Genomic DNA, 288,358 nt, shown 5'->3' with positions numbered 1-288,358 from the left:
AACAAGACATTTTCTAATTAAACTAAACTGGGTCTTTGCATGCTAAATAATAATGCAACCCATGAAGGAGGTAGAGGTGTGTAATGTCACTCATTACATTTGCTATTCACATTTGCAAGTTTTTTGCAAGGAACACGAGCCGGTCTACCGCATCTGGTTGAGGGATGCCCGGTGGCATGTTCCAACGCCCCCTCCTACACTAAAGAGCCTCTCCCATGGGGCACTTGTTGCAGGTATTGAGAGGTATTTCCATCAATCATTAATATGGTATCAATCATTAATATGTGTGCAGACAAGGTAAAAAATAAATAAATACATTTAAAAAAAAGTGAAAAATCGATTTTACGATTTTCACGTTTTAACATCGTTCTAATTACATAATCGCGATTACGATTTAAAATCGATTAATCGAACAGCCCTATATAAAGGTAATATTTTTTACTTCGGGTGGGGGAAAATGGTTAATTGGTGCTCATCTCAACTTACAATGTGTTGGTGTCTTCTCACACTGGATATGATACCTGACCATGTAGAGGAAGAAAACTAGTATTCCACTTTTTAGCTCCCCTCTTTGGTGAAGAAGATAATTGCAATGTGACAAATTACCTGTGTGACAACAAGCCCCGGTTTCCCTACTACTATTACTGTCATTTAGCAGACGCTTTTATCCAAAGCGACTTACATCTGAGACACACCATGGAGCGATTAAGGTTAAGCTCAGGGGCCCAAGGTGGTTCATCTTGGTTGCCTTTCCAGAGCTTGAACCAAGCCCACCTCTGTAACCACTAGACTACCACCCCTCATGTTGTACACTGTAGTGTTGAAGACTGGGAACTGCTCTGGAAACAGGTTACATTCAAGAGAACGGGGCAAATAAGATTTTTTTTCTGAAAAATCTGTCTAGTTCTAACAGTTTTCAGAAATGTGTCCCAGGCCCATTGTCATTCTCCACCTTTCCGTGCAGCTCCCCAGCCGAACAAACAGCCTATAGATAAAACAATTATTGATTGAAGGATGCGTATTGGTCCATTTACCTGCAGCGAAGTGCAGGGGTGTTGATTTCCGTCCAGCCATGTCTTTGGCATTCACATTGACCGCATCCACAAGTTTCTTCACTCTGGAAACATCCCCGGTACGACAGGCTTCAAACAGATCCCTGTAAGGAGAGGGCTGCATTAGGATTGGGTCCCGCGGGACCCAACGCAAATCTCGTGGGAATGGGCGGCTGAAAAAAGCACTGTGGTATCAGGATGTAGTCTAGCAACAAGATGGAAATCAATGTGGTGGAAAATAACCTCAAACAAGGTCTTTACAAAACAAAGACAAAGCAAGGCAAGTCAGATATTTGGAGAAACAGCGTTTAGTGTCTGTGGTCGCATCTTGGAAAAGAGACGCGGCATTGGAACCTCAGTTGGTCAGCAACATTCTCTTCCTACACAGAAATGTAATGGTCAAGTGATTCATTTGTTAAATGAATTTGTTTCATTCATTAACTTTGTTTATTTTATGTTATTTATTAGTGTTATTTGAGCCATTCACAGCTACTCTCGTTGCTGTAATCTCAATCACATAATTGATGCGTGCGTGAAAGGGGAAATGGCTTGTGCAATGATGGATTTGCCTCTAACTTTCGGTCACGTGGCCTATGAACTGTCTTATCCATCAAGCTCGACAATTATCATGTTAACATTAAATGGAACAGTTGGTCCACTGGTGCAGTCAGAACCACCTGGAGCTGAACCCGCTCAAGACTGTGGAGATGATAGTGGACTTCAGAAAAAACCCACCGCCACTCCCCCCCCTTACCATCCTCAACAGCACTGTCTCCACCACAGACTCCTTCAGGTTCCTGGGATCCACAATCTCCCGGGGCCTGAAGTGGTCCACCCACATCAACTCCGTTAGGAAGTTTAACCTGCCACAGCAGCTGCTGATCACATTCTACTCTGCCATCATACAGTCAGTTCTCTGCACTTCCATCAGTGTCTGGTTCGGATCGGCCCCCAAACTAGACAGACACAGACTGCAACGGACCATCAGGTCTGCAGAGAGGATAGTTGGGACTAACCTCCCATCTATCCAGGACCTGTACCGGTCCAGGACCATGAAACGGGCAGGTAACATCTCTGCAGACCCCTCACACCCGGGACACAGTCTGTTCCAACTCCTCCCCTCTGGACAGCGCTACAGAGCTCTGTACACCAAAACCTCCAGACACAAGGACAGTTTCTTCCCCCAAGCTGTTGCTCTGATGAACTCATAGATTCTCAGAGTAATCAATCACCATGCAATAATAATAATAATAACAATAACAATAATAATAATAATAATAATAATAATAACACAATCATATGATGTGACAATGCACCTTCCAATAACCATGTCTACCTCATACTGCTGCACTTTTCACTTTCAGATAGAATGCATCTCTATTACTGTGCAGGCATGAATTCTCAGAGTTTTGCGGTTGCAGGCGGTAGTGAAACACACACAAAACGTGTGTGTTTCACTCCCGCCCGCAGAGAAGATTATTATAAAATGCACTTGCAACTTTTTTATTTTATAGTAAATGCAATATGTAATAACATGGTGCATTATATAATGCTATTATTGTTGTTTGTTTAACAATGAATGTATACAAGAGTGACTTTTGTTGTTTTTTATGCAATTTCCCTTAGAGCTATGTAGCCCAATTAATACATCTATGTATAATACTCCAAATATAACTTTAGTTGCCTATTTGAAGTTTGGAATTATATAAGCCAATAACAAACAATTAAACTATGCTTTAGAATTGTTATTATATAATGCACCATGTTATTACATTTTCTAGAGAATAAAAAAGTTGCAAGTGCATTTTGTAATAATCTTCTCAAAATGCAATAACGTATTACATAATGAGGCAAAATTTATTACAAAATGCGTTGGGGTAGTTTATTACAAAATGCAGCTTTATTACAAAATGAAATGACAAAGTTATTACATTTTGGACGTTTATTACAAAATGCACCGTTATTACAAAATGCGGCTCAACAGGCTGCGGGCAGTAATGGTCAGAAATGCAGCGGGATGAAGAAGAAAGTTTCTTATTATTGTGCGGGCATGAACTCTCAAGAGTTTTGCGGATGCGGGCGGGAGTGAAACACACACGTTTCGCATCCGCAAAACTTGTCCTCCATCGGGAGCCAGAAAACCTACCTGAAAGCTCCGTTAGCAGAGGCGCCGCTGCTGGCGCCGCTGTCCGGGTTGCTGCTGCCAGAGTCGGGCGTGGAGCCAGAGCTGGCCTCGCTCCCCTCGGTGGTGGTGGGGGAGCTGCTGGAGCTGCCGGAGGTGCTGGAGCTGCTGCTGCTGCTGCTGGCTGCCAGGGCCGGGGCAGCGGGGCTGCTGCTGCTGCTGGGAGAGGCCGGCGCTGCCTCGCCGTCAGCCACGTCCTCCATCGCTGCTCCGTGAGGGACCGACCTGGCATTGTCCTCCTCCGCCTGGGCCGGGGGAGAGGCGGGCGGGGAGTCCGGCCCGGAGGAGCCGCGGGGCGGCGAGGACAGCGAGGAGCTGGGCTGCTGCTGCAGCTGATGATGGGCGCGACGAGGCGTCGCCATTTCTACAACACAACAGTCCCCACTGGCAACAACAAATACCGGTGACAGCTTCCTGCCAGGGATACAAACTTCCGCCCTGCTTCACTCAGTTAACGTTTATGGAACATTACACGTGTTTTGAAAAGGATAAACCCGGAGTTTTCACTAATACCATGCATAATAAACAAGTTATTACAGACAGGCAAACACACACACAGACACACACGTACAAGTACACGCACACACACACACACACACTCTCATATATATATTTACATATACATGTATGTGTATATATATATATATATATATATACATATATATATATATATATATATATATATATATATATATATATATATATATATATATATATATATATATATATATATATATATATATATATATATATATAAAAATTAAAATTAAAAACACAAAAATGTCATACTTTCTGGATTCATTACAAATCAACTGAAATATTGCAAGCCTTTTATTATTTTAATATGCTGATTAAGATTAAGATTCCCAGAATATTCTAATTTTTTGAGATAGGATATTTGAGTTTTCTTAAGCTGTAAGGCAAGCCATGATCAGCAATATTAAAATAATAAAAGGCTTGCAATATTTCAGTTGATTTGTAATGAATACAGAATGTATATTGCATATATATTCTGTAGTGACTTATGTGGCCACGGATTGTTTGTTTTAAAAGGATAAATCCAGAGTTTTCACTAATACCGTGCATAATAAACACGTTATTACAGACAGGCAAACACACACATATTTATTGTTGCCATGGATTGTTTGTTGTCAAGGATGCTAATGCTAATGTTTCAGATTTAAGCTGATCACAAGATAAAAAGGATAGGCAATAAGCTACTGCTACAGCCTACACCTTTTCGGCAAAAGTTTATTTGACTTTTTTCATTGTGTTATGTAAAATAACTTGTACAAGGCTTAAGTAAAGACGAAATAAAGACTATTCTATATATATATATATATATATATATATATATATATATATATATATATATATATATATATATATATATATATATATATATATATATATATATATATAACTTTTGTATAATTTGTCTGTTAAAATTGTAAATAGGTTCTTATTTTTATTCAGAACTGTCCTTCTCACTACTATACTGTACATGGAAATACCACATTTGTTTATTGTTTATTTGTTTATTGTTTATTTTTAATACCAAATAGTGAAATTACCGGAGTCAAATTCCTTGTTGGACAATGTTCGAACCTGGCCAATAAAGCTGATTCTGATTCTGATTCTGATTCTGATGTATATATATATACATATATATATATATATATACTGTGTATATATATATATATATATATATATATATATATATATATATATATATATATATATATATATATATATATATGTATATATATATATATATATATATATAAATATATATATATATATATATATATATATATATATATATATATATATATATATATATATATATATATATATATATATATATATATATATATATATATATATATATATATATATATATATATATATATATATATGTATATGTCAAAAGGTCAAGTGAGCGCCAAATATATCATCAAATCTATTCAAATTCAGTTACACATCTCACCAGACTTGCGTGTTTTTGTATAACAGAGCAGGAAAACAAGACAAAGAAAACACTGTTAAGCAGGATGAACACGTTTCCTTCTGTGTGATGGTTTAGTTACAGAGCAGAAAGGCTACAGTTACATCAATTGTCCACCAGATAGTAGCAGACATTCTGAAAGTAAAGCGTGTAAGGTTTTGAAGGGCCAGTATCTATCATCTTCCTACTGAATGTAGATCTGCACTGTCATATTTCTCACATATGACACTGCTAAAAGAACCCTTGTTGGTGGATACGTCATACCTAAAATCTTTGTGCCTGAGTCAAAGGCATCTTCAAGATCGTCAGCAATGCGGTAATACGTTTTCAAATAATGTATTTATTTCTCTATTAAATTAAATCATCCTGAAAGTTCAGTAGCTAATAATACAGACTAGAACAAGTTTGTTGGTACCCATAAAATAAATTAAAAGTCACAATAGTGACGACTGTGATAATGTGAAACTAACAAAAGTACTCATGAATAAGAATTTATTGGAAATTGACTAATGAAAGTCTGATATTGCTTTTTAATTTCGGTTCAATTTAATAATCAAAATTATAATAATGAAGCTGGCTTTGACAAATAAGGCGGTAGCCCTAGAAAAGACCCTGTGTCATACAATTAGCATCACAAGTGTCTTCAATCTTTCAGTGCGGCAGTCTGCATATTTAGAGGGTTAAAAGTCATCCCTCTGCTTTTTGGTATCATGGTGAAATGGAGAAAGCAAAGGAAAGTGTTGTCTGAGGAGATTTCTTTTTTAAAATAAAGAAGCATGATAAAGGTGAAGGGTATATGTTCATCACCATGGATCTTTATGTTTGCAACTGTAGTGACAGATGTGACTACTGTTGCAAATTTCATTCAGGAGTTTAGGGTCCACAGGAATATAGAAGAGATAGTTAATGACTGGTAACCAAAGAGCTCTTAATAACTCCCAGAGAGATTCAAAGACAACTGTAAGGTTAAAGTACATTAATATCAAATTGTACAATCTGTCACAGTTTGAGCCAAAGTGGACAACCAAATAATGTTGAAAGCAAATAAAAAAAGATAATTGTGAATGCAACTGTCAAAAATTGTAATTACAAGTCACCAAATGTCTGGGAGAATGTTCTTTGGACAGATAGGACTAAGCTACAACTTTTTGGTGCTGTAAGTCGCTTCAGCTCTATGCTTACAGACATATGTTGTTTCTCTTCTTATTTTGTGAGCATTTTGAAATGATTATGGCTTTTATTGTGTAATAAAATCAAATATATAAGAGACATTAACGATGCTTGGTTATGTTCTGGAGTTGCTTTGCTACATCTGGTACAGGATGTCTTGAATCTGTGAAGGTACGTACAATGAAACCTCAGGACTATCATATCAAGGCATTCTGGAGTGAAATGTTCTGCCCAGTGTGAGAAAACTTGGTCTCCCTCGCAGGTCACATATCCTCCAAGAGGATAATGACCCAAAATACACAGCTAAAAACGCTCAATAACTGATGAGAACAAAACATTGGACTATTCAGTCGTGGCTCTATCAGCCCTGATCAAAACCCTGTTCAACATATGTGGAAAGAGCTGAAACATAAAGTCTGGAGGAAAAAAACCCTCCAGACCTAAAACAACTGGAACAGTTTGTTCCTGAGTGTCGTTATCGTGTCTTTGTAACTATGTGCATCTCTGTGTTTGCTTCGCTTAAGAGAAAATAAAAGAGTTGAGTATATTTATGTACCTTGCTTCTAAGTCATCACATGCAACATTTATTTCCTTAACGCTTCACAGATAATGAAGGCCTAAAACTAGGCTGATAACACCTGAGGAATGAATAACAGTCAGTGGTATGTTTTTGATAACCACTTGTTGGAATCTATGAGTCACTTCCACCAACTGACAAAGTCACGCAGACTGACAGTTACAAGATGGAAAAAAACAAGGCTAAATAACTTGCTTAATATTTGTCTTTATTAGGATGGCATTTTGAATAATAGTGATTAAACATTAAGTGTGTGCGTGTGTGTGTGAGAATGCATACATGTAGCCTATTATGGAAAGAAAAATTCAAGAGTTAACATTTTATTATTATTTGACCAAATTTAAATTCAAATTCAAATTTAAACAGGGAGATTTAAAATATATTTTTCAAGAGTAGCCTGATCAAGACAGGCTGCAGCTGAGAACAACAGTAGTCACAAATACACATGATATACTGTACATAGAAGGATACACAGAATCATAAACAAAGACTGCCAACATAGACATGTAAAATTGTACATAAAGCAACAGACACTACATTATTTCTCAAGTTTTTATATATGGCTAACAACGATTAATTGTAACATCTGCAGTCAGATGTTGTGACATCTAAAATATTAGATACAGTCTGTGTTTAAATTCATATAGTAAGATCAGATCTTAAAAGTGCATTTTCCAAAATAAAATGTTTTAAACCACAGTTACTTCATGATCTTCATGAGTGGTGAAGCGGCAATTACTTATTCAAATAGGGTTAGCTTAGTTTCAACAAATAAATAAAATAAAAAGCCCAGAGCCCAAAAGTCTTTCAACAAAAGTTCCATGTTAATACATTTAAATAAGAACAAATTGACAAAGAGAAATTCAGATATGAAAAGTTTGTTTTGGTTCTCTTTATTTCCCCAGTAGAGCTAAGTTACCACTGTTACCACTGACTCACACTTTATTTGATGTTATAGGTTGCAAGCGATACAATGGAAGCACCAATTTGTGCTTTTCAAACTGGTTTTCTCCAAAATGTAAATGGTACTTCTGGTGCAGCTAAAACATGCAGAATGTTATGCCAATGTTACACACAATCATCTGTGTGTTTTATCAGAAAGAATTTAAAAAATCAGAAAATTACTCAGATCAGGAAGAAGTCCACAGGATAGAGAGGCACTCTATCCTGCAGGATGTTCCTGCTGTTTCCGTATTCACATTAACCACACACTGTAAACAGTAATTTTCTTTGTCAGTATCCTGTAATAGGAAATAAAAGAAAATGTAAGAACAGATTCATTAAAATAAAAATAAAACAACCTCATAACAGAACTGTCCTGAGTTTACAGAGAAAAAGGTTTACATCAATGAGTTTTTCTGCAAACAGTAACATCTAAAACCCCAAGCCCAGTTTATTGCCTGCTTCAGTACCAGGGTATTTGTATTGCTGCACAACCTCCACCATCTCCTTGGTTTTAGCAACATTTACCTCAAAGAGAAAAGATGCCTCACAAGAAGTCATAAACTTCGTCTCCGCAGGGTCATGATTATAACAATCTGAATTTGAAGAGAATCTATAAGTCATCTGCAGGCTTTACAATATGTCGCCCTGTTTGCTGACTTTGATACATGTTTAAGTAAAAAACAAAACAAGAGTAGAATAATACTGTGTTGGCAGGAAGAGCATGTCTGGGTGGTTGGTTGACACGCCTTTCATTTATCTTTTGTTTGGTCATAGTTTATCAAAGCACAGAATTCTGGCAGCAAAAACAACTTTAGTTTTTGACAATAGCCACAGGTCGGTACTGAGAAGCCTTGTGATGAACCAGCAGCCTGTCCTGAATGTACCTCATCTTTCCCCTGAATACAGCTAGAACGGACTCCAGAAGAACTGTGTGACCCTGAATAGGAGAAAGCGGTTGTAGATAATAAAAGGATGGCAGGATGGATGGTACAGGGGCACTTCTTAACTGCAGCTGCAATACAGAAATTGCACGAAACCAGAACTATTCCCTGAATAATAATAGCTGAGTGAAAGACCCTCATCTCATCTGGTTTCACAAGAGCTGTTCATCTGAACACAATGAACTTTCACTGAGAAGAGATTTCATTAGCACTGGTGAATAATCCCCTTTCTCTGTATGGGTGGCTCGACCTGAGAGATTAAAAATGGGAGAGCACATCAGAAAAAGATGACAAGAAAGTACAACTAAAATAGAAAGAGGAATGTATTGACAAGAATGACAAAGATCATGAGTCAGACAGGTATTTATGTGGCTTTCAATAGAATCCAGCAGAACTACATACTTCCAGCAGATAGTTCCCACAAAGCCTCAATAAGTCTGAGTTGGTTTTTCTCGTAAAGTTCATAATGCAAGTTTTGAGAAATAATTTCAAAAGAGAAAATCTCCTTACCTAAACGGGAAAAACTTTTTCTTATTATGATAGTCCTGCAAGAGATTATTCAGACTACCACTTCATAATTAAAAAAAGGTTTGAATAAAAAAATATGGTCTCTTATATATTGAAGTGTCATAAAAGGCTCAATCCGGTTTTACTTGGTCAATTACCCTACAGGTTTTTGCAAAACCCCCTCAGTAACTTATACTTCCCAACAAGTAAGTTATTACAAGTCCAAATAAAGCTTTTTAGTGAAATTTACTGCCAAACAAGGACGTTTTATGTGCTCTATCAACTAAGTAGGCTATATAACTACTTTACATAGGTGCCGCTATTCTTGTCGTTTCACATATGAGAAACTATAAAATACTGTAATAATATTGAAGCACAGATATAACTCTTTTTAAAGAGACTGAGTTTCAAATTCAGCAAAGTTCTATAAAACTAACTGTTTTTCAATTGAACCAAATCACATTGTTGGACAAAAGAAGAAGTTCATGATAGGCTGCAGGCAGAGCCGTCTGGGAGATTTGTGAGGCCCTGTGCGAAATGGCCGGGGGGGGCCCTCGCGCGTGAGCGCAGTGAGCGCGCGCAAAATTTTTGGGTTTTTCGAAAAACCCAATAACCCAGAAATGTTTGGGTTTTTCGCGTCGGATCCGGTGTCTATATGCGCAATTTTAACTCTCCAATTAGCAAAATACTGGATACCTTCCCCTGCCTCATCATCATCTCTTGCCTAGACGCGGGGCCCCACGGCTGCTTGAGACCCGGTCGGATTGGTAATTTTTCTAACAAATTTATCAAACGAGCCTTTCAGAGAGGCATTAAACTCTTCCATTTTCTTTCGTTTTTTTTCTTTTTTCCTCCCCTGATGGAAATTTCCTGAATCTGTCTCGTACTCTCGACATTGTGTGACAGTTTGTTCCAACTCCACCGTCTGGATCAGAGCACCTTGTGTGCTTGGTCTGACGCAGTTGTATTGAACAACAGACACGCGCATCATTGCACATATATTTATTGATATGCACAGACTAGTACACATTTAGGTCTGTAATGGAACATGACTGTTGATATTTATAAGGGAAAAAACGAAAAAAAAAAACAAAAAAAAAAATGTTTTTTTTTTTTCAATTTTTTTTTTTTTTTTTTTCAAAAACGGCCCATAGCGCGAGGCCCCATGCGGTCGCACAGTTCGCACACCCCTTGCGGCGGCCCTGGGCTGCAGGCCCTGGTCCCCAAAGAGATTTTGGAAAGACTTCCTTGTTGTTTATCACGCATTAAAACATTTGCACCTGAAAGAGCCTCATCGAAACTGTTTTGTACTCTTCTTTGCTGTGGGCAGGTGAGGATGAAAAACCCCGCCCCCCACACCTGTCCCGACTGAAACCTGATTTATGGTCCCGCGTTACACAAACGCAGAGCCTACAGCGTAGAGTCTGCGTCGATTTACAGGACAGGTGAGTCCAAATCTCCGCCCACTACAAAGTTTCAAACCCGACTTGTTTTTTATAGGAACATCTTCCGACTGTCAACAGTCATTCCCTTCTGTGACTTTTGGGAGTAAGAACACAGTGCAGCATCAAAACCAATCATGCCGACGCGGTCCACAGAGGAATGGGTCCGGCTGTCCATGCGCACCCCGGGCATCCTGATCTTCGGGATGGTGATGGCCCCCTGCGGCTGGATCCTGGACCTGACCGCCACCGTGGCCCCCAACTGGAGGACCCTGCACAACGTCCCCGACAGACCCCAGGACGAGATCACCCAGCAGGGCATCTGGGACATCTGCGTGGCCTCCTCCACCAACACCAGGACCCAGTGCGGCCAGGATGACCCCACCTACTTCAGCAACCAGCTGATCCCCGTGGCGCAGGGGCTGATGGTGGCCTCCCTGGTGGTGACTCTGATCGGGCTGGCCGTGGCCATCCCCGGGGTGCGCTGCTGGAGGGACAAGCCCCAGTGGAAGGTGGCCGGGCTGGGCGGGCTGCTCATCTTCTGCTCCGGCGTGCTGACCCTCATCCCCATCGCCTGGTACACGCACATCCTGGAGGAGATCACCAGCGAGACCTCGCGCAACGACGTGCGGGTGGGGTACTGCATCGTGCTGGGTTACATCGGCGGGATATTTGAGGTGCTGGGAGGCGCCGTCATGTTCATCGGGATCTGCCGCTGCTGCGGCGGCAAGAACCGAGGGGAGAGCCGGCTGGAGGAGCTGGTCGGCCGGCATCCCAAAGCGCCGCCGAGGCGTATCGAGGTGCCGACCCTGAGCCGGCCCCGGAGCAGCGCCGGCGGCAGCAGCGTGCCCTACTCCAAGGACTCCATGGAGGAGGACGATGTGTCCTTCCCCCGGGCCAAGAGCCCCGCGGCCCGCTCAGGAAACACCTCCTTCAACGGAACTCCGTACGATGCAGACTTATGAGAGAGGAGACAGCTGTAGGGAAAAGAGTGGAGTTAATGGTAACGCTTTTTAAGCACCTTGTAATAAGCATTAGTTAATAGGTAATAAGGCCCTTATAAGTCCTTAATAACGGCGTAATAAAGTATATTTGTATTTTAATAAAGCAAACAAAAAAGATGATTGAAGGCGTAATAATGCATAATAAAAGATTTATTAGCCTTAATAAGGCATTGTTCACGCTTTAGATCCAGTAGCTGCAAAAAGCATAGTTAACTGTTAACAAGTGCCTAGTTAACTGATAATAATGGCATAATAAAGTATATTTGTAGTTTAATAAAGCTTCTTATAAGTTTCTTATAAGTTTTAATAAATGTCTTATAGTCTGATATTAACTATATTATGATATTATTGTTTATATATTCTTATAAACACATAATAATGTTGATAAGCACCTTATAGGGCCTTATTACCAGGGGTGCACACAAGCTGGGACTCCAGGGCTAGTCTACTGCATGTTTTAGATGTTTCCCTGTATTCAACACACCTGATTCTAATCACTGGTCGTCATCAACGTGTCATCAAGGTTTACACAACTCTGTTGGTGACACAGCCTTGTCTATCAGGGTTGTGTTGATGCAGGGAAAAATCTAAAATGTGCAGTAGACTATCCCTGGAGTCCCGGCTTGTGTGCACCCCTGCTTATTATCTATTAACTAATGCTTATTACAAGGACCTTAATATTAAGCGTTACCAAGTTAATTCTAGGAAGCGCATTGTAGTAATGCACCAGATGCATAATGTAAAGTCATCACGCATCTTTAGGCGACTGGTGGGGAAGTATTTTAAGACCACAGTTAAGATCAAACACAGATAATGATATTGTTTCATCACGGGACAACTAAAGGCAAACATGTATATTAGAATAAAGTGTTTATTGTAGGGGCATGGCTGCAGTTTAATGCAGTAAAACCCGCTAATGGGTTCAGCTTGATTCTCAAAAGTCGAGACCTTTACAACACATTATTGTCAAATGTCTGAGCACAATTTTTGTTATACAGATTAGAAGGAAATAATGGAAGGACATACACATCTCTCAACAATGAAGAATAATGATTTGAACAATGAATTATCAAATGAGCTTTAATAAGCCTGGTATTTTTTTGGATTACAAATGAAATGTTGCTGTCTATTATGTTGCTCAGATGATAATGAACTCATGCTGTAAATAGCCGAATCTTTAAGAAAGCTTTTACTTTTATTTTTCTATTTCCACTGGCTAATGCATTCCCATTTTTTCTTTTGTTCTCTTGGTGCCTTTTTTTACATTTTTGTAAAGACTATGTTCTTATGCACTTTTGAATTCAGGCTCCCTGTTGTAAGAAGCATCCTCTAGTGATCAACGTTTTTAAAAATTCTTTCTGTGAATTAGGTTTTTGAATGTGCAATCTGTTCCCTTACTTGAGTGAGTCCCTTTTGTTTGGTGTAAAAACAAACAATGTAATAAATGACCTGTAAAAAGCCTCTTTGGCTATGGTATAATTGCACCTAACAAATCATCACAGATGAATCTGCTCATGGATGAAAGATTGGACTAAAGAAAAGTTATGATACAGTCAACATAACTGTACACTATAGCATTCTGGTGAACCACACACAAAATAAGGCAAGTCATAACTTAAAAACACAGGGATTTGTTGGTTTTATTAAGATCCCCATTAGCTTTTGCAAAGCAGCAGCTATTCTTCCTGGGGTAAGGGTAACACTATAAAGTGACATTCTTCTTTCCATCTTTCACCCAGTTAAACCTCCTATTTCCTAAGTATACAGATAATGTAGCCCGACCGGTCTGAGAGGTTGGGTTATGTCTGCATCCTGTCTAACAACATTTTGCTCTCCATGACTTAACATTTGAAACAAGGCGAAACCATAGTGACGTTCCTGGGTAGTTTTCCGTAGTTTAATTGCAGTAAATGCAGTTCTCCCTGCTGGGCTTGTTGCACACCACAGCCTCCCTGTGACGGCTGAGTTAGACCCTTTTTTTCTTGTAGTTTTCATCAAGGCTCGGACGGTATAGGAAAACAAAGACACTGCTACATTAAACAAGGAGATTACTTGAAACAACTCTTGTAAATTTGGAGTTGTTGTCTGAGCCTTGTTTTAAGGGACAGAATTTTAAAAACAGTCACAATTCAATTTAACTGCTTCATCTGCTGAAACAAATTGTGTCTTACATTTGTTTTATCTGGATAAATATTGACTCATTCCCATAATATTCAGTCTCGAAATGTCATAAAAAGAAAAAAAGATATTGGAAATGGTCTTAATCCTTAAATTCAAAACAAACCCGGTGCATTACGGATTGCTGCACTTAAAATCCTTTTTGATAACATGGACGGTGTTGTGTTTCTCACCCTTGGGTCTTTTAACAGTGACATGAAAGTTGAATAGAAAAACGTTGCCTTGGCCCCTTGATGAAACCAAAACTGCTGAGAGCAGCAAAATATAGCCTTGGCCCGACTAAGTATAGACTGTTACTCTGCCCCAAAAAGATTAAAACTGACATTAAAATGATTTTCTCTACTGGATTCTAAGAATGAATCATCCTGTATGCCTTAAGATCATTATGCTTTTTGTTTCATTGTCATTCTCCATGGAGACGCCTGATGTATGTTTTGACCCTTTTGCAAGCAACTATTGAATTAAATCTACTGAAATCTGAATCATCTCTCAAATCTTATTCTTGGTAACTTAGACACTCAGTTTCAGTCAAGTTATTCACCAGTTGTAAAGAATGTATTAAAGAGTGTTTAATAGGTTTTTCCACAACATACAATATCTTGTGTGTTTCCATTATTAAAGGGTCTCATACAGCCGAACCAAACCGCACCATTTCTTGGCTCCCGTTAATGTTTCTGTAGCTCTTTGAACCACCTTTAGCACCAGTAACTTAATTGATTTCTGTAGGACTTCCAGTGTTTTATATGGTTGTGGAGGAATGTTGGACTATTCTTCTTTAGAACATTGCTTCAGTTAAAAGACTTTGGACATTCACTTATGCAGTATTCAGTGTCAACTCAATGACTACAAGGTTTCCCTTTGCTGTGGCTTCAACACAAATGCATTCATCATCCCTTTGTGCTTAGAAGTTGCTGCATTTGTGCTGACATGCTTTGTTTGATTTTTCACTAAGAGTAGCTGTGTATATATATATATACATATATATATATATATATATATATATATATATATATATATATATATATATATATATATACATATATATATATATACATATATATATATATATATATATATACATATATATATATATATATATATATATATATATATATATACACTGTATATATTTATATTTCAATTCAATTTTATTTATATATATCTTTATTTAAACTCAAAAATCATTGAGGGTGAGCCCTCATTTACAATGACGTCGAGCAAATACAAAAGTAAAAAACAAAAAACAAAAACAAAACAACAAAAGAACAGTCAATTAAACAAATATGAAGTTACAATTAATAAATAGTGTAACAATAAAATCAATTAAAACAGATACAAACAGTGCTTAAAAGATTTAAGATCAGGGATTTAAAATGACCAAAAGATACTAGTGAATTGATTTTTAGAGTGCTTTGTAATGAGTTCCAGGTGGATGGTGCAGAAAAGCTAAAAGCAGAAGCAGATTTATACAGCGTCTATTTCAACAGACGTCTCTAAGCGCTTTCCAGAACCCAGAACATGACCCCCGAGCAATTATTACCTAAATATAACATAAACAATGGCAGGTAAAAACTCCCCTAGTGGGAGAAAAACCTTAAGCCAAACAGTGGCAAGAAAAACTCCCCTTTAGGAGGAAGAAACCTGGACCAGGGCCTGGATCATAAGGGGGGACCCTCCTGCCGGAGGCCAGCTGCTGCAGCATACACAGACATACAAAAAGTCTTCACTTCAGCATGTTCTTATGACATTTAACTGAGTTTTTGTTTTCACATGATTTAGTTTGTTTTTTTTATTAACCAGAGAAAGAAACTTGAGATTTAAAATGTCTGTTTCAAGATTGCTCTGGCAGGCACTTCACTACACTTGAATATTTTTTGCTCATCATTTATTTATTTTTTAACACCACATTTACTAATTTCACAGGTTTGCATTCTTGCACAGTAACACATACATGTCCTGACTATTGTGTAGGGTATGTTATGTCTTTCACCAAGAGCCAGAGCCGTCTGGGAGATTTGCAAGGCCCTGTGCGAAAAGGCCGGGGGGGGGGGCCTCGCAAAAGTTTTGGGTTTTTCGAACAACCCAAAAACCCAGAAATGTTGGGGTTTTTCGGGTCGGATCGGGAGTTTATATGCGCAATTTTAACTCTCCAATTAGCAAAATACTGGATACCTTCCCCTGCCTCATCATCATTTGGCTTGCCTCGACGCGGGGCCCCATGGCTGCTTGAGACCCGGTCGGATCGGTGATTTTTGTAACAAATTTATCAAACGAGCCTTTCAGAGGCATTAAACTCTTCCATTTTCTTTAGTTTTTTCTTTTTTCATCCCCTGATGGAAATTTCCTGAATCTGTCTCGTTCTCTCGACATTGTGTGACTGTTTGTTCCACCTCCACCCGTCTGGATCAGAGCAGCTTGTGTCTGCGCTTGGTCTGACGCAGTTGTATTGAACAGACACACGCATCATTGCACATATATTTATTGATATGCACAGACTAGTACATGTTTAGGTCTGTAATGGAACATGACTGTTGATATTTATAAGGGAAAAAAGGGAAAAAAAAACGAAAAAAAAAATTCAAATTTCAATTTTTTTTAATTTTTTTTTTCAAAAACGGCCCATAGTGCGAGGCCCCTTGGGGCGTGAGGCCCCGTGCAGTCGCACGGTCCGCACACCCCTTGCGGCGGCCCTGCCAAGAGCATTTTATTTTGTTTATTGTTTGTTGTTGGAGAACACAAAATGTTCAGCTATCATCAGAGAGCTAAGTTACGGGATGTCAGTCCATCACAGAACCACATACAAACAACCAGTTGCACTCACACTTAGGTACAATTTACAATCGTCAATCAACATGTTTTAGGAGTGTAGGGGGGAAACCAGAGCGCCCGGAGAAAACCTTATGCAAGCACAAGGTTTTCTTTGTGCGGCGTGGTGTTACGTTTAAACTGATGGAAACACGCCCACCGTATGTCAATCAAAGTTAACTTTGCTCCCAGCTCCTTCAGCCAAACCCCACTGAAATATCCACAGAGCTTGCACCTCGTTTAACATGTTGACTCAATGGCAAAATCAAATATGACAGTTGCGTCAATTCAAACGATTACGGATGGGGAAGTGATGGCGGCGATTTTAACATGGGAGTCAGTGGAGATTGACTTGCTTTTGGAGCCAGCACCTATCGGGCAGATCAAATTGTGCATATACTAACTTGCACTCATTTCTATTTGTAAGGTTGCATTCATTGGTTTTTACAGTTTCATGACTGTCAGGGATTAAACCTTCCACTTTTACTATTATTCACTGACTATGCCCTGATTTTTAGCATTATAAGTAACACGGTTATAATTGTCTTGTATTTTTGAAAAATAAATATGACGTGAGGCTTGAAAGATTAAAGTAAATACATGTCACATCAGGTTATACTGGATTAAATTAAACCCACAGTGGAGTTGTAGCCTAAGGGTCTAAATAACATACAGTTGGACATCTTGACTTGGTTCTTGATGTTTCACCTGTTCTGTGAAAGACATCATTACCAAATGGCCATTGACAAGAAAAAGGAGTTCAGAAGTATCAGATGTACTTCAATCATCCACAATTTCTACATCTACTCATGTCCTTGGACTGTGATATACATTTCAATATCTACACAAGTTCACATGGTCCAGTATGGTCAAAGGCAGCTGATAATGCTGTGGCCGGTCAGTGTAGAGCTGAAAATAACAGCTGATGTAATATGACATTATGATTACCTGTCAAACCTGTCAGATATAGCCTCTGAAAAATATTCTTTTATAGCTCGACTGTCATGAATGTGGGGAAATGAAATTCAGACTTCAGGGAGGAGACAGGCAGGTGAATTGTTTATTTAACAAAACAGTTGAAACACGCTTTCCAGTCTTACCTCTCTACACAACTCCTTCAGTTCTGCAGATTGCAGCACGCTGCCTGTCTAGGGCAAGTACTATTGTCTTCATTGTTATCAAAGCCTGTCAACATGTCTGCAGAAGAGTTCCTCATTAATTCAGCATAAGTTAGCAAAAATTCAGCTTCTGAAGTGCTGGACCGCAACTCGTTATGCCATGATCTCAAATATGTGGCTTTTTTTTATTAAAAGGAAAGCAGGTGTTTACATTGTTTCACCATCAGGTGAAATCTTCCTGTTTCACTGTTGGATCAGTTGACTCTCCTAACCAAGACTGTTAGTTTGTCATCCTACATGCTTGCAAGTTGGTTATTCCAGTTCAGTGGTATCAGCGAAGCTTAGTAAACACTCAAGTTGATACGTCACTGGACCCAGAAAGAGGTTAAACAGGAAAGATGTGCAAAAACTAAAAGTCTTCTGAATTAAACAGTGCAACCTGGAACAGAGACTGAGTTTCTACAAGATGAGTTTCAACTGTGGTGTTTCATGCAAAACAACAATATATGGACAGCTGGAAAAGTCACAGCAATTAGATAAATCATTCTTACTTTATTTTTGCAGCAGAGACTTGTCTCGTTTCACCTGTGGTGTTTGAAGCAAAGCATGCATCAAAAATGACGTGTGCATTTAAGTGAAGTTTTTTCAAAATGTTTTATTTGAAAGCTAAGGAATATACAAAAAAAGGTTAATACATCTTCTCCAGTATAAAAAAGCATTATTGCCTTCTGCCAATGTGATTGAAAAGCATGTGGAAATGGAATAGAAAAAAAAGAGAGATAAATATGGAAAAAAAGAGAAAATACAATTTATGTTTTTGTAAAGAAGATAAGTGAAAAACAGTGTGATACAAATTCACTGAGATCACTGTAAATAACACATTACTAAAACTCATCCATTGAGTATTTTGGACTTTTGTTACCTCAGCGTCTCACTTCTGGACCAACCGTCTTCAGTTTACTGAAGTCACAGTGTGGATGTATGTCAATAAGACAAGGTCCTAAAATATATTCTGTATAACAACTGTTTGTGGTCACCAACAGTTGAAAAGTAAAAGGGATATTAAAAATTTCAGTCAGTAGTGTACAAAAGAAATTCACTGCAGCAAAAAAAAAAGCATTTAACACTGGCAATATCATCAAAGAAAAAAAAAAAAAAAAAAAAAAAACCTTGACTTCTTATTGACTCCGGTTAGGAAGAACTTTGTGTAGCTCTGATTTTACGTACATTTGAGCAGCGACATTTCTGCAAGCCGAGATTCAGAGACCACCACGACTGAAAGTGCACATCTACTGGTGGTGGTCATACCTCGAAGCTGCACCAAGCACACACACACACTTGAAGCTTTCCATGACGGATAATGTGTACTGATTTCAAGGTTTAAAGGTGCCTTTTAGTTAGGAAGGGATTCAAATAATTTTGAAGGACAAGAAATGCTTTTTTAAATTTAACAACAGATCTAAAGCATTCTGATCAAAGTGCACATTTTCTGAATAAAGCTACGATAAAAGAGAAAATACAGGACTAAATCTATTTAAAAAGTCTTGCTTGTAAGTGTAGTAATCCTTATTTTTGCTGTATTCAAAGGATACAATCTGCTTCATTTGCCACTCACAGTTGAACATGTGCATTATTTTACAGTGGAAATAGTTTTAATTACAAGAAAATTAGGAATGACAGTAGATTTAGCAAACAAACCCATCATTAGTGCAGCAAGTGTCTTAGTGCAACAAATGTCTGCAGGATGATGATGCATGAGCAAAATTCAGAAATGGAATATGTCATTGTTTTGTAAAAGTTTCCACTATGTTTTCCAGGTAAAAGTACAAAGCCCTAACTTCTAACTCTCTATCACCGTAAAATACCAGTCTCACACAGCTGTCGGTAAACATTAAAATCAATCATCTACAACTTGTTTAAATAAACCACCAAAAGTGACATGGGATGGTACTGTGCAATTGACTTCCCTTATTGAAGGATTTGTTGGAGGACATCACTTTTATATTTTTCATGTCTGGATGCTATATGAAGAAAAATATTTGTTTTTTTTTCTCTCCTGTGGCACTGTGCAAAGATTCAACAGCAGAAACAGGAGCTGCAAACAACTGGATGGATGGATACATCAGCATAGGTGCTTCAGTTTGTCATTTAAGGATCAGAGTCTTTAAAATGTTTAAGCAAAAGTAACACAGTATAGTCACATGCGTACTGTCAAGATAGAAAAGCAAATCTTCTTCTCTTGTGCAAGATTCAAACTTAAGCCCCAGCACAGTGGCCCCAGTGCTGCAAGATCGTGGCTGACCTGGGTTCCAAAAACAAAGAGAGAGAGAGAATAATTATACTTACTGTGGTTCATATGGATAGAAACGTTTCTGTTCCTCCAAGAATCAAAAATATAGTATTTTAAATTTAAGAAAATAAAACTAAATAAGAGTTTATACCTCGCTATACCTTTGAGTTAAAGTGGCCATGCTTGCTTACAAACTCTTCATCTTATTTTATTGTATTCTATTTTCCTGGAGTGGTGTCTAACAAGTTCACATACTGTGGTAATAAAACAAAAAAACACAACATACATTATATTTCTATGGCTGCTTTTTTCTTCATGTACACTTTAACATGTTTCACATTTACTGAGGTCACAAATTAGGACTTTGGTGACTGTTTTTTTCCGTTCAAAATAGTTTAATCGAGCCCAAGTCATGCTGCACTCAGCATAAGAAAAGTTAAAAGAACAAAAATAAACACACTTGCTATGTTTCAGTTCACAAAAGAACTACAGTATTTATTTCCAAATTCCAACATGAAAAGCATTAAAAGACAAACTTCTCCATTCATACGCTTACCTTAGATATAGATTTATCTGCATTAAACAGAAACATTGTAGCCATGCTTTGCTGCTAAACGTCTCCTATTGACAAAACACAAAAATATGAATTTATTATTATTATTTGTATTATTATTATTATAAGTGTAGATACTGGAGTTTAAAATTTGAAGCCAGGATGTGCCCTCAAGTGCAATATTACGGTGGCCGACAAGGGCCAAACGCACTGCAACGGCCTAATCCCATGGATCTATAATATTGCCTAATCCTAATGCGTCTCAGTTAAGGAAAATGGTGTGTCTGTCCATTGAGCTGTTACGCCGAGAGCGCCCCCTGCAGGTTTGGAGCACTTCCGGTTGTAGTGACCGGTTATGAAGCAATTTTCTTTTGAAGATGGTTTCTTGTTTTATATCGTTTTGTGCTTTGCATCGTTTCTCTATTTGCAGCGCGTTTGATGATGCTGCATTTGTCTTTGTTTTTTGCAGCACGTTTTTTCATTTGCACCACGTTCCTCTTTTTGTATCTCGTTTTGAGTTTGTGAATTTGAATCGTTTCTGTACTTGAAGCCGTTTTCCTTAACTGAGACGCATTAGGCCGTTGCAGTGCGTTTGGCCCTTGTCGGCCACCGTACTACATCACAGATAACCTCTAGGTGCCCGAAAACACCTCAAGCTCAAAAAGACTCACGTTAAAAATAAATAATTCCAGTTATAAAATAGAATGTACTTAATTCTAAAAATCTTCATGTTGGTAGATTCCAACAGCAGGACAGAACAGTGTGAACAATAAGAAGATGTGTGGACATCTGGTTTCTGAAACTGAAATAAATAGTGCTTATTCTCAGCAAAACTGGACCAAATATCATTACTGGGACAGAGACGGCCTTTAGAAGGATTAACCTGCTTGCTCAGGATGGAGGAAAAAGGGAATGTGTATTAACTGAAGCTGAACATATATGTGATTAGAATTGTGAGTATGATTTCATGAGCTTCAAAAAACATGACAAGAAGAGATGGTTTTCTGGAATATGTCAGTACCTCTGAGCCTTCTTTTGCCTCTGTCGTATCTTAGCAACAATGAATGCAAGGATGATGATGCCGATGATGACCACCACCACACTTATGGTCAGCGGTAAACTTAACGACCCGTTGACCGTGTCGTCACAGAACTCCCCCTTGTAGCCCAGATCACAGTAGCAAACTAGATTGGTACCACCTCCCGGAGGAGGCACGCAGTTGCCGTGGCTGCTGCACTGAGTGTCCCGGCAGGTCGGCAGGTCAAAGTTGATGCCTCTGGGTTGTGCAGAGGGGCCAAACGGGTCCATCACAGAGGAGGGAATGGACCTTTGGGGGGAGGGGGGGGTAATGAGAATGTGAGAGAAGATAGGATGAATAGGGGGAGAAGCCACACCCGAAAACACAACAAAGAAGCAGGACAAAGAAAAAGAGTTGAAATGGATGTCCTGAGGGCTAGGTCACTCCCCATTAAGTTTACTCAAATAAAACTTTACAAGACTGCTCTGATACATGTGCGTCTATAAGGCATGAGGGAGTATGTGTATGATGTGTGGAGATTGTGGGATTATGTGATTGTTTATTTTGTGATTGTTTTTAAATAGGTTTTATATATATATAAAATAGATTTTATATCATAGGTCCTAGATATTTTTGTATTGTATTTTATTGTTAGAAAAGCCCAACTAGGGACAGGAGTTGCAAATTAGCAATAGCTATAAACTCTATGTGCAGAACATCAGTTGCTGTCATTGTACTGAAACTATGTTTAAACTGCATTGTCCCTATCAACTAAACCAATAAATAAATAAAAAATAATCTTTCACTGACTGAGCAGAATGGAAGTTGCTTCATAGATTTTATCATACCTTTAAGAACAATAAATTAACAGCTGAAATGTGCCAACTCGGAAGAAGAAAATACAAACATTTCTGTTAAATGCCTCTAATAACTAACAGGTTTCATGTATATATGCTGAAAACAAAGATTTTCTACCCACTTGTTCGTTTTTTTCTACTATATTTCAAAACAATGTTCCCAGCCTTTATAACTTCAGTATTTGCTATGACCCTTCACAATGTGCTCCACCACAGCATAAAGGTGAATGAGATTACCACATCATACCACATGTAGGATGTCGTGAGTAAATATTGCTGTTCACATAAATATTATTAAGTAACTTGTGGCAGTCAAGTGATACTGTGACACATAGACAAATTTCTCTTTAAAATCGTCACACACAAATGGCACACACAGCTGAGCTCAAAAACAACTAAGACCTCCATACGCATGCACAGTCACAGTTACAGGGAACTGATTTTTTTGTTCTATTTAACATGCAGTGCAAGTCCGTTTTATAGAAACTAAATGAAACCAAAAGTGTAGAGCAGCCTAACCTGGTAGATTATGTAGACAGAAGACTCCAACTCAAGTTGTTAACAAAGTGCTGCATCTGAACTTCTTGAAAAATAAATCAATAAGTCTAGACATCTAGAGCATGATTAGTTTTCTGATAACCAGGAAGGAATACTACAGTACCTATCAAATCATCCCCGCTCTTTGGCTTTTCGAGCAACAACATTATTCTGTTGCATGTTGGCATCAGAAGCGATCTTACCACTATTAAATAAAATTATTTACTCACAGAAGCAAGTCACAGTAGATGTGGAGCTCAGGTTTTTGTTGTAGGGTTGTCCGGGTGTGTGCTGCTGCTCTAAAGGTCCTGGGTCTCTGTTATGTCAGGGAACATGAAAAAAGAGAGGAGGGAAGAGGAAGAAAGGTCTGATCTGTAAATACCTGTCTCTTTTTTTTCCCCCACCACAAACACACACACACGAAAAATCCCTTCCTCCTCCCTCCAATTTGCCTTTGCATAGGCAGGATCATGTGCATTCCTTTGACACTTGATCCTACCAAATATCCACACTGGGGATGTGTAGCAATGTGACATTTCATAATCTTTAATGCAAACTCACCTTTGGTCAACTTCTGAGTCACAAACAGAAACCTGTGGCCTCCCAGAGAAAAGTTACTGGTCTGCTGACATGATGATCTGTGAATTTTAAAAAAATCTGGGGAAAACAAATCAGCGAGAAGAGGAGAAGTGAAGATTGTAGGCTGCTTATCTTGAATTCGCCATACTGAAATATAAGACTGTAGGTGTGTTTTCTGAAGAACACCAGGGGAAGGAGGGAGGAGCAGGCAAGTCAGAGCAAGACTCACCTGGCAAGATCTCGACAAAACTAACATGTTTGTTGTCATGCATCCACGTGAGTTGTGCAACTCCGAGAGAGCAGTTAGGAAAGAGAAGCAAACTCTGAGGAGCTCAGAAGCAACCTCGAATAAAGCTGGGTGCAATCATTCATACTTTAGTTTCCTAAACTTCGATTTAATCTTAGTGTTCTCTTCTTTTACCTTCATTGTAGCCTGTTACGGTATATTTTGCAATTACATACATACTGTAACCGCTCATCGACTGAGGGCAAACACAAATTAGTCAACTCAGATCACAATCATTACTTTGTTATTGCCGCAACGATGCTCAGTGGCTTAGTATTTTTGCTGCCAACATCAATTAATCAAGTGATTCATGCTTCATTTCTGCTTTTAAACTGCCTGTGTATTCACAGGTTAATTTGTATAGGACACTAAATGTTTTGGAGCTTTAGGGGTGCAGTGATGTGTCGTACCTCGTCTTGCACCCTCAGAGAACGCTAGTTATTTGTATAAACTCCAGATATTTTCTAACAGCAGTAGAAACAAATAGTTTGGGAAGGAAAGGGCAGAGAATACCAGAATGTTAACTAATTGTGGCTCTAGTTAGCCTTCTTTTGTAATACACATTAAACACGAGATAATACAAAAAGTTCAAAAGAAAAAATGAAATAATCTCAAAACCAGCAAAAAAGACAGTAAAGAGATAACATAAATTCAAATAACAGTATGGTTATACAGAGCAGAACTGAAGTTCAAATCAGGATCATGAAAGCACTGGATTTGATCTGACTATCATGTTTTTAACAATCATATCATGTCTACTTTTTCCAAAAAGAAAGGGCAAATCTTAGCTCGGTTTTTAAGTCTGACAGATAGATTCTTATGTTACAGAAATGAAGCATTTGGAGGCTTTTTGCATTTAGAGATTTTGGAAAATTCTTATCAGGGGTGCCACTTAAAGTATATAGATATACTTTAAATGGCACTTAAATCTAGATAGATCTATCTAAATACATCCAGGAGTATTTCACTTATTTAGGAGACCGTTCAAACATATCCTCAGAGTAAACATTCAACCTCAGCAAGCCATTTAGCCTAAGCAAACGCACACACCTTGCTCTGTTCCTGGATACAATTTTTTTTTAAAAGGAACAAACACACTATCTTTTGTTCAGATAGTTCACATCTAGATCTTTGGAAAGCCTTGAAGTTGGGTGCTAGTTAGATTCTCACATGGGACAAGTAGCACTCACTCCGCTGGGTTCAAACGTCTTCCCTTGCCATGGAGGGCTCCTAATCAAGAGAATAACCTGGAAATGCTTCAGTGGCAGCCAACTCTGAAATGCAGGGGAAAGGATCTTCAGCGCGTCCTTCATGATCTCAATTAGCAAAGGAAACAACATTCTGGAGTGCCTGTTATCATGCAGTCATGCTAAATGGATTTATGTCGGTAAATATGCAGACCGAATAGTAATGATGCCGGTCCTCAACAACGAATATCACTTTGTGGTTTATGTCTCTTTTTGAATTCCAAACATATCATGTAAATATATATATAGTTTCTGAAACACTGCAGCAAGCATGCATGAGGTTAAGTGTATATTGCTACAAGGTCACGGCTGCAGTTCAGTGTATGATTGAACTGTTATAGTTGTAACTTTACCTGTTTTTAATATTGCGTTTACGGTGGATGCACCTCTCCTTAAATATAGATTTTTTTGTATTAAAAAAAAAAAAAAAGCATATTCCTAAAGATTATTTGGGTGATTGTAAAGACTTTACTGTATATGGCAGTTTAACTTTACTACAGCAGAGCATTAAGACTGGAGTAACAACAATCTCTGCAGTGATTTGATTCCAGTCTTTTTATAGATATAAAACAGAAAAGCCATGAACATTTTTTCCAAATGAACATACATGCAGTTTTAAAAAATTAAAAAAGGAAACCATTAACAGTAGTAGTTAACTAAAAGTTATCATACAAGCTTTAGGGATTGAGCAAGCCTTCATTTGAGTTTAAAGTTTTTTAAATAGATAACTGGTAAGCTGAACCCATGTTTTAATTAAATTGTACACTGTGTGGCAACTGGTAGTGGAGGTAATTTTGACTAATCAATTACTCCAAAGTAGTAACTGCTGCTACCAGTTCAACAGATTATACATTTTCATTTTCAGAACCTAGAGATTGGCAGTTCACTAACAACTTCCATTTTGTCTACGACATCAAAAACACTGAAACCATTTTAGGGCAATAATATGTTTTATTTGAACATGTCATGACAAATGAAAAGTAGATCCTCATTTCACTGTCCATCATGACAACCTGCAGCAATTCCAGCTCTCTATTTGTGCTGCTGTGGCTTCATTGCTCTCAGTGGTTCCTTCACATCTACTGGAGATTCCACCTCCTGGAGAAGAAAATGCAAGTCATTTTCCCTTCAGATATAAAGTCAAAACAGATGGCTGACTAAGATGCAACAGACAGCTGCTGAGAGAAAACAAAAAGTGTGCATGTATTCAGTTTTACCTCAGAGTCTGAATCACTTTCATCCGCCAGGCCCATGTTGGTCATCAGAGTTTCTTCATCTGCAGCTTTGCTTCTGGGGCAGAGTCGTCCATTCCTGTTCAAAACAAGGACAATTTCGTGTCATGGATTAATTATTTGTATTTTGAAAAAGATTTAACTCTTCTAAATTTCTTATGTATTCAACATGCAACAAGCACTAAAAGGTTGTAAATGCTGCAGGATGATAAAGTAATTTTAACTGCAGCTGATGTATTTTAAAGCACAACTACTTTGTTGTGTTGAATAGTAAAATGAGCTCCTATACATAATATCTGGCTAGACAGATTTTTGGCTGCCATTTATTTTCAAAGTTAAGTCTTTGACACAACATTCAATCAGTACCTTTTACTGAGAACAAAAACAGCCACAACAACTGCAGTGACGAGACAGAAGGAACCCAGGATGACAGCTGGGTGCGTTTGTCTGTCATCTTGCTCCTGACAAAACTCTCCCTTGTAACCCGTCAGACACTGGCAGCGAGCGATGTTGCCTTCTTTGATGCACTTGCCATGACGGTTACAGTGTTTGGGATCACAAAGAGCAGAGTCTTTATCTGAGAGAGTAGAATTCTTCTGGTTGTTGGGATGACGGGAGGACCACCCTGGCAAGCGCCCATCATCGACCTTTTTTCCTGAAGATGCAGAGTTGGAGCTTGAACCTAGAGGGAAGTCAGAGTTGGTGATTCTGTTGTGTACACTGAAATGAAGTGCTATTATTTTTCCAAATAAAATAAATTAAGCCATGTAATCATTGTAGTCCACATTTGGGAAGTAAGATATGTTCCAGGGCCACTTTTTTGTCGTTTTCATTGAAATGTTCAATGAAAATCAGCATGACGCATTTAAATGATATTTAGATACACAGGGAAAATGTTATAGAAAAGGAAAGCAAGTTGGGAATTTTTAACCGGCTATACACTCACAGTCATGTTCGTCTGATTGGTCTGGACAATCCACGTGCCCGTCACAGAATTTAGTGCTGAGAACACACTTGCTGCCATCAAAGCAAGAGTCCTGTCCAATGGGGCAGGAAGGGAGTGGGCCACAAGAAGTGTCATTGATGCTGTAGAAGCCCTGCCCACATCTACAAGTCCGACCTCCAGGATATGGAAGACACAGCTGGTCACATCTGCCATTGTTGTTGGAGCAGCCGTTGCTTCCTGAAGGAGGCGTTTAAAAAGTCAATGTCAATCATTTTAAAGCATAAAACAATTTAACTGAAATTTGCAATTCAAAAATACCAGTTATCTGAACAATATTTCATGTATATGAATATACTTTCTTCAAGCTTGATTATGAAGTCTTTAAGCACTTATAGAGGTATCTTAATTTTGAGAAATTAAGTATTGTTTATACCACATGTCATTTTAAGCTTAATATCATGTACTCTCATCTGAAATGCCTTTGCAGCACACCAGATAAACCCTTCAGGCCACCACAAGGTTAATGTAGTAGCATCACAGGTGACAGTCTTTAATTTCTAATTTTCAAGCACTGTTGTGTAAGGCCTTTTTTTTGTTTTTTTGTTCTTGCTATTATTTCAATACAATGTATTTTCTTGGTGAGAACTTTGAATAAGCCCATTTAGGGCTTCCTTTCTCACCTGCACATATTTTCATGCTTTTATGTTCATTTAAACTTTTGTACCGTTTTTTTATGTTGTGCAAATAAACAAAGCAAATCAAAAGGCCTCAATATAAAGTGTTAAACTAAAGTTTGACAGTGTTAACCCATAGTGCACCTACAAACTGTAGATACAAATAGTTTGTAGGATTTATTGACCAATATTTGAGCTTGTGAATAATGTGACAGGCCTTTGGGAAAAATCCTCAGATTCATGTTAAAACTGGCAAACTCTTTACACTTTTTTCCCCACATGTGCTGAGAATACAAGATGATGAAAAAATTAGGGAGTGCTATGTGAATGTTTGGTTTATATTAGAGAGACATTCATCACTGCTTCCCACCACAGGACAGAGCCGCTGAGATCTCTCTCAGCTTGCAAATTCCCTGCAGGTATCAGATCACCATCTTGTATTCAGATCAAACTGAGCCCCAGTGAGTCTTTTCACTCAGGTTGCAGTATCCAATAACACCCTTCATTTGCATCCATTCAGAAAAAGTTGAAGTATAAATGTAAGCATGCAGATTGAATAATTCCTGTGTTATGACGCAAACTGGTTCAACTTGTTCCTGCTTCACAAATGAGGTAAAGACCATGCAGCAATTGCGTTAGCGTCAACAACCACAGCAGGAACTAAAACAATACACACCATTGTGCTAAACGTTGACAAGCCACCATCTCAGTTTTACCAGCACGTGTAACAAGCAAACATTTATCTTGTCTTTAACTGAAAATAAATATTTCATTGCTTTTATGAGCCACAGAATGTTTCAGCTTATCTACATGAAACCTGCACATGTGTGTATGCTTTGTTGGCCTTGTTACCAGTTACTTCCCCTTACTGAAAAACATTCGTGCCATTTTAGAGACAGCAGTACCGGCACAGAAAGACAACTCAATGATGTACTGTTATGCTTCTCTAAGAATACATACATTTTTGAAGCATGTGGAAGATTATTCCAGCAGCAAGAATTTTAAATTGTTTAAAGAAACAAGATCCCATCTATCTTGCATATGGAGCTCTGCTGATTGACATCAAAGACAAAGACTCAAAGCCATTTCACTGGCCTTTTATGATTCAATAATCCACGCTCAAGATAAAGTTAATCTACACCAGCTCTAGTGGTTTGTTAGCTCAGTTCATTTGAGAATTTATGTTTTATTTTTATCTAACAACTTAATGCACCGAATCATGCAATACCCATTTTCTTGCTCGATTTCAAATAATCTCCCTTGAATTATTTGCCACACACCCTTAAAATGTTCCAAATACAAATAAAAGGGGAAAAAGAAAAATGGTGACTGATACCTACCAGACTGGCTATTATTGTTGTACGCCTTCACCTCCACCAGACTGGTCTTAGTCTCAAACCACAACTGTTTAGGCTGGAGGCCATCACTGCACCACACTCTGGTTACATCTACAAAAAACAGATGTGAATGCAGTAAGGTACACATTTGTATGCAACACTGACTTTAAAAACAGAGAAAACTGGAGCAGTGGGAAATGAATGAAATTCTAAGAAATAAAGTATTTAATTTGTAACAAGTCTGTGATGCCATCTGCTGGCTGGAGGCGAGTAAAACAGAGGAAAGCAGCTGTGAACTGTTAGAATGGATGTCACAGCCATTGGCTTTCATGCAGCTCACTTATGTGACAGTCATTGTGAAGGTTTTTTGTTTAGTCCAAGGAGCAGGTCTATTTGGTGTGGCATCACATTTTAAAGCATCCATGTTTGGTCTTTACCTTTGTCTTGAGCGATCCAGAGGAAGATGTTCTCAATATGTGTGAAAGAGATGAGCAAACTGGCCCCGGTGTTGAACTCTTCATAGCCCGATCCATCAACATTAATGGAGCAGATTACTCCTTCCTCTGAAAAATATGATTCAGCATTTTTGTGCAAAAAAGATGCAAAATAGTGAGACTAGTATGTTTTTAAAAACCGCACCAGAATCAGCCCAGTAGATGAGAGTTCCCTTATTGGCGAAGACCAGGGAGATGGGGATCCTCGACTTCCTCCACAGCACTGCCTTTTCACGGCCATCCATCCAGGCACAGTCCACCTCCGCCCGGCTCTTCCCACCCGTCATTACTGTTGCACTGTAGCAAAGTCTGCCTGTGGGAGGATGCAGCGCAATGGATGTGGTGCCCTGAAAGAGAGAAGAAGAAGAAAAAAAAAAAAAAAAAAAAAAAAAACACAATGCAAATTATACTTACCTGCAAAAAGCCATAAAAACAACCAACAGTTGTCGGGCACCAAGTCTTTTTAATTAACAGTTGAGAGATGAATATACTTTATATTTGTGAATATAAAATCATCTCCAATAAATTTGAATTATTTTTTTCCATTCCCAAGCAGATTAGTAATCTGATTGCTGGAAGAAAGTGAATTCTCTTTGCCTCATTTTATTCCATAATGATGATTTCCAGTGTAGAAGGCCTTTTATTAATATTTTATGCTTCTATGTTAATGTTTGGACAATATCACTTTAGCAAGTATACAGAAAAGAGTATATACACTAAGTTCCTGAAGAAAAGAGTGATTTACAAGGTAAAAAAGAAACATGAGAAGTGCTCCAATTACCACCAGTGGTCCCTGCAGCAGTGAGGTGGTGTATCCCTGACGACGCGATGTCACATGGATGTCAGGGTTCTCACTGCTGCTCCAGTACAGGTTGGATGTCACCCAGTCAACTGCCAGAGCTGTGACTGAATCCTCCTTTTGGGATTAAGAATGTTCATTTTAAGAGACAAAACTTACAGCTCAACAAATGCATTTAAGGATGAGCCAATATATTTTACATCAAGGAAGCATTTTAAACTAAATGAACATAATTTACATGCAGACTGACTACATTATAAAAGAAACAATGCATTTGCAGTTAAATTATATCTATGTCCTCCGAGACTGAAGAACCTGCCATCTGCTTTGAAAAGTATGCACACCTTCAGCTGTAGCATCTGGCCAGCTGGTACGAGTTCCTGTTTAGACCTGGACCTGCTGAGTCTCAGTACATCCACAGATTCTTGTCTGGAGTATGCCATGAACAAAGCCACCTCTGAGACAGACAGATCTAGTCCCAAAGGCTCTTTTTCAGTTAGGAGAGGAAAATCTCGCCCACTTGGCATTTTTTTCAGGGCAATGCCATCACGATGCATGGAGCGCAAGTAAATCTACATGTATGAAGAAAAGAGTAATTATTTGAAAAAAAACAAGCAAGAATATTAACCATAACCAGAAAGGAAACATTGGATTTTCGTTTTTTTTTTTTTTGCTGTCAATTGCTGATTAGTTTTGCAGGATCAAAAGCCTGTAGGTTGTCTGGTCCTAAAACCATTTACCTGATATAGTACTTTTTGAGACAAAAGCAGGATGAAAGATGATTCCAGTGGCAGAGAGCAGGTCATCTTATCCTGGGAAAGTAGCAAACCCTTTGGGCATCGACAAACTGCGGTCAGAGCTTCAGGTGACCCTGGTCCTTTAGATGTGCTTAGTGCTGGGACCAGAAGGCAGAGATGGGAGCAGCGCAGAGTCTCACAGGGGTTGGACACAGATGGCTGGGAAAGGGGATGCATCAGCTAAGGGGACAGGAAACACAAAAGGTCAAGCCTGGTGGCTAAGATGCCTTTGTTCAAACAATTTACAGTAGATACGAGTGTTAATGCGATCTCCTGAAACCAAGGAACAGTTCACAACTGAACTCTGTTTGGAAAAGACTGCCAAGGTATTAGAAGGCAACACACTCACTTTCAGTCCAAATGGTTGGCCAGGTCTCTTCAGAAGAACCTTTTGATCTTTTCCAGTCCTCTTTTCTGCTGAGCGGACAGTTCGTCTCTTGGTGTCAGACCAGAAAACACGATCATTGAAGACTGCCACTGAGAAAGGACTTGGAGTTTCAGCTAGCTGGAGGATCTAAGAAAAAAAGTTATAGAAAATCAATAGTTGTTGGGATACAATCAAATGAGAAATATTAGTAAACCTACAACATGTCCATTTGAAGTGCATACACCTGACAAAAAAAAAATGTGTCAAAAACCATAAAATCTGAATGTTAATTTAAGTTTCTCGTCACCTTGACGTCATCTCCATCCAGAGAGGCTGAGCCTATGCAGCGCAGCTTCTCATCAGCCCAGTATACCCTGTCATCAATAAAGTCGTAGGCCAGACTAACCGGCCAGCTCAAGCTGTGGCTCACAACCACCTTCCTCTTTGAACCATCCATCCCAGACTTCTTGATTTGTGGGGTGCTGCCAAGCTCAGACCACAGCATCAACCTGAGAACATTGATATGATTAGATCGCTCCTGAGTGATGTCATCTGACAATGTACCTACCTACCATGCTAGTGTTGACATCAATATCAGTTTCATCTCTTAAAAAATAAAACTAAAGAAAAAAGAAAGATAGAATAATGGAAGAATAAGAACTTTACCCTTTGTCTGGTAACAGGACCAGGGAACTTGGCTGCTCCAGGTCCTCACCCAGAACCACAGTGTAGTCTGGAGATTTCACCATACTACTGCTGAGCTTCACTGCCAAAATCTGTCCAACCAGTCCATCTACCCAGTACAGATTCTTTGCCACCCAATCCACTGCAATGGAATCCGACTTCACACCTATTAAAAGATTTCAATACCATAAATAAAAGGATCATGTTCAAAATTCAATTTGACCAAATCCAATAAATATGATCAATTTGTGATCCCATCATTTAAAAGCTTGTTAAATATCTAAACTGGTCAGTAAAAATCATTTATACACAACTGCAAAGTTCCGAAAGACATGCAAACCTTTTGTGAGTATCCCTTTGTCCAGTTTTTTCATGTCAGCCCAGCGGATGCTCTGGTAGTCGGGGCTCAGCCAGTAAATTCTCTGTTGAGCCCAGTTATAATCCAGAGAGAAGACTGGCCGGTTGGCAGAAGAAAGAAGCTGCAAGGTGCCACTGCGGACCCCAAGGAGTAACAGCTCTGACTGCACTGAGGCCAGAAGCAAAGGCTCATCTAGAGAAATAATGATATCAGCAGTCTTTACTGGCCTCATCATGGGGCAATAACTAAAAAACTAGAAACTAGAAAACTAAAAAGATAAAATAGTTGTGAAGTGAGTGAATGGCACTAAATGGCAAAAGTCTCAGGAAGTACTTGATATTTTCTTAAAAAAAATAAATACAAATAATGCTGCAACATATCAATTGCTAATGGCATGAAGCCAAAGTACGGTTACTCTGCAAAACACAATGCAAAATTAAACAAAGGCGTGTAGGTGAAAATTGGATTAGGTGCCAGACATTTTACACCACCACCACCTGTTGAAATATTTTTTCCACCACGTAGTAGATGTTTCTATTTGATCCTACAAAAGCCGTTAAGAACAATGTACAAACGGATGCAATTTGTTTTAAACAAGCCACATTTATTTAGGGTTTTTAAGATAATTTGGATTGAGCTCCTTTTAGTCATTGCTGTAGTAAACTTGTAACTTGAGGCTTTAAATCAAGTTTTTGCTATCTTCATTGGTTGGTAGTATACAGACCCTCAAAAGAGAAGTACCTTTCGTCTTGCAGCTTTTATTGTCAGGCTCCAGGTAGAAGCCAGGGTGGCACTGACAGCGGTAGGATGCACGAGTGTTCAGGCAAGTGTGCTTGCATGGAGCACCTGGTGTTGAACTGCATTCATCAATGTCCACACAGGAGATGGTGTCAGATTGTAGCCTGAAACCTGCAGTGCAGTAACACCTCTGGGAGAGAGGTTTAAAAACAAAAACAAGCATACATTTTGCATCAGTGTGATTGGCACAAGGTCTGAGAGGAAAAGTAAACATGGAAACATTTTTCCAGCTTTGTCTTTCCAGACATTTTAGAAGTAAATAGGAGATTGGAACTGCGTTTGGATAAAGAGCTTTGAACAGAGACAACACAATGATCAGTAGTGCATTACTAACCGGTCCCTTTGGAGTGCTGACACAGTGGTCGTCGCAATGAGGAGCTGATGGACTGGAGCAATTATACTGACCACATCCCAGACCTTCGTCTGAGCTATCAGCACAGTTGGTGAGGCCATTACACAGCAGGCTGGGGTCCAGACACTCTCCACTGCCACACTGGTAAAGGTGAACGGGGCATTTTGTCTGGCCACCTGTGAAAGCAGGTTCACAAATTCATTTTGTTAAAAGGAGCCGTCTGTAAGAAATGGCCAAAACTGGTACTGCAGTCACTTTCAAAATATTGTTGAGCGGCGTGTACCCTCCCCCTCCTCCCCCCGACCAGAGGTTGCCAGGTAGGCTGCAGAATGCAGCAGGAACGTAGGCTGCCATGGCTGCGATAATTAGAGCCGAGCTGGCAACCCGGATGCCGAAACAATACTGACTTGGTGATTGGGAGATAGGTGGAGGGTGGAGCTTCAGAAACAATACTGACTTGGTGATTGGGAGATAGGTGGAGGGTGGAGCTTCAGAAACAATACTGACTTGGTGATTGGGAGATAGGTGGAGGGTGGAGCTTCAGAAACAATACTGACTTGGTGATTGGGAGATAGGTGGAGGGTGGAGCTTCAGAAACAATACTGACTTGGTGATTGGGAGATAGGTGGAGGGTGGAGCTTCAGAAACAATACTGACTTGGTGATTGGGAGATAGGTGGAGGGTGGAGCTTCAGAAACAATACTGACTTGGTGATTGGGAGATAGGTGGAGGGTGGAGCTTCAGAAACAATACTGACTTGGTGATTGGGAGATAGGTGGAGGGTGGAGCTTCAGGCCAAAACAAAAAATGATGACATCAACATCAGTTGAGGGCTGCAACTCTTTTTAAACTGGAATATCCTGGCTTGAGTGCTGTTGTCAGTGACATAAGTATTTGAAATGAACATGATTTTTAAATGTCTGTTGACATATCGGGGTCATTTTATGATTCGTTTTATTATTGCTCTTACATACAGCTCCTTTAAGTATGCCATCTACATTGGCACCAATGTATTTCGGTGATGGAAACCCTCAAACTTACATACAAACACTTATCTTTTAACAAAAGAAACCCCAAAAGCAACAAAAACCCAGCTGATCAGCATCTAGGCACAAACACTCACATTTATCTTCATCATTGCCATTGTGACAGTCCTCTTTCCCATCACACCACCAGGATAGAGGAATGCACTGCTCGCTATCTCCACACTGCAACTGGTATTCCCTGCACTTCACTGGAGGAGTGTTGCAGTTCTGGATACAAGACATGACAGTTAGTGCTGAACAGCTTTGCTGAACGTCTGACTAAACATTGTTGCTTTATTTTACTCTACCTATGAATATGTACTGCAGAACCCCCTCAAGTCTGTCTCCTCACCTTCTCATCTGAGCCATCTTTGCAGTCTTCTTCACCATCACAGAGCCATTCTTTCTGCAAGCATTCATGGCTGTGAGCGCATCGGAGCTGTGCTGGGCACCGTGGGGGTTTTGTGCAGCCCACCTCGTCAGAACGGTCACTGCAATCTGGATATCCGTCACACCTCAGAGCGTCAGGCACACACTGCCCACTGGCACAGCGGAACTGGTAAATCATACATGCCACCAGTCCTGAAGGATGGAAGCACAACAATATAAATATGGTTAACTTCTTTGTGGTGCTCCAAGTAGCTCCAGCTAAAGGATATCCAGCCCGTCACCCACCACACTTTTCTTCATCCGACCCATCAGCACAGTCTCTCTCGCCATCACACAGGAACGTCTTGGGTATGCAGCGGGTGTTGTTGTCACAGCGCTGATAGCAACCCTCAATTGGACTTGAACAGTCCAGTTCGTCAGACTGGTCCTGACAGTCATTCTGACCGTCACACACCTTCTCTTGTGGGATGCATCTATTGCCATGAGAACACTGGAACTCACCTGGAGAGAACAGTTTGTAATTACAAAAACACACAAAAATACACACCGTCTTAGCCAGTTTCCCTCTCTTTTGCAATCGATTTAAAAAAAAAAAAAAAAAAAGGGTTGAACACAAACCTTGTTTCCACATAAATGGAAATAAACAAACCTGCTTTGCACAGACTTTCGCATCCCTCTTCATCTGATCCATCCTTACAGTCCGGCTCTCCGTCACACACATGTCCGTACATCACACACTCCAACCCATCCGTACAGAGCTTGAAACCTTTTGTGCACTTAAGAGGGCTTGCAGTGATACCGGGCACATTCATTGTGGCTTTGCAAAGGGAGAGGAAAAAAAAAGTTTTGTCATAAAAGCAACTATGTTAGATTTTGACAGCTGGATGAGAAAGTGTTACACTCTTTAAAGGAGCCGTCTGTAAGAAATGGCCAAAACTGGTACTGCAGTCACTTTCAAAATATTGTTGAGCGGCGTGTACCCTCCCCCTCCTCCCCCCGACCAGAGGTTGTCAGGTAGGCTGCAGAATGCAGCAGGAACGTAGGCTGCCATGGCTGCAATAATTAGAGCCGAGCTGGCAACCCGGATGCCGAAACATTACTGACTTGGTGATTGGGAGATAGGTGGAGGGTGGAGCTTCAGAAACAATACTGACTTGGTGATTGGGAGATAGGTGGAGGGTGGAGCTTCAGGCCAAAACAAAAAATGACAACATAAACATCAGTTGAGGGCTGCAACTCCTCTTTTTAAACTGGAATATCCTGGCTTGAGTGCTGTTGTCAGTGACATAAGTATTTGAAATGAACATGATTTTTAAATGTTGACATATCGGGGTCATTTTATGATTCGTTTTATTATTGCTCTTACATACAGCTCCTTTAAGAGTCTGAGTGGACTTGACACTGGTATCTGAGAAGTTTGTTCATGATGTTTGACACGGTCAGGTAAAATACAGACATTCCTTCAATCCAGCATTGTACTTATTACAGAACTATGCATTTCCCCTCATCTTACATGTGGCACTGAAATCTGTTGGATGACACATCTTCTCGTCTGAGCTGTCAGGACAGTGGGCACGGCCGTCACATACATGATTCCTTGGGATGCACTTTCTCTGATCGTTACACAAGAAGTCATCTGATTTTATGGGACAAAAAGACAATATTAAGGGCATTGAGAAGTAGAACAATGCGAATTATAAAAAGGCATTGGCAATGCGGGCATGTGAATCCTAAAATTTTACTTATACAATTGCAGAAACTGGCTGCAGCACAGTCATGGGAATCAATACTATTGGTGTCTCATTCTAAGTTTGGCACTAACCTGGGTTTTCACATTCAACAATGCAGTTGTCTTCATCATATCCATCAGGACAGTCTTGCTGTCCATCACACAGCTGATTTTGAGGGATGCAGATTGATGAACCGGGACAGATGACTGAAGGAGCGACGCATGCTGTGTGAACAGGTGACAAAGTTTCAGTTGGACTAGATTCTGGAGATGAAAACAACTGTTAAACTTGTGAAACATTTGATAGACATTAAAAAGTCCATAATCAAGTTAATATTTCACAGTACAGTAATCCCTTGCTATAATTTACTATATTTGGAACATACCCCGCATTAAATCAGGGATTATTGTATTCAATTGAATTAGGTTTCTCATGTTCAATGCAGTATATCACATCTATCCAGTGTTTAAGTGTGCAGGTGGTCTTGGGTGAAACTCACGACAGTCTTCATCTGTGCCGTCCAGACAGTCCCTCTCTCCATCACATAGGAATTTTTTGGGGACGCAGCGTTTTCCCTCATCACAACGATGCTCACAGCTTTTTGTTTTTTCCCAACAGTCCAGTTCATCAGACTGATCCCGACACTGTGACCGCCCATCACAAACCTCAGCTTGAGGAATGCACATTTTCCCATGGGAGCATTGAAATTCATCTGGAATTGGGTAGAGTCGAGAGTTAAGACCCTTTTTAACAAAACTGTATTAAAGATGCAGGTGTGACTGAGCACAATACTTAAATCAGAAATGTTAAAAAGGTTTTAAAAAGCAACCTTGTTTGCAGGTTTCTTGGCATCCCTGTTCATCAGACCCATCCATACAGTCCGTCTCTCCATCGCATATGTGACTGAACAATACGCACTCTTTACCGTCATTGCATGGCCTTGAGCCCAAACCGCACTTCAACACATTAGCCTGAGATCCATGAGCAGTCTCAGTTGGACAGTTGGCCTCATCTGAGCCGTCGTGGCAGTGAGCGCGTCCGTCACAAACCAGTGTCTTAGAAACGCAACTCCGACGATCCTTGCAAACAAAATCAGCTGCAGAGGAGGGAATTTAAGACGTCAATTCAACTGTTCTGACCCCCCCCCCCCCCCCCCCCAAAAAAAGGAGGGAACTCAAAATATACTCATAAGCACTTACTCTTGTCAGCACACTTTTTCACACAGTTCTCATCAGAACCATCTGGACAATCTCTTATGCCATCACATATCTGGGTAGGGTCTATGCATATAGCCGAATCGGGACACAGAATTAAAGGAAACTCGCAGGATGGCTTGGTGAATGAAGGGGACTCTGTAGGCATTTCTGGAGCATCTACAATTGCAACAGTTATGATATGACGTTCAATTTTTAACACATCAAAAATGTAATTGCCATATTTCCTAAATAAGCACAAACTCGAGGCCTCTTAATCAGAAAAGACAAGACACTCATTGTCATATACACATGTAAAGTTTCCTAAACCAGAAGGCAGGAAACCTCTGGATTACAACAAAAATCCTGATATAATATTAGTTCACCAGACAGAGCATACTGTGCTCACTTTCAAATATCTCCACAATCATTTCCTTCTAAAGCAGCAATATTTTCCTCAGATACTCACCACAATCTTCTTCATCTGAACCATCTTGACAATCTTCCTCTCCATCACAGATGTGACTGAAGAGAACACATGCTGTCCCATCTAGGCAGAGTTTGGAGCCCGTGCGACATTTAAGGATGTTGGACTGGGCTGAAGACAAGGAAACGCCTGGACAGTTGGCCTCATCTGAGCCATCATGGCAATTAGAGCGGCCATCACACAATTGACTCTTTGAAACGCAGCTCCGGCGATCTTTGCATCGGAAGTCGGCTATGAGGTGCAGAGGAAGAAAAAAAGTTTAAAAAAAACAACAGAACTACAATAAAACTTTGACTAGTGCACTTCATATTTACACAACTGATGGTAAACTGATCTCCAAAATCTTTCAAAAACACTTACACCTAGAGGGACATCTTCTAATACACTTTTCATCAGATCCATCAGGGCAGTCTCTCTTTCCATCACACATCTGTGTTGGTTTGATGCATAAAGAGGAACCTGGACACTGGTATGAAGGACTGGTGCATGGAGGCTCAGTGGGAGGTGGAGTAAATGCTTGGACAGGTATAGGTTTCTTCATGTTTTCATATTTCACAGGAATGGAAGGCACACTCTCTGCAACATCTAAAAATAAGAGTAATTGGGTTTCAAAATAACATTGAAAATGTGATTTCCATTCATAAACCACCTTCAGATAAGTACTCACCACATGCTTCTTCATCTGATCCATCTTGACAGTCTCTCTCACCATCACAAATGTGACTCAGAAGAACACAGGACTTCCCATCTTGACACAGACTGGAGCGAAAGCCACATTTAAGGACATCCTTTGTAGTTGTAGGAAGAGCTGCACTGGAACAATCGACCTCATCTGAGCCATCGAGGCAATTAGAGCGGCCATCACAAACTTGGCTCTTTGAGACGCAGCTGCGACGGTCTTTGCAGCGAAAATCAGCTTTTAAGGACAGAAATTATTTCAACATAAAAAACTGCACCTAATTTACACAATTTTATTTACAGGCTTTATAGCTAAATTGACATTTCCAAATCATAATCCCACCTGTTACACTTGCTAAAAGCACTTACTGTTAGAGGGACATCTTCTCACACACTTTTCATCAGATCCATCAGGGCAGTCTCTCTTTCCATCACACATCTGTGTTGGTTTGAGGCATAAAGAGGAACCTGGACACTGGTATGAAGGACTGGTGCATGGAGGCTCAGTGGGAGCTGGAGTAAATGCTTGGACAGGTATAGGTTTCTTCATGTTTTCATATTTCAAGGGAGTGGAAGGCACACTCTCTGCAACATCTGAAAATAAGTTATTGAGTATCAAAATAATAAAAATAGGATTTCCATTCTCAAACCACCTTCAGATAAGTACTCACCACATGCTTCTTCATCTGATCCATCTTGACAGTCTCTCTCACCATCACAAATGTGACTCAGAAGAACACAGGACTTCCCATCTTGACACAGACTGGAGCGAAATCCACATTTCAGGACATCCTTTGTAGTTGTAGGAAGAGCTGCACTGGAACAGTCGACCTCATCTGAGCCATCGAGGCAATTAGAGCGGCCATCACAAACTTGGCTCTTTGAGACGCAGCTGCGACGGTCTTTGCAGCGAAAATCAGCTGTTAAGGACAGAAATTATATCATCATAAGGCAAGGCAAGTTTATTTATATAGCACAATTCAACACAAGGTAATTCAAAGTGCTTTACATTGACATTAAAAGCAGCAAGACATAATTAGACAGTAAATAACAATAACCCTTAATTCTACCAATGTTTTTTAGGTGGTAAAAGGCAGATTTAGTGATAAACTTTAGATGGCTGTTGAAGTTCAGGTCTGAGTCAATAATCACACCAAGATTTCTGGCTTGATTTGTAGCCGTCAATGACATGGAGCCAAGGTGAGCGCTGATCTTTTCCCTTTCATTTTTAGGGCCAAAAATTATCACCTCTGTTCTTTCTGCATTTAGCTGGAGAAAATTCTGGCACATCCACTCATTGATTTGGTGAATACAGTTACTCAATGAGAGTAGGGGACTGTAGTCATGTGGTGACACTGAAATATAGAGCTGTGTGTTATCGGCATAAGTATGGTAGGAAATGTTGTGATGTTCCATAATCTGAGCTAGGGGTAGCATATAGATGTTAAATAGAAGCGGTCCGAGAATGGACCCTTGAGGAACCCCACATGTGATCTTAGTTCTCTCAGACTCATGGTTCCCAATTGACACAAAAAAGGCCCCATCTTGCAAGTAAGATTTAAACCATTGAAGCACAGTGCCGGTAAGTCCCACCCACTTTTCCAATCTGCTGAGTAGAATGTTATGATCAACTGTGTCGAATGCAGCACTCAGATCCAGTAATACCAGAACAGAGGATTTGCCTGCATCATTATTCAGATGAATATCATTTAAGACTTTGATTTGTACAGTCTCAGTGCTGTGGCCGAAATTCAGACTGAAATGTGTTAAAAAGGTTGTTTTGCATCATAAAAGCATGGATTTGCTGGAAAACATCATTTTCAATGATTTTCCCCAAAAACGGTAGATTTGATATTGGCCTATAGTTACTAAGTGTTGTAGCATCCAGATTTGAATTTTTTAGAAGAGGGATTTATTTACTGCAGTTCAAGGCCAGGGAAACTGGCCTGTTTGAAGAGAAGTATTTATTATCTGCAGTACGTCCAGAGCTATGCAGTTAAAAACTGTTTTAAACAAGTTTGAAGGCAGAATATCAAGACAGCATGCTGTGGACTTTAATTTTGAAACTGTTTCCGTTAGGGTTGTATTATCTAATATGCTGAACTGTCCCAGCTTTACTAGACAGGAAGGCCAGAGTGTTATCATTCCTGAGGTGGATCTGCACATTGCTGACTTTTTCCACAAACAAAATGTTACAGATTAGACAAGCAAAGTCATTACAGGCCTTTTTAGACATCAGTTCAGGGGGGATTGAGGCTGTGGGGTTTGTCAGTCTGTCTACCACAGTCTGTAAATTAGGTGCAGTTTTTTTATGTTGTAGACAATTTTATTTACAGGCTTTATAGCTAAATTGACATTTCCAAATCATAATCCCACCTGTTACACTTGCTCAAAGCACTTACTGTTAGAAGGACACCTTCTCACACACTTTTCATCAGATCCATCAGGGCAGTCTCTCTTTCCATCACACATCTGTGTTGGTTTGATGCATAAAGAGGAACCTGGACACTGGTATGAAGGACTGGTGCATGGAGGCTCAGTGGGAGGTGGAGTAAATGCTTGGACAGGTATAGGTTTCTTCATGTTTTCATATTTCAAGGAAGTGGAATCCACACTCTCTGCAACATCTAAAAATAAGTAATTGAGTATCAAAATAATAAAAATAGGATTTCCATTCTCAAACCACCTCCAGATAGGACTCACCGCATGCTTCTTCATCTGATCCATCTTGACAGTCTCTCTCACCATCACAAATGTGACTCAGAAGAACACAGGACTTCCCATCTTGACACAGACTGGAGCGAAAGCCACATTTCAGGACATCTGTTGTAATTGTAGGAAGAGCTGCACTGGAACAGTCAACCTCATCTGAGCCATCGAGGCAATGAGCGCGGCCATCACAAACTTGGCTCTTTGAGACGCAGCTGCGACGGTCTTTGCAGCGAAAATCGGCTGTTAAGAAATTATTTTAACATATATAAAACTGCATCTAATTCACAGAATTTTATTTACAGGCGTTATAGCTAACTTGACTTTTCCAAATCACAATCCCACCTGTTACACATGCTAAAAGCACTTACTTTTAGAGGGACATCTTCTCACACACTTTTCATCAGATCCATCAGGGCAGTCTCTCTTTCCATCACACATCTGTGTTGGTTTGAGGCATAAAGAGGAACCTGGACACTGGTATGAAGGACTGGTGCATGGAGGCTCAGTGGGAGGTGGAGCAAATGCTTGGACAGGTATAGGTTTCCTCGTGTTTTCATATTTCAAGGGAGTGGAAGGCACACTCTCTGCAACATCTTAAAAAAAAAAAAAAAAAGTAATTAGGTTTCAAAATCACATTGAAAATGTGATTTCCATTCACAAACCACCTTCAGATAAGTACTCACCACATGCTTCTTCATCTGATCCGTCTTGACAGTCTCTATCACCATCACAAATGTGAGTCAGAAGAACACAGGACTTCCCATCTTGACAAAGACTGGAGCGAAATCCACATTTCAGGACATCCTTTGTAGTTGTAGGAAGAGCTGCACTGGAACAGTCGACCTCATCTGAGCCATCGAGGCAATTGGAGCGGCCATCACAAACTTGGCTCTTTGAGACGCAGCTGCGACGGTCTTTGCAGCGAAAATCAGCTGTTGAGAACAAAAATTATTTCAACATAAAAAACTGCACCTAATTTACACAATTTTATTTACAGGCTTTATAGCTTAATTGACATTTCCAAATCATAATCCCACCTGTTACACTTGCTAAAAGCACTTACTGTTAGAGGGACATCTTCTCACACACTTTTCATCAGATCCATCAGGGCAGTCTCTCTTTCCATCACACATCTGTGTTGGTTTGAGGCATAAAGAGGAACCTGGACACTGGTATGAAGGACTGGTGCATGGAGGCTCAGTGGGAGGTGGAGTAAATGCTTGGACAGGTATAGGTTTCTTCATGTTTTCATATTTCACAGGAATGGAAGGCACACTCTCTGCAACATCTAAAAATAAGAGTCATTGGGTTTCAAAATAACATTAAAAATAGGATTTCCATTCATAAACCACCTCCAGATAAGTACTCACCACATGCTTCTTCATCTGATCCATCTTGACAGTCTCTCTCACCATCACAAATGTGACTCAGAAGAACACAGGACTTCCCATCTTGACACAGACTGGAGCGAAATCCACATTTCAGGACATCCTTTGTAGTTGTAGGAAGAGCTGCACTGGAACAGTCGACCTCATCTGAGCCATCGAGGCAATTAGAGCGGCCATCACAAACTTGGCTCTTTGAGACGCAGCTGCGACGGTCTTTGCAGCGAAAATCAGCTGTTAAGGACAGAAATTATTTCAACATATATAATCTAATTTGGTTTTCCGTCCGACTTTTATAAGAAGTTTTTTCATAAACTAGGTCCTTTACTCCTGGACATGTTTAATGAAGCATTCGCATCGGGGTGTCTCCCGCAGACTCTTACTCAGGCCTCCATTTCCCTTCTTCTTAAGAAAGGCAAGGATCCCCTTGACTGTACATCCTATCGCCCAATTAGCTTATTAAATGTGGACTTTAAGCTATTGTCAAAATTGCTGGCTTCACGCCTGGAGTCTCGCTTGCCGTCTATTATTTCTCCAGAACAAACAGGGTTCATTTGTGGGAGGCAGTCATTCTCCAATCTTAGTCAGTTGTTCGGTGCCATCTATAACCCCTCCCCCTTCCCTTCCACCCATGAGGCCTTAATATCATTGGATGCTGAGAAGGCTTTTGATAGGGTGGAGTGGAACTATTTGTTCTACACCCTGGGGCGGTTTGGTTTTGGAGAAAATTTTATCTCATGGGTTAAGCTGCTCTATTCATCCCCGCTGGCCTCCGTTAGGACCAATAATGAGACTATTTTCGTCTATACCGCTCTACCAGACAGGGCTGTCCTTTGAGTCCACTGTTGTTCGCATTAGCCATAGAACCACTGTCTGTGGCGCTCAGAACAAATCCACGTATTACTGGCATTTCTAGGCATGGGGTCGAGTTGAAAGTCTCTCTCTATGCAGATGATCTGCTCTTGTACGTTTCCAATTTACCTGTCTCAGTTCCAGCCGCTCTGGATACCCTTGACTCGTTTGGTCGGATATCTGGTTACAAGCTTAACTTAAGCAAAAGCGAAATTTTTCCTGTTAATGAAGCAGCTAGGAAGTATCCCCTGCGTAATCTACCCTTTATGGTTGCTATGGAAGGTTTTACATACCTTGGAGTTTATGTTGCACGTAAATATGAGGATTTAAACAAAACTAACTTTGCCCCCTTAATGAAAAAACTCAAAGAGGACTTTGAACGTTGGTCTATACTCAATCTTTCTCTAGCTGCTCGCATCAATACAGTTAAGATGAATATTCTTCTTCGGTTTACATATTTATTTCAATGTATCCCCCTCTTTCTTCCTCAGACTTTCTTTAGGAGACTAGACAGCATGATCACAGAGTTTATATGGGATAAAAAAGTACCTAGGATACGCAAGCAATGCTTACAGAGACCCAAGTCTCTTGGAGGAATGGCAATGCCTAACTTTAGGTTTTACTACTGGTCTGCCAATATCAGGATTCTGAAGTACTGGCTGCTGTATGAAACTTTTGACCCTCCACCAACGTGGTTGGCTATGGAGGCGAGTTCCACACGGCCGGTGACGTTGGCTGCTTTAGCACACTCCCCCATTAGGTCATCTACCGCCCCATACACTACAAACATTACGGTCAAGACCTCCCTTAGAATTTGGATCCAATTTAGACGCCATTTTGGTTTACAATGTTTTTCCGTTCATGCGCCATTGGCATCAAACCACGTTTTTCATCCCTCTAATAGATAGTACCTTCTCAACTTGGTCAAAACATGGTATTCATTTCTTCAATGATCTATATGTCGATAATGTTTGCGCTTCATTTCAACTGCTTTCAGATAAATATACAATTCCCAAACAACATTTTTTTAGATATCTACAGGTGCGTAGTTTTTTGCAGAAAACTTTTCCCACTTTCCCTAATTCCCCAAATGAGTCTGCTATAGATACCTTTCTACGTCCATTACCTACCTTTAAGGGGGCAATTTCGGTTATATATAATCAGATCTGTGGTCTACGTCCTGAATCGCTTCAAGCTATTAAAGTCCGTTGGGAGGGGGATATAGGTGAAGAATTGGCTGGAGAGGTTTGGAATGAGATGCTGCGTCGGGTACACAAATCCTCTATATGTGCGAGACATGCTCTCATCCAATGCAAACTTTTGCATCGCATCTATTACACCAAAGAAAGGTTGTCTAAAATATACAATACTGTATCGCCTGACTGTTATAGATGCCGACAAACTCCAGCAGACCTCATGCATACCTTTTGGCTTTGCCCCTCATTAAACAACTTTCGGAAAGAGATTTTCCGTTCCCTATCAAAAATAGTGGGGCAGAGAGTGGAACCTACTCCTTTAGGAGCCTTGTTTGGGGTTTTCCCCCCATTGCCCTCTCTCTCTCCAAATCGGAGAGGGATGTTTTGGCTTTTGTTACTTTATTGGCTAGGAGGTTGATAGTGATAAATTGGAAGAGTCGCTCCCCCCCCTCCTACACCCACTGGATAAGGGATATTTTGTATAATCTTAAATTGGAGAAGATCAGATTCTCCCTTAATGGCTCTGTGGACATATTTTGGAGGGCCTGGGGTCCATTCTTCACCTTTGTACGAAGTCTGGATCCTACTCTAGTGGCGGACAGGTGAGGTCCGGTGGAATAGTGGCTTTATAAACTTGTGCTAGGGGTGGGGCGCTGCGGCACGGGTCACGGCAAATCTTATATGTAACACTTCTGGACTGATGTTTTATGTTTGTTTGATGTTTGCTTTTCTATTTGTTATTACTATTATTTTTTTAATTTGGCTTACAGTATGTCCTATTTGTTATGTTTTGGTCTCTGATGGTTTTTTTTTTGTTTTGTTTTTTATTTTTGGGGTGAAAAAAGTAAACGCAGTCTTTTCTTTTATAAGGTTTCTATTTACTGGGTTGTACTGGAAGTTTGCATGTAACTACAAAACTACCTCTGCTTTGTATACTTCTGTGAAAATCCAATAAACAAATGTTTAAAAAAAAAAACTGCATCTAATTTACAGGCTTTAAAGCTAAATTGACATTTCCAAATCATAATCCCACCTGTTACACATGCTCAAAGCACTTACTTTTAGAGGGACATCTTCTCACACAATTTTCATCAGATCCATCAGGGCAGTCTCTCTTTCCATCACACATCTGTGTTGGTTTGATGCATAAAGAGGAACCTGGACACTGGTATGAAGGACTGGTACATGGAGGCTCAGTGGGAGGTGGAGTAAATGCTTGGACAGGTATAGGTTTCCTCATGTTTTCATATTTCAAGGGAGTGGAAGGCACACTCTCTGCAACATCTTAAAAAACAAAAAAAAATAAATTAGTTTTCAAAATAACAATGAAAATGTGATTTCCATTCATAAACCACCTTCAGATAAGTACTCACCACATGCTTCTTCATCTGATCCATCTTGACAGTCTCTCTCACCATCACAAATGTGACTCAGAAGAACACAGGACTTCCCATCTTGACACAGACTGGAGCGAAATCCACATTTCAGGACATCCTTTGTAGTTGTAGGAAGAGCTGCACTGGAACAGTCGACCTCATCTGAGCCATCGAGGCAATCAGAGCGGCCATCACAAACTTGGCTCTTTGAGACGCAGCTGCGACGGTCTTTGCAGCGAAAATCGGCTGTTAAGGACAGAAATTATTTCAACATAAAAAACTGCGCCTAATTTACACAATTTTATTTACAGGCTTTATAGCTAAATTGACATTTCCAAATCATAATCCCACCTGTTACACATGCTCAAAGCACTTACTGTTAGAGGGACATCTTCTAATACACTTTTCATCAGATCCATCAGGGCAGTCTCTCTTTCCATCACACATCTGTGTTGGTTTGATGCATAAAGAGGAACCTGGACACTGGTATGAAGGACTGGTGCATGGAGGCTCAGTGGGAGCTGGAGTAAATGCTTGGACAGGTATAGGTTTCCTCGTGTTTTCATATTTCACAGGAATGGAAGGCACACTCTCTGCAACATCTAAAAATAAGAGTAATTGGGTTTCAAAATAACATTAAAAGGGATTCCAATTCATAAACCTTTAGATAAGTACTCACTAGGGGTGGGCAAAAATATCGATATGGCAATATATCGCGATACTTTTCCAGCTGATTCAATATCGATATTAAAAATTTGAATATCGATTTTTTTTTTTTTTTAATATTTTTTTCCCATTATATCACCCAGTGCTCCTACCTAAGTGACAGTCCTGGGCATTGCCACTCTCTACCAACCCTGGGACGGCCCTGCACTGAGCTCAGGTTTTATTTCACGTCTTATTTCATTTTATAATTTATTTTTTATATAACACAATTGCCTGTCCTTAAAAAATGAAAAATAATGGACAGAGGTTTATTTATTTATGGATTTATATCTATACTGACTGATCACTGTGCCTGTCCTTGGTTTTAGTACCCATCTTTCTTGTGTTTATTATTATTTGCCACATAATTAAAGCAACCTCATACTAAATTTAATGTTAATTTCATATGATGTAAATAATATGAAAAACGTATACAAATAAGTTGTAACTTTAGCTTGTATAGTTATAATAAAACATTGTTTTGACTCAGTTTGTCCCATGAATTGTCACTATAATCTGATGAACGTGCAACTCGGATTTTAAGATCCATCACTATCATCTGATGTACATATATACAACTTGGATTTTAAGATGTGTAATGCATTTTTAAATTTTTCGGTGAACTATGTAGAATATAATAATCGGGATATCGCATAATCGGGATATCGCAATGTGTATCGTATCGTGGCTCAAGTATCGTGATGCGTATCGTATCGTGAGGTCCTTCCCAATACCCACCCCTAGTACTCACCACATGCTTCTTCATCTGATCCATCTTGACAGTCTCTCTCACCATCACAAATGTGACTCAGAAGAACACAGGACTTCCCATCTTGACACAGACTGGAGCGAAATCCACATTTCAGGACATCCTTTGTAGTTGTAGGAAGAGCTGCACTGGAACAGTCGACCTCATCTGAGCCATCGAGGCAATCAGAGCGGCCATCACAAACTTGGCTCTTTGAGACGCAGCTGCGACGGTCTTTGCAGCGAAAATCGGCTGTTAAGGACAGAAATTATTTTAACATATATAAAACTGCATCTAATTTACAGAATTTTATAGCTAAATTGACATTTCCAAATCATAATCCCACCTTTTACACATCTTCAAAGCACTTACTGTTAGAGGGACATCTTCTCACACACTTTTCATCAGATCCATCAGGGCAGTCTCTCTTTCCATCACACATCTGTGTTGGTTTGATGCATAAAGAGGAACCTGGACACTGGTATGAAGGACTGGTGCATGGAGGCTCAGTGGGAGGTGGAGTAAATGCTTGGACAGGTATAGGTTTCTTCATGTTTTCATATTTCACAGGAATGGAAGGCACACTCTCTGCAACATCTAAAAATAAGTAATTGAGTATCAAAATAATAAAAATGTGATTTCCATTCTCAAACCACCTTCAGATAAGTACTCACCACATGCTTCTTCATCTGATCCATCTTGACAGTCTCTCTCACCATCACAAATGTGACTCAGAAGAACACAGGACTTCCCATCTCGACACAGACTGGAGCGAAAGCCACATTTCAGGACATCCTTTGTAGTTGTAGGAAGAGCTGCACTGGAACAGTCGACCTCATCTGAGCCATCGAGGCAATGAGTGCGGCCATCACAAACTTGGCTCTTTGAGACGCAGCTGCGACGGTCTTTGCAGCGAAAAAAATCTGCAAGAAAATTGAAAATACTCATCCCTATTAGCACAATTTAAAGGAGACGTCAGATTTACTGTGTACTGTTTATAATACAAGAAAAATAAAAAAACTTGACAAAACCTCAAAAAATCATGACTTGTCAACCAATGCAAGGAACAATTTATAACAGTTCCCAACCAGCAAAGCCACTGAGACAGTAAACCGTTTGCGAAAGTACTTCACAGAAATGAACAGAAGGGATGCTACAGCCTGGCTGAGCACCATGGAAGTGGCATTTCTAGGATTTGAACTTGAAGTCCTTGGAACAGCTTTGACAATATATTTCAATTGATTGAGCACTAGAAAAAGGCCAGAAAAGAATTATTACTCACTTCCACTACACGGTGGAAATGTTCCAGTGGAAAATTAATTTATTCCTCAACTTGATATGATAGCTGTACTGAGTGTCCGTATTTAACACTTTACCTTTAGATGGACATGCAACTACACAAGACTCCTCATCATCTCCTTCTGGGCAGTCGCTCTTCCCATCACAGAGCTGAGCTTGTGGGAGGCAGACCAGCGAATGTCGGCACAACAGAGACGGCTCATTGCAGACAGGAGCATCAGGTACTAGAAACAGACGATAATCAAATACAGTGCAACAAACTGTACTCATTCCCCCTTCTCTTAAAATGACTTCAAGATTTGTTGAAGTCATTTTAGTTGTTTCTTTTGATTTCACAAATCCCATTTGACATCTTTAATTTTACCCTTAGTGTTTAACATAATCCATGACAGCCGTCATAGGTGTACAGATTGAAAATGGAAGCACCTTAGAATTTACTGTAGATTTAAAAGCCAAAGTAGTTTAAAAAAAAAAAAAAAGAAAGAAAAATAGAATACTGAAGTGATAAACAGTAACAACTTCTAAGAGTAAATATCAGCACGGATGAGTTGTGTCTGACCTGTTTTACTTTTTCCAAGTACAGTGATCACACTAAACACTGGAGCCTTCACAGGTACATCTTGAATGGGGCTCCCATCACGCCGATCCCACAAAATCATAACATCATCTGAGATGGACAACAGGTAGGGCTCAAAGGCAGCTACAACCGAACCAGAAATGTTCCATCTTCTTCCTGCTTGGTGCACCCTCTCCTGCAGCAAACTCAGTGCCGTCAGGCCTGAAAGAGCAACACAACAAATCAGCACCATGAAAAACTGATATCAAAATTGTGTTGTGGCACTGCACGGAGTCCATAACTTTTACTGCTAAAAGCAAAAGAAACATTTGTTGTACTTCATTTTGCCCCACACTGACTAAACAACCTAAAAAAAAAAACATAAAAATGTTACACCTTGTTATAAGTTAGTTCTCTTATATAGATATGGAAATAGAAAGCGCTGTGTAAAAAAAAAAAAAAAAAAAAAAAAAAAAAAAAAAAAAAGGTGCATCTATAACCTGCATTCAGTGCAGTCAAAACAATCTGGACCACTGATTTCCAAGTGTACCAACCTGCCCTTTTCGAGTTCCAAAACAGACTAGAAGCTCTGATGTCGAAGGCGACATGACCCCTGACCCCTCCAGCTATTTGCAGCAGCTCAGTAGCGTCGCCTCCTAACAAGTCCATGCTGAAGATCCGATCCTCCTCCAGCCAGAACATCGCGCCCCGCACCCAGTCCAAATACAAGCCTTTAATCTCCCTTGTCGTGTGGTACAATTGCTTTGGGTAGTTCTTGTCAGTTGTGATGGTACCAATGGTGTTTTGGTCACACGACACCCAGTAAAGATTTCCAGTCCTCTGGTCCACATTTATCAGACAAACTGAAACAGATTTATAACCAGAGAAAACTTGTTACATAAACGGCAGTTACCTGCAAACTTTCATTCAAAACTGCTGAGTAATCACCAACCACTTACTAAAATTAGCTGCATGAAGTGAAATTAATTGATCCCTCATCAATTATTATACCATTATTAAGTGAAAGAGTCCATTAAGGAAATATGTCAATTTTGCAAATACGACTGCTGGTCTTAACTTTGTAGTATGACAGCTGAAACCAAGGACACCATAAAGTGTTAACCTGATAATGTTGTTGGGATGACCTCAGTTTTGATCTGGGTTAGACTGGTGCGTTTGATGGAGCCACTTTCAGTGGCCCAATACAACCAGTCTCTGTACCAGTCAAGATCAAAAGACAGGATTCCGTCATCGGTGACAAACAACTGGGTTTCACTCCACTCTTTGCCTCTGAACTCCAACAGGCTGATTGTAGCTTTGGTAGCATATACAAACTGTGGATCTGTGGAGCAAAAGGAAAATTAAAAAAAAAAGGCCACTTAATTTTTCCTGTCCTTAGTTAAAGCATCAAAGTTTATATGCATTCAAAATAAATAAAAATATGAACCCACATGCAAATTAAGTACGTGAAATTTTTTTCTGAATAATTAGGTCCTTTAAATCTATAAATTTTAGCAGAACTGAATGAAACTTACATTCACAAGTCCCATCAGGCAACAGCACTTTGGCGCTAGGACATGCACAGGTGAATCCAGCATGGTTGTTTTTAGTCAACTGGCAGATGATACACGGAGTTTTTGCACATGCAGAAAAACCTGAAAACACAAGATTACTAAACAACTGTCTGCAAAGACAAATGTGTTGCCCTAATGCTATTGCCCTTCTTTAATTTTAGACATTGACCAAAACTAAATGCGTATTAATATTGTACATTGGTACACTTTTAGATTAATGTAACCGTGTATGGCAAATGCAGATCATCATTAAATCAATGTACCTTTAGGCTGTTGTAGTTCATGGTAGACCGCCACTAGTGGCATTTCTGTTTTCCAAATAAACTTTCTTTGATTTAGTTGGTTTTGTGGAAGCTGCCACAGTCCTTTGCTGTCAAACCAGTAGAACATGCTTTCAAACACAGCGAGGCTCAGAGCTGGTCTTCTGTTAAACAGATCCATGAAAGAGTAGCGGCCAGTCCCGTCCACCATCACCGTCTCTATGGACTAAAGCAAAAAAAAAAAAAAAAAAATTATATATATATATATATATATATATATATATAAATAAATAAATAAATAAATAAATGGGATGAGCATCTTGCCGCTTATGTTGACTTGTGCAAAGCTTATAGCATTTGTTTACACAACTCAAGTGCAGATATTACTCGACTTCAAATCAGTCACAACCTTAGCGTTTACAGATAGATTGCAATGAAGAGTATGGTCAATATTATATTTGATATATTTACTGCAATATATTTGCTAATGCATTTGTATTCACAGTTCACTTATAGCAAAAGTGGGTCAACCAAACCATCATGCAATTGTGTTAAAATTGGGAGAACCCCCCCCCAAACAAATAAGAAAAACATCTACCACAAACATATTTCAAAGTTGCATGCATCTGGGAATCTGATATTTGTAAAGCATTTGAATTCCAAAGTGCTCCAATCTTCAGTTTCATTACCACCATGCATGAGCTTGTCATGCAGACAAGTGCTGTATACAAAAGTATTTAGTTCTCCCAGCCCCTAATAGGAAATTTAATTCCAACTCTGATACATTTGTCATTTCAAACCCAAAAACGTACCCTTTTGAAGTCACTAATCCAGTAGAGCCTGTTGGCAGCTACATCAGCTGTGAGGCTATGGGCAGATTGGGAAGTGATGACCACCAGAGAGCTTCTGTCTGAGCCATCCATCCATGACCTCTCTATTGTTACCCTCTCACCTGGACCGTCATTGATCCAGAACATTGTGCTGGACAACAGAAAAAATTAAATACATGTGAATTACACATCTTATTAAAAATGACAATGTAAGGGTCACACCAAATCAACAAACCTCTCAGTGGGGAGCAGCACTAAGTCTGAAGGGCTGATGTTTTTGTTCAGTATGGTAGTGTAACTTTTCCCATCAGCCGTCTGCATATAGATTGATTTTGTCTTCTGATTGGTCCAGAACAGATATCCGTTTAGCCAGTCACAGGCCAGACCTTTGATTCCTGGGGGTCCTGTTTAAAAATGATTTGTGTTGTTTTTTTTCCATAAATCAGGTTGGTTCAGTATTTTGAGTCACACAACAGAACCCATTATCCAATGTGGGAGAATCACAAGACCTTTGGAAGAAAAAAACCAAACTAACCACTATAGGCTTTCCAGATGTACCCTCCGTTACTTTTAAGAATACTGCCACTGCTTTCAGCCCAGTACTGCCACCCTCTGGCAATATCATATGCTAAAGCCACTGGTTCAAACACTGAAGTCTTAATACTCTCAAACTTTTGGGATTTGACATTCAGTAGTCCTACAGCGCTCCTCTGCAGCAGCATCAGTCGGGTGGCGTTACCTGAAAGAGAAGCAGAAAAAAAAGGTGAATATTTAGCATTAGTCTCATGTGAAGATAGCAACCAAATAACGAGTATGTTAATGTTTTTACAACAGCCTGCAATATAGTTTACTCAGTTGTGTAAAATAAAGTACTCTTTGAATTTTAAAGTTTCAATTTTCAGGAATTTCTTTTTGGTTTCTTCACCAGGTGTTAAGACTTTGACATAGTACTTAGTCACCAAAATGATCATTTTAAAAGGCTGCTACAAAAATGCAATCTACAGAGAAAGTGTGTTAGTCCGTTTTGCACAGAAATCTGTGGTTTGCTGCAACTGCTTCTCCTTTTGATCACATAGCTTTTGTGCATGTAAATCACCACCAGACCATCAAAGTTCAAAGTCCAAATCACAGCCCATTAATCACTTTCACAGAACAATCTTCACTTATAATCCAAGGTTGTCCTCAATATCTGATATATCTGCATAATGCCCATCAGGTAAATAGTTTGACATGCCTTAAGCTGTGAATGGGCAGTTGCTAACACTCTGCCATTTTAGACCAGCCTAAAGCAACTTATTATAGTGCAGATATGTTAAGGTTATGCACATCAAAGTCCCCTTTTTTAAGCCCCCCCTTATCAGTTTTGTCCACTAGGTAGAACCATACCTGAAGCCACACATGTGGAGATTCCATTCAATTTAAATCCTTCTCTGCAGTGGCAAAAGTAAGATCCGATAGTGTTTGTGCAGTGATGTGCACATGGAGCGAAAGATGAAGCACATTCATCCAAATCTGAAAGACAAAAAGGAAAACCTAAACTCCTAATAATGGGCCAAGATTTAGGAACCGTCAGCCAAACACCTAAAACAAATAAAACAGCTCAACTTTCAGATGAGCAAGGTAAAGCTATATATGCTATACTTCAGCTTTGTGTGGAACTAGATGCACCACTCACTATAGAAAGAGCACTATCATGTCCAACACACCTTCACAGACTGCTCCATTAGGAGAGAGCTTGTATCCAACAGGGCAAGTACACTGAACCCCCCATCGTTCATCAGTGCAAACATGGCTACAACCGCCATTGTTCATAGAACAGATACGACCTGCAGAGACAGAAATATAAAATGTCTCTAGCGGAACACTGAAGAAATGCACAGACTCTGACCTTCATCTTTCATTACAACATCACAAAAGTCACAATTGCTGGAACAGTCTCTGCATTAAGCTTACCGCAGGTTATGGGCTCATCGCTGCCATCAGAACAGTGAAGCTGCCCGTCACACCTCTCTTCAGCAGAAAGACATGTACCATCAGGGCACCTCAGACCGTCAATACAGATCCCTGCAAAAGAAAGAATGTGTTCAACGATAACTGCCATGCAGCAGGCATTACCCCTTTATTTTAAATCAGACTTAAATCATAATCAGCTTAATTCAACAGGTTTAGAAACAAGTTGGGAATTTGGCTTTTGAAAGCTTGCTTTTTAGTGTTGCAGGCAATACAATTTGGAAATAAAGCAAACAGATCTTTAATTCCACCTACCATATACAAGGATCAATGTAAAGCAAAACAAAAAGAAAACACTTAAAATACATATACACAGTATTTTTGCAGTGATACATGCATGTATGTAGTGCACAATGGAGGTCAGGAAACAAACTAAACCATTTACCACAGTCATCCTCATCAGAGTTGTCCATGCAGTCATTTTGTCTATTGCAGCGCAGCTCTTTGGGGACACACAGGTTGTTTTGACACATCAACTCAGAATCCAGACAGCCCTCTGTGGCAGGACAGTTTTCCTCATCTGAGCCGGTGGGACACTGGATTTGTCCATCACAGCGCGCCGACACATCAACACAGCCAACAGTGTCCACACAAGGAAACTGACCCACAGGACAATCAGAGCCTTGGGTTTCTGAAGGAACAACATTGTGAAAAGAAACATGTACTCTCAGGTAAATGGCTTACACTTATATAGCGCTTTCCAGCTGTACTCCTACAGCCCCAAAGTGCTTTACACTGTAGACATCACCCACACACAGCAAAGCAAAGCTGCCTGACAACCGGGAGCAACCAGGAGCCCAAGGATGGGCGAACGCTCTACCAACTGAGCCACCTTCCCCACACCTCAGGTGAACAGAAATTGTTACTTTTTAAAATTTGCTCAACCAACAAGGTGAGCAGATGTGTTAAATAATCTAATTAAAGATATTGCCCAAATCCCATTGAGATCATGAAGATGAGAAACATGATTATTAGTACAATGACTTCTCCAACCAAGTGTGAGTTTAAAAGAAGCATTAACACAAACCAGCACAATCCATCTCATCAGATCCATCCAGACAGTCTCCCTGTCCATCACATCTCCATGCATCAGTAATGCAGCTTCCATCATCACACTGCCACTGGCCTTTAGGGCACCCCAAGATTTGACCTATACATATGGGAAGCATGACGTAAAAGTTCAAACAAGAAGTATCATGCAGAATAACTTGACAATTAACGCTAAAAACACTTTTGATTAAATGGGACATGAGATAAAAATATAAACTAAAGACAATGTAATGAATAAGAGTTAAATTTAAAGTAAACTGTGATTCATGAGTTAAAAATGACAATCCCTACAGCAAACAGCTGTTGGCTTTGGAGCACTGTCTTCATAAAAACAAATTGAAGAAAATATGAAAAAAAAAAAAAAAAAACTTCAGACTGACCCAAAACTAAGGTGTTTTATACACAACAGTAAAACTTTCCAGAAGCATGTGTGTGTACTTTTCACATTGTCACTGAAGCCCAAATACTGCCTTGTAAATAAACTTCTGTATCCATTCCCTTTTAAAGAAACACTTCAAAGCAAAAGTGCCGCATAGGCTAAATTGAAGTGTTCGCACATTTTAGCATCAAACAGTTACGACGCCCGACCGAAAACTCGTGTCCGCGTCCAAAAACATTTTCTTATGTCATTTCAATGTTTGAGTAATGTTAAAACAACATAAAAAAAGAAAGCAATTACCTCGGTAAAGCCTTAGACCTGCCAGAAAAATCAACAAAATACGAAGGAGCAGGTCCATGTCCTGCCTGCGTGGATCTCCCAAACAAATTGTGTCAGGTGAGGACGCACTTAAATCAGCGTCTCCAGCTGCAGGTGAGTCGTCATAGGAAATCCCACCTACATCTGGAATTTTATTCCCCACCATATTTTATCTCGTTTTGGAGGCCTTCATTTCATACTGTCTTGTAATTATAATGTAGAAAAACTTCCAGTTAAGTTATCTGTATTTCATAAACAGGTCCTCCTTGCATGGACTCTTATCTATAAGCATAACTTTTCACCCCACCGTTATATTATCTGGAACAATAGAGATATCCTAGTTAGAAATAAATCCCTTTTTTTTAAACCTTTTTGAACCTGATTTTTTAAACCAGTTTTGCTGGCTTACAGAGACTTTTCATCACGACATAGTCTTCAAGTAACTCCTGAAGAATTTTCAGTTGTCGCTAATGCTATTCCATCAGGCACCTTGATGATTTTTAGTTGTACTTCCTCGTCTAGAAATGTGTCTGTCCCATTCTCAACTGACTCTCCAATAGGTAAAATATATTTTTTACTGACCCAAAAGAATAATAATAAAGGGTACGTGCCTTATTTCAAAAAATATTGTTGCTACCCCTAATATTACTGTTTATTGGAATCGTTTCACAGATCATATTGATTGGAAAAAAACTTGGATGCTTCCTAACAAGTTTTTAATCACAAATAAGGTTAAGGAGGTCTCTTACAAAAACATACATAAATATTATCTTGCTAGCCATTACATGAAAAAATTTAAAAAGGACATTAATACAAATAGTTCCTTCTGTAATTTTCATCCAGAAACAGTTGTTCATTTATTCTGGCTTTGCTCTCATTCGAAAAAACTATGGGCAGATTTTAGCAAATTTATTATTGACTCTTTTGCTATAGATTTTAATTTACATTAGGAAAATGTTGTTTTTGGTTTCCATTGTTTCCCTAAGAAAGAAGGAAAATTTTACTTTTTGATAAATCTGTTTCTATTTTTTCCAAATTTCATATTCATAAGAGTACATTTTTTGTTTTCCAGAAAGAAATTGAACTTTACTTAAAATGAATCACTAAATCAACAAATGAAAAGGCTATTAAAACTGTAGACTTGTGTTATATGTTCAATCTTCTTGAATAACAAACATCACCCCTGGCACATGTTCTGTATTTTATTTGTATACTGTTCCTGTATACTATTTTGTGATAATTCTTTTAAATAAAGTTTAAAAAAAAAAGTTGTCATACGAGATTTCCGGTTAAGGAAAACTCACAAAAGTAAACTTAAAAAAAAAAAAAACTGTTCTTCAAAAGTCTATGATGCAACAAATTATTTTTAAGAACTCTTGTGAACGTTTTTCCAATTTAACTGTTTTTTTAGGGTGTGATTAAAATAAAAAAACAAACTTTTTGTTATTTTTTTCCACACAATTTAATCAAAGTTACACGTTATAAATTTAAATCTGCAGAAAATACATTCCTGTGTCCAACAATGTATTTATTTCTTTAATTTAAAATAATTCATACTTTTCTGAAGAGCGCAGATATCTGACATTTCATTGGATAAACTGTCCGTAACGTTTTTTTTTTTTCCTCAATAGGGCTTGATCACCAATGGGCATTCTGGGACTTGGCAGCCGTGTTGGCAGCCTCGTGAGTGTAAACAAACAGCACTGTGGTAGCACCAAGTGAACAGACGGAACGCAAAAAAAAGATGTTTAAATGCCGGAAAGGAACTGGAATTTACCGGGATACCTCAAACAAGGAAGCCAGGGACCAGTATATGGAGAAAATAATTACTATTAAGGGTTTGGATCCATATGAAATCCCTACTAAAGAGTGGAGATCCTCATCGGAGCTCCACTCTTTAGTAAGGATTTACTGCCGCAGTTTTGCACAACCCACGTCTTAGGCTACCTTGTTTGCGGGTGTTTGGCAGCTGCTTTGGTAAATGTTTGACTCGCCATGTGTTTCAATAAATTAGTATAATAGTACAACATACAGTACATGTTTTGTATTACTCTTACTTTTTTCTTTTCTTTTTTTTGACCGTTGTATAAGAGGTTCCGAGGCATGAGCAATATTTTTGTTTTCCTCGTGGGATTATTTTTTTTCCTCTGCAGCTACAAATAGAGTTAATATTTTTTCCTCAACAAACTAGTTTTATCTGAAGATTGGGGTTAATCGCACCGCAGAGAGCTGGCCAGCAACTGCGTTTAGCTGGAGAAGTTGGAATAAAACCCGTGTGAATGATCCGACCCTGCGGTCTGTGTGAGTGTTTGTTTGTGGTTTACTGTGGAAGGTTATGTTTGGTCATCTTACAGCCGCGATCCAAGCGAGCCGACGACTCTTTTACTCTTTTACTCTGTTATCTCAGATACTTGGTCCGCCTCCGTGGTTCTGCCTCTGTGCAGGAAAGTGGTGAAAAGTTAAACCATTAGCGATCTTTTCCCCACGTCTGTTACAGTATGTGTGTGGCTGCTGCAACCCACAACACAGCAATGTTACCATGCTTTACAGAATAACGGAAAGTAACGATTACAAGTACCGGTAGGCTAAGACAAAACGAAGAGGGAGCACGTCTGTACACAGTGCGCAGTGGTCCGAAGAGTAGCTAATGTAGCATCCAACAGGGCGGCTCCGCCAAGTGATGACGTCCAGACGACCAAGCCCTATTTATCCCATACCGTATTCTCATGAAATAAATGTATTTTATGTAGCCTAGTAGGCCTACTGGTAATCGTATGGTTCTTTTTAGACGCAGAAAATGTTTGCACCATGTTCTATTTGACATAACGTGTTCACAAGTTTGAGAGAACATACAAGAGTTCAAGAGAACTTCTGTAATTTACAAGAAGTTTGTAAATGAGCAACACATTTATTTGTTACAATGTCAGGTTTTAGTAATGCAAGCAATTGAGTACATGCCGTGACACTATATTCTACAGTTTATTTTAGTCCAAGACAAAATGACTGAAGTCTTATCCTCAAAATGTATCCTTAGCTCATTTAAACTAAAATTAATTCGTTTTTTATTGGCTAAATGTATTTGTAGTCAAAGAACAAAAAAAATATCAAAGAACAAGGTTCATTTTAAAACAAACTACACTTATTTTCTTTTGTTCTCAAAAGAGAAGTTTTTAAATCAATTTCTTCTCTCCTTTAAAGTAAAATGTACAGTTTATCACATAAAAGGACAACTATTCACGCGCCTTTATATTGTCCTCTTTAAGCCTTTCATTTAATTGAGAGAAAGTATTTGTCATCTCTTTATTATATATATCTTTATTATATTTGTATGCGCATTTCTTTCTTCCATCACAGATCACGTGATTGTTCAACGGTAACTTATCCAATGATTACAGGCTCAAAATTGTCAAGAATTTTATTCTTCCCTAAATGCATTTGGGCTAAATGCTATAAGTAATTTAGGTACACAAGAGGTTGAAAAAAAAATCCAGTTCAATTGAACAAATAATGTGGGTTAGACCATTTGTAAATGTCGTGTTGGATAACCTATTTATTAAAAATGTTAATTGTCAGTGAGTAATTGTACATATGAGCATGCGCAAAATTGATATTTTTTCATCATTTTTTCTTTTAATATAATTGTCACTGTTAACTTTTAGTTAAGCCGGACAGTCAAATCTGATCAGACCTGTGTTTTTCTGAGGTATTAATGTCACTGTCATTTTTTTGTGTGTTTTTTTTTTTGTAACTCAGAAGAACAAGTAACGACATACACTCCTTCTAGAAAGTGGTTCTCTTTGTCTGATTAACTCTTATTTCTCCTCGCTGTGCAATTAATCACAGCGCCGATGTGCTGCTGTAATCTCCTTAACTAATATCATTGCCAGTGCTTCTTATCAAACGGATCTATAATATACAAAACAGCAGCAATCAGCGGCTCTAACAAGTTTTCACACCGCTGTCACTACAAAGGCCAAGTTGGTTTCGATAGTAACGACCCTGCAGAAGTGTTTGAGCGCCTCACGCGCGGAGCTCACACACTTTTATTCCCACGCGGCTTGACAGATGTCTTCAAAGGACATCAGTCAAACGGTGGGCGTTTATAAACCAAGGTCTCAGAATCTCATCGGCTGCATTCTGCATTCGTCTGTGGAAGCGACATCATCACACTTGGGAATTATGAAGCTTAGAGCAGTGGGATGCCTGTTTATTCTCCTGGTGGATTTGGGTCTGGGTCTGCGCACTCCGCGTCCTGGCGCGCTGCTCGGCGGCTCCAGGCGCACAGACAAGCGGCAGCAGCTGACCAGCAGGCTGCCTCTCTACATGATGCAGCTCTATCGGATCTTACTGACCGATGACCAGGCCACATCCCCAGCTGGAAGCGTTAATCAAGTCAGGAGCGAGGATAACCCCGGTCTTCATGACGCCGACTCCGTGGTCAGCCTTGTCGGTAAAAGTGAGTACTCAATGGAAGATCATTTATTTTAAAGTGGATAGGTTGAATTGAAAGTGCCTTTTTGTGCTCGCAAAAAACAAGCTAAAAATTTAACAAAAATGTGGTATTTTACTGTGTGGTGTTTAAATTATGCATGACATATGCACCATCTAGAAAGGATTTTCCCCACAAATGTATTTTGCAAAGTTGTGAGTTTATAAAGTCAGTGACTAATTTGTGAGTTCCTAAAGTCAGTATTGCTAAGTTTTATCTGTGCTTTTATGAGTTGATAGTCATTTTTAATGTAATTCTACCTACCTTTAATAAGTTATAATATTACATTTTTCCTCAAATAATCCGATATGCAATTGGGTTAATTTATCCTGCCTCAGCAATAATGTTTGGAAGTGAACCAAGTTTACTTTCCAAGCTTAACTTGAAATCGAACTTTAGATTCACAAGTTTAGCCTGTTTTCATCTTAGAGTGGCATACATTAATGCATCATTATATAACATCTTTAATGGTTTGAAATCCTGCATTTGTTAGTCTGTTGTTTCACAAAACAGCCCCCCCCAACAGAATCTTCAGAAAGCCCCTAAAAAGCCTAGTAAAGACTAATGACAAGAACCTTAAAAAATAAAATAAAAAAAAAGCTTTATTTTGACACATTTACAATGTCTGACACAACAACATTCATTAGCAAAAGTAATTTTCAAAACTGACATCATTTCTTCTTTATCTTTTTCAGGCTGTCAGCAGATCGGCAAGAGGTGGTCCATCACATTTGACCTGTCCTCCATGAGCAGAAGTGACAACATCCATCTGGTTGAACTTCGCATACGCCTGCCTGCCTTCGCCCAGTCTCGCAGTGCCTCGGTGGACATCTATCAATCCCACAGAAGCCAATGTTCGGGCATGCTTTGCTCGGAGAACAGGCAACTCCTGGGCCGCCTCAGAGCTCATCCCAGCTCGATGGTGTCGTCCTCCTCCTGGAAGGTGTTTAATGTGACAGAAATGCTCCATCACAGGCTGCAGGAGGATCTCTCCATGAAGATGATGAACCAGGATCAAGCTGACACGAAAGAGGAAGAGGGGACGATCCAGCACCTCACAGCTGACAGGGTCATGATGGTGGTCTTCTTAAAGCAGAACCTAAACAACCAACGGATGCCGTTGCTGATCCACACCGCAGAGCACTCCAAGTACGTCAGCCTGGACAAGGAGCGAGTGATGCCCACCTCCAGTATGAGGAGCCATAGAGAGAAGAGGCACCACAAGACCCAACACAGGGAGAGAGACGCTGCAGGAGAGCGGAAACAAGGTCCTCTCTGCAGGAAGGTGGATATGTGGGTGGACTTTGAGAAGCTCAACTGGAGCGAGTGGATTGTCCATCCCAAACGCTACAATGCCTATCGCTGTGAGGGAAGCTGTCCTACACCAGTAGATGAAAACTTCCACCCTACTAACCACGCATACATACAGGTACGTCCAAAAAGTAATTCACATAATTGTATCCTCATTGATAATCATCTAATAATCTATGAAATTACATTAATCTCAAATGAGTAATTGTCTTTTCTTCTTTTTCCAGAGTCTGTTGCAGCTTCACCATCCTGACAAGGTGGCATGTGTTTCCTGTGTTCCCACACGCCTGGCACCTCTTTCCATGCTGTACTATGAGAATGGGAAGATGGTGATGAGGCATCACGAGGACATGGTGGTGGAGGAGTGTGGATGCCACTGAAAAGAAAAAAAAATCTGAAAGCTTAAAGAAAATGCTGGAAATTAGTAAGACCTCTGTCATCAGACTGTACGTCCTGAGGACTAAAGGTGCAGACCTGAGCCACTCGGAGGCAACGATGAAAGTACACATGCACTTTCCAGAGCTGGACAGTCTGACAACGGGACCGAAGCTGCTGGTGTGATGAAAGATGCTGATTACTGTACCACGATCACCTTTCAGAGACTTGTTCCTTTGTATAGGGGGTTACATGGACCTAAGTTGTGTTTTTTAACAGTAAAGTCAACTGGAAAAGTACAATCAGTCACTGAGTAAAGCACTATAAAACATTGACATAAACAGACGGACATAGGAAAACCCTTATGTACAAACTTTATGGTTTAGGACACATTTTTGCCAAATGTCAGAATAATATGAGCGCTTTGAGATATTTGGGTAATACTGACCTACTTTTATGTTTACTCTGTACTATAAAACAATAAATTATTTCATATATTTTTATTTTTAAGTATTGTATAGTTTTATTAAATGTTTTTCATCAAGCTCTCTGCTCTGGCTTCTTTTTCCTAACCGTCAAACTTGGATGAAAGTTCAATTTTTTTCAAGAATAAAACCCAGCATGTTGGGAAAACACCACATACCTTTTAAAAGTAAGGAACACATTCTCCATAAGCTTGTGAAACAGAATCAAAAGTGATCTGGCTGTATGAAATCATATGGTAAAGTTGTATTGTGTTGTGTAAAAACAAACAGGTGTAATTATAAATGAATTATGAATAAACAGAATACTATGTACACGTGTAGGTTGGGGTTGTGCATGTTTCCTTAAGTCAATCAGAAATGTCTAAATGGGATAGAACCATTTAAATAAGTTTGTCTTTAATTAAACATGCTCATCAGTGATATATGAATAAAAAGACTTCAGCAGTAAAGACAAGTTATTTTATTTGGGCTAACAGCAGCGTAAACAGCAACTTAAACAATCTTTAACCATTGAAGCAAAACCTATTTAGAATCTTTGGGGTATAAAAGACAATTTTTTGTATGTATACTTTACTGAAGACATTATTTGATCCAAGTTTGAGTGGCCTGAGTATTGCGTTTTATACTCTAAAATGTTCTAAATGTCGTGGATTGGTCCTTAAGCCTTCTGCCAAGTTGGAAACTGTGAATCTTAAACTAACCTACACAGTTTAAGGGTGTTTAAGGTGTAAGTTTACATCACATTTTTTTCACTGTATTATTTAATTTACTTTTGATTTTCAAACATTCTCTCAACTGCTAACAAAGTTAACAAAACTAACAAAGTAACACTTTGTGGTGAACATGAGGGAGGATTTAACAGCAAATAGCCGATATATTTTTTCTCAAAAGTTGACTGGAGCCACAGTTCAAATAATCCATCCATCCATCCATCCATCCATCCATCCATCCATCCATCCATCCATCCATCCATTATCTATACCCGCTTTATCCTTTGCAGGGTCACAGGGGTCTGCTGGAGTCTATCCCAGCTCGTTACAGGCGAAAGGCAGGGGGTACAGCCTGGACAGATCACCAGTCCATCACAGAGCCACATATACAGACAACCATGCACTCACACCTACGGACAATTTAGAATAATCAATTAACCTACTATGCATGTTTTTGGACTGTGGGAGGAAGCCGGAGTACCGGGAGGGAACCCACGCAAGCACGGGGAGAACATGCAAACTCCACACAGAAAGACCCTGCCGGGCTGTGAGGCAACAGTGCTAACCACCAAGCTACCATGCGGCCCAGTTCAATTAATTGATGACGTTATTCTGCAGTCAGTGACTAGAAATGATCCATCTGTACTGCAACATTTAATATCTAACTGCAGTTTGCTGCCCCCATGTGACCAGAATCAGTTAAGTATTAAGACAATACTCAATTTGTCATTGGTACAAACCATGGATATATTATATAACTGGATACAGTGCCAAAAATGGCCGCCCATTCATTTCAATGCATTCTGCTCAGCCAGCGCATGTGCCGAAAAAATTTCTGACTTCCTGGTTTACTTCCTGGTACACGGGCCCATAGAGCATGCGCAGTTGAGTCACCTCCCATGATGCTCTGGGGCCTCCCATCATGCCCCGGGGCAACATCAATGGCACCAACACGGCCGTGACGTCACGCCCAGAAAGAGACTTTTCTTTGACTTTTCTGGCCGTCATAAAACATTTTTGACGGATATAAAGTCCATGACTTAAAAATATAGAATACAAAGATTAGTAATTGCCGGTGATTACAGCTGGAGGTGTCCTGTGAACAGTTTTAGAGGCTTCTCTTTTACTATTGCGGTCTATGGGAAAAAAGCTTTCTGGGCCCCATGGGATTTTTTGTTGCAGTACCGCGGCTGGACACTGGAAAAAATCGGCACACCTTCTGAGTGCGAGACTGGGGGGCTGGTACAAACCCATCCATCCATCCATCCATCCATCCATCCATCCATCCATCCATCCATCCATCCATCCATCCATCCATCCATCCATCCATCCATCCATCCATCCATCCATCCATCCATCCATCCATCCATCCATCCATCCATCCATCCATCCATTAAAGGTGTTCAGGGTCACAGGGGTGTGCCGAACACCCTGGACAGGTCGCCAGTCCATCACAGGGCTCGGTACAAATCTTTTTCTGAAATTTGTTTTGAAAAACAGTTCAATCATGCTTAAATAAATCAATCTCTATAAAATATTTTATCTGAACAAAGGTTAGAATTACTTATCATATGTCATTACGTCAAATATCATAGTAAGTCGAGTGACATCAAAGTGAGAAAAAGTTTTATGTATCAATTAATGCTGTTTTATACAAGTACAACATTATAATACTTAATAAGCATTACAAAAAAAATAAAGATTGTTTTCAGATCAAATCTGAAAGATTATAGAGTTGAGTGGGAGTATTCTCAGTTCAACTGATATACATTTTTATCACCCTGGTAAACAATTACTACTTTCATTCTTATAGCTCTTCAGATGTCCATTTCAAACTGGGATTCGTCTCCTATAAAAGAAAATCACATTGCGATTAATAAGCATGATAACTCCAAAACCACAACTGTTTGCAGCTTTCGCAATGTTGCATTCACCTGCGTTCTCCTCTGTTTGCACGTCGGACTCGTTGTTGTCGCTGGGTGTTTGTTCGGGCGGGTTTGTGTGGTTGGGAGAGTCGGAGCTGAGTGGCCTGGTGACTCCTGGAATATCAGGCAGTTTAGGAGGTGTGCAAGCCAGGGGAGATGTCCTACACTGCAGGAGGAACTTCCTGTCGTAGATGATTCTGGTACCTGCAGGTGGTTTCATCTTAAAATCATCTTAATATACTTCTTTCTCCACATCATACGGCAAAATAAGTGATCAATTATTTATTTACTTCAATTTCAGCTGTGTGTCATATTTGACAATTAACTTTATTGTAAAAGCTGTTACTTATATTTATACTTTTGTTTTATCTCTGCTATTGTAAATAAACTACATAAAAACTCGGATAATTTAAAATAAACCAATCTAATAACTTTACATGAAACATGTAACAAATCTAAAAAAAACACAGCAGAATACATGAAACAGGTCTACTAAAACTGAAATAAGTGACTATAAATGGACCGTATGACATCTGTGATTAAGTGATTTAAGAATAAAATAAAATTAAACCAACAAACAAGTCATATGAATGGACAGAAAGGTAAATAAAATGCATAAATAAATTAACAAACAGCGTGCCATTATCACCATTTATATAATCTCTACATAAAACATGTGAAACTAACAACGTTCGATAAGGTTAAATAGGTTATTTACAGGGCTGCACATAATTATTTTGGTCTGGTGCTCAGAGGAGCCCCTGGATATTTGACTTGGGCCTCCAAAAACGCGGTGACCCGTCTCGCCGGATCGATAAAAGAGGGATGCAGGAATAAGTTATAGGCAAAACGATATTTATTCACGTATGAAGATGAATTAACAAATTATGGTGCGTGTTAGTCTGTAGAGTCAGTATAAAAGTTACAGTTTTTATCGGCCAGATTGGGATGCTCACGGCATATTTTGCACATAGAAATAAAGGACTCCCCGATTTCAGCAGCGCAGGAGCCAAAAAAAAGCCCCAAAACTTCTAAACTGCATAAAAATGTGTTTATTTTATATGAAAAAACGTGTTCTTTAATAGCATTGAACTTGCATGACTGTACCTGACAGCCAACCATATAGCAGCTGAAATATCCTCCTATGCTCTGTATGTCCACATCAGCCAAGGTGTAGAATATTGCTTCAGATGAAGAATATGGTGTAAAAGTTAACTTATTTCAATAATTCTACTAGAATATGGTGTAAAAGTTAACTTATTTCAATAATTCAACTAGAATTTGGTGTAAAAGTTAACTTATTTCAATAGTCAACTAGAATATGGTGTAAAAGTTAATTTATTTCAATAATTCAACTAGAATATGGTGTAAAAGTTAACTTATTTCAATAATTCAACTAGAATATGGTGTAAAAGTTAATCTATTTCAATAATTCAACTTAAAAGGTGAAACTAATATATTACCTAGTCTTATTACATGCAAAGCAAGATATATTGAACCTTTATAGTGGGTTAAATATGTTACATATATATATGTTAAAGATGCCATACGGTCTATGTGTGACTCTTGGCCTTACTGCACATGTACACACACTCTGACCTGTAACCTATTTTTTTTTTTTTATCATCCTCACCTGTGACCTTGATGCACCATCAGTCCCCCACTTGAGATTTGTTGTTGCTGATTTGTTTCAACCATCCCACGAATGTTACAGAACACTTTATCAGTTCATAAACACATGCTTCTGCGTCAGGTTTCTCACAGCATTCCTCCCTTTTATCAACATCCTGGAAGTTTCCAAGGGCACCAGCTTTTTTTCCAGTGTTTTAGTTAAATGGTTCAGTTTGTTACAACTATAGTATCTCTGCCGTCCTGCCGTTAACTGAATAAAAGCATATTGCTTTTCGGCCGGCTGCAGTATTAAATATGTCATTGTGGTCTTCCCTTCTTGCTGGGGTTTCTTGTTGGATGTCCAGTCTTCATCTTTACTATAAATGTGTAACCACACAGAGCCGGCCTCCAGTAAACATGTTGCTGCTGCTCTACACCCACCAGCTGTAATAGCTGCACTATAAATAGGTCACGACTGAGCCTCTTCTATAGTTAATGTTACTGAATTTGCTGAACATAACAGGCTGATTACAAAACAGATTCTTGCTTAGAAAGTCAGAAGTCTGAGGAACTAAAGGAAAGACGTTCCATTATTGAACCTGCTTTCAAATTGTAACGGGAAGAACTAAGGATTTCCACTCAGGTCTGCATTAATCTCGGTGTAATATATTAAACAGATCAAAGTAGTCTGATACTCGGACAGCATGACAGGATTGTTTGATAAGAGTTTTTAGCTCCTGACATTTGTTTTAAAGCTTCTCCGTGCTGACAGACACATTTACCTTTATTTATTTATTTATCTATGTATTTATTTATTTATGTATTTACCTTTATTTATTTATTTATTTATTTATTTATTTATTTATTTATTTATTCTTTATTTAATTCATTGATAAAATAAAACCACAAACAATCCAATATAAATATACCAATATATATATACCTCCCGGTGTGATGCTGAACAGAGTCCCCCCCGGAGTCGTGGAGTATTCCTGGGGCAAATGGGCAGCATCGTGGATGGGGATCCGCCTGACAGGTGGGATCTCCCGGCTCCCGGTGGCCTGGTTTCCCTCTGCCATCCCTCACAGCACAGCGACGACTGCTCGATTACGGGGAGAGCTGCGTGGGACCTCGCCTCAGCAGACCTCAGGACACTGCACAAGCTGCAGCCGCACCATTGGGGCTGTCCTGCACCTCCACGTGGTAGAGGGAAACCCCATAACAGCCGGAGACCTGCCTACAAAACATCACGTGGTGTGGGGAGCTGTGATTGGCTGAAACCAGGGGGCGTCACAGACAGTGGAAGTTGTAGTTTTTCTCATCAGAATCAGAATCAGCTTTATTGGCCAAGTTTGAACATTGCCCGACAAGGAATTTGACTCCGGTTATTTCGCTCACTGTGCCCAGATTTAAAAATAGCAAACAGTAAATAAACAAATGTGGAACGTATTAACATATATAGGCTACAATTAAAACACTGAAAGGTGCAGTACGTGGTAGACATGGTAAGACAGCAAAATAAAATAACATATACAATTTTTTTTAAATGAAAGGTGCAGCAGAATGAGGCAGACATGATTATTGTTGGAAGGTGCATTGTTACAGCATGTGATAGTGTTATTAGATCCCGAGCACTTACAGTGCGAAGGCCCTATTGTATCTGTAGGATCTTTTTTTTCCTTTTCCTTTTCCTTGTGCTTTTTATTTTTCCGACGAAAGGAGGGCCTTTTTGCCTCCCTAAACGTGCCCCAAGAGTCACCAAATTTTGCATGCTAGCCAGGCCTGGCGAAAAATGTGATATTTAATGGTTTGCATTAATGGGCGTGGCAAAATGGCTCAACAGCGCCCCCTAGAAAACTTTGTGCCTCAAGCCCCACAATACAGTTTGACGTATGCACGTAAATCGGTTCACACCTGTATCATGTCGCAACTTAAAGAATAGTTTCTTGGTGCCAGAGCCGAAACCGAACAGGATTTTGAATGAATCGTGTCATTTTGGCGAAATCCTGGCGAAATCCTGTGAGGATGCGTATTACTTTTCTCAGTCAAAAGCGTTACCGTGGCGATGATAGACACCAAAAAGCGTGCCACCCCTTCATCTGGTTGGTCCATATTTGATAGTTCCTACTTTCTGCCATAACTTTTGAATGGTGTGATTTAAAGAGTCATGGGTGGTGTCATCGGACTCAGTATTGAGTACTTGACCTTCATTGGCCTTAATTAGCCCCGCCCCTTCTTCTGATTGGTGAATATTTGATAGTCCGTATTTTCTACTATAGCTTTTGAATGGTTTGACATAGAGAGTCGTGGGTGGTGTCATCGAACTCGGTTTTGACACCACCCACGGCCCCACAATACGGTTTGATGTACATGCACGAAAATCTCTCCACACCTGTATCATGTCGCAACTTAAAGAAAAGTCTCTTGGCGCCATGGCCGAAACCGAACAGTAAGTCGGCCATTTTGAACATTTTGAATTAATCGCGTAATTTTGGCGCAATTTATGCCATTCCTTCGGCAGTTAATACGGTCCGAACCGTAACGTGCACCCAGGTGTGTTATACATCAAAATATGCGTCTCCATCCTGCGATGACGCGCATTACTTTTCTCTTGCAAAAGCGTTACGGTGGCGACGCTAGACGCCAAAAAGCGCGCCCCCCCTTCATCTGATTGGTCCATATTTGATAGTTCCCCAAAAGTCACCAAATTTTACACGCAAGCCAGGCCTGGCGATAAATTTGATATTTCATGATTTGCATTAATGGGCGTGGCCTAATGGCTCAACAGCTCCCCCTAGAAAACTTTTCTCTGCCATAACTTTTGAACGGGTTGTGATAAAGACATGTGGGTGGTGTCATTGGACTCGGTATTGAGTACTTTTTGATTGATTTCGAGTTTTTTTACTTCGGTCCATTTGGATACAACATAATACAAAATAAAAAAAAGGTCCAATATATTAAATGGCACCGAAAAGGTATAGGCTGAAGCCAAGGCTTATTATGCCTACCCTTTTATGAACCTCAACTCAGGAGGTTTTATACAAAACAAAACTAATAATTTGGGTTCAAACATAGAAAAAGAATGGATATATTGGACAAGTAACAGAGGTATTTAGACAAGAAGCAAGGACAAAAAAAACAAAGATGAAAACAAAACAAAAAACATACTATAAATTGCAAGGAGTGATAAATTAAGTGGTTCTTGGCAAGAGACTGTACAGCGCGGAGAGCAGAGGTTAAGAGTAGGGTGTGTAAAAAAAAAAATGTTTTAACATACCAAGTGGCTTACAGGGCACCTGGTATGATGTGGTGTTGCTTCACCACACTCCTCGGCTAAAGGCCGCGGAGAGCGGTCATGCAAACACTTATTATAATATTTTCATATCAATGTTTTGTATTTATTTAATATTTTATTTTTGAACTTATTTTTGAATTTGGTTACAGTAGTGCATAGTTTTAGTACGTTTTCTAAATTATTCCATAGCTGGACCCCCTTTATTGATACACAGTTGCTCTTCATATTGGTCCGTACACCCATTTCCTTAAAAATACATGACCCCCTAAGTGGATATTTGGACTCCCTGCTTGACCTTCATTGGCATGAATTAGGCCTGCCCCTTCTTCTGATTGGTCAATATTTGATAGTCCCTATTTTCTGGCATAACTTTTGAATGGTTTGACATAAAGAGTCGTGGGTGGTGTCATCTGACTCGGTTTTGAGTACTTGACCTTCATTGGCATGAATTAGCCAAGCCCATTTTTCTGATTGGTCAATATTTGATAGTCCCTTTTTTCTGGCATAACGTTTGAATGGTTTGACATAGAGAGTCGTGGGTGGTGTCATCTGACTCGGTTTTGAGTACTTGACCTTCATTGGCATGAATTAGGCCCACCACTTCTTCTGATTGGTCAATATTTGATAGTCCCTATTTTCTGCCATAACTTTTGAATGGTTTGACATAGAGAGTCGTGGGTGGTGTCATCAGAGTCTGTATGGAGTCCTTGACCTTCATTGGCCTGAATTAGCCCCGCCCCTTCTTCTGATTGGTTGTCCCTTTTTTCTGCTATAACTTTTGAATGGTTTGACATAGGAAGTCGTGGGTGGTGTCATTTCTGATATGCTTATGGGGGGCGGTGGCCGTGAGTGCAAGGGCCCGTTCATCGCTGCTTGCAGCTTTAATTATAGCTTTTTCCTCTTTGATTGCCAGACGTCTCATCCTTCTTTCCTGGAAAGAAAAAGCTCCAGGGCTGGATTTAGCGAGGCCCACTAAGGTGGTCAGACTGAAATGTAGGGTGGGCAATGAAAAAAAAATTGGGGGGGTCAAACCCCCGAAATGCATAGAAATATAATCATATCAGTTCATCTATCTTCTCCACAGTATGCTAACCCAATTGCTCTTCCTGACACTACCCTCTGCATTTACCCGGGCTTGGGACCGGTGTTCTGCCAATCCTTGCTTCCTACCGAGAAATGCTACTTTGTGGTTCTGTGCATGTGCACAATCGATTTTCAAAGTTTGATTGCCATGCCAATCATTTCTTGCACGATGTAAAATGGATAATATGGGATGTTGAGTATTTGATCCATCAAAATACACTACCCATGACATGAATTGCATTAAACATTGTGAACATTATACGATAAAGAGAAAAAAAAAACAATTCTATCGCTTTATTTGATATTCATTCAGTCATTGGCCTTTATTTAACCAGGCAGTTCATTAAGAACACATTCTTATTTACAATAACGGCAAAAATTGTAGCTCTGCAAAGGTAGAAAATCATTAGGTAGCATTTTTGGCAAAGCAGCAAAAAATAGCAGAAAACCGGCCCAAATAGGACACTGGTTTGTGCCCTGTTGAGGCTGCATTTATTTTATGTTTTTTGCTTTTTTTTGTGCTTTTTTTTGTATCAATCAATCGTACCCTACGGCGTAGGCTGTGCGTTGATTTAAAAGGTCCTGCGGCAGGCTGGTGGCTCCAGAGCCTGCACGGCACCGCAGCACCGCCACCCGCACCGGCGCTCTCCGCCCTAGCCGGGATGGAGACTCTCTCTGCGTTGGTGTAACGCGGAACCATAAATCAGCCTTCAGTGTGTGCTGTTCTGAACACTTTTCTGTTGTGCTCATTTTGCTGGGACGTCGGGTCCCTCCGCCGAGACACAACTTTTGCGGTATGCGTTCATTGTTGTGTCTAAAAATGGTGCGCAGTGCCCACCCAATCAGAAACGGTACAGATATTCTGTGATATTTTTTTATATTTATAAAAAAATAAAATTATAAAAAAATAAAGGATCCCCATAACTTTGATTGGGTGTGTGACGACCCACCCTGTCTTAACAGGGTGTTCTGTTCATGTGCAGGAGGAGGGGACCAGCCTGCATGGGTGTGCCTAGAGGCACACCTGACTCCAATCAGGCCCAATATTTAAGCAGGCTGGTCAGGGCCATTTGGCCTCTCTCCCCTGCTCAGTAAGCATGGCTTTCTTTTGGTTGTTTTGAGTTTGTTTGTCTTTAGTTTTCTGCACTTGCACATACACTACACTTACACACATCCACACCTGCCATACACCACTGATCAAACTGATGACTCACACCTCACCTTACCCCTTACATATATTTTGATTTATTTAATTATAAATAAATACATTGTTTTTGAACATTTATCCCTGTGTGTCGTCTCCCATTTTTGTCATGATGAGGTCAGTTCATGACAAGATGGGGGCTCGTCACTTTAGTTAAGTTTATTGGTAGATTTGGTTGTTACTTGCTTGTTTTTCTATCAATTGTTTTGTAAACTTAAGCTTTGTTTGTGTTCTGTGGAACAAACTGGTTTGGGAGACACACATTTTTTTTGTCTTGTTTTTGAAGCTGGAGAAAATCAGATACACCCTTAAAGGCTCCTCACAAAACTTTAGAAAAATTTGGGCTCCCTTTTTGAAGTATTATGAGAATTTACAAACACCACTGAATGACAACTAGCATACTTTCTTAGAGTGAGGCGGCGGCTTTCCCTCATAATATCCCTCATTATTATTTTTGCAATTTAATAGTACCCCCCCCCCCCCCCCCTTTTTTCTCCCTCTTTCCTTTTTTTAATTTTATTTTTTACACTAGACAATCATTTTTATGTGCATCTAGTCTCAAAAGGACAATGGGGATTGTCGGGAGGGTTGGGGTGGGTAGTGGGTGCGGGAGGGATCTTGTATACTTGTATTTGAATGTTACAGCCACACTATGCTTGTATTCTTTATTCTCTATAACCTGTAACACTGTGAACATATGTATATTGCTTAATGTATAACCAATAAAAACTTCTAAAAGAAAAAGAAGACCACAAGACATATGTCACATTTTTGTTTATTAAGTCTTGTAAATGATTAGAGCTGGTGTACAGGGTATGATGGTCTATACATATCTTCATGTCAGAACAATTCTGATCAAAAGGCTTGTATACATATTCACGTTTGTTTATCCTCTCTCGGGCCAATACAAAAGAAAAGAAAACAAATGGTCATAGATACAAAGCCTCTACATTCCCCATGATGTGGGCGTTGGCCTAGTCTAGATAATCATTAAAGAACATCCATAACAATTCTATGAGGGTGCATAGCATTCTAATTAAATATATTTTGTAATATATTTATACATATATTTTCATAAAAACATATTTTTGTGCATGTGTGCAGTTGCATTCCTTAGGATAGAGTAATACAATATTGCGTTTACATTGTCATGTATCCATTCTAAAGGAGTATAGGTGAATTTTATTCTTTGCAACAGTTAAAATTGTACAACACTCGTTTTGAAATACATCATTGTAGGTTACATGTCCTCCTCCTCAGTCACATGCCTGTTAAAAAACATTCCTTTTCAATCGGATCCACAAGCCTTGAAGCATCATCATGCACACTCTTTCATACTGTTAACACAAAAATGGTTAAGGTGGATTTGTCAGATTGCACAAGATCCCGCGTACTAGTCAGAAATCAAAAGTATAATCCAGTTTTTTCTTAAACAAAACAAATGTCAAATAACATCTGAACTCTGAGATAACTGAGGAGAGAAGGATTAAAGGCCAAAGTTATAGTCCCTAAAGCCACCTTATGAAACAACGCCACATCTGATCACACGGGGGCAGCATACCACAGGAAAGTTGTGTAAGACGCAACAAAGTGCATCTCTAGTGGGAGAAAGCAGCATTACAAGATGTGCTGGCCCGTGTCTGATCAACACAGCATTGTCAGTGTATCTTTTGTCATCACTGCAGGGCTATGCCCCCATGTGGACAGACGTGGTACTGCTACACAGAGTACTGCTTTAAAATTATGTTTTTAGTTGGTTTGGCTACACTTGCAAGAACTGATGGAAAGGAAAAGTGATCAACCTATAATGTAAGCGGTAACCTTACATTATAGCCATGTTCAGACTGCCCAAACAAATTTATTTGGCATGTCCAGATTGCAAAGAAAAATTATAAAATAGCCACAAAAATGAGAATGGAAATATGATTCAGACCAAATTTCCACAGATGCACCTCAGTCCAGTTGCTTTGGCCCCTCAAATTTGATGTTTATATTTATTTTCAGCAACTCGAAGTGCAACTCACAATGATGACATCAAATCCAAAATCCTTATCAATGCTGCTTCTAGTAGAGCAATTTAGAAAGACTTGATAAGCTCTGCTACAGTATGTCTCCCTCTTTGTTTCTTTATCTGATACAGCCACCAACCCACCCAAGACGTGGGTCACAGAGGAAAATGGTCCATGGATCTTGATGCATACGTCATTACCACAACAACCACCTATCATATAGAGGCTGTCTGGACACAAATCCAATCTGAACACTTACAAATAACAAGAGTGGCCAGTCTGTCCTAAAACTATAACTTGAGGAACAAAACTGACTTGCTTACAGTCTCAACAAAACACTATTTCTCATGTTACATTGAAACAGTATTTGCCTGGTGGTTTACAGCTTTTGCTTAACACTTTAGTACAGAAACTATCCGTTCAAATTCCCCTCAAAAGTGAAACAAAACCCCTGTTTTATTCTTTGAAATGCATCCACCAGTTTAGATCTCCTGCATCATAAGCACGAGTTTCCTTTTCATGCTACATAACTAAAATCTCCACCAATGAAACTATTAAACAGAGAAATAGCCGCACAATGGACATCTGTGGGGTGGCTACAAAGGTTTAAAACTTTAATGTTGCATTTTGTGCTGCACAGTAACACCAACTCGAATCAAATAAGACTGAAAATGAAAATTATTTAAGTGTTATTATTATTATTACAAGACCCTCCCAAATGCAAAACCTGCAAGGGTTGTAAATTATAGAGGTTTAGTGAACATAGGATGGGCCAAATGCGCTGGCTTCACTGATGTTTAAACGAGCTGCAAAAAAGTCGCGTGACTTGAATGTTTTATTTTTGCCTGTGTTTTAACGTACAGCTAAAGGTAAGCGTCATCTTAATGGCTGTGTAGTCAGAAAATGTAACATCAACCACTAAACGTCTCCTTTCTTCTGTTTTGGCTTAAACCTGACACAGTGGTGGGATTTAGGTAACAGCCCAAGTCCTTTCTTTAACACAACATGCCAATTTTGTTTTAAAAATGTTAAAATAATTGCGCTTAAAAATAGTTCAGATGGATATATTAAAAGGCATTTAATTTAAGAAAACCAAAAGACTTACGTCCAATCTTTGTTCATTAAATCTTGTAAATGATTAGAGCTGGTCTACAGGGTATGATGGTCTATACATATCTTCATGTCAGAACAATTCTAATCAATCAATTCTGATTCTTTTGTATTTATTCAAATTTATTTCCATGGAGAATCCTATCTCTAAATGAAACACAGACAGAAAAATCCATATTCATAGTCTATTTTTCAGCAGGGTCATTACACTGCAAAAATATACATGCATGTACACATACACACTCATTATATGTGGTTTTTAAGTATTTGGTGCTGTTTATTTTGGCCCAATGATTATATTCATGTTGTTTCTGCTTATAAATCTATAACCATAGGATTTTAGTACCATTTAATGTCTTGTGAGACTTTAAACTGCCTCTTAAAGGGTTGATGCATGTTAATAACTATGCTTCAAGCACACTACTTTCTTAACACATGATCAGAGAGTTGAGCAGGAATAATTACGCCAACTCTTCATAACGATGATAGAATTCAACAGGTGTCCTTTTTTACTATAAATAAAAACAAGTTTTTGCTAAAAAGTATCAATTTTATGTGTAAAGCAACAGATTTCATTTAGGTTGTACTGAGAGCAGGGTTAAAGATGATGTTTTAATGTAATTTGGGGCAGTGCTTGGAACCTAGAATGGAGAAGTAAGGCACGTCCTCTCCTCCACTAGCCTGGATGCTCACCTTGGGCAAGTGACAGCACACCCTAGGCCTCCCTTACCCTGGGTTACAGAGGTGCCCATATAGGGTGGATGGTCACCCTGGGCTTTTAAGTTTATAGTCTATCAAAGGGCGTATGAACCTGACAGTCAAACATGGAGTTGAGGCCTCCTGTTTCCATAGGCATACGGATTTGGTATTCCAATTCTTACGGCAGCCCCTTCACCTACAGCCCATCTCAGACGTATTGGTCAATCCTATAGCCAAGAGAAGCCCATGATCACTTGTAGGACAACCCAAGTTGCTTCAACTGTCCTGGCTTGAAGTCTCAAAAATATTTTCATAGGCATAGTTGGTAACGAACTGACGCCGGCCTATACTATATACTTTAATGTAATTTGCAGCCAGTTTGAATTTACTTGCTGTGATAGCACAGCTGCAGATTCAACTCAAAACGTTGTGTTTTAGGTAAGACTGCGTTGGAGAGCTAAGTCATCTACATGCTTAGTTATCTACATGCTAAGTGATAGTGCAGTTGGCCCAGCACATGTCTCCTCTGGCTGTTGTTTCAAGGCCTTCAGTCAAAGCATGACTGAAATCTTTGAAATTCAGCTAATTCAGTGAGTTTGACTCAAAATGTCATGAAAGATAGATTGAACACAGACAAAAAAGGGAAAAAAAAGCCAGCATTGAAAGAATAAGTTGAAATATTTCACATTTTTGAAATGAAATCATCATGTCTTTGCTTCTTCACAAAGTCTGTTTGGTTCATTTTTCTTCTTCATTGGTACAGCTCAATAATCATAACCACAATCAACAGAGGCATCGATGCCACCACAGGAGCTTAGCACCAAAATAGGAGAAGGTTTCTGTCCTTTTTGGTCTTATCTGAATCAAGGACTAAGCCAAACAAATGCACATATTCTCACAATCACACCTGCACACAAACTATCCAGCTTCATACGCCCATCAAAACCCTCTACTCAACCGTTACCGCCCCTCACAGCCCCAAGCCAACAGCAAAGCCCACTTCTGAAGCATTGCCGTCTTATCCCTTCCAGAGGATAAGTCCAACCTTAAAAACGTTTTGTTTCTGACAGAGCAGAACTGAAAACCTGAGTGGAAAATGTGATATGTTTAAAAAACGTGTGCTATTATCTGATGAGGTTCACATGCATGAAAAAAAAAGTGCATATGTGTAATTCCTAATGTGTTCATTCATTCAGTGTCGCACTCATTCAGGCTACAATAGCATTTACAGTACTTGTGGGATAAATAGTGTGTTTGGATTTACGGGAAGTGTGTGCTACTATGATACAACCTCTACATAATGCTGCCGTCAGGTTTCTGCATAAGGTGTTCAGTGATGGATGACTTACAGTAATGCCAGTTTGTTTTCAGAAATGCTATCACCTTTAATATTTCAGAAAAAATAAAATTGACTTTTGGTGGATTTCACCTCATGGCAGCAATGAACGTCTCAACATATATTTTGTGTTTTAAATGAATGTATCCTGGTTTATATTTTGCTACGTTTAGTGCTAAAAACAAAACATAAAAAAAAACTAAGAAAAGTCTTTCAGGCCTCCACAGTCAACACTGCTACAGCTGAGTCATCTGATCTTGCATCAGCATCGCCTTCTGGACTTGTTGACTCCAAGGTTGATCGGACAACTGGGACACAGCATTTGCCTCCACCGAGGAGTTCAGTCCTGCACAACTTCCATCTTCAAACTCTTAAGATGATTAAAACCCCAGCTTCCGTTTTTTCTTCTTATTAGATATTATTGCTGCTGCAAAACTTTGACAATCCGATCAGGCTGTTATTATTCAACTACATCTTTATGTGTATGTGTGCTTTTTCTTGTTCTGTTTAAATGTTTGTCTTGACAGTTCACGAGTCTGGGGTCAGTGTTTATAAGACAATCACAGTGCTACCTGTTTGTATTCGCTGCACAGTTCCTCTCACAATCACATGCTGCTGCAGTGTCATGCTACTATACACTTGCCAGAGAGCCATCAAAAATCTTCAAGAATTCAAACTTTCATACTTCCTTCACTTCATTATTCATTAATATTTCTTTGTCGAAAAAAGACCCAAAAGCTGACAGTGAGGCGCTCCAGCTGATGCAAACAGACAAAAGTGGGAGCACAAAAGTTTCAAACTGATGGAAGAGGCCTGTGACATTACTGCATATAGACGAGGACCACTGATACGGAGAGTGGCTTCAGATAAAACATAAAACTGAGAAGGATGTAGAGACAACACAAGGGAGGAAAACATCAAGATTTGTGTTGTAGACCTGCTGTGAAACGCACACAAACAACCAACCCTTTTCCAAACACAACATTCCCATTATCTTGAAGACACAATTTTGGAGTTGATAGAGGATCAGTTCTCTCTAGAAGTCAGCCAATGTCGAGAATCAAAGTCGACAAGTCCCAAAGAAACACATAACAAGAAGCTACCTCATCCACAAGAAGAAAAAAAAGAAAAGAAAAAGAAAAGAACCCCCAAAAAACATACAACAACAAAAAACCACTCAGACAAGAACTCACAAGCGAGGGAAAGCAGCGGCTTTCTCATTCCAGCGCTGAGCACGCTATGACATCACATAGACAACAAGCCAATTATGGGGCAGGGCTCAGCGCCAAGCCAGAAGCAAGAAACACATGCGCTAGAGAAATTTACACGCACACATACACACAGCGACACATGTCCACATAGCGAAGAGTGCATATATCACACTGAGAATAATCATAGGGGGAAGGGTCCCGTGAAAGAAGCCTCAGTCCGCTCAGCAGAGGCCTTGCTTTGTAGGCCACCTTCCTTTGTGGGAATTTTTTGGGCTGTTGTGTTATTGGACTCAACTCGCTGACACAAACCACTCCAGTTGAGGGGGGAAGGTCCTTATAAAAGGCCTACGACCCATGCGTGGGCCAGCCCTCGTACCTTGTACCCCTTCAGTTTTCTAGATAATGACAGTTCAAAAAGTCAAAGGTCATGCACCAGCAGTCATCATGCGATTACAGTTCACAGGAAGCACTTTGTTGCTTTTTTGTTAGTTGTTTTACTCACATTTATGTTTTTTTGTTTTTGTCTTCTTTTTTTTTTTTTTTTTATAAAAAAGCGACTTATCATGCCTTAATTTACTTGATATTTTTCTTTACAAATATTATAAAACTACAAGTTGAGCTTTTTTTTTCTCCTCTTCTTTTGTTTTGACATGTCCCATGGTCACAGGCCGAGGATGATTCTCTTTGTCATTATTCTTCTTTGTCCTTGTTGTCCTTGCCCCACTGATCATTTTCCTCTTCGGTCTGGTCGTGTTTTTGTGGAGGATGGTTTGGCAGTGGCTTTCCTTTCCTAAAAAACAGCATTTACATGCAAAAATAGTCTCAATTACTTAGATTTTCTAAAAATGAATTGTCAAAGTGTACTCAGTTATTAAGCTTCACTTCCAGAAAAGAAATTAGGTGAAGCTGTGTAAAATGATCATACTGTACAAGCTAAACATGATGAAATAATATTCAGGCATGAAACATAATACAAAGGCAGTATACCAAAAAGATGATACTGAGAAATTTTATTAGAAGACATCCATCAGAAAATCTAAAATAAAATAAAATGTGGCCAGAGTAACCCAGCATCCCAGAAGGACTGAATCATTTAAAAGTGAATTCTGGGATAAGTTCACCATTTTGTGTTTATTAAAAACAGAATAGCAAGAGGTTTGGAAACTTATAGGATACATAATCTTGCGATCCTGAACAGAATAATAAAATTAAATAAAGCTGATATAGTTAATGACTGAGTGAGGGGGTATGTACTTCCACTACAAGAATCAAAAAATCTGAAGGAATCTCTGTATGCTTGGGGCAAGGTTAAGATTTAAAATGAAATAACAGAACTGCATTAAAAACAAAGTCCTGTAAAAGTTAATTAAATCAGAAACACCCAGGAACAATGGCTATGAACTGTCTCGATCAGTCTCCGGCTTGTTGAAAGTTTATATAACATCAGCAACTTGCAATGCATTGCTAGTTGTGTGATACTCCAGTGAAAGAATAACATTATTTTAGTACACCTGCTTTAAATGCACTCAATGAGAGAATCTGCTGCATTTCATTTTGGCTACTACCACTTTCTTGTTTCATATACAAGTGTGCCTCGCTTCTGATTTGCTCACTGTATGAGTCCACGCAACGCTGTGTCTGTTCTGTGTGAATCTAATCTGGGTGTTTTTTTTATTTCGCCTCTGGAATGCTGAATGGATTTGAGCAGACCAGAAACAGGTACAGCAGAGATACATCTGATGTCCGTGATATGCTTTAGCATGAAAACCACAGAGAAACAATAAAACAGTTCTCATTTTAGCATGTCTTTTCTGTTCACAGCAACATTTTAAAGGGGGTGGATTCACCCACTTGTCTTGACCCTGCTTTTCTTCTCAGCCATGTGTGCTGCTTTTGAAATAGGTATTACAGGTTTATACAACCCACCTCTGAGGAACAGCAAATGCTACAAAATATGAACTTCGGTGGAGAAAAAGATAAAGATTCTGGATAATACTTCTCTGATTTGGGTCAGAGTTTTTTTTAAAGTCGATTGAGCTCCTCTGGAGTAATTGATCTCCTCAAACAGTTTCCTAAAGGCAGTGATGTAACACGGCATTTTCAGAAACAGTTTTTGAGAAATATTACTGGGTTTGAATCTGCAATCAGAAATACTTGTATGATTTAGAAAACAATAAAATTTCTCAGTTTAGTATTTGATATCCTGTCTTTGTGCTATTAATAAACAATGAAAACCCTGATTAAATAACTGACATTTTACACGGCACCCAACCTTTTCATTTGTCAGTGTTCTTATATTTTTGAACGTTAGTGAAACAGAGCAACTTGTGAAAGAATATTATACTCTAAAAATGTCTTATCGGTCGCCACACAAGCATCTCTCCAAGCACTGGGATGCACAGTGCTTGTTGCGTGTCCCGTACCTGAAGGACTGGGTAGTATGTGTATTTCAGTGTCTAATTCTCCGCAGACTGGTGCGCTGCAATGACTGAGCACCCTGTCTCACATCCACCCTCACCTGGAGCAAGGAGGGCGGGAGGAGGGAAGGAAACAACACTTGGACCAGTTAAGTTCTGAAGCCTCAACAGAACTCGAGCAGGAAACTAACTATGGCTCACACATTATCCATCTTTCATTGATTATCATTTAGTAGTCAATCATTTAACCAAATTAGCAGCCAAAATCAGTGTGCCCACCATAATGAGGATTTTCTTTTTTTTTTTTTGTGAAACTTTTGATGATTTTGTATGACCAGGTGACAGCTTATTTCTGAGTCATAGTTGGTTTGTTATTATATTTGAATAGGGAAAAATAATTTGAAGCAACATTTTTGTGGTGGAACTATTGATTCACAGGAAGAAGCCATCTGCTTGGGTTAAAATTTTTGTTTGTGAATATAAGTTAACAAAAGCACATCTGACTTACCTTTCTAGAGATAGCTTTTCCCTGTTCATCAACAAACTGCACTTCAGCTGAGTACTCCTCCTTCGCCTCTCTCTGCAACAAAAGGTGATAAAATCAACTTCAAATCAGCTGCTCAAAATTCTTCTCGAGTTGTCTGCAATCTGAAAGTGTTGAATAATTTAGAAAAAATAAAATCTTTGGTCTGAGTTTGTGACTTGATCAAAATCACCAATCGTCAATTTTTATGATTATTAGATTGTTAAATGAGATTAAATTATTGTTGATGATTGCGATCAAAAAGATCAAATCGAATGATTGACTTCCAATTTGATCATTCAAAAAAGATAGGAAAACGAGATGGGCATAGATTAGGGCTGTTCGATTTTGCCCAAAAATAAAATTTTGATTTTTTTCTCTCAAAATCCGATTTTCGATTACGATTACGATTATTTTGTGAATTGACAAAAGGCAAAGAAATGATTTCAAATATGCTGTTTTTTTATTGAACATTTGCCCCATTGGGCTTTAAGTGCAAACTTTGCTCTTATTAAACCAAAAATGAATGAATAAAGTGCAAAACTCTGTAAAATAAGTTGAAAAAAAGTTTTAAAAAATATAATAAAATATAAAGTTTTATCTCTGAAAAAAAAATCAGCAAATCAGCACTTGCAAACATACAGTAAGTTATATTTCCAATTAAATAAAACAAGACATTTTCTAATTAAACTAAACTGGGTCTTTGCATGCTAAATAATAATGCAACCCATGAAGGAGGTAGAGGTGTGTAATGTCAGTCATTACATTTGCTGTTCACATTTGCAAGTTTTTTGCAAGGAACACGAGCCGGTCTACCCGGTGGCATGTTCCAACGCCCCCTCCTACACTAAAGAGCCTCTCCAATGGGGCACTTGTCGCAGGTATTGAGAGGTATTTCCATCAATCATTAATATGGTATCAATCATTAATATGTGTGCAGACAAGGTAAAAAAAAAATAAATAAATAAAAAAAAAATAGTGAAAAATCGATTTTACGATTTTCACATTTTCACATTTTAACATCGTTCTAATTACATAATCGCGATTACGATTTAAAATCGATTAATCGAACAGCACTAGCATAGATGTTCTCCCTCCAGGTGCAGGAAGCAGCAGGTGGCAACCTGACCTGGCCCCGCCTCAGTTCCTGCTCCCAGCTTCGCTGGCCTGCCTCCTGAGGAGAGAAGCCCAGCCCCTTGTCCAAAGGCTGCGTGCCATTTAGGACGAGCCCACGCAGCACGTGAGAGTAATCCGTGTCACACACCGGAGACAGGAGGGCGTCCTGGGCCATGTGCAAGCCGGGCCCACCGCCGTCATGTCCTGTTGACACAGAGCCCACCCAGCCCTGCAGGGACTCCTTGTCCGGCAAGTAGGGTTGAAATGCTCCTATTCCAACCATCCTAGAAACAGACAGCGTATGAGACGTGGGGAGATAGAGGAACAACAGAGTACACGCATGATGAGTTGACTTTGAGCACAGTTTAGTTTAGTTTTATTTAGCACATAACATCAAAAAAATAACATTACACAAGTAAGTTCAGTTAAAAGAAACTGTGCAGGGAGGAGCGAGCAAGCCAGTAGGCTTATGAGGAGCCCCCACCTAATAACATTTAACAAAATCCTTATGAGGATATAAAATCATAAAAATAAAAATAAATCATAAAAATTGCATGTAGAACATGAATGAAAATAAAATAATAAAAAAAAAAGATAAAAAAATGACTGTACACATGATCATGAAAATATGAGTATTAAGCTGAACAAATGGCAACACAGAATATGAAGTGAAAAAGAACATTAAGACCTTTCTTGACTACATTTTTGAATTAAATGCTCTCTTAAGCGACTTTTGAAAATGGTTAGGGACCTACAATTGTTTGCAATATGGTACCAACTATTCCAGACTTTGACACCTCTAAATCTAAACAAAAATTGGCTTCTTGATTCCAGACATTTAGGCGGATGTACGGCTAGGGCCTGCCGAGTTGAGTAGGAATGAAATTGAGAGTTAGTGGCAAAGTATGACCTAAAGTGCTCTGGAACATTTCCTTCTGAGGAAAATATTTTGTAAAGGAAAATGCCTATTTGGTAACTGTTGATGTCATAAATAGTAAGAATCTTTAGATTTTTAAATGGCACACTCGTAGTTGACGCACCTGTTGTCTCCATTGTGTTCCGAGAGCCGACTCACACCAATCATCTCACTCCGCTGGGCGTACACCTGCTGGCCTGCAACAAGAGAAATCCCTTCCACTGAGCCCAGCCCTACACCTTCAACTCCTCCTTTCCTTCCTCCTCCCACCGTCGAAGCCTCCACTTTCCTCACGTCCGACCTCTGACCTCCCAGCTGCCCGTTTAGGTTGACCTTTGGAACGGCGCCACTGGCCCTCACCCTGTCCCTTTCTGCCAGTGCACTCACTAGCTCCTGTGGTGCCTCCTCCTCCTCAACCTCTCCTTCCTCCTCCTCCTCCTCCTCCTCCTCTTCTTCCTCCAGTTCCATGATGGAACCGCTGGCCCCGCTGGCACCGCTGCTCGGGCGTCCCAAGCTGTAGGGCAAAGAGAGCGTGGCACCCTCTGAGTCGTCAGCCCGACTGCTGCCCTCCAGGGAAGAGTCCTCCACTGTGACCAGAGAGGGACTGACCCCTGCAGGCCACACCTGCACGTCCGACATCTCCATTAAAGTGTCCTCTTCTGTGGTGGCGATGGGCGCACACTCCAGGCTAGAGACTTCCTGCCAGTAAGGCTCCACGCTGAGTGGAGAGGGCAAGCTGTACTGCAAGGAAGCCGGAGACAGGAGCTCCTCCTGCACCAGCCCATAACCTGGAGGGAAGACAGGAGCAAGAGAAGAGAAAGACTAACAACAAGCAGGCACAGCCGTAGGGGGGGCGGGGAGGTGGTGGAGCAACTGTTTCGCTAACCTACAAGGGAAACAGTGGAGATCAGCCCAGTCCCAATACACAAGAGAGACACTATGAGTCTGGAAGGACAATTTAGGATTAAGGTGCCAAATGTGTAATTCAGTAACACCAGGCTCAGAAAACAGGAGTTTTAATCTTGAATGATTTTGATTTTGACAAAATCCTGCTGCCTGAACCTAGTAAGACCTATTAAGACAGAGCCAGCTATTAGACTCTATAGATTAGTATTGATTAAATCAATGATTAATATATTGAAAAAATCAATCTTTAATATGCTATCTTTGCACATTTAAATAAAAGCCATACTACAATAACAAAATTAATGCAGTCAATAAAGAACCATATTTCTTTTCAAAGTCTGATTTTCCCATTGTTACGTTGTCTAATTCACGTATTTTGACTCATTATTGTGTTTGTGAGGAGGCAGCTCATGTCTTTGTCATTGGGACACAGCAGCGTGTGAGAGGTGAAGGCAAAAGGAGTCAGGTGTATAATCTGTGGCTTGTGGAGAGAAAGATGCAGGGCTCAAGTTTAAGAAAGTGATTCTGCAGAACATGAACTGTTCTATGTGAAGAGAAAAGGAAGGCGAGTAGAGAATGAACCATTAATTGTGGGGTTGGCACGATATTCACCGGTGTTAGCATTTGTCCTCTGAATAAGAGCGTTCAACCTGATCCAATGCTAAGGTTCAATCAGGACGTTAAAACGAACTCCTGGTCCTTTCCACATCTCAAATTTTTAAAATGACAACCTCAGAAGAATAGCAACACATGACATGTTATAGTGCTTGAATATCTAGTCAAGAAAAACTAATTCAAAGTGCTCAGTAGTGTGTGGAAAAACTGTCTGTATGACATTGTCAATCTCTCATTTCACTTTGTCCCACTCTTCATTACAGTGTTACCTTGGTTCATTGAGGTTTGCAGCCATTCACTTATACACAATTCTCTCAATCAATGAGTCAATCAATCAATCAACCAATCAATCAATCAACCAATCAATCAATGAATCAACCAATCAATCAACAAATCAAGAACACTTAGGGCCTGATTTACTAAAGGTTTGCGTGTGTAAAAACCTGTGCAAACTTGACAGCACCCGCAAACCAAGGTGCAAGCTGATCTACTAACAGCGTGCAAAGAATAGCGTGCGCAAAATAGCACACGCTATTCATTTAGTTCTTTTGCCCTGATGAATAATCAATATGGGGCGTACCCAGCAGAACGCGCTAAATACTAGTAGGGGAAAATGCAAATTGGTCCATTTACCACACGCAATGAGATTTACCAAGCCTGAAAGTTTTTGCGGGGATTGTGATTGCGTCTGTATTTAATACGTTCGAAAGGAAGGTGCTAATCTGCACAGCATTACTATTGTGGTGAGGATTCTCCACATGCAAAAGGAGAAATATTTTATTTGAATGTTAAATCGAGTATTATTCAGCAAAAGGTTGCCACAGGAGGCATCTTCATTTTTTTAATTTGTGACAATAAATAAATCACGTGTTTTCATGGAGAAAAAAGTGTTTCTTATTGTGCGCCAATGACGTGATCTACTAGTTTGCATTATTCGTTTTGGAATACTCAATTTAGATATATACTGCATGGGATTTGGACTCAGAATAATGGCTATAATTGCCACGGCATGCCACGGGTAGCTGGAGACCGGAGCATCAAGACTGGAGAGATGATTAAAAATGATGTCCGAGCTGTCATGTTAGTCTATGTCCAAAATAACACTGAAAGGCTTGTCTGATTACGCTTTTAGTTGTCATCCATCCATTCAATACACGTAACTGACATTGATGTATTCACAGTGATTCCTTATCAGCTGTAAATACTTGTGTACAGCCATTATTCTGAGTCCAAATCCCATGCAGTAATATATCTAAATTGAGTATTCCAAAACGAATAATGCAAACTATAGATCACGTCATTGGCACCCCAGGATACAGCTTTGCCACCGAGGTGGCAAAGCGCTCTCTGCTCTGTGCGCTCTGAATTTGGGCACACCATAGGTCTGGGTAATGTACTCGCAAATATCCAGTGTAACAGTCTTTGTGAGGAAATATCTATACTTTGTCTTTGCCACCTCCAAAACAGACAAACAGTTGTTGCGTCTCTCTCATGGAAGGTGCGCTCCTAAACCCGAATCGCGCAAACCCGAAGCGCATGATGAGATGAGGTCTCTCCTCCTCCTCCATTTGCACACATTGATTAAACCAAAACAAACTAAGCAAACGTAATAGTTATTACATTTGTGGGAAATCGCGTGTTACGTTTGTAGTAGGCAGTGACTATTACGTTTGTGGGAAATGTATTACATTTGCAGGATTATTACATTAAAAACTGCATATTTTTATTACGTTTGTGGTTTATTACGTTTACGGGCATTATTACATTGGCGGGCGTTACAAGCCTGCTTACTGTGTTGTCTTCCATAATATTTGTAAATATATATAATATAAACTCCTAAGTATGTGTTTGTGTGAGTGTGTATATATAAATATATTGAAGTGTCAGTGTGTTGTTTTTTTTCTTGGTCTACTTATCATTGAATATACGAGGGGGTGCTTTTCACGGCAGGGGTGCTGAATACGGCACAACAATTTGCCTCTTCCACTAATACCTCTAACTCCAACTCGTCAAATTTCATTTTGCGCTTGTGACTTGTGACTGTGTTTTCCATCCAGACTCTCCATGGCGCAAAGTTTGCGCCGCAAACCGTAAGACGCGCAACACCTCATTTAAATACTGCTGTTTGCACCTGTTATCAATTGCGCACGCAATCTTAGTTGATCACCCGCAAACCACACGCAAACAGCACGCGCAAACTTTTTCAGTGCACACGCAATTTAGTACTCTTTATTTAGGATCTTAGTAAATCGGGCCCTTAGAGGGGAGTTCATAGCTACCTTAATGACTGCAAAGTGCTTTGGTCCCATGTATTTGAAACAAGCTGAAATCCTCACCTCTCCAGCATCATGTTTGATCGGTGTTATGAAGTGTTGGTTTGAAAACACATGGAACTTTATATGATGAGCAAACATTTTCACTGACACCTCCTCTGTCCATATTATTTATAAGAAGTGTAGGGTTTTGTTTCAGTGTTTAATTCTCAGCAGACTGGTGCAATGACTGAGCACCCTTTTTCACATCCACCCTCATACATCTTTGGAAACCTAAGTTGTGCTGCCTTTCTTTCTTTCTTTCTTTCACATAATTTTTGTGTTGTAACCTGGCTCACACTCTGACGCGGGCAAGTCTGCGTGATATGGAAGTATCACCCATGTTTTACGTAGTGTAGCTCTTAATCACTTATCTCAAGCAAACAGCGATGGAGAGGAATCAGCCCAGAGCGGTTATTTGAGTATAAGGTAAATTCCACGATGTTTGGAGCTAAAGAAGACGAAGACAGTCGAGGGACCCAATCAAGGCTCCAACGAAGGGAGGGCTAAGTCTAAACCACAGTTCCTCGCTATCAGTTTAGCCAATTATATTGTAATCATTTATCTAATATTTGCACTTTTGTCAGTAGAAAACTATGATGTATATTCTGTTCTGTGGTCGTTTCTGAGAGGTTGTCTGACGGACAGAAAAGGTCCATGTGTAAGTTTACTTTGAATCTCCAATAGGAAAAGCTTTAACTGAGAGAAGTTGTTTGTCTTTATTTCTGGGCTATGTGTCTTCTTTCTCATATCAACGAGCACACAGGTTTAAAATACCTAACAATCTGGTGACCTCAACGTGATGTGAGAAGAAGTCCTTGAGTTCCCAACATCGCTGATTGTACTTCAGTTTGCACGGAAAAGAATCCTGTGGACTCCGCTGTCATTTTGTAGAGGAGGTAAGGTTTACTGACCTAAATTGTTAAAATATAGCTTTTGTAGTTCAGTTATTGGTTCAGATATTTAATAGATTATTTTTTGGGTTTAAAATCCCTCGGGTTCGATATCCTGTAAAAGTTTGGGTGGTTTAAAACCCTTCAGGTTAAACTCCTGTAAAATGGGCACAGGTTTCAAATCCCTTAGGTTTGTGGTCCTGTAAAAACTGGGTGGTTGAAAATCCTCTTTTTCCGGTCTTTTGTATTTTTTTCCCGTATCATCCTCTCCGTTTTATGTTTTCTTTTTTTTTGAAAAGATACATATTTTTGGAAGGGTGGTTGTGAGACTAGTTGAGTGTGATACTGAATAGTGTATTTGTGTGAACTCTGGGGAAGAGGAGACCTTATGACCTCTGCTTCACCAGTTTTCATTCAGATTGGGCCGGTTTCTGGCTGTTTTATGAAGACATTTTTTTTTTTTTAACAGACTTGAACAGATGCACTTGGCAACAACATTTGCCACACTCTCTTTCGCAGACGTGCGCATGCACATGGTGCTCTCCTCCAGTTTAGTTTGGCGAAGAGCATTGTTGTGGCAACACCGTTGCTGCTAACGTTAGCTCTGGCTGGGTGCTTTGCGTTTATGTGGTAGACTAAACTTAAGCTACTTCGGGGGTGAGCAAAGTCCTTTCCACAAAGAACACTTATCACGCTACTTTTATCAGGGGTGCCGTCGGGTGGTTTTAGAAATATAAATTCTCCATTCACTGGACCGACAACTTTCACATGCTCCCCCATTTTCACCTCTCTTCTCCGCTACTGACCGTCATAAACTGTTAACATTCTCATTTAGGGCCACCAACAGTGATAAAGCGCTTGGATAGAACATTTCTCTGAGCACCGCACAGTCTGATTTTGGGGTGAACTTGCAGGGATTTCAACTCTTGGGAAGATCAGGATATTTTTCAATGTTTTCCCCATGTGAATATTTTTTCTCAGTACAAATGATGGATGCCACAGAGTTTAGAAATGGCCACATAACCCTTCCCGCCTAGACAGGCGGCACAAATTGCTCCTCTAAGATCATTGCTGAAGGCCTCCCTTCTTGGATTTGTGGTAGAGTGGAGCTAAATGACCAGCAAACCTTCTGCTCTCATAAAACTAGTCATACTTAGAAACTACGCAAGTGCATCTTGAGACTACTCTCACATTGTTCTCCTGTATTTGCTTTTGTTTTTGTTGATTTATTAATCAACAAAAATCATGTCATTTGTTGTTGCTCACCGGAGATTGGTTTATTTATACGTAAATTTAAGACCTGATGAGGACCAGATGTTTTTTTTTCTTTTGTCCTTTGGCTACGTAAACCTCAGAATGTAAAATATTGACTTTTTACTACATAATTTACATAATTGTTTCTTTTTCATTTTAATGATGTCCAATTAAAATAGTTTTGGTTTCAGTATTGAGAAACATTTCCATTTCAGTTAAATCACCGCTGCTGTGAAATTGATAAAAAATCTTTATTAAATGGCCGCTTATCGTTCCAACCCATGTCACATATCCCTGAAGGGGAATCAGCAGCATCTCTCAGATTCTGTGAAGGAAAATGCAAGTTACTGTTGTCTTGCATTGTTCTCCATACCAGATGCACTTCAGAGTCATGCACCCCAAGCATCCAAATAAAAGCTACTGTACACGCATACAAACATAAATATGTACACACATCAAACAAAACTATTAAATAGAAAAGTATTTATTATGTAACAGTCTCCTTTTAAAAAAAATTTTGAATCGATTAAATTGTTCTATCTATCTAAGGGGCATTAATAATATTCACAGGGACTTAATGCTATAGTTGGTAATCTTAGAAGTTTTAACTAACTTTAATAATCATTAGCTTCACAATATGACATTACGATTTATATTAGTATACCGGTAAACACATTTTATTTACACCTTGTTGCAGTGCTTTATAATAAAGTTTTCCTCTGTTTTAACTGTCAAAACATCATTCTGTGTCACTGATTTAGTGAAACATAAAAAAACACAAATGCACACAATCAAATACACAACCACACATTTTAATGCCATATAATCAGGGGTAACTTTTTTTTGCTCATATTTTTGAGTACAAAAAAAAAAGTTCATCATACATTAATATTGTAATTTACGTTGATAATAGAATTTTCTTTAATATACTCAATCTCAACAGATTAAAAAAAATATAAACACTATTGTATTTGATTTTAATTTAAACACTAGAATTTGAAGTTCCTTTTTGATATATTGTTCATTATTCTGTATATTTACTTATTTTCTTATCTAAAAAAATTCAAATCTAAGAGTCAAAGTCAAAGAAACATTCATTATGGAAATAAATGGAATCAAAAATGTGTCAAATCCTGCAATCTTGACTTAGATTTTTAACTAATTTGATGGACTGGATTGGTGTTTAACCGATTGATCATAAAGTGAGTAAAATAGTTTTGCTAAACTGTTGCTTTAATGAGTTCAGATGAATGAACCATAAAGAAGTGTTTCACCCATAATCAGTGTTTCCCAAGAATACTTTTGCGTATCACTAAGAGACGATAAACTCTGGAGGCTCATGATGTGAAAGTGACAGAGCGTAAAGCACTCACTTTGTCCAAATATCTCTTTACTAAGAACAAACGCCTATTTACAATATGCTTTGATTGAAATAAAAATACAGTTTCTAGATGTCTGTACTAGTCTCATTACTATTTTAGCTCGGGAGTCATAAAAAGTCCACATCTCTTCTAGGCAGTGCAACTAACATTAACGTTATCTCAATGGAATAAGTTATTTCACTTTGATAACTGTTTACTACGAGGCTCAAGAGGTCAGTTTACAGAGGAAGTTTTAAGGGTGATAATTCTCAGCTCTGAACCGCAGTTGCTTTGCAGAGGTAACTGACAATTAACGCAGAAGTTTGGCAGAGGCTGTGCCACTGCAACTAAGCTCCTTCAATAAGGGTGACCCTTGAACCAGGGTCACGACTAAACTGATAAAAATAGACACAGACGTCAGTTTGTGTCTGTTTTTATCTTCAACACCTGGTGCCATTTTTAAAGGGTTGCCACACTCTTCACATTCAGTGAAGATGCTGTCAATAAACTGTGACTCAAATGGGTGCAGGATTTAACGTTTCCATCGCATCAAATCCAGCAGAGCGGCAGCTGAGGATTTTTACTCAGCTTCAAGTCATTTTTAGCATTAAAAAGTAAAAGTTGCAGTATTTGCTTGAGTCTTTCAGTACTCAGTCTACTCAACCACAGACACTTATACATAAAATGGCCTCAGGCCTAACGAGTTAATTTCATTTTTAGCACAGCTGAGATATACGTTATTACAAAAACGTCTTATTATATAAGAATATAGTAAGTCATTAAGATTGAGCAGTGGGCTGTAAGAGATTGCAATAACATGGTAAACTTGGAATGCACATCTATTGTAAATAAAGTTTTTTTATATTCCTTAGATTTCGTACAGGTTATTATCATATGAGTGCTCAGATTGCACAACTTTTCCTGGCCTGATCCAGAGCAACTGTTGAAAAAAGACAGATATATTTAGAATAAATGATTAGGTGAAATACCTCTTTACTGTGGAATTCATTTAAAGCAGCACAAAAGTTTTTTCTTATATACTAAAATGCCAGTTACATTTTTTAACTTTAAGTATTGTTAAAGGAGCTTGAGGCTCCTTTTAAGAAATGAGACTCTCTAGCGCCACCCTTCACCACGACGGCCGTCGGGGGTACTTCAGCCAACAGTGAAGCCGGCACGGGAGAACGGGGAGAACGCACATGCAGCGTCATGTGAAGTCACATCCGCAGGACAGCGCGGGAAAATCGGGACCGAATTGCAGCACATTTTGCAGCACACAGCCTGTTCAAGGCAAAGGAGAGATACACTAGAGGAATCATTCTTTTGGGTTTGGAACGCTTCATCTGACAGTATTACTAGAAAACTTAAAATGTATACGGATTTTTTTCATAAATCTTGCCACAATCCGACCTCAAGCTCCTTTAACATCCAGTCTCCTATACCTTCTACCATCAAGAAACACCGCAAATAACACTGGATTCTTGACCCATTATTTGACGAGATATCTAGTTCATGAAAACATTCTACCTTGGCCTAATGCATTGGAAAACCCTCCAATCCACTGTATATGAGTCGTCCTAGTGTGTAAAGTAAAAATACCTTCAAAAAACCATATTGGGCCTATAAAATTGCAGATGTTCAAAAGCAACTATTTAAATGTGACAGAGCCCACCTGCATATTAGGCCAAGGTAGGATGTTTCGAGGCATATGATATCGTGTTACACCACTGGTTGTCTCTTGAAATTACTGTGGATTACATCACGATGAAACTAGCTCACAGAGCTTCACTGGATGTCATGGCAACAGGAAGTAGGAACGTTTTGATGAAAGACAAAGGGAGCCGAACTGTTGACTGAATGTTGTAAAACCTTAGCTTCCATGCCTATTAGGGGTGCTGCTGAGTTAAAAATGGCAAAAATGTCGTTTGTGCTGCTTTAATCTTAGAGTTTATGCATTTATGGACAAACGTGTGTGTAGGCATGTGTGTGTGATTCTGGGATGGTACAGGCCCTGGAAGGTCAGGTGGTATCAGAATGAGGTGAACAGGGAGGAATGAGTCAGGATGAACAGTTGGGGTGAGTTAGTTGAGTCTGGGTTAGTCCTTTCCTTTTACTCCTGCAGTTTAACAAAAACACCCCCCCCGACACACACACACACACACGCACACAGAGAACAGGTGTCGGAGACACAACATTTGGTGAAGCACAAATCTACTCCAAAAAAAATAGACAAAAAAAAAATAGACAACACACTGCACAGCACACTACTTGTCGTAACGCTGCTCACCCACACAACACTGCACTCATAGATAGAAATAGATGAGGACACACAGTTTTGGTTCTAAGGTGAGTTGTACAGAAAACATCATCAACACCCAAATCAAAACACACCTCAGAGCAACATCCCTGCTGGCAGATAACGTTCAGACAATGTTTTCAGTGAGTCAGCCATAAGACTTGGGCAAAACAAAGTCCCTTCGTGCAAAGTTAGATAGAAGAACTTAATTTTATTAATTCAAGGCACAAATTGAATAAATTGTATATATGTATGCTGTATAAATGCATGTAATATCTGTAATTATATAGTTTGGAATAATAGATGCTTTTGCCCATGAATGAAAGGCCTCACAGCAACGTTGTACGTTGAACATTACGCGCGATGCAGCTGACCAACAGTGTAGCATTAAAGACACTCAATTTATGTTACAAGAAACTATGGAACAATTGTTTGTTAATTAAGCATTAAAAAAAGAGAAAAATGCACCCACAGAACAGACATTAATTTTGCACACTGTGAAGAGAAGTTCATACATTGAAAGCATGCCATGCACATATTGATGTCAGTAACAAAAACTGCAAAACAGCAGACTTTATTTCTTTCAAGGAATGCCTCAAGCACAAATAATTGCCTCTCCTTATACCAAAATAACCCCAGGTAGATTTGACAATGCTGATTTGTGAAATATTTTTTACGCAAGTATATGAGCTTGCAGGTTTTAGGAACCTTTAATTAATAGTTTCCTTTCATTTACTGCCTTTGAATAAATTCACGAGTCTCAGATCTGAAGCACTCTTGCAAACACACACAGAGAGATACTGTACCAGCAAAGCGTGCAGCATGCACATGCACAAACTGTAGTACACACACTGAGTTGGATTTAAAGAGGAGGAGAGGGTCCCCCACTCGACTCAATGAGGGGAGGAGCATAGGAAAACAAGATGACAAGAGAAGAGGAGGCCCAGAGGTCAACATGAGGTCTTATGAGGTCAGAGGTCGGACAGGAAGAGCTGTGAGGAAGAAGAGCAGAAGAGGCGGGGAGGAGGAGGAGGTAGAGGAGGAGGAGGAGGAGGAGGAGGGGCAGGGCGGCTGGGCAGCAGATATGACGTGTCACAGGTTCAGAGAGTAAGACAGAAACCTGAGGAAAAGAGAAAATTCCAAGACTGCTTTAACATTGAAGCAACGCAACAATGTCTGGTGTCAATCTGATGTAATCAGACCAGGGAAATTTGTCTTGTTCTCAGGAAGGAAAAAGGATATAGAAAGAGAGAAAGAAAGGAAGATAGTAATAAAGATAGAAAGACAAAGAAAGAAAGAAAGAAAGAAAGAAAGAAAGAAAGAAAGAAAGAAAGAAAGAAAGAAAGAAAGAAAGAAAGAAAGAAAGAAAGAAAGAGGAAAGGACAGAAACAAGGCATGAAGGTCCAGAGCACACTATCATTTGTGCACCAGAGCCACTTTTGACACGTGTATCCATCCCAGACAGACACACACAAGCATGTGTGCACACACATAAATGTATGTGTGCACACATGCATGACCGCAAAAAGGCCCACATTTAATCTGAACAATTCAAAGAAAATCAATGCGGTATTACCCATATATTAAGTGTTGGCTTATCTGGTCTTATAACGTCTTAAATCCTGGCAGTAAGAGTTAAAAGGAGTTATCCTCGTTTCTCATGTTAAGCAAGAGGAGTAAAACCATCATGTTCAGGGCTAAAGTATGAGGTGTGAACAAGTGTAATTCAAAGGGAAATCACTTGTGCCCCAGTAAGGAGTGCACAGGGACGGTGTTAGTGCATGCTGATAAAGGCTGGGTTCATGGTGGGAGAATGACACCATTCCTCAGACCTCAACAACAGCATTTGAGACTCAACATCATCATCATCATCATCCTCATGTCAAGAGCAACAAACCACCATGCAGCCCCAAATCCTTATAACTTACCCCTTCTGAAAAACGGGGGTCTAATAACTCTCGGCTTGTGCACTAGGCGAGATGGCCTTGTGTCCGTGATCTCTTGTGGGGCAACAGAAACAAGGTAAAAAGGCTGTTACCCACACTCAGAGGATGCAGGGAGGTTTTCACTGGTGGATAGTCCATGAGAATAACAGCACACACTCTTGCGCTGCAAGATTTTGTCAGAGAGTTTTCCTGGCAACGGTGACGATACTAACAGAAGGACCAATACAGCTGACTGAGCATTCAAATGGCACTTTTTTGCAAATGTTTGCCCTCTTATTACTATATTAGTCTATTTTGTAATTGGTAACTGCAATGAGCCACTCATTAAAGGCGCTCCCGAATATTATTTGTGCTTAAAAAAAGAAGTTAACTTTACATTTTTGACAATTACAGATCTTCATGGGACAATGTCAAACAATAGTGCATGTCTTACTATAAAAGTACATCTGTTTTAATACTCAAAACTTGCTGTGGAAATCAACTAATGGTAGCGCCATCTGATAATCAGATGTTAAACACGCCTACATTCACTTGATAAAAGCATTACTTTCTCATTCTAGATACATGTATTTGATTTAATCTTGTATGCCTCTGTGTGTGTTTGTTGATGATTGTGTGTCATACCATTAATCACGCTGGGCGACAGGAAGCTGGAGTCGCGGTCAATGAGACGACATGCACCCTCTTCTGAATATCCGGGTCCCGGCTGCTGGGCCGGACCCTCCAGTGAGGTTACAATGTCTGTACGGTCCACGTTCCTCAGGGCGGTGTACAGGCTCTCCACTTAGAGGCATGAACATGAAGGGAGAGGACGGAAAACAGAGAGAGAGAGACAAAGGGGCACCAGCGGGACAAGTGTGTGCACGTGAAAACACAAACAAGGGGAGTATACAGGGAAGGTTGGGGAAGATGGGAAGTTAGTGACTTGAACAAGATTGAAAATTCATTTTACAAGAAAATATCAAACATTTTTTTAATTAAGCATAAAAAAGACTCAAATACATCCAGTTCAAGGGCATTATATTGAACACTGTGACGGATTGGACTGGCACTTATTTCCACTCTATATATTTAAGAATGATGTGTGTTAAGTGGACCATGTGAAAGTGTACACACAACCAAAGCATGAATATTTAGCAAGCGGTTAAACATACAGGAATCACTACTAGATTATGTGGATTCTAAAAAAGAAGACAAATCTTCACATAATATGAAATAATGTTTCTCTGATAAGTTTTGGATTCTTTTTTTCTGTTTAGGTTCATTATAGGGGACATTATGGGATTCTTTTTGTCCTGTGGTCAAGACAAATAATTTTGGTTTCACAAACAAGTCAAAGAATCTAACACGACCCAAGTAGATTCATGAATACTGTGACCTGGACTCAAATCCCAATTAGTCCACCCAGAAGAAAACGGTACTTCTATACTGCATCTGTGATATTTTTAAAGTATGTCACAGACACTTTTCAAGAAAAATGTATTAACTTGTAAAGAGAATTTTGAAGGGATATGGTGTTGGACTTACTCTTGGCCTTTTTGCCCTCTCTGCTCACCCACAGATTGAGCAGGGCAGAGCTCTGATCCAGCAGAGAGTTTGGATTCTCCACACGGATCCTGTTAATGTCATCCACACAAAACTGAAGCTCCCGTGCCAACTCTGGATTTAAAAAAAAGGAGTAAGTTAAAGGCAAATACGTGAAGAACATCACATCAATGCACATGTCAGTAGTATCTTTGCTTGCAATGATCTCACTGATCAATGGCTGAGAGCAACCAACAAGGCTTGTGCTTTGCTTCAGATTAGCAGTGTAGCCATAAATTAATGCATTTCATTTGCAGTTGCTACCTTACTGTAGGTTACATGACTGCTGGTCCTTAGTCTGCCCTAAGGACATGACAATATTTGGTTTAGAGACATGGATATGGAATATGACTCACCAGCCCAGCTCAAACCAAGCTGCTCAGATATAACATTGATCTTGATCTCAGCCCTCTCCATGGCATTCACTGTGACTATTGAGGTAGAGAAAGAGATTTATAAATAGAAATATGTGAACAATATGTGAACATGTAATGAACTGAGTGGACTAATTTCAATTACAATCTAAATTTATGGTGATAATTCATTTGAACAGTTCTCAAGAAATGGACTAATTGGCCAGATGCATTTTACATCAAAGAAGTTGATAGGCATTCCTTAGATATTATTGATACATTGCTGTTAGGTAGTGGATAGAATCCAAATAGGGGGTAATTAAATAGTCTGTGAACTAAAACACTTTGGCGTATAGTAGCAATATGGCATTCTTTTTACCTATACCATTAAATATACCGTATTTTCTGGACTATAAGACGCACCTCCATATAAGCCGCACCCGCTCTATTTTTAAAAAAATAATAAAAAAAGATATACAAGCTGCACCTGTATATAAGCCGCATCCGCTCTATTTAAAAAAAAAGATATGCAAGCCGCAAATATATTTATGTTGTTAGATTAGATATTTACTACATGTACAGAAGGATTTTGAACTGTAAATGATGTACATGTATGTACCTAAATAGATCTTTCCTAACAGTGTCTTTTAACACGGCAGCAACTTTGCTGATTAAAACGGGACAGAACCAAGAGAAAATAACCGGTATTTATTTATCTATTTATCTGTTTGAAATCTGCTTCTACTTCTATCTGCTAAAGAAGAAGTAGCGTATTTTTCTTTGCATTTATTTTGTCTTAGTTTTGATTCTAATTCCGGTTAGCACTCCCCCTAGCGGTGGAAGAAATATCCACAGAATAGCCGCACCTTTGTATAAACCGCATGGTTCAAAACCTATGAAAAAAGTAGCGGCTTATAGTCCAGAAAATACAGTATCTTAATTTTTGGTGCATTTCATCCTTTATTGTCCTTTTTATTGATGTAAAGCACTTTGGATGCCTGACTGTTGCTGTAAAGGTCTATATTTAAAAAAGATGATATATCAAAACTCACTTGAGTTGCTATTAAAACTTTTAATAGCAATACTTACCTTTTTGCTCTGTTGGAGGGAATAACCAATGCCCACAACATTGTCTTTATCCACATAATCTTCAGAGTTAGGACATCATGTGGACAGGGGAGGTTAGACTTTGGGGTTCATTCAGGTGCTAGACCCACTAACCACAGCAGCATTCAGAAACCATTACAAAGAGACTGAGGTGCAATATAGCAGCGCTGTGCAGTTGATAGACAGAAAAGGCCTTTCCCCTTCACCCCCTGCACATTAGCACCATTTAAACCAATTAGATCACTCTTTATGACTCTGGTCAGTTGCAACAGGCAAATATAAGGGCTCCTCTGTCTAGCTCCACTGCGAGGTCCTGCACATTCTCAGTGCTAAGCTAATGCTAACAGTACCTGCTGCCATGCTAGTGGATATCGCAGTGGAGACACCAGCGCCATGCAAAACCAGTCACAGACGTCATTCACTGATTGACATAGCTACCAGGACACTCAGGATGGAAAAGGCTAACTCGCCAAGTGCCATGGAGCCATTTGGGGTCATCTCTGAGACTACTGCTATTTTATGTTTTTGTTTCACATTCAATTTTATTTCCTGAAACTGCACTGCAAATAACTCTGGGGCATACAGTAGAGCAGTGCATTGCAGTCAAGGCTCAGTCTTTGTGCCATGCGTGCACATGAGACAGATAAGGGTAAATATATAGGGCAGAGTAGGAAGCGGGCTGTGAGCAGAAGGGACAGTGCAACATTCTTTGCCCGTCTCCACTGGGTGTAAAACAGGAGAGGGCTGAAGGTCAGGCAGCAAACACTCACCCACACTGGGCTCATTCAGCCCACTGTAGCGCTCCCTCAGGGCCAGAGGGGTTAAAGTTCTCCTGCGCTCCTCACTTCCGATAACCTAAAAAGAAAAAACAGGTTGAAAAATTACTTTGATAAAAGGCTAATGTAAACTTTACAAAGATTGGACTGTTTGTACGATAAAAGTTACATTACTCCAAGTTTATAATGTGTATCAACTTTTGGTTCATTTTCAAAATCAATGAATCTGATCTGTAGGCAATCCAAGTAAAAGCTTAGAAATGTGAGGTTTGTCGTTCAGGCCAAAAGTTGAAAATTTGAAAAGTGTCGAAAAATGAGAAACTGGCTGTTTTCTACCATTTGAATGGTCCATTTCAAAGACAGGGTTGTTAGCACACTGCTTTATACTCTTTTGGGGATTAGAATTGGTTGAAAAACATAGTACATCCTCTTTTGATTCTGTTTTGCTTTTCTGGTGTGTTTGTGTGTGTGTGTGTGTGTGGAAACATAATACAAAATTACCTGATTTTTCATGAATTTCATTCTTAATATTATCAGACTGCAATCTAGATTAAACAAGCAGCAATATTTAACCTGTTCACCATGCTTTTATTTTTATTTTGACAGACGTGTATTTATTTAACAAATAAATAAAGGTGTAACAACTTGCCCCTGAAATCTTGTGAGTAGTACAGATGCAGTTTTGCAAACCTCTGTCATTCTCCCATGTTCCCTTCATAAGAGCCTTTTAATCGGTCATTCTTCTCCCAGCTGTGTTGTCACAAACTTGAACATTTTACATCTTCATTAAGGCCTGTAGGAGTTTGTGAATAATCTTTCTGACTTTAGTACACCGAAGTCTGAATGATTTGGACCCGGTTTTATAACCTTTTCCGAAGTGATTTTGGAATAGTGTTAACACAGACCTGTGCTAACACTATTCCTTTTTTTTTTTAAACAATTCGTTCACCTGCTGACAATCATTTAACAAAAAAAGAACAGTATAGGATTAAATGGGAAGATTCCGATTTTTGTACAATTGTGATTTAACTAAATCATTAAGTAGGGCCTTTCGTAAGTGCGAAAGCCCTATTGTATCTGTAGGAATTTTTTTTTCCCTGTTTTTTTTTTTTCCTCGTTTTTATTTTTCCGACGAAAGGAGGGCCTTTTTGCCCCCCTAAACATGCCCCAAAAGTCACCAAATTTGGCATGCAAGCCAGGCCTGGCGAAAAATGTGATATTTAATGGTTTGCATTAATGGGCGTGACAAAATGGCTCAACAGCGCCCCCTAGAAACCTTTGTGCCTCAAGACCCACAATGCGGTTTGACGTACATGCACGAAAATAGGTACACACCTGTATCATGTCGCAACTTAACGAAAAGTCTCTTGGCGCCATGGCCAAAACCGAACAGGAAGTCGGCCATTTTGAATGAATCGTGTAATTTTGGCGCAATTTATGCCATTTCTTCGGCAGTTAATGCGGCCCGCACCCAGGTGTGTTATACATCAAAATGTGCGTCTCGATGACGACGACGCACATTACTTTTCTCAGTCAAAAGCGTCACCGTGGCGACGATAGACACCAAAAAGTGTGCCCCCCCCTTCATCTGGTTGGTCCATATTTGATAGTTCCTACTTTCTGCCATAACTTTTGAATGGTTTGACATAAAGAGTCGTGGGTGGTGTCATCGGACTCAGTTTTGAGTCCTTGAACATAATTGGTGCAAATTAGCCCCGCCCCTTCTTCTGATTGGTCGATATTCGATAGTCCCTATTTTCTGCCATAACTTTTCAATGGTTTGACATAGAGAGTCGTGGGTGGTGTCATCGGACTTGGTTTTGACTCCTTCTCCTATCAAATATGGACCAATCAGATGAAGGGGGGGCGCCCCTTTTTGGCGTCTATTGTCGCCACGGTAACGCTTTTGACTGAGAAAACTAATTCGCAGGATTGAGACGCACATTTTGATGTACAGTATAACACACATGGGTGCACATTACGGTTCGGGCGAAGAAGCGGCCGAAGAAATGGCATAAATTTCGCCAAAATTACACGATTAATTAAAAATGGCCGACTTCCTGTTTGGTTTCGGCCATGGCGCCAAGAGACTTTTCTTTAAGTCGAGACATGATACAGGTGTGTACCGATTTTCATTCATGTACGTCAAACCGTATTGTGGGGCTTGAGGCACGAAGTTTTCTAGGGGGCGCTACAGAGCCATATTGCCACGCCCATTAATGCAAACCATTAAATATTTTTCGCCGGGCCTGGCTTGAGTGCAAAATTTGGTGACTTTTGGGGCACGTTTAGGGGGGCAAAAATACCCTCATTTCGTCGGAAAAATTAAAATTAAAAAAAAAATTCCTGGGGGCACGGTGGCGCAGCAGGTAGTGCGGCCGTCTCACAGCAAGAAGGTCCTGGGTTTGATTCCCGCCGGGGACGCTGTGGGTGCTGAAGTGCGTGTTAGTTCCCCCATGACTTCAGTGCCCACACCCTGGGTGGGGTTGGCGAAAGGATCTTTCTGTGTGGAGTTTGCATGTTCTCCCCGTGTTCCCCTGGGTAGCTAATGGGAGCTACCCTCACAAAAACATGCAGCAGTCCTGGGCTATACATGCCCCCTCTGGCCAACCGGGGCGCCAGATGGGGTGGGGAGGATCCGGCCGGAATAACGTGATCCTTCCACGTGCTACGTTCGGCCGGAGAATCCTCACCCTGTCTGGTGAAAAGAAGCGGTCCATCTCTCCTCAGGATAAGAAGGAGACCTGAGCTCAGTGTAGGGCCCTCCTTGGGTTGGCAGAGGGGAACAATGCCAAGGACTGTCTAGGTATGAGCACTGGGTGATGAAATGGGTAAAAAATCGGGGATAAAAAGATATTAAAAAAAAAAAAAAAAAAAAAAAATTCCTACAGATACAATAGGGCTTTCGCACTCTCAGTGCTCGGGCCCTAATTATTCCTTTTGCTCTTTAGAATGAATACTAGTTTTACATCCGGTAAAACACTCTCTAAATGTTTGCCCCTCTCCCCTTGGCTAAAGATTCTGACCTAAATAGCAGCAGAATATGGATCGGTGTTTGCTTAGTTCAATAAAGGCGAGCAAATAAAGCAGGTAGGGCTTCATATTTGAAGAATGTCATAGCCAGACCTCTTCCATTTGAACTGGATGAGGAGTTTCAAGCACAAAACATTTATGTGCAATTGGAAATGTGCCATCATGGAAGTCCTTACCTTGACACAAGGTGGCATGGTTATGTTAAGGTTACACAGTACATGCTGGGAGTCCTCGTACTTGGTACACTTTCGCAGAAAAGACAGAAACCCAGTGGAATCCTTGTTGCTATCTCTGACCTAGCAAAGAGAGATTACAGGAAGAGAAAAATGGGGAGGCAGTGGATGAAGGGTTGTGTATGGAGGAATGAAGAGAAAGATGGATGAGCAGAGGAGTAATCCAAGAGAAAGAAGAAAGTGGCGCACATGAGACGTGGAGCAGAGAAAGAGACAGCAGGAGCAGGTGGAGGAAGAAAAACAGAAAAAAAAAAACAAGTATTAGATTCCTCCATAGTGGCTATACCATGTGGCGCAGTAGCAAGGGACGAGAAGCAGGGGGAAACAGGGTTGGAGGCAGTCCACAGGCAGGCAAGAGGGAGAGATTTACCTGTACATTTTACCTGGACATCTGTCAGACCAGACAGTTACAGAGTGACCGTGAGAGAAAGAAAGAGAGACAGTGAGACAGACACATACAGACAGGCAAGGCCGCGAGATAGGAAGGCAGGCAAAGAAAGTGAGGGAGTCACAGGACATGCAAACCTTTACCCAAGAGACTCAGCAGCTACAGAGGTGGGCTGACTGTGGCATGACTACAAAAAAATCAACAAGCTGATACTGAACAGCCCTGTATGTCACACTGAAAGACACACGTGGATGGAAAGACGCTGGCGGTACTTAAAAGAAACATACAGCACATCACAAGTACGTCACTATGGTCACCGGACAGACACGAACAGGCTTACACACATACAGTTTTAAAGAGTTAGTGAACCTTCAAGATTTATCAGGATTTCTTATTTGTTCACATATACCTCACTTTCATGCGGTTAAGTTGACAAATATTCAGACTATTTTAGCTGCTTACCAAAATGTATTCACACTGCAACTGAATATGGACTCAAAGGGAATATCTTTAATTTGAGTGTTCACAGCTAAACAAAGTTTTGAAATTACGATGTTTTGATACAGAGAAGCTTCTTTTTAAGGACCCAAGTGTGAAGTAAAATAAAAAGTAAGGTTAAAATAACGACCACTTATTTATATGCAGGCCCCTTCCTCTCTTCCGCTCTTCTTTAGCATTGAAATTATTTTCTCCTTCTCTGGTCTTGGAGGGCCACTTTCGTGGGGGGCGGGTGCGCCTGCCCGCGTCGGCGGCCGGGGCGGCTCTGTCTCTCCGGGCAGGCTGGCCCCCTGCCGGGTGGGGGTCGTTGGCCTGAAGGGTGAGGGCCTCCTGGCCGCGTGTCCGGCCTGGACCGGGTGGCCGGGGATTGCCTGGGTCGCGGTCCGCTGCCGCGGGATCCCTGGCTGCTTCTTCCCGCGCCATGGGGGCCCCGCCCGCGGACCCCTCGGCCGCCGCCGAGGGGGGGGCCTCGCAGGCGGTGGGTTGCCTCCCTCCTGCTCCTCCTGCTTCTCCCCTCTGTGGGGTTGCCGGTGGCCTGGGTTCCGGGCTCTTCCGTGTCGGCCTCTGGTCTCGCGGGTGGCGGGGTTGCTCCCCCCCCTCCCCCACTATAGATACACTTCAGGTAGAGCTTTGTTTGGTTTATTACACACACACACACACACACACACACACACACACACACACACACACACACACACACACACACACACACACACACACACACACACACACACACACGCACACGCACGATCATATACATACACACACACACACACACACACACACACACACACACACACATAGCCACTTAGTCACATGCATATACACAGCCACACAAACATATACACACACACACACACACACACACACACACACACACACACACAAGCATGATCATATACATACACACACACACACACACATAGACATACACACTGGCTTGTTCACCTGCATGCTGGCTCTCTAGGTTTTGGGGTTAGGTAGCGGTAGCGGTAGCTTAGCTCAGACTGCGATCAGATCTCAAGATTTAGGTCGATTGCTGTTGTTGTTTTGGTTGGCTCCGTGCCGGTTTCGTGTTTTGTTTGTGGTTTTTTGTTGCAGATTTCCAGTGCTTGACGTGTGTTTCCGTGTGTTCCTGCTTCCTGGATTGGCAGTGGATGTCGTCAACCACCCCCCCCAAAAAAAAAACACTGGGTTTGTATATGTATATTTATGTATGTGTACGCATATGTATATATATTAAATATAGTAATAATGCACTTATATATGCTTTTGGTTTCTCCTACATTTTTTGAGAAGCTGCAACCTTGTCTAAAAACTGCTTTTGAAGAAAATCAGCTCTTTGAAACAAAATTAAATCAAGTTGATGATCTGGAGGTGACGATATTGGGTTCATACTGTCTGCAAACCTAATTTGCATGCTCTGTGCCGTTGTGTTTTTGTCTGTATTTGTCTACAGTTGTTACTTAGACTCAGACACATTTTAGCAAAATCATTGTGTACAATTTCAAAGCATTCATTTTCCCCCAAACTGTATGCACATCATGACAAAACAATTTGTGAAAGAGAAAGGCTACTCTACAATAAAATGAAGTGAAGAAAAGAAAACTGATTAGACAGAAACAATCGTGAATATAAAACAACAATCAAAAAGACTAAGGAAAAAAAATTGAGGTGGTGTGATTTTCTACATGTGCTGAATCTGAAATGGAGAACAGTGAACAAAAATCTTATTTTCTAATAATGATTTGGCAAATGTCTGCCACATTCCTTTAAGGTATATGAAAATATCAGAATAATCTAGTGTGAAAATGTGAATATCATGAATTTGCTGCAGTCTCAAACCGATAGTGAGAACAACTGTTTGTCTAATATGACAGCGAAAAGCAGAATACACACAATTCATGATGTAAACAGGATGTTTGGGTGATCAGTAGGCACCCAGGAGGGAAACTGACTTTCTGCAGAGGATTCTTAACATACTGAAACCAACGAGTTAGAAAGAAAAGAAAGCAAAAAGAAAGAACCCCCTCCCCACAATTCTGAATAACTGTATGGTAATTGACAGAAGCAGGCATATGAACCGTCAGGTGGACACAGACCTTGACTGAGACGGGGAGTCTGTTATCTCTGAAGGCCTGAAAGCTGAAGCTACGAGGCTGCTGAGTGGCCTTCCGGATGGGCACCAGGTTCCCAGAACACTCCAGGTGGAGTGGCATTCCCTCCATGAGCTGTAGACAATGTCACACAATATTAACAGGAATCATTCAGTGTACACCAACAGTCATTTTACGACGTAAGACTGAAATGAGTGAAGAATCACAAAGTCCGCTGGTCTCTTTAACAACTTTGCTCCCGGTGACCATTTCAAACATCCTATCAGTCCCCTCTGCTAACCTCGATATCCCGACTGCGGGCCACTTCTGTGAAATTTTCATGCAACTCCAGAGTTTTGTCCATCTTGTCATCGGTCATGCAGTAACAGCGTAATCGCCCTTCACGCGCTTCGTTCATCTTTGCAAAGACAACAAACTTGGCCATGTATGGAACGGCCATTAGCTCCCTATACAGCAAGTTGGAAAAGGTCACTGCTTCTGCAGTACGTGGACAGTCTGCCAGCCAGAACCTGGATGAGGAGAAGAGAGAAGGTGAACTCTACGTAGCTATGTACAAGAAAGCACTCAGGTAATGAATTTAGCGTAATTGCTGCTGAGGTGCCCACCTTGCAGACACGTTGGTGGTAAAGCTGGCGCAGCTGCTGGCATACATCAGCTTGGTTGTTCCAGTGATGTCCTCCCACTGAGCTGGTGCCGTTCCACCTTAGTCATAAAAAGCATACTAACTGTGTCATTCATTTCCTGATTTCCACACGCATTATTCCGTGACACATCTACAGTATTGCTATTTACAGTACGTAATGGGGTATAACTGGGTATGGGATGGGTGTGCTAAAAAAGCCAAGACCATGTTGAGAGTTTGTAACCTTTGTAAACTTTTCTTTACATTGGAAAGAAACAGCATGTGAACCCATTTGAAATAAGGAGGGTTTATGAATTAATTACCGTATTTTCTGGACCGCTACTTTTTTCCTAGGTTTTGAACCATGCGGCTTATACAAAGGTGCGGCTATTCTGTGGATTTTTCTTCCACCACTAGGGGGAGCGCTAACCGGAATTAGAATAAAAACTAAGACAAAATAAATGCAAAGAAGAATATGCTACTTCTTCTTTAGCAGATAGAAGTAGGTAGAAGCAGATTTCAAACAGATAAATAGATAAATACCGGTTATTTTCTCTTGGTTCTGTCCTGTTTTAATCAGCAAAGTTGCTGCCGTGTTAAAAGACACTGTTAGGAAAGATCTATTTAGGTACAAACATGTACATCATTTACAGTTCAAAATCCTTCTGTACATGTAGTAAATATCTAATCTAACAACATAAATATCTGCGGCTTGCATAGCTTTTTTTTTTAAATAAAAGTGGGTGCGGCTTATATACAGGTGCGGCTTATAGTCCAGAAAATACGGTAGCTATAAAATGTGATATGATCTTCATCTAAGTCACTGTAATAAACAAACACCATGTGCTTAAACTGAAAATACACAAACAATTATAATTTATCATATCTTTATGGAACACGTCCACTAAACACTCACAGTGCTGGATGAAAAACTATGTGAACCTATGGACTTATTACTTCAATGAAAACTAGTTAGAGTTAGTAGTTTTCTACTAGTCGGAGCCCAAACCTTAACCCCACAGGGATGCTCCACTCAACTCCAGTTCATCCACAATGTTGAAGCCAGGGTTCTGATGAGAACTAGGACAGATTTCTTCACTCTCAGACAGCAGGTTTACTTTTGATTCCTGGAGTTTCTAAAAGTAGAGTGGTAGGTAGAGCCTTTAGTTATCAGGCCTCTCCTCTGGAACCATCTGCCACTTTGTGTTTGGGATGCAGATACCCTTTCTACCTTTACGATTAAGATTAAAACCTTCCTTTTTGATAAAACCTGTAGTAAGGGATGACTCAGGTGCCCTGACACATCCCTTACTTATGCCTCTATAGGCCTAGAGTGCCCTGGGACCTCCCACAATGCACCTCTCCTCACCCTGCTGTCCTATACTCTATTAATGACATTACTGTTGTTGTTGTTAACCTGTGTTCCTTCTTCCCAACAGATGTTCTTGGTCTGTTGTTGTTGATGTTCTCTCCTCTTTCCTGTCCTCTCAATCCCCAAAACAGTCAAGGCAGATGGCCGCCCTTCCTCAGTCTGGTTTTGCCAGAGGTTTCTTCCTGTAAAAGGGGAGTTTTTCCTTTCCACGGTCGCCTGATGCTTGCTCAGGATGGGGGATTGCATCAAAGAAAGGTTTTGATGCAATCTGTTGGTTTCCTTAGTGAAGCAATAATCATCATTATTTCATTGGCTTTGCATTAATTGGTGTGCTGTGAAACGAAGTGAACTGTGTTGCTGAGGTGCTTTGAGATTACATTTGTATGATGATTTGTAAATGACATGTAAATTAAGCCTAATTGAATTGAATGCTGTAGAATGACCTCAAAAACCAAAACCAAAATCTTTTCCCTTTAAATATATACTTATGTGGCATAAGTTTTATGTTGGATGCTGTTTCTGAGAGAACCCTCCCATTTACTCAGACTTGGGACTGGTACTGTGAGCTCATCTCAAGCACATTCTGTTTGTCTATTTCTTTTATTTAAGATCATAAAATCGAATTAATGGAAAATCAATACAGAAAAGCTAGTTTATTCCAAAGGGATCATACATGCTTATTCTTCCTGCAGTATTTATTTTTCTTATATACCAACTTCCAAAAGAATCCTGTAGTACCTATGACACTGCAGAGGAGACGCAGGCTGGTGGTATCTCCCTCGCCAGCATCGCGAGGACTCTCCCTCCAGGATGGTGGTAAAGGAATGCGCAGTCCAATTGGACGGTGAAATTTCCGGCGCCGTGGTTCGATGGTCACCACTGGGCTGAAAGTTGCCTGGTTACCAAGCTGCCGAGTCAGCAGCTCATCAGGGATTGGTTGTGCCTGAGGTTTAAGCGATAAGGGAAGAAGTTATTAAGAAGATGCTGAAATTACAGTTTAAAGGACAAAGCTGCAGAAGGCTGAGTGCAGAAAGCATGCAGAAATACAGCATAGCAAGTCCAAAAGAATAGTACATTAGTGAAGAACTGAAACAAATATGAAAACAGAGGAGAAAATGTGCAATAAAATAAGACGTGAAACTCACAGGCATACTCACACATGCAACAAATTCATATTTCACACCTGACCCAACTCAGATCAGTGCATCAGCTTGGTCAGTGTGGCTCACAATTTAAATCAGGGAACTGAGGAGGGATGAATGGCTGAATAAAAGCACAACATAAACAGACCAGCATGAGGCAAAGCAAAACTCAGACCCATGCAAATTTCCTTACATGTTACATCAGACATTGTTAAAAAAAAGATGCACACTGAGGTGATCAAACCAAGAGGAATGAAGAAACCAAAATTAATAAAAATTGCACATTTTTGTTTAAAGATAAATTTACTTTTCTCATATAAAAGCCTTAAAAATATTTAGTCCTAGATATCAAATGACAATAAATTGAAAATATTGATATTCATACTGTATCTACATCTTGTGGTGTGTGGTTTCATTTTTTATGAAGCTGATTTGTTGTTCTGATGACTTAAAAAAAACATCTAAGAGCAAATTGAAAGCTAAGTAATACGCTAAGTAATATGCTAAGTAATACGTAGAATAAATAAAAAATGGGTTTACTGGTAATCTTGATGTGAAAACTCAAATGAAAATTCCTAACAGTAGTTCAGTCAACTAGATTCAAATAAATCAGTGAAAAGTTCTCATTACAAGTAAATCTTCTTGCAGAAAGCAGCACAGCGCATCAATATATTTATAATATATTTATAACTCCTTTCATGCTGTTATTTCTACTTATCTTAATACCTGCAGTCCCAGCCTGACTTTCTTTGTGACAGCTGTATCGGGGAAGATGGCCTCGACGTGAGGCACCAGCTTGCTGGTCAGCCGGCCGCCCTCAGGACCAATGAGCTCGCTCTCCTGCTGAATGCGGGAGACGACAGCGAAATACAGAGGGAAGTCTGTGGAGATTATTCGACGGATTCTCTTCTTTTCCAGCTCTTCTTGACTCTCCAAGTCTACAATGAAGAGAAAGTAAGATTACAAATTGAAAAAAAATGGGAAGAGGTAAGGAGGTAGATAAAAAAGAGGGGGAGGGTAACTGTTACAAAACATCTTGAAAGGAAACATTTTTTCGTGGGTATGAGACAAAGTGCATTTGTATAATGCTAGTGCAACAGCTTTCTTATAAACACCCCCTTCAGGCTCATGAACTCATCTGCTGCAATGTAAAAGCTTATGGAAAGTGACGTTCAATCATGCTGACCTTCATCCATGCCATTCAGAATGGTTTCCAGCACTTCGTCACCATAGCGATTGCGATGTTCCTTCCAGACTGAACCGTTTTCACTGCGGAGGACCACCAGCTCTCGGTCCCCTCGACCCAATGAGGCAAAGTGAGGGATTTCCACTATTACAGGACTATGGAGGACAAAAACAACCTGCATAAGATAGCTTCATCTGTTTACAGGCCTTTACCTCAGTAAGCATGCACAACAACCTTCCATAGTTTAAAGTGAGAGAGTTTCGCTGAAATGAGAGGAAACATCTCTTCGGTGAAGCATACATCTTAATATTGGCTTTTATTTAAAAATACTGCAAATCTTTCGCAAAAAAGTCACTCTCAAACATTACAAAAACTGCAATCAAGAAATATAAAAGTATCAAGTCTTTTTAAATGTCTTGGGTTAATCAAGTACAAGTTTGTCTCACCCAAGGAACTGCATACTGGACGGCCCCAGAGAGATGATCCGACTAGCGAGGCCCTCCCCTTCCACCAGTGGGGGGGGTGTGGTAAGCTTCTGGGGTTTGACAAGACGGCAGGTGATGCGCGTGGGTGCAGCACAGGTGCGAGGAGGGATGATCACCCGCAGACCATGGTGTCTGCTACCTCGCATGGAGCCTCCTCGAGCATCCACCATGAAACTCACCAGGAAGCTGAAAGTCAGATGAGGAAATTACCCTTTTAATGAAAAGTTCATTTGGGTTACCTCAATGCAATTTTAAATTGTTATCGTTGGTTGTCTCATTATGAGCCTAAATCCAGAGATTCTTTTGACTTTTTTCCAGAGTATTCTCATAAAAGACTTGCAGACTTCTTCATTTTTTTCCTTCCTCTATGTTATGCCTGCTGTACTTTGAAATAGATTTGAGTTTTACACTAAAATCTGTCATTTTTAAGTAAGTCCAACTGAAAGCACAAACTAATAATAATAATAATAATATTTAAAGCTGCAAGCAGCGATGAACGGGCCCTCGCACCCTTGTGCACGTTCAGGTGTGCTGCAGTGGAAGTGCTTGTGTGACTTGCATGTAGATTCTTCAGGCCTGGACATTTAGCGGATGACACCACCCACGACTGTCTATATCAAACCATTCAAAAGTTATGGCAGAAAGTAGGAACTATCAGATATCGACCAATCAGATGAAGGGGCGGGGCTAATTTGCAGCAATTATGTTCAAGGACTCAAAACCGAGTCCGATGACACCACCCACAAGTCTTTATGTCAAACCATTCAAAAGTTATGCCAGAAAATAGGGGAATATAAAATATTGACCAATCAGAAGAAGGGGCGGGGCTAATTCAGGCCAATGAAGGTCAAGTACTCAATACCGAGTCCGATGACACCACCCATGACTCTTTATGTCAAACCATTCAAAAGTTATGCCAGAAAATAGGGGAATATAAAATATTGACCAATCAGAAGAAGGGGCGGGGCGAATTCAGGCCAATGAAGGTCAAGTACTCAATACCGAGTCTGATCACACCACCCACATGTCTTTATCACAACCCGTTCAAAAGTTATGGCAGAGAAAACTTTTCTAGGGGGCGCTGTTGAGCCATTTTGCCACGCCCATTAATGCAAACCATTAAATATCACATTTTTCGCCAGGCCTGGATTGCGTGCAAAAGTTGGTGACTTTTGGGGCACGTTTAGGGGGGCAAAAAGGCCCTCCTTTCGTCGGAAAAAAGAAAAATTCCTACAGATACAATAGGGCCTTCGCACTGTAAGTGCTCGGGCCCTAATAATAATAATAACAATCCTTTAGGTTCAGAGAATGATTATGATTGACAACCAGCACAGCGGCCGACCAGCTCACCCTGTGTGGATGGGGCTGGCCACAGGACTGACATTATCTGACGTCTCCGTAGCCGGGCTGCTTGGAATAAGTGAATCTTCATCGTACTCTTTTGGCAAAGGGATTGGTGTGTGCTGATGGCAGACAGGGAGAAAAATGAAAAGCAGTGAAAAATTTAGAGGAGATAAAAAATTTGTGAAAACATTATGATAGAGAAGAGTGTGAGGGGAGGACAGAAGAAAGGAATGAGAAAAGAGGTTCATAAAAAATGCAACATGATGAATGGAACCTCTTCCGCGGATATAGGAAGTCAAACTAAATGAAGAATCATTAATACAAATATAAAGACAGCTGTAACTGCATAATTTCCTCAGTTGAATATCTGTTATTAGTAGGATAAAGTAAAACAATACTTAATAAAATCCATGTAAGTGAAGCATACCTGGTCCAATTGAACCGTTTCCGGTGAGACACAGGGGATCCTGGGAATAGCAGGAGAATAGGGGCTGTGGCAGAACAAATTAGAAGAAATGTTGGACAAGACACAAGAGAATGGTTTCTTCTTGCATAATTGTTCATTGCTCAGTTGCAGTTCATGATAGCCACTCTATGTAGTAATACCACCGCTGACCACATGGGGGCATATAGATCGACTGTGTCTACGAAAGAGTGGACAGTCAGACAACACTTTGTTTATTACTCCAGGGGCTAACACATAAACATTCCCATGATATGCTGCCCCCATATGGTTGGGGGTGACATTGCTATTTAGAGGAAAAAGATTTCCAGCATGCATCCTTGAAAATAAATTTAAACTAGTGCAAATACCTGAATTTATCATTTAGTTTGTGCAAACATGCAATTTTTTGTTCCAATCAAAGGCCCTAACACGCAAGGCCACCCCGTGCCTGAAGGTGAGTAACATAATGCAAGATGTGTGGGCATGTAGAATGATGTATTTTCCCTACATTGGCAGGGTAAAATACGTCATCAGACAGGTATAATTTTCATAACAAGGATGGATCAACATCGGAATGTTTTTTGGCCGGGTTTTGCTTCTTGCAGAGCCCCAGTTTGTCATTTTTGTCACCAGTTGTTCAAACAATTGACCATCCTTTGTAGTTCTGGTTTATGTAGTTCTGGTTTATGTCGTCCGAGTCTGAGTAGCTCGTGGATCTCCTTGTCTCCACAGTTACTCATCTTGCAAATATAGATCCTACCTGTGTCCTCTTGCTGCTGTTGTTACTCTCATCAACTGTTTTCCTTATATTATCCCCTTAGAGAAAATAAAAACCCTCCCCTGGTGGGCTTTACTCAGGTTAGGTGATCAACAAATCGCTAGATCCGCGTGTTAGACGCAGGGTATTCGACATTGTAAAAAAAGGCTGCAATATCTTACGTGGTTCCCACACCACCCTCAAAGTCTCTGAGTGACTTCTTTGGGGAGAGAAAGTCATCGTCCTGATCTTTGAAGTCATCGAGTTTCAAATAGCGTGCTCCATCCATTCCAAGCAGCTCGTCTCCTGTGGGCAAAATTAAAAGAGATCAGAACAGGCCAAACAGGAACAAAGATAGAAAAAATAAAACGGGTAGATAACAAGTTGTAAAGAAAAGAGAAGGAAATAAGAGAAAAAATGATGAGACCAGAGAATCACACACAAAGTGATGCTGATTTCAACTCTAAAGCTTTCATACATGTAACATTGTGTAAATCAAGGAACAATATGTCCCAAAATTTATCATTTTTCCTCAATACATTTTAACGTTTCACCGTGCATTTTGAGCCTCAATATTTTGAAGACTGAGCTCTGCACTTCAATTCCAAAAACAAATATTCACTTTTTTTACAATTTTATTCTTAAAGCCACTCTGTAGCAATACCACATCTGACCACATGGGGACAGCATACCACCAGAGAGTTTATGAGTCAGCCCCTGGTAAGACACGAACAAGTGTACCACTAATGGGACAAAGAGGTATTACAAAACATGTTGGACCATTTCCCCTCATTAGCACAGCATTGTAATTGGATCAACACAGGATATCTATATGGCCCCGTTTGGTCAGAAGTGGTACTGCTACATAAAATGGCTTCAAGTGAAAGCGAATTGTTAAACTGCCATCCTTCCCATCCTTTCACCTCTATGAAACCACAGAATAAAACGGCCACACAGCCACTGTGGATATTTTAGTCCAAGCAATGGAGTAAAACCAACAACAACAACCAGAGCCAATGGAAACCAAAGGAGTGAAATAAGAGGACTGGTAAGACAGTGAGTATTAACACAGTTGAGGACACTGCATGGACAGCAAACTGCAAGGCACCTGGTGACAGCTTTTTTTTAGTGAGCATGCCCATTAAAGATGAAATCACATGTGGTGATGGTTGTTTCTGTGTAGGAGAAAATATCTCAATTATTATATAGGAATGACACTGAAATAAAAATCATAACAAGAATAGTAACATGAAGACATCACTTAACAAGACATAGATGTTTATAGACAGTTTAACATCCATCAATGCAAGCTGCTCAGGAAATCCATAAAAACAAGTTAAAGAGGGAATGAATAATAACATGAAAAAGGTAGATCATAAACGTTTGCAAAATGAAGCTTGGCTGTGACAATGCTTTGAAAATTTGATTAAAATAAGGATTATAGGGGGTACAGGTAGGGTTTTGATTTAAATTGAGTAAAACAGAGAGATGACTATAAACAGCAACTGTGCATGTTGTTTTCAGGAGTGTACTGCAGCCGCACAGCAACTGTTTAACCAGGTCATGTGGCTGTAAAGGGCAAGAGGAACAGTAATACTGAATTGTAAGGGAGCAACTTTGATTTTATATGCAGAAATATTGGAATTCCGTCAATAATAAGCCCACAAACATATATACATCCAATGCTTGTGAAAGGAAAAATGTTATGATTTCATGCTGATGAAAAACACACCATTTTTACATAAATTTCTGAACGAGAAGTAAAGGAGAAAAGACATGACTGAATATATAAACACAGAGAACAGCAGACAGGGCTGAAGTTGAGAAAATAACTGATTAGAAAGATAATTAGTGACAAACGGACAAAAATTTGAGAGTGAAACTGCAATGAAAGAACGAGTTCACGAGCCACCGAAGCAGACAAGGCAGAGAAACACACTATCCTACCTAACGTTAGCTGGGCAACCCCTACAAAACAAATGGAAAACGGTGTTATCAAGAGCCACACACATATGCATTTAAATTCATATTGTTACTTTGATAAGTCAGTGTACTTCCCATGCAGTCTTCTTCTAGTAAAGTAACCAATCAGAGCTGAAAGTCCATCCATCCATTATCTATACCCGCTTTATCCTTTGCAGGGTCACGGGGGTCTGCTGGAGCCTATCCCAGCTCATTTCAGGTGAGAGGCAGGGGTTACACCCTGGACAGGTCACCAGTCCATCACAGGGCCACATATTAACACACAAACCATGCTAGGGCTGGGCGATATATCGAGATTTTAATATATATCGATATATTTTCAAACACGATATGGTAAGAGAATATATCGTTTATATCGATTTAAAAAAAAAACAATTTTTTTTTTTTTTTTTTTAATGATTTTGATATAGCTTATTTTGGGACAAATTGACTTGAATGTTTTATTTGAGATTTGCACAAATGTTTTGTTATTTGCACAACTGTCAACCTCAGTGGAAAAGTCTGCCTGTTACTGTCTACATTGTATTAATTGCACAGTGTATTTTAATGTAATTGTTATGCCGGAAAGGGATATTTTTTTTATTTTATTCAAGAAGCATTTTTATTCTATATATGCAGGCAGTTTATTTTTATTTCATTTGTTTTATACATTTTGATATTGTGCAGACCTCTGTTAATAAAGGTACCTGTGTGACATTGGCTTTGTATTAAAACTGACTGTTTTTTTAAGGGTTTGCCTCAGAAAAAGATGAAGCTAACAGAGATGCTATGCTATAATGCTTTGGGGGAAACCCCAATTAAGGCACAGAAAAAATATCGAGATATATATCGAGTATCGCCATTTAGCTAGAAAATATCGAGATATGACTTTTGGTCCGTATCGCCCAGCCCTAAACCATGCACACTCACGCTCACACCTAGGGGCAATTTAGAAGCATGTTCTTGGACTGTGGGAGGAAGCTGGAGTACCCGGAGAGAACGCAAGCACGGGGAGAACATGAAAACTCCACACAGAAAGGCCCCTGCCGGGCCTGGGAGTCGAACCGGGGACCTTCTTGCTGTGAGGCTACAGTGCTAACCACCAAGCCACGTGCTGCCCCAGGAAAAATCAAATCTATGCAACTGATGTGTTTAAGATCAAATCAGGAAGCATACCTTCGTCTTCGGAAACATCCAGAATCTCATCAACTGTTTCTGGAAAGCTCATCCGATGCTTCTCTGTGGTGATCTGTGAAGAATATTCTGGATTAATTTACAAGCAGGTGGGGTAGTAGATCATCATTAATAAAAGAAAGGTAGTCGACAGAACGCCAACAATATAATGCATCAGAGCTTTTTCTTCATGCACTGGCACAAATGGTGCATGATGCATTACTCACTGTGGAAACAGACTCCTCGGTAACCAGCTTCAGCACATCAATGACAGAAATGTACCCCAGCCGCTTCGCGATGCCCAAGGGGGATGTTCCATTCTGTACATATAAATGTGATGACCATGACTAAAAACATTCAAATAGATATGTTTTCTACATTTTAGAATAAAAAAACACAAGTTTACAGTTCACAGGTGCACAAAACTTAAATAAAACAGACAAGAAATTTTCCACTAGGACTTCAAATATAAAATACACAATTTGTGTTATTTTATTCATATGGAAAGCGTTCGTCCTTATTCCTGTTTTTTCTTCCAGTGAAAGTCAATCATATTATTGGTGCTTATTTCTATGCACAATAGCATGTAAAGTCTGTTTGTGTCTAAGACAATTCAACATTTTTTATGTATATTAATATCTATTTGTTTCACCAACATTTGATTGGACAGACAAGCAACAAGCATTGACAGAAGAGCCATTTACTGGAGTACCATTCGATGTCTCTTCCTCCTCGCCATGCTAAATATTTTGCATAACTGCGAATGACAGAAAGGGATGTGTCTCACCGAAGTAATTTCGTTTGGCTGTGCTCCATGTTTTAGCAAAAGGGTGACAATGTCGGTATGGCCTTGTTGAGCTGCTTGGTGAAGAGGGGTGTAGCCCATCTGGAGGGATAAAATTAAAGTATGTGTCAAAAGAAGAGGCAAAAAAGCAGTGTTTGATAAGAGAAAAAAAAACTAAACGATTTTACAAAGGCCCAACTTTTAATGAGTTTTACCCTCGTTTTAGCATTCACATGAGCCTGCTGCTGTAGAAGGAATTTCACCATCTTGATGTTGCCATAGTGACAGGCCACATGAAGGGGCGTGTAGCCCATCTGAGACATGATGAAAGACACTTTAATGACGCCTCTGAACAGAATGGTCTGAATCTCATGTACACATGTGTAAAGACATGCAAAAGAGAAATAGCAAACCTGAAAAAAGCTAATTAAAAACAAAGCCATTTAAAGGAGCTTGAGGCCGGATTGTGGCAAGATTTATGAAAAAAATCCGTATACATTTTAAGTTTTCTAGTAATAATGTCAGGTGAAGCGTTCCAAACCCAAAAGAATGAGCCCTCTAGTGTATCTCTCCTTTGCCTTGAACAGGCTGTGTGCTGCAAAATGTGCTGCAATTCGGTCCCGAATTTCCCGCGCTGGGCTGCAGATGTGACGTCACATGACGCTGCATGCGCGTTCTCCCCATTCTCCCGTGCCGGCTTCGCTGTTGGCTGCAGTACCCCCAACGGCCGTCGTGGTGAAGGGTGGCGCTAGAGAGTCTCATTTCTTAAAAGGAGCCTCAAGCTCCTTTAAATGAGAAATATTTCAGCATACATTTGATAAAATGCATGTTTTTTATGAAATTAAGAAAAAAAAATAGTTCCATCTTGCGAGGGTAAGTAAGTAAGTAAAATTTGACCAAACTGACCAAAGTGCTATAAATGATAGTAATAATTAAAAAAGAACATTCAGTGACAACAAATAAATCACAAATTTGATCTAAAAATACAGACACGAGAAATAACAAGATAAGGGGGCTGGAAAAGCTAGTGAATAGAGGAAAGACAGCAAAGGAGCTATTGGACTGAAATCATATGGCCTCAGATTTTATAATCTTGTGGCTCATTCTTGACCGTTGCCAGCTATTGTATTGAATATTGTTCTTGTGTCATTATGTCAACTATCAATTCACTTTGCATCAGTGAAGGCGGTGTAACTTACCCTTGAAGCAGCATAAACAGAAGCTCCCTGTTTGACCAACATGTCAGCGATGCCCACATGACCTTCCTGAGCTACAAGATGCAGAGGGGTCAGTCCATTCTGAAAGACAGAAAAAAGAAGCAATGATTTTCCTCATAGACATTAGATCTTGTGCTGTAAGGACTGTATATAGTCCAATAATCCCGTATCAAAACCTTTTATTCCTAAATTGCATGATGAAAAAGACGAAAAGCTTCATTTAGATCCACTCCAAAGTGGGCTACCTTGTTTCCCAGATTTACATTGGCCTGTTTGGAGATGAGCAGGGCCGCTATGTCTGGCCGTCCCTCCTGCGATGCTAGGTGGAGGGGTGTGATGCCTTGGAGGGACTCAGCGTTGGGTGATGCCCCGTGCTGAAGCAGGCAACTGGCCACCTCCATCTGGTTCTGCTTGGCCGCTATGTGCAGAGGAGTGTAACCGTTCTGTGGAAAGAAACGAGGATGTACAAACGCACACCTCCATGTTCACTGGTCCTCTTAACAAAGTCTGTGTACAACCCCCAGATTAAAAAAAACATGGAAAGGTGTTTTGAAAGAGCGTTTGTCAGTACAAAGATAGCTTTATTGGTTATTGTGTGGAAGACCCTGATTTGACAGCAGTGAGTTTAGCATATTGTGTAGGTTTCCCTGTATGAGCATGTGCACACATTTATGTGAGCATCTTACTCGGGCAGTGCTGTGTGCAGATCCTCCCTTGCTGACCAGGAGTTTAACAACATCCAGGTTGTTGTGATGGACGGCCACATGAAGGGGTGTCAGACCGTTCTGTCAACCACATACACACGTACATGTGAACATTTAAACACCCGTAGACAGGAGCATACACAAAACCACACCGAAACATGTATATATGAGACACAAACTATGGTAATCGACCTGCAAGCTGATAAAACCAATTATCTTAGTGAGATCAAGCTTTTACGCAGAACTGACTGTTCCTCACAGCCTTGGAAAGACGCTTTTGTTGTTTTGTGGTTGCTGTCTGACTCACCTTCCCAGCCGCATTGGGGTTGGCCCCTCTCTCCAGGAGGAGCTCTGCAACATCCACCTTTCCATATTTAGAGGCCACGTGGAGGGGAGTGAAACCTTTCTGCTCAAAAAAGGAAAACAAAGAAAAGTCATGGAAGCCAATGTAATACCTACTCAATTAAAATAAGCAGAAAAACTCTACCTTTGTCATCTTGATTTGCTGTGCTCCAGCATCCAGCAATATTCGAATGGTGTGGATGTGTCCTTCCCGTGCAGCAATGTGTAAGGGTGTGTGACCTGCAGTGGTGGCTGAGTCGGGGTTAGCCTCGTGCTCCAGGAGCAACTTGACAAGCTCTTTGTGGCCCATACGAGCCGCACAGTGTAGGGGGGTCTGGTCGTCCTGGATAACAGCAAAGCGCATGGAAAAAGACATTTGAATACTGTGGAAAGGAATTTACCGGTAAAAAAGATAACTAACCAAGAACCACGTAAAAGTTTATTATCAACCTGAGGTGGACTTAATTTATTTAACTCTGTGAAAGGCAGTGTGTTTATATGGACAACAGTACTCTGACATAAACCAAATCCAATTAGGCACCATATTCTGAATAAAAGACTGCAATCTCAACCTGAATCATATTTGATGTAAAAGATAACTATACTAAAGTATGAACTATTCAGATCATAGTCACTTTATTAAAGTACAAAAAAAAGAAAAGTTCACATCTCATACCTTTGCCTTGGCATCCACTTGTGCTGCGTTCTGAAGCAGGAACTGAGCGACTTCGCAGTGTCCTGCTCTGGAGGCCATGTGGAGGGGAGTCTCCACTTTCTGATGCAGATAATATCAAGGAGCTACTCACTTCCGTTTGAATGGGTTTTTCATTAATTACATATTTTGTGAAAATGCACAGGGTCGATATGTAAACAGTCTGGTACATGCAGAAAATAAAATGTTTATTTTATGTATTAAAGCAGCACAACGTAACTTTCAGCTTTTCTGAGTTTGGCGGCATCTTTTGGACAAAAGCGGTAATGCTTTACCAGAAAGAACACTACGTTTCCCATGAGCACCAGCGCGTACTGCAGGAAAACTCCTGTCCCGTCGCGTGCATTTGTTTTGAGAGAAGACGGGACGCTTTTCTGTTTCACCAAGTGAACAGACGGAACGCAAAAAAAAAGATGTTAAACTGCTGGAAAGGAACTGGAATTTTCCGGGATACCTTAAACAAGGAAGCCAGGGAGCGGTATATGGAGAAAATAAGGATTATTAACGGTCTGGATCCATATGAAATCCCTACTAAAGAATGGAGCTCCTCGTCGGAGCTGCACTCTTTAGAAGGATTTACTGCCGCAGTTCTGCACAACCCACGTCTTACTACCTTGTTTAGGAGTGTTTTGCAGCTGCTTTGGTAAATGTTTGACTCGCCATGTGTTTCAATAAATTAGTTTAATAGTACAACATACAGTACATGTTTTGTATTACTCTTACTTTTCATTTCTTTTTTTTGACTGCTTTGAAGAGGCTCCGAGGCGTGAGCAATATTTTTTTTTCCTCGTGAGATTATTTTTTTCCTCTGCGGCTACAAATCAAATAGTTAATATTTTTTCCTCAACAAAATTAATCGCACCGCAGAGAGCTGACCAACAACTGCGTTTAGCTGGAGAAGTGGGGAATAAAACCCGTTTGAATGGTCCGACCCCGGTCTGTGAGTGTTTGTTTGTGGTTTAATAAACCCGTGTTTTGATCAGACGCCCGTCTGTGTGCGTTTGTTTGTTTACTGAGGAACGTTATGTTTGGTCGGACTCGTTACAGCCGCGATCCAAACGAGCCAGCGACTCTTTCACTGTTTTACTTTGTTATGTCAGATACTTGGCCTGCGTGGTTCTGCCTCCGAGCAGGAAAGCGGTGAAAAGTTAAACCATTAGCGATCTTTTCCCCACGTCTGTTGTGTGGAGCTGCTGCAGCCACAACGCAGCAACGGGTTACCAGCTTCTGCGGAGCTGCGCTCCAAGCCCCGCCCATTTTCATCTCGACTGCGAATCGGGAAGGAGGGGGAAGTGACGTATGCCGTAAAGCAGTCAAAGTCGTAAAAATTTGTAGTTTTTTAGTGTGGCAGGGTTCCTACCATGCTACTCAAAGTTACATAGTGCCAGTGAAGGTGATACAGACCCCCCCAGACCATGAGAGAGGTTCATTAAACCTGTTGGAAGTTGATGTACCATCACAATGACTCTGGAAATATGATATTAAGGTGGAAAAGTTACGTAGTGCCGCTTTAAGTCATAGTTTTGTAATTCACTTTTACTCATCATTTGATCAGTTTATCAATTCAGATAATTCTGTAACAGTTAAAAAGAAATGATATCAAATGATGTCTAAAGTAAGCATTGCCAGGTAATGCTAGATAGTGATTTAAATGAAAACAAAAATAAAATAGAACCATTTATGAGCTTGTTGTGTTGTTAGATGAAAAAATTTGCCCTCACCACATTGGAAGCATTAGGTGAAGCCCCTCTTTGGAGCAGGTTTTTCACTATGTTCAGATGGCCCATGAATGCTGCTACATGAAGAGGAGTCAAACCAGACTAGAAACAGACAAGAAACATGATCAAAACTCAAATATCTGAGGAGGAATATTCATTAGTATAAGCTCAGCAATACCAACTAAACATGTTTTACTTAAAAACCTCATCTCAGATGTTTGCAAAAGAGGCACAAAAATGAGGCACAAAAATGTGTTTTCTTCTGGGTGAAACCATCACATCATGTTCAAACCTTTTTCTTCGTGGTGACGTCATCTCACCTCTGTGACGGCTTCTAAGGAAGCAGAGTGCTTTAGCAGCAGGTCCATCGACCGCATGTGGTTCTTTTTGCAAGCAATGTGAAGAGGGGTGAAGCCATTCTAGTGACACAAGAGAAAGAGGTTCAGAGCTAGTTCTGAAGTTTTTTGTGATGTTTAATGCCCTTGCGAGGAATCCTTTTGGGCAGTTAGACTAAGTAATTGAGCGCTTGTTAAGTGCTCAACAAGAATAAATAGTTTAAGATGGGACTAGAATTTTATTCGGCTTTCCAAACAAAGAAACATGGAGTCTCTCATCACATAAAATTGATAATGGCTACTCACCAAAGCTCGAGAATTGGCTTTTGCCCCTTTGTCCAGTAGAACTTTGGCCATGCGATGGTGGCCGCAGTGAGCTGCTACATGAAGCGGGGTGAGGTGGTCCAGCGTGATGTCATCAATCTCAGCGTTGTCTTGCAGTAGCTGCCTGACACAGTCCATGTGATCCCCCTGAGCTGCCATGTGGATGGGGGACAGACCGTTCTGTTGGTTAAGTGAAAAGAAGAGTTGGGAAGAAAAAGAAAGGACAGAAAAATAAAGTAAGGTGGAGAAAAGTGGGCATTCTCGAAGAATTGTGGTGTTTTCATCAACTTATACGTAGAACACAGCCAAATAATTCCAGAGTGGATACCAGAGGTGGTTTGTCCACTTACGCATAAGAAATTTTGCTTAATGATACTAATGATAATGATAAAAACAAAACATTCTTATGACTGAAAAACATCACACATGGCCTGCTGGAGTCAGCCCCTACATACCAAAAATCTCCATATGGGTGCTTCTTTTTCTCTTGTTTTTTTGTTATGCTTTTATTCTAGAAAGATACACTTTATACACCTTTAGCTTCTTTCGGGTCACAATTTTATGCTTCATATTCTGTTTTAATAGCCTATCTTCACTGGAAGATGTATGCAATACACCTCGCTAAAACTACTTGCAGATCATCTTTTAGGATTAACATCCTACTAAAGGGATGCATTAATAGCTGATCAAATAATAGGATTCATTCTATCTGCTATTCAAAATGACTTGAGAATCGCTAAGTCAAGATGCACATTTAGATTACAGCCTTTGTGACTGAAAGTCCTCTACCTTGGTTTTAGCTTGGATGGGAGCACCGTGTTCCAGTAGGATCTCAATAATGCGAACATGACCGTTCCTGGCTGCACAATGGAGAGGAGTCAGCTCATCCTATGAAGAGATGACCAGAGAGAGAGACAGAGAGAGGCGAGGTTAACATGTGATACAATAAGGGGCCAATCCGCAGGGAATACAACAATACAGTTAATAATTGGATGATATTCAGAATAAGCAATAACATATTTCTGTTGTTTCCCACATAAAACACCACTGAAAGCAGTGGAGAGAACATGCAGAACAGTGAAGAGTGGGGCTGAACACTAGACTACCTTAGTTCTGGCATCAATCTGTGCTCCTCTGTCCAGCAGCAGTCTGACCATCATGACATTGCCCCTCCTGGCGGCTATATGAAGAGGTGTGATACCATTCTGGAGAAGCAGAGGCAATAAATCAGTTACTGATACAAGAAAAACAAGAAAAAAAAATATCATGAACGCTCCTGTTTATATGTAAAAGCATAAAAGAGAAGCACATAGTTCTTTGATGTCTTTTATTTGCTCACTTTAAGTCTAAGATGAACTGACCTTGGGAGTGAAATTGACGTTAGCTCCTCTGTTCAGCAGCAGCTGGGCTACAGTCATGTTTTCATAGTGAGCTGCAATATGCAGAGGTGTGAAACCAGTCTGTAGAGGAAAGGACAAGAGAGGAATATTTAAATTAGAGAGCACGCTAAAATTCATAAGCAATTAGACAACCATAATCTATTTTTTGTTTGGCAGTTGTTTAATTTTTTATATTCATGCAACATATTGTATTTTTCTAATCTCTATGAAGGTCATTTTGCAACATGTGTACTATAACAAGGATAAACGTGATCTCAGTAAACGTGGCCACACCTTGCTGAGTACGTCAGCGTTGGGGTCATTCTGCAGGAGGACCGCAGCGGTCCGTGTGTCGTCGTTTCGTGCAGCGATGTGAAGGGCAGGGAGGCGGACCTTGCCCTTCGTGCCATAGTTGATGAGCAGTGCCACAACGTTTTCATGGCCCTGCTGGAGGGCCACTGCAAGGGGCGTGAAGCCATCCTGACAAACGCAAAAACAAGCGGAGGAGATAGACAGAAGAGAGAAGAAGAAGGTGTAATCAAAGGTGCGATATCCTTGATCTGTGTTTCTCCTCACTGAACTGTGACTGGTGCTTGACTAGACTTCAATGAATCCGGTTCTGACTCTGCAACATAACACCTCTGATGTTTGATGGGATCCATATCAGTTTGGTTGATCAGGACAAATTAATAGCATGGTAACTATGGGGTGGGCAAAAATATCGATATGGCAATATATCGCAATACTTTTCCAGCCGATTCAATATCGATATTCAAAATGTGAATATCGATTTTTTTTTTTTTTTTTTTTACTTTTGAATTTTTTTTTTTTTTTTTTTTTTATCCCCGATTTTTTCCCATTATATCACCCAGTGCTCCTACCTAAGTGACAGTCCTGGGCATTGCCACTCTCTACCAACCCTGGGAGGGCCCTGCACTGAGCTCAGGTTTTATTTCACGTTTTATTTCATTTTATAATTTATTTTTTATATAACACAATTGCCTGTCCTTAAAAAATGAAAAATAATGGATAGAGGTTTATTTATTTATGGATTTATATCTATACTGACTGATCACTGTGCCTGTCCTTGGTTTTAGTTCCCATCTTTCTTGTGTTTATTATCATTTGCCACATAATTAAAGCAACCTCATACTAAATGTAATGTTAATTTCATATGATGTAAATAATATGAAAAACATATACAAATAAGTTGTAACTTTAGCTTGTATAGTTATAATAAAACATTGTTTTGACTCAGTTTGTCCCATGAATTGTCACTATAATCTGATGAACGTGCAACTCGGATTTTAAGATCCATCACTATCATCTGATGTACATATATACAACTTGGATTTTAAGATGTGTAATGCATTTTTAAATTTTTCGGTGAACTATGTAGAATATAATAATCGGGATATCGCATAATCGGGATATCGCAATGTGTATCGTATCGTGGCTCAAGTATCGTGATGCGTTTGGTATCGTGAGGTCCTTCCCAATACCCACCCCTAATGGTAACTATAAAGGAGCTGGTTTAAAAAAAAGCACGTACCTCAGTTGGGAGGCTCTGATTGGCGCCGTTCTCAAGAAGGAACTTGACCACCTCTAAATGGTTCTCTTGTGCTGCCATGTAAAGTGGACTGAAGCCTTTCTGTTTGGTCATAAACACATTTTGTACAGTTACACATAAGTTACAGCCTTTTAAGCAGATGTGTCATATTTAGAATGGAAACAGAAAACAGAAAAATGCACATATGAATGCATAAACACCGGCCCGGCCCATTTGCACTTTACTCCGTTACGGTTTGTGGAGACTCACGTGTGACTGGGCATTAACATTGGCACCGTAGTTGACCAGCTCAGCCACCACTTTCTCCTGCCCTGCCAGCGCTGCAATATGGAGAGCAGTGTTCCCTTTCTGGAGGTCACAAAAAAAAACCATACAGAAGATGAGAGGAGGAAATTAAAGTGAATGAGGAGACAATTATGGCAGCCTAATGACCTAGATCTTCACACTTACATCTCAACACTGAAACAGAGCTACACAAGATAATAACTCAAACTCAATCTGTGAAAGATAAAAAAACTTCAAAAGCAGCACATTTTTCTAAAACTTAAAAAAAAGACGACACTGACAAGCTCACACAAAATGAATGCAAGATATTTGGATCTGTTGAACAGATCATCCAATTTTGGTGGACTAGTTCCAGAAAAAAAAATCTAAAGTTAAAATGATGAGTTAAAGTAGGATGCTTTATTCATTTAAGTTAAAGTGCACACATACTGAAGGGCAGACTACCTTGGTGGTTGCTTCCAGCTCAATGCCAGAGTGTAGGAGCTCAAGGACCATTTTGACATGACCTTCTTTGGAGGCCAGATGTAACCCGTTTAGACCGTTCTGAGTGAGAGCAGATCAAACAAACAAGAAACAAGGTGAATGCATTTCCTAGCTTATGTTATAAACCACCTGATTTAAAACATACAATTCAGTGAGAGAAAGTTAGGAGGAGCAAAGGAAAGAGACATCCTAAGTGTCATGGCGCTGTGAGCATTGGAACATGGCAAGAACACGGAGAACGCATAAGGATCACAATTTCTGACACGCATGATCAAACTAGAGGCTGTCAACTTTCTGACTGTCCATCTATCTCTTTATAAGCGTCTGGATGCAGGCTGAATTAGCTGCAGTCTTCCTGCTGTAACCAGTCTGACCACAAGGAGTCACAGCGATCCAGACTGTCCTCATGATTCTCATCATACTGCAGTGTCAGTCATTTCCAGCAGCTTGCACTCCCTCTGCAAGCATGCACACAGTAAGAGGAAACACACCATGTATCAGTGACAGTTACACGCTATCTGAACGAATCAGTCTTTGTTCTTTTAGCTCCAGCGCCCAAGAAGACGTCTACCACAAACACTCACCTTTCACAATTATATGCACGTACGCATGACAAAGATAAGGCTGCAGCCACGGAAGGTCAATAAATGCAGGTAAAAATAGGAAGAGAGAAAGACTATGGCTGACAGCTGTGTGGCTATAGCAAGGACATGTTATTGGTACACAATGTCATAAACCACGTAATAATATCATGTCTGACCTTGTTTTAGTTCCAAATTAAAAAAAAACTAAAAAAATGAGGTTAAACATTATTCAAAACGTTGACTGCAGTTGTAAGTATGACATGAAATCAATGTTTATCTTATTAACTGTGATTAGGACTCAGCTATTAACTGTTCTTAAGGAAACATTTCAGATTTAAATCAACCCTAAGCATATTATTAGATGCTGAGGGGTGTAAACTTTAATTAGGGACCAAAGTCATGTGATTTGTGTCTGCGGAGCAGTCGACTTATGACCAAGGTTAATGACCCCTGCTTTATTTAACTGGATCAGTGCTTAGATGGTTTCCTCTTTCTGCCTTGTACACTTTTTCTTTACATACAAAATTGGAATGACCATGGTTTGTCTGTACGGACCCTACCCACACCATCACCGAAGTGGAAATGCATTTCTTAGTCTTGTCAGAGGATTAAAACAGCAATTTATTTTGATTAGTTTATTTCCACCAGGCTAACAGTAAGTGCCATTTTCCTGAAAAAACATATTCCCATGTCACTTAAAACTGCTTTAGATCATGTTGTTTTGGTCCTAAATGAAACTGTTACACTCCTTTACTTCAAATAATAGAGCTGATTTAGCTCTTTTAACTTAACTTGTCATGCTGTTGCAATCCCATCCACGTTTGCAGGGTGTACTTTTGTCAAAGTTCATGTCCTATCTGAAATGGACACCAGTTTTCCTTGTGGAAACTGGGGACTTATAAGACAAACACAGCAAACACCACATTGGACTTTAAGGTAAACTCCTCCCAACATGGCAAGAGGAAAGGTGGAAGGAAGTCACAGGATTACAAACATGACAGCCGTTTCACAAGCAGACCTTGTTTTCCTTGTATTCACTGTTGCTTTCTGTCTCTTTTTCTGTGTGGATGACACTTTGAAGATTAATACAGAAGATGCGTAGTTTTATCATATACACTGACACAATAAAAACTGAAGCTAAAGGCGACTTTCTGCTTTGATTTGTGATGCCAAGAGGTCCTGGCACAACTGTAGAGGCCGTTGCTGGGGAACAAGGAAGAGCAGAGTGTCCATTCTTAAGGTTCAGATTTACATAGCCCCATTCTACAAACATCCTGAATATAACCACATACTAATGAACAATTTACCCTGTTGTTTTTAGCATACTGTGATGGGAGAAAAGGGTTTCACATACCCAAACTACAGGTGCACACTAGTACTCTGCCCAAACAAAGATTAGCGGTGGTAACACCAATGTTTTGTCTACTAGAATGTATCATCCTCTCTGCTTTAGTATCAGTAGACTCCTCTGTTTCATTGTCATTCTGCATCGAGATGCCTGATGTTCTGACCCTTTTGTATGCAACTGTTTAGAATGACATATTTAATCTGGATTTGTTATGTTACAGTCTTAATGGAATACAATGTAAAACAGCAGGCAGTACGGCTGGTAGATTTATGAAACTATAAGCTAATATACTCAATTATTCATGCACACTACTTTACATGGAAAGAATAAAGGGGTGTGGGAGGTATGAATCTTTAATTTTCCTTCTTTGCGTTTACATAATTTGCTGATTCAGTGAAACAGCAATCCATGGAGGACAATGAAATCACAGATTATCATCCATCTAAGGACTAAAGTCTGCACAGTCAACTCAGAGGGATGAAATAAACTATGATTCTCTATTCTGCCTTTTTCATCATTATGACTGTCCTACTAAGCCTACGCAGCCTTTTACATTTCCACAGTGTTGAGTTAAGAGGTCCATGAACACATTTCTGCTAGAGCTGTTTTCATTAATATCTTAAATTCTTCTTTTGAGTTGCTCATCCAAAGTGATCGTGAATGAAAAGTGTGGATGTGCATGCTGTAAAATACTTTATTGCTTCATAGTTTAATTTTTTCCCACATGCATTCATTTCCTTTTAATTTAGTGTAAGAAAGTGTTGGTATAAGGCATTGTAGTATGAGCTGTTATTTTAGGCGAGTACTACGAATGCTGATTCAATACTTTCTTTTAAACATAAACCACAATTATATGTGTTGTTTTTGCGAAAATACTATGGTCGGAATTGTTTTTACCTCAACCAACGCAGAAAAACATGTGTTTGCGGAGTGAAAGCTGAGTGAGAGAGTGTGTGTGAAACTGTCTCACTTGATTAGCTATGTTGATGTCAATTCCATTCTTGATATGATCCAGAGCCTTGTCCAAGTTGCCTGAACGAGCTGCACGCAGGAAGCTGGTGGCTGAATCGGCCTGCAGTGAATAAAAAACCAGAGAGAGGCAGCGTATTGGTAAATACACATTAACAAAATTATATTTCAGTATGCTCAAAAACTCAAACCCCAAATCTGAGACCATCCATCCATCCATCCATCCATCCATCCATCCATGTTCTACACCCGTTTTATCCTGTACAGGGTGACGGGGGTCTGGTGGAGCTTATCCCAGCTCATTAGAGGCAAGAAGCAAAGGTACACCCTGGACAGGTTGCCAGTCTATCACAGGGCCACATATGTAGACAGACAACATGCACTGCACATTTTCAACATATATAAAATGAAAAAAAGATGCACAAAGGTTCTTACATTTATTCAATAGGAACTTCTCCAACAAGTCAAGTTATGCAAACTATGACATCCCTATAAGGCAAGACAAAAGGCAGTGTGCAGGAAACATGATACCTTATACTGTATTAGGGCTGGGCGATATATCGATATATTTTCAAACGCGATATGGTACGAGAACAAAAAAAATTTTTATTTTTTTTTACGATTTTGATATAGCTTATTTTGTGACAAATTGACTTGAATGTTTTATTTGCGATTTGCACAAATGTTTTGTCATTTGCACAACTGTCAACCTCAGTGGAAAAGTCTGCCTGTTACTGTCTACATTGTATTAATTGCACAGGGTATTTTAATTTAATTGTTATGCAGGAAAGGGACGTTTGTTTTATTTTATTCAAGAAGCATTTTTATTCTATATATGCAGGCAGTTTATTTTTATTTCATTTGTTTTATACATTTTGATATTGTGCAGACCTCTGTTAATAAAGGAACCTGTGTGACATTTGGCACAAGGCACTGTATTAAAACTGAATTTTTAAGGGTTTGCCTCAGAAAAAGATGAAGCTAACAGAGATGCTATGCTATAATGCTTTGGGGGAAACCCCAATTATGGCACAGAAAAAATATCGATATATATCGAGTATCGCCATTCAGCTAGAAAATATCGAGATATGACTTTTGGTCCATATCGCCCAGCCCTATACTGTATGCACTGCTCCTGCTTGCCTCTGCAAAAGGGAAATAAAATGTCAGACTTTTTTACAGCCCACTTTCGCCCACACAATTAGTTGGCAGGCTTTCATAGCACACTCTGCCACAAGCTCCGCTGTCTGTCTGTCTGATCTCAGGCAGCAAAGATCCTGTGCTCTGTGTCTCGGAGCGTGCCATTGTTTGTACGCCCACTCCTGAATTCATTCATTGGCCAAAAGCGTAATACAACTGACCTGAGCATTGGGATGTTTTCACTACCCTGAAGAGGAGATAAAGCACAAAGTGTGGTACTCCTGACCCCCTCTATAACCCTGTAACCAGCCAAATTATGTTTCAGCTGTTATTCCCAAATGGTTTAATTATACCATATTGCTCAGAGATATGCCTGCCCTTTTCAAATGACAGACATGCTTTTTTCTCTCCTCACATCTCTTATTCAAGACTATTTGAGATGTATGGTAATGCATCACGAAGCAGTGGTTGTTTGGTTTTTTTTTCCGTGAAGAGTGCATTCGATTTTGCATGACAAACAAATTGTATTTTGTTTCCTCAACACACGGTTCTATATTCACTACCGAATATATATTTTCCAGTCCAGTCCAGAAAAAGCTGTAGGATTAATACATTTTTTCTGCATTAATGTTATTGTGGACTACCGTGTCTCTTGTTCACATAAGGCAAGGCAAGGCAAGTTTCTTTGTATGGCACATTTTATGTACACAACAATTCAAAGTGCTTTACATAAAAAGATTACAAAGATTAAAGCAGAAATTAAAGACAGACAGATATAAGTTGAAAAGAATTTAACAAATTAGAAGCAAGAAAAAAAGGTTGTATTGCATTATGGTGGATTACTGAAATGCAGCAGTAAATACAAAGGTTTTCAACCTTGACTTAAAGCAACTGAGAGTTTCAGCAGCCCCGATGCATTCTGGGAGTTTGTTCCACAGGTGAGGAGAATTAAAGTTGAATGCTGCCTCAATGTGTTTGGTTCTAACTCTGGATACAGAAAGTAGTTGTGATGCTGACAACCTGAGGGTTGTGGTTTCTTTGTGATGGACCAGGAGATCAGAGATTTATTTTGGCCCTAGACCATTCAGAGATTTATAAACAACAGCAGGATTTTAACATCTATTTTGTGACAGACAGGGAGGCAGTGCAAGGTTTTAAGAACTGGAGTTATATGGTCAACTCTCTTGGTCTTGAGGACTCTGGCAGCAGTGTTCTGAACTAACTGCAGCTGTTTGAAGGATTTTTTAGGGACACCCTTTAGAACAGCATCCAGTCTACTGAAGTTTTTCTAAGTCTTTTAATCCTTGATATGTTCTTTACGTGATAATAAGTTGACTTCACTTCAATTAATCTTTTTTCCTTAGCTCCATACACTATTATTTCTGTTTTGTCTTCATTTAACTCAAGGACAATTCTGGCACATCCATTTTTTAATTTGATCAATACATTTGATCAATGTTTGAATTTCCTGGTGAGATGGTTATATAGATGTGTGTGTCATGTGTTATGGTTACACATTTTGGTCTTTTTTGTTTTATAATTTGAGCGAGTGGGACCATATAGATGTTAAACAACATGTTAAACAACAGAGGCTCCAGAATTGAACCTTGAGGAACTCCACATGTTATTTTTGTCAGCTCCAATTTGTATTTATCTAAAGACACAAAACACTCCCTTTCTTTTAGAAAGGACTCCAACCAGTTCCACGTGCTGTGCCAGAAAGTCCCACTCAGTTTTCAACTGGTCGATAAAGATGTTATGGTCGACCGTGTCAAAGGTAGCACTGGGATCCAGTAAGATCAAGACTGAAATGTTGCCACTATCCGTATTGGAGCGGATGTCATTAAGGACATTTACTAGAGCTGTCAGAGCTGTACAAGTGCTGTGATGTGGCGGAAACTGGACGGGAAGACATCAAAACAGTAATTTAATACTTTTTTTCCTTTTAATTTTCCCACAAGCTCATTAGCTAAGGTGAGTAGAGGTGGGATAAGGCGGAATACATCCGGAAAAAAAAAAAACATTTCACAGATATTTTCACCTATGTAGTGTTTCTTGATGATTTCTGCCTGGACGTTTCTGTTGACATTAATAAAACTCAAAGACAACACAAGAATGGTCAGACAGTGCATTCTCCATCACATGTTGGGTCCATCCAAAATGATCAAAAACAGAAAACAATTCCTTTGCCCATATTTCTTGAGGGTTATTGACATGGATGTCCCTAACAATTACACAATCAAAATCAACACAGATGATAGACAGCAGTCCAGTAAAATCATCAAAGAAGGTTGCATGGTGAGAAAGTAAGAACAAACATGGGTCTTGTTCTCTATTTTCAATAAATAAAGAACTCTTTGCTACATAATATCAAGTTGCATTTTTCTTTCTTATGTACAGTATTAACTACAAAAAAGGCTTTTATGAAGTCAACACAGGCACAAATTACATGAAGTCTCTGACAGTTGTAACATAATATTACAAAGATAGTTATTTGACATAATCATGATAATTTTTATATAATTTACATAATTATTTGTGTATAAACTCAACCGCATAAAAACACCTGGGTAAAACAAACAAAAAACTCATGAGCTAATTTCACTGCAGGCAGCTGTGGAGATGAACCCGCCATTAAATCAGGGGACATAAAAAAGTCTTAAACCGTATAGCCCTGTCTTTTAACTTGCAGCTAAAGCTCAACTTCCTCTCAATTGCTGTAGCCTCAACAATGTTCATATCAGGGAGCCCGGTAGACTCTTTGCTGCATGACCTCCCAGTTTCCTCAAGCTACTTTCTAATAAAGGCCACTAGAGCCACAAGAACTCCTAAAAAAGGAAGAAAAAAATCACATCAACCTCTAGAGCAGTGATTCTTAACCATAGGGCCGCGGCCCACACTTGGGCCGCGAGCGCCATCTAGTGGGCCGCCAAAAAAAATTCAGTTTTGTACGTGTGGGCCGCGAGGGCCGCGGGACTGCATAGCAACTCCCAACCAAATGAGGAGAAGAAGACACTCAGCTAGCTGTACGTGTAATAGTAAGAGAAATTGTGTGTCTTTACAGAGAAAATCCTTCATTTTGCACAGAGTAGGTTTAGATCCGCCAGGATCAGGGATCGATTAATTGGGTCTGCGCCCAGAGCAAGCGAGCACGGCGTGATCATTTATCCCGGCGCGTCCCCGCGGCCGGGGAGTTCGGCTGAGGCTGCCGCTCGGGCGGTGGGCTCCGTCGTTACTGCTGAAGGATGGTAGATGTAGATGCGTGGGCTGTCGTGTCTGCTGGACTGGACTGTTCGGGCTTTCGAAAAAGCATCGGAAAGTAACTGCTGCAGCGCGACCAGAGAGCTGCGGTGCAGGCTGTGCCCGTCGCAGCTGATCAGGCTCGGATGAATCCCGACACACTGAGTCCTGACAACTTATTAATGTAAATAACTTAAAGTAAAATCAAACTAAGTTTTGTCCTCGCTGTATTTTTAAATATGCAACCCGGAATGGACAAATTCATCCTGTTCAGTCTTCCCACTGGGACAAAACCAGTGTCTCATACGTTCAGAGACCGTGGCGTTCAAAGTGCGAAAGTGAAACGCCACTGAAACAAAACACAAAGTTTTTCATCAAACATATCCACTCAAGTCTGAACTGAAGTCACAGAAAAATAAACTGACCATCTTAAAACATCCTGCCCATGTTTGAGTCCACATACAGCTGTGAAGCAGCTTTCTCCACAGTGAACATAATTAAAACTAAATATCGTTTCAGGCTCATCAATGAACACCTCCACATGCATATGAGAACCTGACACCATCCAGCCCAGATTTAAAGTCCTGACAGAAGAAATTAGAGCTCAGTTCTCTCACTGAACAACAGAAAGTGGGGGCATAAGATTATAAGAGGGGAAGAAAGAAAAACTGCAAAACTGTTAAATTGTTAAGATGTGTTTATATTAATTTAGTATAAAAATGTGTTGAGACAATTAACAAAGAAAAGGGGAAATTCAAACTGCTGGTAGAGAAATAAAATAAGATAGCATTTGAAAAATAAAATAAAATCTACTTTATTTTTAAGAGAAAAAAATATGTTTAATTCAAGTTAAACATGTTAATTGGCAAATATGTACTTTTTTTAATATAACAGTCAGATGCAGATGTTGATACAACTATGAGGCTACTTGAATATATACACAGGCACACACACACACACACACACACACACATATATATATATATATATATATATATATATATATATATATATATATATATATATACTTAATTAAAACTTAATTAAAATATTTACTCAAGCGAAGGTCCAGAACCTCATAATATATATATATATATATATATATATATATATATATATATAGTATATATATATATATATATATATATATTATGAGGTTCTGGACCTTCGCTTGAGTAAATTTTCTCTAAATGGACCTCTTAAAGTTTTAGTTGAATACCCCTGCTATACAGTGTTTATATTTAATGGGCCCCGGGCCACTCTGTACTGAAAAAATTGGGCCCCAAGGTCAGAAAGGTTAAGAACCCCTGCTCTAGAGGTCTATTTTCCTGTTTGTTAAAATATCATACAAAGTAATTTTATGAAGAGTTTAACAGATTTAATAATATTATCGACTGTTATCAACCATGTATCAGTACTGGGAATATAATGGCTGATAAATTAAAGGAAAAGAAAAAAAATGAAATAGAAAGCTGAAATGTGGAAAAGAAAAGATCCATTCATCATCTTAGGAGTGTTGACATTGCACAGTTTGTCCAAAAGAGGACACTGTGGAGCAACCTGTTGGCAACACATCATTTCCACAAATAGAAAATAATATCAATTTATACTTGTTTTTTAAAAAAAGGGTTATTTTTAAACGGCATCATTAGGTCATAGTGAATCATAAATAGCAGACATAAAAAATGTGAAGGAAATCATTTTATATTTTTTGTTTCTGATAGAAAGTAATATATCGACATATTGAAATATCGTATATTTCAGATTTACCCTAAATTCAGCCATGAGGTCATAAGATCCGTTAGGCAAAGACAAAATTAAGTAACTCATTTCATGTACTGTAGGCTGTACTGATTTCGAAAACTAAATCTCAACATCACATTCTACCTCATGAACCTGAAGCTAGCCTTCAGTTCGTAGCATCTGATTAAGTTGTGGCCCTTTCGCTATGAAGCTATGAAGCTACAAATCATAGTATAACTTCAGCTTTGTTTGTACATGTAGTTTCCATGCGGTTTCTCTGCAGATAAGCAGAACCTGCTGTGTTTACTGTGACCCTGCAATATCATTCAATGTGGAGCGTGAGTTAAACTCAACATGTTGTGGTTTATATAGCATCCTATTAAAGCACAGCTAAGTTAACATTATTTGAATCTGAGTTGTTTTCATAAAGTTAACTGGCACCCAATCATAACAAAGCAACAATAATAAACAAAAAAAGTTTCAAATTTTATTTTTGCTTATATTAAATAAATATCTGAATGAGCATATTGAATGTTATTCCATGGATTCCGAAGCTACACTGTTTTTTGTTTTTCATTCAAATTGATTTTGAATCTCAAGCGGAAAGATTTTGATTATAAATGAATTAAATTGAACATGACTGCACAGAGCATCTTTGCTTTCTATGTAAAGCACTTTGAGATAACATGTTCTGAATTGGTATTATAACTGAAATAAGAGATGGGATTAAAGAAGAAAACCTAACACCGCAGCAGAGCTGTGGGCACATTTTAAGCCAACTTGATAAGCAGAACCAAATAACTTGGCAGTGTTGATTCATCTGAAAGCAATGACACAATGGAATCGTACAGAGAAAGACAAATGATTTGTAATTATTAGTGTGACAATCAATTGTCAAGCATGTTAGAACAGCTTTTTGATTCACAATCAGTTACTAATACACAATACTAATACTAAAAGCCATAATACTAATATGTAAGTTATATTTAGTAATATTTACATTACATTACAGTACATTTAGTATTGGCAATCTAGATGCTTTTTTTCCTTCTTTTTGTCCTTTCCTACAATTTTTAAGCCTTATCGTATTCAAACACTGTGCTTGAGTTGCAACATCATTTACTCACAATCTGGTGTCTTTTCTTTGTGAAGTTGTTAGAAGACAAAACTTTGTGTCAGCGAGCTGACAGACACGACTTCAAACAGTCTAGAACCAACGTCTCTTACATTATGATGACAATGGCAGTGCTGTGCTGTACACAGCAACCTTCAAAACTATTCTCTTTTAAATAAAAATTCAAACCATAAAGAAAATTATGTTTCATACAGTATAAAGTATAATAGGTACTTGTGGTGTGGTACTGTACCTTATTTTTCGAATGTATGACAAACTTTTACCGCAAATTGCTGCATTTGAAGTGCTCAGCTGAATAAATGTACATGTCATGACTTTTATTGTACAGCCAAAAGCCATTTCAGATTTCACAGTTTACTCCTTTGAGGTTTGTTTTCCTCTGTGCTGTGCCGATGACATCTTCTGTATTACTGACCACAGACCCCACCTGCGTTCCTCTTCCACGCTGTAACTCCACACCACTGCCTCATGAACCCGTTTCTCATCATGTGCAATATGTGTTTGTTGATGAGTGTTTCGTGAGGGTTGGCCTGTGGTGTGAGCTGACCACAGTCAGCAAAAAATGTTTTCGTGCACCAGCCTCCAGAAATAAGCAATAAGAGTTTCTATTCATGATGCATTCAGGCTCTTCAACTCCACTGCTCCCTCCATTCAGCCTTTCATTCCTCCCTCTTCAGCAATTGTTTCAGTCATCTTTTTGGTTACACCAAATAATCGAATTACTGAAACCCCTTTCTACCTTTAACCTTCCTGTAATCCCGTCTTCCCTCTACAGCTGCTTCCTTCTCCCACAAACACATTTCACTATATTTTCCTCAAACAAATAAGAGTTCCTGAAATTGCTTAACCAACATGTTCAACACAATCTACTTAGTTCACGTAAATACATTAAAGGAGCTTGAGGCTCCTTTTAAGAAATGAGACTCTCTAGCGCCACCCTTCACCACGACGGCCGTTGGGGGTACTGCAGCCAACAGTGAAGCCGGCACGGGAGAACGGGGAGAACGCACATGCAGCGTCATGTGACGTCACATCCGCAGGGCAGCGCGGGAAAAGCGACCCCAGCCTTGCAGCACATTTTGCAGCACACAGCCTGTTCAAGACAACGGACAGATATACTAGAGGGCTCACTCTTTTTGGTTTGGAATGCTTCATCTGACATTATTACTAGAAAAATTAAAACGTATACAATTTTTTTTCATAAATCCTGCCTCAAGCTCCTTTAATTATCAAGTCAGTACACAGATGTTCTGATATCTAATTTCAAACTGATTTGAATATCAGATACATGATTCATTTCACAAAATATCATGTCAGATAATGTAGGAGTTGACTTTTTTTTTTGCTTAAAGCAGCACTATGTAACTTTTCCACCTTAATATCATATTTCCAGAGTCATTGTGATGGTACATCAACTTCCAACAGGTTTAATGAACCTCTGTCATGATCTGAGGGGTCTGTATCGCCTTCACTGGCACTATGTAACTTTGAGGAGCATGGTAGGAACCCTGCCACACTAAAAAACTACACATTTTTACGGTTTTAACTGCTTTACGGCACATACGTCACTTCCCCCTCCTTCCCGATTCGTAGTCGAGACGAAAGCTGGGCGGGGCGTGGAGCGCAGAGCTGGTGGTGAGCTAAATGCGGAGCTGTTATCATGGCCGAAGCAGCGAAAAATCTGAAGAAAATAAGTTTTAACGGAGAAGGCGAAAAAAAGAAAGCGGGAGAGTAACAAGCTAAATGCCCGGACAAGAATAAACATTGGCCCGGCGTTCACTCGCTGGCGTGAGCTGAAAGATGAGGAGGGATGTCCGACAAGAGAGAGAGAATTGTTATGATACAAATGTAAATGTAGAGTTCTATGTTCAATAAGAATCAAAATTAGAATGTTTTCACATTCGTCTTGGATTTTGGTCATTTCTAAAATTACTGACAATATCAACAACAGACACAGAATAATAATAGTGACCATAAAATTGTGTAATTGTCAATGAGGAAGCTTTATAAAATAATAATACAATTGAATAGAATTACAGCACTAGAGGAAAGAATGCAATGCAAAGAAAATGTATAGAACATTTCTACTATTTTTCCTGAGAGCTGTAAAATTGTGCAGGGCTGATCTGCAAAACATTCAGTTATTCACAGGTTATAAAGTATTTTTTTATTTTGTCAGTAAGTATGTTGGACTACTAATTTATGACGAAGTCCCTCTAAAAAACATGACAGGAAAAAGGTGCAGTAGAACAAAACCAGAGCGCATTATCTCGCTGAAACAGGACAGGGGGACGGGGGTGACTTCACTAATAAAACCAAGTTGTCTGTTGTTCAATACAACTGATCAGACCAAGCGCAGACACAAGGTGCTCTGATCCAGACGGGTGGAGTTGGAACAAACTGTCAAACAATGTCGAGAGAACGAGACAGATTCAGAAAATTTCCATCAGGGGATGAAAAAAGAAAAAAACTAAAGAAAATGGAAGAGTTTATGCCTCTCTGAAAGGCTCGTTTGATAAATTTGTTACAAAAATCACTGATCCGACTGGGTCTCAAGCAGCCGCGGGGCCCCGCGTCGAGGCAAGAGATGATGATGAGGCAGGGGAAGGTATCCAGTATTTTGCTAATTGGAGAGTTAAAATTGCGCACAAAGACACCCAATCCGACCCGAAAAAACCCAAAAATTTTGCGCGCGCTCGCTACGCTCACGCACGAGGGCCCCCCAGCCATTTCACACAGGGCCTCGCAAATCTCCCAGACGGCTCTGCCCACGGTCAGTTTGCAAATGCAGTCTACATCATCATTAAAGTGCGTGGGCTGTAGTAACAGCAACATAATTCACACATTTCAACCAAGAATCATATAAAAACAACAACAACAACAAAAATCCTCTCCTTGACAACAGTCACATGGTTTCTAAAGTGTGGTATTGAAATCTGTGTTTTGGATCTATGGCAGGAGATGCCAACCCTCTTTAACCCAAGAATAGGCAAATGGACAGAATAAATAATCAGGACAATAGCTGGTGTTTGCTCGGAGCAGCTGGCAGAAGCAACAGTACAAGTGAGAGCCAGTGAAAGTTAGTGCTACCCAGCTAGTAACTCTTTCAAACCAGGCTAAACACGGAGGCAGAGGTCTGCTAGTTCAATTAATCAGTGTTAGGACAATTATGGTGCTTTTCCACTAGTACCTTCCCAGCTTGGATCGGTTCGCCTCCACTCTGTTTGGCGCTTTCCCACTAGGGGTCAAGGCGTGCCGAGTAGATACTTTTTCTGTAACTATTCTGCCGAGGTTCTAAGCGGCTGAGTTGAGCTGCATCTGATGTCATCACACTCCAGGCCACCGATTTGTCAGGGGGTTGGGAGTCAGACGTCTGAGTCAGGATGTGACATCAGTGAATGAGCGTCTGTCGAGTCAGTCTGTTTCATGATCCAACTCTGAGGGTCAGATGTTCATAAACCTGGTGGCTGAGGAGAGAATTAAAAAGGGATCTAGAGGCGATAAGGAACGACCAGATCTACCACGAGCTCTGTCTCTTCATAGCTGCTCGCGGCTCCCAACGGACTTTTCAGCAGCACCGAGACGAACAAAAAAACATCAAAAAGTGTTGCTGATTTTTTTTTTACTTGATATAAGACGCACATCTATCATTTCCTCCAGGTTCTACATCTTTAGTGTTGTTGTCTTCTTCGTTTAGATCACACAATCAAATACGTCGCTCCAACCCTCCTACTTCTGCTCCAGGTGCTGAATTGTTATGGAAAAGAAACTAGGTCGAGTTGAGTCGAGCCGAGATGAGTAGAGCTGAGTAGGTAGTAATGGAAAAGTGCCATTAGAGATAAGATAAGATCATATTTTTGATGCTCTCTTTGTTCAAGGGCTGGTCCTAGTATCATATAACGGGCTCAAAGGAGATTGGCTCACTTTTGGAGCAGCCCCTGGTGGTCCTTCACAGAACTGAATATTTTACCAATTGGGTGTGGGCGTCAGTTTAGCAGGCCAAATCTAGCCCGTCAACTTTAACCCTTAAAGTCATGAAAAAAGCTAGTTTCTTTCAGTTCAAAGATAATGGTAAGCATTTTATCAACCACGACTTTAAAGATATTGACACCTCCACCATTGAAACAAACAAAAACTCACATGAAAAGATAACTTTAGAAGTTATCTTTGATACATCATGGGTGGTATTAAATAATAATACTTCATTTCAAATGCATAAAAAAGAATGTTCTATGACTCTCTTGAGATAAGTTTTCGTGTAAGGACCTAAATGTAGGACACCAATACATTTTTGAAATCATAAAGTTTATTAAGTAAAGGGAGCTGAACATGTCCCTTAATCCCCTCTCTGTTACTTAGCAACAAGGCACAATGTATTTAACATTGAAGAAGAAAACTACGCAGGTAAGAGCATGGCAAAAGGCAAAAATCGTAGACAATCTATAATAGAGAAACTACAACTGGCGGGGAAATACACAGTAGCGAGAAAACACACATAACTGATTACCAGCAGGTGTGGATGGCAGGAACAGAACAGTGGAGTCATAAACTGAACTCAGAACAGGTGTGCAAAAAAACAAGCACGGGAAGCAAAACTAAAATAACAGCATTAATAAAGAACCACTATATACTGTAGGAGGGAAATGTAAAACTAAGGGTGCTTTCACACCTGTGGCCCGTTTGTTTTGTTCCGTTTCAGGGGCTGAATCGATACAGTTGTTCCGTTTCTCGTTTGTGGGGTTTGTGTTCACAAGGCAAACGTCTGTACCGTTTCAAAGCTGATAACAAATTCCATGCGTTAACCAACTGCTCTCTGATTGGTCAAATGAACGCGGAAGGAGTTTCCTCTTCCGCACCCCGGGAAAAACAACACGCCCCTTTCAGCGCAGCGCAGACTGCAGCCGTTGGCTTTGGCTGATTTATGGTTCCACCAACGCAGAGCCTACGGCGTAAAGTACGGTGTAGGCTCTGCATCGATTTAACGCAGAACCATAAATCAGGCTTATGCGCTCGGCGCAGAGCGGAGCCCGGCAGCGGACGAGAGGCCCCTGCGCAAACCCTGCCCGAATTGAACATTGTTTAATTTCATACAATGTTTAATTTGTGCCGTGCTGGGACGACATCTCGGCATGTCCAATAGGAGAGAAGGTGGTGGAGGCTGCACCGACTCTCCTTGTGCCGCGGTCGCACATACACAATGAATGGAGTTGTATCGGTTGCTGTGTGGATCATGTTCTCACTACAAATAAAAAAAATGAACCGTTTCAGGTCTCGAATGGAATCGGGCCGAGACCACCTCTCCTAGGAGATCTCGGAACGCTTGTTTTGTACCGTTTCAGAGCGCGATTGCTGTGTTCACATATACCAAACGTTCCGATCTTTAGGGGGAAACGTTCCCTGTTCTGGAACAACTGCTTGAAACGGTACAGGTGTGAAAGCACCCTTAGGTTCAAAGCGACAGAAAAGCCCAACCGTGACAAGGACAACCGTGTCAGCACCTTCATGCAAACCCTGCACACAATATTTTTTGTAGTACACAAAAGTAACAGAAATTTTAGTTCTATACATGTGGGAATACAGCCCAAATGTTGAGACTTATAAGCTTTAAGAAACAAAAACTACAAGCAAAATTGATAATGACTAAGGATTCTCAACTTGGTGCTAATGCATGTACATTAGACACACTGTTTTGCTCTAGATTTAACATGAATGTGACAGATATAATAACTTTGTTGTCAGATATTGATACTGAAGTGTTCAGCACTAGGCCTGTCCAGTACCCAAAAACCAGCCACAAACCAGTGTTCTAAGTGCCGGGAGGATCACATGTAAAACCTACGCTAAATCCAACGATCTGCTGTGGCGAACCCGTCATAGGGAAAACCAAGAAAAGTTACTTGTTTGCGTCCACTGGTGCTAGCTTTCAGCTTTCCCTCCAGATGGATGATTTCTCTGCATTACAGGCAGTCAGGCTTTCAGGAACACAATCGTCTAGAAATCACAAACTCTCTTCGCCGGAAACTTTTGATGATCGTCTGAGCTGTGACAGAAGACAATGGCAGGATGTTGAATGTGTGTGCTTCTTGTAGTGGCACCTCCTGTCACTTGTGATTTTGAAATGCGTACTGGTGTCATGTCACTTTGAGATTTTTTCCACAGTTCAACATCCATCTCATCTCCTTCACTCCAGGCTTGATACGTACTACAAATACCAGTTAATTTCTTCTCTGGGAGTATACTCTGGGGGTGTTTTTTTTTCCTTCTTCCGACGAAATGAGGGCCTTTTTGCCCCCGTAAACGTTCCCCAAAAGTCACCAAATTTTGAACGCAAGCCAGGCCTGGCGACAAATTTGATATTTAATGGTTTGCATTAATGAGCATGGCCTAATGGCTCAACAGCGTCCCCTAGAAAACTTCGTGCCTCAAGCCCCACAATACGGTTTGACGTACATGCACGAAAATCGCTACACACCTGTATCATGTCGCAACTTAAAGAAAAGTCTCTTGGTGCCATGGCCGAAACCAAACAGGAAGTCGGCCATTTTGAATTAATCGTGTAATTTTGGCACAATTTATGCCATTTCTTCGGCCGCTTATTCGCCCGAACCGTAACGTGCACCCAGGTGTGTTATACATCAAAATGTGCGTCTCGATCCTGTGACGATGGGCTTTACTTTTCTCAGTCAAAAGCGTTACCGTGGCAACGCTAAACGCCAAAAAGCGTGCCGCCCCTTCATCTGATTGGTCCGTATTTGATAGTTCCTACTTTCTGCCATAACTTTTGAATGGTTTGACATACAGAGTCGTGGGTGGTGTCATCGGACTCGGTTTTGACTCCTTCACCTTAACTGGTGCAAATTGCAGGCGCAAGGACCCGTTCATCGCTGCTTGCAGCTTTAATTATTTTTATATCTGTGTTGATAAAGAAAGATAATTAATTGTCATTCTTTTTTCAATCTAAGAATTGTCGGTATTAAAATAAGACCTCCTCGTTGTGCTTACATGATTTATTCAACTTCTACAACAGCTCAACGTCAAATAACAAAATAACAAATCACATCAAGTGTGGTTTGAAACAACAGTCCTTTAGATCTTAAGACTTTTTCTAAAACAAGCTGATAAACACTGTTTCTGAGTCTCTATAAAAGGAAAGAAGATTCAAAGCAATGATCTATGAACTATAATAGAATTTTGTGGCTTTATTATGAAAAACGTCAGTGGACGGAGATTGATTACTACCGTGGGTGAAGGAGTCATGGCTTTTTGTTGCTGAGAGCATAAGCAGGAAAATCATTCATCTAATGACAGAAGAATATGAATAAAGACAAATTACCATCAAATATACATACACAGACACACATACATGCAAACCCAAACTAAAAATAGCTACATTGACGCCACTGTTAGTGTTGGTACTGAAGGGAAAGAGATGGATCACAGTAATGAACCCTCATGGGTTTTAACAAAGACCCACTTTTACCACAGAAGACCAACTTGTTAATTTCATATCAAAAACATGAAAGAAAAAAGAAAAAAGAAACTATTTTGAATTACATGTGTCATCAACACCATTTACTCTATATTTCCTGCAATTCGGGTTTTGCCCAATTTATGTTTCAGTAATAGTTTTTTACTCAGACATTTCTTGCTAATGGTCTGTAATGCCTTTATTAGAGGCTCAAGGGAAATGAAAGCGCTTGCAGTGTCACTTGTACAGAAACATATTGAAACATGGAACAAGTTGTGACTTGTTATTTCTCCAACTGCCATGCATTCAAGCTCTGAACGTCAATAACATATTCTGCAGATTAAAAAATACTTTTATCAATCCCCGGAGGGAAATCAATTGTTGCAGAGGTCATGATTTAAGTCTCTTCAAAGATTAATTGTAGATGGTTATGGGTGGAAGAATCTCCTGTAGCGGTCTGTGTTGCAGTGGATCTGAATAAGCCTCTGACTGAAATGAGATTGGCACTGATAATATATGGTGAATATTTTCCTAGTACCGTGCAGCCCTCCTTTAATATTCCAGGAATCATCTGTTGTACAAGTGTCAAGGCCATTTGAAACCTGCCTTGGTGCAAGAAAAAATATTATTCTGCCTTTTTTCTTTTTTTTTTTTTTTTACTAAGCAAGTCTGAAGGAATTACCATTCAGCTTGCTGCTTATTAGCCAATTGGTTTAACTTTGAAATCACTGGAGTGGGGCTGGAAGTGCTTGTTTAAATGTCTTCTTATTAAAACTTTCACCTACAGTTTTGACTGTGGCCAAAGTCAACAGAGAAGTCAACAAAGTCACAACCCTGTGCATGACCTTTTGCACACCCTCTGGTCATGACATTTTCACGTTGCACAACCGTTGTGCAACAGCTTGGGCAGATAGGACAATTGCATAGGTTACACGTGCATGGATCAAAACAATCTTGCAGGAGTAGCTTTTTACGATTCTATAAAGACATTCATTGTCTAGCTGATGTTAAATCCTGGATGACCTCAAACTTTCTGCATCTAAATGAAAATAAGACTGAAATTATAATTAAATTAAAATGTTTGGATGTGGTCCAGCAGACTTTCCTTCTGGCTTTCTTGGTCTCCTTACACCCAACATTAAGTCTTCTGTAAAGAAGTGATATTTAGTGACAGGCTAACATTTGATCGCCAAGTCAGCTCAGTCATACAAAACTGTTTTTATAATTTAAGGATTTTATCAAAAGTAAAATGATATTTGCCACAAAAAGATCTGGAGACTGTAATCAATGCTTTTATTAACACCAGACTGGATTGCTGTAATTCTCTTCATTTTGGCCTGGACCACTCACTCTTGCACCGCCTACAGCTGATACCAAAGGCAGCTGCCCGCCTCCTGACAGGCAAGCATAAGCGTTGCACTGGCTCACTGTTGCTTTTAGAAAAGATTTTAAAAGTTGATTGATTTGTTGTTTGTTTTTCAAGCTCTTAATGGCCTAGCCACCCAATATCTGACTGAGCTCCTCGATTACCCACAACCCTGCCAGGTCATTGTGATCTTCCAATCAGCTGCTACTGGCCGCCCCTAAAACACAACTGAAGACCAAAGGTGACAGCCCCCAGGCTCTGGAATAACCTGCCCTTTCACATTCGTTCTGCAGGATTTTAAATCAGCTCTAAAACATACCTTTACTCCCTGGCTTTTGATTAGATTTAGTTTATTTTGACAAAATTTTATTTCAAAACATTTTCTAATTTTTAATTATTTTACTCTTATTTTTTATTTCATTGTATTCTTGTATTTTTGTACTCATCTTATTCTATTTATTTAAACGTTGTAATTTTTCCCTTTTTATATGGGTCACTGTTATCATTCTTCTTTGTTTAATCTGTACAGCACTTTGGTTAGCGTCAGTTGTTTGAAACAGTGCTCTATAAATAAAGCTTTAGTTGAGTTGAGCGTTTTAGGATGGCTGTACAGTAATGCTTGGGAAATGTACATAGACAAACGTAACATGCAGTAGCACCTAGTACATTAGAGCAAACCTAAGTGCTGGGATTAAAATAAAAGGAAGACAGAAAAAGAAATACTGAACCCTGTCATCTTCCACTGTTTCATTGAAATATTAACGTGTGTGTGTGTGAGAGGGAGGGAGAGAGAGAGAGAGAGAGAGAGAGAGAGAGAGAGAGAGAGAGAGAGAGAGAGAGAGAAACACTAAAAATGTTTAATACAAATTCATTCCTAAACACTATATTTAAATAATTATCTACTTTGTTCGGGTGTTTTTTGTAGCTTTTGACAAAGTTATCAGTGATTGATGCAATATGTCTCTTTTTATGCACAATTAAATAAGAAGAAAGGGTGTATCGGATTGTATTACTTTTATTGGTAAGACAAGAGTCTGCATTAAATAATATGCAAATAAAATACTGAGAGTAAAATGACGATTGTCTGCCAAGGAAATCCAAGATGAGTTTGTGAAGTCTCTCAACCAAGAATGAAAAATCAATAGTTTACAGAGTGGGAGTTGACCCATGAATGATGGGCAGATAGCAGGAGTGTCTGAATTACGAGTACGATGTGCCAAACACCAACATACCAAGAATATGTTTGTAATTAGAAAAAGAGCATCAAATCTTATCAGAATGACGTCTAAACTGTGGCCTAAATGAAAATGAACATATATTGTTTGTTTTACCGACTACATTTTGTCAGTGTTTAACAGATTTTTCTTTTTGTTCCTGTTCCTTCCATTAATTTGGACTTTACTTTTGGGTCTCTGTGTTGTCATTTTGAAATTATTCTTTGATCTATTTTTACCTGCTTTTTAATGTTTTATTTTGAGATCAGCATTCCCTCTGCTCCTTAGCCATCATACCTTCCTGTTTTATTTTGGAGGGGTTACGTGTTCTGTCTATTCTTGTTAAGATTGTCCCCTCTTTTAACTCAGGTGGAAAGTATATTTTTCAATAAAATAAGATGGTTACAGAGATTTGTGGAAGCTAAAACCAGGTTTTCTGGTGATATCAAGGTATTTATGCTTCTATTTTCAAATTTAAATTAAAACGGTGTTCCCTTTTGTCTTAAAGGTTGTTCTTTCTGTGTCTAGATCTGTTCTGTTGTGTCAACTATTTTTATTTAAAGAATCTTTAGCTCTTCTCTTTCTGACTGAAGTCTGTATCTGGGTCCTCTACTTCAAACTATGATAGACTACAACTTATAACAACGAGAGAAATAACACACACATGTCTAGCTAACACACACAGGTAGCTACAAATTATACTGTTCATGTTCTTATTTGTGCACAACAACAGCTCTGTAACGACCACATTTCAGTGTGCCAGAGTAACTACTCCTGTTTATAAAAGCCCAATGTCTTGAAAAAGGGAATCAGTTAAGTCCACCTCCTCTTTATCTTAAAAACGGAAACAATTTGAATCTGAATAGATGAGAGGGCTGTAGTTTACATTCTTCTTCCAGAGCTCGAAATGATGAGACACATCCACTGAGGATCTTCCTGTTGTCTTCTCCATCTCCGTGCTAAAACAGAGCTTGTGAAATATTTATAGCTTCTGTCAGGCCACTGCTTCTGCAGCCCATTACAATCAAAGCATGCTTTTCCTTCGTTTCGTTTCGCTTTGATGATGTCTAAGTGCATACATGTTTCTCACACATACAGAAACAGTACAGACAAATACACGCAATAAAGGGCACGCAAACATATACTATATAACTATATATAAATAACTCATGACTAATCCTACAGACTTGCTTCGAGTCACAATTATGTTGTTCAGTTATATGTCAGAATGCTATAGTATTTATTATTTAATGCATCAGAAAGCCAACATAATGTATGAATTCAAATTATAAAGGCACACAACATGCATTCTTATATATCCTGCAAAGAATAGTTAAAAAAACTGACTTATCTTCTTAGTGTAAATGTAAAATGAAACTGGTATTCAAAGTCTAGCTATTCTGATTTTGCTGCTGAAACCCTGATAGCAGTGGTCCTCAGGACCGTTAGCGCCTGTGTTCACACCTGACATTAAAATGTTCAGCCAAGTCAATCTTCCGTTCTGACCCAGATCTTCAGATCTGACCCTTCTTCTCTTTTTACAAATAAACACACATCATTTTCAATTGCAAACAGCTAATTCATTATTTCCAAACGACAAAGAAATAATTTGAAATACCGTAACTTAGTGTTACTTGCATAACAAAAAAAGCTGAAAATAACAAGATAAAGAAAATCTTCTACTAACTTTTCTTCCAATGTCTACTCATGTGCACACCAGCGTGTATAGAGCTAAAATATGAGAAAATATCTGCCAAAAAAGCAAGAAAAAATTAAATCAATTAAATAAATTTGATTTTTGGAGCTATTATTGAGATATTTTAGTCTTTTAGTTATTTTAGTTTAGTATTTTAGTTGTATCCAAAACACATTTGTGTTTTGCATACAACATTACTCACCATTTACACCGACTGCTATTAAATAATGATAAAATGGGAAATGCAAAACTTTCTAAAGTAATTCCATTGTACCTCCCTTATTTTAAATAACTGATTATTCTTCTTTTTATTGTTTCAATTCAATTCAAAAATACGTTATTAATCCCCAAAGGTGTTCATAATCTCAAGAGTAACTGTAAGTTTCATCAAACCAGTTTGATGATAATGAAATCATCTCTTCATGTACCAGAAATTCAAATTTTCTCTTGAAGTTACAGTTCTACTTGATTTTACCTCTCCGTGATTTCTAGTTATTTTTTTTCTTTACTACTGAGGCAACATTTTTATAATTTCTCTCTGCTTCACATAAAAGAGAAAAGACCATAGAAATGATCGAATCCCAGTGTGATGCGGCCCTGGAATCCATCTTTCACAAGCACTCTGTTTGCTCATCTATCACTCATTCACTCATTCATTTATTACTACTTGGGGCTGTTTCTCTCTTCCCTTAAGATCTTTCACTTCTTGTGCAGCTATGTAAAGGCCACCCCCCTCCCATCAATATGTCTTTTCTCTCTTTTCATAATCTTTCAATATTTATGAGCACTGCAGAAATGCTACAAGCAAAGCATGTTGGGTGGAGCTGTTTCTGTGTGATCCTGACGTCATTGCTCTGTGTTGACATTTTGGGCCCCCTTCCTTGTCTCAGTATCTTAACCAAAATCCTGTTCCAGAGCAACTGATATCCGAAAATGTATTTTAATAGCACACAGAACGTGTTGAATTTGCGTGTCCTTAACTCATAATTTTTTCATAAATACATATTCCTGGATGCATGATTGAAACTATTTGCATCCATATTTCAATTCAATCCCATTGGTAAAAGTTATTTGGGACTCTTAATAATGACAGTTACTGAATGAATTACAGCTAAAAAAATATAAGAAATGTAATTTAATTCTCTATTAAAAGTTTAGAGTTAGCGGGCTGGCCTTCTCCTCAGTCTTTTCAGCTTTAGTCACACCATTACAGTACTGGACTTAAGCCATGTTCAATTTATTTTTTTCCCTCTACAAGTGCCAGATTCTGCAAAAGCAGGACCCAGATTTTGGCCTTTAGATTAATAGTATTACTGAGTATTGCACAAAACCTTGCCATTAGGTTCCCACAATGCTATAAAAATTAAGAAGTTATAAAATGGAATGGTTTTAATGATTTGTTTTAAATAACTAAATATTACAAATAATGGCTTACCTTTTTGAACCAATATGCTTATAGATAAAAAAACAAATATCACAAATCACAAAAAAAGCACATGCATTGTTTGATAACTGAGATAATGAGAACAAATAAATCCTAATCGCACAGGGGGGAAATCTTAACCAAACAATCAGTGATGACACATGAAACCACAACTGGGTTAAAAAACCATGTACAGTAAATAAATTAACCAGAACATTTACTGGAGGAGCCACTGTATGGTCATTGAAGCCACAGTTGAACTGCAAATGTGAGAGTATCACTGAATGTAGCCTGGGGGTGGCCTGCAGTCCTACTGTGATGTCGACTGACTGAATACCAAATCGCCCATGTGGTGAATTAGGACTGTAGGGGGCTGTGGTCTTCACACACCAACTTGCATATGGACATGGAACATCACGATATAAGCAATCTGTCCATGAATGCATGTGGATCTAAAAGATGCAGATGTACATCTGTGCACACTGAAACCTGCAAATGTGTGTGAAGTGCAAATTTACAGCAGCACAAGGGGAGATGTTTAATGTTTTAAGGAATATTTGATTCATTTTAGGAAGTGCTGTTTACTTCTCACAGGCTCGCAGCCAGTAAAAACCACACAAAAGCAGCCGTCTCTTTTGATATCATGTTACAGCCTTTAGTCACATATCAACAACAACGAAACCAGCTCTCAGAGGTCCAGTGGACATCAATGCTACTTAAACTGTAGGGGAACCAACTGAGTTGAATTTTGCAAAAGTTCCTGTGTGTGTGTGTGTGTGTGTGTGTGTGTGTGTGTGTGTGTGTGTGTGTGTGTGTGTGTGTGTGTGTGTGTGTTTTTTATTCTTAAGGAGCAACATCTAGTTTTCAAAGCCCTCTGCAAAGTATAAGTTTGAAAGCTGCAGCTCATTGAGTGATCACTGGCTTCAAAAACAGGTTAATCTCTATTAACCCCCAGCAGAAATAGAAATATTAACCATCTGGTTCAGAAAATGTTTTTTGACGCCATAGCTAGAGTTCATATCTATGAAAACTGTATGAGTGAAGGATTTTTATAAACTTTGTCAGGTAAAATTATATAAAGTCACAAATAGTATTAAAAACGTATTTCATTTTATTTTTCTTGGTATTTTTTTACATGTGTATTGCAGTCTATCGTGTCAAACAGCTACCCAGTGGTCAGCTAGCTCTTTTCACCAGGACTGGAGCTCCACTGAGATCAACGAGCTGACAGTCAGCTAGTCGACAATCAGACCAATAGCGCTGTCCCAGCAGAGCTCAGCTGGAGATCCAGCAGCCATTGTTTTAGCTCTGGCGGCTCTCGTTTCAGATGTCTTTTTCGTTTGAAACGTTTGAAATGTAGCTGGATGAACAGATTCGATCAAAATGACTGTAAACTCCCGCTGATAAACATTAAACGTCAGCATTAGAAGAGCTAAACTAAAATATGGAGCTTGTGGTGATAGAGGTCAGGTGGGTGTTTTCCATCCAGTCAGAGGACGTTCGGCTCATTTGCCCTTTTTAAGATCAACTGGGGTGGAAGAGTAAGTTCTGCCAACTTGGCATTGCCCATAGTCCCTCAACAATGCTCTCCAAGAGCACTCATCAGAAAACCTATGGGGGACGTCACAGAGGGGTTTTGGAGTTAATTACATGCATCCTACACACAAACCATATTTACATATATTTTTTGCATTTATATTTTTCCATATTTCCATATTTCCACACATCATCTTCTGCCCTGCTGCCAACAGGCAGTCACAGAGGCTGACATATGCTTCTCACTGCAGGATGTAAAGACTCCAACACATGCAAGCCTGCACATGTCAGCTTTATCATCTCACTATGCTGTGTATACAAGTGACACAAATCCTGTTTTACAATTCAGAGTTGCACAGAACGCTCTACTGTAAAAATTGTGAAGTAAATAACAATAAATAGGAATGAAGGCTTACATTTCCTCTGACATGATTTATTGAAGACCTTACAGATATTATAAATTGCCATCGCAACTGCAGATATTACAAATATCTATCGTCCTGCGCACCTGATCTCCCAGTTACCAGTCAAGCCTGTCAAGATGAGCGATCAGTTCTTTCCTACCCACACTACGGAGAAAAATACTGTAAATAGATTAAAAAAAGGTTTAAAATGTATTTGTTTCAGGAAGATCTTTCATCACAGGCATGTCAGTATTGTTATAATAAGAAATAACTTTTTTTTATAGCTGCTGGGCCTTTGTGTACGATCTCTAGACTAGGGCAGCTGTCCTGCATGTTTTAGATGTGTTGCTACTTAAGCACACTCTGATGCAAATTACTGTCATCAACAGACTTGGGTGGTCCTTGATGACAAGCTGATGATGATCAATTAATTTGAATCAGGTGTGTGGATGCAGGGAAACATCTAAAACATGCATGACGGCAACACGCAAGGACTAGGATTGCCTACCCCTGATCTAGCCTATGTACATTAAAGCATTCCTGCTGTGCATGTCTGTGTTAGTGACAGCAGGTCATCGCTAATCACACACTGGGTGGAGCCCTGCACCGGTGAGCTACATGCTGAAGGAGCAAAGGGGGGGAGAAGACTGCAGAGCGACTGCTGGAGGACGAAAGAAGGAAAAGTCATCGAGGACAAACAGAAGAGAAGTTAGAAGACACGATATGAGGAGGGCATGGCTACCGTGACTTCCCAACTGCTAAACTGTCTTCTAGGATCACTGCAGTTGCTAAAAATAGCAATGATACAGAAATAACATTAAGGAATACAGTACCACAATGTTGTGAGGGTCCTTGAAGCTGTGAACGTGAGGCTTGATTATGCTCCCTGTTCATTATTATCATTATGAAAAATGATGTTATGTTAAGTTAAAATCAATATCAGTCACAGAAGCACAATGACTGCGAATGAATGTAAAATAGCAAAAGTGACTAATCATACAGTGTATACATGACAAAATGACATTACTCTCAGTTCCAGGTTGCCATTGGTGGTGTGACAAACTTCAAAGGACTGTGACTGTTCCCTAAATCAGTCAATAGAAACTTCTCCTCGTGACTCAGCATTCTGAGCAGCCTATTTTACTCCACAAGGAGCTATTCATCAAGCCAATGAGCTCCAGACAGCAGGCCGGCCTGATGGACAAGGTCTGGCAATGGTGAAAGCACAGGCTCTCAATTCATCAGCGTAGCAAGTAGGGTGTTGATGAATAATTCTTTAAATATACTTTGGATTAGAGAACAGATGGAAAAGAGCTAAACTCATAAAACACAAGAGGGGCAACAACAGACTCTTAGATGACCACAGTGACATCAGTTGGCTAAGAAGCAGCAAACCTCTGATAGCTCTTCCTCCAAAACACCAGGGGCCTCATGTGCAAAAAGTGCGTGGATTTCAACGTGAATCCGTGCGTGGAATTTTTTCGTACGCAAATAAAAAAATCAAATGTTCAAATCTATGCATACGTCCAAATACAGGCATGCATACAGGCAAAATAGAGTAAAGTGCGGTAGTTGTGTTGACCGCATTGCATTATGGGTATTGTTGTTATTAGGGCCCTAGCACTGACAGTGCGAAGTCCCTATTGTATCTGTAGAAGATGTAGTTTTTATTTTCCTCATTTTTATTTTCCTCGTTTTTATTTTCCTCGTTTTTATTTTTCTTCCGACGAAATTAGGGCCTTTTTGCCCCCCTAAACGTGCCCCAAAAGTCACCAAATTTTTGCACGCAAGCGAGGCCTGGCGAAAAATTTGATATTTAATGGTTTGGTTTGGTTTGTTTGGGCGTGGCCAAATGGCTCAACAGCGCCCCCTAGAAAACTTTGTGCCTCAAGCCCCACAATACGGTTTGACGTACATGCATGAAAATCGGTACACACCTGTATCATGTCGCAACTTAAAGAAAAGTCTCTTGGCGCCATGGCCGAAACCGAACAGGGAGTCGGCCATTTTGAATTAATCGTGTAATTTTGGTGCAATTTATGCCATTTCTTCGGCCGCTTCTTCGCCCGAACCATAACGTGCACCCAGGTGTGTTATTCATCAAAATGTGCGTCTCGATCCTGCGACGATGCGCATTACATGTACATATGTATTGAGTCTTACACATTGTGGATGTCCACGATCACCTCTCTCATAAGTATAACAATGTGAATGAATGAAATTAATGAAAATATATTTATTTCGGTCAGGTCATTCATAATGTAGACACCAACTGAAAGCATTAGTTCACATAAAAAAGAAGAGACCTAACCGAAAAGGAATAGGCTGAAGCTATTGCTTATTTACGCCTACCCTTCTCACATGATCAACTTATTCAGATCGCAACATACAAATGTGAACAACATAAACTTATATTTAAAACATGAAGCATCACGATCTGATTCCTCCACTGCAGAAATAAAGACACGTTGTTCCAACAGGATTATCGAGGTGCAAACATGAGAACTAACGAACAAAGTTGCTGTAACTCGGAGTGTTGCATCCGCAGGAAGACAGACCGGTCTCGGTCTCGAACTCCATCACCGAGAGGAGAGACCGGTCTTAGTCCCGGCCTCCATCACTGGAAAAACACTTTCTGGAGTCCTGCAGCAGCTGCAGCCGACTCCATATAAGACACTGAAAGTCGCCTAAACATTTAATAACAACTTTATTCATATATTTCTTGAGTCACATCAGTTCGTACCAACCAACATTTCAGTGACATGGTAGTTTTATTTTAAAAATACAACTTTACAGAACCGGTTCTTCACTGCAAATTGTGTTTTAATGTTTTTCTGTTCAGACACAGGTATGGGATATTTTAAGGATCTGGCTTTTATACAATTGGTCGTCTCATACGGTCGTCATGGCTCCAGGCTCCAGTAGCTCCAGCTGAAAGCATCAGGTTGGTCTGAACCGGAGCAGCTGGTCCAGTTCAGGGCAGAGATCCAGAAGGATCCTCTTGGTACCTAAACCAGCTGATGGGCTAGTCTTCATCCAGGACCAGATGATCAGTGTGGTGTCTGAAGACTGTCTCCCTCCTGATCCTGCATCAGCTCTGTCCTAACAGAGCCAAGGCTGACATTGTGATTGACAGGTTCCATCGTTGTGCTCCTACCTTTATATGTTCATGTGGTTGATTGTGAGATTGTTGCAGTTCCAATCCTGTGTAACTTATCTGGTGATGTGGTGACTGTCATGTTCTTCACGTGTGGTTGTGAACTTATTGGCTACATTAACATGCAGTCAATAAACCGTTTTTAACCGGATTATTAGCAATAACCCGGTTGCACACGGCCATGTAAACACCAATAACCCCTTTGAATAACCGGAATTTGCTCATATTCCGATTTTTAGAAACCTGAATATGACCCCTGGGTTACTCCTTTGATAACCCTAATATTTGGTCATGTTTACACCTAACGGGATATTCTCATCAAAAAGAACATTAATTTGTTTTCTGCGGATGTTCTTTTCGCAGGGAATCTTGCTCTTTTGAGTCCAAGAAGTACTGAACATGAACATGACGAAACGCAAGACCACGCCACACTTTTGGAGTGAGGAGGAGACTAATCACTTCATAAATGTAATGAAAGATATGAACATTTTGACATTTGTAGACGGTAGAAAGTACCGGGATAGCGAGATTTACAAAAAGGTGAGCAAGAAGTTGCGGGAAAGCAGGATTTGTACGAACGCCAGACACAATCAAGCATCGCTGGAAGACGCTGAAAAAGGCGAACTACAGAGCAGAGAAACAAAACAACTTCTGGGCTTCTGGGCTGTTCATTATCCGCCGTGCTGCTGTTATTGTTGTTGTTTTGAATTTGGATACAGGAAAAAGAAGCAGAAATGACGGGAATTGCATCATGACGTTCTCCGTGCGTCGCTGTTTTGATCGAGATATACCAAATGATTAATTATCATGTATACAGGGATAAACCTGTTTGCTCACGCATGGCAACAAAATATTCCGAATGTTTCAGTAACTGGAATATTGACCTTAACCTGAATTTTGACTGCATGTAAAGGTAGTCATTGTTGACTTCACATTTCCTCATATTCTGGACTTCACTGCATCACCAGTGAGTGTCGCCAACGGACAAACCTCAGAAAAGTGTCAGACTTGATGTGTGCGTGAGGGACCGAAACTTTTCACGTTCAAGTCACTTTTTGACCATCAGACCATGAGCGTAGAAAGTGGCGTAAGCACGCTTCTTTGTACATGAGGCCCCAGGTCTTCTTTTTCACTCTCATTAGAAAGTGTTTGGACCCAGACAATCAAAAACGCAGCATCCTCTCAACTGTTAGGCAAAATACATTTACCAGAAATAAATATCAACCTTCAGCCAAACTCATCATGAACAGAGATCCAAAGTGAGCAGCAGCACGACAGTTTTACATGGTCTCACCATGAGAAGACACTGAGCTCTTTCCAAAGCTGAGGCTATATTAAACCTTATGCACCAGGGAGGGCTAAAAATATGGGATAGACAAGCTGACACACTGCATTTGCAGAGAGCTGCATTTCATTCAGAGCACCATCAATCATCCTTCAGCACTTCCTGACACCTATTGTCTGTGCTGCGTATAAATACGTGATCATAAATTGTGACGTTGCATGGAAAAAAATGTCTGCACAACTGTAAGCTCTTCGCTGTATTCTATCCTCCTTGGCATTATATTAACACGTGATTGTTTCACATCAGAAAATGCCTGTTTTTATAAAGCTGGTCATGGTTACTGATAATCAGTTAATTAATTGCATGTTGTGGAGGTGCAACTGTTGTCCTCCTGCATACTTAAATAAGCTCAGTGTCTCAGTGTTACTTAAAATGAAGGGGCAACCACAGTTAAAGTAAGGGGTTAAATGGAGGATTTAAAGTACGCTCTGTGCATATTTGAGAAGCTGTGCATTTTTCCTCTCACCTTGATCCTTTTCCCCTTGGGATCACTGGTGCAGAGTCAGCAGGACACACCCTGTCACTCTGTCACTCTGTCAGTCAGAAATGTGACCTTCAAACAGCTGAGTCAAGCTCACTGCTTCATAACAGGCAGACCACGATCCACAAATATTTTAGCTTGTCCACGTTTGTATGAGTCATAGTTGTGAAACAGAGAAGAGCAATGTAAAAACCGCGTATGTGTGTGTTCGACAAAGAAAGAAAAAGGTGCAAGTGTTCTGGAAAAAGCTCACAATAAATCAATAACTGAAGTGAGGCGTAGCAGTTTCTACAGGGCAGGACACTCAGTGGTTCAGTCAGCTCCTGAACCCTAATTCAGTCTGAAAGCAAATGCATCACCGTACCGTCCCATAGCCTGAAGGAGTGGTTTTTTTTTTTTTTGTGTGAACCTGTAGTGCTGCTGTGAATGTATCATACAGATAATCATTGCGCAACAGCAGAAACTGACTATGCTGATAAGATAAGGTCTCAAGTTCTGCTGTTCAGGCAAGGCAAGGCAAAATATATGTATAGCACATTTCAGCACTAAGGCAACTCAAGGTGCTTTACATAATAAAAACATGAAAAGTAAAGAGGAATGAAAATATGAGTAAAGAAAAAAGTTAGACTTAAGCTAAAGTTACAATTTTGTACTGAACTGAACATTGTTTAAATCTAAATTCGGAATAGTTTAAATATTTCTATCAAATGTTTTTAACTTTGATTAAAGGAACTGAGGGTTACAGCATTCCTGCAGTCACGGCCGCTGATAGGGGGGGACAAACGGGTCTGTTGTACCGGGCCCAGGGTAGGGGGGGGCCCAGAACTGAAGAAGAAAAAATTATTATAATTTTTTTTTTTCAATTCTCATTAAATTATGGAATCATTTTTCAAAAGGTTTCAAAATATGCCTATTTGTGGAAAAAAAATTTAGTATTTGAGTTACATAAAAGCTTGTTATTTGTTTTCTTCCTAATTGTCCTTGTGGTCAAGAACCCCCAACACATAAATGGTTTGGCCGCTGATCAAAATTTGACGTTATCCTTTGATTCAACCATTAGAATGGTCCGGTCCGGTCCGGTCCGGTCAGCACAAGTCCGGTGCTCAGAAAAGAAGAGAAAAGAGAAGAAGAGAAGAAGAAAATAGAGGCCTCATATGGCACTTTTGCACTAGGACTTACTGAGCCCGACTCGGCTCGTCACGCCTCTACCCGTTTGTTTTTCCACAGCCAGGGGAGAAGTGGGGGGGGGTTGGGGTGAAGCTGCTGTGACGTACTCGGTTGCGCAACCGCTTTGTTAATGTCGGCGCTGATGAGAAATCAGCTGGAGCCGCCAGCGGCTGAGAGTAAAACGTCTACATCCCTTTTTTAATTCTCTCCTCAGCCACCAGGTTTATGAACATCTGCACCTCAGAGTTGGATCACCAAACAAACGTTTTGCGCTTTATAATAAAATCGCCACGAGCCGCGGGTCGCTCTCGCGCTGACTCCCGCTTCCTGATTCAAACGTCTGACGGCCCCGCCCCCCGACCAATCGGTGGCGAGGAGGGTGATGACAGAAAAAGTATCGGCTTGGAGCGGCTCTACCCGTCTCAGCCCCTAGTGCAAACGTGCAAGACGGGGCTGAACCGAGCCGGGCGAAGGCGGGACTAGTGCAAAAGCGCCAATAGATTCTCTACACAAATATTTTAAAAAGGGGGTGACGGTGAAGCTGGAATTAATAAAGTTAGCGTGGAGCAAGGTAAGAAACAGTGCAGCCAACGTTTACCAACCTTGTAACTTAACCTAACTGGCTATCTCTAATGTTAACGTCCATTAGCTTGCATAAAAACCTGAAGAGCAGAGGGAGAGGAGAGGAAGAGGGAGAAGGAGAGATCCGTGCGCAGGGGGGCCCATCTTAGATTATTTTGTCCCGGGCCCCGGCAGGACTGTCAGCTGCCCTGCCTGCAGTTTTCTGGAAGTTTGTTCCAGATCTGTGGAGCATAAAAGCTGAATGCTTCTTCTCCATGTTTGGTTCTGATTCTGCGGATACAGAGCAGACCTGAACCAGAAGACCTGAGAGGTCTGGATGGTTGATATGGCAACAAGTCCCTTATGTATTCTGGTCTTAAACCATTCAGTGATTTATAAACTAACATACATTTTTTAAAGTCTGTTCTCTGAGGTACAGGGGGCCAGTGTAAAGATCTCAGAACTGGAGTCATGTGGCCCACTTTCTTAGTTCTGGTGAGAACACGGGCAGCAGCATTCTGGATCAGCTGTAGCTGTCTGATTGACTTTTTAGGCAGACCTATGAAAACACTGTTGCAGTAATCAAATTGACTGAACATAAACACATGGATGAGTTTTTCAAGGTCCAGCTGAGACATTAGTCCTTTGATCCTGGAGGTGTTCTTCAGGTGATAGAAGGTTGACTTTGTAATTGTCTTAATGTGTCTCTGAAAGTTCAGCAAAGTCCATGATTACACCTGTTACACTCTGTTGCCGGCTCTTTTGGCTTGGTAAAAGCAGGTTGCAAGTAAACAAAAAACTTCACAAAATGTTCCCAAAAAACAATCACCTATTTGTCTTTTTATTATGATTATTTTTTGTTTTCTTTGGCTTTGCTGTTAATATGAGTTAAGAGTTGAAATGATTTCCATAAATAGCAAAGTAACATTTTACATTACTTCCAACCTTATTGTCAGTTAAGAACAAAAACATTGAGGCAACAAAATACTAATGGATAGTGATAGTGATAATTTGTGTTGAAATACCTGGCTGTTTGCTGATGTCTTTGCTATAAAAACTGATTAAATGTGCATTACAGCTTGCTGCTGATGTCACATTTCTAAAAAAAAAAAAAGACTAATGAAGAGTAATGGACAATGAAATCTGAGGAATATTTGAATATGTCTAAGAATCTCTGATTAAAGGCCTGTAACTAATATCTTCATGGTTTTGAGGACAGATTTCTGTATGTTTAGTTTACTGTTTAACTGCTGGATCATTTAAAGCAATAATTAAAACTCAATGCCACTTCTAAGACTTTTAGTCAAAATTGGGGTAAATAGCAGTGTACATTAATTTCTCAGCTCTTCTATAGAAAGGCTGTGGTGAGGCAGTGTGGTTCAACAACAACAATCAACAACACTTACTACAGTGGCTGAATGATATAGACGGGGGAGGGGAGGTGAGTGTGTTTGGCTGACAGCAACAAGTGCAGTTTTCCACAGAGAATTCCTTCTAACTGCCAGAATCTTGAGTAAACAGATATTTGATCGATGTTTGAGAGGACGAGACAGTGTGGGTGGACTGAGATGTGTTTACACAACCAATAAACTACTTAGCATTGACACACTGTATATTGTTCACCGGTTTATTCTCGCTGCTTCTTTGACTCTTGAGAGAGAAACAATTTGTATGTTGAGACTGTTTTTTATGTTGCTGTCACATCATTCGGCTTATAACAGTTTATGCGCAGTGGTTTGTTTAAAAACTAAGAAAATTAGTAGCAGGTTCTGCATACTGCTACAAATTCCATCCATTATCTATACCCACTTTATCCTTTAGGGTCACGGGGGTCTGTTGGAGCCTATCCCAGCTAATTTTCAGGTGAGAGGCAGGGGTTACACCCTGGACAGGTCACCAGTCCATCGCAGGGCCACATATAAACACACAAACCATGCACACTCACGCTCACACCTACGGGCAATTTAGAATCACCAATTAACCTACTATGCATGTTTTTGGACTGTGGGAGGAAGCCGGAGTACCCGGAGGGAACCCATGCAAGCACGGGGAGAACATGCAAACTCCAAGACCCCTGTCGGGCCTGGGAGTCAAACCGGGGACCTTCTTGCTGTGAGGCAACAGTGATAACCACTAAGCCACCGTGCTGTCCACTGCTACAAATTCCTTCAGTAGAAACAAAAAACACCATAAGATTTATAACTAAGGATTATAGAAATAAACAATGGTCATTGCAGAACATTACTGTGTCACGGTAGGTGACATGACAGCAAGTACAAAGTAGAAAGCTAAGGTTTATAGCTATCAACTTTATCTACAAATGAGACTACCAGCTCACTACATTAAAACCATTGACAGGAGATGTGTGTTACATTGCTAATATTGGTGATTACTGATCATATTTTGTTTACAACTGGTTGTGTTGAGAAGACCTGAATCCTGGCATTCATGTGGATGTTTGTTTGATAAATCCCACTTTTCTCAACATTGCTGGTCAGACACATACCAGCCCCCAAGGGCACCTAGCTGTCACCCCTCAACTTCAGAATCATCTCAAAAGGTGGAGGACGTGACCTGCCACGTCGCAAAAAACTGCACATGAACACCTACATAAAGCCAAAGAGCCGCAAACACCCCAGTCCCCAATCTGACCAAGGATGCCGGTGCAAATCTGACCCAGTGCTGCTGGTGTTCCAGTTCTTGCCAAAACAAGACTGCCCCAGAGGTTGTGCGCTGATCTCTGGCTGGGCCAGAGCAGTTCTGATAGATCAAGAGGGACTTATAGACTCAAACAGACTAAAACTGTTAAAGTAAATCCGTAGAACACAAATAAAGTATGAGGTTAATGAGGCAGCATACACGGCACAAAGTGGCTAAAGAAGAGAAAGGTGAGATGGAAGGAGGTGTAGAATTGACAATACGTAACAAGAACAAGATAGCTGATGGAGAAGAGCACTGAGGGTGCAGTGGAAGAATAATTCTATAAATTCTACATCTACAGTTTAAAATTTAATTAGCATTAAAGTATATATACAAGTGCAGTGTGGATTTTCCAGCTAAATGCCTACGTACAAGAAACCTCTGTGAAGGACATAGCTGGCAAACATGCTTTATCATTAATTAGTATCCCTTCCTTTTCTCCACTTATATGGAATGGACATAACATATTTCCAGACAAAAACACACGATGGCTTGGGGAGGACAAATAATTACTTACAAAGAGGTGGAGGAAAAAGGAATAACAAGAATTTTGAGTCAACTAAGCAGAAACACTGACTTTGGGCCTGCTGTGGCGGTCACCCCCTGCGTCCCTGAGACCAGCTGCCGTCAGTGAGCTGCTGTCACATCAGAGAGTGTCATATCAGGGAATGAATGGCAACTGATCCTTTCTGAAACCTGCTGATGTTTAATTTGAGCCTTTTCAGTCCCGTAACAAGTAAAAAAAAAAATACTTTTTACAGAAAGTGTTCTGTTTTCATTGCATCCTTTTGATTTTATTTGGGTTTCGTGGGTGTGTGGTTATTGAGTGAAGCGAGAAGAGCTACTCCATTGGTCATCAGAAGGAAAGTCCACTGACTACTGACAACCTTCCCTTGCTATCTACACATGTATATGGAGGTGCACACAAAAAAAATTAAAATCCAGGTAACGTAATTTCAGACTTATTTTTCTGTTTGGGGCAGGGCTCAAATCAGGGCTCTGTGAAACAGAGTAGGTAAGTTGGAGTGTCATTGAAGGAGAGCAAAAGCTGAACCTACTCTGACACCATCATTTTATAATGAAATACTCAGATTTATCAGATGTATTACTCAGATTTATTAATCAGCTAACCAACATCTTGCCCAGATACCAGAATTTGCAGAATTTGGCCTGCCCTCTTTAGCAGCAGAGGGTTGATAAGATGAAGAAGAACTGGATTAATTCTGTGTGAGTGAGGTTGAAACGCAGTAAAGCAGATGCTGGAAGGCTACAGTGCTGATGGGAAAATCAGATTTATGCTTGGTAGATTGAAGGGTTGAGTTACAATCTAGTTATTAGAGAACTGTATGAGCACTTATTTAGTGAGTTATACACTCATGATTATCTTTATAATGAGCCAACACTCCAACTCAGAGGTGCAAGGGCTATCCACCCATTAAGAGAAGCAAAGTTTCAGGTGTAACTTGACGTTTTAATTTGTGCAGAGCCGCATAGATAGAGTCAAGACTCATTATGATTCTTGCCATATTTTTCATCTTGTGGTTTAATCAACTTTTGGAAGCAGTTGAGATGATGAGATGCACTGCTGCCACAGCTGATCACAGTTAGATTGACTCATTCTCTTTGCCACCAGTGTGCTGATACAGAAGGACTTGACTGCATGATCAGCAGGAGACGGCCACATTAAGAAAGTATGTGTTACAACAAAATTTAAGCATGTTGTTAGCTCCATCCACAGCCGGAAGATGATAATCAAAATATCTAAAATATTCAGTGTATATTTGGTTAAAATGAACTGGGGCTCTGATTTTCCTGTTAGTTTGCTTTATTTTAGTTTGTCTCAGTTTGTGTCCAATTTTCATTTAGTCATAACTGAAATCCAGTTTGATTTTCTTGGAGAGTGTTTTAATCATCCACGCTTGGTTAAACGGTTAAAACCAATTTTTTCCAGTGGTGTGGAAAAATTAAAAAGCAGATTTATTTCTGCTTTACTCAGACTTCAACCAATCTACACAGAGTTATACTTCAATGGATGAAAGAAGCTTAATTTATTTTTTTATAAATCTGTTTGTTTTCTTTTTAAATTATGCAACTGGCGCTAGACTGTTTTTAGACAGAAAATAAGCACAGTTAGTGAATAAAAGAACAGTATAATCCTCCAAATGTTATTGCATGGCAATTGTTTTTGAATCCCACTGTGTTGCACTGTATATGGTATGTTTCTATACATTCTTTAATGTTGAACACTTATCGAATTTAGCTTTGTTTATGACCCAAAATCAAACCTAAGATGCAAACTCAGACTTCTAACGAATGCAGACCTGTACAATAGTGTCAATATGTCCACACTAACAGCATACACAAGAAAACCATTATACATGTATAATTTCCCATTTTTGTTCAGACATTACATCCATTACACAGCACATGTACTGTAAAGTGCGTTTAGGTCAGTGAAGGAAAGTGATGGAGTCAGAGTGAGCCTGAGAGAGGCTGCTTCAGTGCATTAGTGAGCTCCTGCAGGCCACATGATCCTTGTAGACCTTCAGGAGCACTAATTCCATTACATAACGCCCAGCTACAGCTCTAAGTGTGTGCATGTCTCCATGTGGGTGTGTGGGTTTTGTGCCAGTCTGCATCACTTTCACTTTTCCCTCTAATGATTCGTTGGAATTAACAGCGCTCACACAATTTTGCTAATGAGCTCTGATGAGTCAAAAGCATCACTAGGTCAGGTACTGCACATCCACATGTGGGTCAATTAATATTATTTTTTTTAAACTGAAGAATGCTCCTTTTATGTATCTGGGAGGGCTTTCTACCATTTGATTGAGTATTCATATAAATCTAGGACTAATCTACGCTTGGAGTGTAAATAAACCAACAAGTCATTTCTCTTCAGCAATTTGTGTCTTGCTGGTGAACTGTGAAGGAAGTTAGACATCTCATCAGCAAGACATGCCCTCATCCATCTCTTCAACATGTGCAGTGTCACATCGTAATCACCACAGCAATATTTGTTACTCAAGGCCACGGGCCAGATGACCTATGGGTCACGATAAACTTTGTGAAGATTTTCAGCCACTTCACAAACCTCTGCATGCCAGTACTTCACATGGCATGGCCTTGCTAACAATGATGATGAATGCTTTTTTGTACAGGTGCAGATTGGTAGATGAGCTGTAACTCTTGAAGAGGTTTTACAGTACGTGCATTCAGCACCTCCACCTTTCTCAAGGACTATACATCCTTAAGCTACAGCCGTGACAATACCAGGGCTGCAGGTGGACATTGACACTAAAGTTCTGCAGAAAAAAACAGATTCTTCCCTTTTATCGAAGTATACAGACACAAGTCGGTAAAACTTTCAGATCCATAACCATATAAAAAACAAACAGGACAAGATACCACTGTACAGAAGGGTTAGGACAGAGGAATCCATGGAGGTATTTAAAAATGAGTTACTAAAACATGATTGGGATTGGATATATAAAGAAAATGATACTGATAAAGCATACAGTATGATGAATTTCTAAGATTATTAATATATATTTATAATATATAAATACTGTATGATAAAAACTGTCCAATTAAACAATACTGTAGAAAACAGAAGTATAAATATAATCAATGGATGTCAAAGAGATTGCAGAATGCTTGTAAAAAGAAAAACAAATGACATGGACATGAAAATTGTAAAAAGGGTAATTCATGGGATTTCCAAACCATTATGTACCTAAACCATATATTCAATTTATCATTTCAAACTGGTCAATTTCCCAATAATATGAAAATAACTAAAGTTATTCCTCTTTACAAAACTGGAGACAAACACCTTTTCACAAATTATAGACCTGTGTCTCTTCTCCCATAGTTCTCAAAAATGCTGGAAAAAGTTTTCAATAACAGGTTAGACAATTTCATAGAGAAGCAAAGCTTACTCACTGATAATCAATATGGATTCAGAAAAAACCGATCAACATCACACGCCTTAATTGAACTAATTGAAGAAACCACAAATTCCATAGATAAAAAGAAATACGCTGTTGGGGTATTCATAGATCTAAAGAAAGCATTTGATACCATAAATCATAAAATATTAATCAATAAATTAGAACAATATGGGATTAGGGGACTGGCACTAGAGTGCGTGAGAAGTTATCTAAAAAACAGGGAGCAATTTGTGAAAAATGGGAGAATACCAGTCAAGATGTTTGGACATTGTGTGTGACGTCCCACAGGGGTCAGTGTTGGGTCCTAAATTATTCATCATCTACATCAACGACATATATGTAAAATATCACAAGTACTCAAATTCATCCTATTTGCAGATGACACAAATATAATCGGATCAGATGAGAATTTACAGCAACTTTTGGACATTATCACTTCAGAATTCATCAAAATTAAAAACTGGTTTGACAAAAACAAGCTTTCATTAAGAGCAAGACAAAAATGATATTTGGTAACAGAAAAATAAATCACCAAGCACAGGTACAGATAGAGGGGGTTGAGATAGAAAGAGTACACGGAATTAAATTCCTCGGGGTGATAATAAAATGACAGGATCTCGAAGCATTTCTGTAATGACCAAATCAAGGCACTTTTTAGATAACAAATCTCTCCACACTCTGTTCTCTTCACTAGTCTTAACTTATTTAAACTACTGCACAGAAGTGTGGGGAAATACATACAAAAGTAAACTAGAGCCACTATTCATACTGCAAAAAAGAGCCATCAGAATAATTCACAAGGTCGGTTATCTTGAACACACCAATCCATTATTTGTAAAGTCTAAAATAACAAAACTTTATGATATGGTAGAATTCCAAACAGCACAATTTCTATACAAAGTAAGGAACAATTTATTACCAAATCACTCACAGAAACTATTTCATGAAAGAGAGGGAGGGTATGATTTAAGGGAAACATAAATTTCAAGATTCAGCAATATCGAACTACAATGAAAAGATTCTTCATAACAAATAAGGGAGTAAGGCTCTGGAACAGATTGAGTGTGGATCTGAAGCAATGTCCAAGCATCAAACAGTTTAAAAACAAATATAAACAAATGATTTTTACAAGATACAGGGAGGAGGGGGTTTGCAGGGGTTTTGATTGCTTTTGGGGTGGGACTTTGCAGTTATGAGTTGTTTGTTTTTTTTGTTTTCTTTTCTTTTTTGTATATTGTTGAGACTGATATATTAATTTATAAATGGGTATATTTATATCAGTGTATATAGGTGTGAGGATGTATTATTATTGATGTTTATATATTGATCTTTTGTTTTTTGCATATAAATTAAATTAATTTTGATCATAATAAAATATAGTATAGGTGGTAGGATTTAATACTTTTTACTTCTTCCTACTCCTTTTCGAGCATGTTAATTATGGTGGATGCATGTTCCTTTGTTTTCTTATTTACATTTATTTATTATTGTTTTGTTTTGTATTCACTACTGTTTCATGTTCGAAATAAAAATTAAATTCAATTCAATTCAGATCAAAATATATGTGACAAAGTGGAGTCCTAGATAAATCCTCAGAGAGGTTAGATAAATATCGGCCATCATGCTTCTATTCTTGAATCATCTGCGTTGTCTGAGCAGGTAGAAATAGATACAGTATCATCGCAGGTTGCTCAGCTGCCACACAGTAGTGGTGTGTAGACAGATGGGAGGCTGGGCTCTCAGATGCAGTGTAATCCTATGCAGCCAGGTAAATATAGCCTGCGGCAGCTTCGGGCTGGCCAGAGTGCTGCTTTGCTGCACTCGACCTTGGCTCATCCTATCCTCCCTTTTCCTCAGAGGGGATGAAACATCACAAGCAACCACAGAAATGCCACTCATTTCTGTTCTCTCGTCTAAAATATTCATTTTACCATAAATTTTGAAGATTGGACTATAAAAACTGTGACAGAAGAGAGCAGAAAATGGTGTGAAGTGAAATAAAGAGATGACAAAACTGTCTTTGTATATTTTATTCTTTGCAGTAAAACTGAGTGAAGCACCCAGCAGTTTGCCAGAGTGACCATAAACCAAAGATTAGCAATACTTACTACATATCAAAGGAAATCAGAGAAAATATATAAATTATGTGTTTCAATGAGTATGTTAAGAAGTACACAGTGTAAACTGTATTGTAAAACAAATCCCAAAACTTTTTGGATTTGTTGTCTTCTTCAGTAGAGGTGGACTGAAAAATAACACATAACCTTTGGTTTTTCATTCTGGTACACAGGCTCAACTTTGCACACAATCACCGAGGCTCATGAATGAAATTACCCAGCGTTTACGCTTACAAGACACGTGAACAAGTCGTTTGCATAGAAGGATGGATAAATGAGAGATTTTGATAAACCATTCAGAATCAACAACAACAAAAAGACGCGCGTTTGGTGTACAGAGCTTTAGGCGTTAATGCTATGGACTGTGGTTTCTAATCAGTAACCTCGGTGATGTCATTACTAGTGGCCTGTCCATGGCAGCTATGAGCAGCAGTGTGAGATGAGAATAAAGAAACTTGGCCATTTGTGAGAAAATCTCAACAGATTTTCTTTTTTGTCTTTTTCAGTTACGTACTATTACTACTATTGACTATTATGCACTCTAGTATAATATATAAAACCCATATTAAATAATGTCTAGTCTGTCTGACTTGATATAGATCAGTTCACATATGAATGTAGCTTGCAGCTGTCAGTTCTACAGATTTTCACTGTAGACACTTTCCTCCTGCTATTTCATCACATGAAGGCCTGCACTCATACTTCCCTTGTTTATCAAACGCTATGATGTAAGAGAATAATATCTACTCTGATGTATTCAGCTGCATAAAGCAGAACTTTTTGGTGAGTGCATCAACTATATGTGGATGTAGTTTCCACAGCACCCACACACCTCTCCCTCATCTGGAAAATAAGGACACTTATGCTCTAATACTGTTCACAGACTTCAGCTCAGCATTTAGCAACATTATTCCACAACATTTTTGTGAAGATTGCAGTCGACATAACTGTAATAAATCTAATCTAATCTATAGTCTGTTGTCACGACAGAACTAAGACCTGGACTCAAATGCATGACCGGAGACAAGTTCAAAATAAAACAATCTTTTAATGCAAAGTATCAGCAAAAATTCACTACACAGAGGAAAATTCTCAAACTGCAAAAACACAAAGAAATACAAAACCAGACTTTAACAAATTGCCTGACATGGAACCTCGAACACTTGACGCAGCAGACAAGACGAACTGGCACAGGACAAAGGGGAACACAAACTCTAAGTACCCACACACACAAGGTAATGGGAAACAGGTGGAACAAATCAGGGCGGGGTCGACAATCAGACAGCAGGAAAACACACGAGGGGAAGGGGCAAGTTACCTGAAACGAGAGGAGAGTTAGATTTCAAAATAAAACAGGAAGCCACGAGACAACATAGACACAAGACAACACTAAACACAACTTAAAGTTTCTTGGACATGACATCTGTTTCATTTCCAGAGGAGATGAAACAGACTACAGGAACGAGGTGCACCTTCTGGCCTTGTGGTGCAGAGACCATAACCTCTCCCTGAGTGTGAAGAAGACAAAGGAGATTGTCGGACTTTTGGAGAGCAGACAGTCAGCACACAGCTCTATCGACGGTGCTACATTGGAGCTGGTGAACAGCAAATTCCTTGGTGTACTCATCACTGAGGACATCTCCTGCATCTCTGACCAAGTAGGCATACCAGTGCCTCTACTTCCTCTGCAAGCTCATATGAGCCAGAGCTCCTTCATCCATTAAGTGCACCTTTATAAAGGGGTGCTGTTGAGAGCATTCTGTCTAGCTGCATCACTGTGTGGTACGGAGCCTGCACTGTCACCTGCAGGAAGACGCTTTATTGCATAGTGAGGGCAACTAAGGAGATCATCGGCATCCTTCTCTGCCCCCTCCAAGACATCTACAACACCCATCTCACCTGAACGGGAGACCCCACACACCATTCACACCACTTCTTTACACTGCTGCCATCCAGAAGGAGACTACGAAGCATCTGGGCCATGACCAGCACGCTGAAGGAAAGCTTCTTTCATCATGACATCAGGAAGCTGAACTCTCTCCCTGCTCTGCCCTCTTCTGCCCCCTACACAAGACCTTTGACATCCCATTGAACTATGGACACCTCAGCAAACCACCCAACACCTCTCTCTCTGTTTCTCTCCCACAAACTCAATTTTTTCGCCATCTCATCCTCTCTGCACCTCAGTCACTTTACACCAGTCACAAAGTCATAAAACTCAAAATAAGCTTAACTTTTTAATCATCCATAGCAATGATCCACATATTGGACTGTTTCTATCTGTGTCATAACTGCTCTATTTGCAATATTAACAACTTTTGAACTCTCACTGCAACCTATGTGCCTTATATTTCATGCCTTTATTTTGTGTGTGTGTACATTTGTTAATGTCGCGGGTTTGAGAGTAATGCAATTTTGATTCTCTGTATGACTAATACATATTGCAGTATTGACAATAAAGCTGACTTTGAATATATCCAACAACTTATGATTTCCAAAGTGAGAAGCCACTGAAAATTACTTCTAAGAATTTCCCCCTTTCCTTGTTTTGCAGGAGGATAAAAGGAGGCACTGAAGCAAAGGAAGGAAGAAAGACAGATGAGTGATTCACCAAACAAGTGTCAAGTATCCATAAGATTATTTAAAAGTAAAATTAGACACACACAAAACCATATCTAACCACAAAGGCACACATACATAAAAATATGATCACTCACGCAAAGTACACGAACCACACAACATCCATTAACAGATCTTTGGATCCATCATCGTATTAAGTGCAAGTCTGAAGGGAAACAGGGAAATGCACAGCCGCAAGGACCCTCATGCTGGGCACCACAATAAAAGGTTTGGACATGAGGACATGAACTAAACTATTAGCAATGCTATTTGAAGGTGAACTTTTCAATGAATGCCAATTTTACCAATTATTTGTATCATAGATATATGATTGAGAGTGGATGGATGATTTGCACTACACTTTACCTGATTATGTCCAAAGAAAATAAATGCTTACATTGTTTTGTTTTTGTTTTTTACTCAAACAGGATACCAAGGTTGAATTCAAATTTGTAGTCTTAGACTTAGACTTGTGGTGAGGTATTCTGTTGCGAATTGACTGAGAGTGCCAGTATTTAGTAAACACAGTTCGAGTAATAGTGTCATATGATGCCACAGAACTACAGCTGCCAGAGTAAAGTACTTTGTGCAGAAAATGTTACAAGGCAAGCACCTTCTAAAAAGAAAGCAAGTCATTGCTTAGGAAAAACAAGTGACATCCTCTTTTACAAAGTCTTAACATTTTACATACAATGACATAGGATACACACATTCATAAATAACCTTGTGATGTTTTCTTTGAGATCATATTAGCTCCTGTAATTTGGACCTAAAACAAGAACAATCGTCCTTCCCCCCTTCTTTACATCGTTCATTGTATTTTTAAAATTTTTTATATACATACTGCATTTTGCGCCCCATTAGGCGCACCGCTATATCAATTAATGGGTCGATTTTGATACATAAGGCACATGATAAAACATATATAAAGCAAAACAAAACTCATTCACAACAACTCTGTTGTAACTTTTTAAACTTAACATTTTAAACCATTTGTCTTCCACACATCCACAAATAAAAAGTGGCGGAGGTCAGCATCATACTACGTCCTGTTCTCTGATTGGTTCATCGTTGCCAGTGATAGCAGACAATCTCCTCCTGAACCGGAGCCCTGGCTCCGATTGGCCTCTCATTGGAAAGGTTGGCAGCCAGGTAGAGCAGGGTTTGGAAATGCAGGATGGTCAAGTTGCCATCCTCACTAACACTGCTAAATGACCTCTTCCACACATGGACAGCTGCCCCCGCTGCACCATTCCGATGCGGCGAATCCCCTGGGCTAAACTCCCAGACCCAGTCAGTCCCAGCCACAACTGCTTTCCTTTGGACTACCTCCTTGTCGATACCTGCCAGGAAGCTGTAGAAATCCTTCAGCACAGCTCTGGCCCCCACAAAGTTGGTGCCCTGGTTGGACCAGAGCTTACGGGGATGGCCTCTTAGTGCGGTGAAACGCTGATAAGTCATGAGAAAGCCTTCAGTTGATAGGTCCTCAACCAAATCTGCATGAAAAGCTCCCGAGGCCATACAACTGAAGACCGTGCCCCAGACCCTCCGTGTGCTGCCTCACACTGTCCCTGACTGTGTATGGACCAAACAGGTCCAGCGTTGTGTACTCGAACGGAGCTGCTGGCTCAGTCCGTACAGAAGGGAGATTGCTCAGTACTTGAGAGCACAATTTGGCTCTGCAATTCCGACAATGAATACAAAAGTCCACACTTTTTCGAGCAAGTCTAGAGCCTTGCACCACCCAAGCTCTCTTCCTCATCCAAAGGAGGGTTCCAGCAACGCTTTCATGGTTGACCCGGTGGACTTCTTCAGCAAGGAGGGTGCTGATATGCTCCCTGTAGGGGATCAGTAGGACCCCATATCCCCCTTTATCAACAGACTGGATCCGGCTGTGGCACAACAACAGGCCCGTTGCTCTGTTCTTGTTCACAACCAGATGGTTGAATGTCGTCGTGGGGAAGGTCCCACCTGTCTGGGCTGCGAGACATAAGTCTTTGAATGCTTCCTCTCGCTTCTGGACTGTGCGTACTGCCTCCCACTGTTCTCGCACGCTGGTTAGATCTCTGCCAAGCAACCAGAAGTGCAAGGCTCTGCGAAGGTATCCCACAACCCCACAGAGTCCGATCAGTGTAGCAAACCTTGAATCGGCCTTACCAGAGCCGACGCCCAAAACCTCTCCTTACTGCAGGCGCTAGATGCTGACGACTGTTTTGCAGTGTCTGGCGAGGATCCCCCATCCCCAATTATGGCACCCACACAGGGAGGACCGCCTTAAGCTGACAACTTCTTTGCTCGAACCCTTGTAACGATGGCAGAGAAAGCTTTCCTTTGGAGCTTACTCACCACGTCCCTGGTACCGGAGGCCACCTCTGCAGCAGACTTCATGGGCCACTCCTCTACCGCCCTGGTCAGGAACTCAGGACCTCTCTGCCACAAAGAGTTACCATCAAGCTGCTCAGGGGAACACCCCCTTGTGACTAAGTCGGCCACGTTGTACTGACCGGGGACAGCGCAGATTTCTGCTTTAACAGCGTCGCCCTTCTGGTCAATGGGGGTCAATTTAGCCTTTGACTCCACAAGCTGAGTCACATCACCCCCTGAAGTCTCCCAGCGCAAGTAGAGAGCCGCCCCATACGAGTCATAACTCCCATCGGAAAATGTCATCCCGCAGGGCTTACCCAGCCAGCCGGAAGGTGTACTACTCCTGGGGAAAGTGATGGTGCTCAGCTGGGCATACTCTTTAAAAAGTTTGATCGCCCTCCCGTGCAGGTTGCGAGACAGTGATTTATCCCACGTATACTTTAGTCAACGTACCAGCCTCTTGAAAGGCCCTCCTTTGACAACAACAATGACACCCATCTGTTTCAGGCGTGTCGCCAGACCAAGGGGGTCATAAAGCCCAGCTACCTGGCTCAGTAACATACGATGAGTAAGGGGATCCGGTGTTTTTTCCTCTATCTCCTCCCTGGTGAGGTCGAGCTCACTGCGCATCTTTTTCTTCCTTGCAGAGAAATTGACGGCCACCATGAGGAAAAGTTTGTCCTCCCTCACGTGGTAACCCACGCCCAAGGCCTTGTTTGTCCTAAAGCAAAGCTGCACAGAGACAGAAATTAGTTATTGTGTGAAGTTTTCTTGGCCAGGCATGTTATTTTGCCTTCTAGGGTTCATATTGTTTTATTCTTAGTGTGAACGGTTATTCTAACGGTAGCAATATCAACCGTTAATTTCACAATCAATCAAGCGGAGCGGCTTCGTCGCTTACCAAATTTGACAGATTTTGGAGCGCAGTGTACCACATAAAATGGTTTGAGGTCGGTAATCACAACAAACTTCATTAATAAGGCTCAGCTGACAATAAGGCACACTGAAGATTTTTGAGAAAAATTAAAGATTTTAAGTGCGTCTTACAGTGCGGAAAATACGTGTGTGTGTGTGTGTATATATATATATATATATATATATATATATATATATATATATATATATAATCATTCTACTGTACATGCTCTACATGTACAAAATAATTATTCCAATATAAAAGAGTACAAATAAATATGACCAAGACTAACAAGGTTAGCATAGCAAGAATAAAAAAAAATAATAAAAAAATTGAAATTCCAATGCAATGACAGTAATTAATCCTCATACCATCAAAGACACAGGCTTTTGAAATGAGCACTGATAACAAGCTGGATGATACTTTACTATTTTAGTCCAGAGACACACCATCCGTGGGTTCAAAGAGAATATTAAGTTTTGATGTGATCTGAACCACGAGACAGTTTTCCACTTTGCTTCAGTCCATCTTAAATTAGCTTTGGCCCAGAGATGATGGAGATGTTTGTGGATCATATTTGTCTTCTTCTTCTTTACCGTATCCCAACATCATGAAAATCTGAGGTTGTGCTAACCTCATTTCCTATTATTATTAATGACCAGATGAAACCATAACATTGTAAGAAGGTCTATTTTGCCCATTACTTTAGATCTAGACCATTACTAGCCATTTACTCTCTCTGTGATTTAGACATCAGTTTCATGTTTTCATCAGATTTTCATTCGTTCCTGTCCAAACAAGACCTAAGATAATCATTTTTTAAACCAAGAGCTACAGTTCTTATATAAAGTAGACCATGAAAAGAAAAAATGATTTAGGTGTTTAAGGTAAACTAGTAAAATCACAGTAAACGGTCAGAGAAAGCAGTTTAAAGAGATGAAGTACATGACAGTAGTCTTCCCCAAAACTACGCAGCACCTTAGCAAGCAGAGCTACTTCCTCTGCAGATTAAAGGAGAGTTATAGGGAAGAGTGATCCCATGTTTCTGAGCTTGATTTCAACCCCAAGTGGAGCCAATTAACCTCCAAAGACCCGCGTGCGCCTCCTCTTACCCTCTCTATCTCTTTGAACCCCCCATTCTCCATCCGTGAGCATAAATGCAATTTTCTACCAATGAAAAACATTTCAGATATATGAGATTCACAGGCAAGATTAATTGATTCACAGTGAAGAAGCATAATCAATCACTGTTGTGAAGGTGAGGGACATCAGTCAGAGCCAGTGAGACAGGATCGGTTTCTGTAATGAGATGTTGCTCATTGTTGTTATAAATGTCCCTTTAGGGTTACGAAAACCACCAGACTACTATGAACTGCTTTTTGACTTTTTCAAGGTGAAAGAAAGTAGTACTGGGCCTAAATAAATGAACAGTTAACGCTCAATTGTGCATAGACTGCAGCAACTTTATAAGAAGGCCAATCATGAATATGTGAATATGACAGTGTGCATTATTCATTCAAGCACTTTAAAAACGAATATAGCACAGCTGGAGCAGGTGCTGAAAAATATCCGAAATAGTAGTATTACTATTACTAAGACAAAGAAAAACAGGGAACAGGTGTTCTGGTGTGCAGAGGATTTTTTTTACTGACCTCAAAGATAATAGAGACACATTATGCATTAGACACAATTTCCTGATGTTTTAATGAAATGTGAGTGAAATTTTGCAGTGCAATGGCTCTTTTTTAAACGTACTCTAGAGCTCTGTTCTAGGGCTGAAACGATTCCTCGAATAATTCGAGTAATTCGATTACAAAAAATGATCGAGGAATTTCCTCTGCCTCGAGGAATCGTTTCATTTTGCCAGCTCAAAGCAGGTGTTTTGCCCGGACTACATTTAATGCGGCACAACACGCTGATGCCGCGCACGTAAAGAAAGAAGAAAGAGGCGGCAGATATGTTTGGTTTTTGTAGCATGCCAAGCTCAGGCAGTCTGCAATGGCCCAGATGGGAGACATGTAGCTCAGTGCTTAACTTTTATTTTCAATCCACGCTATATTCTTCTGGTCTGTTCTCCTATATGTTCCCCCTCTAACCCGGTACATACATAGGTTCCTCTAAACATCTGTTCCCGCTACAGTTTTAACTAAAAGAAAAAGTAGAAAATGTCAGAAGAATAAAAACGTAATAAAGCTAACTGGGTAGTTTTCAATTTAGCTCTGTAGTCATTCATGGATAAAACAAGCAGCACTGGTGCCTAATGTGCTCCAATACAGCAGGTCTCATAATTTTATTTTGAACACTGCCAAAACTTAAAATCTTATACTTTAACTTAAAACTTAAAATGTGCTTGACACAAATGAAAGTTCAATTGAAACACGTGGGAAAAACACCTAACCTTTTAAGTGATGTGTGTTATCAGGTGTAATGGCATTTTTAGGTTTTAGATAGTCTTAGTAATATCAATTAACATCTAACATCTTATGTATATTTATAATTGCTCTTTAACTAAACAAAAATATGTTTTATACGATTACTCGATTAATCGATTGAATTTTCAGTAGAATACTCGATTACTAAAATATTCGATAGCTGCAGCCCTACTCTGTTCATAATAACGGTCTTCAGGAGGTGGAATCTGGCACTTGTCTTCACTACTCACCTGTCGTTAGCAGGTTGTACATCATAGGACGTCTTCACGGATCTTGACCGTCAATTCGCTGTATACATCACCTAAAGGTTTTCTGAAGAGTGCTTTTGAAGCCTCTTTCCCCCTTGTACGGAATGTAAATGGGCAAAACGAGTAAGTTTGTAAGCTGGCTTGAGAACAAATTCATCAATTGTGGCTGCAACACTGAGAAGTCCAAGAGTAAAAAAGCAGCTGTACTTTAAGGGAGAGATCAAGCTTTGTGCGAAAACCAAGCCACTGGATAAGTTACAGAGCCTGATCTGTGAACTCAGGACCTTTATAAATCAACGGGAGCGCTTCCCTTGAACCACTACATCTTTTGACAGCTTGGGGGTTGAGATTAACAAGTGCATTAAGCATCTCATTTTTAGTTGCCATCATCACTGTTTCTTCTAAATGTGCCACCCTTATGGGCTACCTGTACTGTTATTTCCATCAAACTAAAGGTGGACATCTTCGTGATTGTACTTAAAATGATTAGTCATGAGCTAGTCAATACAATCAATAGCCTCCACCTCTAAACTGTCAAAAATCAGTTTGATTCAAGTTAAATAAATAAATGCTGAGAATAACATTAACTGAGAAGGTTCAGATGGCCTCTGCCAGTAGTTAAAAAGAGCCTCTTGTGCACGGGAAAGGATATCTTGCATACATGAAGAGGTCTTGGATGTAAAAAAACACGATATCCTTCATTTGAGAGGTTTGCTTTCTTGCTCTTGGGCGGCGTAATTCTGAAACTTGATTAAGACAACCTGCCGGTGACCGTTTTATTACGCTTTTGGGATAGGACATTAATATGACACCATAAATTCCACCCTGATCTGGGTCTGTGAGGTCACAGCTCTTCGTAAATCAGCAAATTGAAAGAAATATTTTCAGACACAAACCTTCCCATCACACAAAGAGTGAACTTCACTGTTTGTATAATATATTCACTTTAGCTGAAAGGGAGATGTTCTTGTGGGTTAATATGTACTCATGTCTTAGTGGCTCACGTGTGACTGTCAAGCTTAACGGTGCAACAGGTAATATTAAAATTACCAGGGCTGATGTTGTCACAAATTAAATGAGCCCAATCAAAATATTTAGGATTTACTCTGAATTCTCACATTAGGTGCTCTAACTAGGGCAACCATATTTCCATAAGGTACGCATCTTTCATTTAGTGTTGCAAATAGATCATGCACATTGGTCAGCAGGAATGCAGCTTAACAAGACATGATTTTAACTTTTATGCCAGATTAGAAAATCAGTAGATTTCTTTACCTTTTACACCTAGCAGAAAAGTAAAAAGTATAAAAGTAGAATACTTTCAATGTCTTAATACAACCTACTATCTGTAAAGTGTGAGTAACTTAAACATAAGCCAAAAAAGAAAAACAGGAGAAAAACATTTAACAAATTTAATTAAACAAGCAAATTAACAAAATCCAAACTATCAAAGCAAACTCTTCCAATTAAAAAATAGACAAAACAAAAGAAAGGTTTTATACTGCCAAGCATATTAAATGAGGAAACCGATTGCATTCCAACAGGTATCACAGGCTCTCTGCAGACTTCATGTGTAATCTTGCAACTGGGGGTTAATTAGCACTCTATTGATCCATCTGTGTATTGCATTGACGTTTTCATGATAAAAACAAATTTCCTTCTTTCATGCACACAATGAAATACCAAAAGACACCTTTCTCTTCTGCTGCTGGCAACATATAAAATAGTCTTACAAAAATAGGAGTCAACTAACATTTCATCAAACAAACAGCCCCTAAAAAAAAAAAAATCCTGCGATTTCTTCATCTCTGCAAAAACCACCTTTCCCAACAGAACTTCTATTTCCATTAATCATTTAACACATCAAGGCATGAGTGCAAGGCAGCACAACCCTGGAAATTAGATGATATATACTGTGTCTTGATTGTGACAACAGTTTTTCATTATTCTTTATTAGCAAAAATAAATCAACACATCTAATGTTAGATTTCTTTTTTACCCAACCCATGTAGCACATGTATCCAAAGAAACTCAAATGCATTACAGTTACAGCATCTACTATTAATGTACCTCCATCTTCCCCCTCCATTTTACATCTCCCCAATGAGAAAAAAAAAACAAAAAACACACAAAAAGACATGCAATATGGGGACACCAAATCTGTGAACATTTGCAAAGCATGTCAATAGTGACTAGGATTTTTTCCACAAATATATGTATATACAATAGGGTGAACTTGCTCTTCATTAATATGCACCCCCTGAAGCACTGTCAGGTAAATGAAGAAAACGATGATATCTCCTGTTATTTTACCTACAGGGAGTATTAGTCACAATGCCAGTGGTACAAACAGTCGTCATAAGACTTATTTTTCTTACCCCATAGCTAAATATCTGATGGAGCAGACACAAGCCGTACCAGAGCATACATGCTTGGCTGCTTAACCCCCCCCACACACACACACACCCACATACACACGCACACACCCACACACACACGCATGCACGCACGCACGCACACACACACACACACACACACACACACAAGCAGGGACAGACACAGGCACAGCCACACGCACTAGCTCAGACCACAAGACTACCAGTGTAATTATACTTGTGTAATTGCATCCCAACTAAACAAGCAGAATGGATGGAGTGAGACAGATTGTCAGAAAGAGAGATGGATAGGGATAAAAGGGTTGGAACTGTCACCTCCCCAGTCTCCTGAGAAAACCAGCCTTACCTTGCGCCTGCGATCCCTAGATCGATTCCTCTTTTTTATCTTTTCCTCCTCCTTCTCCCTCTGCTCCTGGGCGGCGGCCTCTGCGAGGTCCTTGGTCTTGCGGAGCTGCTTGGCGGCTTGTGCCATGGTGCCGCTGCTATTGTTGCTACTGCCCCAGTCGCCGTCGCTCCAGCCCTCCTCTCTCTTGCACTATAACCACCAGTCGTCCCTGTTTCCTCTTCCCGTGTCCCTCTGTCCCCCGAGCCCCTGTCACTCACTGCGTCCTCTCTGGTGGCCACAACATTTGTGTGAAAGGCAAGCGGGCAAGAAAAGTCTATGTCCAGATATGTGTGAGGATGCTCCTACAACCTGCAGCCTTCATCATCCACAAAGAAGGATACTACGGCTAGTGGTGCTGATGCTGCTGTCTGTGCCACGGCTGCTACTCATTCAGTCATCCAGCACTGCGCTGAGCTGCCTCCCCTCCCCCTTCTTTTTTTCCTACATTCCTCCCTTATCTCCTCTCTCCTTCTTCTCTCTCCGTTTGCTGAGAACAGTCACGCAGTTCTGGGTTGAGCACAGTGGGGATGCTGCTGCAGAGCTCTCCACTCTATCAGTCAAATGTCCTCTTCATATCTCCAGTTTCCTACATAATGAAAGGTATTTTCTTTACAAAAGCTGTTGCATTTTGCATAAGATAGCTACAAAATAAAAGCATGCCAAAGGTAAAATAAATGCTGTCAATTTTTTTTTCTCTCCTCACATCTTCCCTCTTTCTGACCATGGCTTTTCTTAGCACCTACACCCTGCACGAGATGGAGAGAAAGACCAGGTGTCTGAAATGAAAAAGAAAAAATGATTTTAGGTTAGGTTATCAAATACCAATGTTAAGGTGGCATAAAGCATAATCTCACATGTAAATATGTCCTATAGGAGCCTCTACTTCTCACACGTTTTAGTAGAAAAGAAGAGAAGGAGAAAAACATCTGCAATATGAATTCTTCATTAAAATTGTATGTTGTCTTCCTCCTTCTTCATTCCATCACTTGCAACAACCTCTTTCCTGGTTTGTACCAAGAGGGTGTGTGTGGGTCTTTGTTGCAGCAGGTCCATTTCTGAAGCATGAAAAGCAGTGCAATGACTGGTCTATAATTTGACACCTAAAAGAAAAAAATATGTGAAAACCCATAACTTTTAAAGGCAGCTCCATGTAACTCATTACATTATTTGGATTTCCCTTTGACCTAATTAAGAAGATTACAGAGAAGGTAAACTTACCCTATATTAATTTACATGTATGCTAAAACCAGAACTTTACAGTCCCTTGTATGATTGTGTTAGTTATTATTGATGTACACACCATTCTGTTTTAATGTAACCTTATTAAAGCCTCTTTACTTCAAAATTATTAAATTACACGTTTTGTAATCTAGAGTGATCAAAAAGACCACAATCCCAAGATGGAGCAGTAAAATGATAAATATCTGTCAGATATCACAGTGGCAATGGTTATTGCCCCCATAACTTTTGTGTACTCAAATGTATTCCAATCACAACATGCAAATGATTTGTGCTTCTTAGAAATCATCAGAACATCTACCCTCTCACTCTCTGTTGTTCTTGCAACATCATTTTTCTGCAGAATGATGTAGCAATGAAGTGCAGCAGAGCCTTCATCAAAGACACCATGTGACAAGACAAGCAATGCATACATGTTATATTAATAGATGCCATGTTGCCGGTTGAACATCAGTATTCAAAAGATGGCTTCTTTTATTCTCAACTTTTTTTTCTTCACTAGATTCAAACCTTGCATATGTGTGCCTTTGCTCAAACGTGTTTTTAAATGTAGGTTACGTGTTCCATTGTGCATTTTTGTGACATTTTGGAATTCCTCCTGCTAGATGATAATGTTTAAATGTTTAAAGGGGACCTATTTAAAGGGGAAAAAACAAGTTTTTTCTTGTTTTAACATATATAAAGTGGTCTCCCCTCACCCTGCCAATACAGAGAAGGAATTTAGCAACCGAATTCTGCAGGGTCTGTTCACCCCGCCCGGAGGATCCTTCCAGTGTCATGTGACTTCTACGAGCCGTTCAGAGGTTCGGCCTCCGCTGCAGAAACCACGCCCACAACCAGCTCAGCCGGCCGGAGCGTCCGCCATTGTTCAGAAGTGGTGACTGTTTCCACAGCGAGGGACAGTAAAAATTAGGTTTTGTTTCGACATTTACCCTCATAAAAGGATCAGTACTGTTGGTACGGACCCGGCAACTGTACACGAGTCAGCGGTAAGTGACGTTAATTTTTTACGTTATTTATATTTTTTTACAAGTTTGATCTTTACATGGGCTAAGTATTTAGCTTAGCTCCGGAGCACCGGAGCCCCGGACCGGACCGGACCGGTGAGTAGCTCCGGTGGCTCCGGTGTTCCCTAACAGAGTGTTAGGGAACAAGGGAGCTCTATTAGTAATACATTTTTCTTCTGTTTATGGTTTCAGATCTTCCAAGCAATGCACCTGAAACTGTTCACCGACAACTTCAGAAGAAATGCACGGTCCTTCCTTGAGCCAGCAATAGTGCATAAATGTTATTTATATACAACTTATGTTCTTTTATTTTTTAACAATAAAGTTGTCATTTGTGAACATTCAGTGTTGTGATTTCTTTACCGTTAACATGATTCATTTGTCTTGTAACATAAGAAATGAAATGATTAGCAATCGGAGTAAATAACTGTGGTGTAACTGTTTAGAATTTAATTAAATCTTCCTGTGTGAAGACGAGGTGACTAAAGGCTGATTTATGGTTCTGCGTCACACCAACGCAGAGCCTACGGCGTAGGGTACGCGTCGATTTAACGCAGAACCGTAAATCAGGCTTTAAGATCTGTTTACAGCGTGTAACTGAATGAGAGCGTCCGACTATCGCTTCGAGCTGCGTGACATCGGACGCTCTCTGTCCACACTGAAACCGTTAAACTTGCGGCCAGTTAGGACAGTCCAATACAATAAAAATAAAGCAATGGAAATTATTTTTTTTCCCGCCGAAACTCGCTCGCATGGGACACGCTTTAATAGTGTACGGAGCCGCTGCTCTTCAACCAGAGAGAGACTTTGTTCCCTCCCCTGCTACACGTCATTCAGTCAGCCAATCAGCGCAGAGCCTCATTATCATAGCCTCCCCGCCCCTCAGGATCCAGCACAGATTCTGAGGCTAGAAGCGGTAAAACTAGAGACATGGCCCAGAGGCTGAATTTCTGATTTATATAGAAAAAACAAGCTTTAGATTGTTTTTAAGACATTCAAAGCCTGTTTAAAATATACATTAAATGCCATAATAGGTCCCCTTTAAGCAAAATGTGTAATGTGTCATGTACTGGATGTTTTAATTTGATCAGGAAATGCATGCAAATTCCACATGAAAGTTACCCTCAAGGATGTGGACGTGCCAATTGATGGTGACGTCAATCTCATAAGTAAATCCATCCATCCATCCGTTTTCCACCGCGCAGCTGACTCCTCTCAATGTGAAGGAGCAGCGGCTCGACTCCGAGCTCCTCCCGGGTGACCGAACTCCTCACCCAATCTCTAAGGGAGCGTCCAGCCACCCTGTGGAGGAAACTCATCACGACCGCTTGTATCCGCGATCTTGTCCTTTCGGTCACTACCCAAAGTTCATGACCATAGGTGAGGGTAGGTGCGTAGATTGACCGGTGACTCGAGAGCTTCGCCTTCCGACTCAGCTCCTTCTTCACCACGATGGTCCGGTACACCGACCGCACGGATGCTGCACCGATCCGTGGTGTCAATTTCACGCTCCATCGTTCCCTCACTCGTGAACAAGACCCCGAGATACTTGAACTCCTCCACCTGAGGCAGGACTTCTCCACCCACCCGGAGAAGGCACGCCACCCTTTCCCGGTGGAGAACCATGGCCTCGGTTTTGGAGGTGCTGATTCCCATCCCTTCCACGTTGCACTCGGCCTCTAACCGCCCCAGGACATGCTGAAGGTCCCGGTCCGATGAAGCCAACTGGACAGCATCATCCGCAAAAAGCAGACATGAAATCCTGAGGTTCCCAAACCGGATCCCCTCCGGCCCCTGGCTACGCCTAGAAAAATCCTGTCCATAAAAATTATGAACAGGACCGGTGACAAAGGGCAGCCCTGCTCCACCCAGGGGAGTCCAAAATGCACCGGGAACAAGTCTGACCTACCGGCAATGCGAACCAAACTTCTTTTTGAAGTTGGAACACACTTTCCGGTCACCTTTTTTAAAAAGAGGGACCACCACCCCGGTTTGCCACTCCAGTGGTACTGTCCCCTTCCTCCATGCAATGTTGCAGAGGCGTGTCAACCAAGACAGCCCTACGACATCCAGGGACTTGAGGTACTCAGGGCGAATCTCATCCACCCCCGGTGCCCTGCCATTGAGGAACTTACGAACCACCTCAGTGACCTCGGCTTGGGTGATGGATGAGCACATCCCTGAGTCCACACTCTCTGCTTCCTCAATGGAAGGCATGTCAGTCGGATTGAGGAGATCCTCGAAGTATTCCTTCCACCGTCCGACGATGTCCCCAGTCGAGGTCAACAGCTCCCCACCGGCACCGTAAATGGTGCCGGCAGAGTACTGATTCCCCCTTCTGAGGCGCCGAACGGTCCGCCAGAATTTCCTCGAGGCCGACCGAAAGTCTTTCATGGCCTCACCGAACTCCTCGCAGACCCGAGTTTTTGCCTCAAGGACTGCCCGAGCTGCGGCTTGCTTGGCCTGCCGGTACCTACTTACTGTGGCAGGAGTCCCACAGGCTAACATAGCCTGGTAGGACTCCTTCTTTAGTCTCACGGCATCCTTTACTTCCGGTGTCCACCAACGGGTTCTAGGATGCCGCCACGACAGGCACCGGAGACCTGGCGTCCACAACTTCGAGCCGCCGCGTCGACAATGGAGGCAGAGAACATGGTCCACTAGGACTCAATGTCCCTGGCCTCCCCCGGGATCTGAGAGAAGTTCTCTCGGAGGTGAGAGTTGAAGACGTCCCTGACAGAGGGCTAACCCAGACGTTCCCAACAGACCCTCACAATCCATTTGGGTCTGCCCGCTCTGATCTGATGGATAGCGATCACTCCTTCACCGAAGAAGATTCGCTCATTCTTAGGGATGGTGCTGTACTATCAGGATTTCATAGAAGGCTGTTCCGCACAAGCCAGACCTCTTTTCAAGCTCATCTCAGAACATAAGAGCGAAAGGAAAACCCTGCAAAGGAGGAGGCACGAGAAAAAACGCTCCACTCACGTGAAGCTCTCGGCAGCCGAATGGATGTCTGAGTGTCAGGACGCCTGCTGATCTGTCACGCAGTGTGACGCTAGCCCATCCTGACTTCGGACTGCCGTTCATTCTTGCTGTGAACGCTTCATTTGATGGGATTGGAGCCGTTCTTTTTCAGCTTCGGCCTGGTGAGAGAGTCGCAAGACCAGTCACCTTTGCCAGTAAAACACTGTTGCAAGCCCAGTTCAATTACCCAGCTCATAGGTTGGAATTTCTTGCCTTGAAGTGGGCTATATGCGACAAGTTCTCTCACTGGTTAAAAGGGCAGCATTTTACTGCTTGGACTGATAACAACCCCTTGACCTACATTCTGACAAAGCCCAGGTTGGACGCCTACAAACAGAGGTGGTTGGCGAAACTCGCAGCATATGACTTCAACTTGAAGTATGGACCAAGAACACCATTGCTGATGCGCTGAGCCGCAAACCTTTTGTCCGGTCTTGCATAAGCCATCGCTTGGTGAAAGAGCCTTACCTCTCTTTGTTGGAAAGAGTCAATGGGGTTGTCACTGGAACAATACAGGATGCCTTTGGACTGACCACCAACTACCAGGGCATTTAGACCACTGAGGACCAAACTGATAGGGACCTTAGTCCAGAACAGGATCCTGTTCAGCTCTCTGGAGGTGCCATTGATGAAGAAGAAGTGTTGGCCATCTTGGACGCCCATTGCACTGGTGGTGTCTCTCTTCTCTCTGGTGCAAGCCCATCATCATTGCAACTGCCTGAGGAAGAATCATCTGTCATCATACCGTCCAGTGAATTCCACAGCCTACAGCAGCAGGACACTACAGTGAGCAGGGCCCTTTTCTATATCCAGCGACATCGGTGACCAAACAAGAAAGAAAGAGTGACTGAACTGTGTACTCCAAGCACTGGGGGAAGTTGAAAGTGCGTGACGGAATTCTCTACAGAGTGAAGAGGGATCGTCACATGAACAGGAAGGTCTTTCAATTTGATTTTTTTTTTTTTCAATTTGAGTTTCTGATACAACAAGTCCTGCAAGGTGTACACGATGGAGCTGGTCACCAGGGCCGTTCGAGAACACTCTTCCTGGCTAGCAGCTGATTCTTCTGGATAGGCATGGGGAAAGATATTGTGAGGCATGTGGAACACTGTCAGAGATGCATCGTAGGGAAGACTCCTGAACCAGATGCCCGTGCTCCCCTTGAGAACATCCACACTTTGTGCCCGCATTGATTTATGGACAGCGGAGTCGGGTGACAAGAAAACAACTGACGTCCTTGTTGTGACTGACCATTTCTCAAAATTGACTCTTGCCTTTCCATGTAGGAATCAGTCCGTAAAGCAGATTGCTTGCTGTTTGTGGGACAAGTTATTTTGCATATATGGATTCCCCAAATGGATTCACTCGGATCAGGGGGCTAACTTTGAGAGTAAGTTCATCAAAGATCTCTTTGAGATGGCAGGTGTTCACAAGTCCCACACAACACCCTATCACCCTATGGAATGGGATCACAGAGAGATTCAACAGGAGATAACTCTCCCCCCAAAGTGCAAATCCAAGTGGCCGCAGATGCTCCAGATGTTGACGTTCTGCTATAGTCAGAGTCTGTCGATGCTTTTAAAGGTCGTCTCAAGACTCACCTTTTTAAATTAGCTTTTAACTGAGTCTCCTTTTACTTGTTTAGCACTACTTACTACTTTTTTCCTTTATGTCATTTTATTCCTCTTAAGTTCCTCTTAAAGCTTTCATGAATTACTTATTTATTTTCTTACTTATTTACTTATTTATTTTTTAACGTTGCTTCTACTCCCTTAGTGCCCATAAGTTATCTTTTATATTAACATTCATTTATGCTGTTTTTAGTATGTTTTACACTCCTTTTAGTTCTTTTCATATCTTGTTTATTGTTTCTTAGTTCTCAGCTCCAGTGTTCTCCTCATAGGGGCCCTCGACGCCGGGAGCTTGGTCTGCCTAAGGGGGGCTGTCCTGGCCTGGATAGTTGGGGGTCCTGCTCCAGGGCTTTATAGCCGTGGTGTGGGCCCCTCTCTGTCTGGGTCGGGGTAGTCTCTGCGGCGGCGTCCCCTGTAGTCGTGGGCTTGGACGGCTCTCGATGTGGATGGTTCCCATAGGATGGTCTTTCCTCACCTGGTCTATCAGTGCGTGGGGGTGCCGGGTGTGTATGCATCTATATAATATGCTGTGTGTATGTGTGTGTATGTCGTATGAATAAGGGTACGGGGAGTGGGGGGGTCAAGGGAGATTTTTATTTTTTTATGTATTAATGTAAAGCACTTTGTGTTGCACTCCAGCTGCGTGAAAAGTGCTATATAAATAAATAAAGTTTAAAGTTTAAAGTTTATAATTGCACAGTACATGAAACCACGGGCTTTGCCCCGTTCTATTTGATGTTTGTGAGGATTCCGCGCCTGCCCATTGACATAATGTTCCATCATGTCCTGGAGAATTCCAACATTGTCAGCCATCGTGAGTTTGTACACCACCTAAGGAGAGGTCTGTCTGAACTGGTACAGATTGTGCAGTGGCATGCCTTTGGTGAGCAGGACCGTCATGCCAGACTCTACAATCGCCGGGTCAAGGGGTCGCCGTTGACTGTGGGAAACAGGGTGCTGCTTGCCAATCGTGGTGAGAAATGCAAGAGGAAGGTCGCAGACCGGTTGGATTCAACCCCTTTTGATGTAGTGTCTGTGAGACCCGGACTCAACGTGTACAGGATCCGTGATGGTATGACAGGAAAGGAGAAAGTTGTACATAGGAACATGCTGCTCCTGGTTGACTTCCTGACATTCCCTGAGCAGGATGGGCAAAATGCAGTCTCTGCAGAGTCACTGTCTGACGTGCAATCTGGAGGTGTCCGCAGCTTTGTTGTGGATAATCAGGAGGTTGCGCGATCACACACTATGAAGTGGCTCATGCAGTCACCTGTCCAGACGCAGGTGGAGTGTGACAGTTTTTCTGAGAGGACTGACCCAAGCAAAGCCTCGCTTTTGGTTGCCGAGGAGGAGGACCAGCCAGAGCTATTGCTACCAGGCATTGTTGCTGACAATTTTGAGCATGATCTCATTACTTATGCACCGACTATCTCATCAGACCCAGTTCATGACACAGAACACTTACCTGTAGATGTACCTGTAGCCTTAAGTGACTCTCCTGCTCCAGTTGAGGTTGAGCTAGCTAGAGGAAGTAGTTTGTACATATCCACAGGCCACACAGCCCCCTTCAGGTTACACAAGGTATGAGAGAAACATCAGGCATGCAAATAAGCTTATTTGTGAGATGTCAGGCCAGAGATTTGTGAAGAGTGCTGACCTTAGGATGGGGTCTGTGTTTACCTTCGTTGCAGCTAATGTGCCTATGTTAAATTGTGTATAGCGCACCTACTACTATTTTGTGACAAGTTGTCACTTTATTTTCATTTCATTTTCTTTGTTTATTGGTATGATTTTGTTTATGAACTGGAGGTATGTGACCTTCCATAGAGTGAAGACATCTATGAGTGTGTGAGATGTAAAAGGCATCTCTGGTTATCTGTGATAAGTATGGGTTTTGGTACCACCCTATCCTTACACACTTCTTTAGGAAGAATTTCTGATATTGACATTTTATTTTTGTACATCACTGCTCGAAATCCCCCCAAATTGTTTTTCCTCTCTTTTGTGTATGTTGCCCCTAACTAGCATAATCTAAGGGGGGTGTATGTAACGGAGTAGGATAATATTGATTAAATTATGCAAAAGTAGCGCAACACTGCCATCTGTTGGCTCAGTGGTTGGCGTGGGATCGCACAGACCAGTGAGGATTTCACTGTGGCAAGTTGTGCTCTTGCATGGTTCGGGGTGTTTATTGATTTTATTTCATTCCAGAAGTTAATGTTTTGTATTTTCCTGTGTAATATACTTACAAGTGTCACACCGTGGTGGGGTTGTCTTGTGTGGGCCTTTTTTGTCTTGTCATTTCCTGTTTTATTTTGAAAGAAGTAACTCTCCTCTCGTTTCAGGTCACTTGCCCTTCCTGATGTGTCACCCGTCTGATCGCCCTCCCTGATTCCTGATTGTGTTCACCTGTTCCTCATTACCCTCATGTGCTCAAATAGTCTGTGTCCCCCCTGGTCTTGTGCCAGTGTGTTCGTTTCTGTTCATGTGCGATCACCCCAGTCGTCTCCATAGTTTTTGATCACAGTTATTGCCACTATCAGTTTCCTCCTAGTGAGAGATTTTTTTTTGTTTAGCCTTATTAGGGCCCGATTTTTTTCCTTCTTCCGACCAAATGAGGGCCTTTTTGCCCCCCTAAACGTGCCCCAAAAGTCACCAAAGCGAAAAATTTGATATTTAATGGTTTGCGGTGATCTGGTCATAGACGGGTTCGGGGTTCCGCTCCGTACCGACAGAGTGTCCGCAACAACTGGAAAATCATGTGGAGGTGGAGTATGTGTGTATATAAATGAACGCTGGTGTAAAAAAGAGAGAGGCTTTGTACCAAGGATGTGGAGCTGCTTTCTGTGTCTATGCGCCCAAGGTATTTGCCTTCGGGAATTTCCACAGATTTTTGTGACTGTCGCTTATGTTCACCCAAAAGCAAACGAATAAATTACAGCAGAGCTCATCTCTGAGATCGTGCATAAAATCCAGTCCTTATCTCCTGATGCTGCTAATCTGGTTTTAGGTGATTTTAACCACTGTTCTCTGGTAAAGTTCCTCAGGAGTTTTTATCAGTATGTGTCCTGTCCCACTAGAAATGACAGGATCCTGGACAAGTGTTAAGGGTCCATTAAAAATACGTATAAATCAATCCCACTCCCCTCTCTTGGGTCAGCTGACCATAACTGTTTTCACTTGGTTCCATCATACAGTACCATACATGTCTTCAGAGGGGGAAGGTGTCAACCAGAAATATCCAAGTGTGGTCAGAAGAGGCCACACTGACTCTCCAGGGCTGTCTTGACAGCACAGCCTGGGAGGAGTTCATCGAATCCTCTAGTGACATTAACGAACTCAGTGACGTGGTCAGCTCTTGGATAACTTATTGTGAGGACATTGTGGTCCCTGTTAAGACTGTAAAATCATACCCAAACAATAAACCCTGGGTGAGCAGTCACCTTAAGGTGCTATTAAACAAAAAGAAACAAGCTTTTAAACACGGGAATTTGTTTGAGCTGACATCTGTACAAAAGGAAATCAAACAGGAAATCAGGAGAGCTAAATTATCTTATAAACGAAAACTAGAAGACAAGCTTAGCAATAATAACCTGGGTTCAGCATGGGACAGTATCAGGTCTATGGTCGGCCTGACTGACAATGTGAATAAAAGGGTCTCATTAGATGGGTTCTCCTCAGATGCAGTTCTGGCTCGAGAGCTAAACAAATTCTACTGTACATTTGATGTGCATGATTTTAATAATTAAATAATGTCATTGAAAGCCACAATGCTGTCATCAAAAGATCAAGTTTCCCCTCTTTTTGATGCTCATTCTGTGGTTAAAACTTTTAAACGCTGTAAAAGACAAACAAGTGCAGCAGGCCCTGACAATATCAGTAGCCGATTACTCTTAAACTGTGCTGAACAGCTGGGTTTTATTTTTAACTATATTTTCAATTTATCCTTGTCCCGGCAGCAAGTGCCTGACTTGTGGAAACAGTCTACTATTGTACTTGCTGCAAAATCCAAACATCCTAAATCATTAAATGACCTCAGACCGATAGCCTTGACTTCACTAGTTATGAAGTCTTTTGAAAAGCTAATCAAAGCCGAACTGATGAAAGTTACTGATGATTTGATTGACCCATTGCAGTTTGCGTACAGGTCCAAAAGTGGGGTCCAGGACGCTACCATAACTTTGCTAAACTATATCTATAAGCTCCTTGAGAGTTCCAATAATCATGCCAGACTGATGTTTGTTGATTTCTCATCTGCCTTCAATTCAATCCAGCCTCATCTATTAATCCAGAGACTGAGAAACAACTTTGGTCTGAAAGACTGTATTGTTGGCTGGATCTTAGACTTTCTGACTTGCAGAATTCAAAGAGTCAGAGTAAATGGGCAGCTCTCTGACTTATCTGTAACATCTACTGGCTCACCTCAAGGATGCGTCCTTTCCCCTCTGTTGTACATACTGTATACAAATGACTGCTGTAGCACTTTTGAAAATTGTCATATACTGAAGTTTGCAGATGACACTGTTATAGTGAGCCTGCTGAATAGTACTGAGACTTCACATGGTCCTGTGTTTGAATACTTTTTGAAATGGTGCGAGGAATCTTTTTTATCTTTGAATGTCTTAAAGACAAAGGATATGTGTATAGATTTCAGACGCGTGCAGCCCTCTCCTGTAAGTAAAGTGATTGAGGGTCAAGAAGTTGAAATTGTTTAGTCCTATAAATATTTAGGCACTATTATTGACAACAAACTGTCACTTGGAAAAAATACAGACTCGATATATAAGAAAAGCCAGCAGCGCCTTTTTTGTCTTCGACTGATGACTCCCTGATGACTATGTTTTATCGTTCTTTTATCGAATCTGTTATCACTTTTTCTTTTATTTGTTGGTTTCAATCTTTGAAAGTCAAAGACAGAACCTTGCTCAATAAGGTTGTCAGTCTAAGCAGTAAAATCATTGGGTCAGCTCAACAAACTTTACAAGAACTTTATAACAAACAGCTGATCAACAGGGCAGTCGTCTGATTGCTCACATCCCTTACATAAACAGTTTCAGTTTCTACCATCAGGTACACTGCTTAGACTCCCTTTTGCAAAGACAAACAGATACAAACACTCCTTTGTACCCTCCGCTATTGTTCTTCTAAATGCCGGAAGGAAAAGGTAGTGGGTGAAAAATGTATATTTACCAGTGAGTGCTTCTCCTGTCGCGAAACTAATCGCCCCCTTGGGGACAAATAAAGTAATTGATTGATTGCATTAATGGGCGTGGCCTAATGGCTCAAAAGCGCCCCCTAGAAAACGTAGTGCTCAAGCCCCACAACAAGGTTTGACGTACGGAGGGCCGCTTTCGTAGGGGCAGGTGCACCTGCCTGCGTCGGCGGTCGGGGTGGCCCCGTCTCTCCGGGCAGGTTGGCCTTTCGCCGGGTGGGGGTCGTTGGCCTGGGGGGTGTGGGCTTCCTTGCCGCATGTCTGTCTGTCTGTCTGTCTGTCTGTCTGTCTGTCTGTCTGTCTGTCTTTATTAAACACCATTGCTGTTTGAATAAAAAGCCTTAAATGACATTGCATTTCATTTTCTAATGTTGCTCACTGTGTTATATCGCCACCAGGTGGTAAATAATTGTAATTGCTTTTAATTAAATAAATATATATATATATATATATATATATATATATATATATATATATATATATATATATATATATATTATATGTAGGCTATATATATATTTTTTTTTTATCAATCCCGAGGCTGGGTTGTGGGTTCATATGCTACTCATAAATGTAAGTTGCTTTGCCACATCACCTCTAGGACACATCTATTATATGGCAGTGTGTTATGATGTGTTAGTTAATATGCACACAAAATTTCAAAAAATTAAATTACTGTATACAAACAAAAGTTTGCTAAACAGAACATATAAAGCAGAAGTGACGATGACTGTGATGTTATTCAGTTCAATCTAACTTTGAATCATTTTTCCTATTTTAGCAATTTGTCTACATGTATGTCCTTTGTTGTTATTGATGCCTATTTCCATTGCCTTCTAAATATTAATAGATCTATTATGTATAACTATTCAATGTTTCTGAAATGCCCGAAATATGCCTTATAATGCCTTTCCAGTTGTGTCACATGCCATCTGGCCAAACTCCAAAACACTGTGTATACTTTTCTGTCCTTGATAACTTTCACTTCAGTAAAACCACTCTGCTAGTTATGGGATTGTGAAAATATGGGGGAGGAGCCTCTCCACACCTGCAAGAACCTTTTTGTTTCACAGTTTTGGTCAAGAAAATATAGTACATTCATATGATTATCCCTTATAGCACATACACAGCATATGAATATAAGTATATTAAGTTTAACATTATCTATGATGACATTATAAACCTAATCATTTATTTAGTGCTGCTGCTGTTACACACTTTACACTGTAGGTGTCAGGAAAGCATTAACAATTGCCTGAACACGCAGGGCATCAGGGAGAAAGGGCAGTGCTGTAGGCAGTGAAAGGGCTAACTAGTAAAAGCAATGACACCTAGACATTTGACATCACAGATTGCAATCCAGCTACATGTCATAAAAACATGCCTTTAATTCTGCATAAATTGGTGGATTAACATCTGTTTTGTAGTCAGCACTAACAACAAAATAAAACATTCAGCATCAATGTCATACATTCTACATATGTTCAACAATGTAATGCTGATATAACGCTCACATAACTATAACTGTAACACTAAATATTAATGAAGGTTGCCAAATCTGTGTACAGGGGACATTTTTTGTTTGTATTTCTCATTTTATGGTTGACTACTCATGCAAACGATGACTACCTGCCTGCCTGCCTGCCTGCCTGCCTGCCTACTTCACTGTTTTATCGCCACCAGGTGGTAAATAATTGTGATTGCTTTTAATTAAATGTATATATATATATATATATATATATATATATATATATATATATATATATATATATATATATATATATAATCCATCCATCCATTATCTATACCCACATCTGCATGAACCTTTTTGTTTAACAATTTTGGTCAAAAAAATATAGTGACATTCATATGATTATACCTTATAGCACATACAGTACACAGCATATGAATATAAGTATAGTAAGTTTAACATTATCTATGATGACATTATAAACCCAATCATTGATTTAGTTTTTACTGGTTATATTACTGTTAAACTTACTGACACATCTTCATCCACTGCTGCTGCTCTAACTGCTGTTACACACTTTACACTGTAGGTGTCAGGAAAGCATTAACAATTGCCTGAACACGCAGGACATCAGGGAGAAAGGACAGCGCTGTAGGCAGTGCGGTGCATACAATACAAGACTGGCTACAAATTCATGTTCATATAAAATTTCGCCTTGTAAATGTACACTTAATAATAAATGCGGTTACTTCTTCTTTTTATATTCTTACTGCTTTGTCTGCCCTTCCTTGCTTGTTATAATGTGGGAACCATTGGATTTAAACTGCACTTTACCTGTACTTAAATATTGAAATGACTCATCAAGCCATCCCTGCATGAACCATGATGCAAAAACATTCAGAAATGCAGAGAAAGTTAAGAAATCTTTGGAATTTAATTCAACATTTTAACAAATGTTCAAGTTTATCTCAGAGCTAAATGAAGATGTGTAATAGTAGTCAGTCATATAGGCTAGTTTATATAAACGAAATGAGTAGTCAGATATCAATGTACTTTAAGCTTTTCCACACAATGATGCTGATTTGCATGCTGCTGACACTTTGCTCAATTTTGAAACTTATGTCTAAGAATTTCTTCCTCAATTTGTGTCAGGGTTTGTTAAAACTGTTGTTAAACATCCATTTTGCTGATAATGTGTATATACTATTATTGCTCTTAGCTACTCCAGCTCACATTGTTAAATCAACCTGTCGTTGATTTAACTCTGCAAATTTTCCTTTCCTATCCAAATGATAAGATACTAGATGAGGTTGCAAGAAGTTGCAGCCTCATCTGTAACTTCTTGCAGCTTTTATCTGAAGCATAACGGAGCAAAACTCAATGCCAACAATTACCAGCACTGTGCACGTGCTGTCTCCCTTTCTCTCTTTTGCAGTGTGCAAAATGATGTGTGCGGCAAGTCTAGACGGTCTGTGGTGCCAGGCTGCTTGAAGCAGATGCTGCCGGTGTTAAATGTAAGAAACTCAAACATATTCTGCTTCCGTTTTTCTGCCAACTTATCATATTAATATAATACTACTTATCAGTGTGGAAATGCCTGAATGCAATACAGCTGTAGGTTTAATATTTCCTTTGTCTTGAGATCAGGGACTATTCGGAAAACATGTGTAGCCCCGAATGCCCAGACCTAATGATGCCTATGCTCTATAAAGTAAAACTCAGCTGAACAGAAAAAGCATATTATTATGTAAATGTTGTAATGCAGCTATATAATGCAACAAAAAAGTAGCCCATTATACCTTGCTCAGCATTTTAGCTGCAGCATCACAGAACAGCATGTTTTTTTTCATGCATTCATTTTCTACAACCGCTTTGTGTTGTACGGAGGTGTTGGAGTCAAACACAACTGGAAAGGTCACTTTGTGATTTTATATTCCAACTACAGAAATAAACCAGTGAACAATAATTTGTTAATTTTTACTGGAATATTTAGGTGCATAGATAGATCATCACTAGTCGGTCTAATAAAAAGTCTGATTCTAATTCAGTTTAGTTTTTTTGCACATTTAAACAGACTGAATGATTGCCTTCTGGTAACATCTTTCTTAACAGCTCAGAAGTCAAATTCACTGAAAGGGCTAACTAGTAAAAGCAATGACACCTAGCCATCTGACATAACAGGGTGCAATCCAGCTGCCCGTCATAAAAACATGCCTTTAATTCTGCATAAATTGGTGGATTAACATCAGTTTTGTAGTCAGCACTAACAACAACATAAAACATTCAGCATCAATGTCATATTTTCTACATAGAACAGTGTGTTCAACAATGTAATGCTGATATAACGCTCACATAATGATAACTACAACTGTAACATGTGCAGTTTAAAAGCAGCCACTGTATAAAATGCGTCAAATCACTGTGGTCAGGGATATTTTTCCAGGCTGTATAAATGTTTAAAGTTGCTGTAAAGCTGGACATTTAAACACATTGATTTACCAATAGAAACGGACTCAATTTGGATGTGACCTTGCAGTTATTTTAGAAACTGCATATCTGCACTTGCATCAGAAAAGAAAAACTGGAAGTTGCCCCTTGGATTAGCCTCTGATCATGATACTGGAAAGCAATTGATAACACTTATAGAGAATGAATGTTGAGCAAGTGTGCAGGCAAAGCGTGAGCCAGGATTTATGATAGAGCAAGTGACAGTTCCTTTGTTTTTGTACTTTTGTAGGATCAGATTAGCTCTTTATTTAATTTTTTCGTAGCTAACTGTTTCTGTCAAAAAATTCTGTAGCAAACCTGCTACATATCAGTTGCAGAATTCTGTTATATTTCATCAGGAGTGTGGCAGTGCTTCTGGAAAGCAATCAATAACTTGACCAGTGATTGTTTTTGTCTCACCAGTTACTGTCATGTCGCGAGGGCATCCTCACACACAATCCAGTGTGACCACAAATTTATGAGAAGGAAAAAAAAACATTTAATTTGTTCAGATTAAGTTTAGACCTGAACAAAAATAAATGAAAATAAGATACATTTAAAGAATCCATGTTCAATATGTTTCCGGTCTAAGTATATGATAGTAATGAGCATGAATGTTCCAGTGTGTTTGTGACCACACCAAAGTATCAGAGCTCGTTAATCTACATATTCAACACTGTTTTTGGCCACAAACACTCACAAGGAGGAAGCAGAAGTGGTTGAAGGCGTTTCTATGCCAACACCCATCCCATGCATTTTCCACTGTCCTTTCACTCTTCTACTTTTTGTCGTACCTGCAAATGGTTCGTGTAAGGAGTTTGGGGTAAGAATTATTACACGTACATTAGGGTTCCGTATTTTGCTCATCAGAGGTCAATCAATACTTAAAGTGCTTTGGGGTGAAAGGCACTTGGCCGACATCCAAAACATTATCACAGAGTCACCCCTGCTGGAGCCAAGACGCCGCAGTACTGCAGACCATCTTCCTGTCCGGGAGAAGAAAAATGCTAACTTTCTCTCTTTCCTGCCTGAAATGCTGATGTGAAGACTTGCACACACGGCAGTTCTTCACTGGTTATAATACAGGCTCCTTTTTCATTGTCAAAGCCTTTTTAGTAAGCAGCTGATGAGGGTGCAGCTTGAACATTTATCACTTTTATGAAATTGGTCTTGAATTTACACCTTCCTGTACAACCTGGGTGTTCGATGTCTTGAGTTGTAGGAACATGAGGTCCAGTAGCCTTGCCTCTAGCTCCTCTGGAGCTGCAGGCGAGTCCCGTTCAACCTGATGGGAAATTCGCTGACTTCCGAGGCTTGGATTACCTTGCAGGGCCTGAGAGAGCACCTCAGGAGCATTTCTGGAAGAGACCTGCATTGCTCCCAATCAATACCTATTGATTGTACTTTCTCTCACTGCCTTTTTTTTTTTTTTTTTTTTAACAAGAGTTACATTACGGTAAATGTGTTTGCTTTGCAGTGTTTCTGCTAACTGCAACAGCAAATAACATGTTCCTTAGATTGGGAGGAACATCTTTTCACCCGGGTGGAGGTCTGATCTTTTTTCATTGGCTGACAGAAGTCCAACAAAGTTCTTTATTGTAACTGTTTTCTTCACTTTATGTTCTGCTGAAGGATTATGGCATAATAGGAATGCACAGTGTAGGATAGAATGAAATATAGAGATGGATGAATAAGATGGGCTTTGGTTAAAAAAAAAGATTTGATTTAATGGAAAGCCACATGAAATGACTCTGTCATCATTCCAACAGTGCAGTTATCTTCAGCAACAAAATCACTCGCATTTGCTGAGATACCAGGAGTTCTCAGCTCAGGGATGAAATAAATTAAAATAGAAAATAACATCAAGAAATCGCCAGCACTGAAAGAGATGATTCAGATTTCAGTTCAAACGTTGTTCCATCAGTCAGAAGTCAGAAGGCCCTTGAAAGGAAATATCTAAACAACAACTCCAGATCTATTATTAGATGGTAAGGAGAGCAAAACAAAAAACCATGAATTGAAGCAATTTTGAGTTAGATTAGAATATGTGTTTTTAACAAATTATTAATTAATGTTAGCACATGGGGGAAATGCAGCTACATCAAAATAAATGGCTATTTTAAAGCTCTTGTCATGATCCTTCACTGGTTGTCTGTGTTTTTTGGGCATTTTTTTAAATTTTTTAGCAGTAGACTGGTTGAGCAGGCCTGAAGTCCTTCCTCTTGGGTGGAGCATGTGCTCCCAGGTCTGCCAGACTGTCTGCTTCCTCAATGTATTAGTCCCTGTTGGTCAAGAAGTGGTTCACTCAGCATTGTTTCCAACTTATCTCCTCTGAGTAAATCAGTTCCTGCGAAGATCTCTCTGTGGACACCTTACCTCAACCTCCTGCTTGTCTGTCCACCTTCCTGCAAAGCCTTCACGCACTAAGGACAACTAGCGGTTCCCCTCAATTTCTCTCCAAAATCCAATTCAATTACGCTAACCTTGTGATCAGAGTGATCTCCGGATTCCTAGTTTCTACAGTACTTTCACACCCGGTTGAATAAACTCTTTACTGATTAAACTGAGCTCTCTGGTGGTTGCTAGAGTCCACATGAGTTGGGGATGCACATCATAACCATTACGACAATACTCGAAACTCTCAGTCCACTTAAGGGGTAGTAAAAGCAAACTGGTGTAATTTGAAACCTTTTGTGTGAACAAAAAATGTATAAGGACCGTTTTTTACAGGTATCACTGTCTGGTCATTGCCACCACACCATAAGTTTATCAGTAGTCCCAAAGACTACTGCCAGTGGACCAGAAGAAGTAGAGTTATTGGCCTCTGTGTCTAACACTTGCTTATTTTTTCATAAAAACAATATAACTAATAATTTTTTATGGAAGCAGAGACCATGAATTTCCCTTTTTATTGCATTTATTGACAGTTATTGGGATTACATATGTTTTCGACTTGTACAGTCTTATGATAAGGTGTCAGGAGCCAATTAGAGATGCTTGGACAAACCTACCTTTTTGTACACATAAAAAGTAAAAAATTACCTTGCGTCATAGTGACCCTATCAGTTTTACGACTTAAGTATAATGACATATTTGAGTCTTGTTAGAGTTTTAAAACAGTAAATTATATTGACACAGGTTTATTGTCCCTTATTCTAACATCAATATCCATTTTATTGCAACCACATATTCCTTTCTGACTTAAACCTGTTGTTGTTTTGGTCTGAATTAAAGTTTAGACTCTGAATCATCTAATTATAGACTTATAGACCCTAGAAAACTTTGTGCCTCAAGCCCCACAATACGGTTAGACGTACATGCACGAAAATCGTTACACACCTGTATCATGTCACAACTTAAAGAAAAGTCTCTAGGCGCCATGGCCGAAACCGAACAGGAAGTCGGCCATTTTGAATTAATCGTGTAATTTTGGCGCAATTTATGCCTTTTTTACGTGTCGTACTTTAACAAACTCCTCCTACCAGGATCGTCCGTTCGACGTAAAACTCCCTCAGGAGACACAAAAGATGTTAACGATGAAAAGTTATCAAAATCGTGAGTTTTCGTGAAATGGTGTGGCAGTGGAGCCACATCAAACTTCAACCCTAAACAGGAAGTTATACAAGTAGCTGATTGGTCGATATTTGATAGATCCTATTTTCTGCCATAACTTTTGAATGGTTTGACACAGAGAGTCGTGGGTGGTGTCATCGGACTCGGTTTTGAGTCCTTGACCGTAATTGGTGCAAATTAGCCCCGCCCCTTCTTCTGATTGGTTGATATTTGATAGTACCTATTCTCTGCCTTAACTTTTGAATGGTTTGACATAAAGACTCGTGGGTGGTGTCATCAGACTCGGTTTTGAGTACTTGACCTTCATTGGAATGAATTAGCCCCGCCCCTTCTTCTGATTGGTTGATATTTGATAGATCCCATTTCTGCCATAACATTTGAATGGTATGACATACAGAGTCGTGGGTGGTGTCAACGGACTCAGTTTTGACTCCTTCACCTTAATTGGTGCAAATTAGCCCCGCCCCTTCTTCTGATTAGTCAATATGTGATAGTTTCTATTTTATGCAATAACTTTTGAATGGTTTGACATAAAGACTCGTGGGTAGTGTCATCGGACTTAGTTTTGAGTCCTTGACCTTTATTGGTGAAAATTGCACGCGCGAGGGCCCGTTCATCGCTGCTTGCAGCTTTAATTAATTTTGTAATTGTTGTAATTGTTTGTATAGGCGCTTTTCCACTAGTACCTACTCAGCCCGTCTCGACTCGTGCCGAGTAGATACTTTTTCTGTAACTACTCTGCCGAGGCTGCATCTGACGTCATCAAACTACACCACCGATTGGTCAGGGGGTTAGGAGTCAGGCGTCTGAGTCAGGAGGAGAAATCAGCGAAAGAGCGACTCTGACGGCTTCTTGTTCATTTTATTCGACAAGCAATAATAATAATAATAATACATTTTATTTATATAGCGCTTTTCAGGGCACTCAAAGACGCTTTACATTAAAACAAAACACATAATACAAATTACAATACACAGGACAGTACATAAGGACACAACATGACACAGGACATTAATCACACATTAAAAGCTGCTCTGTAAAGGTGAGTTTTGAGATGGGATTTGAATGCTGGGAGGTCTGTACAGTCACGGATGTTTTTGGGGAGGGAGTTCCAGAGGGTGGGAGCAGCGATGGAGAAGGCTCTGTCGCCCCAGGTCCGGTGCTTGGTTTTGACAGGAAGGGACAGGAGGTTGGCGTCAGAGGAGCGGAGGCTGCGGGAGGGAGTGTAGCGGTGGAGCAGGTCGGTGAGGTAGCAGGGGGCCTGGTTGTGGAGGGCTTTGTGGGTGAGGAGAAGGATTTTGAAGTGGATCCGTTGAGGGATGGGGAGCCAGTGGAGCTTCTGGAGGACTGGGGTGATGTGGTCTCTGGAGCAGGTGTGGGTGAGCAGGCGGGCGGCAGAGTTTTGAATATATTGGAGTTTATTGAGGACCTTGGAAGTTGAACCGTAGAGGATGCTGTTGCAGTAGTCGAGTCTTGAGGTGATGAAGGCGTGGATCAAGGTTTCAGCGGTAGAGAAGGAGAGTGATGGACGGAGACGGGCAATATTTTTGAGGTGGAAGAAAGCAGTTCTTGTGATGTGGTTGACATGGTGTTGGAAGGAGAGGTTATTGTCCAGGATAACTCCGAGGTTGCGGATGTGAGTGGAGGGAGACAGAATGGAGTTGTCAATGGTGAAGGTGAAGTTGTGAGCGGTTTTGGTGAGGGGTTTTGGGCCGATGATGAGCATGTCCGATTTGTTGTAGTTGAGTTGGAGGAAGTTCGAGTGCATCCATGATTTGATTTCAGCGAGGCAGTTGGTCAAGGTAGAGTGGGTTGCAGAGGTGCGGGATTTGGTGGAGATGTACAGTTGAACGTCGTCAGCGTAGCAGTGGAAGTGGAGGCGGTGGCGGCGGATGATGTTGCCAAGGGGGAGCATGTAGAGGATGAAGAGTAGAGGACCAAGCACCGAACCCTGGGGGACGCCTTGTGACAGAGGGGCAGTGGAGGAGGAGCAGTTGTTGATGCTGATGAATTGATGTCTGTTAGTGAGATATGATTTTATGAATCTCTAGGTAGTGTAAACTTTAGTGTGTCAGAGTCGCTCCTGTGGTTTCTTGTGCTGGCCCCCCCTTCTCCTCCCTTTTCTCTCTTTTGTCCATGTTGCAGCATCCTTTGCCGGACACCGGAACCTGCAGTGTGGGAGTGAGGGGGGCAGGGTAACGGCCCCTTTTGGGCGGGGGAGAATGTTCGTCCCTCAAGACTCCTCTCCCTGGCCCTGCCCCTTCTCAACCTTTCCCCGACCCTGCACCCCAACCTGGGACTTGATGATTGGGCCGGAGCTTCGGGAGCTGCGTGCTGGCCTGCGGTCCCCACCCCTGGTCATCCCGTTGCTGGCCCCCCCTTCTCCTCCCTTTTCTCTCTTTTGTCCTGCAGGTGGCCGTGGGTGGCTTGTAGCTTGCATTACGGAGCACAAGTCTTTTCCTGACCCTGCACCCCAACCTGGGACTTGCTGATTGGGCCGGAGCTTCGGGAGCTGTGTGCTGGCCTGCGGTCCCCACCCCTGGTCATCCCGTTGCTGCTTCCACCTGCCTGCTGTGCTGTTGCCGTCCCTGACCCACCAGTCTGGCCCTCGGCAGGAGGGTCCCCCCTGATGAGCCTGGTCCTGCTCAAGGTTTCTTCCCTCCTAAAGGGGAGTTTTTCCTTGCCACTGTTTGGCTTAAGGTTTTTCTCCCACTAGGGGAGTTTTTACCTGCCATTGTTTATGTAATAACTGCTCGGGGGTCATGTTCTGGGTATGGGTCTCTGTAAAGCGTCTAGAGACAACTCTGTTGTATTAGACGCTATATAAATAAAATTGAATGATTTTAACCAGGAGAGGGCGGATCCGGTGATATTGAGAGATGATTCCAGGCGGGAAAGGAGGATGGTGTGGCTGATGGTGTCGAAGGCTGCTGTGAGGTCCAGGAGAAGGAGAATGCTGAGGTTGCCGGTGGGGAGGTGGGGAGGTGGAGGGGGCGGAGGAGGTGGTCAGGTTACTGTAGATGGTCTGGATTTTGGATTGAAAAAATGAGAGGAAGTCGTTGCACTTAGAGACTGTGAAGGAGTTGGAGATGTTGTCACTGGGTTTGAGAAGTTTGTTGATTGTGGAGAAGAGAGCCTTTGGGTTGGAGGAGTCAGAATAGATGATGTTGGAGAAGTAGGTGGAGCGAGCTGAGTTGAGGGCATCCTTGTATTGGTGGAGATGATCAGAGTAGGCGAGTTGATGAACAGTTAAACCAGATTTCTTGCGGAGTCGCTCGAGTTGACGTTTACAGGATTTCATTTTGTGGAGTTCAGGGGTGTACCAGGGTGCTGAGCGTGCGAAAGAGACTGTTTTGGTTTTGATGGGAGCCAGATGATCAAGACAGGAGGAGAGTGTATGGTTGTAGTAATCCACAAGGTCTGAGGGGTTGTCGGGTGACGGGGGAGGGAAGGCGGACATCTGAGTGGCAAGAGAGGCTGAGAGGGCAGAGGGGGAGATGGATCTGATGTTGCGGAAGGATATTTTGCGTGATTCCTTGGGAGTGGGGATGGGGATGTTGATGTCCATAGTGATTGCCAGGTGATCAGACACGTGGAGGTTGAGGCTGGAGAGCTGATTTATTGTGAGGCCGTGGAGCAGACGAGATCGAGGGTGTGGCCGCGGGCGTGAGTGGGGAAGTCGACGTGTTGAGTGAAGTTGAGGCAGTGTAGCAGGTCCAGGAATTCAGCAGCAGGTTTACAGTTAGCATCGTTGATGTGGAAGTTGAAGTCACCCAGGAGGAGAACAGAGGGAGAGATGGAGCAGAGCTGGGTCAGAAAATCCGAGAAATCCGAGAGAAAGGAGGGGTTTGGTTTGGGGGGGGCGATAAATGACGGCGGTGACAAGAGGAGTGGGGCCAGGTAGTTTGAAGGCAGTGTGCTTAAATGACGGAATGACAGGAATGGGGATGGAGGTTGCTTTAATGTCCTTTCTGTATATTGCTGCAACACCACCCCCCCGCCCCTCAGCGCGAGCTTGTTCAATGTAGGTGAAGTTGGGGGGAGTGGCCTGATTTAGTGAAAAATAGTCCAGGGGTTTGTGCCAGGTTTCTGTTAGACAGAGGAAATCAAGATTATTGTCCGTTATAAATTCATTCAGCAGCAGGCTTTTGTTGTTGAGTGAGCGGGTGTTGAACAGAGCCAGTTTCAGATGGTGTTGCTTGGTGATTGGCTGAGAGGACTGAGGAAGTGGACGGAGATTGGACAGATTCACATGGTGTTTGTTGTGATGACGTAACGTAGTAGTTGCGGGACGGCAGGAGGACCAGAAGGAAGGAATGGAGTTTGGCGACGTGAAGTTGTAGGAAAACATGCGTCCTGAGCGGCTGTGTGGAGGATGGTTTTGCCAGAGTGGACCAGGTGTCGGACGCGGGTGGTGGGCCGCGGCGGAGTGGAGCGGCGGCATGGTCCCGGTGGAGAGCGGTAGCTGGAAGCTAGCGGTAGCTGGAAGCTAACGTTAGCTAGCGTCGAGGAGCCGAGGGTCCGGGTGTAGAGGAGCGACGAAAACCCCAGGAATATCCACGGGATTAGCCACAGCATGCTACATCCAGCAGGTAAGCTTGTTGAGGAGGAGGTGGTGGTGGCTGAGGATGGAAAACAGCGGTGACCAGTAAAGGAGTAATGGTAGAGTAGCGAGCAGCTAGCTAGTTGCTTTAGCCGGTGGTTCAGAGCGAAACTTACTCGCGAGGGCTCCAAGAGGAGCCCACAGCGGAGAGAAGACTCAGACAGTTGCGGTGTACACACGGGAGAAGTTAAAAGTTGTATCAAAACTTACCGGCAGAGGCCCAAATACTGGGCCTGCTGCGTTGGAAAAGCTACGGTAAGCTTGACGTGAGCGGGTGCCAGGGATACACAGACCACGGTTCTGCTGCGGTGTCAGGACCGGAGGTTCTGCTGCGGTGTCAGGACCGGAGGTTCTGCTGCGGTGTCAGAACCGGAGGTTCTGCTGCGGTGTCAGGACCGGAGGTTCTGCTGCGGTGTCAGGACCGGAGGTTCTGCTGCGGTGTCAGGACTGGAGGTCCTGACACAAGTTGTCAGGCAGCGCACAAGTCTGTTTCATGATCCAACTCTGAGGTGCAGATGTTCATAAACCTGGTGGCTGAGGAAATAATTAAAAAGGGATCTAGACGGGCGATAAGGAACAACCAGATCTACCAGGAGCTCGGTCACTTCATAGCTGCTCCTGGCTACCAACGGACATTTCAGCAGTGCCGATACAAACTAAAAAAAGCGCCGCCGCTTGAAGCTTCTCTCACTCATTTTTTAATTTGGTATCGAACACAACCCACAGACCCAGCAGCACATCTATCATCTACTCCATGTTTGTGAGCTTCTATTTGGGTGGCCTTTAGCTAAAAAACATAACAGGATGCAAATATGCTTAAACTAAAGCTAAGAGTGTACAATTTAAGGCCATTATCCAAATGTATCTTCTTTTTTCAATAAAAGAAGAAGAAAAATTGTACAAGTCTGCAGTGTTATAGATGTTTGTTGCAACTCTTTCCTCCAAACCAATAGCAACAGTATAGAAATAAATACTGCTCTCTTAGGAATCTGTATATGAGAGTTAGATTATAGCCGTAAAATCTTTGAAGGGGTATCTGTCCCTTCACTATCATGAATTCCAGGCTGCAACTTTCAGACTATTATTCACGCTTTCTCATGACCTCCTCTTTCTCAGATGAAACTATCCAAGCCTCGTTTCTGGTCACTTCTTCAGTTGCTCCCAGATGCTCAAAACTGACTTTGAAAGCACCAAATTGTGCGATTTTATGATCAAGATAAGTCTGTTTATGGTCATTAAGTTTAACAACAGCAGGAGGGGGACTAGGGAGGAAGAAGTAATATAAAGCTTCTTTTTTTCTCCTGCTGCAGCGTTTTATCTCATGGGAAAATGCTCATTGTGGTGTTCATTATCAGGAATTGATTGATGGTGCAGACACCAGAACCAGTTGATGCACAGCTGGCTGTACCAGAGGCCTGAGAGTTTGAGGGTTGGGTTCAGTACTTTTGAGATTCATCCTAAGGAAATGTCCCGTTGATGAATTGACTGTAACCCTCACTAATCTTTTGTTCTTTCGTTTTTCTTTGTTGTGTTTCAGTGTGCGCAAGTTAGATGGTGCTTAACTGCCTCTTGCACAACATTTTAAAAACAAGGCATTTCGCCCTTATTACTGCTAAAGCCCATTAACTTGTAATGGTGCTGTTGTCTCATAGACATGAAGAGCTGAGTCGCAGAAACAGCTAAAACTGTTTTCAAGCTCCTCTTTATAAATCCGAGGAGCAGATTTGTAAAGAGGAGCTTGGCTGGATCTCCAAATAGAAAGCCTCTCTTTCCTTAATGGTTACATAGTAATGAAAAAGTGTACAACTCACTGCCCTGTCCCTTTACCTCCTCACTGCCTCACTGCAGAGACAGAGACGGAAACGGGGAAGGGAAGGGAAAAGAAGGGAAGGGAGCTGCACTGCAGCAACTGGGCGTTGGCTCAGTACATGAAGGGGGGGGTGCAGTTAAAAAACCAGAGCAGAAATGAAGGGAGCAGGGGAAGTGTGTGTTTAAAGTGTCACTGCAAACGACATTAGCAACGATGTAATTATTTTGTGTAGACAATATACAATATAACTTTGTTAGAGCTGTGAGCTTTTCAACGTGAGGATAAATAGAGAAACAACTAACACTGTTAGCTGACAAATGTGCACACTATTTCTTCAGTGCATCTTGTTTTATCATCTTTGGCACAAGAAGCAGCAACATTTTAATCCCACAATTCCTTAAAGTAGCAACTTTCAGTGATGCTTGATTTTATTTCTTTTGAATGTGATACTTACTAATAAATATCCATGTAAATCAATAAAAGGACAAGCAGCTGAGTGGGAGCAGCCCTGAGAAACGATGTGAGGATACATTACATGCAGCGAATACTTACAATTCATCAGTCGTACTTGCAGCGTATCACAGCAGAGAAAACACGTGTATGTGTATGCAAGGTCATTTTCTCATAATTTCCTTAGTCTTTATGAATGACAGTGACAGTGCTCCTCAGAAGCATCAGCTGCTAACTTAAAACTATTTCAGCGACATATCAATAAACTTAAACAGTTAATGATCTCCAAATCGAAGGATTTTAAATGTGGTATCAGATCTGAGGCATTTCTGTATGGAGTCTGAATGATTTTGCTGTGCTTGCATGTGTTTTTTCTCCAGATACTCTGAATTCCACCTACAGTCCAGGGCAAGAACTTTGGGTTCAATAGTAATTTTACAGTTTCTGCATGAGTGGATGTGAGCTTGTGTGGTTGCTTTTTTTCGTGTGGCCCCGTGATGGGCTGCTGACACACAAGGGTGTATCCCGTCTCCGTAATGGTAAAGGCACCAGCCCTCCACCTCAGTGTACATAGAAAAAATATAAAAAAGGAAAGGTTGCCATACCATACTCTTGCGTATAACCTTGATCATTGCAGAGGCCAGAGTGTTAGCCATCTCAAAAGTGTCCTTAAATTGTGCATGTGTTAGTGTACAAAGTGAGAACACAAAGAAAAACAAGGATTGATGTCCATGTTTCATATTGTACTAGAGTCATAACATGGAAACAGCTCCTTCTATCACCAAAACAAATGCAAAATAATAACAATAATAATTTTATGTCCACCTCTCTCCTTCTTCTTGTCCTACGCTGCCACTCTCCTCTCTCCTCTTTTCTTGTCTCCAATCTTTCAACCCATCTCCTTCTTTATTCATCTGTTTCCAATACTTTCTTTCTTCCCCCCTCTTTAGGTCTCCCTCATGGCCAAGAAAATCTGCTGTGTCAGCAGGGTGGTTTTGTTGGTGCAGGAGACAGGAAGCAGTGATGCTGGCTTTCCTGGCAGGGGAGAATGTAAAAGATAAGAGACTGAGTTCGTAACAGATGGAATTTAAAAAAAAATAAGAATCAGAGAAAAGAAAATATGTATTCATAAGTTATCTGTTCTTTAAATGTACCAAATCGACAACAACTAGTTGTTTAAGAGTGGGTTGACTTCAATTTTTCCTTGTTAGAGTTCTGAGACTCACATAGTTCCCAAACTTTCCTTCGATTCATTCCATGCGTTCATCTCCTTGTTTGATTCATTTCATTGTTTTCCTCCTGTTTTTTTTCAATTACACAAACATTTTAAAGATCACTTTAGTTGTGGACAGACTCTTCCATTGTTCCCCAAAGGTGGAATGATCTACCAAACTCTGTCCGATCCGCAGGATCCGTACCTACTTTTGCTTTTTGTCTGCATATATATTAATGGTTAATACTTTGGGGGGTTGAGGGGTGGCATCTGCTGAAAATCTGAAATGAGCAAAACAGGAAAACAAACAACGGGCACACAAGCCTTTGAAATCTGCAAGAGAGAAAACAATCGAACAGACGAGAACAGGCAGAAACATAAGCAGCAACCATTTCAGGTCTCTGAGACTGAGTCTGTCAAGGTTTGACATTCCCCCCAGCTTTCAGTTTCTGTTTTGCCCCGCCTGTGTCCCATCTGCCCTGATTGTCTGCACCTGTGTCTCGTCGTGTCTCGTTATCCCCTGTGTATATCTGGTCTTGTCATTCCCTTGTTGCCTGTCGGACCGTACTGTTTTCTTCCTCATGTTTCCTGCCACGTTCTTCCTCCTCAAGTTTTTGATCCCCGTTTAGTTTGTTTTGATCCTGCTCTGCAGCGCTTTTAGTTTGTTTTTTTGTTAAATAAACCCTTTTTTCGTTGAACTCCTGCCTCCTGCCTCCTGCTCTCCTGCGTTTGGGTCCACACCTTACCCTAAGACGTGACAGAACGGTCCGACCACAAATGGGAGAAGACCCAGACCCAGCGGGAGAATGGATTTCCCTCTGGGAAAACAGGAGGTGGCCCGAGGGGAAGTCCCCCTTCTGGGGAACACGCCTGGCCCAGGATGCATCCAGGCTCTGGAGCGACGGCGTCGACGTCAGCCCCAGCTAGCCGCTGTTCCGGCGGTGGTCTCGGGTGCGTCGTCGGTGGTGGTCCCGGACGCATCAGCCCCTGCTCTGGTGATGGTCCCGAACCCCCCGCAGCCAGAGCCACGGACCCGGGCTCGCGCCACAGACCCGGGTACCCCCGCAGCCAGCTCCACGTATCCTGGTTCCCATGCCAAGCCAAGAGTCCCCGTCACGCCAAGAGTCCCCGTCACGCCTGCCAAGACCCACGCCAAGCCCCCTGCCAGGACCCACGCCAAGACCCAGGCCTAGGCCTCGGGGACGTCCCCCCGAGCTGTCTCGCCGGTCTGCCCGGCCTCGAGGACGTCCCCCCGAGCGTTCTCGTTTTGATCCCCGTTTAGTTTGTTTTGATCTTGCTCTGCAGTGCTTTTAGTTTGGTTTTTTGTTAAATAAACCCTTTTTTCGTTGAACTCCTGCCTCCTGCTCTCCTGCGTTTGGGTCCACACCTTACACCAAGACGTGAGTCAAGACTAGGCCAGGCCCGGTTCTACGAGGGTGCATAAGCATGCATTGCACCCTCAGTTTATGTGTTTGCATGCTCAGTTGAAAAGACGGAAAAAAAACTGACAAGTGCGCGCGTTAAGGGTGATTTATGGTTCCGCATTACACCAACGCAGAACCATAATTCAGGCTTTAGTGTACATCACTCATCTGCGTTACCTGCACCAGCAAGACGCTGCTCTCTGCTGCACCGTTAACACGTTAAATGTAGATTAGAATATGTGTTTTTAACAAATTATTAATTAATGTTAGCACATGGGGGAAATGCAAAAATGCACCTGAAAGACACTTTAAATATTATTGTTTGACTGGTATCATTCCACTTGAAATGACTGTCATGTTTAGTGATGGTTTTGAGCTGTATAGATAAAATTAGTTTGAATTTCTATGTTTTATTTTCAGGGTAAAAAAATCTGTTGCTAGATTGTCTGATGGGTGAGGTAGCCCAGACTAAATGTAGCATTTTCTTTGTTCTGCAGCAATATTGCTGCAATACAGCATTTGAAATACACTTTAAATATTGTTTTGCTAGTATAAGTCCGCTTGAAATTATGGGAAAATGCATAATTTAGTGTTGAATAACGTGCCAGGCATGTGCACCCCCCCTGATCTGAGATGCAGCCCTAGTCATCATTTTCTAGAACCGGCCCTGGACTAGGCTACTGCAATTATCTGTCCCCCAAAACTGCATAGTGAGTATGTACAGTAGGTGAGTGAGCAGGTGTGTATGTCTGTGTAACTGTGTTTGTGTAAATCACACGGCCAAGAGGTCCACACCCTCCAGGCCCACAACCCCCACCTGGCGAGAGGCCAGCCTGTCTGGAGACCCAACGAAGGCTAAGTTTACATATGTGTGATGTGTCCCTGTTAAGAGTTTTCAAATATTTTGTCCCTATTGTAACTTTTTAGATGTCACACTGCACCGGCTGACAGGGCATATCCTCAAAATATCATAAAAGAAAAACAGTTAACGCTCCAGTCCAGAGGCCAATTCCTTCACTGCTGGAAGTCTAAATTAAAAGATGTCACCAAAAAGGTTGAAGGAAACAATTAAAACAGTCTAGTAGCAATGAAATAAACAAACAAAAAAGACGGAATCTCATTTCTTTAATAAACATCTTTCTCACTTGGTTTAGCAAAGCTACTCTACACATTTACACCCCCCCACCTACACACAGATTCTGCTGCAGCACAGCAGTTTTCTGCAGACTGTGTCAGTCTCATGAAATATGCAAAGTTAAGCTCAGTAACCGACATTCACCAGCCACGGTGGCGTGACTCTGAGCTTCATGGCCCAAACTAAACAAATGGCTTACTCAACCGTGATACTACCCAAACTGTGTTACACCATTTCAGAGAAGTAGTACGCCAGATTATGCTATCTCCCTCTTGAAGGATGGAGTGGAACTAAATGTATTTCGTTATGTATTTTTTAAGGTTATTTAAGATTATTATAAGTTGAAATACATGATCATAATAGGTTTGTCATATAAACAAAACATTTAAATCATGCAATGAAAAAATATGGATAATGTACTGATCATAAAGAAAGGGTGAATAGCTGTGGTCTAAATAAAAAGCAAGATTTTATCATTTTAAGTAGCTTCAAAGTGTTGCATAGGAACCAAGCTGTGGCACATAGCTGATGCAAGGGTCCAACAGTCATGACTCATCTCTATCAAGGAAGAACCCTTCCTCCACCCCTCCTTCTTCTAGTTACCCATCCAATGCTTAATGCATCCAACTTTTTCTCAGACTGAGAGCAAGCACATATAAAGTATTAACGGTGTGTTACAAGAGCAAACCTAAAGTTGCACACCAAGAATACAAGCAAGAAAAAAAGAGCATGATTTAAAAAAGATTTAAGTTTCAAAACAGCTCTTTAAAGCTGCATTTTGTATTTTTTTTTTTTTTTTCTTGTCTGCACACATATTAATGGTTAATACCATGCTGGTAAGAACCTAAGGCATGTTCATTTTTTATATAAAATACATATGATATATATTTTTTTAATATGTCACATATATTTATTTTATTAACATATATACACACATACATACGCACACACAAACATATATACATATGCCTACAAACCTAATTTTTTTTTTTTTGACATGAATGCTGCTAACATCCGCTGCTAATTCAGGACGTGAGAACACACATGGAGGCGCACATCACATAGCACATAACTCCCAAAACTACAGAGCGACCATGCAGGTTAACGGGCCGATGTATATGTCTGTGTGGCTATGTGTGTGTGTGTGTATATGTCTGTATGGCTGTGTGTGTGTGTGTGTGTGTGTGTGTGTGTGTGTGTGTGTGTGTGTGTGTGTGTGTGTGTGTGTGTGTGTGTGTGTGTGTGTCTGTGTGTATGTCTGTGTGGCTATGTGTGTATGTGGGTATATGTCTGTGTGGCTATGTGTGTGTGTGTGTGTATATGTCTGTGTGGCTATGTGTGTGTGTGTGTGTGTGTGTGTGTGTGTGTGTGTGTGTGTGTGTGTGTGTGTCATAGTCCTATCAAGTGGAGGAGGGGGGGCGCAACCCCACCACCCGAGAGACTAGAGGCCGACAAGACAGAACCTGGAACCCAGGCCACCAGCAACCCCACAGAGGGCGAGTAGAGGGCGGGAGGAAACCTCCGCCCCCTCCCAACGGCAGTTATATGAACGTCGTCGGGGTGGGCCTGCTGTAATTTGTTGATGGAGTCTGTTAGGAGTGAGAAAGCTATGCTAAAATTATCATGTGGTGGTAGGTACACAGCTGTGATTAGCACAGCTGTTAGCTCTCTCGGCAGAAAAAAAGGATGGCATCTGATTGTTATGGACTCTAAGTCCGGTGAGGTGTGTTTTACTGTGATTGTCGCTGGACCAGTTGGTGTTGACATAAATCTACAGTCCACCACCTCTGCTCTTACCGTAGTCTTTGTTGCGGTCCCACCGGTTGACGGTGCTCCTGAGTAGCATTAGCAGGCCCGAGCGGCAACCTTTGTTTCCTCTCTCTTCTCTGTCTCTGCCTCCTGCCGAGGCCGACAACAATCCACGGAGCACCCAGTGGTTTTGATATTTCAGTTGGGATGTCGTGTGAGCGATACGATTTGCCATTTTTGTGGATATTCATGCTGAAACCAATATTCAGCAGATGTTGTCGATTGTAAACGCATGTAGCGGACACAATAACAAAAAAGAAAAAGAAGGACCACGGCTTACGAGGAGCTGTAAGCCACTGTGTCCGTGCATGCTGCCATCTTGTCAACTTCTGCTGTTCAGTGATGAAGACTAGTTGAGTGTAAACCCTGCAGTTTAAATTCAGAAGTATTTTCAAGAATCGGGAGCATTTTGATGGAAATTTAGGCTAACAGTGACTCAATATTAAGACTATCAGGGGAGCCACCTTTAAACAACTAGCACAACTAAAACCTTATAGGTTTCTCAGTGGTTTGATCTAACATGTAAACTACTTTTTTTTTTTGCTTGGAACCTCATGCTGCAGCCAACCTTATCTCACAAAAATCCGTGAAATGCCCACGACCTCTCACCACTATTTTCCGTGGTACCAACACGGAAAGAGGTATAATTCCGTGTGAGCACCACGGATATTGTACCATGCAAAGTCAATGGGATCAGTTGTCGTGATATATACACGGAATATGACATTATTATTATTATTCTTTGTTATAGTGGCTAAATGATGAGTTTTTGTCGCGCAAGGTACTGTTTGTTACTGTCAGTTTGTAAAAGCATGTTTTGAACGCTGTTTTAGCAGTGTTTTATTGAGGTTTTAATGGGAGCACCACGGATATTGTACAATGCGAATCAATGGATTCCGCTGTCGTGATATAAACACGGAATATGACATTATTATTATTTATATATTATTCTTTGTTATAGTGGCTAACGTGTAATAAAAACGTGTAAAAACGTTTTAAAAAACATATATCAATTGAATATATCTATTACGTAGTTGTGGAGGAGTTGTGACTACTTGTTAGCCTGGCTACAGTAATGAACAGAAAACGTGGGTTACTTTTGTTATCCTCCATCAACGATGAAAAATAAGATGTTCTAGCTTTGCAAATAGCTTTTTTATATTAGATTATCTTTCCATTCACGATAGGAGTCTACAGACTTACAAGAGTACCACTTCCTTTCCATTTTACGCACTTTTTGTTTCAACATGCGGATATCTGATATCGGAATGACCACCATTAAGAACAAATATCCATTGCCATTAATCATCTCAGCGTTTGAACCAACTCAGGTTTTGAAACTACATAAACACACATATATTTAAATATATATATAAAAATGTATACACACACGCACACACACACAAACACAAACACTACAATGAACAAAAATGTACAGAAGAATGATTATCCTTGTTTTAGATCCAGGTTACAGAGAGGAGGTGTCTGACTCCTAGGGAGGTCTTATAAAGTTTGATGGCCACAGGCAGGAATTATTTCCTATGGTGCATCCAGGTGAGAGGAGTCCTCTGAAGTTGCTCCTCTGCTGGGCCAGTGTGTGACATTGTCTAATATGGACTTAAGTCTGGACAGCATCCTCCTCTCTGCCATGGTTGTTAGGTTGTCCAGCTCCTCCCCCACGACATCACTGGCCCTCCTGATCAGTTTGTTAAGTCTGGTGTCTACGACCTTCATGCCACTTCCCCAGCATGTGATAGTGAAGATCGCACTGGCTACAACACTCATAAAACATCCTCAGCATTGATCATTCTTGATCACATCCCTGAAAAAGACCCCTGTTAATCATTCAACTAACTCTGGGAAATGTTTTTCACCATTTCATCACCTAAGCCACGCCACTCCATATAAGTATGGAATCTGTGACCTTTACGCAGACAATGTTCCCTTGTTTTGTACTGTCATTAAGAATTCTGTCACGAGTTGGACCATCTTTTCATTCCAACAGTTTTTGTCAGTCCTGCAGCAACAGATGCAGTTACGTAATGTGCCTCGGATGGATAGTTAGCATCCCAAAGCAGGCACAGACATCAGATTTTGCTGTTCTTACTCCCTAGTTCCTCCCTCCTCCTTTGACTCTACCCTCCCCTCCCTCCTTCTTTCAGCTGTTTCATTATTCTGCAGCTCAGCCTCTGCAGCATGACTCTGCTTTCCTCTCTGCACCTCTGTCAGCCTCTATGGCACTTCATTGACCAGTCTGGGAAATACTGGAATAACTTTAAATAGCTCCGACAAAAATATACCACACACACATACACATAATCCTATTTCATAATTCTCTCTTTTTCATACACACTTCATGCTATTATTAGGCAATTTATTTTTGCTGCAGCAGTTCCATAAATCATAGTGATATCAAGTTATTAAGAGACAACCACATCAAGCCAGTAACACTGATCTCACTTATAGTGTTTTTTTTCTACATGTTTAAAGATTTTTAGTATGTTTCTATAATTTTGTGCAGATGGAATTCTCAAAATGAAAAATAAAGAAATTACTTTCTTTTCTGCTTCTCCTTCTTTTAACCATTTAGGCATTGCCGAGGCAATTTACCCTTCTGCATCTTCCTCTGTCACACCAACCCATACTGCATATCATCCTTCACCATATCCAGAAATGTCCTCTTTCATTTTCCCTTTTTCTCCAGTCTGATAGCTCCATCTCCTTTTAAAATATATATTCACAATCACATTTGTGCCCAAGTCTTCTTAATCTAGCTTATTTACTTTGTCTCAAACTCATCTAACTCAGCCTTTAACTCTGATGTGTTTGTCCTTAATCCTATCCAATGCTGTCAATCCCCCCCAAAAAATATTAAAATCTTTGCCACCTCCAGCTCTGCTTTCTGTATCTTGGTTAGTACTCCTTTCTCCTTATAAACCATTCAGACACTCTTTTACTCTGTCCTGATTACACAGTTCTGCACCTCTTGTCCACACTCTCAATTGCTCTGCACAGTTCAGATCAACTATTTAGAATTGTGCAGCTTCATCACCATTCTCCTTGCATCCTCACTGCTTCCCTTCCCCTACCCACACAGAGTCTGCTGTGCTCTACGTGACCTTAATTCCTTTTCTCAAATTCTCTAGGTATTCTTCCACCTGCTCCCAACACTCACTACAAATCACAGTGTCATCTGCAAACACAATAGTCCATGGATACTCCTGTCTGACCTTATCTGTCAATCCATCCATCACTATAGCAAACAAGAAGGGGCTCAGGGTAGATCCTTGGTGCAGTCCCACTATATTTCACACTCAGACATTCTACTGCTCTCCCTTAAACCCTTTTCCATGAAAATTCCCTGTTTGCATGCAAATCCAGAATATAGCCATTGTCAAAATTGCATACTAGTGCATACTGATTGTGAAATGCATTGTATAGAGCAGACTATGTGGACAACTATCATTTGCAACATAAGTCCCAATGAGTTATTACAGAGACATTTCCAGTGTACTACTAACCTACTTGCGAGGCATAACATATCCCATAATTCAATGTACCATTACATAGCACCAGCTATATTACCTCTCAGTTGACAGTTGAGTCTCATGTGGAGCCAAGATTCCTTGCAATTCCTTGGCTGACCGATAGAGGCATGCTCCAAAAGTGAGTCGATCTCCATTGACTCCCATGTTAAAATGTCCAACTTTAAAGCATAAATAAACATATTTACAACCTGGTTCTGAATCGTTTGATTTCACTTCCATGACAACTCTGAGGCATGTGAATTTTTTTTGTACCACGCCAGGAGAATTTATATAATGCAATAAATGTATTTCCAATATGATTTATTGACAGTCGGCTCAGCCAATGGCTAGCCATTATTACATTTTGATCTGTAATCATCATACTATCGCACTTTCCAAAGAAATCTGGAGTTTACACTAACCCAGCATCGCATGAGAAATGTTTGAATTGGCCATCGGGTCAAAATGCTAACGGGATATTTCACTTTAAACACCTGCCAGCAGATCTGCTGCTATTTTGCCGGATGCCGGCAGGCAGAGCTGATAGTGACAGTTAACTTTGATTGATTCACTCCTTGTCATCGGCTTCCCAGGCTACATGGCTGCACGGTGTACAAAGAAAAAGAAGTTTCAAAACCACCCTTGATTTTCATAAACCAGTGGGTCACATGACGTAATGCTTCACGCAACTCTCTACAACACGCAACTCACAGCTGTCATGTTTAGAAAGGCTTCTACCTCCAGTTTCAGACCAAAGCAGTGGATTCCACTAGATTTGCGTTAGCTCCACCCACTGAGTTTGATTCAGCAACACGAAATCATTAATTAAATGTGTCATTAATTAATTAAATGCAGTTTTACATTTCATGATTCACACGAAACACGAAATCATTAATTAAATGTGTCATTAATTAATTAAATGCTGAAATAATAAATATTTTTTTTACTTAAAATGAATTGTATTTTAATTAATTAATGACATATTTCATTCTAATTTTAATTAATTAATGACACATTTAATTAATGATATATTTCATTCCCATTTTAATTAATTAATGATGTATTTATTTATTTAATTTTGGCACAAAAAATCCTCCATATGTACTCAGGCTTCTTCTTTTTACTGTTTGCTTTCAAATTATTTTGAAACTACCTATTGAAATTTTACCTGCCATCAGAATGCAGGATATTATGTTGGCCACAACATGATCACCACTACTTTGTGCGCATATTCATTTTACTTCTCAGGGTTCTGTTCATTTGCACATGCTGAAATGTCTTTCGGCAAGACATTGTTCAGGCACCATTCAATAGCATGACATATTTTCGACACAGAATTCCAGTTCTTCATTGCTTTAAATGCCAGAACAAGAAATGATTCCGTACAGCCTTGGAAATTCTTGTTTTGTGTGGCCTAAAGTATTATTACATGATTTATAAGACCGAGCTATCTATCTACCATTACCATTGTTGACAACATCGCCTTATTTTAGGTAGGAATATCCTACCATGAAAAGTTTGGCACGCTCCTTATGCAAGAATGCAGTTTTCAGACTGAAACATATTTGCCCTGGATGATTAGCTGGTAATGGAAATGTTGGATTTCACTGTGTAATTTAACCTCTGGAGGTTTCTCAACTCAGAAATGCAACTCTGACTGCTCTTTAGTTAATATATGTATATATATATATATATATATATATATATGTATGTATGTATATATATATATATATATATATACATATGTTAGCAGCCCTTGGAACCGAAAGAAGAGAAAAACATACAGGAAAAAAGTACAAAAGAGACAAGATGCATATTATACAAGATATATCAATTACATGCTCAAAAATGAATGAACAATATGCCCACGTGAATGCAATAAGCTACAATAAAGCCTAATGTATTAACCAATTCAAACACAAAAAAACATTGTAAATATTACAATAACACTTTACAATAACAACTGAATAACTGAAATCTCACTGAATTTCATACCTTGCTCCACTTTCCAAGGGTACAAACTAGCAATCCATTTAGCAGTCCATTGCGGGTAACAGTTCACAACAGCCTGAACACGAACATATAAATATACATTTAAAAAATGTTATTTAAAACAAATATATACACATAAAATGTAAGTAAAACAGTGACAAAGTCTTCGGTTTACGTACTGTATAATATACTGAACAGTTTATAAATAAGAGGCCAAGTTCAAAGCTGCCGTTACAATGAGACCCTTATTTTGAATTTTTTTTATTTCTGTTACTTTTTTTAATGGTTACATTGGCCGTTCGATTTCAAATGAAGAGTTTCAGCGTAATGGCAGATTTGATCAGACTTGAACAGATGCAGACCCTGCCACTTACATTCTGCTGTATTTGGGACTATTTGCTGTATTTGGGGGGGGGGGGGGGGAATTCCTTTCCACACAGAACACATATCACTCTACCTTTATCCAGGGGCGATTTTAGCATCAGAGCTTTGGGGGGGCTCAGCCTACCAAAGTTCATGGACCACAGAACCCCTAGGGGGGTCCGGGGGCATGCCCCCCCGGAAGAAAAATTTGTAGATTTTAAGTAAAAATGGATCAATCTGGTGCACTTTGAGGTCAAAATGAAGAGACTAGATCTATGAAGACCTATACACATCAATATCTTCTTTACTGTTCTGTGGTTTTACAGCGATGAAAAAATAATTGTTTCCCTATATATATTCTGCATACAGGTTATGGTAGAATTTTGCTTGCATAAATAATACCAAAATCACTTCAGGGGAGACTCAAGTAAAGTAATATTTTGCTTTGTAGGCAAAAGTAAAATTAAATCAAATCAAATGGAACTTCCTAACTTATTGGCTGGAATAATATTCCGACAAGATAATAATATACTGTAAGCTAAAGCAGGGCCGTTCCGCCCATAGGGCAGGTTAGGCAAATGCTAGGGGCGCCAGCATGCCAGGGGGCGCCATGCAACCAGCTGTTTTTTTTTTTTTAAATTAGAAATGAATACACTAAAAAACAACAACAGTACATATATAGCCAAAAGTCTTTAAATAATAAGGGAATCGTTTTTCTAATTTTAATTTCTGCCTGGCTGCATCCTTTTGCCTCTCTGGTAATTTTGCTGCGGTCCCTCACCTCAACACACTCGCGTGCAGCGCCCCCTCCCCCACCCACTACGGCGTAGCTCTGCGTTGCTGTAACGCAGAACCATAAATCAGCCTTTAGCCAGTTGTCGCATCAGAAGGAGCCTTAAAGCAGGAAATATGTTTTGATGTGGATGGAAATATGTTTTGTTGGGGTTTTCTGCCCACCCCTGGATGAAACCATCATTGGTAAGCTGTCATAATATTAATTATTTCTGATAACATTGTCATGACGCTGACCACCATGTCTGATTGTGTTAAATACATGTCGTCGCACATTGTAAACTGTTGTGTAGGTTGAACACACGTGTCTGAATTGATCTACTCAGCCAATCCGACATCTATGGCTAAGATGAAAACTTAGCCTTAAAAGTAAAAATATCCCCACGATAAGTCATAATTATGAGATAGAAAGTCAAAATTATGAGATAGAAAGTCATAATTATGAGATATAAAGTCATAATTATGAGATATAAAGTCGAAATTCTGAGATATAAAGTCGAAATTCTGAGATATAAAGTCGAAATTATGAGATAGAAAGTCATAATTATGAGATAGAAAGTCAAAATTATGAGATAGAAAGTCATAATTATGAGATATAAAGTCATAATTATGAGATATAAAGTCGAAATTATGAGATATAAAGTTGAAATTATGAGATATAAAGTCGAAATTATGAGATAGAAAGTCATAATTATGAGATAGAAAGTCAGAATTATGAGAAAGAAAGCCGAAATTATGAGATAGAAAGCCGAAATTATGAGATAGAAAGTCGAAATTATGAGATAGAAAGTCATAATTATGAGATAAAAAGTTGAAATTATGACTTTTTATGTCAAAATTATGACAAAATTATGATATTTTTATTTTTAAGGCTAAGATTTCATCTTATTTTTTTCTTTTACTGGAGGAAATGAGCTTCCATAGACATCACTGGATGTCATTAGATTTTTATCTCCAGTTTGATACTTATATCTTAAAGTCTGCATTAGGGTTATAGTTAGGTTTGACATAATGACTGGTAAATCCATGGTGCTGAAACCTCATTTGAATAGTTCTGACCGTGTCCCCTGCGTGCTGTGGTTGTGTGTCAGAGAGCTGATCTGTGGCATTTTTTTTAGCTATTATGTTTTAACGGAGATGTTTAGGCCTCAAGGGCCCATCTAGAATGCTTCACCCCCCCTAGGCTGGGACCCCTGCTCCACCCCTGACCTTGACAATCATGTGCATTTAAGTAATCCTCACGTTTTATTGTTAAACTTACTTCTGATTGTCTGCTGAAAATCTAGATAATTGTTGGGAAAACGGGAGCGATGCTAACATGTTAGCCGGTCAATGGCTATAATTCTGTTGTTATTGTTGTTAAAATTGTTATTGTAAGATGTTGTGGGCTAAATTGAGGTTTTTACAGGGTATTTTGTATATAGTTATTATTGGTAGTAGTTGTTATTTGTGTGCAATACCTTTTACTTGACCTATTTTACTATTTGAAATTTTGTTTGTGTTTGCACTTGTTTCTTTATTTAATTGCTGCACTGAGTTGTTGTATTACTTATTTATTACATACTATATATTTAATGATTTAATACATCCAAGAAATTGCTATTCCGTTTGTGTGTGTGTGTGTGTGTGTGTGTGTGTGTGTGTGTGTGTGTGTGTGTGTGTGTGTGTGTGTGTGTGTGTGTGTGTGTGTGTGTGTGTGTGGTGGTAGTGGACGGGACGGGACGGGACAGGACGGGAACGGGGTGGGGGGGCGCCAGCAAATATTTTGCCTAGGGCGCCAAATGGGTCAGGAACGGCCCTGAGCTAAAGCAGGAGTTTGCAGTCAACTAGTTGAAAAGCAGCCACTTGCGATTCTGAAGGGCTTAATTTCATTCAGAAGACAAGAGACCCGTTTGAAAATATGTTCTTCACTTATGCCCATATTGTTTCTCAAAAGACATTGCATCCATTTAGACCCGCTTTACTGCGAGCTAGCATGATGGCTGGCTGGCTTGGTGTGTCATGGTAGCCTTGCCAATCGTCACCTGTCTGGCAGGCACATGACAAGTTATTTTGTTTAGCTACTACAACGGTATGCGCTAATTTGCACATCAATATGCGCTAATTGAGTAACTAACGACTCTGACTGCTCAATGCTCACCTCACAGTCTCATCATGAGTGGGGACTGGGGAGAATGATTGTTGACTGTAAAAGGCTACTTCGTTGTGTGTGTGTGTGTGTGTGACCTGTGTGAAGTGAAGGGATTAGGCACATAGATGGAGGAGGGAGCGCCTGGCAGTAGCGGTTCTAGAAACTTTTCGGGTGGGCTGAGTCAGGGCCCCCTTGGTGGGATGAACCCCCCTAAATGTTTGTCAGCACACCCTAAGAACATAGAGGGGGGAACTCACACACAGCGCATTGAGTGGAATCAGAAACTGCTAGTAATGACCACCAGAGGGGAAAAAAAAAAAAAAAAAAAAAAAAAAAAAATTGTCTCTATTTTTTTGGGGGGGCTGAGACTTCTTTTGGGGGGGCTCAAGCCCCCCCAAAAAGGGCCTAGTGGCGCCCCTGCCTTTATCAATGGTGCTGTCGGGCGTTTTAGATATGTAAATTCCCCATTCACTGGACTGTGAACTATCACATGCTCCTCCATTTTTACTTCTCTTCTCCACTACTCACCGTTTCTCCCCATGCCTGTCCTGCTACAATGGGAGCCTACCAGCTTAAACAAGCCCAAATACAGTGACAGCCAATCAGTGTCCATTTCAAGGTGTGACTGACCATTGTTTTCCACCTTTAACAACTCAAGCACAAGAAGCCCATCGCACAAACATAGATTTCATAATAAAGGCAACTCGCAAACAGAAAAAGTAAAGTTAGAGATTAAAAAATAGATTAAGCGATTAAAAAACATAACGCGCTGAATATGCCTGTAATTAATTCATCGCAATTAACGTTCTAATTTGACACCCCTAATATTAATTACAGACATTAATTACAGGCAAAAGTAAAGTTAGAAAAAAAAACAAGGCGCTAAATATGCCTGTAATTAATTAATTGCAATTAATGTGCTAATTTGACACCCCTCATTTTTTTAATTGCTTGACAGCACTTACCCAAAGCCCAGGTATTGGAATCAGTACCATACAGAAAAAGTTGGTATCGGAACATCTCTGTGATACTCCTGATGGCTGGTGAGAACCTTGCATGGATGCCACAACTGTGGGTGAAGGACAAATAATTATAGTATATATTGGATTAAAAGACACTATACACATGAGGACTATTCATTTGTAACCATTGAATCTATTCAGTTGTAAGGGTATAATATATGTTCTGTGTGAATTATTTTTTATAGGTGGTCAATATTTTTCAAATAAATGACAAATTAATTATCAAACTAACAGAACAATTAATTTAAGCTCATCGTGTCACAGATACAGGTCCAAATACCAGCGTTAAACATTTTGTATTTCTCTCATGTTTCTTCCTTTGGCTATAGGGCAGCAGGCAATCTGCAACAAAGTAATTCCCTAAAGAAGCACATGTCCTAAGTAGATGATGTCATGAATGGGTAAATGAGGAGCCAAATGCAGGAGAGCAGGAGACAGGAGTTCCCCCACATTCCTAGGTCAATAATACTATAAAAAGTGCCTTTGCTGTTCACATAAAACTCAACTTATCATCATAAGCATATCAGAAATGACACCACCCATGACTCTCTATGTCAAACCATTCAAAAGTTATGGCAGAAAGTAGGAACTATCAAATATGGACAAATCAGATGAAAGGGGGGTGCGCTTTTTGGCGTCTATCGTCGTGGCTTTTGGGGCACGTTTAGGGGGGCAAAAAGGCCCTCATTTCGTCGGAAAAAAAAAAAAAAAAATTCCTACAGATACAATAGGGCCTTCGTCAAGATTCGTTAGTGCTCGGGCCCTAAATAGAAATAAAAATAAAAAAGTGCAGTGCCATAAATAGAATTATATGGATAGAAAATAAATAAGTGTTATGTAATATTGCACAGTTATTGCACTGGTTATTGCGCAGTCCGGTCAGACTGACTGACTGACCCCCCACAGTCTCTCTGTTCTTCAGTTCTTCTTTGCCCACCTCCCCCCAAGTGAGGAGTTGAACCGTTTGATGGCACGGGGGACAAAGGAGTTCCTCAGTCTGTTGGTCCTGCACTTGGGGAGGAGCAGCATAAAAAGGTGCACCTGTTTCTGTGCAAGCAGAGACTGCCAAGGAAGGCTTGAGGGAAGCCGCAGAGTGGGAGGATGATGAGTGACTGCAAATTTTTTTTTTAAAACCTGATGTTCAAGCATTGTGGAACACCAGGAATAAGAAGCAGGTTTGTGAAACTGTGGTGTAACGAAGACATGCAGGTCCAATGCAGTTAACTAGTGTTTAATATTTTCAATAAGTGTAACATCTTTTTTTTTTTTTCCTTGTCTGCACACATATTAATGGTTAATACCATGCTGGTAAGAACCTAAGGCATATATATGTGCATTATTAATATATTTATCTTATTAATATATATGGGTCGTTGACGAATAAGGATTTTCAGGTCCATTTTAAAATAATAAAAAAAAGAATATCTATTGCAGTAATTAAAACATAAAGAATGTTGTGTACACATAAATTCATATTAAAATTTTAAATTAAGTGATTTCAGTGTTTTTTGTCAAGATGAATTGGCACTAGCTTTAAAAAAAGTCACGTGGTGCAACCATGATTCATATTAAAATTAATTTCCTTAACATCTTGACATCTTTTTTTTACAATTTCCAGACATCCGCTGCTAATCCAGGACGTGATAGTCCTATCAATGCTCCACCTGAACTATATCTATGGTGGAGGCGGGGGGCGCAACCCCGCCACCCGAGAGACCAGAGGCCGACAAGGAAGAACCCGGAACCCAGGACACCAGCAACCTCACAGAGGGCGAGAAGAGGGCGGGAGGAAACCCACCGCCAGCGAGGCCCGTCCCCTCCCAGCGGAAGCAGAGAGGACCCGCGGGCAGGGCCCCCACGACCACGGGAAGAGGAAGCCAGGGATCCCACGGCAGGGGACCGGGACCCAGGCGAACCCCGACCACCCGGGCCGGACATGCGGCCAGGAGGCCCACACCCTCCAGGCCAACGACCCCCACCTGGCGAGAGGCCAGCCTGCCCGGAGAGACAGAGCCGCCCCGGCCGCCGACGCGGGCAGGTGCACCCGCCCCCACGAAAGCGGCCCTCCAGGACCAGAGGGGCGCCCCGCCACAGAGGCAGCGGGGGGGGCCGGAGACCGGCCTGGAGAGAGGGAACCCCCCAACAGGGTGACACCCGCGCGGGCCCGCCGACGGAGGGCCCTAGACCCAGGCATCCCATTCATCCATCCATTCATCCATCCGATTTCTATAATAATAATAATATAGTATACTAACAATAAGCATAATAATAATAATAATAATAATAATAATAATAATAACCATCCTTGTTATAATAATAATAATACAAATAAATTATTAAATGTTATTGTCCTGCCGATTGGAGGCCCAAATCCTCCATGGCAGGACCCTTTCATACCACATTCTCACCAACAAGGACGCTCATTCATTCACGCACTGTTTCCCCCTCCCCGGGGTGGTCCAGCACCGCCAGGAGGCAACCCAGGCTGCGCGGCGAGCCCCGCCAGGGCTGGGCACTGCGACCCGCCCGTCCCAGGCCGACGAGGGAACGCGGTAGATGTGGGCCCCTGGTGTTGAGTGCATGTGGCTTATGCAATAAAAACAGGGAGGAGGAGGTCAGGGTATCATATTGACAATGACCTCCCTCTCCAAGACGCTAAGTATCCTTGTTAAGTGTATTTATTAAATGTTGAGTGTGCGGTGTCTAAGGTGTTATTAAAATCATTCGGGAACTGTCCCGCGTGCCCCGGTACTCCACGCCCCAGGCCCCCCCGGACCCCCTGCCCCCTCAGACCTATGTATGTGTGAGTCATTTAGGGGGGGCAGGAGGGGGAGCGGAGGCCGAAGCCAGGAGGCAGGGCCAGCAGAGCTGGCCCTGATAGGCGCCCACGCTCCCTCGCCAGCCATCCAGGTTGACGGAGGCCAGCCCATCGAGCCGGCCCAGGCCCCCACCGCATCTCCATGAGCGCCCCCAGCGCCACCGGAGCCCGCAGGCGGAGGGGGAAATGGTCCAACATCCCTCCATTCATACTGACGACATGAGACATATACACCTGAGAATGACTCCACCCCGCCACCGCGAAAGAAGAGAGAAGTGTAACAAAGAAAGTTGGTTGATATTTATACATCATACTATCTTCATGATCATAAGCTTGCCTAAGGTACTTTGCACTCATTTGGTTATTGCAATATTGTCTCAGTTAGATGGTTTCTTTCTTTTTTTTTTAAGAACCAAAATATGCATTTCACATTATAATAAAAGCAGATTATGTTCAAGAAAAAAAGTTAAAACTACAGAAAACCACTCATGGGACAATTAAGGAGACTGAGATGGTCCCCTCACTGGGATAATTCAGTTCAACCTGCTTGGCTTTCAGCTGATCATCCACTTCTTCATCTGACAAAAGCTGCTGACACTAGCTTGAAATACTGTCAGGCTCATCGTAAGGCAAGTCCTTGTCAGCATGTGGAGGGAAGAGAGAGGGAAAAAAGGGGACTCATCTGCTCTGTAGCATGTTACGGTCTTGACCCTGAGCAAATGCATACCTTCACATATATCAAGCACTGGGGCTGGGCGGTGAGGTGTAGCTGTATGGACTCATTTGCAAACTAACATGTGTAAACAAATTTGCCTCAATGACACTGGGACATATTGACAACAATCCCACAATACATGCTGACACACATGGATCAGGGACAACAAGGTCTCTTAGAGCCAAGAACTCTGTCGAACACAATATCTGTATCCATTAAGCTGAAACCACAGTAACATAAACAACAGTAAATGCTTATGTTTAAAATATGTATTTTAAAATACTGTATGTGATATTTATGCATAGTTAATTATTAAATGTAATTAATTTCAGCCACTCAGGTGTATCCTGAGTCAAGCTCAACTGTGCCACTAGGATGGAGCAGGTCATTTACGCTGATTCTATTTCAGCAACAGCAGAAACTACTGAATACTGAAAATTTAAAAGAATTCATACATTTTTTAGTGTGAAGCTTAGTCCATTAATATCATACTGTACATTTGTTGTAGAGCTGTCTTGGTTGATACACCTTGACAACATGATATGGACATCAATGGCAGTGGGGTGGGGGTGGGTGGGCTTAAGTCTGATTTATGATCTCTGTCAACTGGATGCAAAAAGAATGGCGTCAACTTGACGCCGCTGTGTACCTTTTGAAGTCCTGGGTTGCCGTCATACTGTATGTGTCGTGAAGGCCCACAAAGCAATTAATTACCAAAATATGGATACATGCTCCCCAGGGATCTGGGGAGCATGTATCCCCAAGGATCAATTTTAGACCCCATGCTTTTTAATGTATATAGGCTTAAAACCTTTTTGTTTAGAAAAGCCTATAGTTAGTGTTAGTAATCCTCTAGTTGGTGTAAATTCTAGTGTGCTAGAGTCAGTAGTCATAGCTATAGAACAAGACTATAATAGTTAGTCTCAAACATAGCTTCATGGTAGATATGCTGCTATAGGCCTCTGCTGCAGGGGGGCACATACATGATCCACTGGGCGGTGCCCCTCACCCTTCTTCTCTTCTCCTCTTTCCTTCTTCTCTTCTCCTCTTCCATCTTTTATTTATTATGAGTATCTCATAGCCATCATTTTTGTCCATCGTTCCTGTAGTTTCTTGTGCTGGCCCCCCTTTTTCTCTTTTGTGTATGTTTGCAAGCCGGAGCTTCAGGAGCTGTGTGCTGGCCTGCGGTCCCCCCCTCTGGTCATCTCGCTGCTGCTTCCATATGCCTGTGGGGATGTCTGCTGTGTGGTTGCTGACGTCCTGGCCTAGGGGATGACAAACTCATGTGCAACTACGAGAGAAGATATTGTTGGAGTTGAGCTGATTGATGTGGAAAAGAAAATGCTTTTATTGAAAATGTTGCACAATAAACAAAACAGAAGTCGTGTGAGGAGGTGATTTGTGTTCCCTTTTATCGAGTCTAAAAGAATTGACAGAGCGGAAAAGCAAAGTGCTGGGAATTATTCAGTATAGAAAACCAATGGCAGCCATTTGCAGTCTGCAGCGTGTCAACACGTAGTTACCAAATTTTGGAGCTGGATGTCAGGCTCTGCAGAGGTTCTGCAGAGTGGAGTCCACGTCTACGCAGAGGCTTTGCATTGCAAAGACATTGATTGGACGGAGAAACATATCAGATTTTAGGGCAGTGGTCCTCCTTATCAAGGAGAGCTGGAGGTTGTATAGGTCTATGCATGGTTTCTGGAGGAGAAAGTCTGGTCCAAAGTCAAACCTCATATTCGGTTGAAGTAACGTAGATTCTGTCCTGGCAGTGGAAGGGTGGATCAATTCTCAACTCATCCATCTCTCCATTATCTTTACCCACGTATTACTACTTAGCAGTGTAATTATCAGGCAAGGTTCAAGTAATTTTTCTGTGGTAGTCAACGTTGCGTTAAGAGTAAACAACAATATAAATCACAGTTCAAGCAACAGCATCTATGTATCTTTTTTCATTACTGGCACATAAAAAACCATAATGTAGTGTGTGTGTGTGTTTTTAATGGGATTACATCAACATGGAGAGGCGATAGATTTATACCACACTCCCCATTCTGGTTGTCATATATTTTGTTGCATATGCATTCCTTTGCAGAAACGCCATTTAAACAATTTGCTACCTTTTTTCATTTTTGAACACATGCGTCGAGGAGCAGGTGATGTTAGTGTTGGTACATGTTCCACTTATGTCTTAATTCCACAGTTATTTCCATTATTGAGTTGTGAACATTCACAAAGATGATTGGTTATGGCAGCTTTTGATGACATTTTCTTTATACTTTTCACTGCAAATGCTTAAGAACTTCACACAAGGCTAGTGTGATAGCCTTTGTGAGTGTGCATGAGTTGTAATCGATGTGTGTGAGATAAAATCTCAACTATTTCTTGAGATTTACCAGCCATCTTCCCTTGCATGTGGAGAATGCAGAACATTCTCTTGTGAGCCAACCACAGAGGATCACCTACAAGAAAAGACGTTGCCGCTGCCTGGTCTACACGCACTGTGTGGGGGAAGTGGGTGGGGGGGGAGCTACTGATGCATTGCAGATAAACTGCAGATCCTAGTGCAACCCCTCCCTTTCTTTTCTCCTCTACACCCCTTTACACTGTTGACTCTTTTTTCAATTTCTTTTTTCCATGATAGATGACGTCACTGCCTCTGGACCTCCCACTATCATCACCCCATACAGCTATCTACGACCTGCCACACTGCTTACCTCATGATCTCATCCTGTGGCCTTCACACTCCTCGCCCATCTATCTGAATATCCAGCCCAGCTTTGACTTTTGCAGAAGAATTGAAGCCTTCGTAGAAGACCTCTGCTTTATCACAGTTGTAAAACGGTTTTATCAAATTATGCTGACTTATGGAGTATTAGTTTTGTGCTAACTTATAGCACCAAATAAAATAAATTATTTATGTAAAAACTGGGATTTTCACATTGTAATAAAAATAGTAAAGTATTATGATCGTATGTTAACAACCCGATTATGGCAAAAGCAGCTGGAGTATTGCAGATGGAGCCAATTTTTAACTTTTTACTTGGATATGGGAACTTAATCAGTAGCAGGTCTTTATAACAGTATAGAGCATAAAAATGGAAATGCAGTGCCAATGCAGTAAATCTACAAAGTTGTAGACAAGGGGCAATCTCCAGTTTTAAAAAATGAATCCAGCATAAACTTGTAGTTTTGCAAATGGCCATTAGGTACTGGCTCCAATAGTGAGCCGCTTCCTATTGATCCCCATTAAAACACCCAACTTTACAGCAGATACATTCACTGGCCACTTTATGAGGTACACTAGATATCAACGAAGTAGTAAGTGCATATCACTTCATAGCTATATATAAAAAAGCGGTGAGTATATACACTCAGCACTTAAAAGTACCTATTAAAAAAGTACTAAAGTGTAAAAAATAAAGTACAATTAATTATTTGAAATAATAAAGTGGCTTTTGGGCGTATATACATACAGTTGATTACAAGACAGCAGCCGTGACAGCTGTACAGGGGTCAATGTTTTAGGAATAATCATATAAAACCACAAATGCAGCATAAGATCTTAAACAGCTAGTTTTCATCTATTTAGCTAATTGAATTTGACCTCTAAACTGTCTACCTTGTCCAGATATGTTGTAGACAAATTTTGGATATGAAAAGACCACTTTCAAACACAAAATATTCAAATGGGATACACCATGGATGCATGCAAATCAGATACAGTTGCGTATAAAGTTCAGTTGGAGGTGATGGTTTACAGATCACAGTGAATGCAAGAGAAGTCTCAAATCACGGTTATCCTGACTGCAGATGACAACAATCAGGATTAACGCTACTCATGCACTGAAGAGTAAGATTAAATAATTTTACATTTAATCATTTTGATTTGGAGAGGCCTAACTTGAGATCTAGAGTTATATAGATGGTAGCAGATCAGAAATTGAATCACTATCTTCAGACCATGTATTACCTACCTATCTAACACTGGATGTAAAGTTCTGTGGATGTGATAATGCTCGCTAATCTGTCTCTGGTGATAGGCTGGGACCAGCACTCGGTCAGTCTGGATTGGTCCGGGACAAAAGACTGCTTACGAATCGGGCATTGAACTTTCAACTCATCCCAAGGTGGGGAACACCAGAGCCCCCAGAATTGGGATTCAAAGCTATTTTTCACAAACATTTGGAGTGGCATAACATGCGTTTTTCAAGTTCTTTTTAATTAGTTAATGCTTATAAAGCAAACTGTAATGCTGAAATATAAAATGTTTCCTGTACTGTACTTACATATATATTTGTGGCATCTGTGCTTCCTAGTTTGTCAAGACTGGTGAATAGTGAATCGAAGTGGATACAGGTGTGGGTACATAACCAAAGGCAGGCAGAATGTATGTATAAATGTATAAAGGCAGGCAGGAAAATTAAGAGAAGTTTATAAACGTTCAAGCAATAAAAAAGAAGAAGAAACAACAAACTCAAAGTGCTGCTGAGTCAACTAATCCAATCAAGAAAACAAAAATCCAAATACACAGGTAGAAAACAATCAAGAATATACAGTATGCATGCAGGGACAAACAAACACCAGGATCTGGCACCATGGTAAGGAACCCTCTGAGAATACATGCACAGGGAAGCAATGGATGATGTAATGCAGCTTTGAAGATCCAGGTACAAAACAGAAACAAAAAAGTGGGAAACTAAACAGAATGTAGAAAGATGAAACTGCTTACACAAAAAAGAAAAAAGGTTGAAACACCATTATCCATACCTGATTATTGCTACTTCAAGCCTCAAGTATCTGCTGCCAGCTCTCTCTGGGCAAAGGTCGGAGCTACAGTAAAGCATATGAATGGAAATCCAAAGTTAAATTAATGAACCCTCCCACCAGAAAAAAATAAAAATAAAATAAATAAATAAATAAATAAATAAATAAATAAATAAATAAATAAATAAATAAATAAATAAATAAATAAATAAATAAATAAATAAATAAAAAGCAACAACAACCAAAAGACAAGGTCAGCATGTAAGGAAATAAATAAAATACACAGAGCATAACGTTGTTACTCTACAAATATACATTTTATCCTCTGAAGAAAACACATTAACTTTAAGAATGTGATGTTTTCAGAGCTTTTACTACCAAACACTGTTAACAGGTATCGCTATATTTATTTAATGATTAGTTAACCGACAGAGGATTGGATAGTCCGGCTGATTATATAAAACTGCGTCTTTAGCTGGGATAATATATAGTCTCATGTGATACGCTGGAGTCCAGAACCTTGGCTTTTGAGCCAAATGAAGAAAAATATTGGAAGCAAAATATCTGAAAATGTCTTCCAGTTGGGCAATAGTAGGTCTTGTTTATGTTAACGAATAAGATATAGGCTAATATGTAGATTTTGCTGCATTGAATGCACTATCATTCTCTTTCCTTCTTAAATATCAATAAAACTGTCAATGCAATACCTGCAACACCGAGTTTCTACAGTAACTGAAAGTATACACATGCTTTAATTGACTGTATGGACAGACAGGTAAAAGTCATGAATAGATGAAGCAAGTGTTTTCTGTTTTGACCAGCTGTCATTGTTCTTTGAAATCTATGAACCACATATCAGTGAATCACAACACTGCAATAGTTATTATGTTGTTTCATTATGATGAATATTGCTCTTTCAGGAGTTAAGAGTAACAGGCAGATTTTCTCACAGCCATGAATGCTCATAAACAGTTGCACATTAGGTTTTCCTGTTTTGAATAGTTCTCAACTTATGTTTCTCAGACACTGCTACTTAAACATTTCGTAGTTTTTCTGCATTACTTTACATATATTTCCCCCCCCAAATAGGTCTTAAGTTACATATTTCCTATCCCTGAAAGTTTTTTGACAATCCCAGACTAAAGCAACAATATTCAATAACTTGCTGCCGAAAGGGTTCCACATTGTAAATAATTTACATCATGTTATCATAACAGACCTTCAAATTTCCATCTTCAGAGGCATTAGTCAAACTTAGACTTACGGGAAGTTCTTGCAATTTCAGTTTTGTGTTTGAAAAGAGCTGAAAGTGCAATAATGTAAATCCACCACTGACACAACTCACGTGTCTATAAATCTAAATAAGATATTCTCGATTTAGCCAACCAAAGTCTTAAATTACATTTTTTATATTTAACATATCCATATTTAATGTCAGCTTACATTATTGCTCTTCTCTCCCTCTCTACAGTCACTTAATGCCTCTGGTTTAATGGTGAGTTAAGTCAGCCAGTCACTGTGACCTTGACATATGTACCTACTGTATGCTGCGTAATGACTGCTTGTGGCTAACAGGCGTCAGGTGTAGCAGATGGCTACAAATGCTGTAGAGGGTGGAAAAGCAATAATGTTATCACAGCAAAGGAAGACTATCGCATCGGCAGCTGTGAGCCAGACATGATGATGGAGGGAGAGGGAAGGAGACAGAGGAGAGTATGATGCAGACACTGATATCATCCAGGACATGGATCATTAATTGTCTGGCTCAAACAAGACAACTGAGATAAAAGTCTTACTTTAAAGTGAAATTATAAATTTTTTTGAAGTGAAGTGAAATATAACAATTTGTTGATACAGTATATTGTTTGGTTAATGTTTTGTAGTTATATCTTTTTATGGTCTGGTATAAGCAAAGGAGTCAAATTATAAATGTTTGCCTAAACATTCACAAGAGACCCGGTTCAAAAGAAAACATGTAAAAATTCCAAAATAAAAAGGTCAAACTGACTTTGCAGTATAAACAACAGCACATGATTCCACTTGAAAATGCTCATGCCTTGACCCAAATGATTTCGGAGTGTGCACTCTCCAACCGTGTGAACCCTATCTCCCTTCAGGTTATAAGCCACGACTGACTGGGATGGGCTCATCTGACTGTTACCGCTTCTTCCTACTGCAGTGCCATTTGAAAACACTCCAACACTTCTGCAGTGCGCTGGAGCCCAGAACTGATGTTTAATGACTCCCCTGTTTTTGCCCAACCCACACACCCTCACACCATCATGAGCATCACGCCACCCAGCCACCCGAAAGCACCTGCGTTGAAAGCCAAATATGAAATCCTGCAGCTGGAACCAGGGCCTGACTGGAGAAAGAAAAATGTGACAGCAGTGAAGGACGCTGTAACATCAGCGATCAAGGACATTGGTGCTGGAGTATAATAATTTACAATACAATAAAGTGCTTAAAATAGGCATACATGGGATAGGAGAGTCGTTTAGATCGTCTCCTTCTCCCTCCCCTTCTGTCTTGCTCTCTCCCTGTTTTTCTCTTGTTGTCTGCCTTTCTGTCTCTGAAGCAGTCTAAAATTGGCCATGCTTGATGCATCAGCCCTGCATCAGCAAACGTTGCAGCAGAATGCCAATGATGATGAACAAGATAATGCAGGTGATTAATAATATTTGGAAATAATTTACTTTAGAGTACAATAGCCAACCAGTGAGGATATGTTTGTGGCTTGTACAATTATGCTCTGCATTTTCTTTGTGCAAGTTTGAAAATTGATACTATAGAGGCAAATTTGCATGAATTTGACTGAATTAAATACAGCAGGAACCAAAATGAGAAAACATATGGACACACGCATCTGTTTTTGGTGCATTACCTACAACGACTGCTATGTGTATCATTTTGATCAACCTGATCAGCCTGATATTGACACTTTAAGACTGACAAGAGATTGATAGCTGGTTGCTGAGCTCAACGCACTAGACCGGAATCCAGCATTCTGCACGCCATGATATTTGAGGAGATGTTGCATCAAACCAAAAATGGAAAAAAAATCCAAAGAGGCTCATGTGTATCGTTATGAACATCCAGTAGGTGGCTGAAAAGTTGGGAGGAAGATGTATGCAAGTGGATCTATGTGGATAAATGAAGATGGCAGATATACAAATAGCACAAGTCACAGTTCTGCAGTCACAAACATCTGCTCTCAGGCTCTGCAATTTACTTAAAGGAGACATATCATGGTTTTCTTTCTTTCTTCTTTCTTTTATTCATTTACACAGTTTTCTGAATTATAATGATGGTCTGATACTTTGGTCAAAATACCACAGAGATTCACTGCTAATTATATCAGCTGGTGGAGTTCACTTCACTTGACTTCACCCCACCCCTTTATTCTGCAGCATTTGCTTTTTTTCAAATTGGTGTAATACTACCCGCCTGAGAGACACTGGAAATGCAGTATTATGTGGAGTTGAATGGAGAAAAAGATGGCCGGATGGATAATTCTAATCAAACTTGACCGTGTGATGTCACAATACCCCACTGGTCTGAATGATTCACTGAATGAGAAATGTTCTGGTAGGCTCCTCAGAACTCATAAAAAAAGATTTGAGTTGATAGTGGCTTCAAATACCCAATTGAATGGTCTCAAGCACTTAACAAGTTTTTGTCCCATTTAATGTTTATTGTGCATATTTCTAAATTGTTTGAAGTTATATTTATAGTGAATAAAGGATTTATAGTCTGTGAAGTGAGATGGTAAACTCACTATACATTATAACAGTGTTTAGAAGACATTTTATGCCAAGCCTCATCTTGTTCTTCTTTCTTTTCTTTTTTTTGTCAGGACACTTCATCCAACCTAAGTGGGTGTATCCAACAGATAATAAACAAAAAATATTCAAAACAAATATATGCAACAATAACGTTTTTTAATTTATATATAAGTTTGTTTGTTTTTTGTTTTGGATTTTTTTTTATCAGCTCAATCTTATTATTCAAGTTTGTGCTCAAAATTACTGTGCCAGATTGATCCTGGAGGACAAAGTATTCATGTGAACTGTGGACTTTGCAGCACACAGAAGAAAAAAACAACTAGATTATATCAATTACTTTTAGTAATTGCTACCCATTTTAATCTAACATTTGACATCGCCTGACTTTGTATATATCTGCCCTACTTTAAATCGGACACCCATGTATATCCTGCAGCCCACGTGCACTGATGCAAATATTGTGCTTGATCTACTTAAAAAAAAGTCAACTTTTTGCATGAGATTATTATGTAGATCAAGAAAGACTAGTCTTTGTATAAACTACTTATTTTTTTGTATGTAAATAATACATTTTGCAAGTCAGTCAACTTAATTGTGTTAGGTTCACTTTATTTAGCAAAATTAAGTTGGCTTTACTTGCAAATAAATTTTGTACATACTAAAAAATAAGTAGTTTATACACAGACTAGTCTTTCTTGATCTACAGAAAAATTTCATGCGAAAAAGTTGCCTTAATTTTTTTAAAGTATAGATCAAGCAAGATATTTTTTACTGTGGTGTTCTACTTAAACAAATAAAGTATGTTTCATCTAAACGTTGGTCAGTCTGCCCAATAGATTAAAATTGTTAAAGGAAAGGTAAATACAACAAGATCATTGCTTGTTGTTTGTGTGTAAATGAAAAGATTGCCTGGGATTACATAAATACTGCTTGTTAAGGAAAAAATGCACAATGTCTTGTTTTTTGAACAAATGCATATTAAGTTCAAAACTAGACGTCGGCTATTCATGTAAAGCAACAAACTTCACTTTTAATTGTTAATATCACAGATTTAAGAATGTTATATTTACATGCGCTTAGATTTATTTTTTTCAGTGTGGTTAACACTTCCATTTAAAAACGATATAGAGATCCAACAAATCCATTATTCCTTCAGTTAAATTTGTTGAAATTTCATGAACTAGTAGACCATAGTATTCTTCAAATTATGTTTAAAGCTCATAAAAAAAAACTTTACCAATCAACATTCAGAAAAGATTTGAAAAAAGAAAAAGCAAGTATAACTTAAAAGGAACAGAGATTTTAATAAAACCAAGATGCAGGACAAAATTGATGGAACGTTGTGTTTCTTTGAAAGGAATCAGTTTATGGAACAATCTGAACAAAGAAAACAAAGAATCCCAATCAAACATTACATTCAAAAGAACAATTAAAACCTGTATGTTAAGGAAATATAACGAAAAATGTTGAGTTTGATTGACATACCCGTAGGCGGTAATTTTATTTAATGTTATTTTAATTTTATTTTAGTTGTTTTTATTCACTTAGTTGTTTTTTTTAATTATTATTAATTTATGTTATTTGTGAAAGGGGCAGATCAGATAAGATTCTTCTTCTTTCTGCTCCCTTTTCATTCATAAGTTAGGAACATTTGTATTTGTGTTTGTATTAAATTGTTTTGTTTTTTGAATGAAATAAAGAATAAAATGAAATGAAATGAAATTTACCTGGGACCATTTGTACTAATGGCAAAGGGAGGGGGAGGGGGGGTGGGGGTAGGCCTACTCCGGCCCTCCCTCCCTCCCATCAATGAACGGAGCAAAAAGTGCTTGGACGTGCCCTGTAAGTGAGAGACGCTCGGATATAAAAGGAGCCGTCGGAGTCTGTGTTAGTCGCTGTGAGAGCCATACACCCCTCACCTTCTCACACACACACACCCACACATAGGCCCGCATCCACCTGCAGCACCGTCCCACATCATTCCCTGACCGGATGAGTTACCCGGCGGACACGATAGGAAGCCCCTTCAGGAGGATGGACAGTAGAACGAGCAGCTACGGCTACGGCCGCCCCGCCGGCACCCCGTCCAGCGGATTCCGCTCCCAGTCCTGGTCCAGGGCCAGCCCCGGCTCCACCATGACCGCGTCCTACAAGAGGAGCGTCAACGTGCCGGTGTCCCGGGCGTACAGCTCCGCCGTGCTGGGCTCCGCAGACAGCGGTGATTACAACGGAGACTACAAGCGGTCCAACGAGAAAGAGCAGCTGCAGGGGCTCAACGACCGGTTCGTCGTTTACATCGACAAGGTGCACTACCTGGAGCAGCAGAACCAGCAGATCGAGGCGGAGATCCAGGCGCTGCGGCAGAAGCAGGTGTCCCGCACCCAGCTGGACAGCCTGTACGACCAGGAGCTGCAGGAGCTGCGCTCCGTGCTGGAGCAGGTGCACCGCGACAAGGCGCAGGTGCAGCTGGACACCGACCACATCGAGGAGGACATCCAGCGGCTCAGAGACCGCTTTGAGGAAGAGGCTCGCATCCGCGAGGAGACCGAGGCCATCGTCCGCTTGTTGAAGAAGGACACCAACGACTCGGAGTTGGTGAAGTCCGAGCTGGAGAAGAAAGTTCAGTCGCTGCAGGATGAGATCGCCTTCATCCGCAACAACCACGAGGAGGAGGTGAGCGAGCTCATCGCGCAGATCCAGGCGTCTCAGCTGAGCGTGGAGAGGAAGGACCTGCAGAGGGCGGACATCACCGAGGCTCTGCGGGAGATCCGCAGCGAGCTGGAGGGCCACTCCAACCAGAACCTGCAGCAGGTGGAGACCTGGTTCATGTGCCGCTACGCCAAGCTCACCGAGGCCGCGGAGCAGAACAAGGACGCCATCAAGTCCGCCCGGGATGAGATATCCGACTACCGTCGCCAGCTGCAGTCCAAGACGGTGGAGCTGGAGTCCGTCCGCGGGACCAAGGACTCGCTGGAGAGACAACTCAATGACATCGAGGACCGCCACAACAACGACCTGGCCAGTCTGCAGGTATGCTGCTGTGCTTAAAGACTTGTAAATAGACATTAAGTTGACTTGATTATTAGAGAACAACACTTTGTATTCATATAATAGATTATCAAACTAATGTTTGTGTTTTAATAGAGTTGAACCAATTGTAAAATGTAATTTAAGCATTTAGTTTCTATAATGACTCAACATATTTAACATCAAAGTGACGCAGTTTATATCTAAGGTAATTCAAGAACTAATTATAAAATGTAATTTAAGCATTAAGTTTCTATAAAGATTCAACATATTTTCATCAAAGTGACGCAGTTTATATCTAAGGTAATTCAAAATAAGAAATTTTCCCAGTGACAATATTTTCAGATTGAATTTTCTTTTTTAAATTACTTTAATCTGCATAATTTTATTTATTTATTTGCACAGTGATAACACAATATTTTATTTTTTTTATCATACAAGGACAAATAATTTGTGCAGGAGAGGAAAAGAAGCCCGAAGGGCTTATAAAAAAAATCCTCCCCTCAATACAAAATCACCAAAACAAATCAGTCAATAGCAAAAGAATAGAAAGGGAAAAAAGAAAAAAGGTAATGCTATCTAATGCTTGTCTGGATCTTGCAGTTGAGCTTACAATTAGTCAGCAATAACGTTCCCTTTTTCTTTATGAGTTTGGGAGACTTCCAAGTGTGAGGAAATGGTTAAAGTGAGACTGCAGCATAAACTCTGGCTCTCTTTCCCTCTCTCTTGCTGAGTCAGAAGCACAGATCGATGCCTTCATTGGCTGTGTCCTTACATTGCACCACAGGGGTTTTTTCCTTGAGGGTGGGGCGGGGGTGCACTGAAACAGTGATGAGGGTGCCCTTGGAACTGGCTTTCGATATTTCTAGAATACTGGATTACATCAGAATATATTAGAGCAACAAGCTTCCTCTGTGAAAAAAAGGAAAAAAAAGTTTTTCTGCAGTGGTTATGTGGGGAAAAAAATATGAAGGTGTTTTTAAAGATGTTGCCATGGAACACTGAACAGCTGAACTGGCATTATAGAGAGTAATTATGTTGTGCTTAATATGTTCTGTATTGCTGTGTTATTCCTCAGGAGACAGTTCACCAGCTGGATAATGAGCTCAAGAGCACCAAGTGGGAGATGGCTCGTCATCTTCGTGAGTATCAGGACCTGCTGAATGTCAAGATGGCCTTGGATATTGAAATTGCTGCATACAGGTAAGGTTTTAAATGAAACTTGGCAACTGTTTTACAAGATTCCCTCAAAAGTAAGGTTTAAATCTGCAATGTATACATTCTTTGTCCCATCAGGAAACTCTTAGAGGGGGAGGAGACCCACTTCAGTACTTTCCCTTATCGCCAGGCAGTCACTTCCACCAAAATCTCCAAAAAGTCTGAGACCTCAAAGATTAAAGTACACCACAAGTTTGTGGAGGAGATCATTGAGGAGACCAGGGTGGAGGACGAAAAGGTTGACATGGATGAGGCCCTGGCAGAGATAGCACAAGAGCTGTCTGCAACTCTGGGAGAGGGAGAAGAGGAAGAGGGTGGAGAGGAAGAAGAAGCAGAGGGGGAAGGAGAAGAGGAAGGAGAAGAGGAGGATGAAATTGTAGCTGCTACCGAAGCTAAAGTTAGCACTAGTGCACCCTCTGAGGAAAAGGAAGAGGATGAGGAAGAAGGTGGTGATGAGGGAGAGGATGGTGAGGGTGAAGGTGGTGAGGATATAGAGAAAGAAGAAGAAAAAGAAGAGGAAGAAGAAGAAGTAGAAGAAGGGGAGGGAGAAGATGAAGGAGAAAAGGGGGGTGATGCAGAGGAAGAAGAAGAAGAGGTGGAGGAAGTTGAGGAGACAGTATTGTGCTCCAAAGCTCCAGAGTCCAAAGCCTCTCCTGATGAAGAGAAGGTTGAGGATAAGGAGGGCAGCGAAGGAGAGGACACAGGTGCCGGAGAGGAGGATGAGGATCAGGATGAAGATGCAGGCAGTGAGAAAGCATGCACAAGTGGAGATGAGAAAGAGGAAAAAGTAGATGCAGACATAGTTGAAAAGGATGATGAGAAGGTAAAAAGTGAGATAGACGATGACCAGACAGAAATAACTCCTGCAAAATCTGAAGCCCTAAAAACAGAAGTTGCAACGTCTGAGGCTACCAAGGAAGAGGCGTCCAAAATAGAGTTGCCTCTATCAAAGCCTGCTTCCCCCAAGTCTGAATCACCAAAGCCTGCTTCCCCCAAGTCTGAATCACCAAAGGCTGGTTCCCCCAAGTCTGAATCACCAAAGCCTGCTTCCCCCAAGTCTGAATCACCAAAGGCTGGTTCCCCCAAGTCTGAATCACCAAAGGCTGGTTCCCCCAAGTCTGAATCGCCAAAGGCTGGTTCCCCCAAGTCTGAATCCCCAAAGGCTGGTTCCCCCAAGTCTGAATCACCAAAGGCTGGTTCCCCCAAGTCTGAATCACCAAAGGCTGGTTCCCCCAAGTCTGAATCCCCAAAGGCTGGTTCCCCCAAGTCTGAATCCCCAAAGGCTGGTTCCCCCAAGTCTGAATCCCCAAAGGCTGGTTCCCCCACATTTGAATTCCCAAAGGCTGGTTCCCCCAAGTCTGAATCCCCAAAGCCTGCTTCCCCCAAGTCTGAATCCCCAAAAGCTGTTTCCCCCACATCTGAATCCCCAAAGGCTGGTTCACCCAAGTCTGAATCCCCAAAGGCTGGTTCACCCAAGTCTGAATCACCAAAGGCTGGTTCCCCCAAGTCTGAATCCCCAAAGCCTGCTTCCCCCACATCTGAATCCCCAAAGGCTGGTTCACCCAAGTCTGAATCACCAAAGGCTGGTTCACCCAAGTCTGAATCACCAAAGGTTGGTTCCCCCAAGTCTGAATCCCCAAAGCCTGCTTCCCCCACATCTGAATCCCCAAAGGCTGTTTCCCCCACATCTGAATCCCCAAAAGCTGGTTCTCCCAAGTCTGAATCCCCAAAGGCTGGTTCTCCCAGGTCTGAATCACCAAAAGCGGCTTCCCCCAAGTCTGAATCACCAAAGGCTGGGTCCCCCAAGTCTGAATCACCAAAGGCTGGTTCCCCCACATCCGAGTCCCCAAAGGCTGGTTCCCCCAAGTCTGAATCACCAAAGGCTGGTTCCCCCACATCCGAGTCCCCAAAGGCTGGTTCCCCCAAGTCTGAGTCACCAAAAGCTGCTTCCCCCAAGTCTGAATCTCCAAAGGCTGGTTCTCCCAAGTCTGAATCACCAAAACCCGTGTCCCTGAAAGCTGAATCTCCAAAGTCTGAGTCCCCAAAATTAGTCTCACCTAAAGCTGAATCCCCAAAACCTAGCTCCCCCAAAGACGAGACCCCAGGCACCAAAACCACTGAGCCTGAGGCTCCTAAAGAAGAAACATCTGAGAAGAGTGACTCAACAGATGAGAAAAAGGTAGAAAAGAAGGATGTTGCCATGAATGGAGACATAGACAAGAGCAGCCCAGAGGAGAAAGAGAAGAAAGATGAGGGGGAGGATGTTGATGTGATCGCTAACGGTGTAGATGAGAGCCCTGTCAAGGAAGATGGCAGCCAGAAAGTTGTGATCACCAAGACTGTAGAGACAATCACCACCGGAGAGGATGGATCCAAGCATGTCACCAAATCTATCACTGTGACGGAAACAGTGAAGGAGTCGGAGGAGATGCTGGAGGAGAAGATGGTCTCCACCAAGAAGATGGAAAAGCACTCCACTCAGTCCATTAAGCAGGTGACAGAAGGTGACTGAGCAGACTCCAGACAGCTGGCAAACGAGGAAGAAGATGAGAATGGATGGGGAAGCAATGGGAGAGCTCATGACAAGCAATCAATCCTGAAGTAACATTAATAAGAAAATCATAAAGCTAGAGCGAAGTAATAAAGACAACCACTCTCAAAACAAACCACAGAGAGCAGGCAAATACTTAAAACGCTAAAAACTTCAAACATGCATGTTGAGTGAAAGCTTTAAATGGGCTTCGCTGCAGACGCGGCCAGAAGCAAATGACTGAGACATTTTATCCTCTTTTCCTTTCCTTCTGCTGTTCATGGGAAAGCTCAGGGGTGGGAGGGCGGAGGTTTCTGCATGCTAGCTCAGAGAAGGAGGGTACTTTCCTCTCTTATCTGTATGTTAGGTAGGAAAACAGTAAAAAGAGTAATTATGTAAAAGGAACAAGAAACTTGGGTAGAGGATTGAAAGAGAAACTCTTAATGTTGAGAGGATCTTGGGGTGGGACAGATAAATAAGGGTCAGGGATCATCAACACAGACATGCATTCTACTAAAGAAGCCTTACTTGACATGTGAATATAACGTCTGAGCCAAAAAGGAAACTAACAATAAATACACAACATATGATGAAGAAACACACGTGTAGCCACACGACCATACACATCCAGTAACTGAAGCAGTTACAGCTTAATGACCCTGAACAAACTCCTAGCCTTAAACATGCTTTTTATCGGTGTCTGTTATGTTTACCTGAGTGCAACTGAAAAACTATAACTGTAGACGCATAGATACATGCATTCTTGTAAGCATAGAATGGACTTGAATTTGATTACAGAAATAAATGAGGTGCTAATGTTTGCAGTCCCATGACTTTACTCATCATGAACAATTTCTCAGCAGCATTTGCTCAATAAACGATGCTAAACAACTATTGTCTCTTGTCATTTTATTATTATTCTTTGAAGATAGCAAATACTTCATACTTTCTTTATGGTTTTTGATTCTTTCTTAAATATGCCATTCTTAATGCCATATTTAGTCAGATTAACATATTTTTCAGTGGAACAAGGTTTATTTCTCTTCTCACATGCAAAATAATATGTAAAAAGGGATTTTAAACTTGGTTTATATTAGACTTGTGAGGCTGCAGTAGTTAGCGAAAACGTCAGCATGCAGCTGCAACATAAACCTGTCTCTGACACTGACAGGTTTATGTTGCTGCTGAAATGCTAATGTCAGCACTAGCTATATAATTAATATACAACTCAGAACCAGGGCTGTAAAGGACAAGTGGATACTGCAGTGGGTTCTGGTTTTGAACCAGTACTGAACGAGTTTTTCTGCAGTTTCATGGTTGCAATTCTCTTTGCTTTGTTCGCCCTGTGATTGGCAAACACAGATGGGAAAGGCTCCATCCTCTCACTGCCCAGATTTAGATTTGATTTAAGTCAGGCATATTTATTGATGGTATTCCAAATTCCAAAATCTTCCGAGGCAAAGGGTATGTAACACTTTTTTGAATTTTTGCTCAAACTCTGATTTTTTACTTCCATCTGACTTAGTGCTGAGTACAGATAAAGTTATCAGAAAGTGGAGACTAACACTCACAAGGATATTGAAATAAGACTTTAAATCACATTTAACTTTATATCACCCAATATTAGTTACTACTGGCTAATACATATACTCATCTTCTCAGCTACTGTATTTCTTCACAACCATAGCATCTTATCTGATTTTCCTCTAGCAATGGGACTTCAGGTATCTCAAAGGAAGGCCCATTATTTTCTTCATCATAGTGTTCCAAAACAATGAAAGTCAGCTACCTCAACATTCCCCCCATATAATCTAATTATCTTGTATAGTTACTGCTATAACTCTTAATAATGTTGCATCACAGGACCCCAGTTTCTTGGTTTAATTCTGTGCTGCATACTTTCATGCACATTCTCAGAAAGCTGGAAAATAAGTAATTTTTTTCCCGGTTTCTTGTTTTTAGAAGAAGTCTAGAAAGACAGTCTAATAACATGTAAGAAAGCCATTTGCAAAGCTGTAATGGTTTATTTCATAATCTTTAAAAGAGGAAAGCCCAAGTTTTGCCCAAGACTGACCAGTGTTGGGCCAGAAAGGTATGGAGCCAAATCAAGGCCATAAGTTTTGCTAATTTGAAAATGAAATTGTAATTGAAAAACTAAGATTTGAACCTGAAAATTCAAGTTTTGATTATGAACTTATTATTTTACAGTTTCACATTTTTTTTTTTCAGTTTCAGATCTTTTTTTTTTAGTTTCAGACTTTAGGCCCTGATCTGGCGTAGGGGGCATGGCATCAACTGAGAGGGGTGTGGAGTCATGAGTGACAGCATAACAGATAAGGCTGGGGACCTTCCTCAGTCATGTTGCTTTCAGGAAACGTAGGTTGCAGAAGTTATCAGTAAAAGTATGATTCAACACTTTATATACACCATATTCATGTGATTGCCAGTGGAAAAAACTGATACCTTACTAGTGACAGATTTCTGTTTAAAAAGCTGTATACACCATTATAAATCTTAAGATATTTCCTCAGAGTATCTATTGAAAAATTAGCTAACATTTCTTACCTGAGTGCTGGGGCCCGCGGCTTCCCCTGGCGGAGCGGACGCCATTGCAAACGATAATGTGGAAGTGGGAAATGTCAAACTGTCATAACTTATTGCTCTTATACTGCGATTGATGCCAAGTAAAGTCTAAAACAGCTTTTTAAACAGAAATGTGTCACGTTTTTTCCACTGCCAATCACGTGAATTTAGTATATATAAAGTGTTGAATCATACTTTTACTGATAACTTCTGCAACCTACGTTTCCTGAAGGCAACATGACTGAGGAACTTCCCCCGCCTTCTCTGTTATGCTGTCACTCATGACTCCACACCCCTCTCAGTTGATGCCACACCCCCTACGCCAGATCAGGGCCAAAAATCTGAAACTGAAAAAAAAGATGTGAAACTGAAAAAAAAGATGTGAAACTGAAAAAAAATAGATCTGAAACCAAAAAAAAGATCTGATACTGAAAAAAAAGATCTGAAACTAAAAAAAAAAATGAAACTGTAAAATAATAACTTGAATTTTCATCAATGAAAATTGAGTTATCATCAATGTCGAAGCTAATGACTCCCGTCTTCGCCAGTCGGAAGTGACCAAAATAAATATTGTCTCGGTGTGTAACTACGCCAAAAGTATGTCGGACTCCGTAGGTTTCTCTGGTCCCCTCCCCAATCTGACCAGCGATGACATGTTTAGTCGCATGCTCTCGCTCCATCGCTGGTTGTATCGGTGGTGTTCAGAAAACGACGTGGCCTTTATTGACAATTGGGAAACGTTCTGGGGAAAGCCCGGTCTGATTAGAAGAGACGGCATTCATCCCACCCGGGCTGGTGCTGCTCTTGTCTCTAGTAATTTGGCCTGTTTTATTAGACCATCTCCCTGACATCACAGGGTCCAGGCCAGGATGCAGAGCAGTAGTTTAACACACTTCTCTGCTGCTTCTCGAGGACCAACGCCTGCCAACAAAACCGTAGGATTGCATGATGTAATTGGTAACTCTAACCAGGTGCCTAGCAAAATAGAAGTGGTTGCAGTTCCCCCCCCCTTCACAAGTTCACCAGGTGCGGCGTTATAGAGGCGTTAACCAAAATAATCTTGTAAAAATTAAAACCAATGCACATTTGGTACCAATAAGAGACCGAAAAATTAGATGCGGACTACTAAATATACGATCGTTAAGCTCCAAGTCTCTGTTAGTAAATGATATAATTACAGAGAGTAGGAGTGATGTTTTCTGCTTAACAGAAACATGGTTACAGGAGGAAGAGTATGTTAGTTTGAATGAATCAACTCCGCCCGGCTACTTTAATCATCACATTCCTAGAAACACGGGCCGAGGCGGAGGAGTCGCAGCAATTTATAACTCCAGTCTCCAAATAAAAATTGAATCTAAGTCCAATTATAATACATTTGAAAGCATCACGCTTAGTCTGAAATTTCCGATCTGGAAATCAGAGAAGCCAGTTGTGTTAGTGGTAGTGTATCGGCCCCCTGCTGGCGCTTATCTAGAGTTTTTGTCTGAATTTTCAGATTTCCTTTCTGGATTATTGATCAGTACAGATAAATTCATCATAGTGGGTGATTTTAATATTCATATGGATGTTGAAAGCGATAATCTTAAATTAGCTTTCAATTCTCTTCTAGAATCAATGGGTATCTCACAAAAAGTGGACGGGCCGACGCATTGTTTTGATCATACTCTCGATCTCGTTCTCACCTACGGTGTTGAAACTGATGATCTGTTGGTGTCACCTGTAAACTCCCTTTTATCCGACCATTATTTAATAAAGTTTGAATTTAATGTTGTTGATGTTGAAGTGCAGGGCAGGAGGTATTATTTTAGCAGATGTTTGTCTGATGAAGCTATTGCTAAATTTAAGGAGGCCATTGCTCATCTTGCGACAGTGGAAAATAGTGAAGCCTCTACTGAAGCAATAGAGGCCAGTGACCTGGGTTCTACCTCTGATGTTGATGTTGATTTTCTTGTTAGTAACACTGCTGATCTGTTGCACTCAGCTTTAGATGAAGTTGCTCCTTTGAAAAGGAGGGTGTGGCAGGGTGGAGGTGCAGCCACTCTGGTTGATTGGGTCACAGGTGTGTCCCATCAACCTCTCCACCCTGCCTGCCTTCATAAGGCATGACTCTGCTGGGAGAAGGGTCTGCTGCTGTTGGAGAGGCTGAAGCTGAAGCACGTGTGTTCTGTGTTTTGGGGGAAATAAAAGGTTCCTGCACTGAAACTCCGTGTCCTCTCTATCCTGTCGGTCGGGCCCCGTAGCACTCGCCGTGCTACACTGGCGCCCAACGTGGGGCCCGACAGGATGGAGAAGGGAGGCACGGAGCAGGCCCTGGAGGTGCTGGCCCGAGCAATGGCAGACCTGGCAGCCGTGCTTCAGGGCCAGGGTGAGCGGCAGCTCGCGGCGCTGGAAGCGCTGCTGGCGCCGCAGCCTGCAGGCCGGGAGGCAGAGGCTGCAGGACCCGCGGAGCGACCCACCCCAGCGCCCCGCCTGAGGTTCACCACAGCGGTCCCGAGGGCACTGTAGATCTGTAGATCATGGCACTGTAGATCATGGCATTTTACTGCACAGGTTAGAGCATGTTGTTGGGATTAAAGGGACAGCTCTACGTTGGTTTAAATCATATCTATCTGACAGGTTCCAGTTTGTTCATGTACATGAAGTTTCTTCAGAACAGTCAAGGGTCTGTTATGGTGTTCTGCAGGGTTCAGTGCTAGGGCCAATCTTGTTCAGTTTATACATGCAGCCGTTGGGAAGTATAATCCAGAATCACGGCATACACTTTCATTGCTATGCTGATGATACGCAGCTCTATTTGTCTATGAAGCCGGATGAGACAGAACCGTTGGTTAAACTTCAGGCATGTCTTAGGGACATCAAGGACTGGATGTCCAGAAATGTCTTGCTTCTAAATTCAGATAAAACAGAGGTTATCATTCTTGGTCCAGAGCATCTTAGGAAGGGACTAGATGATGTTGCGATTGCTTCCAGTGCAACTGTGAGAAACCTTGGTGTTGTTTTCGATCATTTGTCGAAATTTGTCGTTTAAACCATATGTTAATCAGGTTTGTAAAATAGCGTTTTTCCATCTCCGTAATATTGCAAAAATTAGGAAAATCCTCTCGCAGAGTGATGCAGAAAAACTAGTTCATGCGTTTGTATCTTCTAGACTGGATTACTGTAATGTGTTGTTAGCAGGATGTCCAAGTAATTTGCTGAATAGGCTCCAGCTGATCCAGAATGCAGCAGCACGAGTGCTGACAGGAATCAGCAGGAGAGACCACGTGTCTCCAGTGTTAGCGTCGCTCCATTGGCTACCTGTAAAATTCAGAATTCAATTTAAAATTTTATTACTTGCATATAAAGCCCAAAACGGCTAAGATTTGATAGTGCCTTATGTTCCTGTCAGAGCTCTCCGCTCCCAGGGTGCAGGTTTACTCGTAGTTCCTAGAGTATCTAAATGTAGATTTGGAGGGCGGGCGTTCTGCTATCAGGCACCATTACTTTGGAACCAACTTCCAATCTGGGTTAAGGAGGCTGACACCACCTCCACCTTTAAAACTAAACTTAAAACCTTTCTGTTTAAAGCCTATAGACAAGTTTACGCGCCAAAACACGGGTGCTGCCATTCCTCTGCATTAATGCATGTCATTTCCGGCGGGAGGGGTTTGCGCAGCGTCTACCGGTGTAAACACAGCGGCGTGGGCACAAACCTAAAGCAAAGACTCGCTGCTCGTGAGTTTTTAATGGCGACAACTATGTCTTTGTCATGGGAACACGGTTCTACTACTTTGACTGGAGATGGCGTTACTCTCCCCACCCAAATTCAGTGCAGAACTGGGATGATAACGTGATGACAGCAGCAGAACTGACAGCAGGATCTGCTCCTACTTCCTGCAATCCGCAATGGACAAACTGAAAGTTTCTGAGGTCTATCAATATCTGCACAGAGACAAAGTCGGTTTTGTCATGTCATACAAACATGATCGTTTTGTTTATTTGAAAGCAAATGTCGAGCCTAGCCAGTGTTTGAACAATGCAGGGCTTAAAGCTCGGCTGCTGTGACTGAAGCTGGATAAGTCAGACCTGCGGGATGTTCGTGTGGTGCTGGACCTGGAGTTCGTGTTCCCATTCAGCTGCGATCTTATGGAAGGTAACAAGATTATTTGACATATATGTCTTCATTTTTGGTATCCGAACTACATCATAGTCTACTTGGCTTTTTTTTTTTTTACTATATCCCTCTAGGTAGAAAATGCTGTGAGACGGGAAAACCGGGCTTGCCTACACTGACTGACAGAACAGCTGGGTCTGAAAGAAATGCTGGTCATTAGAATATTGTGATTTTCTCTAATGCAATCTCTAATGCAGGATCTTTACCAGCCGCCACCAACCAGCCATCTTCTACCGCTCCAGAACCGGCACAGGAGGTGAAACTCTGTAGGACTCATGAAGAGTGGAGGACCAGCCCTGGGAAAAGCCTCCTGCAGCTCTGCCTCCCATCACCCAACCAACTTTTCACACATACTCCCAAAAATTGATGATTTTGTTGAGGGAAGGTTACAGTTCTGCAGTAAATATCTCAGCATTTTAAAACCAAAATGAGCAGCCTTATTTAGGAACCAACAGATGTTTGTACTGTGAAAATAAAGTTTGATGAAACTTCATTTCATTATTGCACTGAACTACGATCATGAATGATAGGCCTTATCTTCCTTAGAGTGCTACAATGTCTTTTAACAGTTCATCATTCATAGTAAGCTCATACTGTACATTAATAATGGATGAATCTTGAGTTTTGAGGAAACTAAACAAATGGCTTCAACAAGAAAATTCATATGTTTAATCTTAACTGGAATAAAAAAGTAAAATATGGGGTAAGGGAACTGTCAATCGAATTTGTGCACATGAATCAAATGTGTGCATATTATTCTACAGTTATGCATAAATACATTTTTTAAATATTTGTCAAATCATACATATAGTGTGTATTTTCTCTGTAATCCGTGTTCATAATCTTGTAAAGTTGTAACTTTGAGTTGTATTCGCACAGAGAAAATACACTACATATTATATGTATGATTTGACTTAAATGTTTACATTTCTATTTATTTATGCACAACTGTAGAATATGCACACATTTGATTTATGTGCACAAATTCAATTAACAGTTCCCTTACCTCATAGTAAAATACAAAAGCATCCCACACAATTACATCACTATAAAAACTATTCATATATAATATTAAAAAATACAATGCACACAGTATTTGCTGTTTATCTTTATTTAATGAACAACATCACTTGTGTAGCAGGCTCGGCCTCAGGCAGGCTGACAGGTTTCAGGACCATCTAAAAAGGGGGAGATAAAACATGGATGGAGCAAAATTAATGCAGGCATAGAGTCCTCTCACTACAAACATCACAATGGTAAAAAATTGTACCATTTGTGTTTGTGTTGTACATTGTACTCACACACACACAATCATCACAACAGCCTGCCAAATTGCATTATATTTATGTTGCACTACAAAAACTCAAAATCTTACCAGGAATATTTGTCTTATTTATAGTTAAAATGTCTCATTTTCAGTCAAAAAATCTCATTACACTTAAAGTATTTTTTTGGTAAATAAAGAGTATTTACCAAAAAAATAACTTATTTGACAATTTTCACCTGTTTCAAGTACATTTTCACTTGAAATAAGTAGAAAAATCTGCCAGTGGGACAAGATTTATTTTCTCATTACAAGTAAAAAAACCTTGTTCCACTGGCAGATTTTTTCACACGCAGGCACGCACACACACACACACACACACACACACACACACACACACACACACACACACACACACACACACACACACACACACACACACACACACACACACACACACACACACACACACACACATCTCAAAACCATCAACTGCCTCATCAAAATACCAGTAGCAATGTTAAGTGTATGACAACTTCTTCATAATTAACAGTACTGTCAGCTTCATGGCTAAAGTTGCTGAACTTACCTCAGATCTGTGTTTTTTCTCCGGGGGAGGCAGCGGATCCGCCGGGTGAGTTTACTCCTCTCTGGCTGGGGAGAGCGATTATAAACCAACCACAACTCAGGGAAAGGATTATCCTTTGTTGTTTTTTTGTCAACAAAGTGGTGTGAACAAACAAAAATGTTGCGCGGAGGTTTTTTAGATGTAATGCCTTCAGCCAGGTCCTTGGCTTCCGAAAAAAAGTAAACAAAGCAGCGCATGGACGTGTCTCTTTGTAGCTGGTTTGTGGTCGCAGCACTCTCTATACAACCACTCGTTCAGGTGCTTCCTCGAGTTCTTACATCCAACTGCTGAGACATGTCGTTCCCGAACCACTTTTTTTCTTTGAAATATCAATTTTGTCCCTCTTTGTCAGAGCAATGTTGCCACTCTGTGCAATGGTAAACCGCCAGAACGGAAGTGGACTGCTTAGAGGGGAGGAGTTTAGGAGGTAGAGCGGAAACGGCTCGTAAACTTGTCTATAGTTAGTGTAGTAAATCTCTAGCTGGTGTTGGTAAATCTCTAGGTAGTGTAACTCTATTGTGTTAGAGTCAGTAGTCATAGTTGCAGCTATAGAACAAGACTATAATAGTCTCAAATATAGCTTCGCGGTAGATATGCTGCTATAGGCAGCATCCGACATGATCCGCTGGGCGGTGCCTCTCACCCTTCTTCTCCTCTCCTTTTCCATGCCTCTCTTCTCCATTACCATTTTTATTTATTATAAATATCACATAGCTATCATTTTTGTCCTCGTTCCTGTAGTTTCTTGTGCCGGCCCCCCTTTTTTTCTCTTTTGTGCATGTTTGCAGGCCGGAGCCTTGGGAGCTGCGTTCTGGCCTGTGTTCCCGTTGATGTTTGTTCCCGTTCCCGTTGATTTGGCTCCATAGGAAAGGGAGTTCTGGTTCAATTATTAAAAAGTTATTAATAATCATCTCATGATAGTTATTAATAATTCATAAAGAAGATTACTTATCAAAATGAATTATCAAAATGAATCAATCAAAAAGGGGCACCATCTGACTTAGCAGGAAAATAATAATTAAACAGCTAAATCAGTCTCAAAGTATTCCCTACATGCCAGCCTGTTGCCAGGGGGTGGCGTTACAGAACAACAGTGAAGCAAGGAGTCCGAGCACAGACCTTTGCAACCAGCAGCCGTGACAAATGTGTATAAAATAAACACAAACAACTTCTCTCATTCAAATTAATCAGAATCTATTCACACAAGGGTTAAAAGATAGTGAAACAACACTCGGGATACATTCTGATGGCTAAACTACACATAAACAATGACTAACTAACATTAAACACAAACTTCAGATCATCTACGTGTGTGTTTGTGTGGTTGTCAGCGCATAGTCTGTGTGTGTGCGTCGGTATATGTGTGTGTGTGTGTGTGTGTGTGTGTGTGTGTGTGTGTGTGTGTGTGTGTGTGTGTGTGTGTGTGTCAGAACAACGTCATGTCACGTAAGACTTCAAAGAGAGATAGCGCACGCACGCTTTTCTAAACTGCGGGGGAAGTTTTCTTCACCCAGTGGTAACTGAAAGTATCGGAGGCCTGATGGCCAGGATACTAACTTGTTCGTCTGGGTTAGTAAGGAGGGGAGGAAAACTGGTGTGATCTCTCACCACCGGTACCTTTATCGTTCTGCTGTTTCCCACTCAGGAGCAGTGAATGACAGTGACAGTGAGCTGAATCCACGACACGAGCTCTAAGCTTTTGACACAGAAATAAGAGCACGAACCGCTTTGGCAGTGAGGGAACATGTTATATGGGTCCACTTAGACGGGCCTGTAATAATATAATACACAAACCTAATGACCATCGGTCTGCTTGAGAGACCGTCGGCATGTTACACAGTAATAAGCAAAACAAAACAACAGCAAGCACAGCCAGTACTAACCACTTTAAACTAACTCTGCTCAGACACAAGCCTCTTTGAGATGCCATGGAGGTTGTCGGCTGCGTCCAGGGATTTTTGGAACTCCTGGTTCTGCCCATACATTTCAGGTTTCATTTCCAATTTATTTTATTTGCTTTTAAATCCCTGAATGGTCTTGCCCCTCCGTACCTGTCTGAGCTTCTACACCCTTATACACCTGCTCGCTCTCTCAGGCCTCCTCTCTGTCTGGTTTTAAATCCCTCATCAAAACCAACCTCTTCCAGGGGCGTCAATTGGGTATGGCAAGGTATGGCAGCCGCCACACCTTGGCTTCAGGGGGAAATGTAAATGTTTGTTTTTTTTAATAAATGTATGGAATTACTCTGTGTCTATTTGTATTGACTATTCTATTATTTAATACATATAAAATAACTACAAATGCAAACTACAAATGCAAAGAACAAAATGATCGGTATTATCTTTCCCAACATTTGTACCCCCCCGCCCCCCCTCATATGTTGAAATGTGATGTCCCAGCGTCCCTGACGACAGTGGTCGGTATACATCTCGTTTTTAGCGCGCTCTGCAGTGTTACTAACTTAAAAAAATTAAAAGGAAGCAGGCAACCCCGCTATTTTTTTTTTTTTTTTTTTCAAAAAAAGAAGGCAAGTGATGGGTCCAGTGTTGCCCCAGTCAGGATATTAACGAGGCTGTAGCCACTGATGGATTAATTATGCAAGTTCATCTTAAGGTAAGATATCAAATCGCCCTACCCTCATATAAATCTGGGAAATATTTGACTTTTTTTACTCTCTTTTGTCTCTTCTGCTCCCTCCCTCTCCTTTTTGCATTTGGACATTAACTGTTTTAAGTTACACTGAGAGATGTCTGCTCTCTAACCTCTCTACCTCTCTAACTCTGCTGCCCATGGTGCAGAAAACGGATGCGTATTGCGTAATTAACACGTTGTTAAAGTGTAGTGTAACCATATTCTAGTAGTGACCATATTCTAGTTGAATTATTGAAATAAATTAACTTTTACACCATATTCTAGTTGAATTATTGAAATAAATTAACTTTTACACCATATTCTAGTTGAATTATTGAAATAAATTAACTTTTACACCATATTCTTCACCTGTATGTATATTATACATCTGGGCTGATGTGGACATATGTAGGATAGGAGACTATTTCAGCTGCTATATGGTTGTCTGTCTCTACAGTCATGAAAGTTCAATGCTATTAAAGCACTTTAAACTTTAAATCAAAGCATTTTGTTTTTCATATAAAATAAACACATTTTTATTCAGTTTAGAAGTTTTAGGGCTTTTTTTTTTGGCTCCTGCGCTGCTGAAATCAGGGCGTCCTTTATTTCTATTTCTGAAAGGTGGCAACCCTAGATATAATAGCAACAGCAAAGGAGTTAGAATCCTCAACTGACCATAGCAATACCAATGTAATCTTAAGAACTCTGGATTTTGTAATAATTTGCTTGCAAATTATTCTAGCTTTTCATTCAAAATCCAGTAGTCTGTTTCCTCTCAAAAGTTTGTTTAAATTTGAATGTTCTCCGTCTTGAAATACAGCAGGATTTTAACAACCTGAGGAGCATCGCTGTTACAGATAAGTCCCTTTGAATGAGGAGTCAAGAGACATGTGATTATGAGAATCATTTATTTCATCACCCAAAACTCACACACTCACTTTTCCATTCGGAATTTAAACATACTACGGTCGGCAGAAATTGTGCAACCAGATTTTTAGGGATTTCTCTGGCTATTGGGAAGCAGTTAGCCTTGATTTGTTGCTGTAAATGGCTATTGGAGTGTTTTTCTGAGCACCATGGGAACAAGCAGACTTGACAGCATTGACGTTTCTTCTGGTTATGGAGCAGTGGTTTGCACTGTCTTGACCAAATGTTGTTGAGGTTACTTTGTACCATGTGGGCTTTTTTCTAGAGCAGCCTCAGTTTTGATGGTCTTTTCTTCATCTTTCTTCTTTTTCACATCCGCTTTGTCATCTTTTTCTGGAGCAGCCTCTTTGTCGTCAGCTTTCTCTTCCTCCTTGATATCAATTTTCTCATCTTTCTCGTCACTCTTTTTAGCTTCTTCCTTCTGCTGTTTTTCTTCATCTTTGTCGTCTTCCCCAGCTTCCTCTATTTTCTCTTCTTCTTGTGCTTCTTCAACATCAGCTGTTTCTCCCTCATCTTTCTCCCCATTATCTTCAGTGGTCTCCTCCTCCTCTTCCTTCTGCTCCTCCCCTTCACCCCCTGTAGACAAATAACACATTCAGTATTTTGTGTCATCCCAATAACAATTTCAATTAGTTATTTATAAGTTTCAAAAATATATTTACCCTCTTCTCCTTCCTCAGCCTCCTCATCTACCTCCTTAACTTCATCTTCATCGTCTTTCTCAGCCTCTTCCTCTACTCCCTCTTCTTCCTCCTCCTCTTCTTTTTTCTCCTCTGTTTCCTCTCCTCCCTCTTGTATCTTCTCCTCCTCTTCCTCATTTACCTCCTCCTCTACCTCCTGCTCCTCCCCAGGTGGGCTTGCCTCTGCTTGTTGGGCGTGGCTGGCAGAGATGATCCCCTCAGTCGTGCTGACACTGGAGCTCAGGAGGCGTGATGTCATCATGTAGGAGGTGCCGGAGCTCATGCTGGAGAGAATGGGCCGGGCAAAGAAAGGGGTGGCCAAGCTGTGGCTGTAGCGTGAGGAAACTCCCCCGGGCACCCCCACATTGAAGCGACACTCCTCCCCTTCCAGAAGCTTCCTGTTGAGGTTGATGAAAACATAAATGAAGAGTATTACAGAAGGTGGGAGTGTTTTTTAAAAGCACAGGTTGATAATTTGTTAAAGGAGCTTGAGGCCGGATTGTGGCAAGATTTATGAAAAAAATCTGTATACATTTTAAGTTTTCTAGTAATAATGTCAGATGAAGCGTTCCAAACCCAAAAGAATGAGCCCTCTAGTGTATCTCTCCGTTGCCTTGAACAGACTGTGTGCTGCAAAATGTGCTGCAATTCGGTCCCGAATTTCCCGCGCTGGGCTGCGGATGTGACGTCACATGACGCTGCATGCACGTTCTCCCCGTTCTCCCAGTTCTCCCGTGCCGGCTTCTCTGTTGGCTGCAGTACCCCCAACGGCCATCGTGGTGAAGGGTGGCGCTAGAGAGTCTCATTTCTTAAAAGGAGCCTCAAGCTCCTTTAAGTCCACCTGACTTGAGAGTTGCCCAATGAGACTTACATTTGAAATAAATCTCTGTTTTCTTGAATTCAATGTAAATGTAGCACTTGAATGTTCTCTAAAAACCCCAATAACTAGAAAAGATTGACTAATGTCTCAGCCTAAATGTAATGTATCTCACCTGTATGCAGCAATCTCGATGTCTAGAGCCATCTTGACATTGAGAAGATCCTGGTACTCCTTCAGGTAGCGTGCCATTTCCTGTTTAGTTCCCCTCGTCTCACTCTCCAACTCTGCAATGGTGTCCTAAATAGAAGCCAAAGTGAGTATCCTAAAAATAAGGTTTTAATGAGTGCAAAGGAGTACAGCATATATCTACTGACCTGCATAGCAGCTATCTCAGCACTTTGCTTCTCCTCCATCTCGTGCAGCTGTTTCTCCAGGGATTCATTGAGGCCTCTGCATGCATCAATTTCCAGGAGGCGGCCCTGAAGCTGACGCCTGTACTCTCCTGCTTCATCCTTGGAGCTTCTCACTGCGTTGCTGTGCTGGGCCACAGTTTCGGTGAGGGAGCCCACCTTCCCTTTGAACCACTCCTCTGCTGCCTGCATGTTTCTCGCTGCCAGCCTCTCATACTGGGATCGGATATCCCTGAGAGCCCCAGAGAGATCTGGAGCGGCACCTTCAGATTCTACCGCTACCTGGACACCTAGCTGGACTTGAGCCTGGAGTTCAGCCACTTCACCTTCATGAATCCTCTTGAGGAAGGCCAGTTCCTCCAGCAGGATGTCAACACTTTTCTCCAGCTCTGCCTTTGCTAAGGCAGCCTGGTCAGCCTCACGACGGGCCTCCATCAGCTTGCCCTCAGCCTCTTCTCGGGCCAGCATTTCCTCCTCATATCGACCCTGCAGTGCACTAAGGGTTTGTTCTAGCCGGTCTCTCTGGCCCAGGACAGCCTGCTGCTCTGCCCTGGCATCGTCCACTGCTGCCCTCAAAGACCTTGCCTCTTGCTCGTACAGTGCTCTGAGGCGGGACGGCTCAGCGTGCCTTTGCCTCAGCAGCAGCAGCTCAGCCTCCACAGCCCGATTCTGCTGCTCAAGCTCACGCACTCTCTCGATAAAGCCTGCAAAGCGGTCGTTGAGCTCCTGCAGCTGGCCGCGCTCTTGTGTGCGTACTGCTCGGAACTCAGAGCTGATATGGGCCGCCTGGCTGAGTTCCAACTCCAGGGAAGAGGCTGGTGAGGAAGAGGAGAAAAGCACCCGGCCAGGCGAGGATTGCTGCAGACGGGAGGCAGACAGAGGGGATGCATGAGAAGAGTAAGTGGAGTGGGTCCTGGCTCTGGTTACCACCCCACGAGGAGGCGGCTCAACATACCAGCGTTTGTATAATGAGGAAGAATAATAGGGGTCATATCCGAGGCTACTCATGGCTGAGTGCTGGAGGAACAGGTATCTCTCCTTCTCGTTGGTATGTCTGTGTGTGAGGTGCGCAGGTGTGTGAAAGGCTCAGGTTTAAGCCCAGACTGCTTGCTGCTGCAGCAGCCTTTGCTTTTATAGTAGGACGGTGCGGTCTGACGCAAGCACTTTCCCCAAACTCTGACAATGCAAGGTCTATAGGCTTACACTGCAACGGCACAAAATGAGAGAGAGGAGCCATGAGAGGGAGAGTAAGGAAAAGAGAGAAGGCTAAATATAGACAGAAAATCAGGAGGCGAGAAGTAGAAAAATATGAGCGCAGTACAACAATAAAAACAATTTCTAAAATACTCAGGATCAAGATCAATGCAGGGCTTTAGCATGGATCCCACAGTAATACTGAAACAACCTTAGCCTTTGTTAGTTTAATATTTTATAAAAGGACAAAGACATTGATCACATAATTGTTTAGGTATCCTCTCTGCATGAAGGGGGGCAAAGAAGGGAGGGGGGGGGCTGATTCAACAACAGTGACACAGCAAGTCACATTCTGGTGAACACCAGAACCACAGACGCAACCACATCTGTGACCTTGACGATCAAACACCTGCAATGATAAAGTTCCACCCAAACAGCAGATGATTGATCACATGTTAGAGACACAACACAACACAGAGCAGAGCAGATAAGTACCAAAACAAAACCAACAAAAAGAAAAACAACCAAACATTAAATAGGCTGTTAGAGTTTGCACAAATATCCAGACACTAACTAATGTGATTTCATGTTTGCCTGTCTGAAACTGCACGCCTGTGTAGAGTGAAACACATACTACAGGCATAAAAAACAAATTAATCATTGAAATTATAGTGTTTTTCAATTTTATGGTCAAAACAATACATATTTTACAATTTGACCAGTGAAAGGAAATCCTTCCTGTTTTTATTTTGTCTCCAGTTTCATAAATGACAAACAGTCTATCTCATCTGCAGCATGGATATTCCAGCAGTTCAATTTCCCTTATTTGCTTACTGGCATTTATTGTTTTCCTTCAGCAAGTATGCAAGTATATGCATAAATGCAGGGTCTGAGTCAACATTAATGCTCAGAGGCTTGGTTTTTCCCCAGCTACATGCATTAATACAGTTTATTGCACTCCTTTGGAGCAATATATATATATATATATATATATATATATATATATATATAGTGCTTTGCACCAAAGCCCTGTAGTGCTTATAGGCAGCAGTGAGGCAGCCAGTAGGGGGTGGATGAGTTCAGTGAGCTCTGTAAGGACTCTGCTGCAAGCTGAGTCATCTGAACAGTTGTAATCACACAAACTCCCATGTGTACACTTATTTTCACACCCTAACAGCAGTCTGACAATCGTAACTAGTGCAATTTTTGGCAGACACGATGGTTACAGCACTTTGCATTGGCTTTTGTTCACATTGATTGCATTATTTGCAGCACCCAAGAAAGGTGGAAAGAAAAGCTTGTGCTATATTGCTGATACATCTAATCTAATGATTAAAAACTGTATCACCTCCAAGTAACTATTATAATGTTAGTTGTATTATGTTAATAAAAAACAAAAACAAGCCACTTTAGTGTTAATAACGCGTTAACTTAACGTCCTTTTAACGCCAACAATCCGCAGCCCAGCGCGGGAAATTCGGGACCGAATTGCAGCACATTTTGCAGCACACAGCCTGTTCAAGGCAAAGGAGAGATACACTAGAGGGCTCATTCTTTTGGGTTTGGAACGCTTCATCTGACATTATTACTAGAAAACTTAAAATGTATACGGATTTTTTGCATAAATCCTGCCACAATCCGGCCTCAAGCTCCTTTAACGCACAGGATAAAAAAAAAAACTAAAAAAAAAACGCGCATTATATAATTTCTGGCAGTCGACGGCACCGTAGCTTGAGGGAAAGTTCAATTCAATTCAATTCAATTTTATTTATATAGCGTCTAATACAACAGAGTTGTCTCTAGACGCTTTCCAGAGACCCAGAACATGACCCCCGAGCAGTTATTACATAAACAATGGCAGGTAAAAACTCCCCTAGTGGGAGAAAAACCTGAAGCCAAACAGTGGCAAGGAAAAACTCCCCTTTAGGAGGGAAGAAAACTTGAGCAGGACCAGGCTCATAAGGGGGGACCCTCCTGCCGAGGTAGGCCAAAGTATTGTAGCGACCCTGATATGGGAGAGTTATAAAGTTGGGGAGATCAGCCTGTATTCTCTATGGTTGTTATTGTTGTTTTTCTCTTGACATACTTTTGTCTGTTTCAGTTATTGTAAACCTATAATTTTGTATGTTTGTTTGTTTATTTGTTTATGTATTTGAGCTCATCATGTGAAATGTGCTTTATAAATAGGTTTGCCCTGCCTTGCCTTCTCTCGTCTGTCTGCCTGTCACAGGAATGCATGTGATGTCATGAAGCATGAAGGGTGCGTGCCGGTGGTGGGCAGGCAGAGGGAGGGGGGGCTGAGCCCCTACTTCCTTCTTCAGGGGTCCTAATTCAAGTTGTTGGGGAATCAGCCCTGGAAGTGAGAGTTCTAGTCTGCCTTGCTCTTTGTTTATAGCTGTAAACCTGTCCTTTACTTCCTGGCAATAAACTGGCTAGTGGAAGAGAAGAGTCCGTCTCCGCCTGGTCTGTGAAATGTTACAGTATGATGGATTACTGCGTGAACTTTTTTGAAAAGCGAGGAAATATGGAGAATGAAAAGGGACTTTTGAACAGCAAGTTCACTTCCAAAAAGATGCAGATGGTTCGCTGGACAAGACTAAAGTTATTTGCATGTACTGTCGATTTGAAATGAATTACCATCGAAGTACGTCGAGTTTCAAATACCACTTGCAGCCAAACACATGACCGATACAGCGAGCGCGAGGGAGCGCGCGCGCACCCGCACCCGCACCCGCCCCCCGTCAAAAGCAGACAACTCAACTCAACTTTATTTATAAAGTGGATAGCAGCTTGCTTACAACGCTGGATAGCAGCTTGCAAAAAAAGGCGTTTTGATCCCACGTAGAAGTGAGCCTATTATTTTCCTCCATATGAGGTTAGACATAATTACATGGAAAATGTAACTGACTATTGCACTTCTTGTACAATGTTTGTTATGCATATGGTTCATTATTTTACATTGAGCTGCTTAAAAAAACAAGGAATCTTAAGTTAGTCTTTACAAGTGTAAAATTGGGGACTACATTGTGTTTGTATTTATGAAGAAATGTTACATTCAGGTCAAAAGCTTTTTTTTGTGGAAAGTTGAATAAACATTGGCAAAAAGCAAGCATATGTTCCCTTTGTCATGTTGTTAACAGTATTAAAAACATTTAAAAAAAATACCTAAAGGTAATTTAGAACAGCAAAAAATGTGTGAAATGTGCGATTAATATGCGATTAATTGCAAGTTAACTATGGACAACATGCGATTAATCGCGATTAAAAAAATTAATCGTTTGACAGCCCTATATATATATATATATATATATATATATATATATATATATATATATATATATATATATATATATATATATATATATATATATATATATACACACACACACAGGGGTGCACACAAGCTGGGACTCGAGGGCTAGTCTACTGCATATTTTAGATGTTTCCCTGTCTTCAACGCACCTGATTCTAATCACTGGTCGTCATCAATGTGTCATCAAGGTTTACGAAACATCTAAAACGTGCAGTAGACTAGCCCTGGAGTCCCGGCTTGTGTGCACCCCTGTGTGTATATATATATATATATATATATATATATATATATATATATATATATATATATATATATATATATATATATATATACATACATACATACATACATACATACATACAGGGGTGCACACAAGCCGGGACTCCATATAACTTTAAAGATGTACTTAAAGGTGCATATCTGGCTGATGATTATCCAACACTTCATTTCAGTTCAGTCAATCCATCCATCCTTCCATCTATCATCTATACTGGCTTACAACAATTTAGGGTTGGTGATTTGTTTAAAATATCACAACTCGATTAATTGCATTTCAATTAAATTCTTCTTCTGTATTCATCATAAATCAGTTTATGCTGTCCCTGTAACCATCAGCCATTTGATTTTGTGCAGGCAGCCCAAAGCTATGTTTTATTTTTCACTCTTTTTTCTTCTTACTGCATTCTTGTTAGTTACTTATCTGTACAGTTATATCCAATTTCAAGGTCAGCTAATGCAAGCTGGCTTCACGCCTGGAATTCTATTAATCTTCTGTAATTCCAGTGGATCATCATTTTATTGTACGTTACAAGAGACTTTACTTGACAGTTCAGCTTTTGGCTTTACATCTCAGCTCTTTACTATACGTTTTAGTGAATTTCTGCTTCATAGAATTTAATATTGTAAAATATGCTGGAAAATATATGGCTGAGTCTTTTTTTCTCAGTGGAATACTTTGCACACTACAGCATATTTCCAGTGAGGGACAACATAAGGCATTTTTCAGTTCAGGTCTCAGTTCTAGACTGACGAGAAACAAATGGAATGAAATGTTATCCAGGGTCTTAGTCTCCAAACCTCTAATGTTATTGCTTTATCCGATTAGGTACTTGATGTTTTAACCAATTAATCAGTCAACCAATGGTCAATCTAAGGCTAGGGTTTGATCTTTCTGATTTTCTCATTACATAAAACGTATTATTGAATACAGTATGAAGCACACAGTGTGCTGCACATCTTTACAGTAAATTCTGCTCTTTACACCTTGCTCCAGAGAGCTCAGTTTAAAAGTCATGTTGCTATTTTGGTTGATTCCCGACCTCTGGCCTTCGCAGTCTGCCCCACCAGCCCAACAGAGGTCTGGTTCTATTGGTCTTCTTCCTGTGTCCATCATCATGTGCAAGCCTCTTAGGGATGGAACGTAAAGAGGCCTGTCTGCTATGCACTATCGCTATCAAAGCTGCTATAAAAAGAGTGTGGTATGCTCGCCTGGGCTCACTGTTGGTCAGACAGTGTGTGTGAGAGCAACTTAGAAGGGCTGAGGGTGTCTGTGTTTGGCTCATCTTAAGCTAAGGAGAATCTCTGTTCATCATGACTGCTGTTCATCGCTTGGTTATTGTCCGTCACGGTGAAAGTGGCTGGAACCAGGAAAACCGCTTCTGTGGCTGGTTCGATGCTGACCTCAGTGAGAAGGGTTTGGAGGAAGCCAAGCGTGGAGCCCATGCCATCAAGGATGCGGGTATCAAGTTTGATGTGTGCTACACCTCTGTGCTAAAACGTGCTATCAAGACCCTGTGGACAATCTTGGAGGGCACAGACCAGATGTGGCTGCCTGTGCATCGTACCTGGCGTCTGAATGAGCGCCATTATGGAGGCCTCACAGGACTCAACAAGGCAGAGACAGCTAAGAAGCACGGTGAGGAGCAGGTGAAAATCTGGCGTCGCTCCTTTGATGTTCCACCACCACCTATGGAAAAGGACCACTCTCACCACAAAGTCATCAGTGAGGTGAGATAAAATTCACTCAGGAAAATGGTTTGTTGAAGTTAGCCACATCAAGCAGCTTCTGAATGCAATGATTAAACAGATCTTGATATTTTATGAGAGGATTAACTATCTTCTACTGTTTTTTTCCCTACTTCCAGTCTCGGCGCTACAAGGACCTGAAGGCCGGTGAGCTGCCCACTTGTGAGTCACTGAAGGACACTATTGCCCGTGCCCTGCCTTTTTGGAATGACGTCATTGCTCCTCAAATCAAGGCCGGGAAGAATGTTATCATCGCTGCCCACGGCAACAGCCTTCGTGGCATCGTCAAGCACTTAGAGGGTGAGTTCTGCAGTTTGCAGGTGGACTAAAGTTTTAAACAAAAGATAATTAAAAAGATGAATGGCTACTGCGGGTATAAAATCGAATGTACCAAAATGTCAATTTTTAAAAGACAAATTAGGTTTTTCAAAAGATCTGGCTTCATTTGCATATACAGGGAAAGACTACAGACATGCACACACACAGGTATGGATTACGCTGTATATAAATAGCATCCAAGGACTCTTGCTCCAGAGCCTAGAGACAGAGTAGAGGGTCAGGAGCATGGTTCCCATTACAGTCACGACCTTTATGTAGAAAGGTTGTACTTCTTCAAAGAGTGGTCAGATGCTAAGAAAGAAATTACATTCACAAGGCAGTAGTAAATGTCAGTCAGAAATTGTCGCAGGGATGCAAAACCCACTTCCCACTTTCATTCAGTTTATAGGTCCACCAGTAACTTTAACCTGCTCATCTTCAGGTGTATTTGTCTGATCTGCCTGCCTGTTTTTCCATCAGGTATGTCTGATGCAGCCATCATGGATCTGAACCTTCCTACAGGAATCCCCATCGTATATGAGCTGGATGCAAACCTTAAGCCCGTCAAACCCATGGCTTTCCTCGGTGATGCGGAAACTGTGAAAAAGGCCATGGAGGCTGTGGCTGCCCAGGGCAAAGTCGCGAAGTAGGCGTGCTTGGGATTTATGGCGCAAAGAAAGACTTTTACCTAAATGTCCTTCAGCCCAATTTCATCTGATTTGTCCATCCTCATAGTCCATTCCATCTAGGGAAAAGTTTAATGGTTCTTTTGGATGAGGGCCAGTTTCAGTACATTAGCCTTCACTTTGCCTAAATGACAAACAGAAAGGTGACCTGTCAATCCAAACAAAGAGCTGGCAAACACATTTGACACAGCTTCACATCACTCAGCCCTTTTAAATTGCCGTCAAGTCCTATTTTGTGTGGTTCAGCACTCTGGCAAAACCAATAAAGAAGCAGCGTTTTTACGTAGACTCGTGTCTGTTTCATTTTTCTCTTTATCCACTTGTGTCTTTTCCCCCCTTTTTTATATGTTTATACATTTCCTATTCTGCAGTTCCCACCAAATCAGGGGTTTCAGCAAACTGCAATGGATCTGTGAAATCTTAACCGGGCGGTAGAAAGATGGGGTGGAGGAAAAGAGAGAAACACGATCCGAAAGATAAGTCAATGGGTTCACTCTGGCACCATGCCCACAATGCAGGAAACTGCTTGCTTGTCTTCTGCTCTAGTCAGATAAAAATAAAACAAAACAAACAACACAATATGTTGTTGATTGTTTTGTTAAACAACATATGTTAAACAACAGACATACAGGGATGTGACAGCATGTGGAAATACACAACAAAACCTACAAGCCTACAAGGAGAAAAACCACTGGTCAGAATGAAAGATATGCAACATTGTCACCTGTACAAGCAGCATCAAAAACTCAAATTAGATATTATTTTGCAAATCAATCACTTTGGTGGTTTAACATTTTAGGCCCCCATCTTGAACCGTCACCTTACTGTGGTAGAGGGGTTTGTGTTGCCCGAGTGATCCTAGGAGCTATGTTGTCTGGGGCCTTACACCCCTGGTAGAGTCTCCCATGGCAAACAGGTCCTAGGTGACGGGCCAGACTAAGAGCGGTTCACAAGCATATCATGGAGAGGGAAAAATCGAGGACCGTCACGTCGCCCGGATCGGCCCATGGGACCCGATCGGGGCTCAGCCCGAAATGGCGATGTGGGCCCGCCTTCCCGTAGGCCCACCACCTGCAGGAAGGACCGTGATAAGCTGGTGCCATATGGACTGGGTAGCAGTCGAGGCGGGGCCTTGACGACCCAATACCTGGACCAAAACCCTCTCAGTAGGGACATGGAATGTCACCTCTCTGGGGGGGAAGGAGCCAGAGCTTGTGCGTGAGGTTGAGAGATACCGGCTAGAGATAGTCGGGCTCACCTCCACAGATAGCTTGGGCTCTGGAACCCAGCTCCTTGAAAGGGGCTGGACCCTCCACCACTCTGGAGTTGCCCAGGGTGAGAGGCGGCGAGCTGGTGTGGGCTTGGTTATAGCCCCCCAGCTCAGCCGCCATGTGTTGTAGAGTTCACCCCGGTGAACGAGACGGTCGTTTCCCTGCGCCTTCGGGTCGGGAAAAGGTCTCTCACTGTTGTTTGTGCCTACGGGCCGAACAGCAGTGCGGAGTACCCGGCCTTCTTGGGGTCCCTGGGAGGAGTACTTGATAGTGCTCCAACTGGGGACTCCATTGTTCTACTTGGGGACTTCAACGCTCACGTGGGCAATGACAGTGATACCTGGAGATGCGTGAATGGGAGGAACGGCCTTCCCGATCTGAACCCAGGTCGTGCTATGTTGTTGGACTTCTGTGCTAGCCACGGTTTGTTTATAATGAACACCATGTTCAAGCATAAGGGTGTCCATCAGTGCACGTGGCACCAGGACACCCTAGGCCGGAGGTCAGTGATCAACTTTGTTGTCGTTTCATCTGACATTCGGCCGTATGTCTTGGACACTTGGGTGAAGAGAGGGGCTGAGCTGTCAACTGACCACCACCTGGTGGTGAGTTGGATGTACTGGCGGAGGAGGAAGTTGGACAGACCGGGCAGACCCAAATGGATTGTGAGGGTCTGTTGGGAACGTCTGACTGAGCCCTCTGTCAGGGACATCTTCAACTCTCACCTCCGAGAGAACTTCTCTCAGATCCCGGGGGAGGCGGGGGACATTGAGTCCGAGTGGACCATGTTCTCTGCCTCCATTGTAGACGCGGCGGCTCGAAGTTGTGGACGCATGGTCTCCGGTGCCTGTCGTGGTGGCAATCCTAGAACCCGGTGGTGGACACCGGAAGTACAGGATGCCGTCAGACTGAAGAAGGAGTCCTACCGGGCTATGTTGGCCTGTGGGATTCCTGACACAGTAGATAGGTACCGGCAGGCCAAGCAAGCCGCAGCTCGGGCAGTCCTGGAGGCAAAAGGAATCTCCTCAAGCCGACTGACATGCCTTCCATTGAGGAAGCAGAGAGTGTGGACTCAGGGATGTGCTCATCCATCACCCAAGCCGAGGTCACTGAGGTAGTTCGTAAGCTCCTCAGTGGCAGGGCACCTGGGGTGGATGAGATTCACCCTGAGTACCTCAAGACTCTGGATGTCGTGGGGCTGTCTTGGTTGACACGCCTCTGCGACATTGCATGGAGGAAGGGGACAGTGCCGCTGGAGTGGCAAACCGGGGTGGTGGTCCCTCTTTTTAAAAAGGGGGACCGGAGAGTGTGTTCCAACTATAGGGGGAATCACACTTCTCGGCCTCCCCGGGAAAGTCTACGCCAGGGTACTGGAGAGGAGATTACGGCCGATAGTTGAACCCTGGATTCAGGAGGAACAATGCGGTTTTCGTCCCGGTCGTGGAACATTGGACCAGCTCTATACCCTCCGCAGGGTGCTCGAGGGTTCATGGGAATTTGCCCAACAAGTCTACATGTGCTTTGTGGATCTGGAGATGGCATTTCACCGTGTTCCTCATGCCCTTCTGTGGGGGGGGCGCTCAGTGAGTATGGGGTCCGGGGCCCTCTATTAAGGGCTGTCCGGTCTCTGTATGATCAGAGCAGGAGTTTGGTTCGCATTGCCGGCAGTAGGTCAGACTTGTTCCCGGTGCATGTTGGACTCCGGCAGAGCTGCCCTTTGTCACCGGTCCTGTTCATAATTTTTATGGACAGCATTTCTAGGCGTATCCAGGGGCCGGAGGGGATGCGGTTTGGGAACCTCAGGATTTCATCTCTGCTTTTTGCGGATGATGTTGTCCTGTTAGCGTCATCAGACCGGGATCTTCAGCATGTGCTGGGGCGGTTTGAGGCCGAGTGCGACGCAGCAGGGATGAGAATCAGCACCTCCAAAACCGAGGCCATGGTTCTCCACCGGGAAAGGGTGGCGTGCCTTCTCCGGGTAGGTGGAGAAGTCCTGCCTCAGATGGAGGAGCTGGGTCTTGTTCAAGAGTGAGGGAACGATGGAGCGTGAGATTGACAGACGGATCGGTGCAGCGTCCGCAGTTATGCGGTCGGTGTACCGGGTGAAGGTGGTCGTGAAGAAGAAGCTGAGTCAAAAGGCGAACGTCTCGATTTACCGGTCAATCTACGCCCCTACCCTCACCTATGGTCATGAACTTTGGGTAGTGACCTGATGAAGAATTTTGACAGCTTGGCCCCCTGCAGGGGGAGGTTGCCCCAGTCCTACCTCCTGCAGGGCTTTGAACTGGACTCAAGACCTTTTGAGGTAGCTCCAACTTGCTACCCAACTTCCTACCCCCCGGGCAGATCCCGACACCTGGAAGTTGGTTCAAACAGACATGAATCAAGAGAGCACCCCATGGGGTGATTTGGAGGTCTGTGACAGTCATGCCAAATGTCTGATAATGACATTTGGCCCGATTCACATCCGACTGTAAATTACTTTTTGTCTCTCGCCTGATTCGTGTATTCCTGCATTTTTTTGTTAAACTACCATATACGGACTTCCTGATCCCTCAGGGGTGGTCCCAAAGCTAAAGTATTCACACATCTGACTGGCTCTCACTGGGCTGGTTTATTCCTGTAACTTTTGTATAAAAACCCTTTGACTGAACCCATCTGGGTCGACACACCAAATACAGACTCGATCTGTGCTGGTCATGTCGACCGCCGGCTTACTGATTAAAACCTCTCTATACCACGAGCGGACTTCTGAACTGGTTTTTGATAAATTCCTCAACAATTTGGTGCTTGTGACCCGGATAACAATAGACTTTCGATGGGAACTCCTTTTTCCAGGCCAACGACACAACCAGCGACTTCTATCTAAATTAAATCAGGTAAGGGATCCATTTACAAAATCCCAAGTTATTGTTTCTGGGCTGTTGTCGAAAGTCTGTGAACTGGAGTGCCAGAGAAAGTTGACGTTATCCTGAAATTTAGGTAAGTCCGCTGTGTGGTTGTGAAGGTTATTTTTTATTATTTTGTGTTATTGGGAAGGTTATTGTAGAGATGTTTTTTAGGAATGCTGGCAATTTCATAACACTTGAATTTGATTGTGTTGTGAGAATGTTCTGCTTCTCCTGCCTTAAGAATCTGACTCGCTCTTCTAAAAAAAGGTTTAATATCTCGGGTAACATTAAAGAGAGAAATGGCGCCATGGTTGGTCTGAGTACCAATAAAAAGATAGTCCAGGGGGACTATTCTTATGCATAGGCAGGACGTGGGGTCCGTAAGTGTTGGAACACTGATATATTTGTGAGAAATAGACATACTGTATGTAGAGGAACTGTTTTTTTTATTTTATAAGTGGGGATGACACGCTCTCCCAAATGGGGTATATTTCATTTCTGCAAGAATCGACTCGCTCTTCTTTGCATCAACAGGAATGATTTGTATGCTCAGGTAGACTGATAGTTGGAAAGTTTTTGGGAAGTTTTTCAGTTCTTTAAATACATGTATGGTAATCACGGTACCGATAGTTTTATTTGTTAGTTTTGTTTGTTACTTAGTTAGTATTAAATATTGTTAAAATAACTAAAAAGCACTTCAAACTCCCTCAGATTTTTGGAGGGATGAAAGTAGACGCCGTAATGCAGAATCCCAAGTAGCTTCGCTTACTGATCAAAATAAAAAGCTGATGGCTCTACTAAGGAAGGATTTAAAAACACAACGCAGACAAAAATGAAATTAGAGAACCAGTTAAATGATAAAATCAAAACCTTTATCCGGTGAAACTGATTAAAGAATCAAATGACGATGACACTTCTGATGACGACTGGATTTTACAAAAATTCAAGATCTGTTGCCTACAAAATTTGGAGCCAAATAATAGTAAGAGATTTTAAATGAATAAACAAAAATGGCTAGAGGAAACAGCTGTTAAACTAACTTTGCTACATGATTTGAAAAGTAAAGTACTTGATGCTTGTAGAATTCCCTTTAATCCCACAGCTGTTGCCAAAATCACACCGAGCAAGCTCAGACCTTTTATAATATTCATTGCCTTAACAGTTCAAAGGGAAGTAGATGACAAATCCCAGGGAACTTTATGCTAAAATAATGTTGACAGCAAAAGAGAATTGTGGTCTGTCACGAGATCAGATTGATGGATTCCCTCCAGGGTACATGCAAAATATATATTTGCTAATTGCCCTCAACAAAGAGTAGGGCTGGATAACGCAAAAAAAATAATCTGAAATGTATGAAAATACTAATGTCTTTTTCAAAAGTGTTTCCTACACAGGTTGAGCGCTGAGAGGAGGCGCAGAGGAACCAGCCAATGATCGGCTCCCATTGTGGTGAGCCAAATCAGAACATCCCAATTTACATAATCTTATCCTGCCTATGGTAACTTCATCATGTAAGTGCATGGAAATCTGTCTGTGGCCTACTATAACGTCTCTGAATGCATGTATAACTAACCTCTAACTAGAGGTGTCAAGTAACGAAGTACAAATACCTCATTAACTTACTTAAGGAGAACTTTTGGTTGTGTATGCTTCACTGGAGTAATTATTTTTCAGACGGTTTTTACTTTTACTCCTTACATTTTCACGCAATTATCTTTACTTTTTACTCCTTACGTTTTAAAAACAGCCTTACTCTATTTCATTTCGGCCTTTAAAAAACTATCCAGTTAAATTGTGCCATCCAGATAGAGTGAATTTGGTTGTGGTTGGATGAGAAGTATAAACATATTTGGTTTGTACGTGTCTGGTCTCTGAAACACATGTTAATGCTCAATAATGCACATATATGGTTCTTTAATATATTTGCATTATACTAAGATGCATTCATTTTCAATGGCTTTTAGCCTTAATAGTTTTTCCCCGCTTATATTACTTTTACTTTTATACTTTAAGTACTTTTGAAACCAGTACTTTATACTTTTACTTGAGAAAAAAAAAAAAAAAGAGAAAAAATTTTGAGTTGATACTTCAACTTCTACAGGAGTATTTTTGAACTCTAATATCTATACTTCTACCTGAGTAATGAATGTGAATACTTTTGACACCTCTGTCTTTAACACTCGTCCTGACCTTTCCTGTTTTCCTCACTGACGGCTCTGCTTATAAAAATGGAATACCATACGCAGGTTATACAATTTGTAATAATTCTTAATTGTTGAAAGCGCCCTCCTCCTCCAGCTCCACCCAAGTAGATGAAACTATATATACTGATCAAAAGGTAAAACTGTTACAATCTATACAGATTCCAGATATGCTTTTGGTTGTGTATATTGTATTTTATAGATTTTATATATTGTGGGCGAACCGAGGATTTATCTCATCCTCGGAGATAAATGTGGTTAATTGATTGGTGAACTGTTACAAGCCTGTCAACTACCTTCATCTATTGCTTTGTTAAATGTGAAGCCCACACCCAGTCCAACCCTGTTTTCACTAGGCAATGCTTCAGCTGACCATGCAGCAAAAGAAACTGCCAAATTTGGCTTACCTGTCTATGTAAAACTTTGCCCTTCTATACCCGCTAACGACCTGGTTTCTCCTAATGATGTAGCCCTCCTACAAGAACACTACTGAGGTGAAGAAAAAAACGGATTGTAGCATTCCCATGGTTGTAAAAATGTAAATAATTATGGGTCAGCAACGACGGCCGCGTTGTTGCACCCACATCCTTGTACCCGTGAATAGCTGATCACAGTTGGCAATCACAGATGAGCAAAAGGGGGAATGTGTCAGATAGTGTTGAAAGACTGATAAGCTCCAAGATTTGCATCCTATAAAAATATTCCAAACATTATCAACACTTCCCCCCACCGTGACTTTTTTTGAAGCTCTGCAAATAGACATTGGCCCGGTTTCCCAGATCAGTTAAGTAGTTCTTAACAGCGAAAGACTTCTTTCACAGGCTCCTTAAGATGGTTTGAAAGAAGTCTTTCGCTGTTAAGAACTACTTAACTGATCTGGGAAACCGGGCCATTATGTGAGGGATATGAAATTATTCTTGTATGAAAATGTTCATGTATGAAAATGTTTTTGTATGTGCAGAGAATTTTAAACTGGACTTAAATGGACAATGTTGACACCTGTTAACACCCATTAGGAAGCACAAAACTCACGCCTCATGAAAGGATTATGGGTAGACCTATGACCATACCAAGCAATTCAGTTCTGTATATATGAAGAAGATGGACTTCCATGCCATGGATGAATCCATGATATCATTCTGTTGTACTCTAAACTTCTGCTGTTCAGTCAATCCACAGAAAAGTAAAAGCTGTCCAGTCTCTTCCTAGTGGCAAACCATGCCACAACCCGGAGACTGGGTTTGTGTCGGAGAGGGCCTCGGTGGTCCAGGGCTCAGCACGTCCTGCACCACCGACACTCAAGGGTGGGGGGCGCTGGCCTGGTTCCACGCGTCCCACTGCGGGAGCACAGCTCCTCGACCATGCACCGGAGACCGGCCGATTCCTTCTTCTTTCTGTGGTACCCCGTCGGAGCCATTGAGGGGAGCAACGCGGGCAGGGAAAGCCCAGCTCCAACACCCAGGACCTCCACGACTGGTGGAGGAGCGGAGGAGTGGAGGAGCAGAGGAGCAGCGCAGGCCCCGCAGACCCCCACAAGCGAGACAATTATGGTGTAGCATCGAGATGTGACTCCACATACTCTCCTTCTGAAGAACTGCTTGTTAAGCCTAAAACAAGCCAAAAACCACTGCCCGATTCCATTGAGGATTCAGCAAGGACCGCAACAGGGGGCATGCCGATGCTCTCACGGGAGATGGCTGCTCTAGGGATGATGGCCTTGCGGAATCGTGCTGCATTGGACTACTTACTAGCTTCTCAAGGGGAACGTGTGCTGTCATTAAAACTGAATGTTGTACATTTATACCCGCAATGCCACAGTCCAAGAAATAACGCATCACTTGAAAGACATTGCTAAAACGTTACATACAACTGTCGCAACTAGTTTTTTGATTGCTTTAAAGAACAGTTAGGACACGTTGGTTACTTGATATTTGAATTTGTTTTGTTGGCTTGTTGTTATTTGACTTCTGATCACATGTTTAAGGTTCACTTGCAAAATATGTATCACTTCTCCACTGTAATTCAACAAAAAGAAAAAAAATTGTGAATTGATGAAGAATTTTGACAGCTTGGCCCCCTGCAGGGGGAGGTTGCCCCAGTCCTACCTCCTGCAGGGCTTTGAACTGGACTCAAGACCTTTTGAGGTAGCTCCAACTTGCTACCCAACTTCCTACCCCCCGGGCAGATCCCGACACCTGGAAGTTGGTTCAAACAGACATGAATCAAGAGAGCACCCCATGGGGTGATTTGGAGGTCTGTGACAGTCATGCCAAATGTCTGATAATGACATTTGGCCCGATTCACATCCGACTGTAAATTACTTTTTGTCTCTCGCCTGATTCGTGTATTCCTGCATTTTTTTGTTAAACTACCATATACGGACTTCCTGATCCCTCAGGGGTGGTCCCAAAGCTAAAGGATTCACACATCTGACTGGCTCTCACTGGGCTGGTTTATTCCTGTAACTTTTGTATAAAAACCCTTTGACTGAACCCATCTGGGTCGACACACCAAATACAGACTTGATCTGTGCTGGTCATGTCGACCACCGGCTTACTGATTAAAACCTCTCTATACCACGAGCGGACTTCTGAACTGGTTTTTGATAAATTCCTCAACAGACCGAAAGGACAAGATCGCGGATACAAGTGGCCGAGATGAGTTTCCTCCGCAGGGTGGCTGGACGCTCCCTTAGAGATAGGGTGAGGAGTTCGGTCACCCGGGAGGAGCTCGGAGTCGGGCCGCTGCTCCTTCACATTGAGAGGAGTCAGTTGAGGTGGCTTGGGCATCTGTATCGGATGCCTCCTGGACGCCTCCCTAGGGAGGTGTTCCAGGCATGTCCCACCGGGGAAGACCCAGGACACGCTGGAGAGACTATGTCTCTCGGCTGGCCTGGGAATGCCTCGGACTACCCTCGGAAGAGCTGGAGGAAGTCTGGGCATCCCTGTTGAGACTGCTGCCCCTGCGACCCGGTCATAGTTAGTTGTACCAACCTAAGCTTTGATTAAAGCATGTAATGAGTGTTGTATTGTTTCAATGAGCTTATGGAATGTTATATTTGATTCCATACAGATTTTTATTAACATTTTGCCAAAATCTTTATTTATTTTTTTTGATAGAAAAGTTGGGACTGCTTATGGAGGACATTTCAAAGATTAACTACTTTTTCCAGACGTTTAGCCCAATGAATCCTGGCATTGTCATGTCAAAGTATGCACCATCAGGGAAGAACCAAATGTATAAGAAAAACCTGCACATTCAGTATATTCAGCTAACATTATTTGTGGGCAAATTATATTATTTAATATCAACTTGAGCAAGCTCAAACCACAGACATCTACATCAATTTCTTCTTTAGTGATGAGCATTACTCTGGAACAAATCAGATATTTCTCCATTGCAGTTTACTTACTGTAAGGCTAAACAGCCTTTTAACCGCAATACCTGGATTTCTCTTGTGCATGTGGATATGCTTTTACTTTGACTGTTAAATACTGATCAAGTCAGTGATGAGATGGTGTGTGCTCTATTTTTGACATTCCTCTACTGGACTTCAAACATTTAAAAGGATCTCTCATTACAATCATTCATTCATGTTTTTTTCCCGCAGACCTAATTTCTTCGTCAAAAGGCAATGGTTCATGACGATGCTTACAGGTTTTAATCATGTCTTGGACAGTTCTCAACCAAATTGAAAAACAGTAATATTCTTAGTTTGATTTTCTTGATGAAGACCAGTAACATGAATGTTATCAAACATGAACACTTTTTTTTCTCCTCACAAACATAGATGTGACTTCTCTCATGTTAGCTTAAACCCACACTGAAGAAATACCACTTATCACCACATAGTGATGGCATATGACAAAAAACGTTGATGGCAAAACTGAAACAAAAAGTGGCTAAAAAACAAACAAACAGTCCAACCAAGAGTACAGTTAATCAGCAAATGGAGCTTTGAGTTAAGTGGCAACATCAATACATTTCTGTCAATACTAATTGACCACTTAGAATCATACATTTTTTTAAATACAAAAAAGCCTAAATGAAAAGGACCCCCATCCACAATAACATTAATTTCTCAGCTTCTGAAGAAAATGGAAAGAAACAATTGAGAATTCAAACCTGCATTTAATTTGATACTGCCTTCATGTTTAGCAATATTTTATAAAATACAATAAGTGCACTTTTGCTGCTTTTGGTCTTAGAAGGTTAAAATAATTCCACAAGTCTATTGTTCATTCATGTAAGCAATGCAATTTTGAACATCTATTTTAATATGTAGAACCACAGTATTGCTTTTAAACTAAACTACACAAGTTGAAGCGTTAACAGAATATTGGTGATGGAAAATAAATTTGTTTTAGAGCAGCCAATAATTTCATACATCCCATACTGATTTTAACCCCCCCCCCCCCAAAAAAAGGACCTAATCATGCACTGTAAAAGTAACAGAGTTTTATTAAGCAGTTAGGACAGATAGACATTTTCCTTTAATTGAAAACTCAACATTACATTGTATTGAGAAAACATTTAAAAAGAAAACAAATGAACAAACAAACAAAAACCCATATCTCAAATATCTCAAATAAAAAGCCCCAGACATTATGGCTGCAGGAGTGTGGACATGACCATGACGGGCATGACTTATAAAGTCTCTGTGGATGTGTTACAGTTGCATCTACTGACGGAATGAGGGAATGCATGAACAAATCAGCCCAGGACTTTTAGAAAAATATGCTGTTCAAGTAATTCAAGTATTGTAAAAACTGAGCACTTCAGGTAATATTTTCCTGGCCTTTGACTGTATATGTCCCTTTAGCAGTCAAAAGAAGATCAGACAGCCCTTGTCCTGCAAAACTTCTCATCTTTTTTACTTGAAAAAAATACTTGATACTTTCTTAAAAAAACAATGAGCATATCTTAGAGGATTCATTAAAACTGATAGACTGCATGAACCGGATGGAAATGTTTCCCAACAGAGCACATATTTTGATGAGGTCAAAAAGGTCCAAAACTCAGTCATGGTTCAAGTCAGAGGAGTCTTGATCAGTCCCAGATTTAGCACTGGATCCTCTCTTGAAGGGCCTAAAAAAGCTTGGGAGTGATATTATCTTGGAAGGATTTTTCTTGTATATCACTGCTTTATTTATTTCTTCTTTTGATACATCTACATACTCTGCAGCGCCTGTGACGTTCTTTTGTATGTTGTTGATTAGCTCCCCCTAGTGGAGATAAAGCAGTATGACACCAGTCAGGATACAAGAATATTCTTTTACATTTGTCCTCATATAGCAGTTTCATCAGGGGTCCTACCTTACCTGAATCTCCAACAGCATGGCTGTGTCCACAAATATCTCATGCAAGTCTTTAATGCTGGACTCAAGGCAAATGATGTCCTGGTGACGTCTTTCAATCTCAGTCAGAGCCTGACTTGTAACACGAGCTTCAGACTTGACCTGCAGGAGAAAAAATGTGCACAAGCCACCATTTATTAAATAAAAAAAGTTTAACACAAAAAATACATTATTTATATATATACATATGTATTAGGGCTGTCAAACGATTATTTTTTTTTAATGGCGATTAATCGCATGTTGTCCATAGTTAACCCTAATTAGTTAATATTAATCGCACATTTATTCACACATTTTTTGCTGTTCTAAATTACCTTTAGGTATTTTTTAAAATGTTTTTAATACTGTTAACAACATGAGAAAGGGCAAATATGCTTGCTTTATGCCAATGTTTATTCAACAACATTCCTTCTTAAGTACAAACACATAATCCCCAACTTTACACTTGTAAAGACTAACTTAAAGGGGACCTTTTATGGCATTTAATGTCTATTTTAAACAGGCCTTGAATGTCTTAAAAACAAGCTTTTGATTGTTTTTTCTATATAAATTAGAAATTCAGCCTCTGGGCCATGTCTTTATTTTTACCGTTTCTAAACTCATTCTCTATGAGGGATTCTGAGTGGGAGGGGAGGCTATGATAATGAGGCACTGTGCTGATTGACTGCCTGAATGACACGATACACCGCTATGAAAAAATGGCAGAAGCTCCGGCCGGCGGAGTTAAGCCTGAATTATGGTTTTGCGTTAAATCGACGCAGACCCTACGCCGTAGGGTACGGCGTAACCTACTGCGTAGGCTCTGCGTTGGTGTAACGCGGAACCATAAATCAGCCTTTACACCGTGTAATGCATGCGATGCAAGTGAGCGTCAGTGACAAAATTAATTCCATTGCTTTATTTTCTATTGGACTGTCCTAACTGGCCGCAGTGACGCAGCGCTGTTTTGAGCTGAACATTTGTCGGACGCCCTGCTTCTATTTTCTTCCTGTCGCTCGGGTTGAAAGCCGGTTGAAAGCGCTGTAGGAAACAGTCATGGATGAGGAACGGCTGATCCAGTTAGTTGAAATGAGAAGTTATCTCTATGATACCTCCTCATTTCACTACAAAAACCTCAATAAAGTGGCAGCTGGCTGGAGGGAGATGGACAGAGAGCGTCCGATGTCACGCAGTGCGACGCGATAGTCGGACGCTCGCATGCAGTTACACGGTTTTATAGTTGTGGGCTTGGTTTCACGCATCAGAGGCCAAACCTCTGCTCCTGTCGTGACGTCACGACGTCGTTAAAAAAAATTGTCGACGTTAAGAGGCCGTTAACGCGTTATTAACGCGTTAACTTTGACAGCCCTAATATATATAAAATAATAGGGGCACGGTGGCACAGCTGGTAGTGCAGCCCTCTCACAGCAAGAAGGACCTGGGTTCAATTCCCGCAGTGAGGGCTGAAAGTGCGTGTTAGTTCCCCCATGACTTCAGCGCCCACACCCTGGGTGGGGTTGGCGAAAGGGCCTTTCTGTGTGGAGTTTGCATGTTCTCCCCGTGTTTCCTTGGGTAGCTAATGTGAGCTACCCTCACAAAAACATGCAGCAGTCCTGGGCTGTACATGCCCCCTCTGGCCAACCGGGGCGCCAGATGGGAATTATCTGGCCGGAATAACGTGATCCTTCCACGCTATGTCCGGCCAGAGAAACCCCACCCTGTCTGGTGAACAGAAGCAGCCTGCTCACTCCTCAGGTTAAAGAGGAGACTTGCTCAGTGTAGGGCCCTCCCAGGGTTGGTAGAGGGAGCCATGCCCAGGACTGACTTAGGTAGGAGCACCGGGTGATAAAATGGGGAAATAAAATCGGGGATAAGAATATTTAAAAAATAAATATTTTTTTATTTAAATAAATGCATTTTTATTTAAATAAATAAAACAATAAAGATTTTAATTAGCATAGATAAGTGATTTATTGAGGAAGAAAGCAAAAGAAAATCCACTTACATCAGATATGAAGATGGAGAGATTGTCAAGGTGCAGCATTTCCTCCAACTCTTCATCTGTGGTTACTTTATCCACTGAATGAGGCAAGATGTATTCATTTAAAATTATCTCTGTGTTTTTTAATTTATAGTCCACATCTCAAAATCATTAATCCACATAATTGCTCAAAGTTACTCATTGAAAGCAAGACAAGATAAAAGAAAGAGAGTCATTTCACTGACAGATCTTTTTAGTGTTCTTTTAGTGTACATCCTGGATGCCAGCTGCAGGATGGCACTGTCACACCTTTATTGCAATAAAACGAGCTTCACTGCAACTAAAAAAAAAAAAAGTGTACTATAGGCTTGTACCATAATGAGTACAGATAAATGGGAAAATGCTAGCCCCGGCCCAAGTGCTAATTTTAAGATGCAGCTATATAATGTAAAAAATACCTGACGTGACAAGGAGGTGAAACGGGTGCTAATGTTTTTCAACATTATAATCCTGTTTCTGGCAACTCACCAATCTCCAGCTGTCTCTGAATGTGTCCCTTGGATTTCTCTCTAAAGGACATTAGTCCCTTATGGTAACCCCTCATGACTTCAGCAAACCAGCGAGTCAAGTGTGAGTGCTGATGGAGGACAGTCAGCAGAATTAGAAATTAGATTATTGAGCCAACAATTTAAATGAACCAGTTTAAAAACGTCAATCTAAAAAAAGAACACAGTCAGCAGTGGATTTGTATAGGGTGTAAAGACTAGAAGACTTTTTAGATGACTATTAACAAAATAAATAGTAATAAAAGTAGCAGTTCCAGACCTGGTTTCTCTGAATACGATGCATTACTGAGGAATCAAGATTGTTCTCATGTATTGACCAGCTCTTCTGCATTGCTAAGAAAAATTAAACATACAGATCTAATGAGATTACAAACATGGGATCCAGTTACAACATGAAATAAAACTAACTTCTGTTGGTGAAAATTGAATCACTTTTCTTGACATGCAGTAAAGACTAAAGTGTTACTCTAAGAGACGTTTTCAATGTGTTACCAGCAGAATATACTGCACTACACTTCCTCTATTTATTTGCAAACCAAATCATGTGTTATGATATTCTGAACACGCTGACGTCCTGCTCCACTCCACCTCCTTGACGATGACTCACATCAACAAAGCACCGAAAGCTGATGCATTTGTAACAATTTAACTGCACTTACGCTCCATTTGGAAAATACACGTTTTGGAAAAGCACATATATTAAAAAACAAAACAAAACAACAACACTCCGCTTACATTTTAACTTGGCCCGGACCAGGTTAGCATTTTTCTTGATCTCATTGTTAAGCAGCTCCAGTTCATCTCTGCCTCCTAAAAACAATAGAGGAAGTTCTCTTTAGAGAAGGAATCATTTCCACTAATTATGTGTCTAATGTGATCTAGGTGTGTATGTTAGGAACTGACAAAGAAAACCAGCAAGAGGTTTGGTTCTATGAATTGTCCTTTTGTTTGAACTACAGATTTAACCATAAAAACGTTATATGCAGATGATGTTTATATCAATAGCTTTGCAACTCAAAATATACCAGTCCAATTTGTATTTTTTTGGGGCCACTAAATGTAATTATTATGAGAAGCTGAGAGTATGATCATGTGAATATAAACCTTGTACCACTTTACATTTTTTAATGTTTCTAAATATATATATATATATATATATATATATATATATATATATATATCACATATATAAACATAAAAAAATATCAAAAAGTTAATATGCTAAATGTAATTATATACATTTCATGTTCTAAAGATGTATGATGGGGCTGAGATGAGTACAGATGTATTATAATAACATACTGCAAAGCAACTTGAGACTTCTTGAAGGCAAGAAATGCAATATTCTTCAATGGCCAAGCCAGTCATCTCATCTTAACCCATGAGAGAATGCTTTTCAGCTATTGCATTGCTAGAAAGTATACACTTGTAAAATCCATTGCGGCAATGTATTAAGTACAAAAGCATATAAACTGTCACTGTCTAAGCATATCTGGAGCAAACTAACTGTTCCGATGTGTTTCAAACTGGCCCCCGCTATGAACCGTTACAGTTATATTTGCCAAAGGCTGTTTGACCTTTTTGTTGCTCTGTATATCTTATGTGCACTTAAAGATCTGACAGATGTTAAAATAATTTACTATGATCATGTTTGAACTCAATTTAAGTCTAGCAGCTCCAATAAACTTTGAACAAACATTACCTTTGTCCTGGTTGGGAAAAGACAGGATGCTGGTTTGTCTTTTCGCTATTTCCTCTGCCTGCCTGGAGATGTTTTCAATCAGCCCTCTCACATCCCCAAACTACAAAAGCACAGCAAACATTAACATACAAATATTCCTTAAATTAGCTTGCTCCAAACAGAATTAAAAATATTATAAACTTTCCTACTAAAAGATAAAAAAGTTTCCTCTTCCAAGCTTCTACTTTGTAACAACCACATGAATAGTTTAGTCTTTATCAGAAGACAGTGAACATGTCTCTTGAATGAACAGCCAAATAAGAAAGAAGTCATACTTTTCCTTGACTCTCATTTTCAAAATGCTGCATTTAAAAATATGACCATTCATAATTTTTAGCAAGTTACTGATATGTCCACAACTGTTATCATGATCCCATGGACTTTATTTTTCCCTCTGTTATAGAAATATCAAAACAAGTTTTAAAACGGTTCAACATAGGTTTTAACACATACATTTAACTATGTTCACTTCGGTGGTCTGCAGGTATTTTAAAGATTTCCACTGCAAAAACCTAACCCTGCAATAAAAACAAAGAATGATAAGGAATGACTCTCCAAAGTGCTACTACCTCATTGAAACCCATTAATATACTACAAAACAGTGTTTGAGAAGCTCCCCACTGCCGTGACTGTGATACATGAAAGCGTTAACAGGTTATGTGTTTACAACACCTGCAGTAATATCCACAAGTACCTGCGGGTGACGTCATCGGGACTTCGAAACAAGCTTAAGACAGGAACAGGAACAAATGTATAAAAACATATACGAAACAACTAATTAAAATTATTGGAAGGAGTTTGCATGGAAGATTTTAATAAGATATATTTTAGGACACCCCAAATTCAAAGTAAGTACAAATGTGATCTAACTTCAAATTGTTGGAGAAAATGCGGGGAGCAGATAGCAACAGCACAGTCATGTATTTTGGTCATGTATAGTTATAAGTGAATTTTGGGAAAACTCTGTCAGAGATTTGGAGAATTTTTTTGGTGTTTCTTTTGATAAAAAACTACTGGTGTTATTACTTGGAAAAACACCAGAAAAAATTAAGAGAAAAGATACTCACTTGTTTTTAGTTTTAAGAGTAGCATTAATTAAACAAATTACAAGAAATTGGTTAAAGGATGATAATTTAATTAATTATAAATTGAAGGATCTTGTAAATGACATATATGGAATGGAAAAAATAACAATGAGACTTAGAAATCAAGTTTATATTTTTTGAAAAAAGATGGGAAAAATGGGTGAGGTACACAACAAACAATAGCACTAATGACCCTTAACATGATTTTTGTGTATGTTTTGTCTCCGAATATGTCTACACTTCTGTCCATGTAGTGCATATAAGGTATCCTCTGAAAATTATATATCCTCTAAAATTATATATATATATATATATATATATATATATATATATATATATATATATATATATATATATATATACAAACTACAAAACGGCTTTTGAGAAGCTCCCCACTGTCGTGACTGTGATACATGAAAGGGTTAACAGGTTATTTGTTTACACCTTTACCTGCAGGAATATCCACAATACCTGCGGGTGAGGTCATCGGGACATAGAAACAAGCTTCAGACAAATGCAGTTAAACAAAGCCCCCACATTTGTGAATCTCACCGTTTTGAAAAGGTCATCCATGATAACAGCGTCGTCTCCTATATTTCTGCAGGTAAAACAAAAAAGAGGAAGTTCGTTACCCTGCTGGAACCGCCACGCAGATAACAGCGTTTTTGAAACTAAGAAAAGAATCGCCTGCTTCCACAAGTAGCCTAAAGTCAGCCAAATTATAACTGGTTTGAAGTAGAATACATCTACATATCTACACAAAACTAGTTTTTGGTATTCACTCATACGCAAGATCTCACCAGTGTAGTGTCGGCTTTAGTTTAGTCTCCGAGTCACCTGTGCAATGAAAGTCGCAGGCACGCATGCGCGTTACCGTCAACGAAAGCAAACAAAGAAAAGTAAGGGGTAGTGTGGGCTGTTATATTTCAAATGAGGTTTACACCACTCATCTCATCATGATGAATTTTTATTTATCTTTTGTTTATCTTTCTTTCACAAATGAATATGCTATATTAACCACTCAGACATGGGGGTTTATGCTCAGAGCAATATCTACAAATGTCTTCCCTTTCATGATGAAAAGCTGATCTGATATAATTTTCTAGTGCTCAGTGGGTGGGCTTCAAAATTACAGTAACAGTCCTGAATGAGGTGGCTCTGATCGAAAAAGCACAAAATCCACAGATTCAAAATAGTTAAACCACTTTCTTTCTAGTAGTTAATTAATTTGACATATCTTTGCACTTCTAGAGATGTTTGTGTTGAAGAGACATCATGTTACCGCTTATCTTTCCCTGTATCAGTTATTGACTTCTTATTTCCTGGAATGACCTTAAGCACCTACTGTAGATTGACAGTTTCTTGTAGAGATAATGAATGTTATGCCTCTGAAAGCAAAACCTTACCATCCCAATATGTTAGGGATAGAGATCATATTTTTTCCTTCAATAATTATTTTATAAAGTGGGATCATAATCAAAGAAGAAATGCTAAATAGAAGGTGTTGCATAATAAATGGAAAAGGAAATGTTACAAAGTAAAGCAAAGAAAGCAAAGAAAAGCAGACGTTACTTTTTTGATTAGGCAACTTCAATAATAACATAATTTCCATATATTATGGAAAAATAGTTTATTTGCGGGGCACTTCGATTTAAATTGTAAAAAACTGTAAAAGAAAACAGAGTTAAGTGCGAAGTTGTATTGACCGCATTGCATTATTGCTATTGTTGTTCTTTGCTTTGTGTTGCGTTCCGTGAAGAGTTGTGGGTTTATTATGATCGTAAGGGTTTGTGAATGTTAATATTTAGCGTTAGTGCATTATTACACAGTTTTTTCCTTGTTTGTATTTTAAGAACCGACACCATAACTTCAGTTTTACTGTCATGCATATTATAGGCCTAAATATATAAATATACAGTACAGACCAATGGTATGGATACACCTTCCCATTCAAACAAATGGAGCGGTGTGTCCACACTTTTGGTCTGTACTGTACATGTGTATCGAGTCTTAAACATTGTAGATTTCTGCAATAATCTCTTTCATAAGTAAAACAACGTGAACAACATAAACTTATATTTAAAACATGGAGTATCACGATCTGATTCTGCCGCTGCAGAAAATAAATACAAGATGTGCCAACGTGATTATTGAGAAGCAAACGTGAGAAACATAAAACAAAGTTGCTGTTACTCGGATTGTTGAATCCACAGGAGGAGAGACTGGTCTAGGTCCCGGCCTCCATCACCAGAAAAACACTTTCTGCAGTCCTGCAGCACCTGCAGCCGACTCGATGTAAGACTCTAATAGTAGCCAAAATATTCAATAACAACTTTATTCATACACTGCTGAGTCACATCAGTTCACACGAACTAAACTTTTAGTGATATTTATTTTATTTTATTCTAAAAAGACATCTTTACAGAACCGGTTCTCTGCTGCAAATTGTGTTTTAATGTTTGTCTGTTCAGACACAGTTATGGGATATCTTAAGGATCTGGCTTTTATCTCGATCAGTCGTCCCATACGGGTAAACTCGTAAACTCATTATGCATATATATATATATATATATATATATATATATATATATATATATATATATATATATATGTTTTTCCTAAACCTTATAAAAAAACCAAAACCACTTCTGACCACATGGGGTCATGTATATACATACAAACATACAGCGATGGATTGCCATGGTAACCCTTAGAGAGCTAGCTGTTTCATCAGACGTTTGAAATGTCACTACCAAAAAGACGTGTGAAACAAGGACAGATTCGATCAGAATGATTTTAATTCAGGTCTGCCAGGTTTCACTAAAAGTTCAGAGTGAGATTATCGCTTTTATGGGTGAAACAGCACCCATGCAGAATTATTTTTGTAATAAAAATAATTATAAAAAAGAAGATGAAGAAGCTCTAGCCTTATTTTGTAACACTGTTTCATTGTTGTGACACAAATAAAATGTAACTGATCAGTTGTACACGATTCACAAAGTCCTTTTGTATTCCTTAGGGGCATTCGTCAACCCGCACCAGTAAAAATGACAACAAAGAGCAAAGATAAGATTTAAAACGATTTTAAAAGCCTACAGTAATTCAGTGAAGCTGACTGTTGTTATTGAGGACAAGGTTCCATCCAATGTCAAACTGTTGAGATGTTTTGGTCTTGTTCAATCTCACCATTGAGAAATAAACTCAAACTCTGTGACTCTACAGAACATGCATATACCAGTCACATTTTAACATTGTAGGAAGTCTAAATAGTCTTGTCAATATATTCAGGAAAATTAAAACTCATCTACAATTGACTCCAAAACTCCTCCACATGGATATTCAGGCAGATAAACTCATAATCTGTGAACTCCTTGCTTGTGTATCATGATTGTGTAAGTTATTGTTGGGCAATGATTATGGGAATGTAACAATAATGCAATACATGCAAATACAAAACAAATCAAAACAAAAAGAACCAGCAACTTTAGTTATAATTATTCAACGTAATAATACAGCCTTATTAAGGGAATATTAGTTAGCGTCATAGGTCGACATGAGCCAAGCTAAGTTAAAATAGGTTGATTGCGGAAAATACGTTAAGATGGGTGTATTTCATCTAACTGCCCACTTGCTCATTCCACCCTTTCTCCTGTTTTTGGATGAACTGGAGTTGTTAAACTCTGTCAACATTTTGTGCTGATAGGCTTCAAAACATTGCTTCCAAACTACTCCTGAGAAACCTACTAGAGACATCACAGAGGGTTTGTCCAGTTCTAAATACGTAGTCTAGGATCAAACTCAAACTAATTTGGTCTTACAAAATCCTGCATCATGAACTTTACATTTATATGAATGTCAATCGAGTTTCTAACGTTAATTTATCGGATAAATAGTTTTACATATTGCATGATGGAATATCACCTTCTTATTGTAATTATAAGAAAAACTTTTTTCCATCTCATATTTGTATGATCAATCTGAAATTAATATAAAGAGGAGTTTGAGTCTGGAATATATATTTTCCTGCTATTTTCTGTTCATCAAATAATACTACATTCCATTTATTCATAAGAATTTTTGTCTATACTCAGACTTACTAAAGCCAAGTCATGTTATCTGGCATGGACAATTTAGCGCTTTGAACCTAGATAATAGTCCTGAAAGGACCTGACAAAGTTTATTTAAATGTGTGAAACAGCTCTGTGGAGATCTTTATTCTGATTATGGGATGTAATATATCTCATATGCCTGTCGCGTACCTTATGCCCATCACTTGATACTCATTATGTTTCACAGGACATCTCCAAATACCGTCTATTTTGTATGAAAAGTAATAAGTAATTTCAAAGATTAGCCTCAGTCGTGAAAATCAGTATTCCTCAGTTTCCACAGGCGGACGCAAGCACAGAGGTGACTATAGTAAGGTTTGTTAACAATAAAACCGTGCGGTAAGACGCACACAGAGACAAGAAGTGTGGACAGAAACTCAAAAGAAATGTATACAATACTACACAATGAGCTGGGTTTGTGCAGGGCATTAGTAGGCATGACATGGATGAAGGTGATGAGGGCACAGATGCAGTCCATGATGAGGAGAACTGAGGAATGCTGGGAGTTGTAGTGTCAGGACGAGTGATCAGAAGGCTGGTGATGCTGACCATGGTAGTGTGGGAGGAGCGGGCATGACACCGAATCAGCAGTACTCTTCACAGGAGCATAATGAGAAGTTCTCAGTAAATTATCACAGCATTTCCTTGTAGGCTATAGTTTCCCTCCATGGAGTTATTTTGTTTGAATGGTGGAAAATGAGATGGCATAAATTCATACTTCAAAGCAGCAGATGGAGAGGTTTCTCATTAAACTCATACAATAATGTCGGGGGAAAAAAATTAACATGAAAGGTTTACAATTACTTTTTTCATGTTAAATGGTCAAAAAATGACAAGTTTGTTTGTTCCTCCAACTGACTTGCTGCATGACTCTTTGCTATGGATTGTAGTACAAACATCTCAGCATTAACAAGGTGTTTTTCAGACAACCGAAAGACATGCAGTGCCAAGTGTATACGCTAGCAAATGTGTTCATTATAGTATTATGAGTATAATGACACAACAAACTCAATCTTTTTAGATGAAATGGATGAACAATAAAATAAAAGGGGAGAAAGCAAAAGGGTCATAAGCCGTTCCTACTGTTGGCTGTGACTCACTGTCAGCAAGAATTGTCAAAACAATGGTAAATTAGGTCTTCATGTTTCTCCAAACCACACACAGTCCTTAAAAAACTCCAATTATAAGATGAATATTCTCAACTTGCGTTCTATTTTGCCTGTGTGAGTTTGTGTAGGGGTCAAACAACGCACCCCATCCCTCCTCTTGAGACTGCTGTGGACCAATGAATAATGTAAGCATGCAAAAGAATAACTGCCTTTGACTAGTGATGCAACAAGTTACTGATGTAACAAAGATCTCTGACATCAACTTATAATTAGTCAACTACCTATGTTGCACTAATTGTTGTCAAACAAAGCAAAATTACTGTTTTCAACAGAGACACCCGGAAATGGTCTGCAGGACAAAGCTCAACTACAAGTGGAATAACATTAAAGACCAGAAGGGGGCGGCAGTGTTCTGTTATTAAAGGGCATGATGATTTAACACGTGGTGAAGTGTTACAAGCATTAATGGTTAGGAACTTTCAAGAAAAATGCTATCGCCAAATTTATTCTCATTCCTTGAATTTGGAAACATTTTCAGTTTGACCATTTTACAAGAGTTTGTGTCTGAGTATAAGAATGTATTTCCACAAAATGAAGGAGAATTCAGAAGTTAAAACACTGGATCTTTAAATAAGGAGTGTTTCTGTCCATATTGTTGTCACTTACAACTCTTACTTTATTGTTATTTTTATCAATTATGATCATATTTCTATAAGATCATATATTATATACAGTATTATTACATATTATACCTGTCATATATTACTATTGTTAAATTTTTATATCACCATATATTAAATATATTGTTATAGCTATTATATATTATTATTATTATCACTACATTATCATATTATTATGATTATTACATAATTGTCATTATTACAACCATGAGTAAAATTATTAGTATATACATTTTGGTTATGATTAAGATCATGACTGTCATTATTATTACTACTGTTGTTGTTCTCATTGCCAATATTATCAAACCAACATCACAACCAAAGTTTCTATTTTTTGTATATTATTATTATTATTATTATTATTATTATTATTATTATTATTATTATTAGTAGTAGTAGTATTATTATTAGTATTGTTTTTTTTTTTGTTTTTTTTTTTAATTTGAACAGTAATCATGATAATGAAGTTATCATATTATAATTATAGTAAAGGCGGGGGGGCGGGGCCGGGCTTGACTGGCTGAAGGTAGAGGTGGGCGGGGGCTCCAGGCCTGGCTCTGTGGGGCCATGACGGGGCCCTGGGTGGTGGTAGGGGGCAGGTAGGGGAGAACCCCATCTCACTGTCAAAAAAAGGGGGGGGGGGGGGATAAACAAATAAATAAATAAATAATTAAATAAATAAAATAAATGAATAATGAAAAATTGGAAAGCTTCTCCTCAGCAGGCAGACCCCCTCCTCAGGGTCTGGGAGTTGCCCAGAGTAGGGGAAGCACAGGAGGTCGATCCACAACGGGCCGGCAGCCTCCTCTGGGTCGGGTTGCGGTGCAAGATGCGATCCCTCCTGACTCCAAATGACATCTAACAGAACTAACAAAATTAATCAGGAAGGGTAGCAGGGGAAGGGGAATAGGGGAAAAGAAAAGAAAAAAATATATATATATACTTAAAAAAAAAAAGGGAGGAGGGGTTTCCTTTCACTGCCGTCCTACTTGCCTCCTGCTGGGGCTCCCGGTCGGGCAACTGGAGTCTGGTGGGGGCCCCTGCTGGTGGGGGGACCCCCCCCTCCTGCTCGCTTCCCTGACGCCCCGGTCTGACCTCACCCCCCATTGCAAAACATAAATTACCAATTCTAACTCTAATAATTATTTCTGGCATTATCATGATATATTGTTTCATATTATTATAAGTTATGAAATCTCATGGGATGTTAAACTATAATATTATATTGTTATATATACTGTAATAGTATGGTGATATAATTTGGTTATATGTTATAATATTTATAAAAATTATGTTATATTAGGATATTACTATATTTATTATGCTATATTTATATGATATCATGCTACACCACTCTATATGATAATGATTTATTTGTTTACTCTCGAATTAATATTCTCAATTTATGTATCTATTTTCATCATCTTATTTACACTCACACACGGCACGCACACACACACACACACACACACACACACACACACACACACACACACACACACACACACACACACGGCACGCACACACACACACACATACTGATGTTGTCTTTTGTCGTTGTTTGCACTGTATGTTAATAAAATATGTTATGTATGTTAGAAAAAATAAATAAATAAATAAGGAGTGTAAATGTTTCTTAGGGAACAAGAGGGTATGAATATATAAGTCAAGAGGGCAGTCTACGTTTGTCTGTATAAACTGCCATTTTAAGCTTCTGACAAGACTAAAAAAATTGCACTTTTGAGATAGTGTGGATAGGGACCAGAGAAAGAGAGGGAGATCATTTTCACTTTGTATATAAAAGCATATAAAAACAACCATTCACACTCACACACCTATGGACAATTAAGAGTTGTCTATCGACCTTCACATAAATCTTTTTGGACTGTAGGAGGAAGCTGGACTACCTGGAATCAGAAGCCAGAATAACTAACACAAATCATACATTTACTGTATATCTACTCTTACCATCTCTGTTCTTTCATTGGCTCATGTGGCTATTGTGAGCTGGCAGTAATAACACAGTATGTGAAATGTCACTGCTTTCTCACATATAATGCTTCACACATTACCCATAGTATTACTAATCTTACTGTGACTACAGTATCAAAGATTAATTTTATTTTAACTCTAAATAGTCTGTGTTTTATAAAGTCTCTACTCCACCTGATAACTGATAACTATGAAGCTTCTGTGGGACTTTGGCATGCATATAGTTATATAATCTATATAGTTTCTTCAAAGTTTTTACCAACTTCACCAGTTTATGGTTTCAGTAACTTCAGTTAATTATCATTTAACACCTTTTCTTTCTTTCTTTCTTTCTTTCTTTCTTTCTTTCTTTCTTTCTTTCTTTCTTTCTTTCTTTCTTTCTTTCTTTCTTTCTTTCTTTCTTTCTTTCTTTCTTTCTTTCCATCTGCATCGGGAGGCAGCTGCTACACCCAAGGCCGGGTTGCATGGCAGGGGGCCGCAACCAACCCGAAGCAGGCAAAGTGCAAAACACCACCTCTTTGGATTGGATGTATGGACCCCACCACAACCAACGGAAAAGTGGACCTCGGATCATCACTATAGCAACCAGAGTCAACGGCATGACCCATGCAGAAGACTCCAACTGAGGAAACACTGGAGTTAAAAACTAAAAACCATGAGAGGAAATATGGAAATTAATATATAAATAATTGTATTAAAAAATAAGCTAATAGATCAAAAATAAAAAAAGTAAAGCATAACAGAAATTGACAACTAAAGCTTGAGTTATGGTTCTGCGTCAAAACGACGCCGTGCCTAGGGCGTGTGGTACGCGTCAACGTAGACCACACGCCTTCACTGATGCCGTCACTGACGGCGTCAGTGACGTGCACCTCCCGAAAATTGTAACTACGCGTCGAGGCGACGCAGACCACACACAGACGGAAAGGGCTGTGATTGTTTCGCTTGGAAGCAACGCATTTCCGATTTCCGGTTTGAAGCAGTCGTGAACTTTCAGCACTCTTTTCTTCGTGTATGTGTGATTTTTTTTGGTTTGGTTTTTTGCACAATAGTTGTCCTCAGTGTTGGGGGTAACGCGTTACAAAAGTAACGCAATTACAGTAATGTATTACTATTTGCTGTAACGCAGTAATATAACGCATTACTAATAAATTTTCGGTAATATTTTACTCGTTACAATCTAAGTAACGCGCGTTACAACGCATTTTAACCCGTTTAGCTGTTGTTTTTTAAAGAATTCACCAACACCGAGTCCGCGAGACATCCCGACAACAGAAAAAAGCGTTGGGAACGCGGCGCGGCGGAACGTAGCGCCGCTGGACACTGTTTGTGTGGGGACTGTTCAGTGAGCAGAGCCGGCAGGGAAAAGTCAACAGTGCGGCGTGTCCGCGTGTAACTTAAATCTACCATGGTCTCAGCGTTAGGGCTCGGCCAAGTGAGGCTTTATTAATATATGGGCTTTATACATTTATTAAATATATATGAGCGCGGAGTCGGCGAGGAGCTGCACGAGCCGGGCTCACAGTCAGTCGCGCTGTGAGAGCGGATTTATGGTTCCGCGTTAAATCGACGCAGAGCTTTCGCCGTAGGGTACGCAGTAGTTCGCGTAACCCACGGCGTATGGCCTGCGTTGGTGTAACGCGGAACCATAAATCAGCCTTAAACCACACCTGCAGCCCATCAGGAGGAGAGGTTAAAACAGCTGCGAGTTGATTGCTGGTTCGTTTTGTTAACTCTGAGAGCTTTATTGGTTTGTTTGTTAGCTTGCTGGTGTTTTTTTTCTCTCTGGGAGTTATTTATGAAGAAGTTCTGAGTTCCGTGTGAGCAGTAGCCTATTCGAGTTGAGGGGGGATGAGGGGTGATGTGATGGCATCCCCCCTGGAATTAAAACGGTCCAAATCACCCCCCCCCCCCCTGAAATAAAAACGGTCCAAATCATCCCCCCTGAAATAAAAACAGTCCAAATCATCTCCCCTGAAATAAAAACGGTCCAAATCATCCCCCCTAAAATAAAAACGGTCCAAATCACCACCCCCCCGAAATAAAAACGGTCCAAATCATCCCCCCTAAAATAAAAACGGTCCAAATCATCCCCCCTAAAATAAAAACGGTCCAAATCATCCCCCCTAAAATAAAAACGGTCCAAATCATCTCCCC

General features: G+C 40.6%; 9 protein-coding genes and 1 long non-coding RNA gene across 15 annotated transcripts in view; 4 read left to right on the top strand and 6 right to left on the bottom strand.

Moving 5' to 3' along the window:
• The window catches only part of LOC133455366 (poly [ADP-ribose] polymerase tankyrase-1-like), a 108,567-nt gene extending 104,943 nt beyond the window's left edge, over positions 1 to 3,624 (bottom strand). For both annotated transcript variants that reach the window (XM_061734355.1, XM_061734356.1), the window contains exons 1-2: positions 3,199 to 3,624; positions 1,035 to 1,156 (exon numbers count right to left, since the gene is read on the bottom strand). In XM_061734355.1, the coding sequence (XP_061590339.1) occupies positions 1,035 to 1,156; positions 3,199 to 3,596 (520 nt within the window). In that variant the 5' untranslated portion in view covers positions 3,597 to 3,624. The remainder of the gene's footprint in view (positions 1 to 1,034; positions 1,157 to 3,198) is intronic.
• A 7,271-nt stretch (positions 3,625 to 10,895) lies between these two features.
• On the top strand, positions 10,896 to 13,287 carry cldn23.1 (claudin 23.1). Its single transcript, XM_061734354.1, has one exon. It carries the CDS (start codon positions 10,962 to 10,964, stop codon positions 11,787 to 11,789), a length of 828 nt encoding a protein of 275 aa, XP_061590338.1. The 5' UTR covers positions 10,896 to 10,961; the 3' UTR covers positions 11,790 to 13,287.
• Positions 13,288 to 18,621: 5,334 nt separating this feature from the next.
• Positions 18,622 to 23,896, bottom strand: LOC133454716 (uncharacterized). Its single transcript, XR_009783425.1, has 5 exons — positions 23,746 to 23,896; positions 23,415 to 23,500; positions 21,794 to 22,099; positions 20,776 to 20,840; positions 18,622 to 20,231 (listed from the first exon to the last, which is right to left on the bottom strand). It is a non-coding gene; the product is annotated as an uncharacterized LOC133454716 (long non-coding RNA).
• Positions 23,897 to 60,952: 37,056 nt separating this feature from the next.
• Positions 60,953 to 63,067, top strand: LOC133454833 (nodal homolog 2-A-like). Its single transcript, XM_061733559.1, has 3 exons — positions 60,953 to 61,343; positions 62,072 to 62,805; positions 62,915 to 63,067. Exons 1-3 carry the CDS (start codon positions 60,953 to 60,955, stop codon positions 63,065 to 63,067), a joined length of 1,278 nt encoding a protein of 425 aa, XP_061589543.1.
• Positions 63,068 to 65,630: 2,563 nt separating this feature from the next.
• On the bottom strand, positions 65,631 to 68,967 carry LOC133454715 (eukaryotic translation initiation factor 4E-binding protein 1-like). Its single transcript, XM_061733441.1, has 3 exons — positions 68,737 to 68,967; positions 66,192 to 66,386; positions 65,631 to 66,106 (listed from the first exon to the last, which is right to left on the bottom strand). The coding sequence occupies exons 1-3, from the start codon at positions 68,870 to 68,872 to the stop codon at positions 66,075 to 66,077; spliced, it is 363 nt and encodes a 120-aa protein (XP_061589425.1). The 5' UTR covers positions 68,873 to 68,967; the 3' UTR covers positions 65,631 to 66,074.
• A 5,175-nt stretch (positions 68,968 to 74,142) lies between these two features.
• Positions 74,143 to 179,223, bottom strand: LOC133455370 (ankyrin-1-like). Of its 5 annotated transcripts, XM_061734361.1 has the most exons (44): positions 178,794 to 179,223; positions 129,628 to 129,729; positions 126,687 to 126,785; positions 126,207 to 126,305; positions 125,940 to 126,038; positions 124,682 to 124,867; positions 124,370 to 124,468; positions 124,115 to 124,213; positions 123,798 to 123,896; positions 122,991 to 123,188; positions 122,670 to 122,768; positions 122,353 to 122,451; positions 120,596 to 120,694; positions 120,065 to 120,262; positions 119,885 to 119,983; positions 119,560 to 119,658; positions 119,119 to 119,316; positions 118,856 to 118,954; positions 117,872 to 117,970; positions 117,660 to 117,758; positions 117,100 to 117,192; positions 116,876 to 116,948; positions 115,685 to 115,705; positions 113,920 to 114,043; positions 112,963 to 113,026; positions 112,542 to 112,654; positions 111,153 to 111,377; positions 110,707 to 110,861; positions 110,247 to 110,458; positions 109,117 to 109,321; positions 106,990 to 107,086; positions 106,665 to 106,893; positions 106,370 to 106,498; positions 103,325 to 103,444; positions 100,110 to 100,194; positions 98,236 to 98,310; positions 97,823 to 97,954; positions 96,920 to 97,078; positions 96,278 to 96,349; positions 84,837 to 85,500; positions 83,945 to 84,080; positions 82,666 to 82,737; positions 82,164 to 82,258; positions 74,143 to 80,530 (listed from the first exon to the last, which is right to left on the bottom strand). In XM_061734361.1, the coding sequence occupies exons 1-43, from the start codon at positions 178,917 to 178,919 to the stop codon at positions 82,190 to 82,192; spliced, it is 5,718 nt and encodes a 1,905-aa protein (XP_061590345.1). In that variant the 5' UTR covers positions 178,920 to 179,223; the 3' UTR covers positions 74,143 to 80,530; positions 82,164 to 82,189. The 5 variants fall into 5 exon arrangements, with proteins under 5 accessions (XP_061590345.1, XP_061590346.1, XP_061590348.1 ...); XM_061734362.1 differs by lacking the exon at positions 82,164 to 82,258; XM_061734364.1 differs by lacking the exon at positions 96,278 to 96,349.
• Positions 179,224 to 234,709: 55,486 nt separating this feature from the next.
• Positions 234,710 to 240,499, top strand: nefma (neurofilament medium chain a). The gene is made up of 3 exons (XM_061734353.1): positions 234,710 to 235,862; positions 236,938 to 237,062; positions 237,156 to 240,499. The coding sequence occupies exons 1-3, from the start codon at positions 234,825 to 234,827 to the stop codon at positions 239,587 to 239,589; spliced, it is 3,597 nt and encodes a 1,198-aa protein (XP_061590337.1). The 5' UTR covers positions 234,710 to 234,824; the 3' UTR covers positions 239,590 to 240,499.
• An 11,291-nt stretch (positions 240,500 to 251,790) lies between these two features.
• nefla (neurofilament light chain a) lies at positions 251,791 to 254,788 on the bottom strand. The gene is made up of 4 exons (XM_061734351.1): positions 253,668 to 254,788; positions 253,466 to 253,590; positions 252,456 to 252,871; positions 251,791 to 252,369 (listed from the first exon to the last, which is right to left on the bottom strand). The coding sequence occupies exons 1-4, from the start codon at positions 254,709 to 254,711 to the stop codon at positions 252,029 to 252,031; spliced, it is 1,926 nt and encodes a 641-aa protein (XP_061590335.1). The 5' UTR covers positions 254,712 to 254,788; the 3' UTR covers positions 251,791 to 252,028.
• Positions 254,789 to 259,696: 4,908 nt separating this feature from the next.
• Positions 259,697 to 261,527, top strand: pgam2 (phosphoglycerate mutase 2 (muscle)). Its single transcript, XM_061734352.1, has 3 exons — positions 259,697 to 260,217; positions 260,355 to 260,535; positions 261,034 to 261,527. The coding sequence occupies exons 1-3, from the start codon at positions 259,801 to 259,803 to the stop codon at positions 261,201 to 261,203; spliced, it is 768 nt and encodes a 255-aa protein (XP_061590336.1). The 5' UTR covers positions 259,697 to 259,800; the 3' UTR covers positions 261,204 to 261,527.
• A 9,910-nt stretch (positions 261,528 to 271,437) lies between these two features.
• LOC133454714 (syntaxin-2-like) lies at positions 271,438 to 279,165 on the bottom strand. The gene is made up of 9 exons (XM_061733440.1): positions 279,112 to 279,165; positions 278,864 to 278,909; positions 277,188 to 277,287; positions 276,221 to 276,295; positions 275,745 to 275,818; positions 275,448 to 275,556; positions 274,944 to 275,017; positions 272,924 to 273,061; positions 271,438 to 272,827 (listed from the first exon to the last, which is right to left on the bottom strand). Exons 2-9 carry the CDS (start codon positions 278,882 to 278,884, stop codon positions 272,621 to 272,623), a joined length of 798 nt encoding a protein of 265 aa, XP_061589424.1. The 5' UTR covers positions 278,885 to 278,909; positions 279,112 to 279,165; the 3' UTR covers positions 271,438 to 272,620.
• Between the last annotated feature and the right edge of the window lie 9,193 nt (positions 279,166 to 288,358).

The sequence above is a fragment of the Cololabis saira genome, chromosome 11 (assembly GCF_033807715.1).
Source record: "Cololabis saira isolate AMF1-May2022 chromosome 11, fColSai1.1, whole genome shotgun sequence".
Classification (NCBI taxonomy): Eukaryota; Metazoa; Chordata; class Actinopteri; order Beloniformes; family Belonidae; genus Cololabis; species Cololabis saira.
Note: the sequence above shows the minus strand (reverse complement) of the source record. Positions and strands in the feature narration are given on the sequence as shown.

Bases quoted from the DNA above. Each gene is read 5' to 3' on its own strand.
- LOC133454714 (XM_061733440.1), bottom strand. From the start codon at position 278,884: ATGGATGACCTTTTCAAAACG. The intron at 275,819-276,220 runs GTAAGCGGAGTG...AATTTTTCTTAG, and splicing joins GGTCCGGGCCAAGTTAAAAT to CAATGCAGAAGAGCTGGTCA. The intron at 272,828-272,923 runs GTAAGGTAGGAC...TATCTCCACTAG, and splicing joins CCATGCTGTTGGAGATTCAG to GGGGAGCTAATCAACAACAT.
- pgam2 (XM_061734352.1), top strand. From the start codon at position 259,801: ATGACTGCTGTTCATCGCTTGGTTATTGTCCGTCACGGTGAAAGTGGC. The intron at 260,218-260,354 runs GTGAGATAAAAT...CCCTACTTCCAG, and splicing joins ACCACAAAGTCATCAGTGAG to TCTCGGCGCTACAAGGACCT. The intron at 260,536-261,033 runs GTGAGTTCTGCA...TTTTTCCATCAG, and splicing joins CATCGTCAAGCACTTAGAGG to GTATGTCTGATGCAGCCATC.
- LOC133455370 (XM_061734361.1), bottom strand. From the start codon at position 178,919: ATGGCACAAGCCGCCAAGCAGCTCCGCAAGACCAAGGACCTCGCAGAG. The intron at 126,786-129,627 runs GTGAGACAGTTT...GCTCTCACTCAG, and splicing joins ACATCAACATAGCTAATCAA to AACGGTCTAAACGGGTTACA. The intron at 98,311-100,109 runs GTGAGTGTTTGC...CTACCTCAATAG, and splicing joins GCTGAATGAGCCCAGTGTGG to TCACAGTGAATGCCATGGAG.
- cldn23.1 (XM_061734354.1), top strand. From the start codon at position 10,962: ATGCCGACGCGGTCCACAGAGGAATGGGTCCGGCTGTCCATGCGCACC.
- nefma (XM_061734353.1), top strand. From the start codon at position 234,825: ATGAGTTACCCGGCGGACACGATAGGAAGCCCCTTCAGGAGGATGGAC. The intron at 235,863-236,937 runs GTATGCTGCTGT...GTTATTCCTCAG, and splicing joins ACGACCTGGCCAGTCTGCAG to GAGACAGTTCACCAGCTGGA. The intron at 237,063-237,155 runs GTAAGGTTTTAA...TTGTCCCATCAG, and splicing joins ATTGAAATTGCTGCATACAG to GAAACTCTTAGAGGGGGAGG.
- nefla (XM_061734351.1), bottom strand. From the start codon at position 254,711: ATGAGTAGCCTCGGATATGACCCCTATTATTCTTCCTCATTATACAAA. The intron at 253,591-253,667 runs GTCAGTAGATAT...GCTTCTATTTAG, and splicing joins CTGAGATAGCTGCTATGCAG to GACACCATTGCAGAGTTGGA. The intron at 252,370-252,455 runs GTAAATATATTT...ATTTGTCTACAG, and splicing joins GGCTGAGGAAGGAGAAGAGG to GGGGTGAAGGGGAGGAGCAG.
- LOC133454833 (XM_061733559.1), top strand. From the start codon at position 60,953: ATGTCTTCAAAGGACATCAGTCAAACGGTGGGCGTTTATAAACCAAGG. The intron at 61,344-62,071 runs GTGAGTACTCAA...TATCTTTTTCAG, and splicing joins GGTCAGCCTTGTCGGTAAAA to GCTGTCAGCAGATCGGCAAG. The intron at 62,806-62,914 runs GTACGTCCAAAA...TTCTTTTTCCAG, and splicing joins CTAACCACGCATACATACAG to AGTCTGTTGCAGCTTCACCA.
- LOC133454715 (XM_061733441.1), bottom strand. From the start codon at position 68,872: ATGGCAGAGGGAAACCAGGCCACCGGGAGCCGGGAGATCCCACCTGTC. The intron at 66,387-68,736 runs GTATATATATAT...AACCACCTGCAG, and splicing joins GTTCAGCATCACACCGGGAG to GTACCAGAATCATCTACGAC. The intron at 66,107-66,191 runs GTGAATGCAACA...TTTCTTTTATAG, and splicing joins GCAAACAGAGGAGAACGCAG to GAGACGAATCCCAGTTTGAA.